Source organism: Uloborus diversus, chromosome 1 (assembly GCF_026930045.1).
Source record: "Uloborus diversus isolate 005 chromosome 1, Udiv.v.3.1, whole genome shotgun sequence".
Classification (NCBI taxonomy): Eukaryota; Metazoa; Arthropoda; class Arachnida; order Araneae; family Uloboridae; genus Uloborus; species Uloborus diversus.
The window spans coordinates 154335491-154585228 of record NC_072731.1 but is presented as its reverse complement, the minus strand read 5'-3'; the positions used below and the strand labels follow the sequence as shown (position 1 = coordinate 154585228).

General features: G+C 33.1%; 4 protein-coding genes across 4 annotated transcripts; 3 read left to right on the top strand and 1 right to left on the bottom strand.

Annotated features, from left to right (window-relative positions):
* Positions 1 to 37839: 37839 nt before the first annotated feature.
* LOC129216435 (integumentary mucin A.1-like) lies at positions 37840 to 50593 on the top strand. Its single transcript, XM_054850652.1, has 4 exons — positions 37840 to 37876; positions 45851 to 45994; positions 47966 to 48706; positions 50589 to 50593. The coding sequence occupies exons 1-4, from the start codon at positions 37840 to 37842 to the stop codon at positions 50591 to 50593; spliced, it is 927 nt and encodes a 308-aa protein (XP_054706627.1).
* Positions 50594 to 50926: 333 nt separating this feature from the next.
* LOC129216424 (adhesion G protein-coupled receptor L3-like) lies at positions 50927 to 115061 on the top strand. Its single transcript, XM_054850642.1, has 23 exons — positions 50927 to 51083; positions 53621 to 53834; positions 59859 to 59923; positions 61719 to 61806; positions 64396 to 64538; positions 68378 to 68446; positions 69684 to 69801; positions 71074 to 71274; positions 71442 to 71514; positions 75815 to 75938; positions 77662 to 77718; positions 77963 to 78012; positions 78686 to 78812; positions 79574 to 79677; positions 88386 to 88488; positions 92241 to 92388; positions 99250 to 99313; positions 99406 to 99472; positions 100345 to 100471; positions 100809 to 100954; positions 109585 to 109674; positions 111573 to 111636; positions 114945 to 115061. The coding sequence occupies exons 1-23, from the start codon at positions 50997 to 50999 to the stop codon at positions 114956 to 114958; spliced, it is 2343 nt and encodes a 780-aa protein (XP_054706617.1). The 5' UTR covers positions 50927 to 50996; the 3' UTR covers positions 114959 to 115061.
* A 4439-nt stretch (positions 115062 to 119500) lies between these two features.
* Positions 119501 to 224182, bottom strand: LOC129233011 (annulin-like). The gene is made up of 16 exons (XM_054867094.1): positions 223684 to 224182; positions 166834 to 167052; positions 150988 to 151121; positions 149020 to 149158; positions 144497 to 144615; positions 143272 to 143382; positions 138481 to 138655; positions 136511 to 136649; positions 136316 to 136422; positions 136020 to 136185; positions 132414 to 132493; positions 130303 to 130448; positions 129860 to 130007; positions 126704 to 126864; positions 124818 to 124957; positions 119501 to 123401 (listed from the first exon to the last, which is right to left on the bottom strand). Exons 1-16 carry the CDS (start codon positions 223895 to 223897, stop codon positions 123224 to 123226), a joined length of 2376 nt encoding a protein of 791 aa, XP_054723069.1. The 5' UTR covers positions 223898 to 224182; the 3' UTR covers positions 119501 to 123223.
* Positions 196180 to 206102, top strand: LOC129233021 (cuticle protein 16.8-like). Its single transcript, XM_054867106.1, has 4 exons — positions 196180 to 196356; positions 202576 to 202734; positions 203686 to 203901; positions 205661 to 206102. The coding sequence occupies exons 1-4, from the start codon at positions 196354 to 196356 to the stop codon at positions 205988 to 205990; spliced, it is 708 nt and encodes a 235-aa protein (XP_054723081.1). The 5' UTR covers positions 196180 to 196353; the 3' UTR covers positions 205991 to 206102.
* Positions 224183 to 249738: the final 25556 nt, after the last annotated feature.

Sequence of the window (249738 nt, the reverse complement as noted above, 5' to 3'; positions counted from 1 at the left end):
TAAGACTTTCTATCATAGTGGTTTTGGTAGGCGTAAAAGTTAACTTTATTTTCATCAAAGGCTTACAATTATTTTATTGGAGCACAAAAATGTGACATTTAGTGAGACTTTTGTTGGTATATTTCGTAAACTTTCCAATTGTATATTTGCTTACACAATCTTAAAACAAATAGTAAAACTAAATGAGGCGAAGTAATATTTCTTCGTGTCATTTAGTTTTAAGATTGTGAACCTTCTTAATGCCAGCATACAGTTCATGTACGAATTTGTAATTTACTTATGAATAGCAGTTTCGTGGCCTTAACACTTCATTCAACGCGTTTTAAAATTTTGGTTGAATCTCGTAAATAAGTGAAAATGAGACTGTTTTTCGATTAGAATACTCTGTATATGCTTTGAAAAATAGTTGTACTATATTTAAGAGCCTGTATTCTGTTGCTTATTATAGTGCCTTTTTCAAAACTTATTGTAAAACTTCACTAATAACTGTTTAAAGTAGTAGCAGTACGAATTTGCGCATCATGTATCGCAGACCTTGCTAATTATTAGCATGTTGTCAAAGAGCATATTTAGCGAATATCACTTCATAGTTGAGATTTTGGGTGTTACTAATTCTGCCTTACTAAAAAAGAAGAGCCTGTGTAAATGAAAGCTTCATCGTGAGTGTTACTTCATTTTTATAAAATTGTGCTTTGCAAACAATTAATAATTACAATTTCACGATTCCATTGATATTTTCATTTTTTTCTTTTTTGGTCTAAATTTAACTTAAAAACTGTATTGTATCTCCAATAGTGACCATGTGATGAAAAAATGAAAGGAAATATTGAGTCACGCATTTCGTTTAGAAGGACATTATTGGTCAAAATGCCAAATCAGTACATAGGCACCAATCTCGCTTTCTGGTATAGAAAATCAAGTGAAAAAAATCACGGTAACGAAATAAATCACCTTCTGTGAAGGTATATTAACGTCTGAAGATAATTATCGTGGATTAAAATTGTTTAAAGAAACATAATTTGACTTCATGTTGTAGGATATGCACGAATTAAAGAAAACGTCCTTAAGCAGAGTGACATTAATAAAAAAAAGTTATAACTCCCGAAATAAGATTCCTTTCTTAATGCCCCCTCATTTCATCGTGCCTCATATCACTTATTCGGCTATGTCACACTTTTTCGTTGTCTCTCAAAAATAAAAGGTAAATTAAATCTTGCTTTAAACTTTAGACCATTGAAATAAAAATATTGTAGTTTATTTCTTCGGAAAAGTAGTGTTCCCCCCCCCCCCATTTTTAAATGAATAAACATAACTGTTGTTTTCCTTTCACTGAAATTTGTTGCAGTTTAAGAACCAGCTTAAAATTCTTATTTCATTATTTCATGAAAAGACAGTAATATATATATATATATATATATATATATATATATATATATATATATATATATATATATATATTAGGGTGGTCCTTATTTATATGGGAAATTTTTTTTTTCGGAGTTCAACAATTGACGCCCCCTAGTTTTGTGACACTATAATAAAAAGTAACGTGTGCAAAATTTGAACTCGATCGGTCAATAATAACATGTGCCCCTACGCCGTTGAACTTTAACACTTTTGACAATTTTCCCACAAATCTTCCGAATTTTTACTTCGGACCCAGTACATCGTTTCTCCTAGGTTTGCAAAATATTTTTACAGTGAGGTAGCACTAAAATTAACCTTTTTCATTACTTTATATCATCTAAAGACATACTTTGAATAAGAATGAAATCATGCTTTAGAAACTTTCCTTAATCGTACGCTTTTTTCAATGTATCTCGATAGTGTGTATTTTTTTCCGATAGTCTTGGACGGTCTGTAAAATTAATTGCTTTGTGACTCATATTTGGTAAATTAGTTGTGAAATTATCGATTAATTGTGTTCCTCTTTCAGTTGTATCATTCACTATTTTCAGTATTTTAACAATCTCTCTTCCCTTTAAATAGCTTAAACATTTTGCCGTGAATCAGGATCAAATAGGAAAAAATCTTTTAGTATTTGCAACTTATCAAACAATTTTATTGACTCGTAATTGATTCTATAAAGAGGAAGATCTTTTCTTAGAAAATATTCTAAATCATCTACAGTCGTTGAATTTTAACACTTTTGATAATTTTCTCACAAATCTTCGAGTTTTTACTTCAGACGCCGTACATCTTTTCTCCTATGTTTGCAAAAATATTTTTACAGCGAGGTAGCACTGAAATTAATCTTTTTAATTACTTCATATCGTCTAAAGATTTTACACCGAATAAGAATGAAATAGTGCTTTAGAAACTTTACCTTAATCGTACGTTTTTCTCAATGTATCTCAATCGTGTGCATTTTTTTTCGATAGTCATGAACTGTCTATAAAATACTAAATTACTTTTGTGAGTCACATTTGGTAAATTGTTTGTGAAATTCTTCGATTAATTGTGCTCCTCTTTCAGTTATATCATTCACAACTTTCAGCATTTTAACGATATCTCTTCCGTTTAAATAGCTTCCTTCATTTTGCCATGAATCAGGATCAAATAGGAAAACATCTTTTGGTGTTTGTAACTTATCAAACAGTTTTATTGACTTGTAATTGATTCTATAAAGAGGAAGATCTTTACTAAGAAAGTATTCCAAATCATCTACTGTTATCTGAAATTTTTTATACAGTCATCAAACACGTCTTCATATTCAGCAAGCATTTTTTGAAGTAGTATTTTCCTATCTTCAAAGTTAATTCTTTCATCCAGTACGGACAAAGCTACTAGTTCATCCCCTAAGTACCATAAGTGATTTATGAATTTTTCAATCACTGCTTCTGCTGCATGTTTTGTCATTATTTTGATTTTGTACGATGCAGATTTTTTAGGCACTGTTAATTTAAAAGGCCTAAAATGGGTTACTGCGAAAAACTATATCTTCATACAACATTTAAGTGTAAAACAGCATTTACGGGCAGTCTCTTCATGTAAGGCCAATTTAAATTGTTTCCTAAATATATAAATATTCAAACAATAAATTCCTTTTGCCACCATTCTGGATCACATATAAGCTCCAGGTTGCCGAAAACATATTCCTGTAGGAGGGAGGACTTCACCAAGAAATATTATTACACGTTATGAGAATTCTCTGTAGTATTTCTTAATGCCGCTTTCTACGAACAATAATATGTCATCAAATTCTTCTTTTAGAATTTAAGTGGTATGTGTACTTTTTGAATTTTGAAGCGCTTAAATAATGGAATATCGAGTCTATAACTAAGAAAGGCAAGAACTTCTTTAAAGACACTCCGTAGTACGATTTCAAGTGTATGATGATAGCAATACAAATGCAAATATCACCGTTTAGCTTTTGCTCTAAAAAATTACATGCACTTTTTATACGGCCGGTATTGTAAGCCGCTGTATAAAACACTACAACTTGAACAATTAGCAATAAAGAGCAATCATCTAAGATATCATATACAAGTGAAGAAATATCTCAGAAATTCTGAGTATCTGTTCAACATTGGGACCTGAAGCTATCATGGTAAGCCTATTGGCGTTTTTTTCCCGTTACATCTGAATGTAACTTTGTATCCCAGAAAATAACTAAAAAATCTAAATTTAAATTCATTAAATCTGATTTTACCTCTCGAAGATTTTCTCTTGCTCTCTTAAGGGATGTACGATTGATCATAAGGTTATTTGGATTTAAATGTACTGCATCTACATAGGCTGTTAATAAATGAGCAACATCTTTGTCCCTAATATGGCATTTGTCTAACATTGATGAAATGCGAGCAGACATCAATAGTTGTCAAGCTTTTTTGCGTTGTGGTAGACCAGATATAGAAAAAATGTTCAACAGGTTAGGATAGATACCCATTTCGGTTTCTAAATCTTGTGAATTTGCAAGAGGAATTTGATGATAATAAAGGACTATGTACTGGAATAGAAGACAGTTTAAAATATAGATTTTTACATTATTTCAATTTGGAATTTTTTTAAATTTATATTTTAGATATAAAAAATAGAGTTTATTTTTATGGTAGGGTAATCGAGGATTTTTCAAAATTTAAATTATAAGAATGCATAAACATTTAAGTATATAACTAAAGAACAGCGAATTAAAATATTATTGTCATTACTTATATTTATAGCATGGAAACCTAGTGACCCTATTTGCCACACCTATTACATACACAGAGAATTTTCTAAATCAACACCCCCAAAGTCTGGAGGAGGCAATTTGTTGTTGCAAAAATCATTCATTAATGATCTAGGCCATTCATTAATGGCCTTTAGAATCCCTTGTGTCCATCTTGATAGAAAGAAATGTTCCCCTGCCGTTTGGTTTGAAACGAGGGCTTGCTGTATGCCTGTCCCAAGGCCATTGGTGTACATGTACCTTATGTAATATGTAAATTTTACAGAATGAAAGTGAGAGAATGTTTGGTATGGAAGAAGCAACATCTATTGAGGTTCAAAATTACTTTCAATATGAAACCTAGGAATATTTTTACATAAAAATGAGAAAATCCGCAATTTTTTCTTTGAAGCTAAAAAAAGAGGGCCCTAGGGGCACGTGTTAATATTCATGGATTGACTTAAAATTTTGCATGGATCATTTATTTGTATAATGGAACAAATTGAGGGGGCGTCGTGTAAAATATCTACAACTTCAAAAGTAAGACCACCCTAATATATATATATATATATATATATATATATATATATATATATATATATATATATATATATATATATATATATATATATATATATATATATATATATATTATTTTCTCTTCAAATAACAACTGTGAACTTCTGTTTTTGTGAACTTTGTTAAAAAATCTTCCTTATGACAACAAGCGAAATTTTGTGCTACTCTTTCGTACTTTGTACTGCTCTACAGCTTGTGTACGGAATTCGAGAAAACTACTAATTCAAGTAACTGAAGCAGGCCTTCCTAAAAAAAGCACAACTTTTTCTATTTGACATTAAAAGTTAACTTTTAGAAGAATAAAGTCAATCTCGCGGGATTGACTGTTTACAATCCCAAAATCCCGCTTCTGTTTAACCAATAAAAATATAATTCAGTAGGTTAAAAAGAACAAATACGCCAGTATTGTTAAGTACTGAAAAATTCAAAGTAGAACGCTCAGAAACAGTGAACGTTATGAATACTGAATACAGAATAAAATAAATGTATCGAACTCATTAAGTGCAGTTGGAAAAAAAAAAAAAAAAAAAAACGTTGCTTAAAATTTGAGTGAAATGAAAATTTCAAGAAGAGGAAACATTTTGCAGACATCTTGTAATTAATAATTTTCTCCGTCACGTGCCAGGAAGCATTAATAACCTCTCTGAGAAATGGATCGGCGTGTCAAAACTCATTTAAGCCGAGCATATCAATTTGTTTCAAGTAAAGTTTAAACTTCCATGAATTTCAGATTTTTCTGATTTAAACTAAATGATTTCATTTTCTCATAATTCTTTATATTAGGAAGAAATTAATAACTTCTAGACTCGAAAGAATTATTTTGCATTTTAAAAGACACTACACCATTGATGCCTAAAATAGTTACTGTGTTTAAAACAAAAATAATAAATTGCTGCTTTAACTGAAAAAACAAACATTTAAAGTATTTCTTCTACTTTTTTCATGAAATATAGCTGAATGCAATGACTATTCACAACATCGCATTTTATACAAATTTTTCTTCTACAGTGATTTTGAACTATTAGTCTTTCAGACCGGTACCGGTTCATGGACAAACTTAACCGATAGTTAGAGAATTTTACGCGTCCGAGTTAGAAACATTTTTCTTATTTTAAAAAAAATCATTAAAATGTTTTGCAAGTTTTTTTTTCACTAATGGCTGAATGGAGGGATCTAGAATCCATAATTTTGTCTTCGATAGTTGGTAACACTCGTGTGTCACATCCCATTTGTCACATCTGATGGCTTCTTTTTTTTTTACCAGACTGTACAAAAAAAACTTTTCGGAAAATATTTTTCTTTATTCTTATATTGTGTGATAATTAAAATTCTTTGTGTAATAATTACAATATTTTAAAATCTTTACATTTAAAAGTAATTGTTAGGGAATATTAATAAAAACGTTAGCATTGTTTTTTTTAATGTAGCAGTTTTTTTTTTGCTTACCTAGTCACGATTTTTGTTAAAAAAGAAAAAAAAAAAGCGACCGGTCAGCGACCGAAAGTTTTCACTGGTCCACTGGCCGAAAAGGGTGAAAAACGTTGCCCTAGAAGAAGTCTTTTACGAAATAATATTTATTTATTTATTTTTTACACTAGAAAATAAAAGGTTCAAGATTATTTTGTGGCCTATATTATCACATTTGAAGAAACATGGGAGCGAAGCTCACCGAAGAGTTGAATGGACAAAGGTGTTAAGTGATGTAACTCTCGTTTACAATCGATTAATTCCCAAGCGGAACAACATTAACTAGGTTTTGTAATTTATTATACATTTAGCTTTCAATTATACATGTTTCGTATTTTTTCGTGTATATTTTCATGTTCCTTAGCAAACTTAAACGAAAACTTTCTGCATTTGTCAGGAAAAGTTACAGTGAGTGTCCCATTGGGAAAAGTCTTTGTCATTAGTAGCATTTAAATTGGATACACTCAAATCGCTAAAATTATTTATTGAGTTTTCCTTGCTTTTTTTTTTTTTTTTGGTAACTCAATAGCACTGAAAGTTTTAAATTTTAAATTGTATATTGCTAAATATTTCTAAAACATGTGTTGTTTATGATAAATACAATAGCCTTAGTAATGCTTCTCCAAGATTTATTATTATTATTATTATTATTTTGAGATCACTGTTACCTTGCAAAAGAGGAAATTGCCGCCACATTTGTTGGTTAGGTAAAATACAATACATTCAACGAGATATTGAGTGAATAAAGAACATATAAGATGAATGGATAGACATGTATTTCATTCGAAGGCTTTGAGTAAAATTTACTCAAAATATGGGTTTGGTTTCATTGCACCTACAGCAATTTTAAAATTTCTGTTTTTTTCCCTTTCTTTCTGTAAGGGTTGCCTAGGATGCCTTAAGTCTTTAGCAGATCTAGTGCGGTCCCTCGATATGGCATTCAGTTTTTTTTTACCACAATTGAGGTGCGGATGCCAGTGGCACAGATAATTTTGTGCCACACCAAATGGTAGGCAACTGGGCTCTCACTATGCGATACTGCACTAGGAATTAAATTTGATCGAGAGTGCTTGAGCCAAAAAGGCACTCAAGTGAACTTTTACATGCCACACAATCATGCGGAATGAACGCTGACGGTTTTTTGCACTTCGAAAATCCACTAACTGACAGATTGACCTCTTGCTCCTTCTGTTCAGAATCAGCGACCAAAGGAGAACGAAGCCAGCTCCTAACTACTGGCTTACTAACCAGTCGACTTAAACATCAATGTGATAAAAGCCATTAGTAAAACTTCAAGAGTTGTTCAGAAACTTCGTGAAGTGGTTCAAAAGAGCTTTTTGTGCTAAAAATAAATTATGTTAAGAGAAAAAGAGCTGAAAGAGTTTCTGTTTAACTAGGTGGGAACATTTTATAAAATCAGCCAACTGGGTGTTTACAAGTGGCTTCGTTTCGATTGAGCTTAAATAACTCGTAGTGCAATAACTTTGCCTTATATTTAACTCTACGGGTTTAAAGATAACTGAGAAGGAAAATTATTATTTTTTATATGCATTGAATTGTTTTTTTTCTTAGAGCCAACGAAAATCGCTTCTGCAATTATATAACCCCTACTTCTACGTTCCAATAAAGAAAGTTAGCTTTAGTGTGAAGTAAGAAATAACTACGTCAAAAAGCACAAATTGCAGTTTACTGCATACACTTGTTTCGGCGTTACAAGGAACGCCTTTTTCACTGCAAAAGAAATGAGCTTATGAATGAAAAGACATCCGACAAAAGCCTAAAAGTCCTTTGTCTGATGTCTTTTTTTTAATATCCATAAGCTCATTTCTATTGCATTGAAAAAGGCATTCGTGACAACACCGAAACACGTGTCTGCAGTAATCTGCAATTCTTGCTTTTTGACGCTGTTATTTCTTCTTTAACTTTTTAGCACAAAGGTATTTATTTATCTTAGCTTTATTTATGTTCCAACCTGATAACTAAGAGTTAGCAGATTGTAAAAGAGTGTGTTCCGTATTTTTCTTCGTCGACACTGACGCAAAACTAACTGTATGCTTAAGTTCTTAATACCAAACAATAGCGTTGGAAACATACATTGAAAATAATAAACCGACATCTCAACCTCAGTTATAAATTTCGTTATGCGAATATCAAGTATATTTCAAAGAATTTATCAATAAGGAAATATACACACTTAAAGAATTTATATCAGCCACATAAATCTGTGGTGCTTCGATCGGATGAGGCAAGAAACCATTAACAAAATTGATCATCTCTCTTTGGCAGCTGAAAATGAAAATAGTCTACCTCTATAAGAATAGTGTTGAAAAACATCAATAACTTTTGAGTAGAGCCTGGGATATATGCATATGCGATTGCATATTTTATTCCCTTTGACGCTAGTGCATACAAATGCATGAAAAGGGCAATTTTTAAAAATAAATGCATATTGTGGCGTTTTTCAGAAGATTTATTTTTACTTTGAGGAGATTTTGTTCTCAAAATGTTTATTTTAAAAATGATAGTGCATTGTATAGGGGAAACCTTGCTATCCCAGATTGCGGAGAAAATGTAAAAGTATTTATCTTTATTCCTAGTCATTTCCTTTATAACATGAATCTTTTTTCTCCCCCTTTTTGTTTAGTGAATTTGAAAGCATTCCAATTTTTAAACGAATGCCAAGTTCAGTAACTGTGCTCTTATCAGTATGAATTGGATATTATTTCCTTCACTCAAGAGCATATGGTTTACATGTCTGAAATCAAATCTTTTCTTATATGCAGAACTTTCAACGGCAATTAAATAAATAAATAAGTAATTCCAAAATTTCTGGATAATTTGTTGTTATTATTTCAATAGTATGCTATAATAATGCTGTTTCAAAATTCAATTGCTTAAAATTTTTCAGTGTTAAATATTTTTATCTCATAGATTTCCATTTTTAAAAAAAAAATCTAAGCCCCTTTTTCGCAAAGAAATTGATTTCTACCTCCCTTCAACTTCCGTCTTAATCTGATTTCATAAATGTTATCCTGAAGTTGCAAGTTAATATGGGCTGTAATAAAATTATAGTTTAACCTCGTTTATCCGGAATAACTAGGACCAAAAGCAATCCAGATACCCGAAAATCTGCATAATCCAGGCAATATAAATAATAAACAAAACACATTCTTAAACAAGCTGACTTTTCTTTTATGAAAGGAAAAAACAATACTTTGTAACAAAATCACATAGGATGTTTTTTCACGAACACTTTATCATTTATAATTCAGCTGCAGTGGTATTGGACTGACGTAACACGTATGCCATACTGTTTGCTAGATTACTATAATATTGTACGTCCTATGCAGAAGTTGTACATTTAATCAAAAATGAAACAGAATATTTGATGTATATTTATAGTTCCGCTCTTGCTGTTATGATTTTATAAGTGAATATAATATTTTTTTAACTATACACATTTGATCCAGATAAATCAGAGACCTGGATAACCGGGGACTGGATAAACGAGGTTTATGCAAAATATTATTTTTACACCAAACCTAATTAATTCATTATCATATTATAACTAGAAAGTCGCCCGTCAAGTTATGACGGGTGAAAATTGCTTCAACTGTTCTACATTTTAACGAAGCAGTTGCCTGTTTGGTGATATTTTGATAGTTGAAATTTTAATCCTCTCTAACCATGATGTCATTGAAAAAATATTGATGTTCTAAGTGTGGACGCTCAAACTCGAATGCCGTAGCGATGACATTTTGCTGATTTTTGTTTTCTGACACTGTGTGTGTGTGTGTGTGTATTAAAAATTATATGTTGGTAAAATCTGCGTGTTCTCTCCTTATAATTATTCTACGTCTCCCTAGGGAGGTGAACCCCAGAGATTAAAAGACATTACCTTATTTATCTTACTTATTTTAGTGTTCTTGTGGTCTTGTTGAATTTTTACTGCCATGGACAGGCAAACGGCAATATCTGCGGAAATGAATTTTCTAGGTATTTGAAGAAACGTGTTTTTGTTTCAATACTAACAATAGGGAAATGTTGGAACTAGACGTTTTTCCGCGCCTTTTTTGGCGGAAACTAAACAAGCAAGCTTGTACAGTAAAACTAATGTATAATAGATGACGAAAATGGGGGGGGGGGGAATGAAAAACCGAAATATTTGCTGTTACTGCTCTTTACCTGCTCATCGGCAGTATATTCAGTTGTATTTTTGCTACTCTATAAAATGTTCAGCAAATAATAGTAAGTCTTGTTAGAAGAATATAAGTGCTTCTTAAAAATCACAGTAAGTATAAATATTATTACATATTTTTTACACTAAGACTTAATGGTCTGTATACTGAAATAGGGTTCAAAGTTAGTGTGCTTAGAGTCACCTAGAGAAAAATATGTTCAAGAATTTTGATTTTGAAGTGCAATTATGTGTGTCGATTTACACTTCATTTTGCATTTGGACACTTTGCATCTCCTTCACATTGCAATCAGAACTCAGAAATTATACATCATTCATAACATTTGTTTTAGGTAACTTTTAACTAGTCTTTATAATACTCTTACTTGATTTTAAAAATCAAAATCCTGGAAAATATTTTCAGAGAAAATTAAAAATTTAAAAGTAAACGATAATTATGTCCTTTCTAGTTGACAAAAAAATAATATATTTATGAAAAATTTTCAATAAATCTAAACTAAAAGTATGTCTTTGTAAGATGCCCTTACAATTATCATTTAAGTGTCCTAAAACCTGATTGCTTTCTCACTTCTTCTTATATTATACAAAAAGTTGTAAAGAAAAAAACGAAGACAATAACTAAGTTGTGATACATGCTTTAGGAATTAGTTTCAATTTCTTCACTTAAGTACGAGAAAGAGGATTCTTCTAATGTATCAAGAATTAAATAGTTTCTGTATAAAAAAAATCGTACTGTATAACTTGCTTACTGAAAGAAAAATTTTACTGTTCTTCTTATTTTATTATCATTATTCACTGCAATTGAAAATACTGCGCTTAGCTGCAGTTCATAACTGTTAATTTTACTTTTTGTACACAATTGACCATCTTATCACCAAAATAAAAAAGAAAATAAATGCGTTTCATATAATGTCTATCACATTTTTAGCTAAATAAAGACTTACATTGCAACTTGGGTAATTTCATATTTCTTAAACGTCAACCTCATGTAATTCTTCACTATTTTCTTTTGTTTAAAAAAAGTCTGTATTGTGCATAAAAAGTCAAAAATTGCCTTTTTTTAAAAACAAATTTTTTGTTGTTAAAAAATGTCTGTATTTTGCATAAAAAAAAGTCAAAAGTGCTTTTTTTAAAACCAATTTTCAAGTTGTTGCTATTTTTTTCACCAATTTTTTGCTGTTAAAGAAGTCTGTATTGTGCATAAACAATCAAAAATTACTTTTTTTAAAACCAATTTTAACGCTGTTTGAAAGTTATTTATATTACATTAGTTATACTTGAGAACCTGTAAGCATTATAAGATTCAAGAACTGAATGCTTGTACATATTACACACAAGAACAACTTTTCCAGAATAGAATATTTGCACCGAGAGCTAGTATTGATGCTGAAAATTTTTTTTACAAAGTTATTGTTATGTAGGAAAGTTATGAAAGTCAATATGTACCTTGTATCGTTCATCCTACAATCGTTACTTAACCAGGTAGCAGCAACTGTGATATCTTTAAATTTCTTCTTTCGTGCATGTGAGACTATAGTGAGCCTTATAATGGTAGAGCATTTATTACTTTAAATAAAATTATTGAATTTTTCTTCTCTGTCTCTTATTTCCATGTGTTGTACTTTGATATCCGAATGCAAATTTCACAATTCGACATTTAAAAAGAAATGAATCATTTCAACTTTCTGAATTGAGTAAACTCTCTTTAGTTTTTTATGAAATATAATAAATTCCGTAAAAGGGACCGCTTTAGTAAATTGACCACCTGTCTAAGTTGACCGCTATTGTCAGCTGCGGAATCAGTCCTGGATCATATATAACAACCTCCATAAGTTGACTACCTGTCTAAATCGATCGCTAATGTCAGCTACGAAATCAGTCCTGGATCATGTATAGTAACCTCCAAAAGTTGGCTACTAAAGTACTGCACCGCAGATGGCATAGTTGCACAGGTTTCACTGTATATCCTAAATTTCTACACAAGTTAAGTTCTATGGTATGGAGTTATCCTGCTGGAAATCTTCATGTTGAGAAATAAAACAAATGGCAGAATAAACTTGGTCAGCAACATAAATTATACTATTCAGACACGTATCAGTACAAATTGATGGTCTCATGTTATTCATAGAGACTTATTTCTTTCACTATAAGTTAGCCAATGCAGGGTATTAAAAAAAAACATGCTAGAAAGTAAGCGATTGTTGCGAAAAAGAGACGCAAGACAAGAACGATGAAGCCAATTTTATTGAATGAAATTTGATATCCAAGATGCAACAAATGTCTCCCACCTCTGACTATAATGTTTTTAAACTGAAATTCTTTGGCCTAGCAAAGATACGTCAACTATGACGGTGACACCTACCCTAAAGAAAGAGAAGTGAGATTTCCCAAATATTTTCTTCAAACAACAGCAGCAATGACTATCGATTATAATAAGAATAAATCGAAGCAATGGTGATGCAGTTCATTTCGAAAAAGTCTCTCAAAAAATTATTTACTTTTAAGCTTGTATTTGTGGTTTGAACAGAAAAACCTAAAAGCATGTTCGGATGGCATCAGATCAGCTATGCTGAAAAGTACACAGCTGATAATAACAAAATAAATAAGTAAACAAATAAAATTAGCTAAGATTTTGGACTTGGTCGTTGCTGTTGGAACATGAACACCAAATTAGTTGTAACTAGTTATTAAAACATCTTTCTCATTGAATACAAACAAAAATAGAAATATTTCGAATTCCTGTGCAGAATGCTATGTTTTACGCATTATTTCGTACCATGGAAGACTCATTTCGAATAAAAAACAAAAAGCATAAACTTATGCTCCAACTATCGTTTGAAGGCACTAGTATGCGTCCATATGAGAGAGTGCATTTATGATTTTGAACAAATTTATAGCGAGTACTTTCAAGAGAACAATAATTCTGGCATCAATCGAACTTCTCCCTCTGTCATTTTCGACGTGGACGAAATCATATCGTCTTCTTCAAAGTTGGCAAGTTTAAACCATCACTGAGTCTAAAATTGGTCTCGGTCATTAGTTCAGAACAAAGTTTTTTCAACCAAACTACTTCAAGTAAATTTTAGGTTCAATTCTATATGATAGCTAAGCATGAGGATAATAGGGTGTTTTGGAGGTTAAACCCTTCAGAATTTCTCTCTCTGCTGTTTCATAACTGTATTGCAAATCGAAGTTTATTTTTATTTCCATTCAATGTACTGTTACGAGGAAAAACTCCTACCAGAGGAGAAAGTTTTAGCTGTGAAGGTCTGCTAGTGTCGTGAGATGACGTTTCTTTTCATTGGCTTATAAAATAGTTTCATTTCAAAGTTGAATTCGAGGTGCACGAGAACAGAGTTAACAAACAGTTTTTGTTTTTTATGATACAACGCTAGTTCTATGATAAAATTATACGAAAATTTTAAAAGCAAACTAAATATTTTAAATTTAGAAAGTGGAACACTTTTTGTACAGCATGTTGTGCCACTGCTCTTCCTCCAAAAAGAAATTTTATTCCAGCATTATGAACCTGCTTTGGAAACTTGTTCATCACGAAAAAGGGAAAATAAAACTTTTATAAAATGTCAGACATAAATATGTTTATTTTCTCATATGAAAATTACAAATCCACATGTTTATTCTTTTACGAAGAGAATTAGTAAATTTTGAAGCATTCCATATTATTCTTGTTAAATGTTTGTCCACGAGTACTGTAATACTGCTGCCATTTAAATTTTTTTTTCAAATCGAAGTAGAACATTTTAAGCAACTTTTTAAATCCTCTACGTCGCCCTCACGTTTTGAATTCATTTACTTTTGTGGAGTTTGGGGAATTAGAGGAAAAAACTTCATCGCTTTTAAAATTAACAGCCCATTAACTACTCTACTTGCGAACTGTCGTTTTCATCGATTTCACCTGCTTGGCGCCGCTTAGTCGCTGCGTTCTCCCTTCATGTGTCTGCAGCATATCGAATCAGAAAGGAAAGCTATGGATGGGGGGGGGGGGGATGCAGGGATTGATTACGCGAAGAATGTAATAAGAAAATGAGTCTCTTGAATTATAAAAATAATGAACAAAAGTCAATTTTTTGCTCAAGATTGTAACATTTGAATTAATGTACTTAAAAATCGAGTTTCATCCTGGATATAGACAAGTTTATTTAACAGATAACTTGATTAAAATGCAAATGAAACACGGAGTAAAATTCCATTTGTGGTATCAAATCCCTCGGGCAGTAGGTAGAGGAGACTGGGCAGGTTTGACCACACGGGATATTTGACCCACCCCTTCATATTTAAACACATTTTTAACTGAGCACTGGAAGGCAGCGTGATCTTAAGTCAAATCAAAATGGTTTCTATTTTTTTTTTAGCTAATTTGAAGTACATTTAAAAAGAAATCGCGCGTGACAACTTTTTCACGCAAAAAAAGTAAAATTTTTCGTTGCAAGTTCATCTTCTCTGTGCGATTTGCCATTCACTTTAACAGAAGTAAGTTGCATTATTTATATACTCTGATCAATGAGCTAAAAGCCTGTATACTTACTTTCAAAGTTCAAAATTTATTTTAATATGTTTTTCATTATATTTTCTAAAGTGGCTACTAAGGGAGGTTTGACCCACGTCAGTTATGGGAGGTATAACCCGGGTAAAGCCTTCCCATTTAGTTCATTTTGATGCTGCAACATTTTTAGAACAATTTATTTGATTTTTTTTGTTTTAAGTAAGATTGTTTTAGTTCAAAATGAAATAAATGTTGTTCTTAACTTGTAATTAAAGACACTTTACATAGTATAGATTTTAGTAATTTGAAACACTTCCTGTTAGTGAATAATTTTGATCAAACTAAACAAAACTGACATTTGCTTTTCCATTTTTCTTAAAATACTTATTAAGATATTCAAACCATACAGGCCCTCATTAATCCAATTCACAACTCGTAACACCTGAACAGCTACGCCCATTTGCCAAAGCACGACCTAGAAAAGTCAAAGGAGGTAGAAAACGGACCACATCTAGAAGTTTGACAGACACCCCTGTCAAAGCTGAGATAGAAACGAGCTGATGTGTGTATCATATGACTTCCTTTTTACACCAACTAAATGTTAGTTCCCCATTATTGCCAATTTTAATGTGATTCAATAGTTAACTCTATAAGTATCGCCAACAGTGACCAAATTGAAACCAGATAAAAAAATAAATAAAATTAAAAAAAAAAAAAAATTGCCAAATTTGTCGCCAAGTTAGCGACAAAATTTGGCGACCAAAAAGCTGGCGATATATTGCCAAGTGTCCGCCAAATTATAACACCACTTGAGTTTGCATCGAAATTAACAATAATTTCCCACCAAAAAGGGGCAAAAGACCCCTTTAGAAACACCCGATTGCAACCAAAAGGGGAGGTGCACAGCTAGACCCCACTAGGAGTATACGTACCAAATTTCGGCTTTCTAGGACATACCGTTCTTGAGTTATGCGACATACATACGCACATACATGCGTACGTACGGACGTCACGAGAAAACTCGTTGTAATTAACTCGGGGATTGTCAAAATGGATATTTCGGGGGTCTATGCGTCCTTAGGCGCTTTTTTCAACCCGATCACAAGTGGTCAGGTTGAAAAAAAAAAAAAACTAAACATTCATTCAGGGGTGAGCAAAATGGAAATTAAGGCCGATTTTTAAGTTAATTTCTTTTCGCGAATACAATACTTCCTTTTTTGTAAAAGGAAGTAAAAAATGCATACATTAAAAAGAATAAGAAAATGTCTAAAAATATTTTTAAAAAGCTAAGAGTAAAACGATGATTACACTTGTGTTCAAGCAGTAAGTAGAAATGTGAAATATTCGCATGTCATTAAATAATTTATGGTTTTTTATTTTGATACAATTTTTGTTTGTATCATATAATAGTAGTAAATCAAACATATAAACATTTCATTACAGTTTTTATAATTTTTAACCTCTGTTGGTCAAACCTCCCTTATGGTGGATCAAACCTCCCTCAAGTGGCGAGGATTGACCCAGCTTGGACACTATTGAAAAATCGCCAATAAAAAAAATTTTAATTTAAATTAAAAACAACAGTGTAAAAAGAGGCTCAAATATATTTCCTTTCGAAAAAAAACTAGGAATTTTTCTTATGAAAACTTATTAAAAAAAAAAAGAACTTTGTAAAAAGTGGGTGAAAACTCCTCAGTTTCCCCTACTTTATTTCCTTAACAAGCAGAACGTTTTGCAATCTTCACTATTTTTTTGTGGAACACTTGGTTTTTCTTCAGCAGCATAACTCGAATGCAACATTCTACTCATCATTTATTTGCAGTAAAAACGGAAATTTTTTCAAATAATATTTGTTGTCTTCAAAAAGTTACTTATTAGCACAAAACTTCTTATAACTTAAAACAAACTGTGCGTTTTTCAGTTTCAATTTTAACGAACTTTTCAGTTTCTCTCTCACTCACACTTTTCAGTCTCAATGAATAAAATTAAATAATCAGTCTGTAGAAGTATCCAATTTTTGTTGACACATAAGTTGAAAACTAAGCTTCACACATTATGTTATTGTAAATGGTAAAAGTTTCAACCCCGTATTTCGTGACAAGTGAGAAGTATTCCTCTTTTAAACTGCACCAGAGTTCTAATAAAGACATGAATTTGAATTTATGCTTCAAGAATGAATAAAAGTTTGTTTCGATAAAAATTTCGGATTCTGGCATCGACATTGTAGAAGGACGTACATAAGTAATAGGTGAGTTTTGATTAATTTTGGTGTATCCTTTGCTGTTCGTTCGGGAAAATACTGATTAAAAGTTTCAGACAGGTACTATTTTCTCAAATTCTATTAGTCAGAGAGTAACAAAATGGGTGCCAAAGCACCCTAGGGTTCCGCAGGAAGAGGCGAGGGGTGTGCTTAACGAAATGTATAAAGTAGAAACAGGCTAAGGTTGCCGTGAAAAAATTCTAACTCCTCGAAGGATGCTGCAAATTGGAAAAGTTTGGGAACCCCTGCTTTAAGTGAGTGATTTGAATTTAAAGAAAGAAAGCAAGTTTTGAGGAACTGTTTAGTAATCTCAATGGAACCTTGGGGTTCAACGGAACACACTTTAAGACACGATCTTCGAATAAAAAGAACGAAGGTAACTGCGAGTCAAAGGATTGTATTTAATATAGTTTAGAAACAACATGTCACAATTGAGTTAGTTTTTAAAAGACCATTTGAAACAGCAAAGAAAAAAAAAAAATCACAACAAAACATATTTATCCGTTCTCTGAAACAATATATTTCTTAAGAAAACACACGAAGTTGTCTTACACAAGTATACGAGGGGGTAACCCAAAAGAAACTGGACTAATGGCCCGCTGCCGATCCCAGATGTAGAGGAGTGTTCTGAAGCTAGATGGCTCAAGTAGAGACCTTCATAAAACAGCTGTGCAAGTGGCGTCAATGTAACTGATAACGTATGATCATAGTGTTGGTTTTCTCAAGTGTTATTACTTTCCGCCTGCGAACTCATAGTGGAAGATTTAAAAGAACAAAGGGTTCGCTTGAAAGTTTGCTTCTTGCTTGAAAAATCGGCAACGGAATAGCTTACCAAATGCTTCAACAAGCTTTCAAGAACGATGCTATGAGCCGTCACGAGTTTTCGAGTGATTGTTTGTGCAATTTAAACGTGGAGCGATCAGTGCTGAAGATAATGCTCGTTGTGGGCGCCCTTCAACGTCTCGAAATGATGAAAACGTTGAAAAAATCCGCCAAAAAATAAACAAGAATCGTCATTTTAAGATTGACGAAATTTCAGGAGAAACAGGAGTGAGTTGGAACTCGTGTGATCGATCAGATGAATGGTTCTTTCACCATGATAACGCTCCAGCACACTCAGCTTTCACTATTAACCGCTACTTGGTCTCTCAGGGGTGGCTAGTAGTTTCGTCGATCCATTATTCGCCAGACCTAGCCCCCTGTGATTTTTTTCTGTTCCCGAGGATGAAAAAAAATTCTGAAAGTGAAGCATTTTGATGATGTAGAGACTATTAAAACTGCTTCGCAGACGGCACTGAATGTGATCAAAGTTAGAGGAGCTTCAAACAGTGGGAAAAAAAACTGACAAGTGCATATTGCTTCTAATGGTGAATACTTTGAAGGATACTAAAGAAATTTGGTCAATAAATTAATAAATGAATATTTCAGAGCAAAAATCCGGGTTTTTTTCGGGTCCCTTCTTGTATACAGTGATGAAAAAAATTAAAAATACTTTTGAATTGATGAATTAAATCAAAGACGGCCTTAAAAAACTGGATTCTTTTAAAAGTTTGTAAAATTTCAAAATCCGGTACTCATAATTACTCGTATTTTTTTTAGTTCAGTCTTGAAATTAATTTGTTAACTTTATCAACAATTAACTTTACAAGTGCTACATTTATTTTTTGCTTTTATATTGTTTAAAAACTTTATCAATCCACTCAAGACAAACCACAAATAATAAATGCGTTCTATCAAATAGGCATTTCCAGACATGGAAAAACATTTAGAATGCCAGAACGTTTTTTTTTTTTTTTTTTTTTTTTGCATTTTATATCACCTTTACTTTTCACTATTTGTTTTCCCATATGTTACAATGGGTTCCTTCAGTCAAAAGTAGTCCTTTTTGTCATTGAAATTGATAGAATAAGCAAAAAAAAAAAACATGAACTTAGAAAATACTTTTATTTTCCCAACAGCTATTTTTTAATCTTTTTAAATGTCCGATTCTTGAAATTGGCGTGGTCTTTATGACGTCACAAATGATGCACTATGGCGCATCTTTCTACCGCATTTCCACGTTATGATAATCAAGAAGCGAATTACAATTGCGCTCTACGATTGCTACCAACCGCATCGTTGCCAATACACGTGAGTAAAGATGCGAATTAAATATTTTGGACCGTGAATGGCAACACTGAATGGCATTTCATCATTTGTGATGTCATCCGCAGAAGCGTTAAACGGCGAAAGAGCACCGATTAAGGTATTTTTGTAAAAATATTAAACTTAAAGAAATTATTTAAAAAATGGTCATATTCTATGTTTTTAAGCATGCTCTTTCAGAAAACAATACTTTTAAAATTTTGGAAACGATCCCATTACATAATTATAGATCTTTTACCCTTTTGTAAAATCATTTAGTACAGTTGACTTTCTAGTTAGGAATATGTATAAAAAAAAAATGAAGGTAGACATGGTTCGTAACTTTGATTGGACAATTATCAGAAAAAATTTTTTTGCTGAATGATTCTAATAATTTATTAAAACTTTCCTTCATTACATGATTTCATTTCTATTTCAAAGAGATTCCGCAAGTCTTTACTAGAATAAGTTGTATTTTGGACAGTTGCTATGGGTACAAATGATTAGTATAGCGATTCGTTGTTAGGACAGTTCGTATCACGTTTCAGAAAAGAAATGAAATGTTTAGCTGTATTTTCTAATTCTGAAAGTAACCTTGACCTTTAGGATCGAAATGCATAAATTATTCTAATTAAGTATGCGTGTGGTACATCATCATACATTTAAAAATTAGAGGTAGATAATCCTCAAAGTCATTTGTAATCTTTCATATTTTTGTGAGTTAAATCCTCAACATTTTGTTAAATTCAATCAATTGTGTGGGGTATATGTTTGCTGCATGACAACCAGAGATACATGATTAATTTTTTCTCGTTTTCTTTTTTGTATCTTTCCATTCTTTTGCTTTTTTCTCTTTAAAAAAATCTTTTAATATCTGCTTTAGCACGGAATAAATAGCATAATAGGAGTAACTAGACTTAAAAATACAAACTAGTGTTACAAATGCAAACATTTGCTTTGATAGTTTGATTCTGTTTGGTTTTTTTTTTTGGCATAAGAGCCTTGATTGGCTATGCTGCGCCAAACGATTGTCAGGGAGTAGAAAAATGTGCCAAAGGAGTGAAAGTGTTTTGGGAGTTAAGAACATAAAACGTTTAGAATTTTGGAAAGCTTTGCCGAAATAAACACTTGAATTCTGGATTTAAAAAAAACAACAGAATAAACTAAGTAATAACTTTGAGTAACGTAAAAAACATTTGTAACAAAACAACGATGAGACAAAAACAAAGACATAAGAACGAGCACAAAATTAAAGACACGAAGCCAATTTACTGAAGGAAAGGGAACGATTTCGGATGGGGTATCCTTCGAAGATGTATAAAAATGGTTAAGGAATTTGAAACGAATATGAGTGAAATTTGGACATTCGGAGAGGATATGCAACACTGTCTGATTGACATTGCAATGTTTTGCATGTGTTTTGAAATTATATGGAATCCTTTATTCAAAACATAGAAATTAAGCTATTCAATTCAAGTCGGAATTGAAAGAGAATGACTTTTATCTGCCACCATTGTATGCAGTGATTTCCCTTTTGAGGAGGAATAATTCTGAATTCCTGATTAGAATGCATTTCATTTTAATATGCTTCAAGTTTTGAAACTTCGAGTTAGGATATGTTTTTCTGAAAGATAATTTCTTTCTCCTTTACCACGTTCGTTTTAACTCTAATAAATTTAACAGATTAATAATTTAACGTTTTTCAAATGGTGACTAAATGCATTTTCTCAAGATGACCACTAAAATTAAAAATTTGTAAACTAATGCAGTGAGGAAATTTTTTGTGCTTCACTAAATTGTATTATACTTCAAAATTTAGAAATTATTCTGCTATCATTTTCAAACAACAATTTCAGCATAAATGAAACCGAGATAGCACATGATTAAAAAAAAAAAAAGTTCATTCTAAATTTTGCTTATAATTTCCTTGTAATACCGGTATTCGGTATTTTTAAAACGTAATACCGGAATACCGATAGTAAAAATTTCTCAAAAAAGGATCAAAAACATTTTGTTTCACTGCCATATGTGAATTAATTCATAAAATATTTTATTTTAAGCCTATAAAAGTATCTATATATTTTTATATAAGTCGAACGTTTATTATTTCGCTGTAAAAAAAAGTGACCGGCAGCTGTAAAAAATAGGAAAGCACTGAATTATATCAATAAAAGTTCAATTTATAAATGAAATGCGGACAAAATCCGCTCTTGAAATCGTGCCCAAGTAACTGACACTCACTGGAAGTGACATTTATGAAGGAATTGCTATTTCCCAGACTAAAAGATTTCGGCTCATCTGAACTTGGATGCTTTTTGGCGCCTTACTTGTCACTCAAAATCGTCGAAGCAATTTGCTGCAGATAATTTTATTTCATGAATTGTTTTTCACCACTAGAAACACATACACATATGTGTGTGTGTCTGTGTTTATATATATCTGTTTATATAGTTTTTGCATTAAGTAGATGAAGCAATTCGATATTTGAGGGGAAAGGGGGGCGCATGTGAACAATTATTTTCATTTATAAAAAAATATGAATTTTTTTCAGAGTGAAAATATCCCCATGATTGGTTAATATTGTCTTTGTGTTTGGTATTTTTAAAGAATTTCTTAAATTTCTCCCACCTTTGTGCCCATATGAAGGCCTATAAGAGGAATGGGACTGGTACTGCTATTACTCGAGAATTTGTTAAGAAGTTCTGTGTAAAGTTATCTCAGTAAACCGTATTATGTTCGCATGCAGCATCCCCCCCCCCATTTCCCCTACATAGACAACTTGTGAGACGATAGGCAGTCAAGAAAGTTAAACACGCTGTTTCGATGTCTACGCGGGCTGTAGTTTGAGTTGAAGCGCGGAGGAATGAAATGCTCCTGAAACATTTGGTGTGTTATAGGGAACAGGATAAAAATTTAATGTAAATTGGTTTCAAACCACCTTTAAGTAAATAAATAAATAAATGATCTTCTTTAAATTAAAGCTGGGTAAGTAGTCTGAGCGTCCTTTCCTCGCCTAAGAAAAATCTGTCTACCACGGCACTTATTCTGTAAAAGCATGAATTCTTCCAAATATTATTTTTTGACTATTGCACTGATACTAATCGTAGAAGCCGTAGCTGAAGAGAGGCTTCAAATGAATTAAAATGTTTTGGAATGCATTGAAGTAGTTTATCTTTCAGAAATAGAAAAATCCAAAAAATAAAAAAATTAAAAACAAATAAAAAAAAAATTAATAAAAAATAAGAAAAGGTCATAAAATATAAAATCAAAAAACTATAAACAAAGCAAACGCTTGAAGTATTTTTGCAAAAACAAATTAATATTTTACCCCGCAAAAGAGTAAACGGCGAGAATGCTGTATAGGCAGATTTCGAAAATTGATCTCCGCTAACTATTTGCTTTTCTTTAATTTAAATGAATACTTCTACAAAAAAAAAAAAAAAACATCCATGTTTGATTTATATATTAAATCAGGCTGTTTGACCTATATCTCAAATTTATCAGAAACTCAGCCTATGTTTAAGCACTTAAAGGTTTTTGAAGATTAAACTATCTTTGAAATTTTGACGTAATTTTAAATCTAATGAAATAAAACTAAGGTAACGGCACAAGTAACAGACATGCTTAAGACATCGCTCTCAGGTTAACTTAACTTTCTGAGCCTTTGAATGTATTAAAACTTTTTAAACTATTTTTCTCTCAAGCAGCAACATCTCATCTAACGTTTTGCTGCATCTGGATCCTCTGAATTAGTTAATTCCATTTTTATTTGCTCAATTTAGAAAACAGGTCCGACCGCCAGTAACGGACACCGAAAAATCTGATGATACTCAGTAACCGATTGGATGAGGAAAAGATGAGTAATACACAAAATTCCCCCTTTCTCTTCAAACTCTGCAAAAGTTCCTTATGTTTGGAATTGAAGCGTTATTGAATTTAAATAAACATGAAACACCAGCTGACCTCGTGATGGTTTTTCATAACCTTCCATACCCAGTAAACACCAACTGACTCATAAAATCCACTCTGGTAACACAAGATTCCATCGTATTCATGAGTCGCAGTAACATCAGTTTTATATGCATAAAACTCTCATTATTTAAATCCAAACTTATGACTATCTGTTACTGGACCCTTCTTGTCTGTTACTGGTGTCGTTACCCTATTTGTTTCAATTAAAAAATATGATGAAACGTTAGAGAACTTTCTCTTTTTTTTTTCCTAAACGAATTCAAAGATAAATCATTTTTAAACTTAAAAGAACTGTGTATTATTGCGAAACGAACATTTCAATAACAAATCAGATCGTTAACAACAAATTTTTCTATATTTTGTACCAGAATTATGGCGTTTGCACGTTTCTGTGGCAACGCTTTTCGTGCTACCTAAATCGTGAGCAGTTAGAATTCCACGCACGGCAGAGGTCGTCAGGTTTATGCTTTGAGTGGGGAATGATCGTCGACGAAATAAAAAAAGGGTACTATTAAAACATTGTAACGCGTTTCGTTATAATAATTGTTCTCTCAAGATATTCTTGGAGTGTAGCCCGAAAGAATGGAATAATTAAAAAGCATTAGGTAGTAAAATATACTAAGCTTTGGCCTAAAAACTTTAGGACATTTTCAACATTTTTTCCAAACATTAAGATATGTTTCCAACATAAGTTCATCATTTTAGGTAACATACGAAAACTGCAACATTTTACATTTCATTTTTCATTTAATGACAACTTTACAATGATATTTCTGTTGCTTTCGTTTATATAGATTTATTTCAGTTCATTTTTTTCCTAAATTTTATAGGGTACTTAAGAAAAAGATCAACTTGAAATATTTTTCTAATTTATTTGAACGAGAAGACCTTTAACAATTCTCTAAGATCATGCGTTGGGGAAAAAAGAACTTTTTTTTCACAAAATTTGATAATGAATTTTCTTTTCAAAGTACTTAATTTATATTCATTCATTTCATATTAATATTATTATAATTATTACATTTATTATTTCACTCTCAAAATGTTGAAAAAAAAGAGGAAAGAAAAAAAGAAAGAATATTCTTATTTTCTTTTTCTTACCTTAGAGCCAGAAGGATGTAAGTCACATTATGATAACTTTACAGGAGCGAGAGGAAAATACTTTTTTTCTGGCGCATGCAAAGGATGGAACGTGCGTTCTTTTAACCCACAGGTAAACAGATAAAAAGGACTTTTTTTAAAGAGAAAATTACGTTCACATGGCTCGATGCGGAATAGGCTTCTACGTACAATGCACTTATAAACGGAAAATCGCAATTTTTGGAGTTACGTCAGTCTGGCTCTGAGGTACGGAGAAATGCTGTCGCACTTTTTTCAAAATGTTTGACACCCTCCTCTTTTGTCATAAAGTGCCTCACTTCACCTTATCCATCCCTTTTTGTCGCATATCAGGCTGTTTTTCATAAACATATTCTTTTTAAAAAATGCGTGACATTGTACCTCTCCCTTGCTCTTGCCACAAACTCACAGTTTCACGAACCCTCCCCCCTGAAAGCGTGACACTTGTTTTCAGCCCCAAACTCAATAAGAGATATTCAGTCAGAATGTTAATTGCAAATTAAATGGCAAATGACTAAGAAAATACATACTTAAATAATTAAAGTAAAAATAACTTAATAATTAAAAAAAAATAATTAATTGGATGAGTAAATATTAAAAATCATAAATAATTAAATGAAAAATGGATTATTATAGATAAATAAATAAAGCCATAAGTATATGAAATTCTGCGAAAAGTGTAGAATTTGTATTTAGAAATGTCTGTAGAAATTTAATGCCAGTTGCTGCTTAGTTGCTTTTCATTTAAACAGTCTTCTGAATAGCTCTAAAACGCAGAATCATATTCTGAAGCTACAAATGTTATTGGAAACATTAAGTTGTAGCCTAAAGATTCAAATTACTAAATATTAAAACTGCCTATTGAGTTACTATTTTCCTTTATAGCGTCGATGAATTGCGTATTAAATTTTCGATTGATCCGTTCCTGTACCATTCGAAAATAGACAACTCTAGAAAGTTTAGTAGTAGCAATTCTATCACACCAAATTGATCTTGACTTTGTGAAGTAATCAATGGGAAATGTTGGATTAAAACAACTTCCAATACTTCCCTCAACTAGGTACTTTCTGAAAATAGGTTTCTGTCGAGAATGCCAAGACATAAAAATGAGGTCACCCATAAAATCCGATTTGTTTTAACTCACCCTCATTCGGAACATAATAGTGCGGTATCGATTATTTAATTAAACTTGCTTACTACCCTTTCATATGAATGCTTAACGTTACCATTACAAGCAAGAAGTTAGTGGAAAATAAATGGGACTTTTCCGTTCAAAAAAAAAACCTTAAGTTTTGAAACATATTTGATCACACGACTTTCGCTGAAAAATATTTTAAACTAGCAGTACCCGCACAGCGATTTAACAGAAGTTCGTTGACCAAAAAAAAAAAAAAAAAAAAAAAAAAAAAAAAAAAAAAAAAAAAAAAAAAAAATGACGCCCCCTCTCCCTCTGATGTAAAATGATTATTTTTCTTTCTATAACATGCGTACACAACTTTTCAAAAAAAGAAAAAGAAAAAAAAACTATTAAAGTTTCTTTGGAATTTAAAACTTCTCGTCAAATCATTAAATTAGATTTACAGTTGCTTTAAAACTCTACTTAACGAGTGAAGCGAATTTTACTACACTTTAAAATATTTCGCCAAATAGACAAAAAAAGGCATCAAATAATATGATTCAAATGTAAAAATAATTCCGCAACTCTATTGTTTATCGCCAAACTCGCCCAGCATGCACGCTATCATAATCCATTCGTCTAACGAATTAAAAAAAAAAATCGTGGAAAATCATTGTCAGAAAAAAAGAAGAAAATGTCGTACATTTCACTCGGATAAAACCAAATCAAAAGTTTCTTTACCGGAACCCAGCCCTTCTGCGAGTATGTTTTTTCTTTGGCAATAATAAATGTTTCGCCAAACAAAAAAAGTATATAGATTACTTTTAAATAAAAATCAAAACCGTCTTAAAAAAAGACCTAGGAACTAAAAAGCAAAAAATAACTGTTTACACTTGCATACTATTTCCTACGCAAGCCTAGAAATGAAATTTATTTTACAATTTCAGAACAAAAATCAACTAAACTAAACACGCAATTATAAAATAAACACTGATTTTAAATACTGTACGATGAATTATTTTAAATACCTAACTAGTTATATACAATCTCTTAATTTTTAATAACTTTTTGAAGTCGAGGTCTCCTATAAACTACTACCCAAAGTAACTGACAACCCATCGAATCCTGAATTAAACACTAATTTAACTAAACGCAAAATTAGACTTTAAAACTAAACCTACTCAGTTACGTTAGGTAGTAGTTTATAGGAGACCTCGACTTCAAAAGGTTATTAAAAATTAAGAGATCGTATATAATTAGTTAGGTATTTAAAATAATTCATCGTATAGTATTTAAAATCAGTGTTTATTTTATAATTGCGTGTTTAGTTTAGTTGATTTTTGTACTGGAATTACAAAATAAATGTCATTTCTAGGTTTGCGTAGGAAATAGTATGTAAGTGTAAGCAGTTATTTTTTGCTTTTTAGTTCCTGGGTCTTTTTTGAAGGCAGTTTTTTTTTATTTGAAAGTAATTTAATTTTTGCTATTTAGTGGTGTAAATATAAAATAAGTACTAAGGATAGAGTATGTGGCACATGTGGTTGACGCTGATCTCGAGTGAGAAAACGTGGAGCACATGAGTCCGAAAACAGTTAAGTTGAGCACGATAGAGAAAGAAATAGATCACAGAGTCTCGGAGACTTCCAACGACTGTGAAGACAGGCTTTTTCAAATGCGTAACTATGTACAAAAAAAATTTCTCTTCATCATTAGTTCAATTTTATCAAAAATTGCTTTCCGAAAGCAAATGCACATATCACTAAAAAAACAGAAATCACTTTAAGTTTAAATTTGTAAAATTTTAAATTTTAAAATTGTATCATTGTAAATTGTAATTTATATTTCACAACAATACGTATCACACAACCCTCGATAAAGCTGTCATAGATTTAGGAGAAAAGAACTTAGCGAAAGAACGAGCCCGTGGCGAAAGCGGGACTACGTAGCCACAACGTGTGAAATTTGAAGTTTCTTGGATTTCTCCAGGACCTCTTATCAGATTCAGACCAAATTACCATAGGACCATTTGAGAATTATACCCTTTCAAACGAAAAAAGAATTTTTCAAATCGGTCCAGTAGTTTTGGAATAATCAGAAAACATACATAAAAAGACGCAAGACGAAATCATAACCTCCTTTTTTGAAGTCGGTTAAAAATCACATTAACAGTAGCTTTCAAATTTTCACATATTAAGAGCTACGTTGCCCGATCTACCTTGAGAATAAAAATTGTGTCAAGTAACATATATTTAACAATCAGGCTTAAATAAAAGAAAAAAAATACCATACAAAATTATCCTTCCAAATAATGACGACAGATATTAAAAAACTTTTAAGAAATCAAAATGGGAAAGATGTATTTTAAAAGCGTAGCCATGGAAACACGAAATAAAATAAGTTTAAGAAATTAAATGCAAAATGAGGAAGAAACAATGGATTCAAAAAGCGTAACCGTGAAAATGCGAAAATAAAATGGTTGACATCCTGAATCAAAATGAAATTTTCCGAACTTGATTTAAAAACGCTTGTAACTTTTTTTCCTTTGAAGATAGAATCTAAGTTTTTCGACCATAGGTCGAGAGAGATCTAGAGTAAAAAATGTCACTTTTTCCAATGGTGTCAAACCATTGGGGAACTGTGGGATAATTTCTTCACCTTTTATTGATAGATTTAATGAAGAAAGTAGTGCCTAAATTTCAGCTTAAAAAAGTTCGAGCTAAAAACGCAAATTACTCTCGCCGTAATTAAGTTAGAGCATTGAAACAAATTGTTAGACTTACCCTTTTCAACGACATATAATATTAATATGTGCAAGTAATTTTTCACTCCCATATTCGAGAATTTATGTGAAATTTGGGCCTAAATTGGAATAAAAAAAACTATTTATCGGATTTTTTCGAAAGTAAAAAAGCACCTTTCATATAGTGAAGGAATTTTTCAAATACAGCGAGTCCCAAAAGGGTTCGTACACCTATGACTTTCATTCAAATAGGTCCCTATCCATTGGTTAAAATTAATATTTTGGAATAGGTATTTAATTATAAGATCTATGATCAATTTTAAACAAAACTACTTGAACAATTTAAATAACATATTAAAACTTATTTTTTAAAAATCAAAAACCAAAAAGTGCCGGAAATTTTATCTTACAAAAGTCTTCGTACACTTTAAAAAATGTCTATATATTATTGAATAATTAATTTTTTATTAAGTTATTATTTAGTAGAATATCATTCAACATCCACAACAATATTTGTACGTCTGCGAATAGATTTCAATGTTTTTTTTTTCTTTTTTTGTTCAATTTCTGAGTAAGTGTTCAACCACACTTCGAGTCTTACTGTTTCTAGCTCTCTTTTCGTTTCAAAGCCGTATTTTTGTAATGTAGCTTCCAGATGTCTCTAAATATGTTACATTAAGCTTAAATCTGGCGATTGAGAAGATATTTCTAAGCTTAAGGACAATGTTTGAGGCACCAGACCAAAACGTTGAAAACCGTGTGCTTCTTATCGTCGTTATGTTGATTAAAAAAAAAAAAAAGTTGCTTCCGATATCCAAATTTTAAGCTAATAGTTTAAAAATGTTTTTCAAAATATTTAAATGAACAGCGTGATTCATTATTTCATCAAAAAATTCCAAACTACCAAGTCCTTATACTGATATGCACCCTCAGACAAGAACACCTTCACCGTCCTGATTAACTGATCCAATTAAGTTCTTAAGGTTAAATTTCTCATTTTTTTCTTTTACTTACAATTATGCAACAATTTAACCCAAAATAATGAATTGGTTTTCGTGTTGAAGTGAGACGTTATTTTAAAACGTTTTTAGCTTATTTTTCATTGATTTTGCGACGAAAAGCGAAAACTTTCTGTTTTTTGCCCGAACAAGAACATTTCTGCGGGAGGAGCTCCCATGTAATAAAGCTAATAAGAGAATTTGGAGAACAATTTTAGGTGAAAATTAAACGTAAAATGTTTCATTAAATTCTTCAGAAACTTTTACAGCACTAAATGTGTATTTTTCATAATTTTTTTGACTGTAAATCTCGGATCCCGCTTTGTTAACTATCCCGGTTGACCTTTTCTTACCTTGTTTTCGATCCGATTCTTTTATTTAAAACATTTTATCAAGCTCTTTACCATAGAATGGTATAAATTAACTAATTTAGAGACATTTCAAACCAATTTACTGCTACTGTGAGGGAAAAAAATCAAATTTCGAATGGTGTTTGTTGTTTTTTACGAATAACAGCCATTTAAAAATAATAAGCTGAATATTAAGGAATAAATAAACAAAAAACTAAAGCCAAATGACTTTACGGTGTCAACACAAAGCAAAAATAATAATAAAAAAAACGACATGTGATAATTTTAACCATGAATTTATACGAAAATATTTAGGTGTACAATGACTTTTGTGGCGTATTTTTTCTGTCTCTTCGTTTTTTCACAATTTTCAAAAAAAAAAAAAAAAAAAACAGGTAACGTTTTGAAAAAAAAAAAAAAAAAAAACTACTGAGTTTTATTTAGAATGGCATAGGAATGATGTGAAAAAAAAAAAAAAAGATTTCATATTCGAATTCAGTTTCGCGATCTTTTGGTTTTGCTACGAAATTTCTAGGTTTACGAACACCTTTAGGAGCCAATGTATACATAATTTGAATTCTGCCATTTTAAATTCAAATTCTGTTTTTCGTAATCACGAGTTGCGACAGAACTCTATTCATTGGGGGCTCTTGTTTATAGAAACAGCTTCTGTCCTACTAAGCCTGTCCCTCCTCATATGCGGTTACGCGTGTGTATGTGTGTATATGTGTGTGTATGTAGGACATACACACACACATACATACCACACGCCACAGCCCAGGAGGAGGGGATTCCGGTGAACAGAGCTGCTAGTGGAGGCCCACAACCAGAGGAGCAGCTCCTGCATGGTCCGTTTGACGTTGGTGCTGCAGAGGCCTCTGGTCCATTCTAAAAAAGGAACCAGACATCAAGGATGGTCAAATAAAAACAATAAGGAGTCTTCATTGCTCAAAAAAAAAAAAAAAATGAATTCTGAAATTTCGAATTCAAATTATGTGTTTTGAAATCACGAGTTGCGACGGGACCCTACTCATTGGAGAATTTTTTTACAGAAAAGGCTCCTGTCCCTCCAAGCCTGCCCCTCCTTCTAGGTGGTTACATGTATATAGTCGTGTGTGTGTGTAAACCTGTGTGTATGCACGTAGGCGTATGTAAATGATCCTGCTTGTGTGCAGGACATGAACCCCACCGACCAGGAGAAGCATATTCCGGGGAACAGTGCTAAGGACTAGAGGAGACGCGCCTGCAGAGGACGGAGTGGGCGGGACTGCTGCAGAGACCCTTGGTCCAATTTGAAAAAGGAACCGAACCTCAAAGACGGTCAAGTGAGAACAATAAGCAATCGTGATTACTCAAATAATAATAATAATAATAAGCATTCAAAGTGAGTAAAAGACGTAACCATGATAACAAACAAAAGAAAAATGAAATTTACTTTCAAAACAGAATTCATCTTTAATTTTTAACTTTATTTACGAGCTTAATCGTGTAGAATCGTTTGGCGTGTTTAAGGTAAGCCTCGGATTACCTTAACACGCCAATGCCACTCGGATTACCTTGTTTGGTTTTCTTAAACGATTCCTGCAGCTCTCTAAATACTCGTAGAAACTTTAAACAAACTTAATGCAGAAAATTCAATTAGGTCAGCTTTCAAATGACCTAAAACTTATAAATGTGACTAAAATATTTCTCCCCCATTCAAATTTATGTATGAAAATGTGCTTAAAATTGGAATAAAAATTGAACAAAATCGAATTTTCGAAAAATCGCTTTGAGTTGCACACCCCTATCATATGAACCAATTTTCTGCCAAATTTCATGAAAATTGACCATAACGGTCTAAGTGCTATACGCGTCACAGACATCCGAACAGAGATCCAGACATCCAGACTTATAAACTTTATTATCACTAAATGTAAAGAAGAAGAATCAATTTATCATATTTTTCAATCATTTCTAAGCAAATACATTGTTTTACTGTTAAAGTTGGGAATAAAAATAATTTTTTTACGTTTCAACAATTACTCTTCAGAAAAATAAAACCAATTGCAGCTCTTGCTCTGTCTGTGAAAAATGAGGAGCTTCAAATTACCTTAATCTGACAATTCAGTCAGATGTTTTCTTGCATTTGTTAACTCTAGGTTTACAGAGAGTGTTTTGGATATTTATAACGTGTTTCCCTTTCTTGGACCAGGAGGAAATAAAGGATTTCATCTTCCTCTTCTTCGTATTAGTAAGAAATATGAATTCCGTAAAAGTTGTTTCTTTGCCAAAGAAGTATCAATGCAAGGAAAACAACATGTTCTCTCCTAAAATACAAGAACCGAAAAATCCTTGACACAGTTTAAAATTTGATTAAAAAAAAAAACAATTGACCGCATATTCATACTACAATTTAACAAATTGTAGTATGAATATGCAGTTTGCGCTATAATACTTCAAGACTCTACAAGAATTTCTTATGGCATCTTAAAAAAAAGAAAATATGTAATTATAAGTAATTAGTGCAGGAGTTCTCAAACTTTTCCGACTCGCGGCACTCTATTAGAATTAGGATTTCTTCACGGCACCTTAGTCTATCGTTATTATATACATACACGTATCAAATTTTCCTCCGGGGTTTGGAAGCCTTATTAAAGCAAATATGTTTCCAATACAACGCTGATTTTACTGGAGAATGAAACTGTACAGTGTACATAGATCCTTATTAAAGCAGCAGAAATCAAGTCTAAAGTCTAACTCTTACTTCATTCGATGTAACATGGCATGGCCAATTTTAGAAAATGTGATTGTGATCTTTTGGCTTAAATCTTGCAAATCAGGCGGCCTATGGGGCACAAACTCACGATCTTTGATGTAACACCATAAAAAATTGTTGATTGGTCCGGAGAGCAAGGTGGCCGTGAAAGAAGGTGATTGTCGTGGTGAGAATTTCGTTAAATCCGAAGACTAAGAAGCTCGTTATTGAAGAATAGGGAGCTCCAACTTGTTGAAAAATGAACGACCATGATCGTACAGCGAGAGACAGAAGAATTAGTCTTAAGATTTGATATCTATACGGAAGGTTCACATGTCGAACATTTGGGAAATAAATTTTGCTTTCTCCAGTAAAGTCAACGTTGTTGCTGCATTAGTAATATGCTTATTTGATAAGCCTTCCAATCCCTGGAGAGAATTGTCACAAAACCTGGACACTTCGCGGCACCCCTCGCCCGTCCTTGTGGTCATCCCAGGGTGCCACGCCACCCAGTTTGAGAACCAATGAATCAGTGTATCGTCAGTGTTGGGCCGAAAGCCCCACAGTGGCGCACATTGCGTTGTGTTTTTTCAATGTGTTAATAGTAGAACATAGAGGAAATAGTAGTTGAATTCATTGTATCATCTTTGAACCATTTTATTTACAAGACTAAGATAGTAACATTTAAACATTGAATGAACGTTTTAAGACTATAAAGATTATGAAGACAGACATATTAAAGACCGCTCTCTAATGCTAAGTTCGTGATCATGGGATTTGTGGTCATGAGATGAAATCAAAAACCGTTTAGATATGGCTCCAGCAGCATATTTTGTGCACATGAACTCTGGTAATGAAAGATATTGCATTCTGTTTATATAACAAAATGAGTAAGCACCTCACATTACATTTGTTTTATCTTACTGTGACGATATAGCCATTAATGTAAATTACATATAATTATGCACAATTTTTTTTCTTTTTTCTTTATTTCCTTTTCTTTTTTTCCCTTTTTTTATGATGTCATAAAAATGTTTTGAACATGTGAAGTATTATGGCGCTAATCGCATTTTCATTCGACAATTTGTTGCTTTCCTACGATTTTTATGTGTTTATCGATTATAAAACTATTTAAAAGGTGTAGTAATTCAGTAGTACTTAATAGCATTCTAAACTACTGGGCTTATTTCTTTTTAGTTTTTTTGGTTTTTACGCAGTCGGGTTTTTTGTTTTTATTTTATAATTATTTTTTATTTTACATTTTTTTTAGTTAATTTTCATTGATTTGTTTATAATACGGTAAATTTCGCTATCTTGTCATTTCACTGCAAGAATTTATATCGTGAAGATTATTAAGTAACTTACGGTGGTCTGAACTACTGATTATTAGTCCCTTTAGGGGATATATACGCTCAAAACTACATATGCATGACCTTTAGCAAAAATACACGAACTTAAGTCAACCACAGCTCAGTCCAATGTAGTTCCTTGGGGTTGTGTACAGTGACACATTAGCACATTATCAATGGCAACATTTTTCGTTCTATTTTACTCTGATTACGAAGTGTATCGAATTCTGTTGCTGATGGTTTGATTCTGACTTCTACTCTAGGAACATTGTTTTTAATTGCTTTGTAATCAAATTCTATATAAACATCCTGTATAAACTCATGATGACGCGAGCTCGGAAACGTCGTCAGTCAAATCTTTCTGGCATAACTAAAAGAGCCCGTCAAGAAAGTACACCGCGTTAATTCAGTCTCCTGAATCACGACAAAAGCAAATACAACATATTAGAGATCAAAATCGACTTAATTATAATAGTCTTTTACCGACGACAGAGAAAAAAGTGTTTTATAGCACAGCGAAAAGAATGGCTGACTATGGCAAAAGTCGGTAATCGGATCAAAATCGATTTAGTTGACTTAGCAAACAAAAAATGCAGGTAGCGAAAACACGTGTGACACGATCCCGAATTGACAGTTTGGCGATTGGTTGTTGCTTTGGTAAATGTTGATTCCTGTCATATGTTTAGTGGCACTTGCAAAGTTAAGACAAATCGATTGACGTAAGAAGCATCAAAATTATCCAAGGCATTAAGTCTCTACAACGCCACATAGAAACAAACATACATACATAGATACAAGCATAGACTCATTAACACTTTACCTTTCTTTGCGTCACGCACGCGCAGTCGGGTTAAAAAAGAAGAAAAAATATCTCAGCTAAAAAATCAAATGCCAGCACTGCTTCCCCAAGAGAATTTAGAACTTTCAACAGTTCTTACATTTTCAAAAAAGATCGTGTCAAGGTCGACAACAACTAACTGAAAAACTTTCGTATACTTTTTGAGCGATACAAAAAAAAAAAAAAAAAGCCAGGAAGGCTTTAACTCGTCGCAAAGAATGTTTCTCGTTGTTATGGATACTTGCCAGAGATGTGCATTGTCAAAACAAATGTTTCCTTCCTCGAGCAGAGATTTATTTAATTACCAGAAGAAGAGAGGCAGACAGGTTGTTTCAAGACGGAGAAGGATTACTTTGGAGGATTCGACAGTCAAAAACTATAATGCAGCTTGGAGAATTTCACCTAATGCCGGTTTGTTTTAACTAGTATGCAATTTTCAAATTTTATTTCCATCACTTTATCTCATTACTAACCAGAATGCTTCCAAAATCTGCATATTTATTTTTACTTCAATGTTACTTTCGTCAGAATGAAATTACTACCAGGTTCAGCTGAATTTCAAGTGCGATTAAGTGAATATTCATCGTGAGTTTTATAATGTACTACGGAACCTACGCTACGAAACTTGCATGAGATGAGTTATGTACCCATTCAGTATTTAAATAAGTCAATCATTTTTAGAAATTTGCTTAAACTGCCGCATTGAAAATTGCTTCTGAAATAATCAGTGCAAGGATGTAATTTAAATTGCAACTTCTTATCACTACTTCTTTATATTAAGCCTAAAGTGCAATTGATGAAGCAGGAGATTCTTTTTTACCCTCCTAAGTACGATTAATGCGTACTAAAATTAGAAAAAGTATTTGTCTTAAAGTTCTTTTCAAGTAGTTGTGAAATTGTTGGAAAGTTTAGTCACCGCTGGAAAAAAAAGCGTTTACACTAAGAAACGTGTCTTTAAAATATGAAATAACTTTGTTCACAACATCTATCTATTTATTACAGAATTCAAATGCAAACATACACACGCTTGCACACTCACGTGTACGTACAATATTCCCATTGCATCATCTTTATCTTTACTAATAATAAAGCACAAAGTCTCTCTGTCTGGATGTCTGGATCTCTGTGACGCGCATAGCCCCTAGACCGTTCGGCCGATTTTCATGAAATTTGGCACAAAGTTAGTTTGCAGCATAGGGGTGTGCACCTCGAAGCGATTTTTCGAAAATTTGATTTTCTTCCTCTTCTGTTTCATTTTAAAGAACATTTTCCGGAGCAAAATTATCATAAGATAAACGAGTAAATTACGCGATTATCCTGACGTGGAATGGGAGAGCGAATGAACCATATCCAATTGGCAAGAAACTCATCATCCATTATTTGTAAATATACAGGCGAACTGAATGACCTTTTAATTTTCAACTTCGGGAAAGCCGTGCGGGTACTACTAGTTAACAATAATATCAGACGTTTCCTGTTTAAAAAATACCTTTGGTTCTTTTTCATGGTTGAGAAATCAACAAGAATCAACAAACGAAACTGCGGATAATAGCTGCAAATTAATTTTGTGCTCAAAACCACTGACATGGTTAATGAGTTGGGTAATACAACTTGGTCCTACATTTGAATTTGCCTTGTCGTTGCAAATTGACGTAGATTCAAGACTGGTGTGCCGATAACAAAAAATGCACCTTTCAGTTTAAAAAAGCCCTTACAGTAATTAAACTCTCTTGCAAAATTTCTCTTGTAATTTTTGTAATTTAAGAAATGAAAATGCTAAAATATCCTTTGATATTGCATCGAAAACAGATTGATACAGTGTGCCTGACATTCAGTAAAAGGTAGATGCCGACGTAAAAAAAAAGTGTTAAATTATTTCAATGATAAGATGAAAATACTGTTGGCAATTTTCTAAGAAAAGAAAAAAATCCAAAGCCTAGTGCTAGTTATTAAAAATAAATTAATTGTGAAACCTAAAATATTGATAAATATCTGTTGCTTTTTTCTTCTCCAAATTCTTAAAGCGTAGAAAGTGTATCTTAAATTTACGTAATGTCTATTGTACGATATGATTTTAAGACTGATGGTTATTAATCAATCTTGCAATTATTAATTTAAAGTATTTAAAAAAGATATATTTTGAATTAATGCTTACTAGGCAAGCAATAATTGTATATATATTACAAAATATATGTAAAAAAGTTTTTTTCTCTTTCGAATACCTGTTATAAGTACCGCAGCATATAAGTTAGACTAGCTTATCCTACGAAAACACTTATCTCCAAGTTGAGACAAAATTTTACACTCTGCTACACAGTTATCTTCCTTAAAATATGTTAATTTATTACGAATTTGTAATATTTAAGTATTTTTTCTAACTTTTTATTAACAAACTTCTTTTAAATTCTTGAGCAATTTTCAATCATATTTGTTTAGTATATCATTTTTAGGACGACACATCCACATAAATAAAACAAAGAATATACACTCTGTCGCAAAAAACTATATGCACCCAGAATAAAATAGAGCTACACTCACGAAACTTGTCAGACATGTAGTGTATAAAGAGATAAGAAGATGATAAGAAATTCAGAACAAAAGATAATTTTATTAAGCAGTACAGCATGCTAAAAGTTACAAATCAGTAAGCAGTAAAGCCACCTCTGGCAGCTATACAAGCTGAAACATGACGTGGCATCGAATGAATTAGGTCACTTATGACACCCTGCAGAAGATCATGCCATAATCTTTGCAACTGCGTCGTTAATTCCCCTGTATGCCGGGATGGCTGCAGTTGCCTTCCCAGCACGTCTCAGACATGCTCTATTGCGAAAAGTCTGGTGACCTAGCAGGCCATTGGAGTACGTCATATCCCTGAAGACAATGTTGAGAGAGTCGCGCAGTATGTGGACGAGCACTGTCTTGCTGATAAATGGCACCTGGGCGACTTGATAGCATAGGCAGAACAATCGGCGTTAAAATGCTATCCACGTATCTGCAAGCCGTCAAAGTGCCTTGGAGAACAACTAGAGGGGATCGTGTGTTCCAAGAAATCGCTCCCCACACTGTCACACCTTGTGAAATGACTGTATGCCGCTCGACAACATATGTCGGATCGGAGCGCTGGCCGATGCGCCTCCACACACGTGTACGGTGATCATCCGCACTGAGACTGAATCAGGATTCATCGCTGAAGATCACGCGCCTCCAGTCTGTTACACTCCAAGCTGCCTGAAGTCGACAAAAATCCAGTCGACACTGCCTGTGATGTAGGGTCAGTGGCAAGCGTCTCAATGGACGTCGGCTCCTTAAGCCAACTTCGACCAGTCGTCTCCTAATGGTTTCCCTTGATACTACCGGATGTCTGAAAGGAGGTAAGTGGCGTTGAATCGATGCTAGCGACGTTGTCGGTGCCGACGTGGCTGCTCTTCTGATTGTGCGATCCTAGCGTTCATTTGTGTTCCTGGGACGCCCTGGCCCTCCACGACGGTAGACTCTTCCTTTCGTGATCCATTGTTGCCAACACCGAGCAACTACCATATCACTCCGACCGAGGTGCCGGCCAAAACTCCTGTTTGACCAACTTGCTTCACTGGGGCCTATTATACGGCCCCTATCAAACTCCGTCATCTGTTCGTACTGCCGCAGGTTACGTCTTAGGGGCATCTTAAGTCACAATCCAGTCTACCGAAGTCAACAGATTCGATTGAATAGCCCTACGGCACAAGCACTCATGCTTTTAAACTCTCCCACCTGTGCAACTCACATGCGCCTAGTGCATTCTTTCATTGCCACTGAAATTTTAATCATTTGCATATCGGCTACCAAACTACATTTGTGCCGAGCATCATGATTGTGGTTCTAATTCTTCTAGGTGCATATTTTTTTTTTTTTTGCGACAGAGTGTATATCTATAGAAATAAAAATGGATGTTGGTAAATTTGTGGGTGTGTTTGTTCCCTAAGATCCCGGCAGATTTGGCTGAAACTTTCACCGTTTGTTCTTTTTGGTACTGGGAAGGTTTATAGATCAGATGGCCAAAAATCCGATTGATAGTTCCTTTTTTATTCCAAAATAAGTCCCAATTTTCGCATAATGCCCCAATATGGGGGTGAAAAAATACGTGCACATATTAACATTATGTGTCCATCGAAAGCGCTATTTTTTCTGCTGAAGATGGCATCTGTTAAAAAGTTCTAAGTTGTATAAAAAACGAGTTATGAGCTTTTTAGTACCTTGTTCGAATGCTTTTATTAACTCAATTCATCATTTAGTGTGTGGGGCTCTCAATGGTGATCTCGCCACATATATATTAACCAAAGTAATTAGACGACATTCATTAGCGAAGAGAGAACAGAAACTATCTTTATTTACAAAACATGGACGCCAGCACTAGAGATTCGAATATCATAGCAGTTGCCACTCAATATGAAAACAGAAAAGTGATATATATAAATTATTGCGGTTACAATGAGACACCACATCATTCCCCCGTCTAGTGAGGTACCGAACGATTAAGAAATTGTTCAAAGAAAACGAGCCGGGCGTCGAACGATACGTCAAGATCTGGAATGGAAGGTCCTCTGCAAATCTAACTTTCTGAGGAGCTTTTGGAGTATAAGACTTTGGTTTCTTGAGAGCAGGCTGTTGATCTGATTTGGCTGTGGAAGTTTGTGGCTGTTCGCTTGGCATTGTATTAGATAGAAAATCATTTTTGATTGTAGCGGTTACAGTGTGACACCACAAGTGCATCATCTCAACTCTCAGTTGATAGCTAGAATTGTTGTATTGTTGAATATTTTTGCGTTTTATCTGACTGTTCGAGGCTTCTCTCAAGTCAAATCTTTAAGTAACGTTTTTCCACAAGATTGGCTGACAATAAATGGATTTGGTTGATCATTTTCCATTTAAACGGAACTTTAATGTAATTAATGGGTTTTTTTACTATCATTTGTGCTGATTGGACGCTTACTCATTATCCAATCAACCAGCAGAAATTTCGCCAAAATTTGTGCAGAAAGACTTCAGTAGCTGATGCATTTGGCAGTTTTTTCAACTGTCGCTGTTTCTGAAGTCAAAGACTACGTAATAATGTTTCTCTTCTTTCACCATGTAAACAAAATATCGCCAATCAAAAAATCTTTAAAAAACATTTTTTAATGTGTAAAATGATCCACCAACTAAATTAAGCAAATCCATAAACAGCACAAAAACTTCCATTGTTATTTTTTTTTTTTTTTTTTTTTTGCACAATTTTAAACAATCACCAAATTTTACTACTTATTTTGAAAACATTTCGGATGAAGCTGTTTAACGCCATTTTATAGTGACCAAAAGTATCTGAGTATCTGGCGACAATATCTCTGTAACGAAAATTAGTAACATATCGCTTTAAAAAGTAAGGAGGGGGAGCATTATCGAAAGTATCCCAAAACCATTCCCGCAAATGTGGTAAAATCGCACCAAGAGCCCACAATGAAGGAAATTTTCCAAAATAACTAAAGCAAGTATAAAGGGATTACGGGTGGCTATATTTTTTTAGACAGTTTGTACTTTAATAGCTATACAGAGACTTAGATATTGTTGCAAGTTTATGAAGCACGTGTTTGAAATTACATTAAATCATGAATTAAAATACAAAGCAAACCGCCAGCTACTTTATTCGGTCCCTTTGCGAGATTGATGAAAACTATTCTCGCGAAGCGATCATGTTAATCATAACCCCGTCATCATTACTGTATCCTATAATTCCGGCTTCAATTTCATCTCCTTTTTACCATAGACGGGACCTCTCTATGTAAATTTCTTTACTCTATGAATAATGCTAATATTCAAATTTAATTTTTCGTTAACTCTAATTTTAATTGTTTTAAATGTAAATATTGCTTAATTATTCGGATGCTCATCGTCGTTAACATCAGAAAACTTTCTTCTTTCTTGATTGCTGTCTACAGTTTCAGATGATATGACAGTATTTGATTGCGAAAGATAACAGTACCAAACGTTCAAGAATTTTTATTTGTGTTGTTGTTGCTTGTCCCACTTGGCAGACAGAAACATCATACCAAGTCCATGAAGCCGTGCAAACAAAGTCCCTCCAAAACAGCAGAAGGGTCGGAATACAGCTGATTCAGGTCACAGCCGATGCAAGAGAAAATATGGGCGGGAGCAGCCTGAGTCAAATTGCATTTTGGGCACAAGGGGAAAACCTTAATACCAGCCACATGTCGCTGTGCTCGAGTGTGTCCACTTCTCAGTCGGGCTAGGACGGTTTGTTGTTCCCTACTACTTGCCCGAAGTAAAGCAGCGCCAGGGCGGGATGCTTTGTACCATTCATGAATAGGGGGCTGTCTCCAAGAGGAACTGATGCTTTGCTTAACACGGGTGGCAATTTCTGAAAAAGAAAGGCATCCGTTATGGGGAGAGATCTCTCGGCTCCCCTGACGAGCCAGCCCACCAGCAATCTCATTTCCAAATACATCAACATGTGACGGTATCCATTGAAAAGTAATGGTGAGACGTTTACTCAAGTGTTTTAGATGTTCGATTATGTTCAGAGTCGTTTTGTCACCTTGTTTCCACCATTCAGACAGATACTGAATATAATTTTTATTTGTACCAGATATATGACTTCATTTGATTTTCTGATTGAGATTAATGGGATAAAAAATAGTCTTCAAAAAATGAAAAAAAAAGTCGAAAGTACCTATAAAAGCAGTGAATCTGATAAAGATCATTTTTATAGTACAGGGCGATGTGGAGCAGAGTTGAATAGCGGGGTCAAGTGAAATGGTGAAATATTGTCTCTGTTTTTTGTGCACCCATCTGGTAATATTTAAATCATGGAGTTACATATGTAGCCTATTGCAGTCAGGAAAAAATTAATCTCTGAAAGTTGAAGCATGTGATAAAACAAGGAATTTTCAAAAATTGTATCATTTTGTAGTTCATCAAAAATTAATTTTCGTTATTATAAAATGATATAGTTCTTATAACATCCCTCTTTCAGGGTCTCTATAATCTACAATGCAAGAGCAGATTCCAATTTCATATTGTTTGCATTTTGCTTAAACTTGACTTTGCGAACTTTATATTAAAACTAAGGTCTGTACTTACACGGAATGCCTTTTTTTTTCTTGCCTTTTAATTATACGTATTAAAGATTCACTCCCCATTCTTAATTTTCGTGCTACCTTCGACCCACTTTCTAGTTGTTCAAGCGTATCAAAAATCTTTATTTTTTCCTAAGTTGTCGCAAACTTTCGCTTTTTTTCCCATCTTCAAACTTTAGATGAAACAGCGTGCCTAGGTGCCACGCTATTTCATCACCTTTCATAGAATAAATAAATGAAAAATTAGGAGTGGTGATTATGCACACTAATAAAGCTAGCATGTTTATGTTTATAGTGTAGTGTGTAGGAACTTGCGCAGTCAGTGATGCTAAAAGGATGAAAGTACATTCATGAAGTCTATGTTTAATAGTGAATAACAAAACCGAAACTTAGCATCACGATTCCCTCCCAAATAGTTTCGTGTTGAGAGCGAGAAATTCGCTTTAGCTCTAAAATTCGTTGCTCCTGAAAACCTCGTGTTATAACCATTTCGCGTAAGTCGGATCGACTATCCAAGTTCACAATTATTACAGGAAACTGAATCGTAAATATGAAAATATATCACTTTTTAAAGCGGAGCGTATTGTAAAATTTTTCTCCTTTAAATGCAGATAAATGTGAAGCGGTGATATTGATGCAACAGAAAGTTCAAGCAATTGCTGTTTAAAGAACCGTCAATTTAATTGTGACTAAAATAGGTCTAACAGAAATTGTGCACAAGCAGAAATCTGTTGTAGTTTGCATTTGTGCGGCTACATTCGTATTGTAACTTTCTTACAACATTTTATGTAAACAATGAGTACAACTTCAAAATAAAATAAAGCAGTTTTTAACGTATTTACAAAATACCTTGCATCAATTGCTAAAATAAATACTCTTGTCATACATTATTCCTCTATTTTTCAGACTTCACCAGCTGAGAAGAACAGCCTGAAGCTTAAAGAATTGCAGATGATTTTATCATCGTTATTGTTCTGAAGCTCTTCGAACCAATGTTTTGAACTTTCATTATGAACTTTGAGCCGTGTTTTTAAAAAAATCTTGATTCTCGAATTTATGTGAATTTTCATGTGTGCAGATAATTTACTGTTCCAAATTAATCTGATTTAGTTGAAACTGTATGTTAATAATGCATAGTTACGATAATGCTTATTTTGTCTTGTTTTAAGTATTTGATATGGTTTTTAATATAAATTCTAACGGTGGAATTATTACAACTAGTTGAGTTAGTGTTTGTAATGTGCAAAAATATAATCTATAGGTCACTTTAATCTTTTAAATTATTTTCCTCCCATGGAACTTTATTGTATAAACGTAATCCTGTGATTTGTTTTACAACTGGGAAACAATTTGTGGAAAAAATACATTTCTTTGTTGCATTTATCATTTTATGATATATATGAGTATGGGAGTGCGAAATTAGAATGTGTGATTGGGTGTGTTTCTGAAGGACTTTCAGTGTGACTGAAATGAAGTCAGGTTGCACGGTGTGAGCTGGTGCTTTAATTGGTGAATTATATATATACATATTGGTCGGGTTATCATAAGTAAAATATGAGCGAGAGTTACACTTGAGAATAGTAAAATACGCCTAATTCTCGATTTGTGCAGCAAATTCTACCAAGAAACAATACTGTACCCTAATTCTAATCTTTTTTCATTAAACATATGTCTTTATTACTCATAATAAAGCTGAAAGTCTCTCTGTCCGGATCTCTGTCAGGATCTCTCTCTGTCCAGATCTCTGTCTGTCAGGATCTCTGTGACGCGCATAGCGCCTAGACCGTTCCGCCGATTTTCATGAAATTTGGTACAAAGGTAGTTTGTAGCATGGGGGTGTGCACCTCGAAGTAATTTTTTGAAAATTTGTTGTGGTTCTTTTTCTATCCCAATTTTAAGAACAAAATTATCATAAGATGGAAGAGTAAATTACAAAATTATCATAACGTGGAACCCTAACATGGGCACAAGCCAATTTGCGAGATACGAAAATATCATAACATGAAACCGAAACATGGGTACTTGTTTCAGTATTATGTACAATAGCGAACCATGGGTACCATAGGGGGGTACCATGGGTACCATGTTCGGTACATTGGGTACAAGCCAATTGGCGAGAAAATTTACCATACAATCATCATAACGTGGAACCGTAACATGGGCACAAGTCAATTGGCGAGATACGAAATTATAACGTGGAACCATAACATGGGTACAAGCCAATTGGCGAGGAAGTTCACCATTCATTTATTGTAAATATACAGGCGAACTGAAAGACCTTTTAATTTTTCTATTACGGGCAAAGCCGTGCGGGTACCACTAGTTTGTAATAAATTGAACGTTTTAAATATTAATGTGAAATTGAGAAATTCAAGTGCTGTACAAGTCGCAAACTAAGTATATTTTCAAAGTGTAAAAGAGAAATGTGTGAATGAAGGTGTAGAATATTTTGTGCAGTTATGGCGATAATGTGAATGAGGAAAAACTGAGTTTGATAGAAATTTGATTGGTTTTGCGGAATATAAAGGTGCTATGAGCACGAGTGGTATTTGAATGAGTGTTGATAAAATGTGAATAAAACTGATTTCGCGATCAGGTGCTTGTGAATTACATTGTATGAGCATTTAGGAATAGAGCTTACAGAATATATTCTCTAAAAGTAAAGACATCACCTGATGAAATTCTCCTTTTTTAAAGAGTCCTTACATGAAACTCCCTAATCAATTTTAGACTTTGACAGTATAATTGCAACAATGTGCTTTAAATATTATGGCGACGAATGTCCACATATCTCAGTGATAAAGAAATGAAAAACGATTCTCTTTTTAGGTAAGCAATATCTTTTCAGGTACTTCATTTAGCATTATAAGGGAAAGTGCTGCCGAACTTTAGACAAAATTAAAAATGTATGAATCAATTATTAGTTTTATTGTATTTTGCTGAAATATTTTATTTTACTCTTTTTATTGCAAAATGTATATGTTACCGGCAAAAGTTTGAAACCTAGAGTTCTTTAGAATTCCTCAGGATTGTATATAATGCCTGAAACTATCCAGTAATTAAGTATGAAACGCTTCATATTTGACACATGCCCTAGATGTCCCATAGCAGTGATTCTCAACCTTTTCAGTTCTGAGGACCCCCTGGTACCCGCCCGAATCCTAAGTGGACCACATACAGTGGAAATAATATTTTCACAAGAATTATATTAGGTGGTTGGAGATGAATCCAAAAGTTTTCTTTATTAATGGAATTGCTGCTATAAAAATGATATTGATTAATTTAAACAGGATGTTCACGTACCATATGAATACTGCTCGCGAACAATTAGTGATCCGCGGACCACATGTTGAGAATCACTGTTCTTTAGAATGCCAAATGTTAAACCGTCAAAATATGAAATACATCTCCGATTTGTTTCGAGTATTGTTACACGAGAAATTTAATGATGTAATTCAAAATTTTATTCAAGCTTACTATGATACAACAAGTAGAAACATTTTAGGTCCTTTTAACATGAAAATGTGGTTTCTATTAATAAGAAATGCGCGAATTTTATTTTGTATAACTTTCATTTTTCTTTAGGTGTTTGAAATATTTTAAAAAAAGGGCTATATCATTACTTTTTTAGAATAATATTTGTTTTTCTGAGATATGCACGACAGTTATGCAGTTCACAGTACAAATAAAGCAAAGTTAGTGTTGAAGTCTCTGACCAATAGTGGCTGAGAAGGTAAAACCAAGGCCGCCACACTTACATAGTATATGACCTGTCCAATGAAACATCTGTCTTGTCCGCACAAAATTCAAATGTTTTACTTCTTTAGCTAATTTCTTAAAGCACCGCAAGATGGTGCATTCAAGCTCCTTTTTTATACTTTGCCTAAATAGCATTTGTCAGTTCATAGAATGTTTTTCATTATATACAAAACCTGCAGAATGTATGCAATTATTCTAATATTTCATACTTTGGCTAAAAACGTTCGGCATAATATACAATTCTCAACCATCCATTCTATAGAATGCTAGCGTTTCATGATTTACCGGTAGCATATATGCACAGAGTGTTTCAAAATGAATCCCCAAATTTAAAACATTTTGCATATTCTAAATTGTTATTCTTATTTCAATCTTTAGCACTTTTGTAGATCCGATGAAGAATGTTAAAACTTAAAGCGAGTAAAAAAAAGGTTTTTATGAAACATTAAGTCCTACGTAATTCTTTTTTATCTCCAGAAAGTGAAGAATCTACATCAAGCACAAGTACTACCGAATCACATACGACCACATCTACAACTACAACAGAAACGACAACAACAGAAAAAACTACGAGTACAACGAAAGAACCAACGACCACCACAACAGAAACGACAACAGAAGGTATAACTCGAGACTTTTTCACTTATAGAATCTTATGTAACGCATGTTCATTGAAAAGGTACTTTCAATGACGGATTGAATGGCAAACATTACTGATCGCGTTTGGGTGACAAATTTTAAAGAGATTACCAAAAAAGAGAGAAAATCTTAAAAGTATAATTTTCGATGCAATAGATTTCGGTATTTTCGAAACATATTCCAACCATTTGCTACATGGTGGCCTTATTTGGTGCATTTACCTAATATGTATACATTTTTCGTGTGATATTTTTTCTGCTTAAAAATGTGCAAAAAAGTTTGAACAACATTTTTTGCACGCAGTTGAGTGTTTTATATCGAAGGGTTGAATTAATTTTAATGGTATTCTGTATGCTAGGTTAACTCTATCCTGTCTCAAGTTATACTTTTAAGTCAGTCTATTAAACTAGCAAGTTCATAATAAATTAAAAGAAAACACAAAATTTGTACAATTCATTTTTGTACGTTCTTTTAATATGGTGTTAACTTTGAATTAAGTAACACAAAAGTTGCGACTTTCTGTAGGGGCATTTAACTGATTGATAATGCACAGTATGCACATGGAAGTATAACTGTTTCTGAAAATTCCCATTTGAATGAGGACAACGGTACACAAAACTGTAAATTAGGGAAAGAAAAACATTCCTTAAGATCCCCGTTAGAATAACGACCTCAGAGTCCGAAAATCCCCAAAACAGTAAGGGTAACGGTTTTCCAATAACGTCGAACACCCTAATCTTCGTCAGCAATAGTTACAAAAATCTTCATTAGAAAAAGTCCAATAGCATAAATAAATTCACCGTTTGAAATAAGAACAAAATTCCCTATTGTCGCCATTAAAATAAGAATATTAGTCCCACAAAATCCTAATCAGTATTGTTAATCCTTAAAACCACAGAAAAAACGTCAAAGCTTTCATGAAAATCAAAAATAATTCTCTGAAATGGAGGGCCCTCGCAGATTATTTTACATTTTAATAGAATTAATTTAAAAAAACCTTAAATAACATTAATAATTCTATTAATAATTTTAATAGAATTATTAATGTTATTTACGGTTTTTTTTAACGCTTTATTTGGAGGATTATTATTAACTTAATACAACGAAAACCCAATTTTACATCCCATGAATCTACGTTTTTCTCGCATTTCACGTCCCCTCCCCTATTTTTTCCCTACACCAATAATACTAATTTAATCCTGGAAAGTTTGTAATTTTTGGATTTTCTACATTTGACGTTTTCCATGGGAAGGGAAAAATATATTCTAAAATAAGCAATGCTACACCCGTGCGGAATTCCACACTGCTCAGAATTCGGCAATGAATTTATATTAAAAAATAATGAACTCTTAGATTAGAATTCGGTATCGTCTTTTTATCGTTTTAGCTCTGCTTATTGTAATTTCAGAGCAGTTATAGTTTAATGGTTGGAGTTATAATCTTATCTTGAGAAAACTTTTTTCTATTTTTTTTCCACAGAAATTAAAATTATATTTGATTTGATTTAGATTTTAGAGGAGTGTTCTAATTCATTATTTGGTGTATTACTATCGCACAAAACAAGAGATAAATTCGGCATGTGCAGATTTTTTGGAATTTAAAGTGGTGAAAAAATGAGGATGGGTCAAGATATTATTCAATACCATATAATCGAGTTTCAGTAAAAATTCGGTTAAAACTTAGAAAAGAAATTATTTTAAAAAAATAAATAAATAAAAACTGAACTTTCTTGCTTATATGTATTGTGGTGAAAAATAAGTAAGTTTGCAAAAGTTTAGGCATCCCATTCCATCTAAAAGTATTGAAGTATTAGACATTTTTGTAAATCTAAAATATGGATACTAATAAAAGTGGTTGAAAATTCAAACTTACTTTATGTTATGATGAAAATATAAGCGATTTACAATAATATATTGAGAACTACTAAATTTGATAAGACAAAAATAATTTCAGATGCAACTACGTCAACGCTGCAAGCGACAACAACAATCACAGACATACCAACGACGACCACTGAAATGCCAACTACAACTGAGACGACAACATTAAAAGAGACAACAACGACTACGACAACTGAAATCCCCACAACAACTACCACAACTGAAATCCCTACTACGACAACAACAACAGAAGCTCCTACTACGACAACAACTGAAGCTCCTACTACAACAACTACAACTGAAGCTCCTACTACGACAACAACTGAAGCTCCTACTACGACAACAACTGAAGCTCCGACTACGACAACCACAACTGAAGTCCCTACTACGACAACAACAACGGAAGCTCCTACTACGACAACAACAACGGAAGCTCCTACTACGACAACAACAACAGAAACTCCTACTACGACAACAACAGAAACTCCTACTACGACAACAACAGAAGCTCCTACTACGACAACAACAGCAGCTCCTACAACGACAACAACAACAGAAACTCCCAGTACTACTACAACTACAGAAACTCCAACCACCACAACTGAATCCCCAACTACTACAACTGAAACTCCCACTACAACAACAACCGAGCTTCCAACTACCACTACAACAGAAGCACCAACAACTACAACAACATTAGCGCCAACAACAACTACTACCGAAATTACAACAACTACCACAGAACAAACTACAACTACAACGTTGGAGCCTACCACTACCACATCAGCACCTACTACGCCAGGTCCAAGAACAGGTAAGAGATGCGTAACACTTCGTCTTTCTTTATAAGCACGTTATCTACAGTATTACATCTTTGAGCATAGAATTTTTGACGAGAGAATGTAAATATTAGAACAATTTTTAAATGATGATACGCTAATGTTTCAAGTTCATCAATTTAATAGACAACTGCAAGAAAAACAAGAAACCAAATTAACGAAAAGCATAAATGATAAAATTTTATTCTCAACTGATTTCTGTAGGACTATTACTATATTGATAACTCAACTGACTTCTGTATTTTTAATCATTTTCTAAAAACTTTAGATATGCTAACAAGACCTTAATGTTATCTTTTTTTTAAAAAAAAGTATTTAATCATATTTTACCTTTTTTTACTTTTTATGAATTCTCAGTTTCAATTCCATAAATTTTATAACGATGTAAGATTATACATCTGTTTTTCATTAACTACATAATTTTTATGAAATATTTGGCAAAACTTAAAGAGAAATAGGAATGAAGTCAATATTTGACTACATAGCTTTGAAGTTGAAACAAACTACCTTTTAGTAATTTTGTATTAAATTTCATAAATATTAGGGAATCAACGGTGCTACAATTTTGACTGCTCAACGAATACATGAAAAAGGAAACAAACGCTATAGAAACATTTAGAAAGTTGAAAAAACGTCTGTTCTTTATACATAAATCAGGAGATGGCTTTCAAAAAGAATTCAATCGCAAAAAATTAACATGTAAACTAAAGGTACATTATTCTTTAGCAAATTGAAAAAAATTGAATCCAAAACGCGTTTCTTCAAATATCTCGAAAACTCATTCTTGCAGACACCGCCGTTTACCTGTACACGACAGTATTCCAAGCTGAAGTCACAGACCTGTTTATTATCTCCCACGATCCTTTGCCATGCCTGTAGTCAGTTTTTGCCCTTTTGAGATTAGTATTGTGCCTGACTGCAGGCAAAAGTTGTTTTCTGTGCCATTTCAGTTTATTAAAGCAGTTAACAGTTAGTAACAGTTGCAATTTTACTACACAAAAATATATAAGGTATAATCCATCGCAAACTCAAACAATGTAATTTAGTCCTAACCAGACAATCAAAAGGAGCTTATTCTAAGATTTCAAGTGAAGTAACTAAAGTATTACGAATGCTTTTGCAGAAATTTAGAAAAATATTTTCAGTTTAACTATAGATAGAAACATTTTATTTGCAGCCTATTCGCATTGCTCTTGGGTAGAAACAGTTTTTGCTTAGACTAAAAACTTCCAGGCTTGCGATTAAACCCTTTCTGAAAGTCACATCCTCAAATATTAATAAATAGAACAAATTCAGAGATTCCTTATATTTTCCTTTTGCAGGAGTATTTTATAACGAGACTGGTGATTATTACTTTCCCAATTTAATTCGCAATGCTACCTTGGTTGATGAATCCTCAGACCTCAAGATCACAAACGGACCGATCGGATTTGGCTGGGCAATCGATCTGGATTCCAATACTGATGATCCTCGTCGATGTCTGAAAATGAAAGTAACTCCTTGGAACGCGCAAGACGGTCTGTGCTGGTTCAATCCAAGCAATTGTGACAAAGGTTTCTCAATTAGTATCTGGGAAAAGATTACCTTCAATAGATATGACACTCAAAATCATTTCATAATTAGTACAGGTAAAATCGCTTCTTTTTTTTAAAGATCATCTTTTACTGTATGCTGTTAAATAAAGAAGATTATTTCTTGGATAACTTTACGCCACGAGTAAATCATCTTGATGGTCTCAAACAAGGGGAAACTGGGGGTTGACGGGACACATTATGCACCTTACACAATATGACGGCTAAATCGCATGTTCACGAAATCTATTTTTGTACAGATAATGCAAACATGTCTCTATTGAAGGATGACAAATTGAAATTATGTCTTAGATTTTTTCGAGAAAAACATGACTTAACTTGATAAAATACATTTTATCATATTGGTCTCCGTCTCTGGGGTCCAATAGGATTTGCTAAGGATATAATGGACAAATGATTTAAACTTCTGTATGTGAAAATCAATGGCATATTTTTGGTTTCTAAAAAGGAAATAATTACAAAAATCACTGCTTTACAGTATATTCTAAAAGATTTTTCAAGAAACTTGTTTCTCGTTCGAATAAATCTCTTCTAGATTTTTAGCTATACATTCTGTGTGTTCTTTCACTTTTAGCTTGTTTCTATATTAGGTGCAGATTCAGATAGGTACCAGGGAGTTTCTCTTTACTTTAATGGAATTTATATATTTTCGTTGGTCTCTACGGGGGAGCAAATGTGGAATTTGACTGTTCCGGGACCTGTTAAAAATAATACCTGGAGTCAAATTGGATTACTGTGGACAAAAGAAACCGGTCTGGAAGTAAGTGTTTGCTCCATTATTTTTCCTGTGTAAAAATTTCGAGCTTAAATAATATACATATAGAAACAACATTTTAAACGGGACAGCAAAACAAAGACATTTGACGAAAAATTTTACTGTTAAGTCTAGTACTGTTAGGTAGTCCAAAAGTAACTTCCCCGTACATATACGAAGCAGTAGCGGCTTATCCGCTGAGGCTAAAATTTTAGATATGGTTATTTGAAAATATGCACTCAAGATTGTGCTAATTTTAAACAACGCAGTGCTCTCGGTTACGGTTAAAGTCAAATTTTCAAATGGCAACAACCACTTCTCCTTGCGCACATTGATCAGCATATTTAAAAATCTTACATGCCATTGTGACGATTGCCGTGCAATGAAAATTGTCCGTTGAAAAATTCGATCACCGGACCAAAGGGAAACTACTCTTCTCACTCTGCATTCTTAAGGTTATTTCCACAAGCAATGTTTCACTCGTGGTGTTTTGTGATTAGTACTTGTACTCCTACTGTTGTCTAATCCTGTGAGTTATGTAAAGTGCTTCTATAATCCTCTTCTTTTGTCACTAGGCAAAATTTTAAATCCTTCTTTAAAAGTTCATATTTTTGCAGATCCTATAAATCTGCAATTTTCGTTGTACGTCACCCGTGTTACGCTATTTATGGTTATTCAATACGTTGAACAATTCTAAAAGAAAAATGTCTGCTGTCATTCAAAAATTTCAAAAATATTTCACAGTAACCATAACCGTGAGCATTGCCATCTTTAGAATAATTACAAGTTCAAGCGCATACTTTTAAATAAATATATTTAAAATTTTGGTCCTATTATGCCGCTAGGGCCTGACATGCACCAACTTCATATTTTCTCTAAACGACACAAAATTGCTGTAACAATGCAGATGTCCAACATACTACATAGAATTACAGAAGACTAAAACCTTCTTTTAAGAACATAGAACAAGAGCTCAACATATATATATATATTCATACTAGCAGTACCCACACGGCGATGCCCCTGCTAAGAAGTTAAAGAAAGTCCGTTGAACAAAAAAAAATCCACGCACCCCAACCCCTTCTGATGTGAAATGATAATTTTTCTACAACTAAAATGCGTCCACACCTTTTCAAAAGATCTATTAAAGTATCTTTGGAATTTAAAACTATTCGCCAAAACACATAAAAATATTAACAGTAGTTTATAACTCAAAATAATAATTCAACTACATAGTTCATCGCTTAATGCGACAAGCAACCACGCTACTGTAACCCTGCTCTTTAGTGAGTGAATTCCCCCTTGCAATGTAAAGTGTTTCGCCAAATAAACAATGCTATAATAAAAACGTTATAAAGAGCAATCACAATTGAATAATACTACAAATTATATTACTTACATAGATAAGTAATTGTCTTCAACTATAAGAAAAAAACAAACGTTGAGAAGAAATAAGGAAAATAAAACCCCAAAAGAAAAATCCTTCAAAATCAAATTATGAACCTGAACATCGGAAAAAAAACGGATTGAAAAATTCGTTTGTTGAACACAACAGCGTAGCATGGGCATGGTTCCTCGCAGCTATCAACACTGTCGGCCAGCGCCCTCTCGAAAAGTTAACTCACTCCGCCATCAAGAAGGGATTCATAGAACCAAATAATTAAACATTTAATTTGCAATTAAATATTTCGGACAATCTGATTTTAAAAAACAGCCTATAGCCTTCCTCAATAAATAGACTATTCAACACGAAATTAATTTTTCAATTTGAACCAGTAGTTCCTGAGATTAGCGCGTTCAAACAAACGAACTCTTCAGCGTAGTATTATTAGTTAATTAATAAGAAAAATAAGACAATGATACGCGTACATATTTTTTTGCACAAATCATTTTCAGCATCGCTTACGATTTTGCTCTGACAAGTACCTTCGAGATTTGCCTCATGGCTGACTGGAACGTACTCCCACCGGATCGCGAAGCCCTCAATTTCAGGTCGAGCTATCGTATCTACGCATATTCTGCGTTCCAGGCATTTTATATCACAATATGAATTTTCCCGTTTTCATAACATTTTTTATTGCTGCTCCACCTCTAATAATCATAGCGTAATGTTATATAGCCTATAGTATTCCTCAGTGAATGGATTATTCAACACAAAAAGATTTTTTTAATTCGAATCAGTAGTTCCTGAGATTAACACGTTCAAACAAATAAACTTAATAATAATAGCTTTATATTATTAGTATAGATATATTTTACATATGTAGTATTACAAAACGGACCGACTAAATGGTCTGTCATAATTTCCAATGTTGACTTTATATATATCAAAAGATAATATCTCCTATAAAGTAAAACTGTTTTTGAGCAATCTGAAAACAGATAAAATTTGACAACTTTAAATGATTTGAGTATACATGTCTATGACTTTCCAGAAACTTTAATTAAAAATGAACAATTTCGTATGCTTTGTTGCGCTATAGTAAAAAGGATGAAATATGATTTTAAGAACTTATTTTGGATTTGAATCTTCTCCATTCTAGATGTTTGTCAATAATGTATCTGTCGGACACGTGAAGTATCCAGATAAAGTTGACCCACCACAGCTTCGAGATCAACCAATGGAATTAACTGTAGGTTGTCGCAAAACGCAAGATGGCGATTATACAGATTTTGCGTACGGTGAATATGATGAACTAACTGCTTGGATGTGGGCGCTTGAAGAAGAACAGAAAATTTACTTTTTAGGCGGATATGGTATGTAATATTTCTCAAGAAACAATGTTACTAAGAAACTAGCAAATCAGTGAAAATGCTCACAAAAAGCAAATTTTATGTAATTCTTTCGAATAACTTTTTACTGGAGTGACTCTGTTCCCAACAGCTCATATTTGTATGGATTGAAAAAAATGAATTGAAAGTAACTTCGAAACAATACATACAATTGCTATTTACGAGGTCTGTTAGAAATTATAAGACTTTTTTTTTTTGATGAAAACCTGATGAATAAGAAAGCAGCGCGCTCAGGGTAGCGGAGTCGGATCCGTGGAATCGGAGTTGGAGTGATTTTGGGTTAAAAGAGTCGGAGTCGGTCATTTTCCCTCAAAGTCGTAACTCTGACAGTGCTTGCGGAGTCGCACTGATTAAGTCGGAGTTAGAATCGGTGTTGAAGGTTCTAAAATCCCTGTTTCAGAGTCGGTCATTATCACTCCGACTCAGCAGCTCTCCGCTCTTGCACGTGCTGTACCTTTGTGCTCCTGTTTTAATTTTTTACCGTCTTTCAATGGCATCATTAACTAGCAAACAAGTTTGACTGAGGTAGAGTGTAGTGCTCTCGTCGGATTTTTTAATTTCAAGGAAAATGACGGAGCGACTGGAGCAGCGTTGTTGCATCATATTTAGTCCGAAATTGGGCGACAGCCAAGTGGAAACCATTTGAAAGGAAGGTGCAGACACTTTTCGATAACAATTTTCCATCACATTTCTCGCTCTTAATTTAGACGTTATTGGCGAAATCTCAGACCCCTAGGTTTCAGCCAGTTCCTTACTTGCTACTCAAACTCAAGAGGCGATTAAAAGCTCCGGTATTTCAGCGAGAAAAGACATTATGGCTCTAACAACAAAAACTGCCGAGCAAAACTCCATTCTGGAAGAGGTCTGCTCTGAATGCTTTCACCAATGGCAACACCGCTAGGAGAACTGTAGAGAGTCCCAAGGAGACTAATTTGGAGATGACTAGGTTTCTAATGCTCCAGGTTTGCCAGATTTTTTCATTTAGTCAATGGTCGGATACTTTTCTAACAGACCTTGTACGTGTTTATTACGTTGACTTTCTTAATTATTTTTTCTGCCCAGAAGTATGATTTTCAGCTACTATCAAGCTATGCGTAATCTTTTATAACTAAGCTAAATTATTAAGGGTCAAATCATCACTAAGAAGGCTCAAAATTTGTAAAATATAATCAGTTACAAATTGTGGGTTTCATTCACGTTGATCACATCCTTTACATTTTCAGTTTTAAGGTATTATTTCTATTTCTGAAACGTACGTTTAAGATATTGTATGTAATAAAACAAATAAGGAAATAAATGAAAAGGTAGGATGAAGTGTTGTAAGTTACAGTTATGTGACAACTCTGGCACGAAACGATAAAATAAAACAGATACTTTTGGCTGAAAGCAATAACTGTATGCAACATTGCTACATCGAAGATGAAATTCTTGGCACTTTTCTTTTTTTAAATAAAATTTTATAGTTTTCATTGCTAACTCTCTTGTTTTAAACAATTGTCCAAAGATAAATGTAGACAAATCGTACATGTGTGACTACGTTTCTATGTAAATAGTGTTTCTAAGCAGAGGTAGATAACCAAGTAATTTATTTCATTCATTCGCTGTCCAAAACGACTTCTGAAACAATTCTTTCATTATTCATTCTGTAGTTTCATTAACAATAATGGATGAACACCGCAAATTACATTCACATCTACTGTAGGCCATCAAATGGAATGAAGCAAACATAGCTCAAAAAGACAAAACAATTTTGATACGCAGAACGGCCTTTTGGCTACTTTTGACCAATTATGTAAGCATGATTGTGACGGAACTTTCACAGTGTATTTTCTACAAAGCAATTTACTTTTGAACTTAATATTGAACAAATATTTTGACAAAATAACACAAATTAGCATCTAAATATTCAACAAAATAATGGTTGGTAAAATTTATTAAATTAAAATTAGAGGAATGTAGAGCAAAGTGAAATAGCGGGAACAAGAGAAATGGTAAAATATTTTCCGTTTTCAGCGCCAACTATCTAACAATATTATAACTAATTTCTTAAACATATAGTTGATTCTAGTAAAAAAAATAAATAGCTCTAAATATGAAGGAAATTAAATACATAATCATTTTCAAAGTTTGATTTATATGTTGTAATATTTTGTGGTTTTTCAGAAATAATCTATATATATAAAAATGAATGTTTGTCTGTATGTGATCCATGAACTCAAAAACTACCCGGCAGATTTGGCTGAAACTTTCACCGTTTGTTATTTTTGGTACTGGGAATGTTTATAGACCAGTTCGAAAAAAATCCGATCGATAGTTCCTTTTTTATTCCAATTCAAGTCAAAATCCATTGGACAAATACGAATAAAATTATCGACTGCAGAAATTAATTCGCGTGAAAGATCTCATTGATAAGAAGTTAGCTGTTGCCATTTTTCTTGAGTTTGAACAAATAAATTGTTTCTTTATTGTTTTATGGCTTTTCATGCAACGGGGGGATTTAAAATTTTTTCTATTTGATATTTTTAGCGATTGATTGATCTTGCAAACTGCGTGAGTACAAAATTTGAGTATAGTCACGGCTTCACTTGATACCTGGATCGATTATTATGAAAATTGCTATATATATGTATTTTTCCACGGAGAAGGTGCATAATATGCTCATTGAAGCCACTCGCCACCAGATGGCACTGCAGAGTAGCAACTTCTGCCCCGTTCAACCGATTGTCATGAAAATCAGTATAATAATGTATTTTTTTGTTGGCGTAGCAACCCTCGTCGGGTACAGCTAGTTTGTTATAAAAAGTATTAAAATCTTTGTAGTTAAAATGTTAAATTTTTATTGAGATCTTCTGATGTCCAGTGCAGTATTTATTTAGTTAATTTTAGGAATGTTTTTATTTTCAATGTTTAAAACACTTTGTCATGTTAATGCGGGCCAAAGTGAAATAATTCATTTCGTTTTACTTATTCATTCACTTATTAAATCACTTACGTATTCATTCATAAAGTAATTTCTTTACATTCCTTGATTCAATAATTTACTTGTTCATTCATTCTCCTATTTCCTTATTCGTTTGCTATTTTATTCACTCATTTACTTTTTCTCATAAATAAATAAATAAATAAATGTATTTATTCGTCTATTGCTTTATTATTATTATTTTTCGTTTATTTTATTTATTCGTTCATTTGATGAAAAATAATCTTAATAATCAAATACAAAATATTTCGTTAGAAATTTATTTTTCACATTGCCCTATACAAATAAATAATTTCCGCCTTTTTCTTTTTTCTTCTTTTTGAATTTATAAATTGAGTACTAAAAATGAAAAATAACATTTCATTGCAAACTTTATTTTAAAAACAGTGTTCTTTCTTTATGTTCTGTAATTTTCAAAACAAATTTCGAAGTTGTCCGTTTTTAAAAAGTACGTTATCTTAACCATTTCACTCATCTACTCTTTTATTAGGTTTGATATGGAGTTAAATATTTCTGTCACCCAAAGTACTAACAGTCTTTGTTTTTCTAATCGGGTCAATAATTCTTAATGGAGTCTCTCTTTAAAGTAGGATAAGGTAAAATTATTTTTCAAAATTTAATTTTCGTGTATTTTGTTTCCGGTTATCATTTATGGCAGAAAAGTTCGCTGAAAAACATTGATTTATCGTTCTATTAAAAACCGGTATAATTAAGTAGATTTTTGATGAATCCTCAAAGTTGACTACTGATATGAAATCACCAAAATTTTTTCAATTAAAAGAAGTTATAGATCTGGTTGCTATTGAACGACGGATTTAGACACCGAAAAAAAAAATCGAGTAAAGTTCCCATGGCAATCATTCCAAAGTTCACAACTTCATGTATTTTTAAATGGATTTCTTGAAGCCCTGAAGCATGTGTACGCAACATTTTTTTTTTTTTTTTGCTAAGTTGTGCTTTGATAGCTTTGTTTCTCTCATTTACAATTTGAATTCATTTAAATTCTTAGTTATAGTGTATATATTCAATCTAGAAATCTAAGTTCTTTCTATTGTATTGAAGTTACTGTTTTCCATTATTGAGTGAGAAAGCATATAGCGCTTTCGATCTCATTTTTAATATTGTTTTCCCTCCGTCTTTTCATTTATACTGTGTATGGATAAACAATCAAGACAAAGATTCAAGTAAGTGCATTTTTTCTACCCATCTTAGTTCAAAATTTATTGAGCTTATTTTGTATACATTTATATTGAATTTCAATGATAAGAAGGTAAAGAAAAACTAAAATTACTCCTAATGTTACTTACTAAACAATTTTAATGTATGAATTTCGTATGCATAATCAATTTTTCTTTTGAAAACTTTATTATGAAGAGAAATATAGTTTCAAAGAAAAACACTTTAAAACAAATATTTGACATTTCAGCAACGGAATAATAGGTGTTTGCTCGCTATAAAAATCATAAATTTATATTAAAAATTATTTTTTCAAAACTAATTTATCAGCATTAATCCACAATTTGTTAAATTGAAAATTGACTGTACTTGCTCATAATAGTTCAAGTAGTAGCACTAGTACCCCCTCTTGCCATAAATAAGATTACGGTTACTACTGCCAATTACAATTTGTGACTCCAAATATTTAATAGTGCAGCATCCCTTAATTTATTTATGTTTTAATTTCAATATTCAAAACAGTTGCCTAAAAATTTAGCTAGGCCCAAAGAACACACTATTTCTTGATAAACCAATTAGCAGGAAAAAAGACAACAAGCATTTTAAATTAGCTGTACAATTTAAACTTCCTTTTGAAGTAGCTTGTAATTTTTTTTTTCATACATGTAAAAAGAAAATTTAAAACGACTTACACTTTTCAAAACTTGTCAGATATAAAATTACAAAAATATTACAATCAGAGAAATAAAATATAAAACGAATAGTTATAACGGAGATTAGAATACATCTGTGTTCTCACTTTAAAAAATACAAAAATAAATAAGCAAATAAATAAATGAACCGAAGAAAAAAAAAAAGACTAACTACCAACCTTGAAGGTCACGGATTTAGACAAAATCCTAGGTATAGGTCACTTCCGACTAGGTATGAGCCCAGGTAAAGCGGTTTGACTGCATAGGCCCTTGTTCAGCTACAACTGGGGTCCAAAGTTCATAATTCGGACCCAGGAATGCAATGGCGTATCCTTTAGAATTCCCACCCCCCCCCCTTTTTCTGCTATTGTACTTCAGTATGAACCATTTGCATGTACTTGCCTTTGAATTAATTACGGTGAATACCAATATTTAATAAGTGGTTCTCAAATTAAAATCGGACACTACTTTTAATTTCAATAACTTGAATGCCAAAACAACATAGTTACAGGATATTTATCGTTTGCAAATGAAACTAATTATTTTCGTTTCATATTAATTCTCTGCTACTAAAAAGTATTTATCGTTTGCTAATGAAAACATTTACTTTAACTTGATATTTATCGTCTGCTATCAAAGATATTCCACAATGATAAGAAAAAACTAATTTATTGCACATGGCACATGCAAAACATTAACACAAGATGGTTTCGACTTTTCAAGTAACTTAATTAATGCCCATAAATAAATAGGTGTTCTCCCTTCCACTCGTTGTATTAACAAAAGAGGACAAATGTGTAGGTACATCCAACACTGTGTCGAAGTCTGAAATTCCAATGGAAACGCCATTGCATTTCTAAGGCCAAACTAGCAACTTTGGACCTTCGTTTCAACCAAACTAGGGCCTATGCAGTCAAATCGCTTCACCTGGGCTTATATCTAGTTGGCATGAACCTATATGTAGAATTTTGTCCAAATCCGTGACCCTCAAGGTCGTGTCGTTTGGTCGTAAGTTTAAACGCGAGCCCCCCACCCCCTTGTGCGGTGTCCTTGCTCACATCTTCAAGACTTCAAATACTAAGCTACCACATTTGTGGAGTCACATTTCAACTAGCTATGATATAAAATTTTTATTTCTAGATTGTGACCCGGAATTACACCCACTTAACTGTGAAACGAATCTGGAAAAAATATTGAAAAAAATGGTACGTAACCTTTATAGCTTTCTTGATTATGCAATTTCATACTCCCAAAATGTATATAAGTGAGTGTAATATAGTGAATAGCAGATGATTCAAACCTCCTTAGAAAAAAAAAATTAAGGGTGAGTTCTTAGATTTTGTGCAATGTCTGACTATTATATAACATGTTGTTTGCCTTTAAAGTTTTCTTGACTGACTTTCCCAGTTGTATTAACAAATGTCAAAACCTTAATGTTTCCATAAACGATGATAATGCTTTAGAACTCGACCTAATGATTGCAGTCCATTGATAGCTATCCGAATTTTTGTTCGCTGGTAAAGGTAGGCAAAAATGTCGACAAGTTTTTTTATGATCATCCTAACAAAATGTTTTCCATCTTTTTGAGCTGTTCCAAGAAAGTGCCATTCGCTGAATAAATCTGGAAACAACAAAAACAAAACACGTCTTAGTTTTCATTAATTTTGAAGTTGTTGCACATGTGAAATAGTCGTCATGTACATATTCAAATCGAGAGGAGAAAAACAATCCGTTTTTCGATAATACTACTATTGCTTAAGAATGCTTTTTGCCCAAAATAAGAGGTAGTTTTCAATAAAAACTTGCTGCATACTTGGCACGAAGCATAAACATGAGGCGCAAAAGAGAAACAGCGGATCTGTTTGATTAACGATTATCTTGGCTTCATTGTGCCATATTGCGGTTGTCTAAAATAGTAGTATTTCGTGTGATTTTATTTGGTGATATTGTTAGTAGGTGAAGTAGTAATGTGCCTCTAAGTGCAAAATACTTTAATTATTCAATGTAAATATAAGTCGTTATTAATAGTTTAAGTATGGTTGTAAATAATTTTTACTCTATTAAAATGCTATAATTTATCTAAGGTAAGGCATTTTTGAAACGTAATTTTAGGTCAAAATATCGATTTTTTTTAATTTCACTGTTATATTGAAAGTAATTCTTTTAACTTTCAAAAATATGTAGTTTTTTCTCTTACTTAAAACTGAAGCTAGAGCTATTGAAGTATCGACTGAGATCATCTTTGAAAAACCGGAAGCTGTTTTAAATGCCGGAATTGACGCATTTGGTTAGATTAATGTGTGCTGAAAATATCCAATAAACAAACCTTTTCTGACTTGGCGTATGGGTTCAAACTAATTAATCATTCTTTTAAGTTTTCTTTTAAAGACTAACAAAAAATCCTCGAACAGCTGCTGCGTTAGGAAACTTTTTTTTTTGCTCCGTTTTCACAAAACATGATGTCTCAGAAAGTTGTTTCAAATGGCTTGAAATTTTGCAGGTTCTTTCTTAATGAAGGTTTTCAAGAATAGACAATAAAGGGTTTGGCAATAAAACTGTCCTTTTTCAAAACTCGATAAAACTTATTTAGCGATTATGAATATATGTACTTTTTTAAATAATGCAATTACATACCTAAATATTTGTTTTACAAGGATTTAAAACTCGCATCAGAAAGACAAATACTATTTACAATGAAAGATGATTAAAAACATTTTTTGTTTTCTTAATTTATATGCTGGTCCCCTAAATTAATAGTAAATTCAGCTTTTATTGGAAAATGACAGCTGGAGTATACCTTTTATGTGAAAAAAAAATTACAGAGCAATTAATCCGTTATTTTTCTAGAATTCCGTAAAAATGTGAATTTTTGAAAGTTTCCCAATACTTTTGGTCATATAATGCATCATCACAGCAATCTACACAACAATTGATACGTGGTGAAAGCACTACTATTGACCACAAGTATTATTGCCTTTAATAAAGTAACTTTAATTCCAGGACAATGCTGATATGGAGAGCACTGCTGCACTTGCTGAGAGCTTGGACCATCTGAAGATGCTCTCTGAAGTTGAGAAAGATCCTGCAGGTTGTTATTCTCATGAGTGAAAATACTATCAACATTTCTACTCATACATGCTTGCATACATTCATATATACATACATACATGGGTCATTCTCAAAGTTCAGAAAAATTAAAGTGGATGGAATCAAATGAAACCTAAAAGAGATAGTTACACAGGGTTTTCCGTTTTAACCTGCAAAACCTTTATTTTCGCAACCATTAGCCCTAGATGTATACTTTAAATTGCACAAATGTTTAAAATCATATGCATAGTTAAGGTATCGAAAGTTTGAAGCAAAAATAAAAATGAGCCAAAAAATACAAATTTAATTTTTTATACGGGCCTCAGGTCTCCTAACTAATATTTAGAAAAATAATCTCCATTGAGAACTATTACTGACACAAAAAACTTGATATTTGTGCGACCGAAATTCAAGGAGATATTTCGAGTTTAAAGTTTTAAGGGACCATACAGAAGATGAGATTGGAACTTATCGCCCTTTCAGAGGAATGTCAGGTTGTCGAAGTAAATAAAATAAGTATTAATAGTTTTCATTGCAGTTCCAAAATAAATGCAAATGTTATGCCATGATACGCAAAAGCACACTACAAAACCGCGAACAATTTGAAAACTCACACCAAATGCACACATATAATTTTAAAACCTTGTTAACCGCTATATTTTCCCCCAAAAGGTGTTATTGATGGCGAGTGTGAAGTGGCTTATATCACAAAACGCTGCGTTTCATAGCTCAGTGAATATTGGTCGTACTAATGTCAAACGTTTTCTTTTGGAATGATTTTTCAATTGAGAAAATTTTCCTAAATATAAGTAAGAGGACCTAAGGCCCGTATAAAAAGTTAAATTTCGTTTTTTTTTGACTTATTTCTATTTTTACTTCAAACTTTCAATATTTTAACTCTGCATCTGATTTTGAACATTTTTGCAGTTGGAAGTATACATCTAGGACTAACGGTTGCGAAAATAAAGGTCTTGCAGGTTAAAACGGAACACCCTGTATGTAAAAGCTTCATGAAAAAAAGTATTGGTCCTGAAAACTAAATATTTTTTTGAATAATATTATATCCTCAGCATTTTACTTTTACGTAAGCGTCATTGTCTCACTAGTGAGGGAGTGACAATGTCATTAAAATTGAATTGTAGCAGTTATACCAAACTGATAATCGAGTTTATTCGCATATAAATATCCTCAAACAAGGATGTAACTTTTGATCATTCAGTTTTCATACATTACTTTACACCGAAAATTAAGGTAATGTCCATTAATTATAGTATTAAAAATTCTATAATTATAGAATATTTTCCCTTTTCTATATAAATATACATATTTCTATGTATGTATAAATATACGTACGAAAAAAAACATGCACGCACACACAAACGTGATACATACGTGCAAAATGCGTATACATAAATGCGGATTGGTGTGACGAATCAACAAAAACTCGACTTATCTTTACTAATAATAAAGCTGAAAGTCTCTCTGTCCGGAGGATCTGTGGATGTCTGCAGGATGTCTAGATGTCTGGATCTCTGTGACGCGAGACCGTTCGGCCGATTTTCATGAAATTTGGCACAAAGTTAGTTTGCAGCATGGGGGTGTGCACCTCGAAGCGATTTTTCGAAAATTCGATGTGGTTTTTTTTCTATTCCAATTCGAGGAACAAAAATATCATAAGATGGACGAGTAAATTACGAAATGACCATAACGTGGAACCGTAACATGGTTACAAGTCAATTTGCGAGAAAATTCACCATACACCAATTGTAAATATACAGGCGAGCCAAAAGACCTTTTAATTTTTCTATTACGGGCAAAGCCGTGCGGGTACCACTAGTTACTAATAATAAAGCTCAAAGTCTCTCCGTCTGGATATCTGTAGGATGTCTGGATCTCTGTGACACGCATAGCGCCTAGACCGCTCGGCTGATTTTCACGAAATTTGGCACAAAGTTAGTTTGTAGCATGGAGGTGTGCATCTCGAAGCGATTTTTCGAAAATTCGATTTTGTTCTTTTTCTATTTCAATTCTAAGAACATTTTCCGGAGCAAAATTATCATAAGATGGACAAGTAAATTACGAAATTATCATCATGTGGAATGGGAGAGCAACTGAACATAGTCAATTGGCGAGAAATTAGTCATCCATTATTTGAAGATATGCAGGCGAACCGAATGACCTTTTTAATTTTCAACTAGGGGCAAAGCCGTGCGGGGTACCACTAGTATGTCTATAAAAAGAGAGCGGTAATTGAAACATGATTCAGGTTTACCACTGAAACTCCCCAAAACATACGTCCTAGACATGTATATGGAACAAGTTAAGAACTACACTCCATAAATTAAATAGTTTCTAGGAATACTTTGCTTCGAGAAAAGGATGGCACGACTGTGCATTTGTTTGTCTTGACTTTACTTTTGCTCGCATTGAAGGGGCAGTATCGTGAATGAATCCAATTTCCTGGTTGGAATGAATCCAAATGAATCCAATTTCCGAGTAAATCAGATTGTAACGCTTATGAACAAATTTAGCAGATTTTTAAATGATTTTTAATTTATAAATTTTTATTGACTATTGCTTTTTGTTTTAGGATCCGACAAAGAAGAAGATAAAAACGCAGAGACGAGAAATAAAGAAGAAATCAAGACATTTGTTGCAATCATCGAAAAACTGATTGTTAACACGTGGAATGAACCAAACAATTTGGAAATAGGGGATCTGGAAAGCATGCTGGTAAGATGTTTCTTAAAGAACAAAATTCAGTAATGATTTTAATGTTGCATTATCGGCATCCGAGTGTTAGGATTATGCTCATTACAGTTTTCAATCTATATAGACATTTCAACTCTTTCGTTTCAAAAAGGGAACTTGAGAAAAATATTACGTTTCAAAATTTATTGAAATGAAAAGAGGAAAACCGTATCTCATGAGTGACAAGATTAAAAGATGAAAATAAAATTAGTAAGGCTGTGTGAAGCAAAGGATGTAACAGATAATGAAAAGCTGAAGCACACGATACAATGATTTAATTTCTTGTCAACCCAGGCAAATTAAAACTAATAATAATTCCAGTTTAGTCCAGTTTAGTTAAACCGATGGATCAGCACCGCTTAGAAAAACTTGACCGGTGTACAGAGACTTTTGCTCGTCCACGTTAAGAAAATCCTTTACTGGAGGAAAAAAAAAGAAAACTAACTGATGATGTCTTCCTTTTACACCAATTTAATGTTATGTCCCCAATATTGGCAATTTTAAGGTGATTCAATAGTTAACTCTCTAAATATCACCAACAGTGGCCATTTGTCGCCAAGTTGGTGACAAAATTTGGCGACCAAAATACTGGGAATATATCGCCAAGTGTCCGCCAAATTATAACACCACTTGAGTTTGCATCGAAATCAACAATGATTTCCCCCAAAAAAGGTGCAAAAGACCCCTTTAGAAACACCAGAATGCAACGAAAAGGGGAGGTGCACAACTAAACCCCACTAGGAGTCTACGTACCAAATTTCGAGGACATACCGTTCTTGAATTATGCGACATACATACGCGCATCCGTACATGCGGACGTCACTAGAAAACTCGTTGTAATTAACTCGGGGATTGTCAAAATGGATATTTCAGAGGTCTATGTTCTTAGGCACTTATCCACGTGTGGTCGGGTTGAAAAAAAAACTCAACATTCATTCGGGGATGAGCAAAGTTGAAATTAAGGCCGATTTTTGAGTGAAATTTTTTTCGCGAATACAGTGCAGAACCTTTTATCCGGGAACCAAAAAACCGAGAAACCAGAAAACCGGCAACCTTTTGCCGATTTTCCCGCCATTTTTTAAAAATGCGCATTTTCGGCAATTTTTGAAAAACTAAGCATTTTTTGGAGAAATCACGATTGCTTATTGTTCTCACTTGACCGTTTTTGGCGTCCGTGCCTTTTTCAGCTTGGACCAGGCCTGCAGCTCCACCGTCCACCGGCGGCGGCGCGGCTGGTCCTGAGCACTGTCCCCCGAAATCCACTTTTGCTGGGCGGTGGCGTCCATGTCCCACACACACGAACGCCTACACACACACACACGAACGCCTACACACACACACGAACGCCTACACACACACACGAACGCCTACACACACACACGAACGCCTACACACACACACGAACGCCTACACACACACACACGAACGCCTACACACACACACGAACGCCTACACAGACACACACACGAACGCCTACACACACACACACGAACACCTACACGCACAACACTCACACACATGCATACATACACTTACGCACCCACGCACATGCGCCTACACAAACACACACGCTCGTGATTGCGAAAAACATAATTTGAATTCAAGATGCCAAAAATTCAAATTAATTTTTTTTTTTTTTTTGAAATACCTAAAAGAACATGAGCGATTTCTTAATAAATACCATATTATTAATTTATAACTCTGGAAAATGTTTACAAAAATGAACTTCAAAGGGTTGTCTTTAATGCAGGGAAAAATTTCCGGAGTATTTTCTTGAACTAAAAAGTACACACGTAAGTGGGAAATTTTTTTGTTTTATTCCAACTGAAAACTAAAGAAATGAATATTGTCGCATTATAATGCAATATTTTACTGAATGACCTTAGTGACGTCACAAAAGCGCGTGAAACGCTGCGATTCTCAAATTTTTAGGATATTTGATGGTGGAATCTAGAAATCGTTAAACGCAAGACTGTAATAAGGCTACAGGAACTCCTAAATTAAATTTCAATTGGTAATAACTTAATGAAAAAGCAATAGTTATCAATAATCACTAACGCGAAACCTTTACAAAAACGTGAAAAAAAAAGTTTTCATGGAAAATTCTCTCATACACTATAGTAGAAGAATCGCACATTTACGTTCAAAAACTTGTTTCTTGCCCTTCCCTTCATTCTCTTTCATTTTAAAACATTGAAAATTGTTGTTTTTCTTTCCTTTTCAAAGTGAATGTGAGGGTTTCAGGTCTTATTAAATAACTTAAGGTTTTTGATGATTAAATTCTTCTCTCACTAGTAGTTTTTAATGTTTCGATATTGATAAGCATTTCTGAACTGTTTTCTTCTTATTTTAATACGTATTACTATTTATTACAGTAATTTAAGTTTTATAAACAATCGGCAAAAGCTCTTTTTAGCGATCCAGATAACCGGGAAATTCAGATATCCGGGATAGCGATGGTCCCGATCTTCCCGGATAATTGATTAAGTAATCAATTATCGGGACCTATTCATTAATTTCAATCAATTATCCTACTGTACAATACTTCTTTTTTAAAAAGGAAGAATTGCATTCGCGAAAAAAATTTCACTCAAAAAATCGGCCTACTTTCATTTTGCTCACCCCCGAATGAATGTTGAGAGTTTTTTTCGACTCGACCACACGTGGATAAGTACCTACGAACGTATAGACACGCGAAATATCCATTTTGACGATTCCCGAGTTAATAACAACGAGTTTCTCGTGACGTCTGTATGTACGTATGTATGTGCGTACGTGAGTATGTATGTCGCATTCAAGAGCGGCACATCCTAAAAAATTGAAATTTGGTATGTAGACTCCTAGTGGGGTCCAGTTAAGCACCTCCCCTTTTGGTTGCATTCGGGTGTTTTTAAGGGGGCCTTTTGCCCCCTTTTGGGGGGGGATCATTGTTAATTTTGATGCGAACTCAAGGGGTGTTATAATTTGGAGGACACTGGGTGATATATCGCCAGGCTTTTGATCGCCAAGTTTTGTCGCCCACTTGGCGACAAATTTGGCGATTTTTTAAAATCTGGTTTCAATTTGGCCACTGTTGGTGATATTTAGAGTGTAAACGATTGAATCACATTAAAATTGCCAGTAATGGGGAAATGACATTAAATTGGAGTAAAAGGAAGTCATGTGATGCACACATCAGCTCGTTTGTAAAAGGAAGTAAAAAGAGAGAAAATATAATACCAATATGGATATCCTATACCTCATCTTTTGCATGAGTTTTAAGATTAATTTTTTTGGTTTCTGTGATTTTTCAGCAATGCTTATTTCTTTTCTGCAATTATTACAATAAATACTTATCTATTCTTAACATTTAAATACTTTTTTGTAATAGATCTTTAATACCAAGTAAAGTTTTATAAATTCATTTATTATTATTTTGAAAAGAAGGAAAGAATAAAACTTTTTCAACGCAAAGTTTTTTCATTACGGGTTTACCGGGTTCACGAGACAAAAGTTTCTTTTGTAAAAAAAGGAAAAACCCTCACCGGGCATAAAAACATTCATGCGTTTAAAGCGGTCAGCAAATGCACAATTTCTTTTCTGAAAAAAAAAAAAGAAAGAAATGAGAAGAATAAAAGAAAAAGCATACTACCGGTTCACGAATTTTTTGCAAAAGCTCTTGCCGATCCACGTGTCAAAAAAAGATTGGAAAACGCTAGTTGGAAAGAAATCAATTAAAAATGGTAATTTAAACTTCATACGAGTACGTAAATAGCTTCCTTGCGTATTAAATTTGTATACAGTGAAAGAGATAAAAATCATTTGGTGTTTCATTTTTATAGGCAGTTCAAGATTTAGCTAGTAATCTGTTGGATGAAAAATACTACGATGGTTGGCAAGCAATGCAAAATGCAAGTATTCTTATTTTTCTTCCAAAATATTCTGTGTAATAAAGTTTTAAGTTTAATTTCTGCTATGTATTTTTTTTCGTTTCGCGGGTTTGCATGTTCTTGTCATGAGATGATTTTTTAACACGCTTTTATTAGCTTCACTTGTATGTTTGTGAGTAACTCTCTTTTGATCTAAGAGCTAGTGGCTTATTACTGTTAGTACATTCCACCATTTTATGAGCGTTCGTCGCCGAGCGGTCTAAGGCGCGGGTTTTCGCTGACGTCCGCCTCCGGGGATCATTGGGCGTGCGTTCTAATCCCGTCTACACGGAAGTTAAATTTATAAAGATAAATTTATAATTTTGCAACTCAATTTTCGTCCACTTCTTGTGATCGGATTCTTTTAAAATTTGGAATGCAACCTCAGACCCGTTGACAATGCAATATTCTATAATCAAATTAATTTATTAACGATAAGTTATTAGTTTATTCTAATTAACACGCTTTTATTAGCGTAACTTGTATGTTTGTGGGCTTGTTTGTGGGTCTAACTTTCCTTTGGACTAATAGCCAGTGGCTTATTAGAATTACTTACAGTCTACAAATCAGAGCTGCGGTATGTAACAATGTTTGCACATGAATTTACAAGAAAGCATTCAAAATGTCTGATGCAAATAATGCAATAGAATATTAAGATACATTCCATTATAAAAATCGAACACACGCACACAGATTTTCCTTTAAGAATTACAAGTGTTAGCAATATTTAGTATCGAAATCTTATTTGAAATAAAATAATAGTTTAAAAACTAAAAAAACACGCTTTAGTAGCAAAATGAACTAAATAGTTAAAAATAATCTTTGGATGACAAGTATATAAAGTAATTGACCAAACACTTACTTTTACTGTAATAGAAAAAAACGTGGGGGGCTTATTATCAGTTGTCTTAAATTTCTTCCGCTTGTTATCCATGCAAAAATGTAAATACGCAGCCTCCCACGTTTTTTTTTCCATTACAGTAAAAGTAAGTGTTTGGTGAATTACTTTATATACTTGTCATCCAAAGATCATTTTTAACTTTTTAGTTCATTTTACTGCTAAAGCGTGTTTTTTTTTAGTTTTTTAAACTATTATTTTAACTAGAAGCCTTTGATTTGAATTTTTTTCAATATTTTGTCTGTTTACGAACGCTATAATATATTTTTTATTACTAAGAAAATGCATTGCTACTGAAAATTAAAAACTCCTGTATAATAGGATGGATTGGCTTCGGTTGGATTCATGAATCGTGTGACAGAGTATATTATGCAGAAAATGAGTCAAACGGATATAGGAAAAGAGCCAATGACGATGGAGAAAAACTCAAAAAATATTTGTAAGTAATACTTTCTTTGAAAAAATCTTGTTTGCTTAATAATTATTACGTATTGAATGTGCTAAAGTGTTGAGAATCCAGACTATGAACTTTTTCTCTTCACTTGTGGAAATGCTCAATTTCAATCTTTTTTTTTAACGATAAAATCAAGAGAAAGCTGTGTGTAACTTGAACAATTTTTATTTCTGTAGAGATTTTCTTTGTTAATTGGCAGAACTAGAATAGCTGTAACATGGTAAAGAATAGTTGGGCTAAGCCGAGCAATTTTAAAATTTTAAATGCGCTTCTTGTGCGTAAGAGTTGCTCGATTTCAATGCAAACATATTTCACAAAGGCTTCAGAAAACTGAAAAAAGAAATATTTTATCAGACGTTATTTCCTATTGCTCCATTATATGAGCCGGTCGATTGAGAAGACTTTACTTCACAATGTCAGAAATTGAGGAACTTGAAAAAGGCAGGGTGCCCCCCCCCACCCCCGAGAATAAGGCTGCAAGTTGTTTAACCGCGTTTATAGTGTGCTGGTAAGGAAACACCTTTTACAGAATTTATTTATTTATTTATTTATTTGAGAACTTGAAGGTATTTTTGCTTCGGCGTCGCGCCTGGTATACATTCAAAAAAAGCGGCCTATGTGCCTCTATACATAGGCAACTACTTTTGTTTCAAAATACAAAAGAAAGCATATTAAACGTCTTAATTTATTCAATTATTAAACTGTCTTAATTTATTCAAGTCGGTACTCTGCCATCGTTGCAAACACTCAGAAATAAGTTTCCTCAAAGGAATTTTATGAAGGTATTTTACACAAGTGAAACATTTCACCACACTTGCGCGGAATATATATTTAAAGCCTCTAATTGGAGACATATTTTGTGACACAATGTACCTAAATGCGTCATTATAATTTTGAATACTGAATGTACCTCTATTTGAGGACCGAAAGACAGCTCAGTTGTACAGGAAGAAGTTGTAACGCTGTAGTTTTTTTTTTCCTCCAATTATTCTGTAATCATACTAAATATTTTTTGATGTCTTTTTTCGTAGCAAAAGCCTCATTTCCCAATTCCCTAAACAAGTCTCAAATTTTCATTTTCTTCGACAGAGAAAATAAAGTGTTACTTCTCAAATACTGCTATTATGATGAAGTTCAAGTAAATGACCATAAAATCGTTTTTACATTTCTTTAAGCATGTTAAGACTAAACTGTACAATTTTAGGGTTTTTCAGAGAAAAAAAAAACTGAAATCATTAATGTGTTTATTTAACCTAGACTCCGATTTGCGTAAAAGTTCTTTGTTTGATATTCTGCATGGAGATGAACTAATAACTTATCCGGAAGTCAAAAAAGATGAAGAAAGTAATCAAAGAAGAAGGAAAAAGAGAGAAACGGAGGGAAATGACCAGACACCTGAGGACGAACCAAAAGTTCAAGTAATGGTAACAAAAGAACTTTACGGGGACGTTAACAAATGTGAGTAAATTAAGGTATTAGATGTACTTGATCTAAGCACAAAGAGAGAGAGAGAGAAATTTGAAGTCTTTCATTTTAAAGTCAAAAAATCTTAATAATGTTTATTATTTTTAAAAATTAGATTGACTAACATTGCTAAAAACAAAAATTTTTGTGATGTGTTACAGATGAGAAAGTATCTTTTGTTGGTAGTTCCTATAAATCTTTAGACAGACTATCTCCTTTATGGAACAAAAGAACGTAAGTTACTTCTCTAAGATTTTCTTTATTCTATCGTATAGAAAGTTTTTATCAGTGATTTTATTGCTCTGGAACTTTTTGGAAATGTAAACATATTTGTTAGTTTCCAATGAAAATAAAAGAATTTTTACTTTAGCATGTTTTATTTTTTTCAGTTTATTTTTCATTTTTATTTTTCAAAACTATTCATCAAACTGGTATTTATATTTATTATTATTTTACGTACGTAGTATTAACTTATATTTCATTAAAATTACACTATAAAAAACATGTGAATCAATCTTTCAGTTTTGCCTTTTATAATAAAGCTTAAATTTAATTAAAAAACCCAATGTGGATAGTGGTATTTTCAATTCTTTCTATTGTTTCAGAAATATGCACAAGCATTGCAGGTTGACCAATCCCAATTAATAGCATCTTCGCTTTCATTACAGAAATTGATCTTATAATTTACATAACACAAAAAAAGCTGGGGTTTAAGTTTCATATCAAGTTAAGTGTGACTTACGTGTAACGTTTACTTATACAGAAATTTTGTGTTTCAAACATGACCTTCTTGCGATAAAATATTTTTTGGTTTAAAAAAATATCCTATATTTCTAAGCAATAAATAAATACCTTTGTGCCGAGGAATAACAGGAAATATCCAACGTTGTTTTTCTGAAATCTGTGTATTTGTGCTAAACAACGTTGGATATTTCCTGTTATCCTATTTTTCTCTTCGAACATTTGACAGCACTAAACTTTTTCGTAGTTATCAACAATCAACTTGCGATTGCGATTCCAAGAATGGTTTTATTACTTTACCTTCTGATTGAATTGCACTTTGAACCACTTAAGTTTTTGTACATTTGACTTAAAAAAATAATCCTAATATATATAATAGGCAAAATCACTGATCGAGTAACGCTCTGACGTAACCAGCAAAGAAGTTAATCATAAACATAAAATACTTTGCAATTGAGGCAGTAAGAAGCAAAGGGATGCAAGTGGACTATTTTAAATTGCGAGAAAAACACTTTTTAGATCCTAGGTAGACTTTCATTGAACTTTTTTTTCTAAATCATGCTATACAGCGGCACCTACCAGGGCTACTAGTATAATCTCTTGCCCCAAGACAGAGGAGAGGTTCACCTACCATTTGTACTGGTTATCTCCAAATTTTTAATTTTGCCACTTGCATCCCTGATTTTTTTTTTCAACTGTTGCCGATTTTTCGGGCACCAAAAAGAGTTAACGTACTTCGATATCACTGATTTTACCAGAAAGGAACAATTGTCCAAAATTATGCGACCCGAAATTTCAACGATCAAAATATTCCCTGCTTCACCCAAATGAAGAAGCGATTTTCTCCCGTTGCACCTTGACGGGTGATTTTCTACTAATAAATAAGTACAAGTAAAAGACTCAGTGCTGCACTGTTTTGACATGGGTATGAAATAAAATTTTTACTCCTTGTTTAAAAAAATATATTAATTTGAATTTTGACATCTTGAATTCAAATTATGTCTTTCGCAATCACGAGTGTGTGTGTGTGTAGGCATGTGTTTTTGTGTATGTGTGCAGGCATGAGTGAGTGTGTGTATGCGTTTTGTGTGTTTGTGCGTGTGTGTGATGGTGTGTGTATGCATGTGTGTGTGATGGTGTGTGTATGCATGTGTGTGTGTGATGGTGTTTGTGTGCGTGTGTGTGATGGTGTGTGTATGCATGTGTGTGTGTCGGTGTCTGTATGTATGCGGGTGTGCGTATGTGTATGTGTGTAGGTGTATGTGTGTATGAGTGTGTAGGTGTAAGTGTAGACAAGTAAGTGACGCAACCTGGAGACTGCTTTCGCTAGAGGAGCAGCATCGTGAGGCGGCCGGTCAACGGTAGTGCTGCAGAGGGAAGCGGCGGGAAAATAAAATCATAGGACATCAAAACAGTCAAATGAGAACAATAAGCAATCGTGATTGCTCAAAAAAAAAAAAAAACAGCATCCCACACTGCTTATTGCATCATTCAACAATTATAAATTTAATCTTTCAAAGCTATTTTTGTAGTTGTTGAAAGTGCTCCTACAACATTCCAATATTCAATGCAATATTGTAAATGATAGAAACCATGTGATGCTGTCATGCATAACGGAGAAGATGTTTAAAGTTTAGATCGATTATTTCGCTGCATCAAAGTTGCGCTGCTTTTATTTAAAAAAATAAATAAATGAAATATTTTGCATCCCATTTCTGACTTGGCTCAAAGTTCTGAATGACGGGATAAATTTGAACCAGACTAATAATTTATTTTAAATCGATTAAAAAACTATTGTTTCTTGATTTCGAATACAATAATTTCGGGATGTTACTTCCGTTTTGTACCAGCATATGCACTAATACTTTGAAAATATAAGTGTAGTTTTTCCCGTGAATCAATGCCACAAACTTAATCACATTTGATTTCAGTACTTCAGTGAAAGTGACACGCTATATAGAGGGCTTTCCTAAAGTTACTCCCTTTATATTCGAAGTCCTAGCGGCCTTTCTGCCGAAACAATCGATCCCAAATTTTAGATATGATTATTTGAAGGTATGCGCTTGAAATTGTGATTAAGTTTAAATACGCAATCCTTACACATACAGATACAGAGAGCGAACTTTGAAATTTTCCAATGACAGCACCGATTTTTTTCTCTTGTGCAAATTGATCGGCGTATTGAGACCCACAGATGGCTTTGGAACGATTGGCGTGGGAATTCGAGCACCGAAGAAACACTTCTCGTACACTGCATGTTAAGCATTTTTTCCCATAAACAATGCTTTGCACGTGGTGTTCTATGATTCGTGCTCCTCCTACTTTTTAACCCTGTGTGTTTTGCAAAGGGAATCAAAAATTTTTCTCTTTTGTGTTGTCACTAGGCCTAAAAAGGTCTCATCTTTGCAAAAGATTTTAGTCAGCAATTTTTTTCGCATGCTAAAGCGTTCCAAAGCCGTTTGTGAGTTTTCAATACGTTGATGAATTTGCGCAATGAAAATTTTTTTTTTGAAAAATTCGAAATTTGACCTCTGTAACTTTAATTACGACTACTGTATTGTTTACAATCATCCTAATCTCGAGCGCAGGCCTTCAAACAACCACATCTTAAATTTTAGTTAAAATTGGTTCAGTGGATAGGCCGCTAGGCATTCGTATGTTGGAGAAGTTTCGTTTGAACCACCCTGTACAGTCGAGTCCCGACTTACGCGAGGGATGCGTTCCAAGACTCCTCGCGTAAGTCGGAATTTCGCGTTGTGGAAAAATATATGCATACACATTTTTTAAGGCATACCAAATACTTATAAACACCCCTCAAACTGCTCTAAAGCATTCCTCAACTATACACTACAGTTTCTTGCATAAAGAACTGAACTTTTACTGTATTTAAAAAATAAAAAACTGTAATTCAACATGAAATACTTTAAAATTAACAAAATGAATGACAAATGGGAATGAAAGACGTAAAATTAAAAACTATAATATGACAGTAGATACAATAACAATATTTAAAAGTCAAAAAAATGAAGATAGTGATGATTTATGCTCCATGATCAGATCGTTATTCTTATCTAGTTATACATTTTTTAATATGTTTGCTTCGCCTTTACAACGTTTCAATATGTGGTAACATCTCCTCTTCCTGATCTTTGTATTAATCCACAATACAAGAGCAGCTTCCATTTTTAAAATATTTTGTTTTTAAGACTGCTCTGCAAGCTCCAATATTGAAACTAAATTCTGAACTTTCACGGATATCTTTTAATTTTGACTTTTAATTGTACGTATGGAAGATTCACTCGTACTTTTTCTCGCCCTAACGTCGGAGTTTTGCAGTTGTTCAAGCATATCGAGAATTTTATCGTTTTTTATTTTTTTTTATCAGACACCTTCATTTTCTTCTCATCTTCACAAACTTTAGATGAAGGTGACACTAAGGTGCCATTTATATTTCAACAACTTTTATTTTTAAAATGAAAAAATAAATAAATGAAAGATGCTTGAGTGGTTATTTAATGCACTAGACTAGTTTGGTGTGGGAACTTTGGCTGTCAGTGATGCTGAAAGGGATGCAATAATATTCACGAAATCATTATTTAGTCGCCAATAACGAAACTGATACTTACTTCCAAAATAATTCGTGTTGTGGGCAAAAAATTCGCGTTAGCTCTAAAATTCGTTACTCCTGAAAAATTCGCGTTATAGCCATTTCGCGTAAGTCGGATCGCGTTGTAGCGGGAGTCGACTGTAATTCAATTTTAAATCGTTAGTTAAGTTTTTTTCTCATCCATAGAGGGAACTTTACGACGCTGATTTTCATCGACAGCGAAATTGTAACTGTCAGAAGTGATCCCAATGCCAGTTCTGCAGCACTAGAAAAGGAACCGGTACTGGTCAAGATGAAACATAGAAGGAACGTACGTTTCTCAATGTTTAAACATTTCTCAAATGGTTATGTTTCTGTGGGCTTATTTTCCGGGTAGCTATAGTTATTTTCCTTAAAAAAGGTGCATGTATAGTAAATTCTTCATTAACTTAAAATACTTTGACGCACTATATTTTCATTCATAGTCTTTCATTTTACTTCGAAACTTTTTAGTTGCTCACACACACACATCTTAGTTTTATCCTAATTAACAATTTTTTGTTCTTCAAGTGAGAACACTTCTTTTCTCACTTGTAGGGAGCGATAAGAGAAATGGGATGATGAGAGGAGTGGGACAGCTGCATTTATAAGCCGAAATAAAATGGGAAAAAAATATTTCCATCGTGTCCAGTACATGAAGCAGATTAAAATCAAGCAAAGTCTAAAGCTGCTACAGATACTAGACAAGCTAGAAATACTTTTCCACATTCCGATCAACCCGAAATCCCATTACTCCCGACTCTCACTTATTTACTTTCATTTATTAGTATTTTTATTATGTGTATTTTGATGAAATATTAAAAATTTACTTCACTGTTCTTAGCATGTCACACCTACAGATTATTTAAGGGTTGCCAAGTTAGCATCATCTCTCATAATACTATAAGCATATGCATGTGAGATAGACACATCATGCATACAAAATTAAAAAACTCAATCGCTTGGAATGCATTTTGAAAATAGCATCTGAAGGCAACTTAGCGAAGAACTAATGTACTGTGGATCATCTTTTAAAAAGCACAGGCTTTGCGTGTTCAAATAGTCTAACCAACCATTACAGGGGCATTTTAAATTTGTAATTTACCTCTGATTTGGAGTAAACATTTTTACAACTAAGCAACGCCTGATCTAAGGGCAAAAGAGCCGGAGTCTTTGCCCCAAGTGGCAACTTCAACTTCTGAGAACCGCGTCACTTTGACTATCTTATATATATATATATATATATATATATATATATATATATATATATATATATATATATATATATATATATATATATTGCTGAAACTCGACATAAAAAAGTTGAAGGAAGATGGGTAGGAGCGGCAGTCTGCCAGTCTAGGAAAAGTTCAAGGTCCGGCACTGCAACTAATTAGGTAGTTTTCTATTTTTCTGATTCCGAGCTGTTTAAAACTTCAAAAAAAAAAGAAAGAAAGAAAAGAAAATCTGTCATACTTGACAGAATTATCAGCTAAATTAACCAACAAATTTCACAAAAGTTGATGAGTAAAAAAACATGGATTTCCTCAATGTACCTGAAATTTCGTTAAGATTAATTTGAATTTCTTTGATTGGCTAATCTTTAGTCATTTCACATCAAACGCATAGAAAGGTACTTGAACATTTCATGAACGTTCCGCCCATGTTTCAAAGTTCCACGGCGCCACTCTAGTTACTCTATTATGATGAGAATAATTTTCCCACTGAAAAAGAAATTTAATAATGATGGAAGTGAAAACGTTTCCCTAGGGTGTCAACGGAACGGAATGTCGCGTGACCCGTTTCTGCTTGTTCTGTCATACACGAGTCTTTCCTAATTTTGTATTAACTAATAACATCAGGGCCTAACACGTTTATTCGCTACTAATAGGGTTTTTTTAAGTAATTTAAAAGAGGGGTTTTCTATAAAGTTGTTATTTAAAGTTTGACTCTAAGCTGATTTTTTCTCAATACATTAACAATGTTCTTCACTTGCATTTTGTATGCAATTTCAGGCAAAAGCCACAGGACGGAAACTGATGGCAGATAAAGAATTAGAAGAAAACGGCGAGGTATGGTCAATACTTAATTTATAATCGTAATTTCTATATTAAAATATGTACAATGTACATGCACTGAACTGTAATTTTGACGGATTTTGATATCAAGAATTTCAAACTGATATACCGTATAGAAAAAACATCTTGTTGACATTCGCTGTTTTCTGTGATATCTCTCTCTCTTTCACACACACACACACACACACACACACACACACACACACACACTCAACGTAGTGTATTTGTACTTTTTCAGGTTCGAAATCGAGAATGCGTAAGATGGGACCCTAATCTACAAGCTAGAGGGTAAGTTTTATAGATGTCGATACGTTTCGTCCAGCATGCAATTCCACTTATTAATTGATAAATATTGTTTGTTCCTATCGGAAGAATATTTAATCCATCATTTCAAAATTGGCTATGACAGAATTTTTTCCCAGTCAATGTGAGACAATTTTAATATATTTAAGCTTTTCTATCACTTTTTCAAATTGTGAATCGAATGAAGAACTTAAAAATGTGTGTTAAATAAAAGTTCTGCGACTGTTTATGAAGTTCTAAATATTAAAATATCATCGGTATACTGATAAAGTAACAAGTATTAATTAGTCTAATTGCAGAATAAAAATTACAAATTCTTTTAATTAGTAATAAAATAATGTGAGAGCAGAAGATAAGTTTAGTTCAAAATGTAATTTTACCACCTTCATCAATTTTTTTTATAGCTCTTATGAAATTTATTTCTACATTGCGATTACTAGAATGTCTGTAAAAGCATCTTCAGGAAAAATGTGAAATAATTTCAATTATTTCTAAGACAAGCAGCGTTAAATCTTAAGTATTTTTACTAATCTTTGATAGATTTAAGATCAAATCGAATCTAGAATAAGTCTTTTTTCCCCTGAAACACGGCTTTTAATTATTTCAATAACAAGATTATAAGAATAGGTTTATCTTCTTCAAGAGTATTTTATTTTAGGTCTCGCGCAAAAGGAGGCTGGTCTCCGGATGGGTGTTCCATTGCCAACACAAGTGCTGAAGAATCGACCTGTAAATGCACTATGCTGGGAACCTATGCTATCCTATCCAAAATACGGCAGCCCTTTGTAAGTAGTAATAGTTTTCATGATCAAATAGTTTTACCAAAATTAAAAATATTAATCCACATTTTTTTCAATGGGGTTTCCTTCAGTCAAAAGTACTACTTTTAGTCACTAAAATTGATAGAACGAGCAAAAAAAAAAAACCTGGAGCCAGAAAAATCTTTTACTTTCCCAACAGTTATTTTTTATTTAATTATTTCAAATATAAGATTTTGGAAGTAAGGCGCGGTCTTTATGACGTCACACATAATGTACTTTAGCGAACTATTCCACTGCCGCGCTAAATGTTTACGCTTTGCTGTCAACCGCGGTTCCAGGTTATGATAATTTGCACTGTACGCTAATGGCATCTGAATGGCATTTCATCACTTCTGATGTCATGAGCAGAAGCGAAAAAAAATGTATTTCAATCTGCACACCGGTTAAAATAATTGTTAAAAAATATTAAACTTTGTCAAATTATTTAAAAAAAAACATTAAATACCATGTTTTTAAGCATACCCTTTCAGAAAATACTACTTTTTAAATTTCGGAAATGACCCCATAATAGAAATTATCTTGAAGTATTTAGGATAGACAAAAAAAAAAGGTCTCTGTGGTTATGTAACTAATCTGTCAGTTTTATTAGCATTTTTTGCCTACGCTCTTCCAATCTGTTTGAGAAATTAAACTCAGATTACTAATACTTAGAATTTTCTGTATGAAGTGTGCATCTACACCAAAATTTAAAAAGCTAATATTAACGTGTAAACTTTCACTTGCAGGATATCCCTCCCGAAGACGAATGGGTAAAAATTTGCAAGTGGATCGGCTTCGGGGTGTCCATTATCTTGCTTGTTCTTTACATCTTCGTCATTCTCATAAGGAAGTAAGATAATTTAAATGTTAATTGAAATTCGACTTAAACTTTTGTCATTGCTTTTTACGGTAAGAATGATGAGACAGGAGCGGATTGAAGGGTTGAGGAGGCGGGATCCGCACCAGTTAAAGCTTGACCCCTAGAGTGGGTCATTTAATATTTTTTATCAAAATGTTAAGGGGAAGAGGATTAAAAAGGTGCTAAATGGTCTCAAACTAATATGTGTGAAGTTTTATTCCATTCCGATTTTTGCCTCCGGTTTGAGTTTGAAGTTCGGTTTTCCTTGCCCAAAGGAACACTTTCCATGCAAGACTGCAGTAGAGATAAATGTTACTTCGTATACAGTATCAAGTGATCAAACTTTCAATTTGCACCTGGTTTAAATTCACAACAGCTATTTTAGGTGTTAGAATTGGCTGAATCGTTCGAATCTGGTCAAACGCTTTCTGCCAACTGTGCAACATAAATGACTTAGAGATGCTATAAATCTATCTCTTGAAGTGCAGCAACCTTTTGAAATCCTATCCGAAAATACCTCAGAAAATAATGAAAATGCATAGATATTGACAACTATATTTGTCCAGGGAAAAAAAACATGAGACAGAGAAAAAAAATAGCAGCTTCAACCTCAAGGGAAAAAAAAGGGAAGACACACAATTTTACTATCACTACTTCATCGCGTCTATTCTATCGGATACGAACAGTGAGGAGGAATTCAAGGAACCTTTTCAAGCTTCAATTTTCAAACGCTTACGTCGATAAATTTACTGCTACAAGCAATACGGTAGACTTGAATTTGCTTTCACGGACATGTGATAGATACGAAGTATGATACAGGGCTGGAGCAGCTACTGCTTCAGCAGTTCTTTACCCCCACTACTTCAGAAATTATTGAGAAAAAATGCTTCCACGGAAGCGCAAAATAGCATGAAAATCTGCTCTGGCAAGAGACAAAGCCTGGCAAAATGTCTATGCTCGATGGCTGGCTCTTGCTAGTCGAATTCTACGTTTGTGTGTTTCATTAGAATCTCCTTCTGAAAATGTAATAATTCTTGCAATATACGTCATCAAAGTTTATGCTCCAATCTGGTTTGCCAACGAAAGTTACCCTTTATGTGAAGAAGGGGCTTGACACTTGTTAAATCTCATCTCTGAAACTAGATATTCATCTACTGAGTTGAAGGGCAAAGTAGATCCCACATAATCCAAATAAACAGTGTTTTCGCATATCTTAAAAAATTTTTTTATTGCTGATAGACTTGGAACAGCACGTCCTTGAATTGGCAGCCCGTTGGATTTTAGAAGCTCGCTGGTGTTAGGCAAAATCGACTCAAAATAGACTCCCGCTATTCCAAATTCTTGTTAAGTTTGATTCCGAATCATACATTAATCTCCTTGACTTAAAAAGGGTCTGATTCCCGACTAGTCGACTGCCATAACACACACAGGCTGTTGAAAGACAAGGGTGCCGCCTACCGGGGAAGTCCATGGCGCAGACCGCGGCATTGAAATTTTTAGGAAGATTGATCTGGCAAAGTTTTTGACCCTATTTTTTCTTTTTTTTGGGGGGGGGGGGGGGATACTACAAAGTATTTGAGGGGGTACGTCATCGCCCCCTTAGGGAGGGGGAGTTGCACCCCTGTGAAAGGGCAGTTAAAACTGATAGAAGTTTCAACTACATTGTGCAAAAAATCTGAAAGAGAAGCCTTAATGAGAAACCTACGTCCCGGAAACTTATGCCATATCTTGATAGTAAGAAGGACTTTCAAACTATTTTAAGATGAATATCTTTTACTTTTGTAAATTAATGATTATCATAAATGTTTTTGTAAAGAAATGATTAATACTTGGAAAACCTTAAGTTGTTATATGTATTTGAAATTTTGTTTTACAATTTTTTTTAAATAGATTTTCCCCCTTAAATACGGGTTTTTCAAACTCAATCCGGAGGCAGAAAATGATCTCCTAAACGAATGAAAGTTTATATGTCACCTTAAAACGTCATTTGGCATCTTTTTCTTGCCTTGCCCGATGAAAATCGGAAACTTTTTTTTAACCAAGAACGGTGAACCACCCTATTGATTACGGAGAGATGGTGGATGCCCTTCAATCGTAAACATAATTTGTGATGTTTGTAGTCAGTGGCGGATCCAGGGGGGCTAAAGGGGCTATAGCCCTCTCCCCATCTTGAGTTCCGAACTTACACTAGATAAAATCGAAATTTCAGAGACTTTTAATACTGCAATACATTAGCTAATTTAAATATGCATTACATTTAACTATAACTACGATATATAGCGGCATTTTTATAGAAAGGGGGGGGGGGAGGGCTTGGAGACTAGCCCCTCCCATTCTCCTATTTGGTCAAAACTTAAAACAGATTAAAATGTGATTTGCAATGGAATGGAAAGGCTTGGAGGAAATAGTTTCGTTCTGTAATCTTTTTTTTTTTTAAATCTGAAAGTTATAACTTTCAAACTAAACCAGCCATATATATTTGAATTCGTTCCCCGGTTAAGGAGCCTATAGCTCCCCCCCCCCCTCTCTCCATGAGGTCAGAAATAACCCTAAACAAAACCGAAATTTCAAAGATTTCAAATACTTCAATACTTTTCCGAATTTAAACATGCATTATGTTTAAATGAATATATACACTGTGGCGTATTAATGGTGAGTTGGAGAGGGGGGAAAAAGGAGCTGTAACTTCTTCTCCCATTCGGTCAAAAAGTACAACAGATTAGAATGTGATTTGTGCAATAGCATGAGAAGGCTTGGAGGAAATAGTTTCGTCCCGATACTATCAAGGTTTTTCAATCTGAAGTTATCAGTTTCAAATTCACATAGTTATATATTTTACTTCGTTCTCAGGCTAAAAAGGCTGTAGCGCTCCCCCCCCCCCCCCCCAATGAGGTCAGAACTTGCACTGGATAAAACTGAATTTTCGGAGATTTTAAATACTGCAATACTTTTACAAAGAGAGCGTGAGAGAGAAACTGTTTTTAGACCTCTAATTTTGGAAAATTTTGTTGGGTGAGTCCCTGCTACCCCCTAATGCCATCAAAGATTGCTTAAAATTGCATTTTTAGTACACTATTTCCGAATATTTCTGGAGAAATTTTTCTAGCTTCTTTTTTTCCTAACTTACATAATATTCACCCCTTTTTTGTACAAACATAGAATGAAATTTTATTTTGGAGTTTCAATTTCTAACTACTTCAGGTGTGAAACTGCTCCTATGTTTATTTATAATCGCCTAGTATCGTCGTGAGCTTTGAAATACACTATATGAGCTTTAACAATACCGTAAAAAAATTCAATATTACTTTTCTAGCTTTAATGTTGAAATTTTGTAGGGACAGTCCTCAAACACTGTGACTAAAAGAGATTCATTTTTAGGCCTTCAAGCTTGAAACATTTCCTTTGTAGACAACCCATTTCGTCAAAATGTAAATTAAAATTGTGTTTTCAGAACTTCAATATCATAACATTTCAGAAGACAGCCCCCAAACACCAACGCGTCTTCTAGCATCGTCCAAGAGAGCCTGAAATGCATTTTAAAGATTTCGATTTCAAAAACGTTTTGTAGAAGATCTCCGAACACTCACTCTTTTAATAATATTACTATAAAATATAGAATAAATTGTGTCTTTGAAACTTCAATTTCTAAATTTAGCCGAAGAAGATACCTAGATTCTTCTCTACACCCTTAACGTCTTTAAACAGAGCCAAAAATTGCTCTTTTAAGACTTCAACTTTTATAAATTTCCGGAGGGTCCCCTCGAGCACTTCCTTCCTAGTATCAGCACAGATAGCTTTAAATTTCGTTTTAGAAAATTGCTCGGGAGAATCCCCAAACCTTTTTTCTTCACAAAAAACCCAAAAATGACTTTTTGAAAGAGATTTCGGAAGGAAAGGAGGCCGATAGAGTCAAGAGGAGGCAGGAGGTCCTCTTTCCTCTATCTTTCCCAAACCGAAATCTTATTTCACATTTTTAGGACCTCAATTTTGAAAAAAATTCCGGAATAAAGACCTGACATCACTTTGGTGACGTTAGGAGATCCCCCTAACGTTGACGGAAGAAGGTGTACGGTAGAGTTTTTTTCGATTTTTAGGATCAAAAAACTTTCAGAGACAGCTTGTGAACGTTTTTCATTTCCCAAACGAAACGCCACCAAGGACAGCCTCTTGAGGACTTAGTTGTTAAAATGTTTTCATAGAGAGTCTCCAAAAATTTAAATTTTCTAAACTTAACCAATCATCCGCTAAAATTGCGTCTTTCAGACTTCACTGACGAAATTTTTTCCAGAGTGGGTCTCCGAAGCCTCCTAAACGTCAACAGTTTTAGCATAAGTTTAAGTGTTCAATGTCAAAAGACTTCCGAAGGAGAGCCGCCTAGTAACGTAAATTGACCAGAAGTTGCGTAACTTCATCTTAAAGACTCCAATTTTGAAAAAATTTTCAAGTAAATCACCAAAGAATTCCTCTCCTAGCGTCTCCAAAGATAGTCTATAATCGTGATTTCCCGAGTTTTACAGCGAAAACCTTCAGAGAGAGCCCCTCGACCAGGCCCAGATTTACAAATTTTGGCTTGCCCAGCTACAAAATCTCTAGGGCCCCTCCCCAGACGCCAGCAGTGTATATTTGCAATGTTAATAAGTCTTAATGCTAGGTTTTTTTTTTTTTTCAATTTTCTTTATTCGATTTCTTAGGCCGTTGGGCCCCTTAATAACGTGCCCCCCCCAAATCGCGGGGTCTGCGGGTACAAATGGTTGCAGAATTGATTGCAAACAACTTGCAGGATTTAAAAAAAATAGTTTGTTCAACTGCACCATTAACTGAGCGGTAATGCCCGACATGATTGTGTAATTGCGTACACAGTTTAGATACAACATTTAAGTAACACAAAGGTTACATATGTAGCTGTGTGTGCTGTTCACACCCTTATATATATATACATATATATATATATATATATATATATATATATATATATATATATATATATATATATATATATATATATATATATATATATATATATATATATACATTTATGTGATCAGTACATGAGGCTTTATACGACCAGTTTTCACAAATTGTAACCTCATAGTATTGAGTGCAACGAAATCATGTTTCGTCATCTATCCTGGATTTTCTGAAAAAACAGCGGATTTCTGTCTGCAAAGCCTATTTGATTCGAAGCAACTCATCATTATCATCAGAAAACTGAGACTCATCAATAAGAACTGGTTGCAATTACTGAAAGTTGATATCATATACTGTAAAAGCACCAGTAGTCAAGTCATTTAAGAGATCGATTGTTCATTTTTGTTAATCTATAAATTTCAGCAATCAATACAACAACAAAAACATTGTAAAACTTTAGGCGACACTTTTCTGATAATGATTCACAAACTTGCTTCAGACATAAAAGCATGAATTTAAACACCAAGCTATACGAGAAATTCTCCAGTAGTCGACAATAGAAATCCCGTGCTCGACCATGTTTGAGTCCAGTAGTCGGGCCGTTTCATTTTCATATTACTCTTATGGGGCATGAGTGAATAAATTTAAACACAATTTAATGCGAAACTTACAGTACAGCACAGTACTTACAAGTCCATATATTAACTCTTGACTGATCCATGTTCAATAGAACGAAACTTAAACATTCGGAACATAAAATGAAAATTGTAGTTTTGGAAATAATTTCACCTCATAACATGCAAGTAAATATGTGTTCAAAAAGCACTTAAAAGATTCGCAATCAAAGTATCACATTCATCATGAAAAAAAAAGAACTTTGTTGTAAACGAGCTGGAGTAAGGTTAATTGTGTACATAGGTCCATATTTTCAAAGTTTTTTCGACGAGGGAGGGGAAGGGGGTCAAAGGATATGAATTCAATGCATGTTATAGGGAATAGCAACAAAAGTAAAAGCAAAAATGCATAACAATGTTTTGTTTTGGAAATACAGGAGGTCAATTGCTACCCTCCCTGCCCCCTTCTGATTGCTCAAATGACGGGCCTGCATGTAGGTAAATTGAAACTGAGAAATAGAGGATGTAATGAAGTTAATGTTACAGCTTTCAACTAGAACATAAGTAAACAATGAATAAACTAAAATTGGATTTGTAGCTACGTAATGCAATTTGAAACCATGTAATTTTGAAAAAAATTCATCCTAATTTTTCAAACAAGAAATAAATTTTCATTTCCTAGTGAAGAAAACACAAGGATTTAAATGATTGGTTAGAAGCAAGATTAGGAAGTGGTATCAACATTTAGAATAAATAGTCTTAATAGCATACAGGATTTTTGAACCTTTGGTGAAGCAAATAGTTTAGCATAATGAGCAAAAGACAGAATAAGCACAGGTTTAACACTCATTGAAATAATTTGAGCTAATGTAGCTATTGAAGTGTTACATCTTAATTCCTTACCATTGGAATATTTATGAATTACTGAATAAATACCAATTGAAATCAAAACATTTGATTTTATCAATTTTATCAACGTAAGATGATTTGATAGAAAGAAAAACGATAAATTACCATTTGATTATGAGAACTTAAGTTTTTGAACTTACATTTTGAACGCAACGACGGACTGAATTTACAAAACCTGCTTTCGAGAATTCTAAACTGAAATCAAGATTGGTAGCAATAAAATGACAACATGAATCTTTTTGTCGTAAAAAGTTAAAGGCACAAAATTTAAACATTTTCTTTAGAAAGGGAGTTTTTACTCAACACAGCTAAGTTGTCGCTGTATTTTAACTTTATTATTTTGATTGCTTTTTGATGAACATTAGAAAAAGAAGCCTGCCAAGGCGGACTTTTGGAAATACAAAAGAATTTTGCACCCAGTGGCCGGCCACCCCTTTAAAAATACTCGAGTCTATGAAAGAGTTTTCATCGAAGCATTATATTGTACACTCCATTAAAACAAAAGTAGAAACAAATTTAAAGTAGTATGAAAAAAAGAAGGTACTTATCATTTAAAGAAGATGTTTCTACTTAACTTAAAAATATGAAGAATCGCAACTAGGATGACGGGCACATCATTTAAAATAAAATGACTCACTGCTACTAAAGAGAAAGTTCTCACAACTTAACTGTTACTGGAGATTGGAAGACTACTGTTGCACTTACCCTACTCAAAAGCCTATGTGAGCACCACTACGCCTTCATCGCCATGTTGGGTTCGAATGCACTATAATTGACGTAAAACAGCAGTATAAAAATAAATCAAAGGATGCACTTACAGCCTTTGAAAATGATAATGTTCACTTACTTTCAAGTTAAATGTTACAGAACTTTTATAATAAAACTAACAAACTAATTACGTGAGGTCCCAAAACCAACCTGCTTCCGACAATAACTATATCCATACTATAAATGTTCATGATGATAGTCGTACCGATTGTGAGTTTAGGGCCGTGGTAGCCCGATCGGTAGAGTGTCGGATTCGGGGCCGGAGGGGCCTGGGTTCGAACCTCGATAGTCGAAGACCCACCGTCGTCATTAAAGGGGACTGGGCGACGTTAAATATGCTCGTGGTCTCAATGTCCTCCAAGTGAAACGATACCTCTGGGGGTGCTAGCGCCAGGTAGCTATTAGCTCTGGACTAGTTCTAAATTCTCATTAACAGTCCGATCCGGCGATGGTGCTGCCATCTATCGGTATATAAAATAATGGAGGCAAGGCACTTTGTATGCAGTCCTCGACATAATTACAGTTGTAGTCAGTTGTGACTCTGAATAGGAATAGGATTGTAAGTTTTCAATTCTATTCTATTTAGAATATTTGAGTGAGCGGGATTTGGTGCTGAGCGTTTTTACTCTATTTCCCCTCTATATTTTTGTTTGTAGTTGACATTTTTTAATTTCGTCATTTATTTGTTCGTCGGGCAAGGAGATTAAACAGCCGACTTAAAAAGTTTTATTTTAAGCTCAGACAGTACGTTGAAAAAAACATTCAATAGACTATTATTAACACAATGTTAGACAAACTTTCGCATTGGGAATGAACTTTTTGGAAGTGAATTAGATTTTGGTTATGAATGTATCGAAATCGTGCGATACATTTTTTTTCTAATGTGGGCTGCGTGCTAAGGCTATTTAGCCTTTAGCAGACCTAGTGCAATCCCCTGATACGGCATCCAGTCTTTCATGTGCCACCTTTCGGCGCGGATGTTAATAGCACGGATAGTTTGGACGCCCAGTGTCTACCAGATAGCGCAAACTTGGGCTCTCTTTGATGCGAAATTGCAACAGCAATTTAATTTTGCCGAGGGAATTCTAGGCGAAACGGATACCCAAGGGATCTTTTACATGCCGCTCAATTATACGACATGGGCGCTGATGATTTTCTGTATCTCGAAAATCCACCAACTGGCCACCCCAGGTCAGAACCTGGGTCCACAGGCGTAGAAAGCCAGCGCCTAATCATTACGCCACCAGCCGGCAAACTGTGCGATATTAAAAAAAAAAAAAAAAAAAACTTTTATCATAATGTTAGACAAATGTAAAAATTAAACTGAGACAAGTTTTGAGTTGACATTAACATATATTCGTATGTTAGAACAACCCTTGATCGTTAGTCTATTTGCTTATTACATTATTTGTTTATAAATGTAACATAAGATAAAAACCTCAGCTTTTTTACGTGCTTATTAAAATGATATTTATCATTTTATTTATTTTATTATTTCAGGAAACTGCACGAACCGTTTCACATTATTCGCCTCAATTTAGCTCTTGCAGCCCTCGGCGCTTTAGTTTCATTTTGCTTATCTGGATTCTTGTTCGACGATGAGGTGAGTAGCTATTATTCCAACTTTTCGTTCCGCAGTAAAGTTCTGACATCATATAGTTTGCTAATTAAGCATTTCAGAAAGGAATATTCCAGGTGAAATCGCCGAATCTTCACTATAAAGAAAAAACTGCTCGTTGTATATAGCCTCAAAGTTAAGTTAAAATATGTTGAGTCTTGTATTACGCATTGGTTGAACAAGATTCTGTGATTCGTTTTTTGAATGCTAAAGGTGAAAAACCAGCTAACGTATTAAATGAATGCTGTACTGTATACTCTAGAACAGGGGTACAGGGGTTCTCAAACGGTGGGACGCGACCCCCAGGGGAGCCGCGGGATGTGTCCAGGGGGGTCGCGAGACGTGGAAGAGAAGTTAAAAAAAAAAGATTTATTCTGTGTTTAAATTAAAAACGAGCTGATGTGTGCATCACATGATTTCCTTTTACACCAATTTAATGATAATAACAACTTGGAGTAAGCAAGGAAACACTAAATATTTTCACCCCTAGTTTCTTGCGAACCGAAGCAAAAAAACATTTTACACAGATTTATTTCCCCATTATTGGAAATTTTAATGTGACTCAATGGTTAACTATTTAAATATCACCAACATTGACCGAATTAAAGCCACACTTAAAAATTAAAAAAAAAAGCCAAATATTTCGCCAAGTTGGTGACAAAACTTGGCGGCCGAAAGCTTGGCGATATATCCCTAAGTGTTTGACAAATTATAACACCACTTGAGTTAGCATTGAAATCAACAATGATTTCACCCTAAAAAGATGTAAAAGACAGCCTCAGGAACATCCGAATGTAACCAAAAGGGAAGGTGCACAACTAGACCCCACTAGGAGTCTACGTACTAAATTTCACCTTTCTAGGACATACCGTTCTTGAGTTATGCAAGATATACACACATACACCCATACGCACATACGCACATACATACGTATATACAAACGTCTCAAGAAAACTCGTTGTAATTAACTCAGGGATCGTGAAAATGAATATTTCGGGTGTCTGTACGTTCCTAGTACGTTCCACACGTATCCACGTGTGGTCGGGTCGAAAAAAAACTCAGCATTCATTCGGGGGTGATCAAAATGGAAATTAAGGCCGATTTTTGAGTGAAAATTTTTTCGCGAATGCAATACTTCCTTTTTTGTAAAAGGAAGTGAAAAAGAGTAGCTTTTAATACACATACTAGTTAATTTTTGTGTTCTATTAGTTCGTGGGATACATGAACTTGTTTGGAATTAACTAATTTTTTAATTTCTAAATTAACTTTGTAATACATAAAACAGTGTCATTTTCTAGTGTCAAACGATTTCTTGATTATGTCGATGTCATGAGTCAACTTCGTTTGTTTCTTTTTCGTACTGCGTGCAATGACAGAACTTGAAGATGCGCAAGGTTAATAACTGTCGTGAAGCTACTGCAAGATTATAAAATCAATAAGGTCTACTACTGTCTCTTATTATAAAACTAGAAAATCTCCCGTCAAGGTATGCCGGGTGAAAATTTCTTCTACATTGCAATTACCGGTTTGCTGAAATTTTGATAGTTGAAATTGTAACCCTAACTCCAGTAAATTTACTCTAAACTCCATTAGATAGCGTTCATTGTTGACCTCTTTTTTGGTCCTTCATTTCCCTGAAATGACACAGCCTTACCAGTAAAACAGTTAAGTGACCACATGCAGTTCAGCCTTGTCACAATAAAGCATTTTCCTGCATGTCAAACATTGGCAAAACATATTATCAAACTTTCTTATCGTGGTGCGAGTTTCATTGTTGATGATGTCAGAAGCGTTACTCGATCATTCGCTATTATGAGGATAATTCAAGAGATAAAAAAATAATGTTTGTTTTACTGGTTGCTTATGTTTCTGGGGATAAAACTTAACCATTTGTGTAGTTTTTAGTTATTGTTTTAGGGCTTGTACAGAGTTAAAACTTTAGGGGATCGCCAAAATAGCTAGTTAAAAAGGGGGTCGCAATGTCTAAAAGTTTGAGAACCCCTGCTCTAGAATGATGAAAGCGTATGAGGAAAGTTGTCTGAATCGTAGAAATTTTTGCAAGTTGGTTGAACAGTTAAAAAGTGGTTGACAGTCAATGTCTGACAAACATAATTCTGTCCGACCTATTGAAGTTTCAGCTTCTTCACTTCAAACTGAAGTTGATGACATTACTCATGCAGACAGCCGTGTCACAGTGGAAATGATTGCATAAAATGTTCAAGTTAGTGTTGGTACAGTTTATACTCAAAGGAAACGTGTGATTATCCAGCAAAACAATGCACGTCCTCACATAGCTCAATTAATTTACCTATGAAAACATTGCTAAATTGGGCTGGGAGGTACTGCCTCAACCTCCTTATATCCCCGATTAAGCACCCTCTGATTGCCGTTTGTTTGATCCATTGAAGAAGGCAAAACATGGAAGAAGTTCGAGGATGACGAGAATGTCGAGAAATTCTGTGGGAAATTGACTCCGACATCAAGACCTTTGCAGCTTCTATTAAAAACGCGTTGGAACAGGTGCCTAAATGTTGATGGGGATTATGTTTAAAAGTAGGAAAACTCTTATTTTATAGAAAGAAGCGGTTTTTTCTCCAGGTCAGTTCGTCTCTTTAATTCTCGAATGACCCTCCAGTGAGAAGGTTTCCATGAAAGCCTTCTTTTGCCATGGTCGTCTAACGGCAGGTGTTGCCGCTTTGTTCTTTCAGTGACAGTATCAATGCAATTTCTTAAAGACTTAAAATAGTTATAAACTTCTGATACCACTTGATTTAACCAAAAAGGTTGAGGAGTTGTTTTGCTTTTTATTCCACTTTGACCGTTTTGCCATAAAGTTAAGGTTTCTGAGGTAAAAATTAGGGGGGGGGGGGCACTTTAAGCCATGGGACGAACAATTAAGCAAAGTTGAATTGTTCGTCAATTTAGAGCAGAGCAATTAAAGTTGGAATTGACTGAGCTGGCGGTGTATTTCATGTATTTCTGCCTTAGCTCTGGCTATAGGGCGGTAACATACTGAATATACCTGCCTTGCCTTCAATATTCGAGTTGTACCGAACCATTGCTTCGGTCACTCGTCTGGTCAGTGCTAATTCTGTATTAGCTACCAGTTTGATTGGCACTCTTGACTTCTTTACGAGGCTTTCCAACTCCAGCTCGGTCACTCCTATGCCGGGCTGATGAGCGCTAATAAGCACGAAACTGCAGTCCTCGGCTGGAATTGACTGAGCTTTCATGAATTAAACAAAGTGTTGAGTAAAATATTTTTCAAGCTTGGAACTTTATTTTCCACTAACTACGGCTTTGTTTGATTCCGATTATTTTAAAATCGATACTAAAATTGTATTGCAATCAGGTCTGGAAAATTGACGTTAGGTCCTGCTTTGACTGACTTCAGGAGACGGCAAGAAGTATTGTAAGTGATGGAAATTTACTCTCTCCCCCTTTATTCTTATAGCTTTATTAAATACTTTTATTGTTGCACTACCTTTTGTTACATTTGGCAAATAACTATCTTAATTTAATATGAAAAAAAAAATACACAGTAGCCTTTGATGAGCAGCCAGCTATCTTAGAACAAAAAGACTACTAAAAATTATTTGACTAGTAACTGCAAAATACAAACCAAATTTTCTAATTTTGTCCTCAATTTTGAAAGATTTTTCGATGTACTTTCTTATCAAACCGATCATATATTTCTGTTAACTTTTTAAGATACTAATGTGTATTTCTTTTTCCAGAGTACCTGCCGTATCTTGTCCATAACGATCCACCTCTTTTACACTGCGGTTGGAACTTGGTTGATTGCTGAAGCTCATGCACTATTTTCTACTTTGGTAAACGGGGCAATCGGAGGAAAGTTCACACTCTATTTCATGATTGGGTGGGGTAAGCATTTCGCATATCAAGTTAGGGTAATTCAAGGGGAATCACCGCACCCGGGATAGATGCTGCACCCCTTGTATTTCTTGTAATTATTCAGGTCGACGAAGTCAGACGTGCAGTATAGATGAAAAATTAGATTTCTTTGACCGGTGTATAGCGCAAGACTCAATTCCATGATTACTTTTAGCGGTACAATCCTTATTTGGCGTGAAATGCATAATTTTCCTATGGAAACTTTTTATCACCTTATGCTGAAGTATTTTTTGACCTCTAAATATCGTAACCACGTATGGTTTTGAAGTCAAAACTAAGTGTAAGGCTTGCATAGAGTACTGCGGGTACGAGTACACCATTTTCCTTTACAAGGGCAGGCAACCATGGTGTGCTGTTTCTGAACCGCACAATGTTACATAACTGCCGCACCGCGTTCCGGTATACATGCCAGTTTCTTTTTACGGGATACCGCTATTACTGAAACCGAACTTCATCTAATCACATATTATTTCGCTATGTTACTGAATTTTATGTTACAGGAGAAGGTTTTGTGGGTTTGATTAATGTTATGAACTTTTTTCTTCTTCTTTAACAACAATGGTACAACGATTCGAGATCATTTGTTTTAGACATTTGCGGATATTTAAGTGCTAGGACAAAAAATACAGCACAAAATTAGGAACATTTATCAAATAAAATACTAATCAGTGTATCTGAAATCAATTTACAGCATGCAGAACTTGGAGCTAGTAGTTGAAAACCGTCATCACCTACTAAGAACCTAAATAAAATGGCTCAGTCCGAGACTAGCCAGGTGATAGCAAAGTAGCACGTTATGAAGAAAACATCAGTACTCTCTCAGTCGCTATTGATAGTAGGACTGCGAAAAACTGAAATTTCTAGAAAATATTCCAAATAAATAAATAAATAAATAAATTAGTTATCTAATCAATGAATAAATAAAATTTAAAAAAATAAATAGTTTGCATTTTGAGATCTTGAATTCAAATTATGTTTTTCGCAATCACGAATTGCGACAAGATCCTACTCGTTGGGTTTCTTGTTTCTACTAATGGCTTTTATCGCAACCATAATTTGAATTCAAGACGCCAAAATTCCACTGAATGCCAGGGGCTGGATGCAGGATGTTGTGTGCTGGATACTGTTTTCGCGTAAAAGGGATTGTGTAAAGTCGAGAAGGCCGTTTATAAACAATTCGATTCCGAAGCACATAAACGCCTTCACTATAAACATAGAAAAATAAAATCAAAGGACGGACGTCATTCGACGGCCAAGTGAAAATAATAAACAATTCGTGATTGCTCAAAAAAAAAAAAAAAAAAAAAAAACACACACACACACACACAAAGAATCTAATGTTCAACATTGTGAGGACCCCCACTCCGGATCATCAGATATTGATGAATGGTAAAACATTATGAGTTTCACTCAACTAAAATCATTGAATTTCTCTTTGTTTTTACCTATTAAGTATATTACTAGTCGATCCGTACGGAACTCCGCACTGTGCTTCGAATCGTTTCATAAGGCATTTCGCTCTTTAAAAATTTCAAAGAAAGAACATTATGAAAAAGAACCGAAATAAGTAAACAGAAAAATGTAAGCGCACAAGGGAACGCATGCAATTTGCAGACATCAGTAACAAAACCTCGTTAAATATAACGTTGTGATAGTTTGATCATCGCTCACCTTTTGGTTGTACGAATTTTCAACGCAAACATAAATATCATTAAAAGTGTGGCTGAATGACTCGTGAAAAAGCAGTAATTGTGCATGTGAAAAATAGGTTGTGGCAAATACAGTCCTGCCCATGTGAGCATTTGACGGAAAAAAAGAAACATTAAAAATATATTTATTGGCTCGGATTCGAACTGGTGCCATTGTGATTAACAGCACGACATTCAAACAAACCAAGCAATAGCGCCTTTTCGAATGCTATTCATTGAAAGAATGCGTAATAAAAAACAGCAAAAAAACTTTTTGCCAAAAAAAAAAAAAAAGATAAAAGATCATGCGTCTATATGTTTTGCCATTAGCCAGCTGTTACGTTTTACGTTATTCGTAAAACAGGGAATTTGAATACAGAATGAGGAATATCTCACGTAGTGTTTGAAACAAACATTATAGAGAAGTAATAAATTAGATTGAAAAAAAGGGTTTTCATTTTTGAATATTGAACAATTTATCATAGCAGACTGCTTTAGCCGTTACGGCTTAAATGCCCGCAAATGTTTTTATTTTAATCGAACACTTAAAATTCAAAACCAATTTTTTTTTTTTTTTTTACAGCCGAAAGCAGAAGAGTAGAAAATGATTCCTTACTAAAAAAGTTGATAATAATTTTAATGTTTTATATCGTATTCGAATAAATAATTAAAGGTTTACTGAGTGAAACTCTTAGTTTCAATTTGGCGCAGTATTTTTCCATATGTACAAAAGATCGAACACTGCTATTAGAAAAATCTACATTTCAGCATACAATGAAAATGTTTTTTTTTTTGCACAAAAAGGATTTCCTTCAAGCGATAAGAAATATCTCGCTTACTGACAGAAAAATAATCCACAGAAATAATATATAAGATAAGATAATGAAAAGAAGTGTTTTTATTTTTTTTTAATTTAAAAATTTGTAATCGCAGGCTGCTTGAACCGTTATGGGTTAGATGGCAGCACGTGTTCATCATTTAACAGCACGGTTAAAATACAAAATAATTTGAACTAAGGTCTTTTTTCAGCGTAGCTTTTCGAATGTAGTAAAAATATGATAAGCTATTTTTTTTTTTTTTTTTTGCAAATAGAAGAAAAATATATATTTTACTCTTCAAATTGAGGTAGTAATTTTATTATTTGTACAAAGAGTCAAACACTCATTAGAGGAATCTATATTTCTATATACGATTTATTATTTTTGTATGAACAAAAACCATTCCATTGTAGTCTGAAATCTTAAACCTGTTACTTATATTTTCGCTTACATTATGCTTTAATTTTCTTACCGAAGCCAAAGTTTAAAAAAAAAGCCTTAATTTAGAGTACCAATTTAGCTCCATGTTGCATCAAGTTTTCCTAATAGCAAGGAGCGTTTCCATCTCATTTATTCTATTCCCTCATATTCGTTATTTATTGTTATTTCGTGTTCATGCAATGCGCGATATTTCTCTTAGTTTTTGATGCAGATTGTTTGGACATGGGCCCGAACACTCATTTTCCTGGTTACCAGTCGAACGCTCTGCCGATCAAGCTATTCAGCTCTGTTGGTCACAGTGCAAGTTTAAGTTTATAAATTTAACCGAAAACCTCATTCTGTTTCTTTAAAACAGGTTTTTTTGACAGAAAAAAAAACAATTTTTTGACCGTGGGTCTATTTTTCGTCAGTAGCCTGCACGGTAAGCTTTAAAATAAGATGTAAATCAAGAAATTCGATCAAGAATTGATGAAGATCTCGCGTAGAAACAAAAAACAGGCTACAGAAAAAATATATAAGGATTAGTATTTAATGTATTTATTGCTTAACTCTGTTCGTGTGCCAGGCGTAGCATAACTCCCGCGGCGGTTTTCGCTGAACATACGGTAAGCTCTGCTGTGCAAATATTTAGAAAAAACGAGAGCTGATGTGTGCATCACATGGCTTCCTTTTACTCAAATTTAATGTCATTTCCCCATTACTGGCAATTTTAATGTGATTCAATAGTTTACTCTGTAAATATCACGAACAGTGGCCAAATTAAAATCAGATTAAAAAAAAAACACCATCAAATTTGTCGCCAAGTTGGCGCCAAAATTTGGCGACCAAAAGACTGGCGATATATCGTCAAGCGTCCGCCAAATTGTAACACCACTTGAGTTAGCATTGAAATCAACAATGATTTCCCTCAAAAAAGCTGTAAAAGACCCCCCTTAGAAACGCCCGAATGCAGCCAAAACGGGAGGTGCACAACTAGACCCCACTAGGAGTCTACGTACCAAGTTTCAACTTTTTAGGACATACCGTTCTTGAGCTATGCGATATACCTACACACATACGCACATACATACATACGTATATACAGACGTCACGAGAAAACTCGTTGTAACTAATTCGGAAATCGTTAAAATGGATATTTCGCGTGTCTATACGTACTTAGGCACTTATCCACGTGTTGTCGAGTCAAAAAAAATCAACATTCATTCGGGGGTGAGCAAAATGGAAATTAAGGTCGATTTTTTCACGAATACAATACTTCCTTTTTTGTAAAGGAAGTAAAAATGTAAAACATATCAATTAACTTTTGATACTTTTTTTGTCGAAGTACACATATTGTACAACAATCATTAAATAGCACAGCATGATTTATTTTGTTTCATATGCTCAATGGGATTTTTTGCACGGTTGCAAAGAAAGTGCGGCTTAGCTCCCGGGTTTAACCTACGTAAGAATTAATAATGCATTCAAAATGTTTTGTTGTATTCTATTTTGTGTCGTTGATTTAAATCATATTATTGGAGAGAATTTCGTGCAGGTTTTTTGTTGTTCTTCCCTTCGTGTAGTGTAAGAAATATTGTGAGTGCTATAATCATAAGCACTTCTTTTTCCTTTTTTTTTTTTTTTTTAATGTGTGGGAAGAGGATTTTATGGAATACCATTAACATTTTGAAAAACAACTTAATGATTTCGGAATAAAAGTCCCTTAAACGTTACGAATATATTCTACAAAAATGATTGCTATAAGTTGCCACTAACAAAAAATTACCATTACTTTGCTGTTATTAAAATACTTATTTATTGTCATAAAAGGTTAGAAATTAAGGTCAATATGAAATAGTCAAATAATATGCAATAGGTAGTTTACAACCAACAATACAAAGGTGTGCAACTTTTGAACAACTAATTAGACTTTATAAAAGAAAGCTATTTTTGACTTAAAAACCATATATTCAAGGTTTTGGTCATTCATTTCTGCTTCTAGTCTATTTAGAAATGTCATCGATAAAATACTCTTACCCTGCACCTGTACAATCAAGGTGAGCCCCCTTCCCCCAAGGAACGGTTGAAGTGTCTAAATCTCTCATAGACTAACAATAAGAATAGACCGAGCTATGGCAATCCTTTTGATGCTCATAAACCAAACCATGTGATTGGTGGATATCCTAGCAACAGCGGGCGTTGATCATAGCAGACGATCAACGCCCGCGAAATAAAATAAATAGAATTGATGGAACACGGAAGAATGATCTTTTATGGAGTCCGATTTTTAAATTTGTTATTCTAAGTTGTAAATATTTTGTTAATATAGTGAGTTTTTCGTTCAGATAGTACTGTGCATTTTCTGTAGTCAATTTCAATAACTCTCTAAGCAATTGAAGATGCAAGTGTCCAAAAAGAATCGGCAAACGGTAAGATTTTTACCTACAATTTCAATTTAAGATACCGATTAGTACATTTTTGCGTTAACGCAAAACGTTTACGCCATTACGTTCACGCCAACGCTGACGTAGCAGTTCCAAATGAAATAAAAGTTACAGAAAACTGTGATCAAAAACTAATTACTAATGTCAAAATGATGCATAACTAAAAGAAAAACAGTTCAATCTCTGCACCTGAAAAAAAATTATAATGAAAACACATTACGTCTTCAAATACATGTCGAGTGCCAAACTATAGATATTGTTGCCATCTAGCAACCATGCTGCCTAAGTTTTCGCCAAGCCTCCCACCAGTCACATGATGTATCCAAGAACCAATTTTTTCATCAGCAAGTCTGGGGAAGCTCGGTCTACTCTTATTATTAGTCTATGAAATCTCTTTACCTTGGTCTTCAGAAAATTTCTCTTTTCCAAAAAGGCAAATTGTGCGTCCTTACCATAGAGCAGGAATTAAAATGGAAGGAGCAAGTCTGGGGGAGCACTGGCTTAGCAAAGACCTCAAGCCACGTGACTCAACAACAACGAATGGTTGGCGCGTTTTGCGTGAAACAAGTGAAAGAAACCTGATTTTTTCCAGCGCTTTTCTTTCAAATATGTCACGTGACATAGTGTCTGAGTTTCATGAATGAAAGTCTTCACTCCCTCCATTTTATCTCTTCTCAATGGTCTTTACTTTCCTATTCTTTAGGCGATAACGTGAAGTCCATTACAGATGCATTCCGTAATACCCGACTAGAAACCAAAGAAAATAAACCTTAATTAAATTCATGAAAAGAACTTTGGCAGTTAAAGGATGACCACGCTACAACAAACAGGAGCTCTTTCAATGCACATTATGCAGCCCCCCCCCTTTAAAAATTTCAATGGTGCAGTCTGCGATATGAACTTCCCCGCCCTCGTAGGTACCCATGAATTATACTTTACATTTGTACTGAATCACATGTGTATGGTATGTAGTAAGTTAAAATATTAGATACACAATTCCAAACAATGCAAATAAAAGATATTTGCAAAAAAAAAGGGCATCATTTCATTGCTTTCTTTTCTTCTTATTATGTTTTTAAATATTTTAAAACTTCTAAGCAGTCTTCAATGCAAGTGCAATTACTTTGATTACTGTAAAGGCACTTATTTCCTTGATTTACACAAGCCCTTCGTAATCGCGAAAATTTAAGCCTCACGAAATATTTTTTTCTTTCGACTTTCGGTTCTATTCATATAAAATTCACCAAATTTTCAAGTCGCAAAATCACCGATACCTTTATTTTCGCAAAAATTACAGCTCGTGAAAATAAGTGCTTCTGCAATGCTCAAATTAATATGCTTTATAAAATAAAAACTATATAATTTATTTTACACGCATCAAAATATATTTTGGATACTATTAGCTATCTGTGTCACAGTATTCTTTAATGTTCAATGTTCAAATTTTTTCTTAAAATTTAGTTGCACCGGCTGGCATGGTAGGAGGATGCTATACCGTTATAGTGGATTACGGTTACGATTATCGGTAAAGTGCCAAAAGTTATTTTTCACATAGAATATTTGTTTTGGATTCTTCGATCATCTCAACGTTTTCTTCTTTTTTTCTTTTCTTCCCAGCTGCCTGGTTGGCCCAACAGCGAGCATGCGGTGGCTTTTAGTTAGTCCGATCTTGATATCAAGTCTGGTAAGACACTGTTGATTAAGAAAACAGTAAAGTGAACGGTAATAACAATTAACATTATCTGGGAAAAGGTTCATTATTTTCTGGTAGTCCAGTTCAGTGTTTCGCAACCTTATTGGGCACATCGCCCCCCGTAGAGACTGACTGACACTTATCGCCCTTTCCCCCTCCCCTTCTTCCTTAAAAAAATCATAAGTTCGCTTGTGAACATCAAAATTATTGAATACGTAAATGCCTAACTTTAATTTGTAATAAAATGTAATGAAGCAAATTTATCCACTTAGTCTTAAATTTAAAAATAAATGAATGAATACCTTTTGTGCTTTTTTTATTTATGTATTAAATCACTAATCCCTAGTTTTCTTGGCGATGTTAGCTGGTTTTATGCAATTGTCTCGGCGTTTAAATGCTCATCGCCCCCTATCACCCGTCACGAATTCATTGCCCCCTTGAGGAGCTAAATCGCCCTTCAAGAGGGCAATCATCCCCAGGTTGGAAAAAACTGGTTTAGTTCGATGTGGTAGAATAAGAAGTAAATAGAAACTGTTACAATTCAATTTTAAAAGCTAGTAAAGATTTAATTTTTATGTAACAAAATTTAATAAAAGGAATGAACACAATGACTGAAATTTAACGTTAAATGAAAGTACTGCGAGAGTCACTATGACAGTGTGCAGTAGTAAACGTGCCCTGTCGGACTGCACTGCACTCTGCAATTTTAGTGAAATAAAATACGATTGTATTTCATATTTCAAATGGTGAAAAATTAAAAAATATAATTTATTTTCGCTAAAACGTTTGCTTTATAAGCATTAATGCATAAAAAAATAATAATGCTTAATATTTGCTTTACACTCTAACTGTCTATTTTATAGGTAGCATTTACGTTTTCTCTTTTGACGTGCATCAATTATGGAACCCCTGCAATCAAAAAGACAGTGATTGTTAATGAATTAAGGTACGTTAATATATTCAAAAGCCATAATTTTCTGAAATATGAATGTAGGATGTACAAAAACAGGGACATGACACATTATTTTTTGATGCATTCTGTATGAAATAGGGCAGACTTGCCCTGTTTCTTACTTCAGTGATGAAACTTTTCTTTTTTTGGAAAATGATGTTTTATTTTCGCTTCTTTTTTCTAATCCTTTTTCGTGAGATTCACTTTTATTTTTCAAAAAATCTAAACATTCAACTAACTAAACATTTTTATGCTCAGAAAAGTTCAATTATAAGTAATTACATAATAAATGTTCGTAAGAAAAATATTTTGGTTTGAAATAAAATTCGTTCTTGAAGACTTAAATGCAGATATATTTACTCTTTTTTCTTTCAGTTCTGCCCACAAGATCTAGTTTTATCGTAACTCTTCTGTTTTTTTCTACTTGGGTATGTGGAATTTTTGCTCTGATAGACCTTGGATTCGATGGTGGGGAAATTCCAGCTTTCAACCCCATTTTCCAGATCCTGAATTCATGCCTGGTGAGCTATTTATAGGATAATGATTGGCCTCAATTCTTTATCAAGAATGCTTTTGTTGAAGCAAAGAAAGAATGAGAAGGTCTTCGATTTTGTATTTATTGTCTTTGTGCACATATATATTGGATTATTTCCGCGCAAATATTCCTGAACAGTCGAAACTCGCTTATAATGCACCCTGGTTTGATGAGAACCCGGATTAAGAAAGGAAATTAAAAAGATATTGGTTGCTACAGAGTTAAGTATTTAGGAGGCATAACTCGTTTTTAACGAGCAAACCTTGCTTAAAGCAAACAATATTTTTGTGATTCATAAAATTTCTATTGCCTTCCACCTCATCTTATCTTATTTGGCAAAAAATGTATTAAAATTCTGAAGTCTACCGAAAATGAGTGATAAGCCATAAATATTTAGAACAAGTGATTACGGTTATTATTTGCTCAATTTGTGGAGTGGAGCAGCATTTGAAAATTACATATTTATTGAGACGAATGATATTAGCTTCGAAATATACTTCCTGCGGTATTGTAGCTCACATTACTCAAGCCAAAGCGGATGAAAAAAGAAAGGAAGACGATAACGACAAATGTAAAGAATTTTGAACCCTCGATGTACTCAAGGGCTTCTAATGTGCGGAAAAAATTCAAACTTTTTCCGAAGCCAAGGGCACGATGTTATCCGGTCCACGCAATTAAAATAATAATAATAAGAAGAAAGTGACAATAAAAGGGTTCAAAGTAAATAACAAAAGAAAAAAAAAACAAACAAGTATGTATGAACATTAAATGTTTTTTTTAGTGAACAAATTTTTTTATGAGCACTCGGTAATAACGAGCAAATATCGGCGGTCCTTCGCGCTCGTTATCCGACTCTACCACAAAATATTTTATGTAATAAATACATACAGTAAAAAAACGGAGAAAAGCATGCTAGAAATACTACAATGATGAAAGTCTTTTTAGATCCGAAAGAATTACATTTGGATGCTGCGTTAGGGTCAAAGCTTTAATTTTAGTAAAACTTTTCCGTTTCATATTAAACCGCATGAGTTTATATTTTGTCTTAAAACCGTCAATGTGTTTAATTCACGACAAAAACAATGTTATTGTTATTTTTATCTTGATTTTTTCTTTTGTTAATGCAAACAATAATTTGTTTTTAAAACAAAAAGTTTTAAACTAAGAAAGAAAGATAAAAATACAGAAAAAAAATCACTCGCCTCTGGTACAATATCATGGCACCTAGGGTCATCTTGCGAAGTTTCCTTAAGAACTTTCTTCTTGGCATAATTTATTATTTTAAGTATTTATGCGCTTATCTATGGAATGGGGATATACGATGTAACGAAGTGTGCATACTGTAGTTAGGGGCAATCCTATACTGGCAGCATTGTGAAGGCTACGCAAATCCTAATCCCAGACGCACGCTGACAGGTTAGGTTTGCCCCAACTATGGTTTGATTCCTTAACTAGGAATCAAACCATATGACCCTTTAAACTAGGCTAGCAAGACCCATTAATTAGTCTTGCTGTTCGTTGTGATAAAGCGTTTCAAGGTACACAATATAGGCTATTCTTTTTAAAATATTCATTATTATATATTAATTTTAATTTTCACAGAACTGAAACATAAACAATATATGTGAATGAAGATGTGTATGACATAATAGTTAAGATTTTCCAAGAGAATGCATGTTGTTGAAAAATCTTTGAGAATTTAGAAAAAATGTACTACTTGTTATTGCAGTTTTTTAAACCAATTCTAATTTTTTAAAAATTATATAGCTGATAATTTTGCAATTTTTGTTTTTTCTTTAATGAATACTGGATTATACTATTCAGTTTTTAAACAGCATGATCTATTGATTTTGTTTACACATTCAAATGGTTAAAAAAAAAAAAAATAAAAAAAAAAAAAAAAAAGCTTCTGCCCTTCTGGAAAAAAAGAAACAGAATTTAAAGTGAAATTTAAAGCAGAAAAAAAAAAGCAAATTGTGTGCACGTGCACATTAGGGTAGGCTGAAAAAACTTATTAGATGTTTTTCTTAATGTAATAGTTTATAACGGCTTTAAACAGAGACTCAAAACATTATGTTTAAATTTGGTTTCGGACAGCATTATTTTTCGAAGTTATATTTTTATGGGTTTTTGGCATTTGATGAATTAACAGTGTATTTAAATGTAATAGGTGAAGTAATTTTTCAGTCGAACTGAAATGAGATAGAAAAAAAGTCAGGATCAGTCAATGTTTTCAATCGCGCAAAGCAAACTCTCGTGTGCAGACGCCGGACAACAATTCAGACAATGTCATTCACCTGGCTGAGACGCTTCCCTCCACTTCATCCCCGCCTTCCTAGGACCCACGTCAGCTCTCTCCCTATATTGTTTTTTCAGTCTGCATCTGTCAGTAGTGATCTCAGTGCTCTATTATTTAGTTCGAACTAGCTGTTTTCGTTCTGCAACTCTTGTAGTTTTCTGTTATGATAAATGCTTGTGCAATGAGCAGTTACTCTTCCACTTTAATGAGTTGCCATTTCACCATATGTTTCAGCTTTTGAATGGCAAGAAAACCTGTCATAGTACCTCTAAAGGGTCAATTGGGGAAAAGGTAGTTGACTACTAAAATCTTCCGGTAGTTAACTTTCAGAGTAGCGATTGCCTGGTCCCAGAGATTGACCGAAACGTGCTCAGCCAAAATCTGCAACATTTCTTTGATATTTTAACCGCAATTAAATCAGGAACCTGTAGAAAAGATTTGGCTGTACGAAATCCTGGACGTTTATCGTTTATCACATTCAAGGCGGTTGACAAGGGCAAATAGAATTCTCAGATTCTGTATACCAGGGTATATCTGAACTCTTGGGCAAAACTTTAAAGGGGTATAATACACATCTAGACAAACAATATAACAACCAAGAATAAGGGCCCCAAACGTCTTCCGAAGGAAATATGCGCCATTAAAGTTCAGGGTCCAAAATTTCAAATGATCATAAAAAAACGGAAAAATTGGTCGATTCCTTGCGATTTTCACTAAAATTATTCTTTTTATCAGTATTTTCTTGCAAATAAATTTTGAAGCTGTAGTTTAAAAAATGTCGATAGAGGGGGGCTTTAGACTTTGGAGTAACGAACAACTATTTTTTACCGCTATTTTTGAATCTCATTAAATGTTTTCTACGCTAATGTCTGCTTGGACTTAAACTTAAATTTTGAGCTCAAAATCTGAACTGTTGGGAGTGATTAAATAGCGAAAACTGAACTGTCTTCAAAGGTTAAAATACACTTTGTCGCAAAAAAAAAAAAAAAAAAAAATATGCATCAAGAATAAATTGAGCTGCAACCAACAAACTCAGCAGGAATATAGTTTGGCAACAGATGATTTTAAATTTCGTCGCCAGTGAAGAAAGGTAAGCGCGCTATGCGCATACAAGATGCGCAGATAGGTACGATTGAAAGTGTGAAAGTTTGTGTCAACGGGCACTTCAAGCGAAACTGTCGAGTTGGGAGGATGCTATTTTGACTGGGACGACCTTTTAGAGGTATACGAACAGTTGTTGGACTTTTTAAAAAGATAAACAGTAGGTCTCAGAGAAGCACGTTGGTTGTACGTGCGTATCTGCCGCCACCTCGGTCGGAGCGATATGGCAGTAGCTTAGATTAGGTAAAAATGAATGAATCACACCTTTGCTGTCGGTTAAGGCATTCTAGAAACAGAAATGAGCACGAAGATCGCACATCATAGGAGCGGTCACTGCAGCATCAACAAGGTCCCTAACATCAATTCCATGCCGTTTTATACCATTTCAAGAAACTGATGGTATCAAGAAAAACAATTCTGAGTAGACTGAAAGAAGCTGTTATATCGAACCGGCGTCCATTGCGATGGATTGTATTTTCGTTGATTGGATTTTCGCTGCTCTTGATCAGCTGAGTTGTGACAGACACGAGGCATGTTATCTTCAACGATGAATCCCGATTTAGTCCCAGTGGTCATAGGCAACCTATTTCACTCCATACGACGCCGTGTTTTGTCTTATATAGCTGCTAGAGAACGCTATACAACTTACGGTTTTGTAACATTTATTTTGTCATAACTTCTTAATAAAACAAACTTTTGTTCTTAATTTGCAATCATTTCCTTATCTTATCATAGGCAACATCCATTTGAAGTTTCGTGAAGATTGCGCGTTTCCTACTGGGTTAATGTTTTTTTTTTTTTTTGTCAGAGTGTATTTCAACTTCTGAACACAGTTTAGTTTGAGCGACTTAATCATGCCCAATGATTCTGATTTGGAGCTGAAAATTTAAGTTTAAGTCCAAGCATTAGAAAAAATCTAACGAGATTCAAAAATAGCGGTAAAAAATAGTAGTTTGTTTCTTCAAAGACTAAAACACCCTCTATCGACATTTTTTAAACTACAGCTTCAAAATGTATTTTCAAGAAAATACTGATGAAAAGAATAATTTTAGTGAAAATTGCAAACGAATCGATTAATTTTTCCGTTCTTTATGATCATTTGAAATTTTGGACTCTAAACTTTAATAGCGCCTATCTTTTTCGGAGGACGCTTGGGACCCTTATTTTTGCCATTATATTTTTTGTCTTGATGTGTACTATGACCCCGTAAACTTTTTCCCAAGAGTTCAGAAACACCCTGTATAGGTAAAGAAAACCTCGCACTTGAACTTCAAGAATTAATTTTTGTTTATATTGAAATAATACATGCCTTATCAACCCATCTTAAGACGCCCCGAAACTTGTTTACCCAAGCAATACAATGCATCAGGTATTTGCCAAAACCTTCTAAGTCTTCTAAGTCAGGGATTGAGTCACTGTCGATGTGTGATTTGATGTCCTTATCGTCACTATATACATGCAAAAAATGGGGGAGAAGATAAATCAGTGTTCATCCATCAGTTGACCATTTCCGAGTATTCTTGCTCATTGAAGTTGATTTTTAATAACGTGAATATTCTGTTTTCCTTCTTGGATCTAGCTATCTTGCCTTCAGAATTCTTCAAACATGAGCATTTATGTATTTATTGTCATCTTGAGTCATGGTTTTGGGTGGGTGAAAAAACCATTCCGTTTGGTCGATGGTTCGACATCATAAAGAAAAGGTTTTGGCAAATACCTGATACATTATATTGTTTGGTAAACAAGTTTCTGGGCGTCTTAAGATAGTTTTATAAGGCATGTATTATTTCAATATAAACAAGCCAATTCTTGAAGTTCAAGTGCGAGGTTTTCTTAACCTATATACAGAATTTGAGAATTGCCTTTGTCAACCGCCTTGAATGTGCTAAACGATAAATGTCCAGGATTTCGTACCCGCTAAATCTTTTTTACAAGTTCCTGATTTAATTGCCATTGAAATATCAAAAAAAATGTTGCAGATCTTTGCTGAGCACGTTTCAATCAATCTCTGGGATCAGGCAATCAATAATATGACAGTTAAATACCGGAAGATTTTGGTAGTTAACTAACTTTTCCCCAATTGACTCTTTAGAAGTACTAGGCCAGGTTTACTTGCCATTCAAGAGCTGAAACATATGGTGGAATGGCAACTCATTGAAATGGAAGGGACTAACTGATCATTGCACAGGCATACTCGTATATCATGACAGAAAACTACAAGAGTTGCACAACGAAAATAGCAAGATCAAATTAAATAACAGAACACTGAGATCACTACTGACAGATGCAGACTGAAAAAACAATATAGGGAGAGAGCTGACGTGGTCCTAGGAAGGCAGGGATGGAGTGGAGGGGAGCGCCTCAGCCAAGGTGAGTGACGTTGTCTGAATTGCTGTCCGACGTCTGCACACGAGAGTTTTTAAGGCTTTGCGCAACTGGAAAACATTGACTGAACCTGACAATATTTTTTCTATCTCATTTTCAGTTCGACTGAAAAAAATACTTCTTCGCCTATTACATTTAAATACTGATGATTCATCAAATACCAAAAGTCCATAAAAATGTAACATTTTCATGATTGGGGAAATTTTGGGGCTTATGCGCGACCGGAAGATATTAACTGATCGAAATCAAATTTAAACACAATGTTTTGAGGCTCTGTTTTAAAGACGTTACAAACTATTACATTAAGAAAATATCTAATAAGTTTTTTCGACCTACCCTAATGTGCACATGCACACAATTTGCTATTTTTTTCTGCTTTAAATTTCACTTTAATTAAAATAGTTTTTAAAAAATCGCAAAAAATGATATTTTTTCATATTTTGTCTATCTTTAGGGCCCATGCGCGTTTGGAAGATGTCAATCGATTTCCATAATTCTGTTTTTCCTATTTTTGTTTTCATATGTAGCAACTTTCCCGCGCAACTACAACTTTGAAATAAAAAAATGAGTTTTTTAATCGGCCCACCCTAGTGCGCATATCTATAATATCCGCGCAACTCGAATAAACTCAATTTTTGAAATTCGTATTAACTAGTTACAAATACTTTTTCTGTTACTGTTATTTAAACTCAAGAGACTTTACAGAGAAAAAAAAACTGAAATGCAAGCAAACATAATATTTCCTCAATCTCTGCTCTAGAGATTTCAGAAGTCCAAGCTGGTGCATCAGCCATTTTGTTGCCTATTCGCTTTTTTGCGTTGAATGAATGTTTCACTAAATCTATGCCCCAGTCACTCATATTTCTCATCAGTGTTCAGCGTATCTGTTTGATAACTGCAATTGTAGGAATATGAAATGAATATATTCAAAATCGATGCATAAAAAGTATTGTTTGGTTATTAGTTTTACTTTTGAAAGTCACCGTTATATTAGTGCTACAGTCTAGTGACTTACGCATTGTCTGCCACCCCTTTCTATGTCCTTTTAAAAAGGAGGGGACGGTCAAACTCCAAAATTCTTCATTAGTGTCTTAAACACACACGTACACTTTCTCTACCTGTGTGTGTGTATGGGCGCTTGTTTTTCTTGGTTCTTCTCAAGGAGAGTGGAGCCGGTCAAACGCTTCAGTCTCCTCTCTTTGTACAAAACAATTGTATTTAGCGGGTAAATTAATTGTTGAATTAGCAAAAAAGAAAAAAACATCAAGCTAATGGCCGATGATATTCTCTAACAATGTTTTGCTCAGGACCCAATTATCGTACGTATAGGTCTAGGTCCCAATGTATTATTAAAGTGATGAAGAGTTCCATTCTTACATGAAATACACCGCCAGCTCAGTCATTCATCAGAAAAAAAGTTCCATTCTAGCTTCATACCTTTGTATGAAGCAACTTAACTCTCCATTTCACAATGGCTCAATTTTTATCATGCATAATTTTGTGAATGTTTTGTAAAAAGAAAAATATATCAATAAAAAAAAGACCTTTCTGCTTAGTCGCACGCAATATTTATAACTTTGAATGATTATTGGTTCTCCCAAACCTGTATGATAGTATCCAAAACTTGAGTGCAGCATATAATTCGGCCAAGTCCCCCGATTTTGACTTTGGGAGCCCTGGACATATAAAACATTGAAGGCAACATTGACAATAGAAAACACTGACAATTTGTACTGATATATTCCTTCTCTCCAACATCACGCCATCCTAATATTGTAAAGAGAAAAGGTTATTTTTTCCTATTATGAGTTTAAAAATTGTTACATTGTGCTGAAACTATGTACATACACTCGAGAGAGGAACTTGACGAACCGCCGAGAGCCAAGACGGGTCCTTCGTCACTTTAGTTACTAGGTCCTCTCCATCATAAGACTTATAAAAATTATATTAGTACGATTCCGACCCGGATCCCTAGGCTCTGACAACAGGTTGACATGGCCTCTCGTCGGCCCTGTGCTGGTTTAGGTCTTTTTACGCTATTAAAAACTGAGGACAATTTTACGGTAAATAATACTATACAATGGAGTGTTTACAGTATACAGAAAACATTTATAGAAAATTTTACCGAAAAAAGTAAGCGATAGCAGTTTTAAACGGTTTAACACGTAACTTATGGAGCGAAGCATATAATTTTCCATTCCCACTGCTTAAGTCCCAATCGGTCCCAGGGTTAAAGAACCGGTCTACGAATTAATGGATCTTACGTTCGGACACCGTGCTTGCATCTCGTCTGTTTTACTCAGCGCAACTAACCACAACATTCTGTTTCTTTTTTTTTTTTACCGTAAAATTTTACAGGAAAATAAGATTTTATGGTAAAAAGTACTGGCAGCATGGATGCTAGTACTTTTTACCGCAAATTTTCAGGAAAATTTTTAACAGTGTAAGGTTTATTTAAGAACTGCTATGCACCTTTTTATAGTTTTTCATATGAAATCCTACATTACATGATACTCCGAAACCTCTATAATTTTACAAAAGCCTACCTATTTAAAAAATAAATCGACTGCGAACTGGAGAATAGTGAGCAAATACAGCACAAATTAGCTAATAGGCTTTCGTTGACCCTAAACAGCTGGGGCCTAGAAAAAATCATGCCCTGAATCCGACCATGTTACGCTAACTTTTTTTGACAACAAGATGGACGCTAATATTTGCTTGTTTTACAGCAGGTTTCATCTCGCTCGATCCAAATAAATCGATACATCAAGCAAAATAATGCTAAAAATACTTCTTCTTCTGCTTAATGCACTTTCTCCTGTCTCTCTCAGGGCGTCTTCATTGTGGCCCTAATTGGACTGGGATCGAAGCATTTCCGATACTGCCTTTGCCACGCCGGACGAAGCACTACACAGACCAAAGTAAGTCGAGAGGCGATCTATTTTTAGCATTTCATCTTATTTTAGCATCCATGTAACTGTGGTTCCTCTTAGCGCTCTTTTTAAAATTGCTTCTGAACGTTAGCTTTTTAGTGCCATGCATTATGTTCGTTCGTTCGGAAACTTTTTTTTCCTTATCTTAATATCTGCGCAGCGAACTCGAGTGAATTTATAAGATACGTTCTATTTGTTCTTTTGTATGTTTTGATGTGATTTTTCTTACTTTTGGGGCTTCGGAAAATTGATGCTATTCAGGAAATAAATTTATGACTGGAGACCTAGCAGGCCAATATAGCACACATATGCCATTTCTTGTGGCACCAATGAGTGATGGAAGGATCAACATTCATTGTTATTTTCTAAAATACTATGAAACTTTTAAAACTATCAGTCACATTACAAAAAAAAAAAAAAAAAAAACCTTCAAAGTGACAGAAGTTTGAATGTCTGCTTTTAAAGTAGCTTAAAATTTTAGCTTAATTGTTATTATGGAAAAATCATGGAAGCTCTATTTAAAAAAAAAAGGGGGGGGGGGTAACATCCAGCATTCATTTGAATTCAAATGATGTTCTTCGCAATCACGAATTGAAATAGTTTCCCATTCGTTGAGTTTCTTGTTTCTACGAATGACATGGAAATGACCAAGAAATGTGCACCCGTCATACTATGGCTGATGATTTTCAAGAATAGGTAATACGAGACATATCTACAAAAAAAAAAGAAATAGAAATTAGGATGCGGAAATAAAGATAAAGATGTTATGGCCGATATCCAACAGTACACTTATCATAAAGGTTATTTACAGCGTATAACGTAATGTATTTTTATTTCTTATCAATCTTAAATGATGAGAATAGTAACTGGAAATTTTGTATTTTGATGAAATTTTGCTGTCTAAGTTGATCTACATAGGTGTTTTTCCAGGGGAAAAAAACGTAAACACACAAAATGACTTTTTTTCAATGAAAAGTCAGCTTGAGTTAAGTACTGAAAAAGATATGAACAAAATCAAACCACAGTCGATTTGTAACTATGACAAAAAAAAAATTCGCTTTCTTACTAAATATTTAAAACAATCGTCGTCATGGTAATCGGAAAAATCAGAGCAGTATCAACTTCGGCTAAGTGAGAATAATAAGCAATTCGTGACTGCTCAATAAATAAGTAAATAAATAAAATAAATAAATAATACCCAAATTCGGGTTTTGTTTTAGCAAACCAGAATTTTATAACTTGAAATTTTTCAATTGATTAAAATGAGTTTTATTGAAATCAGACTCGTACGTTTATTTATTTTTTGAGCTTGCTAACTTATTTTAATTTCTCGTATCTCATAAGTTGACGATATAAAACTTCGCTGAAAAGATTTCTCTTAAGAATTTTTGTATGACAGGTTTCATATTATGTATCTAAAGGACGTATTATCATTTATGACGTAAGTTATTGTACATGAAAAAGTATTAAATCGCTGCTGAAAATACCCTTCAACTTATTATTGTAAGGTATTATATGTTTTAGCAATCAATGTCGCAACTAGAACAATTTGATAAGGAGAAGAGGTTTGGTTAACAATGTACAACATTAGTTACTGAAAGCAATCATTCATTATGATAAAAAATATGACTTTCAATTTATTGAATTTCAAGTTTAACGTTAGTACTCATGCGTAAGTTTGGAGTTTTGTTTATTTAAGTTACCATGACATTCTTGCTATAACTGGGGCAAACCTAACCTGAATGAATTGTAAATGCTACGCAAATCCTAATCACAGCCCTACGACGCTGCCAGGTTAGGCTTGCCCCAACTATAGACGCATTTTTTCGGATGTTTTCTAATTTCATTTCAATGAAATAAAGTTTTTTTTTAAATTTTTTTTACAGGCACTTAATTTAGACCCGTTTGACATTCATGACAAGGCTAAAATTAGTAACATGAAAAAAATATGTAAGTATGTCTTAAAAACGTTAAACGTGCTTTACGAAATACATCTCCATTATTTTCAGAGCATTCTCACTTTGCTTCCAATATCTTACTTTTAAAATATAAACAAGTATAACCCTTAAAATTTTCTTTGCATGCGTTTAGTCTGGAGAAAAGGGAAACATTCGGAATTTTTGAGCATTCTTTAAACGATCTATAAGGTTCAAAAATCGAAATGAAGTATCTGGACACAGGCTCTTAAAAAATATTATGCAGCAAGTTATTTTTTATAAATTCGAAAAAATATATTCCACTTAATCTGTTTGCATAATGGAGTTGTTACTGAAATTTTAAAAGTATTTTTACTGAAAGAGCATGCTTAAAAACATAGGATTTAACCATTTTTTAAAATAATTTGACAAAGTGTAATATTTTTAAAAATTATTTTAAACGGCGCCATATTTCATTTTTTAGCCTACTTTCCCAGTAAAAGTCAGAAAAAGAAGAAAAAAAGCATGAAAGAAGGCTTAATGCATCTTAAAAATATCGCAAAAAAAACAAAAAAAAAGTCAAAAATAAATAAAATAATTGAATAAATATCGAAAAATTAAAAATTGGAAAGTAGGGTATTGAGATGGGGGAAAATGTCTGTCGGTCTGTCTGTCAGTCCCCCCCCCCCTAATAACTTTTGAATGAATAGTCCGATTCGAACAAAGTTTTTTTTTCTTCAAAGATCTCGGCGAGGACATCTCATTCCAATATTTCACTTTTTGATTTAAACTATTTTTTGTTCAATTTTCAACAGTTCAAAAAAACTTACAAACATTAGCGCTTACGGGGAAATTCAAGGCAATTCCGAACTTTGAGGCGAATTTGCTTCAAACAAACTTTGTAGGAAAAAGCGTTTGATGAAAAACTTGTATATAAAATATCTTTTTGATTTGAACAATTTTCCGTTCAATTTTGAACAGTTCAAATCCCTTAACATTAGCGCCTATGGGGAAACTGAAAGTCAATGTAGATTCCGTACTTTACAACTTATTTACTTCGAACAAATTTTGTTGGAAATAGCTCTTGACGCCAAACTCCAGACTTCGACTCCGAGAATTTAGGGGCACTTGACCCCGACTCCGACTCCTGTGCCCGACAATTAATCGGACTCCGACTCCCCGACTTCGACTCTGACTTCGTAGCTTTGGCAAAAATTTATACACGGATTACAAATGACAGACTCCGATTCTTAGATATTCGACTCCGACTCCTTTACCCCCAAATGAGATTGACTCCGACTCCGCAGCTATGGTTTTGACTGTGAAATAATTATTGTTGATCTGACTTGTTTTTATTTTTACGCTAAAATTTTAATTTAGGTATTCAGTTTTCGGCGAATAAACTCGAAGTCATTTATGTTTCTACATAAAGATATGCGCAGACGATTTTTTTTTTTTTTTTTTGACAATGAAAATTATTTCTTTAAGTTGACATTTTATTGTTTTAATTTATTTTGGTAAGTGCATTAATTCATTTAAAAAATTGTTTTTGGCAACAGGGGAAAAAGAAACGATTTTTTTTTGTTGATATGATGAATTTATTTTAACGAGCTTATTAATTTTAATTATAATTTTTTCGTTTTGAAAGCTGTTAAAGATTTTTTTTAATGGCAAAAAGTGTATTAGCTGCTTTTTTTTTTTACGCATCTAATTTTTTTAGATGAGTGAAGAATATTTTATTCCTAGAAATTAGCTTCAAGTATTTTAAAAATATGTTTGAAAAAATTTGCGATTTTAGCTATTTTTGAGAATATTGATCAGGTACTAGAAAGTAGTATGGGTATACGGGAAAGTAGGCTCGTCTAGTTCTAGACAGAACTTCTTGTTACGTTTCTGACATGAAATCACAAGTGATGAAATGCCATTCACCAGTGCCATTAGAGCAGAGTCCAATATTTAATTCGCTTCTTTGCTCACATGGATTGGCAACAATATGGTTGATAGCAAGCGTGGAGTGCAATATTTAATTCACTACTGAATAATCACAGCTGGAAACGCGGTAGAATGCAAGCGTAAGCATTCAGTGTGCCAGTGTGGTTGCGCCAAAGTACATCACTTGTAACGTCATAAAGACCACGCCTTATTTTCAAAATCGGACTTTAAAAAAAATAATCAAAACATAAGCGTTAGAAAAATGAAAGTTTTTTCTCACTGCAAATTATTTTTCATTTATTTATTTATTTATTTATTTTTTCTTGCTTATTCTATCAATTTCAGTGACTAAAAGTAGCACTTTTGACTGAAGGAAACTCTATTAACAATAACGTACGCACTTAATAGTTGAACCAAAAATAACTAGTACCACAAAAAATAAATAATATATATAGAAAACTAAACCGGAATAATAATAAAAAACTGTTTACATTACTGTTTACATAATAATAAAAAACATTTCTCAAGATGTATCTCACATTAAAATAGGACAGTTTTAAAGATTAAACTTGTTCATTTAAAATGAAACAACTCGAAATAAAACGCACCTTATTCTAAAGAAACGGCACAAATCCGAAAGAGACCACAACATTTAAAGTCGCTTGATTTTTGTCTTAACAAGTAAATTCAAGAGTGACACAGCCTCCACCTTGCAGGCTCTATGGTAATTTAACATGTGTAGGTTCGAAATACGAAATAAATAAATATGTTTGTACAGAAAATAGTAAAGTACAGAAAAATGTAGGGGGGGGGGGCTTCTGACTAATATAGCACATTTTAGCTTCGTTTCCACCAGGGGCGGATACAGACTACCGTTTTAGGGGGAAGGAGGGGTCATGTGAAATAATGACGCCCCCCCCCCACACACACATACACATGAACCTATGGTAGTAGGAAGGAAGTAATGTTTCAGATATTTACTTTTAAATATTATAAATGAATTAAAAATATTAATGCAATTGTTTGCATTTTATTCATAAACTGTTTGAACACAATGTGGACGGTAAATTTAGTTGACGGTTGAAGGGGAGGGGGCATGACCCTAATGCCCCTCCCCTTGTATCCGTCATTGGTTTCCAAACCAAAACTCAAAATTTTGAGCAGTGTTGCTTTTGTTACTGGGGTGCTCTAGTTTTTAATGGAAAAATGCAATTCCCTCAAAGTAAATAGCGTTTTTTATCTCTCTTAATTTGCTATATAATGTATTTTTGCTCACTGATCTTTTAATAATGATGCACTACTGATTCATTCATACTTAAATTTTTTCCCAATGCTACTTTTATTTGCTTCAAATTATTAGAGAACTAACTCATGTGTGTTTCACTTATTCTTTTTTTTTTGTATTTATAGATACAGCAAATTAATTATGGCATCAAAGATGAAGAGTGGAATGTTTATTTTGCGTTAAGTATTTAGAAACTATGTAACCATGTCATTGTATATGAGATGAATAAATATTGAAATTCCTTCGATAAAATGAAAAATCTTTCTTATAATCGAATGACAGATCAGTAGTTGCAGCAGCCAAGCAAGCAACATTGGCTTGCACTGTTTATCACAGAATAAAATTTAAAGATTAATATAGTAAAACAGTAGCGGGCGTTTTAAAAATAAACAATTCTAAAACTAAAAAATATTTTAGTACTAAAAATTATTATAAGCTGTCAAATATTAAACAGCAGACCCCCCCCCCCTTGATTAAAAAAAAAAAAACAAGGAATGGAACAAAAGCGCTTCTGACTTCTAATTTTGGAGGGTGACCCCCCTCTGATTGACCCGTAATGAAATATGGGTACCTAAATCGGAAGGAGCAAAAAAAAAATAAAAAATAATAATAATAATAAAAATTAATTTGAATTTTTGGCATCTTGAATTCAAATTATGTTTTTCGCAATCACGAGCGTGTGTGTTTGTATAGGCGCATGTGTGTGGGTGCGTGGTTGCGTAAGTGTATGTATGCATGTGTGTAAGTGAGTGTTGTGTACGTGCGTGTGCGTGATGGTGTTCGTGTGTGTGTGTGCCTGTGTAGGCGTTCGTTTGTGTGTGTAGGCGTTCGTGTGTGTGTGTGTAGGCGTTCGTGTGTGTGTGTGTGTGTGTGTAGGCGTTCGTGTGTGTGGGACATGGACGCCACCGCCCAGCAAAAGTGGATTTCGGGGGACAGTGCTCAGGATCAGCCGCGCCGCCGCCGGTGGACGGTGGTGCTGCAGGCCTGGTCCAAGCTGAAAAAGGCACGGACGCCAAAAACGGTCAAGTGAGAACAATAAGCAATCGTGATTGCTCAAAAAAGAAAAGAAGAACATAATTGCAATATAGAATGTAAATACAGAATATGTGACAATCTTCTTACAATTGAGGATTAATTTATCAAAAGTTTACATATCCATTTTTTAAAAATGTTCAGGAGGTGGGGAAAACGAATTCGGGTAAGAGAAAAATAGTTTTATCAACTTCTCTGAGTATAGAATTGAGCACGAAAGCACAGCAAATCATGGCCCATAGTAAGAAATGGTTGTGTAATAAAAACAATGAGACATCACCATCTTAATTTTGGATATGTGCCCTTATGAACGAAAACCTGAATGTCAAGAATTCCAATTCCAACAAAAACCTAATATTTCACCTTCTCATATTCTCTTACCGAAAGTACATGAACTTTCCTTCTATTGCTAATTGCGCTAGATTTTATGCTTTACCTAAGGTACATAGAACTGGCATTCCTTTCAGGCCGATTGTTTCCACAATATTGTTACGGCTTCTTATAAACTTGTAAAATATTTAGTCTCTGTGTTTTCTCCTCTTATGAGTCATAATGTATTCACTGTAAAAAACTCTATTGATTTTGTCAAAAAAAATCAGAATTGCGTTCCAAATAATTCTTTTATGGCTTCTTTTGATGTGAACTCATTATTTACGAACGTTCCGGTCGAGGGTTCATTGTTATGCCTTCAGAGTAGACTGTCTGAATTTCATTTTACTTCTAAGGAAATTGAGGATTTAGTTTGCCTTACTCATACTTGTCTAAAGCAATGTTCTTTTGTTTTTAATGGTAAATTTTATACAATGTCGGATGGTTTGGCAATGGGAAACCCACTTAGCCCCGTCCTTAGTGATACTTACATGCATTACTTTGAGCTCAAGTTGTTTCAGAAACTACAGTTTCAATTCTATGTTCGCTAAGTCGACGACTGTTTTGTTCTTATGAATCACGATCAACTAAGCATTGATGATGCTTAAACTGTTTTAAATTCCATTGATCCTCATATTCAATTCTCTTGTGAAAAAGAACAGAATAATTGCCTTCCATTTCTGGATGTTCTCGTTTCTCGAACTGAGTCCTGTTTTGAAACTACGGTTTATCGCAAACCTTTTGCTGTTTCATTACCCCCACATAGATTATCGTCTCGCCCTCCTAATCAAAAATATTCAGCTTTCAACACATTTGTTTATCGTGCAATCAATATTTGTTCTTCACCTGAGCTTCTTAATGCGGAACTTAACTATTTAAGAGCTGTGGCTGTTGATAGAGACTATCCGCCCACCTTAGTTGATTCCATTTATAAAAAACTTTGCAAAAAGTCTCAAAATATTGTTCTTAATAGAACTTTTAACACTAAGAATTTAGTTGTTCTGCCTTTCTTCCCTGGTATTAGTTTTCAGGTTGCTAAGATTCTGAAGCGATTCCAATTCCAAGAGGTATTTTCTCCTATTAATAAACTTTCTTTCTCTTCTCTTAAAGATTCTATTCATCCTCTTAATTGTTGTGGGATCTATAAAATTGTTTGCAATTGCGGACTCGGATACATCGGACAGACCCGCCGTTCTTTGAAATTTCGGTTATAAGAACATCAAAGCAATGTGAGAAAACAACAGCTGAATAAATCCAGTATTGCCCAACACTGTTGGGAATCGAATCACTCTTTTGATTTTAACTCTTATCAAATTATCCAAAAATGCCCCAATTCGTTGGATCTTGATTTTTGGGAATCTTTCCACATCCTGAGGAACCGTTCTAATTTAGTTAACGATCTTACTGCAATTCCCTATTTTTCTTCTGTGAGGATTCGTTTGTTAAAATCGGTTTAGTTTTTCTATTATTTTTATGTAAACGTCGTACATTTCTTACTTTTATTTTTTTCATTTTTTGCTTTCTTATTTCGTTTTGTGATTAACTAATTCCAATATGTTTATCCTTCACTTTGTTTTTTCCTGCATTTCTCCATTTGATACATTGCTTCCATACATAGTTTTTCCCGCTGGTAAATTTATTGCTAATTTATTCAGAGTGGTTTCATTTTTGAACTTTTTGCATTGTTTATGGGTTTTCTTGGAAAATTTATTACTTAACGGTTTTTTCCTGATGGAATTATATAATAAATTTTGCCTCCAGGTGTCATTTTATCTTTTTTGTTTCGTTGAATTTCTTTTTTTTTTTATATTTATACTATCTGCTTTTCTCGGATGACTTTTCATCCAGAAGCTCACACTTCTTTGCATTGAAAAAGGTGTTCCTTGTAACACCGAAACACGTGTCTGCAATATTTTGCAATTTTTGTGCTTTATAACGTCGGATTACTGATTTTTTGAATTTTCAGCACAAAGGTATTTATTCGTTATTATGTCCCCTTTTGTTCAAAATAAAACGTGCAAGGAACGAATTTGTTATCTTTTGATCAAAAAGCCACACTTTGCCCTTAAATACATAGGATTTTTCACGTTTGGACTTCTTGAGAGTAAGTCATTTAATAAATGTCATCTGGAAGATTTAGAAAATGTCATTAAGTGATTTTTTTCTAAAATGTGGTACCTTCCCTTTTGATAAATTATTCCTCAATTTATATCAATTGAAGTTCCCAAAATGTTAAACATTGAATCAAATCAAACATTTTCTTTTTCTTATTTAAACCAGTGCACAGTGTGGTGTACTTCAGCCATTCATAGTTGACTTCCTCAATCAGCATATTTTAACCAAGGACATGAAGTTCACCGTTATCTGAAAACGAATCTGTAGGATGAAAACTTGCAAATGCATTCATTAAAAATATTAAATATCCTGCTTGCTTTTAACCTGAAAACAGTGTTACTTAATATTCCAATCTGAAAGTTGAATAAATTAAGTGGTGATCTCTCCAAACTTTATGCTGGGAGGGGGAGGGGGAGAGAGAATCTTGTATGTATTTCTTAGTACTTTATCAAAGCATATAATCGTTAAGAACTTGTTGAAAATTGTGTGCGAAAAAGACATTGAATGCAAACGTTTAGAGTACAGGAGTGCACAAAGGTTAAAATAATAATAATAAAAAAATAATAATAATAATTAAATAAATAAATAAATAAATAAAAACAATAATACTGTTTCTTTCTCTTGAAGAATTTTGGCCCCCATCGCCTCAACATAAAATCTGTAGGCGTCTCCATTTAATACTGAATTTTAGCCTTCATAACTGCATGTTAAATCATTTTACAAATTAAAAAACATTAAAAACATGCACACATTTATCTAGGGTTGTATACGTGTTATTCTCAGATAGTTTTATTGTTAGTCTTCAGTCTGAAAATCAAAAGAAACCATGAAACTGGATTTTTAATGCAAATCAACTATGTTTTTTAAGTCGTAAATGCAGATTAAACTTGTTTTGTTTAATACAACTAAAATGTTCTACCAAAAATAATCCAGTTTGCACTGGATTCAGTTTATAGCACAATTAAAAACAACAACAATAATAATAATAATAATAGTGGCCCAATCTAGCTGTAACCAAAAAGATTTATGGTTGTAACTAATATTAGTTACCTTAAAAATGTTTTCAAAAAAAAAAAAAAAAATGACAATCGTATTGTTTTGTTTTAGAAAATTTCACTAAAGGGTTCGGAACAGAAATTTAATAAGAAAGCCACATACAAGTATAAAAAAATCATTTATTTAAAAGTTTTTAGAAAATTCAATGGATATCAGCAAATATTTACATAAATTTCATCAAACACATAAAAACAATTGAATATCCTGCAGATGACAAAATGTATTACTGCAATTACTGGCAATCAAGTATACAAAAATACTTGACTTTTTTCTGTGTATGCAATATAATTTTAGCATGAGAAATAAATTTGATTTTGGAAACAATATGAAATAAAATTTAATGTTGAGCAATCTTTAGCTCAAATACTAAATAGTGAACTGCTATAATATAAAGAAAGAAAAAAAAAAGGTAAACATTTCAGTTCTTAGGTTTCTAGATCTCAGAACTGAGAAGTATTTGTAAAAAGCCGTTTGAGTGCTAAATAACAAATATTCTAAGAGCTAAAACCTTTTTAAAAGTTATTTTAAAATTCATTATAAAGAAATACATTTTAAAGAACATTTTTGTATATGAAACGAACCAATAGTTAATAAACTTAATTAGCATTGTATACAAACACTATCACATTGAACACTAATTACGCAAAATTTTGTAACTTTTTAGTGAGTTATTTTTCTTACTTATATTATTTCTCACAAACACTCCTCAATTTGTTACATGCTTTACTTTACTTGCCTTTTACATAAATAAAACTGATATAATGAATAAATAAAATTAAAGTGGAAAGTCACTTTAAAATGGGTTACAACGGGTGTATTTTATTCTTCCTCCTCAACAAATATAAGTAACAAAATAAACAAGTTTATTTTCCTTCAAGAACAAAGAAATAATATTGACAATTTTCATTCCTTAGTAGTTCTTTTAGTAAAAGTTACAAGATATAAAACACAGTAGCACCTTTTAAAGCATTTAACAATTACATTAACAATAATTAACAGTATTAATAGACCAGGGATGGCCAATATCTGGCACGTCAAAGTATTAACAGTGGCATTTGAAGACTTAAAAATAAATTTTATTTGAAAAAATAATTAATAACAATGTTTAGCACAGATTCTGAGGTCATATCGCTATCACAAATTCTAATTCTTTATTGCTGGTTTGCTGCCATATCTATTTCGTAGACGATAGAAAGAGGTTCAACCATCTTAGTTTTATCTGCAGCAATTTTGCCATTTTGTTAAAAAATAACTCTTGTAATTATCATAAATACATATTTTAAGAACACTAGTCTACAAAAAAAAAAGGATTTTTTCTGTCACATGGGGAAAAATACCTGATCTTAGTGTAAAATGATGCGCTGAATTCAAATATGCAAATGGTTTTTCTCCATCACTAACAGATTTTTTGTAACACAAGACAGAAGTTTGAAAGAAATTTGCATATTCACATGCATGACTAATACTAAAATAATGATCAAAATCTTAGCTATTGCTCTTTTCTTTCTATATTTAGCATCAGGAACATCCCTCTTTTAAGAGTCTAGCATTATTCAGCAAAAACTTATTCACTTGAACAATGGGGGCCCCTCCAAAGATGCGTGTTTTTAGCTATATTTTAATAATACTTAGAAATTCTGGTTTTAAGTATTCAAATTCAGCACCCGTGTTATAAAATCTCAACAAGGTTTTAAAAAAGGTCTAACTTAATATGAAAGGCCAGTAAAATAACAGATCCAGTCTTTTTTTTTCTTTAATTCTTCTTGACATTGCTATTCCATTTGCATAGGAGAAAACAGCATTGTATTAATACAATTTAGCAGTTAATAAAATTTGTTTAATTTAATTTTAGACCAGAAATAATTGTCCCACAATATGTGTTGTACTAAATTTTACCTAAAAAAGACTTACAAATGTCCATGTGTTTTCTGCATTTCGACTGAATATGCTAGTGATATTGAAGGCAACATGTTTCAATCTTGCTTTTAAACTACTTTTGAAAGGAGTAATTCCAAGTCATGTCTGTTTGACATTAAAATACAAACATGTCCATTATAGAGTCGATACTATTAGAGTATACTAAAACATTTTCCTTAGAGTAAAATTTATGAATTCTTTATGTTTGCTTTCAAATATAAAATTTCAAAAAGTATCCTATTCATGTAGTTTATATTATGAAAATGGGGTGCCATTAAGACTGACTACCATGTTACCACTGCAGTACCAGCACAGCTGGCTATCTATTTCCACACTACTTGTCTTTATGACAAGATTTTAATTATTAGTTATGAATTTTTATCATTAGATGATATAGGAAAACACGGGAAAAATAAATCACTTAAAACCTATGATTACACAAACACTGTGGGTGAAGGGAAAATTCTGGTTAAATATTTGAAATCAGCGTCGAAAACTTCCCAAGAAAAACTATAAATGTGTCATTTAGTAAAACCTTTGTTCACCAATCTATTAGTTTTATCATAACGTGGTATAGGAAAACATGGGGGAAATAAATAACTTAAAAACTATAATTACCCAAAAACAGTGGGTGATGGAAAAATTCTAAAAGTGGGTATTTGAAATCAGCGTCAAAAATTACCCTAGAAACACTATAAATGTTTCATGTAACAAAAACTTCGTTTACCAGTGGAATCATCAACAACAAAGAGTTTCAATTTTTTCTTTTTAGATTCTTCTTTGGCCGCTAAATATTTATTTTCTGCAACAGACAGAGGATTGACAGTTTAATTTTGAAAGTTAATGGAGATTTTTAGTATTATTCTTACACTATTGGCATTTGTATATCAATTAGAAATTCCTCCAAGACCGTAAACTGCTCCAATGTTGAAGCCATAATATGAAAATTATATAAGTTTAAAAGAAGCCAAATCCTTGTACAGTTACTGTTCTATACGTAAGATCCAAACCTTCATAAAGTTTCATGCTCAGTATACTGAAAAAACGAAAGTGACACATCCATTCTTCTTTTTCCTCTAAGTGAAACTCTTCCCAAAAAGGCTGGCTTGCACTGTAATAGTCTCTTACAGTGCAGATGTAGATAAACATCTAGTTTGACTAGATGTTTATCAAGTAGATTTGTATGCAAAATACCGACAGCCCAGTTATGACAATCAGAAACCGCAGTTTCGCCCTTGTTATGGACTCATCAGGCAAAATGAATTTTAGCTACCAGTTTGTTGGTAATCTCAGTTTCAGTGAGAGAGCATCTGCCTCCAGCTCGGTTACTGGTGATTCTTGGTACTTTGCACGTATTTCTGCCTTAGCCCTGGAATTAGAGCACTAACTAACTGCTTAAGTATATTTGTGTTTGACTTTCAAAGTTTAGTTACCAACAGCAATTTTTTTAGTCATTTGGTACTTACAACCACCAAGTTTTGAAATCATTAATCTTTACTGCACAAAGAAAAAATCTGCTCAAAGAAAAATTGAGTGAATCTACAAATTAAACAACCAAAAGTATTTAGATAAAGTTCTTTTGGTAGAGAATTCATTTGTGCACCAATATTGTGCCATATTTTTTTCTTCTATTTCCAGCACAAACATAAGTTTTAAAAATATTTCAGGAAATCTTCCATGAAAAAAAAAAAATAAACTTTTATTACTACATCAAAATACTTTTTTATATGCATCCTTTTAAAAAAAATTTAAAAATCAGTCCAAAAAAAAAAATCTTGTGGTTACAAAATAAGTAAAAGCTGGATAGTTAGTTGATCATCCCTATACGAAATAGAAATAATCAATTTCTACCAAGGAAAACAAGTTGAAATGAATACTCTTTTTATACCTCATACAGCTTTGTACAAAAACAAATTTACATGTGACAATTGTTTTCCTTTTCAGTTTCAGGAACTGATTTGACGTAAATAGTATGATATCCATCAATATCGTCCAATTCCTTTGATTTGAATTTCGCAATTACAGTTTTGTAGCCAGAAGTTGAAGGAGTCATCTGACACTTTACTTTTGCTTCTGCTCCTGGCTGTATATTTCTAGAGATAGGGGAATGAGCCAGAAAATTAATAGAATAAACAAGTGGCAAATATTTAGAGTACTAAACCATTTTTAGGCTCTTAAATTATAAGAAAATAAATTAGAAATTTTCTTATGTAATTATATGAATAAGATATTATATTACTGAATTAACTTTAAAGCAAATTTATGATTAGCTATAGCAGTTACTTCTTAATCTTACTTACAATTAGTTAGTATTTTCATTCTTATTTTGATATAAATAAAAGCATAAAAGTGAGGACAAGCAACAGGTTTTGGTCCCAGCTAAGATAGTCCTCATCAAATTTCAATGAGGACATCATAAAAGATTGTCTCAAATTTAAATTTTTTTTTTTTTTGAACTTCTATTTCTAAGAAAATTTAGAGGAGTTTACTGAATCCCATTCCTTACTTTAACGTTATAAAAGATGTCTCCTATAATAGCTTTTTATGAACTTTAACTGAAAAAACTTTCCAGGGGAGAGCCCCTGAATCCATCTAAGATTATCTAAAATCGAGATTTTAGAACTTCAGAATACTCTCTGTACAAAGTTCATATCCATATCACTAAAGTGTTAAGGAAAAAAAGGGGGGGGGGGTGCTACAATTCTGTTTTCATGACTACAATTCTGAAAAAATTCTGATAGAGAGCCCTCTTTTTCGTAACATTTTTGAAGAAACTGTCTAAAATTTTCGTTTTTGGAACTTCAGAGTCGAAAATATGCCGAGGGATTGTTCCTGCATCTTGGCTCAAGGAGGGCGCGATTGCCCCCTCCCTTGTATCCGTCCTTGAAAGAGGTTGTCCATAAAGGAAGTCACACTTTTTAAAAACATAAACCCTTTCTTTTGTCAGTGACACACTCTATTACATAAGAATATTCTTAATAAAAAGCCTGCTAGCATACTTCTTGCTACCCTCTACCTTCCCTTCATCACAAACTGCCTTGATTTCACAATCCCTCCCCCTCCCTCCCTTAAGGCATGACATCATTTGTGGGTGACCCCAAAGGGCTTTGAAGTGTGTCAATGAACTCCTACAGAATTTAAAAGAGCAAAGATGGCGATAAAATGTTTCTTTTTTATTCGGAATTGGAAGGAGAGATTACTCTTCAATTAAGGGTCTTTAGTATTTCTTGCTTTTTTGGCAATTAGTTGCCAGTTTTAATTACACACAAAAAATGTTTCTCCCTGCTTATTTTTTTTTATCTTTTTATTGTCTGGATATCAGTTTAGAGACACCTTGCATAATGGAGAAAAATTTAGCAATGAAGTTTTGAAAATGTTTTGAAATTTAATTTTAACTTCAGAGCATTTACACTAATGAAAGTATTTTTAAAATTGGTTTAAATTTAGAATCTTAAAAAAGAATTTAAATATATTATTTAAACAAAACAATGCATGATACTGTAACTCACCCTTTCATTTTCAGTTTCACCGGTTTGCCAAAACTTGGACCTTCAATAATAAATTCTCCATTTTTAAGAGCTTTGGGTAAAGGATTTGTAAGTGTAGCAGTCACTGTAATGGGATGGTTTTGCACAATTTCTCCATCCACCTAAAATAAACATTGCAAAGGTTAATAAAAAAAAAATGAATTTCAGGCATTTTAAAATTAATCATGAGAAGATAACTGAATTACTGAAAAATTATTAAAGCACTTCAAAATTATAAAAACATAAAAGAAAAGCACCTAGCATAATGGCATAAGGGTTGATTGATATGAAATAAATTAGTACAATAAAAAAAACCATACAAAAAATGACATGAATATGATAATGCATAAAATCATGCGGGTATATATCGTTAAAAAACTCAAATAATGAGTATACAGTAAATTCTCTGAAATCTGTAGAATTGTAACCAAGGTATTAGCAGATCATTGAGTTTTGTGGATTTCAGGTCACTGACTTGTTAATGTATTATCAATTTCTCGTGTTACATTGGGAACTTTTATCACGATTATTGTCAAAGGAACAATTATTTATAAATGAAAGAAAAACATGTCATAATCCTTTGTAAAATGATTCTAAGAGTAGGATTTTTTGTGCATTTTAGTTCTTTTGTATTAGTTGTTTTTACAATTTTCATTTTCAGGAATTTTTTGCCACAAATTTAAGTTTTTATTTTTCAGTTTCACTATAGAACTACTTAGTTATAGACACATGATGCATATATAATCAGATAAAATGTGCTTGGTGAAATACACCTTTGAAGTTATAGATTAATAAAAACTTTACTATGAAAGAAGCCTAGAAGAGAAGAGCCATTATAGGGCAACAGAAAAGCAACCAAAGCATATCATAAAATTGTTAGACTTTTAATTTAAATTATATTAGTGCACAGTACACTTAAAATTCAACTGAAATAAGAATTGATTTGTTATTTTTAACCTTTAACGTTCATAACATTATTTCTATCTTAATTTCCAACATTTAATCGTAAATTTCAAAGTTTGCATCTCTTATCTCGTGCAGCTTTTAGACAATTGCAGTTTTCAGGTTGACTATACAGCAGTGGCTTAAATTGTGGAAAAAATTTGGATTTTTTTTTATAAACTTTATGTGGTTCTAAAAATTTTTATATTTCACAAAATGCAAACTCATATAAAACCCTTTTAAGAATAGTTTAATATAAACTCAATGCAAAAAACAAATTAGAATATTTTGAAAATAAAAAGGTACATCTACAAACAGATGCAGTTATGGGGTGCTTTGTAATGTCTAACTTTTGTGGCCAATCATTTTTTTTTTTTTTTTTTTTTTTTTTTTTTGTCAGAACCAATCAAATGTTAGTAATTGCCAGCAGAATCTGACATATTTACAGTTGAGACAAGTCAGTATTGTACTTTGTCCTGTAGAAGGATGACTGTTTCTCATGTAATCAAATTAGGGGAAGCTTTGGCAAGATGGGGGACCTAACTTTAACCCCTTTGAAAATAGGTGGTTAAAATCAAAAGCTTTTTCATTTTGTTTGTTCAACAACTTTACTAATGCACAAAGAAATTTGAAAATTAGTTACATTTTATCACATATACAGTAGAGTCTCGACTTATGCGAGAGATGAATTCCAAGATTCCTCGCTTAAGTCGAAATTTTGGGTTGTGGAAAAAGAGTATGAATACAAATTTTTTATAAATGTACGCAGTTAAACTAGATATTTGTAAGCATCCTTGAAACTGTTTTAAACCTTTTTTTTTTTTTTTTTTTTCAATTCTGCCAACAAAGATCTTTAAAACTCTGAGCAACAACATGCTCATGCAATTTAAGCATTAAACTACAAAAGTAACAGCAAAATATAGTACCTGAATACCAATGTCTGGCATCCTCACTCTGAAGTCATCTTGGGCACAATAATCAAAACCTGTTTCTTTAACATGAGCCACAGCAGATATTATAAACGTACACTGATCAACTAAGGACTTCTCATATTCATTATAAGATACTTCCATAGTCATCTCTTGCTCTATAAATGAAAGCATACACAAAATGAATGAACAAAAGTGCATGTGAAATTACTCAGTAAAAACAAAATGTAAAATAAGAGTGATTACTTTTCAAAATAGGACATTAAACATTTTAAACAAGGGCAAATTATGTATTATAAAACATTATTTACATATGTTTATAGAGCTGCATATTTTTACAATGTTAGAAAGTATAAGCTGAAAACCTGTGTGAAAGGCTGACAATAAATATCTAGAATTAATTCCTCATTTTTCTCCATACATTATTATTGTTACAAGCTAAAAAAATCCTGGCAATCCAGAAATTGCGAATAGTTTTAATTTTGATATACTGTGTTAAAATGCTGCTTCTTTATAAATTGTGTCATACAGTTTTTATCTTAACATACAAATTGATAAAATATAGTAAATAATATATAAATATAAAAACAGACTATAATACTAAGAGAAAAACTTTATTTACTACTAGCCGCCTGCGGCGACCAGCTGGTCCGCCTTTTTACTCCATTCGCCTTTTTACGCCAGGGGTGCCGCCTTCGGCGGCTGCTTAAACAATTTAGCGACGACATTAATCAATGTTTTTCTCTATGAATCAGTATTATCATTCGTTTTTTTTTACGCCAATGTTGCCGCCTTCGGCGGCTGCTTAAATAAATTTCGTGGCGGTGTCAATCAATCTATATCTATCTATATCATTAATAATTTGAATAAAATATTTTCTAGATCTGTCTCCAGTTTCGTCGTTTGGAATATTTTTAAAGGAGGGGGAGGGGAGACACAAACGACGTATCCTTCATGCAAATGTTGTCGAATAATAACAAAAAGCACTTCCACTTTTATGTGAAAGCATTGATTTTTCAAAGTCATGGTGTATGTGGGGGAGGGAGGGGGGCATTGACATCCAATGTGCAAGCAGCCACCTACGGCGGCTGTTTGGCTAACTTGTCATTTGCCTTTTTACTTCAAGTTTGCCGCCTTCGGCGGTTGTTTAAATAAATTTGGCAGCAGTATTAATCAATGCATCTCTATCTTTTTTTTTGTGCCATTCACATTTTTACGCCAAGATTGCCGCCTTCGGCGGCTATCTACTTTTACAATCTATCTCTACATTTTCTTATCCGTCCACTTTTTTTTATTTAAGTAGAGCAAAAAAAAAAAAAAAAAAAAAAAGCTCAAATTCCCCGTAGTGTGCAAAAAGTAGCGTTTGACAAAGATAAAAAAACTCGCTGTTTTTATTGAATTAATGCGCACAACTATGAAATGTAACGTAATATAGATACAGGGAAAGGTCCAGCTTGGGGGGGGGGATGGAAAAAGAAATAAATGCAATCCCTAAATAAAACAAAAACAAAAAAAAGGAAAGAAAGAAAGCAAGCGCTGCCGAAAAAACACGTGGTCATCACGTCAGAAAATGTAGAAGTAAGCTATATAGTAAAAAAAAAGATTAACATTGCTTGCGATTCAGATTCCATCGTAAATATCGAATCGAAACCCAAGTAGTGACGTCACAGGCATAAAAGATTGAAGAACGCTTTTTTCGACTGATGCGTGAAAGAACATGATGTGTTCAGCATTAAAAAATTGTAAAAAAAAAAAAAAACTATTGCGTATTTTTAAGAACTTTTTTCTTCTGAAGAGGGCGAAATGTTTTTACTATTACCAACTTAAATTTCAGAAATGAGGCTTTGATACTTCTCGCAGGATGATATTAGAAAAAAATAAAACCCAGAAGAGCATGCAAATTAAAGGTTTTTTCAAAAATTCATAAAAAATACAAAAATTGCTCTATCTTCAAAATTTTTTTGTTCATCACATTTAAAATTCAATTTTCGACACTATAGTACCAAAAATATTTGTCTGGCGCGATTGGTTCGGGGTCTGTGAGGTTAAAAGTACTAAAAAGTGCTAAAAATCACATAAAACATTAAATAACTTTTTTTCTAATTAAAATATCAAAAATCGAAGCCCGAGGTGCACAACTTCAGCAAAAACTACACCTGTATACCAAATTTCATCTTTCTAGGCTTTACCGTTTTCCCGGGAAGCGCGCCACACACACACACACACAAACATCTTATTTTATTATATGTATAGATTACAGTCAAACCTCGTTAACACAAACTCGATGGGGACGCCAAAATATTTCGTGCTAACCGAATTTTGCGTTGATCGATTTTGAAGTTGGGGATCGATTTGAAGTTGGGGATCGATTTTGAAGTGGAATTTGTGTAAGCAGACAAGTTTTTTTTGTTTTTGTGTCTCAGAAAATATAGGAACCAAAGTACCTTTGTACAAAAATGTACACATAAGGATTAAAACTTATAGTTTAAGTAATAATTTGAAACAGACAATGGCTATTCGGATCATTTCTCTAGGACAGTGCATTTTCAAAGATCTGGTTTTTCTTTGATCGCAAGACTGGAATTTCCCTGCAGTGTTGACAGATAAAAAAACACTTTATCGCTTTGGGACCTTAAATCTCTACGTCGGCAGAACAGGTGTCCAGGATTAGACTTTATTTTTACGATGAAATTTAAAATCTAGGTTTTTCAGCCACTTGGTGAAGATTTCATTGTTCATCCAAACTTTTTTACTGTAAGCATAGTCTACAGCTAAAGTTCATACTTTCTTGAAGCAACGTGGCTTTCCCATTTTCCTACACAAGAGGAATTTTTTTCGACTTTCAAAAGTAATTTCATCTAAAAGTATGGGGATTTTCTCTTTTCTTCAAGACCTTAAAATTGTTTTCGTCTTATGCGGGATTTCGTCTAAATCTTCTTCGTGTTCGTTAAGCGAGTTCGTGTTAATGAGGTTTGACTGTATTATCCAATCTTCTTTTACAAATGTGCAGCTGAAATGTGTATAGACAAATGAAAATTGCCCTGCTAGTCTAGTTTTGCTACTACATTTTCACAATAGCTCTAACCTTTTGAGAAAGAGACATTCAACAGACTTTTAAATTTTAAAGAATATTTAAAGAAAAGAAAAATTTACCAACACCAGGTCCGAGTTGAATTTCAAACTCATCTTTCTTAATTAGCTTCTTGCACTGTCCAGTGTAGAGAGCAGAATGAACATGCAAAGAAATGTGTACCATGTATTCGTCACCTTCTTCTCGTTTGTTAATAGCTTTCAACTTCACCTAAATATTTAACTAACATGAGTATACATTTATACATAATAAGTAAAATTTACAAAAGATGCATAAAAAAGAAAATTAAGGATTTAACTTCATTTCTTTATTTTGAAAAGGGAAAAAAGGTGGTTCTAATCAAAATAACAACAGTCGGTATGTAATATTAAGAATGCTTCGATTACATACTCTTACACATGATAAGCAAAAAATTAAAAAATACTATTTGTGGTGGCATCATTTAAAAAACAGAATTTAGAAATACATTTTATATATTTCACAAATAACTAAATTTCAGACTTACAGCAAAAGGTTGACCAAGGATAATATCCTCTAAAAGAGTAAATTCAAACTGTACATCCTCTAAATCATCATTTAAATAATATCTTGAAAATGCATCTTTGCACTGCCTTAGAGCTCTTAGCATGACTTCTCTCTCTTCTTTAGAAGCTATAACAAATAGAGACAATATGAGCGCATAACAGACAGTCATAACACAAAAAAAGCGATAAGAATGAATAAATAAATTTAAGAACATTTTAAATACACTAAATAAAGAGGGGGATCATCATCAGCAGGAGCATGATGGGAAAATATATATTTTATGCACACATAATTTGTAAAATTACATGTAATTTGCCAAGGTCATTTTGTGTAGTTTGGTATGGTCATCCAAAGATAAAGTAGGTGGGAGGACCCCTATTATTTCTGAAATGCCTCTGTACAATGGGAGGAATAAATATATTTGCATTTAGCACCAACAGTTGATTGTACTGATGCACAAAAATGTATGCAGAATTATGATAATATCTACACATGTAGAAAAAAGCCGGTATGCATTCCACAGACTACTGAAATGTCATTAGCAATGCTGCTAACCACACATTTACTTTGCTATGAACAAATACCACTTCTATAGTGGTAGCTTCATCCTATTGGCAACTTACTTATACGTTTTCTAACCTTCAAGCACTCACACAAACATGCTCATTTAACTTCAATTTATACAGTCAAACCTCGTGAAATTGAACTCAAAGGGACCTTTAAAATAAATTCGTCTTAATCATAGTTGGTAGCATACAAAAAAGAATAAATATGAAAAGGTAAAACGCAACTTGTAAATGTAGTTTGCTTTAAGCAATTTGGTTTAAGTATGTTTGAGTTAATGAGGTTCAATTGTAGTAAATCTAGGACCAAGAAGACGTCCAAGATTGTCATTTATGTATTTTTGAGAACACACAGAAATGAGATAGTAAACCAAAGTTACAGAAAAATTTTCTTTACAAGTGCAGTAAAAAGCTTGAGCATTGATCCCATTGTTCAAGAAAGAGAAACATATTCAATTTAACTATCAATTTGTTCACATGCTGTAGTCAAACTGCTTAAAATACTTTACTAAGAAAATAACCTGATGCACAGTCACAAAAATTTCTTTCAAATCTCTTGTCTAAGCAACATTTAGATATAACTTGCCAAAAACATGCACAAAATTGAAAAATTCATAACCAAGTGGCATTAGAGCCTGCTTGTATGGAAATAAACTTCACTGTACTAATAGCCCTTTTATACTTCTAGCAAATAAAAATATCACACACACACAAAAACTATTTTTAAGAAAAAAAAGTTCTTGTATTTCAAAAAATAAATACCTCCTTGTAGAAATTAATACTCCAAGTTTCCATCAGCAAAACAGAAACATACAACATAATGTTAATAAATATAATAAGTCATGCATTTTCATAAAGTTTGGGACTTGTCTATAAAAGTACTTACTAGTTCAGCTGTGTGATTTTTAATTCTCATATAGGACTTAGCACAATCATTTAATTTAGATAATAAGGTTACACTAAATCATTTCATTTAGTTCTTTCCAAATCAGTAAAACTTGGAACATATCCAAATGAATACAAATTCTCAAATTATCATTATATTTCGTTTTATAGCATTTAATTTTTATTCCAATTGAATATGCAGATGGAATAATTCCTAAAATAATTCACATTCCACATTCAGTCAATCACACAGTTACTAATATGAAATGATTATGTAGTTTAAGTATACAGTAATGTCTGCTTTTAGTGAATTTATGGATATAAGAATAGCTTCAGTACCCCTTTATATTTTATTCTGTATTTTATTTAACTTTATATAACAAAATTATGACTATAACGAATTTTTGTCAGATCTGTTTGATTTTGCTATAACAAATGTGACTGTATATCAAAGCAAAAATTAAGACAAAATTACGGCTGACTAAAAATTAAAATTAAGGTTGAAGTAAAAAAATTCTTAAATAATGCAATCTTTCACCAATAAATGAAATCACAATAGACGCTTGTGAAAAAATTAGATGATAGCAGTTCCACAATGGTAAAAACTCCTATGAAACAATTTATGCAATTTTTAATGACTTACATTCTGAATGTTTATAATTGCTCGTAATATCTTCCCTTTCAAACTTTCCTATAGCTTTGGTGCTAATACACTGACCAATTCTAAAAGAGAAAAAATGATTTGTCAGAGAAAAATAAGAACATTAACTAGTTTTAAAAATATTTTGTTTAAAAAATTCAAATGTTATTTATTCACAGGGTTCACTGATATAAATCAATCGATATATATCGTGATATATATCACGATATATATCCGATATTTATTCTCAAAATATCATGATATTTTGATATTTTCGATATTTATTTTCCTAACTATGGTATTTTCAATATAAAAATTATATTAATCATAGTAATATTGCTCATTTATTATTAAAAATAACCAAAAAAGTTATGTACTATAGTTTTATGATGTATTAATACATCATTAATATAACAAAATATAATATTCATAAAATTATTAGTATTGTAACAATTTTCATTCATATTAAAAGTACCTAATTAAATATGAAACATTTGTTGGAAAAAAAGAAAATGTCTTATGACTGATCCTGACTGTTGCATATTGTTTTTTTTTCTGAATCATGTAACAGTGTAAAAGTAGCTAACAAAAGACAAATGAGTAGAACAGATAATGCTAAATTAACTCTATTAAAATTCACAAAAATGTAAAATGAAATATTAGAGATGAATGATGAAAGAAATCTTAATTTTAAATCTACATTATAATAATAATTAAAGAGTGATTTGAGGATGCATTTGCTATTTTGAAGACATTAGTTTGTGTTGATTGAAAATATCGGATATATATCGAAATATCCGATATGTATCACACACAAAATATCGAATATTTTCAAACCCTGGTTATTCATACATGAATAAAAACAGTATCTTATTCAATGTATTAATAGCACACTTCACAATGAAATTAAGAAAAATCAATGTTTTAAAATTAAAACAAAAGTTCTGACTTAGAACTCTTGACTAAGAAAAATATTCAGGCCAAAATTTTGACTTTGAGGCAACAAATGAGAATACTTTAAGTCATACAAAAGACACATAAAAACTAATTTTCTTTCTCTCCTGCAAAACTTTGCTAGTACCTCAAAAAAAAAAAAAAAAAAAAAAAAAAAAAAAAAAAAAAAAAAAAAAAAAACTAATTAAGTTTTCACAATAAAGATCAGTTTATCTCCATGAAAGATTTAGAAAAACAGTCCTACAATTGGCAACATATGAACACATTTTCTTCATGGGTTGTGCCACCCGTACTATGCTCCTCTTTTTAATCAGCTATTGTACTGGTTGTGATAATTAATTTCAGAAAAGCTTAATCTTTGTGGGTGCTTTTAAAATTATTTTAGAAAAAGCACACAGGACAGAAACAGAAAATATTTGTTGAGTTTTTATATTAAGATATTACAATTTAAAATTTTCATTTCAATTATTCATAGGTTATTTTTTTAAACATTTCAAGCTGTTTAGTTCATGAAGGTGAGGGGGCATATCTGCAACCCATCAACACTGCAGTAGGGGGGCAGGGGGTACTCATTTATGCACACAAATGCAACAGGCGCAGGCAGGAGAGGGTTCTGTTACAGGAGGCGAAAATCACTGGGCCAGCCATTCCTGAGAAGGTAGGAGAAACCAAACTTCATCGATCAGAGGTTTCAACTCCTTCCCCTGCAAAAACTGCTGCATATTAAAGTGGTCAACCACAGTCCTAAGCTCAAGCAGTGCATATGTTTAAGATGGCCGTTGTGAGAGAAACTTTCCCGTCGGAGAGGTTATCTCTCGATGACATTGAACATATTCAGCTTGTCTTTCTAAGGAGGACAGACCTGATTCTCTCTGAGGATCACATGCCAGAAGTGCAATAGGCTTCTTAACAAAATTAGTATTAGGAAGGCTTTTGGTCTTCTTACTAAACTTTACACCTTAAAGCAGCACCTTGCTATAATGGGTCTCAGTAGTGATTAGTGATGTTCCGGATATCCGTATCCGTATCCGCGGATATCCGAGGGAAAATAAAGATCTGTATCCGTATCCGTAACCTTTAGTTTTTTGACAGATCTTAAACGGATCATTTCCATTCTAAAAATTTTTAAATATTTGAATAAAACTCTTAAATTCCGTTTAAATTAGGTTTTATTCCCTATTTAAATTATAAGGTATCATTTCAGAAGGCAATTTGTATCCCCCCCCCCCCCCCCCCGTTGCAAAAGGAAGGAGAAATAAGTTTTTAAAGGTGTGTATCAATGTGTCTTTTTGTGGCATCGTAGCTCCTAAACAGATTAACCGATTTTGATAATTCATTTTTAATTCAAAAGGTGTCTTGATCGAAAGCGTTCTTAGCTTGGCCTCGTTTTTGTAGAACTTTAATTACTGGAGATATTAATTAAAAACCGACTTAACGTATTTACAATTATTGTAGAAAAAATTTATCCGTATGTTAAAAATGTTGGCCCTAATTGAAAAAGCGAAGTTTTCTGAGTTTGATATTTGTTTGAAACTTCCAACTTATATACAGTAGGAGCTATAATCTTGTAAAGTAAATTATAAATGCAATTCTAAGCCTTTATATGCGTGATTGGTAGCAATTTCATAGTCGGAAGATAAGGAGAAAAAGCTCAATTATTTAAAGTTTTTACCTCCTGTCAGTTCATATTTGTTAACAAATGTGTTCTGACCCGCGAAATTCATCTTAATATGAGGTCGGCTCTCTGGGGCATGTTTTGTTTTTTTAATTTTTAGTTTAATATTGGTTTTTGTTATTGATTTGGGGTTTCTGTTATTCTTCCTTTTTATTTTTCTCGGCATCCTTCAAAAAAGGTGAGACTAAATTCTCTATTTACTGTTTGTAAAGGTGTTCCCGGCTCTGTATTTCGTTGGTCAGAGTAAGTTCGGTGGAATGGGTCAGCGCTGCATTTATGCTGAAAATAAAATGCGAAAAATTATTTCTAGCCTGTCCAGTAGCAGGTTTACACTCTTGCCTCTGTAACCTACATCTACCGAGTAAGCTAGAAATAATTTTCACATACCATCTAAGCATTAATGCAGCGCTGGTCCATTCCTTCCAACTCTGCCTCAATTTTAACAGAGATTTCTTTAAAGAGTAAATCATAGTCTTGATTATATTTTTTCCACAGTTGACATTTTTTGAAGAAACTACCATTATTCTGACCGGAATACTTTCCGTAACAAATTTTACACTTGAATAGTTGAATTGGGAAAAAAAAATTTGAGATCTATATCCGTATCCGCGGATCTTGACACTAATGATTCGGATCCGTATCCGTATCCGCGGATCGCCTTTTTTAACGATCCGGCGCATCACTAGTAGTGATTCAATTTGCAGAGATTACCTCTTTAAGGAGGAAACTATTACTCACACCCTGTGTGATTGTGAAGTGTTTTCTGCCTATAGGTTTGAACACCTTGGTCATCATTTGCTTAAACAATGCAAGATTCATGATATTCCTATTAGGTGTTTGCTGAATTCTGCTTCAGCTACTGGTCTGTTTTTAGACTTCTGCTTGGGGACTAGCACACTAGACCTCTGGTCGCAGTGTTTGGTTCGGTTGAGCCTCCCTTTCATTCATTCCATTCATTAGCTCATGAAAAAAAAACTTACTCTTCTGTCGACTTTTTAACAAGCTTTAGTGGTTGATTTGGCCCATGGTACACCCAATATACTTTATCTGCATTGACTTCAGCAAATAAAAATGTTGTGTCAAAAGCTTTTTTCACTTCGCCTCTTTTTATGGCAGCTACACTTGATGGACCACATCTATATAATCCTAAAAACAGAATCCAATACTAGAAAAAATACAGAAAGTAATATAAAAAGCAGTAGCCATAATCGTACAAACAAAACCAACTACCAGGTACAAACTAAAAAAATGCATTTTCATAAGACTTTTAAGTTACCATCAGATTCTTCTTGAGGAGTTGCATCTACAGCTTGCCAGCCTCCATAATCTCCAGGTTCTAAATCTGGTCTTTGCATCCAAGTCTCATTCCATACATGAAAATTCCTGTTGTAAAAACAGATACACATATGAAAATATTCTACCGGACCAAAACTTTTTAAAATAACATTCAATAAATATCTATTTTGCTTACCAGACTGAATCAATGTTCATTTTATCAACAGGTTTCCCATGGCAATCAAAGAAACGATCAATAGTAAGACTATTGTGTGTGTCATGGGCTGAAGAAAAATTAGTTACAGGACGACACGGAATACCAAGAGCTCTGCAGACTAAAATAATGCAGATATATATAAAATAAGAATGAGGCAAACTATATATATATATATATATATATATATATATATATATATATATATATATATATATATATATATATATATATATATATATATATATATATATATATATATATATATATACTGCTCGACATTGAAAATGCAACACCAAGAAGGAGTGGTCAGAAAGTGATGAAACTTGGAAAAAAGACAGAGACAGCAAGGAATAATAAATGATCTTAATTTCAAAATAATAGGCAGAATACAGAGCGAGAACGGAGTCGGCTCAGTAGGATGTAGGGCCACTGCGAACAGCGATACACAGAGAAACACGTCTAGGCATAGAGTCAATAAGGGTGCGGATGGTGTCGGAAGGGATGGTGGGTATCAGCTGCAATTTGACATACGGACCAACCTCCCTTCTCAGTCCGATCACCATACCCCTCGTAAAATCGTCTATCTGCTGGAAGTGCCCTCGTTGACGGCGGCCTGGCATTCTCTCGTGTTACACGTATCCTTCAAGACAAAAACAAATTTCTTTGATAATTCTCCAGTCAGAAAAAAAACGACGAATATTGCCCATTCTACAAGTTTCTTCCCTTATATCTTACTTCAAGTGTGTTGGAGAGCTGCGCATTTCACATCATTTACATAACTCAGTGATGTACGTCCACTCTAAAATGTGCATAAATTTCTGAACACTCCTTCTTAGTGTTGCATTTTCAATGTCGAGCAGTGTATATACATTCAGATATTATTACTCAGCTGCTTATAGAAGCAAATATAACTTGAACAATTTAAAAGGTTTAGATCTAATGTTAAAAAGGAAAAAAATAAAAATATCTACATAGAAGAATGAATCATGCGGCAGTTTATAATCAAGCACTTTATAATTACGTAAAAAAAATATATCTATGCTATTAAAACCTGCATGTGTCTGTGTGTGTGTGTCTGTAACCCTATCTCCTTTGGACAGTGAATGTCTATCAGGTCAAGACTGTTAAGACTAGACATACAGGGAAAATGTTTCAGCCCAATCTCACCCTTTTAAACCTTGAGGCCAGAGATAAGGAATCGGACACCCAGGAGTAAAAGCATAAAAATCATCAACTGTCAACCCACCGCAAGTGGCACATGGGGAGTTGGTGAGCGAAACGAGCAGGGGGCCGAGCCCCCATTCCTACAATAAATATTGGCATGAATACAAAACATACACAGATTTGAAAACATCTTTAGAAAAATTCTGAATATCTTGATATGTGTATTTCAAATTCCCAAAGCACAAGTTTTAACTTTTTTTTTTTTTTTTTTTGCATACATTGTACATGATGGCTTTATATCACAAGCAAAATGGAATAAATGCAAATTTTCTATGCCTCAGTAAAAATTTGCAGGAAATGCAAAACAGAATGTGAGAAATAAAGGATTCAGAACAATAGCCACACATCTAATTGATCCTTTAATTTCCTTTGAACAAACTGTCAAATTCAAACTTTTTTTCTATTTTTTAAATAAGTGAAATAGAAGCTAGAAAGTAAACTTATTACTCAGGTGTTTTAACATATTAACTAGTCAGAAGAAAAAATCATAATCACTTCTGAACTGATGAAATATTTAATAAATTTTTCTTCCTTCTGAATTTCTTTATGAGTGTGTTTTATAAATTTATAAAAATTGTACTTCAATAGCAGCATATTTTAAAAACCACTATATTGTCAAAATTATAATTCAACCTAAATAAAATCAAAGTACAACTTAATACGAATACTACAAGTTATGCCACTACAACTGAAAATAGTCAAACAAAAAAGCTGAAAAAATTTACTTGTTGTAAAAACTCCAGAAAAAACCCAGCACTGTCCATACTTAATAGGCTTTTTATTTTTAAAATATTTTTGAAGAATCATCTGACTTCCTCCCCAACACGTTGGTGATTTTCCTCCCTTATATTTTCCAGACCAATTTCCTACAAGCACTCCATTGTCATCTCTGCAATTGAGCTAAAAAGATACATACTGTTTAAAATACTGCAAAATACTATTATTTATATTTGTTTTAGTACAAAAGGCATAAAATTTACACATAATAAATTGATTTTTATAATAAACTGGATATAATCACAAAAAAAAATTAATTGTGAGTATTCTTTTAAATACAGTAGAACTCCAATGATCCAAATCAATTGAGACCAGACCTTATTCAGATAATCAAAATTCGGATTATTGGATTTTCTCTTAAAAAAGGGTCTTTTTCATTTAAGTACTGCCTGTATGTTTAAAATAGAAGAAAAAAAGGACCTATTTTTTAAGAAAAATAATTTCAATCAATTAAATGAAAGGCAACCTTTTTACATATTAAGCCTACTTACAAGTGCTGCACATTAGAACATAACAATAGAAAAGGCCTATGAGACACTGACTCGAAAAACAATAAAACAAACAAACAGAATCATTTTTCTGCAAAGCACAGAAAGCTTTCATCTTAATTTTTTTTCATGAACTTCTCTAAAAGCGATTAGGAAGTTCTACTGTACTATAAAACTATTCTGCCGGAAATTTAGCGTCACAATGTTGGGTTGATGGATTTCAGCCCCCAACTATTTTGAGAACCAATTACATTCTTATCTTTTTTCCCTTTCTTCTTCCATCCTTATATATTATTTCTGTAGCCTGTTTTTGGTTTCTACGCCAGATTTTCCTCAATTCTTGATCGATTTCTTTGATTTACACCTTATTTTAAAGCTTATCGTGCTGGCTACTGACGAAAAATAGACCCACGGTCTAAAAATTGTTTTTTTCAGCCAAAAAACCTGTTTTTAAAGAACCAGAATGAGGTTTTCGGTTAAACTTATAACTTTAACTTGCACTATGACCGACAGAGCTGAATAGCTTGATCGGCAGAGCATTCTCCTCTCAACCAGGAGAATGAGTGTTCGGGCCCACGTCCGGACGATCTGCATCAAAAAATTAGAGAAATATCGCGCTTTGCATGAACACGTAATTAAGTGAATAACAAATGTGAGGGAACAGAATAAATGAGAAGGAAACGCTCCTTGCTGTTATGAAAACTTGATGTGACTTTGTGCTAAATTACTTCTGAATTGTACGTTTTTTTTTTTTTTTTAAGCTTTGTCTCTGGTAAAAAAATTAAAGCATAATGTAAGCGAAAATATAAGTAACAGGTTTAAGATTTCAGACTACAATAGAGTTGTTTTCTGTTCAAAAAAAAATAATAAATCGTATATTGAAACATATATTCTTCTAATGAGTTTTTGACTCTTCGTACAAATAAAAAATTTACTACCTCAATTTGAAGGGTAAAATATATATTTTTTCTTCTTTTTACAAAAAAAAAAAAAAAAAAGCTTATCACATGTTTACTACATTCGAAAAGCTATGCTTAAAATAGAGCATAGTTCAATTTATTTTGTATTTTAACCATGCTGTTAAATGATGAACACGTGCTGCCATCTAAGTCATAACGGTTCAAGCAGCCTGCGGTAACGAATTGTAAAAATTTTCAAAAATAAAAACATTTCTCTTCAATATCTTATCTTATATATTATTCCCTTCTCACTTTAAAACTTATCAGGCTGACTAATGAAGAAAAATTGACTTACGGTCGAAAAATCAAGTTTTCGAAAACGCCCCTTGCTGTTTGAAAACCTTGATGCAGCCTGTAGTTATTATGCTTTTTTTTTTTTTTTGCAAAGTTCTAATGCAGTTTTCTTAATTTTTTACGTCGCTTTCGGCAAAAACAAAAAGCCTGTGTGTGTGTGTTCATATTTTAATAAAGCTTAAAAGCACTGGAATTAGTTGTTTGGTTAAAATGATAAGTTTTTTCGGTAGAGCGATCGCCTATAAACTATCTGAACTTCGAGCAAGCTTGAGCTCTCCGACATAATATCAAATTTATATTAGTATTACGCATTACATGTACTCATAACATACACACGTAATAAAATAAATGCAGTGGGAATGCTACTTGGTGTTTCGACTCCTTTATGCAGGCTACAGTTATCATTCAGATAAGTTGACTGTTAATTGAAGGGTGTTCTTCCTTTTTTTAAGCTCTGACTACATCCAGATCACTCAGCATAATATAAGCATAAAAAAGTATTAGATTTACCTAGAAAGGAAATCCTTTTTGTGCAGAAAAACATTTTCATTTTATGCTGAAATGTAGATGTTTCTAATAGCAGTGTTCAACCTTTTGTACAAATAAAAAAATACTACGCCAAATTAAAACTACAAGTTTCACCCAGTAAACCTTTAACTTTTTATTCGCGCAAATATGATATAAAGCATTAAAATTATTATCAACTTCATTAGCAAGAAATCATCTTCTACTCCTCTGCTTTCTGCTGAAAAAAAAAAAACATTTTGTCTACGTTCGAAAAATTACACGTAAAAAACGAACTCAGTTCAACTGGTTTTGGTTTTGAATTTTAAGTGTTCGATTAAAAGAGAAACATGTGCGGGCATTTAAGCCGTAACGGTTAAAGCAATCTTCTATGTGAAACAGTTCAATATTCAAAGATAAAAACACTTATTTTCAATCTAAATTATTACTTCTCTAGAATGCTTATTTCAATCGCTACGTGCGATCTTCGTTATTCTTTAATCAAATTCCATGCTTTACGAATAATTTTAAATCGTATCATGCTGGTTAATGAGAAAATATAGAAGCATGATCTTATTATTATTATTATTTTTTTTTTTTTTTTGGCAAAAAGCTTTTTTGCTGTTTTTTACTACGCATTCCTTCAATGAATAGCTTTCGAAAAGGAAGGCACAATTGCTAGGTTTGTTAGGGTGTCAGGCTGTTAATCAGAATGGCGCCAATTCGAATCCGTGCCAATAAATATCTCTTTAATGTTTCTTTTTTTCCCTGTCAGATGCTCACATGGGCAGGACTATATTTGCCACAACCTGTTTTTTCACATGCACAATTATTGCTTTTTCACGAGTCACTACTCAGCCACTTTTAATGATATTTATGTTTGCATTGAAAATATGTACGACCAAAAGGTGAGCGATGATCAAATTATCACAACGTTGTATTTAACGAGGTTTTGTGACTGATGTCTTTAAATTACATGCTTCTCTTCTGCGCTCACTTTTTTTCTGTTCTTCTTCATAATGTTCTTCTTTTGAAATTTTTAAAGAGCGAAATGCCTTATGAAACGATTCGAAGCACAGTGCGGAGTTCCGCACGGGTCGACTAGTTGTTAACTATTTCAAATTCCATGTAGAACGTTATTGTATTTTTACACCACATTGAAGAACTATACAATGACTAATTATTAACACAATGTAGTTAAAACTGTAGAGCAAAACAATTGTAGCTGAATCTGAAATGACTGTAAAATACATGATTCAGACTAACTGTAAAATACATATTCATAAAAAAATAGAGGACCAGCCCAGCAGTAGAAAACTGGTAATTGGTTCTTCCCTTTCCCTCAGTTAACAAGACATTTAAATATCTAAAGTGTGATTTTGTTCATGGAAAGTTATTTCAAATTATTCGTTTCGTAAGTAAAACATTTACTATCAGTTCAATATTTTACTAAAAACCTCAAAAGAATTTTGGAAACCACTCTTTTCCCTTTCAGATATTGAAAATTTATTATAAGGCAGTTGTTTCCAATATATAAGGGGAGCTTCTCTGGAAAAGGAATAGAAGTATAGTAAGTGGAGCATGCAGCAGTTACCGAAATCTTTTAAACAAAAAAAAGAAAAGTCAAATCTATGCCAGAAAATAAAAAACAGCGAAAACCTCATCACAATGTTGTTCGAGTTAGATACAAATAAAAAAGAGAGAACCAGCAACATGCTGTGGGACCAGCCAGGCTGGTCTTAATAAATTTATCAATCCCCCAATGAAGTTCAAGAGCCCTTTTGAAACTATTCACCAACCCATTGAAAGTAATAGCAGCTTCGGGAAAACTATTCCAGGGATTACAACCCTGTTGAAGTAGTAATTGTTCCTGATTTCAAGACTAGTTTCGGATTTGAAAAGCTTAAAACAAAAACGCCTGGTTTTTCTATCTGTGCAGAAATTTAGCCCATAAACGTCCTCCTTTGACTGCCCATTGCATTAGTATTGTATTTCGATTTTGTTACATTTAAAACTACATCTATCTTTCAGTAAGCCTGCATGATTTGTTAAATGTAGTAAAACTATCAATACACATTTTATAACTAAATATGTTTTGGTGCATAAAAACTATTTCACACAAAATACAATATTATTTTTCTAACCCATTAAATTTATTGTAACATCAGGACAGCATTTATAAATCAGGTTAGTACAAAAATTGAAGAAGTGCAGTACAAATGTATGACAAAAATGAGGCACAAGTATAAAAGGTTTGGAAATCTTTGTTCTATTCATAATGAGACTTTGCAATTAAGTTTTCATAATTATTACTTTTTAAAAGAACAGTGACAACTTTAAAAATACTTCATAGGTTTTATTAATTTATTTCAATGCAAGTTTTAAGCATTAGAAATATTTAGCTAAAAATCAGCATTAAGAGTTTATCATAGCTAAAACAATTTTAGTTTTGAAAAACACTAAATGTTTCCTGTTTGGACTGTCAAATACTTACAACAGCTGATATATGGCGGACAACCTGTATGGCATCTGCACGTGCAACGACACCTAAATGCCCAACATTTGCTAGCAGATACAAACAGCAATCTAAAATGTTTTCTTCAAACTGAAAGGAGAGTAAAGAAAATATTTATAAAAATTTAACTGGCCAATAAAAGGGGTTTTAAAAATATAAATAAAAAATTTCAGTTATTAATTTACTCACAACATATTATAAAGCAGAAACCATGACACCAAAACATAATTTAAACCCAAACTATTATCCAAAATCCTGCAATTTTCAATTTTAGACGAATTTAAAAATTTATAATGTTTCACTTATACTTAACACTGAAAAAGGATTAACAAACAACACTTGAAAAATTTTAATAAAATTTCGAAAACAACAATATTTAAAAAAACTATCTTGGCATGGTGTCTCAACAAAAAAAAAGACACTTTTCATATATATTGTTTGATTGACTGGCGGGCTTGTGATGCTCTCTACCTTTCTGTCAGCTCAACACAAACATGTAAAAATTATCAATAAGGTACCCATTTCATTTTTGAATTCGAGAAAAGATACTATTTGAGAATGTATACAACTAGAATATAACTGATGCCACACATAAATCAAAAACAATAAATACATTTGGCTCTCTGTTTAACAAATTTCAAGGGATCACAAAAAATCGTCCTTAAGTAGAAATTGTCCCGAAAATAGAACGCTTTTAACACTATAGTGGACCACCTGGGACCGTGAAAAACCATCTTTAAATAGAGAAAGTCGTTAAATAGAGCGTCCTTAAACAGAGAGCCTACTGTATATTTTTCCATAGATAATATCATTATAACCCATTTAACATACAAATTATTATTTTTTGCACTGAGCGTACTATGTTTTTCTTTTCTTTCTTTTTTTTTTCATAATTGATTTACTTACAATTATTTATATGTTTCAAAAGTTACTCAGGCATGATACCATAACTAGAGTTTTATAACGAGTTGACAACAATGAGAAATCACAAAAATATACTTTATTTAGTAAATTTATTTACACTAATAAATTTGAGTTGTATAACTAAAATATATATTAGTAGTACAAAAATACACTTGGAAATTGGGAAACCCAACACAAACTTCAATGAGACAATTTGCCATGTGAGTGCTCAAGGGTTCAACACAAATTGTAAGGCAAAATAAAAAAAGTAGGAAAAATTTAATAAGGAATAATTACTTACTTGGCCATAATTCCAAACACAAGGACGAAGACAATTATGGCTTCCTCTCCACACCAAACCGCTATCAGCTAAAATATATTCACTTCGTTTCTCTTCATCATCCATAAAAACTAAGTCATCTGAAGTAGAGAGAAAATTAATGCATTAATTAACTTACCAAGTGGTGTACTCTTTATACTACTCAATGATATATAAAGCTACAAATTAATGGCTATTCCAGACAGTGGTGTTCCCATAGGGTATACTCTATATACGCCGTATACTCTCAAACATTTTTTAGATGTATAGCCTATACCTTCACGCTTCATAAATTTTCATATTATGACATACTATGTGTATGATCAAATACACAAATTGTGCGTAGTGGATTACTGGGAGTATACCCTCAGAAAAATTGATAGGAACATGATTCCAGACTGATGAGTCCAAAACAAGAGAGAAAGTACAGTTTTTGTATGCAATAACTGATGTTTAGAGTTTGCTAAAGGTGTAAATGTGGTGTATTTTCCATTGATGCAATTTGAAATGCGAGTGTTAACTCTTAAATCAATGAAATGTTGTAATTCGTTGAAGGTTAATAAAAGCTTTTATTTAAACATATTCTGATCTAAGAAAATTAAACTGAATCCAACTGTAGTGTGTACTCCAGATACAAGAAACTGATACAAAGTGCATAAATAGTTTGTTTGTTTTTTTGAGATTACTTGTTATAGTATGGATTTTGGATATAAATTGGATTTTTTTTTTTAATTTTTGAAATTTCAAAGCAAAATTCAAATAAAACGGTTAAGAATAGAAATACAAATAGAACTGGTTAGCAACTGGAACAGTAGGATGATTCAAAAATACATGTAAAAAAAAAAGTTCCTCCTAGATAACAGGACACCCTTCAATATTTTTATATTTGTGGATAGTAATATACTGGAAGAATTTTAGCTTCTTATTTCAACTTAAAGAGGGTACTCAACCCCCTCCTCCAAACTTCATTAGTAGGAGGAGGGGGTTTGAAAAAATACATTGAACTGAAAAGACAATACTACATATTATAATATACACTAGTAAAATGCATATACATAGCAATAAAATAATTATATACAAAAAACAGCTGGGGAAAACTAAATGTTTCTAAATGTGTAGCATTTTCTATGCTACGGCCAATGTTAAATTAAGGGGTCATTGAGCCCTGTCTTAAAATTTGAGTAAGAAGCTAAAACTTTTACAGCATAATACTATTAGTAAGTCTAAAAAAAAGGGGGGGGGGGTTCCTGTACTCTAGCTGAAAAAAGTTTTTTTGAACCACCCTATAAAAACATGAGTGACAGTGGACTTAAGTAAAATTTTCTGAAACTATGAGTAAGCCTGTATTCCCAAATTAAGCACAAATTGAATGGAACAAAATGTCAGAAACTTAGATTAATATTTGTACCTTTTTAAAGTCCAAAAAAAAAATCTACAGCTTTTAGTTTTGAAAAAAAAAAGAAAGCTTCAAAAGAGGTAAAACTTTCTTTCTTACCTCTTATAAGTGTTAATAAATATCTCTTACTGCAACAAAAATTTAGGAATTTCAGAGAAAAATTGGGAAACGTTTTTTGAGAAATAAAAGATATCAAAAGAAGGAAAATTAAGTAAACATATCTCAAAAATGATCAGACATATACAATTTTCATACAAGTAAAAACAAGGTTTAGTTTTTGTGATTGCAATTGTTTTACTGTACATTTTTTTTTTTTTTTTTTGAAAGTCTAATCCCTAAAAAATTTGTTTTGGGGAGAACTTTGATGTTTTGATTAAAATTTGGAAGATATTCCTTCATTAGGGAGTTCTGGAAGCTATGCAAAAGGGATTTTTGTAACCTACAAAAACAAGTATGAAATTTCCACTACAAGTTTGTGCATTATAATATTGTTAACAACACAAAAGTAACTTCAGCCAATTCCATGTGCTTTGCCACATAACGCCAGTGCTTATGCTGTAATGGTACGCTCCATTAAAGGTACAAACTAGAGCTAGGGGATGTAAGAATTTCTACATTACGATGCATCCCAACCTTACATTGCAATGCATCATAATGTAGCGCCACCAAAAAAATTGTCAAAAAAAAAAAAAAAATACAGCGTTGAAAGAGCACGATAACAATAATCATTACAGACATGTCTTTTGAGATTACAATGAACCTATTTTTTAATGCAAAAAGATGTGAGCTTATGGAAGCAATCTCTCCTTGTGCATTTAAAAAAGGGTTCCTTGAAACACAAAAATTTGTGTATGCAATCTTTGTTGCTATTTTGCACTTAAAGCATTGTTTTTTGAATTGAATGATTTTAAGATTAACTTGGTTCATCAATATAACTTCCATTAAGAGCTTAAAAATTTGTATTTTCTGCCAGTATTGGGAAAAGTGAAGGTCTTAGTTTGCTTATGATCTTCCACACAGACTCCCAGAATTTCAATTTTTGGTTTGGGGGAACTCTTAGTTTGCCAAATGATCCTTTGAATTTTACTGAATGATCTAATACGAGCATGAACACAAACATGCATCTTATGAGAAGAGACATTAAACATCATTATTTTTAAAAAAAGGCAATTTCTCAATAGTCTCCAAATTTACTGAATCGTCACAAAAAAATTGTCGAATAAGGACATTTTTGGTAGGTCAGTGACCTCTCATCGGGGCGCCTCTGCCTTCACCATTGTTTTGACAGAATTAAGAGATTAAAACGACAATAATCATGGACGGGTGTCTGTACATCCGTGCTTGGATTTGTAGTTGGTGCGGTATCAATGCATCTTTTAGAACTGAATTTCCCCAACTGTGGTCCGCAGTGCTATCCAGCTAAAACGTTAAATATAATTGAGATTGAAGGACGTGTAACGATATTTTAATTCAAAAAGAAAGCACAATTATGAGGAATAAAAAAGTTCTTGCGTAAGTATATGCAGGACGTAGCACCCCCCCCCCCTCCCTCGGAAGTGAACACACTACAAACATTAATTACTTTAGTGTTCATGACAAAGTTCATATTGTTACAAAACTATTTTTTCGTAAAATGCAAACGATGAGGCACATTTTTATAGTTGGGATATTATACTTCAAATAAAATGTTTGCTCCAAACTTTTTAAGACTAAATTTTTTAGTCAACATTCAAAATTTCAAGCGAAGGCTGCTTAAGCAGGCAGCATTGTGAAGGCTACGCAGATCTTGAGGATCGGAAGCAGATCGGAGGTCTGAAGTTTGGAAACCTCCGGTTAAGAGAAAAGTCCTAAACTGGTTTAATGATGTGGGATTCACACCGTTTTTGTTTTTGTTTTTTTGCAATGTATCGATGCATCATCCAGCTCTAGTACATACACCATTTGGTTTAGCAACTTGTTTGCTTTCTAGGTTGGCTGAGATTGAAAAATTGCTTAAGCAATTAACAATTACAAGTATATGGCAACATTATAAAGGGTTCGTACTAAATTTCAGAAATAAAATGAAGGAGTTTTGGAGGAGTTCTGAAGGAGGAAAATGAGATTTTGAAGAAGTACTTTTGGGCAGGAGTACTTAAATAATCTCAGACTTTTTTACAACATATTTGATCCTCTTCCCCCTTTGTCACACTTCACCTTATTTCTCCTTTTGTCAAATGTCATATTTTTCATAAAAATGTTGTTATAATAACTGAGAGATGTCACTTTTTGTCACTCTTGCTCTTCCCCTTGTCACAATTTCATGAACCCATCTCCCCCTTTAAGGTATGACATCACACATAGATGATCTTTTTAGAATGTCAAAACTGCGATTTACGAAGTAATTGTTTTCTTTAACAAAATCACTTAATATAGTACATCCAATTAAGTATTTTTAAATATTTAAATAATAATTAGACAAACTGACTTTTGCTGTTGAGAGTGTGGTGGGGGGAAAAACAATAATCAAAACTTGAAAAGCTTTTGAAATGTCTTAGTCATCTAATATTTTCACCTTCAACTTTTAATTAAATTATCAATTTGTAAATCACATCTTTATAAAAAAATAAAATAAACATACAAAATTATTACATTAAAATCGCCCTTATACCTTCGACCTTGTGACGATGTGATGAAGCTTAGTTGTCATTTGAAATAATTTAAATTACTGTCACAGAGGAAGATTATGTAGTCTTGAACTAAAAAAGAAGGAGTTTTGAAGGAGTTATAACCAAAATGAAGGAGTCTGAAGGGCCCTTCAAAAAAAAATCCTAAATGAAGGAGTATTGGAGGAGTTTTGAAGGGCCGTACGAATCCTGATAATTTAGAAATTGAAGTTGTTAAATGTCAAAATTTTTTGTCACAATCAATCATGAAATTTAAGTTTGCAATAGAGATAAAGAAATTAAATTGGCCAAAATAAAAAAATTCCCAAAGTCACCTTTAACGAAAAACACCATTGTAATTTTTAAAACTTCAATTTTTTAGAAGTACAATTAGTAATTTGGAAATCATTAAAGAAGTTATTTTATGAACCATCATAAAATGTATGGCAAAATCAAAATAAACTTACTTTCACACCATGGATTGAATAGGATAATTATTGGCTCTTTCACCTTATATCGAAAATCAGCAGCATTTGTAACATCTTTGAACTTTGAATCAATTTCCAACATCCATTCTCCAATAATAGCATTTTCTGCTGGGATAATCTTTGAAAAAGAATATACACATTTTTTATTTTTTAATAACACAACTAGTTTTAATCATTTCAATGCATTGAGAATACACATAAAATGATTATCAAATAAATTTAACAGAGTTTTCAATATGTTTTTGTTTTTGATATTTTGTCACTTCACCACAAATATGCACCGGTGCTTGAAGTTACGGCAGGATTTCAAATAATGATTTGAAAAAGTAAGTCCACTATAATACCGCACACCGTGGCATTAGGGCATTTTGCATTTAATAGAGACCCCCCCTCCCCATCTTTAGGAGGGTTTTACACTCTGCCCCTTTTAAGACAACATTCAATGCATCCATTTTTTTCCCCCATTGTGCCCTCCTTACCCTTTGAAGTTTAAAACAGTATTTAATTACAAAAGCAAATCTTCTTTCTTGAAAGGTTAAAAATCATGCTAGCCTGGCACTGAGACATCATTCCTTCATTTCCTTTATCCAAGAGAATGATTTGAGAATAGAATTAAGAAATTAAAATAAATTATCAAAAAATCACAAAACTTGGAAGAGTAATATTTACTCTACATTCTTAGTAAAACTTATACATTTTAGCATAATATTTACTGTTTTTTGAAACAAGGATCAGTTTTAAAATGAAAATTTTGTTACTACTATAGGTACTGATTTTGCCTATTAATAAGTTTCTGTTTGACCTGCTCAGTCACAAACATAATTTATTAAACTAAACATTATTATTTTTTTATGCAAGAAAATAATGATTATTAAAAAATACTTGTAGTTCATATGCATTTAATGCAGAAAAAAATGATAAGATAAAAACTTCCCAAGGTCGTTTGCAGCATAATAATTAAAATCCACCAATAAATTTTGAAAATTCATGGATTGAATTAGTTTTGATACTTAACGTCTGAATTAAGGTAGTCTTTCTGTTGAAAGTAAAATGTAAGTTTCCACCAGGCAGAAGTTATCATATTTTACGAATGTTTGAAAGAGGGGAGTGAGAAATATTCTTGTAAGTGTAAATTCATTTCTGAATATCAGATTCCATGGAAATGTTCACTGCATGACTCAAAATGAGAAAAAAATCCACATACTTCTGTTTAAAGCTTGCTTTATATGAAACAGTAGAATTTAAAAGTTGAAACAAATAGAATCTTATTTAACTTGCAAGTTTACACACAACAGAAAAACATTCCTTCATTGCTCTAAAAATAAGTATTACATGCTGGTCATGGCAGTCCAATACTGCCCTAATGAAACTTTAAAGTAGCTCAAACTATTATTGTAAAGAAAATTAACCACATGTGATTTCAATAACAAGAAAGAAAAAAAAAAAAAAGAAAAAAAAAAAGAATTGAAATTTTGAGGAAAAGCTTGCTGTTTTTGAGCACCATAGATAATTTGATTTCAAAAGCTCGCTCAGCCACAGGTACATTCTCATTGCATTTACTAACAGAGTTGCATGCACCTTTTTGATTCAAGAAATTACTTTGAACCTCGTTTCTATACTAATCAAATGTCAAAAGTAATTATCAGGGGGTGTTACAAACTAATATGTTTTAGCATCACACTATTCACTGCACTGTTTAAAAAAAGTATATTTGAAACACTACTTTTAAGCTACTAAAAACTGAAGCATTATGCTACAAACTAAGAAAAAAGGTAGCAACTAAAATAGTTTGGTTGCTTGTAGTGCGTTTCTCCTAAACACTGAGCATATGTAGCTTACAATACCAAATCTATCTTCAAAATAAAGAAAACTTTTTCCTTTTAGTTTTTCTCTTGAAAGTTCAGTTTTTACACACAGGGGGGAAAATACATGTCATAAAAGGCTTACTTCAATGCATAAATCTTTTTCATGTACAGATCTAATTTGAACTTTCCATATTGCAGGCAATTCTGATCCATCGTCTCCCAATACAATTGGTAAAAGTATTTCAGTATTTTGAGAATAAGATGGTGAAGATGCATCTGAAAAATATTCAATTTAAATAATAAAACTATAAACAGAAAATTTATTTGCATTTTGAATCAACATTTTGGTTAGTACCAACTAAAATTGTAACACCAGGCTGATATTTTAATTCAGTGCAAGGGTGGGCAGCCCGTCCCAGGCGGCACTTTGTTGGGAGCGGCAATAAGGCAGTAATTCCAATAAGAAAATCATGCTTTTGATCTATTACGGAGGCAAAATAAAAAAGTATGTTTCAGCAATTGCATTAATCAGTCACTGATTACAGTCGCACTCCCAAATTTTTTGAGCAGAATGATAAGAAATGGGTAAATTCAATTTTTGTAAATTGCATGTCAACCTTCAGTTTAAAAAAAATCTCCCTCTTTCTCAGTAATAGTTGACGAAACTCGACACATTTCCAGGCACAAGCAAGTGTTCTCCGTGGAGTTCATAGAGCACTTTCTGGCCTTTTCAGCACAGAAAAAACTAACGTAGAACCATGGTGAGCTTTAAAATTTTTCATTTTGTGTGTCCAGTGTAACAATCAGGCCCAGATCTATAAATTTCTGGCCCTTTCAACAAAATCTGTAGGGCCTCTCCCCAAAGGCCAGCAGTGTATATGTACAACGTTAATAAGCCTTAGTGCTAGTTTTTTTTCTCTTTCTCAATTTCTTAAGTCGTTGGGCCCCTTAAGGATGCGCCACACCCCTCACTGCGGGATCTATGGGAACGCAAATCCGGGCCTGGATCTGGAACGATGCTACAGACAATATGAGAGGCCTGTGCAAGCAAGTGGTGTGCATGATTTTCAAAAGAGAATTCCTTGGGACTTCACATTGATTGTTACGCTCATATTTTAAGTGTATGTTTATTTATTGAGTATGTATTGCTTTCTTCAAGTAGCAACATTCCAGCTACTCAACGCATAGCATTATTTCACAGAAACTTCTAAAAAATACATGCTATTTTTGAAAAAGAAATACCGCACATCAACAAATTCATTTTCTGTTCTTTAACTATGATTCGGAGTGACACAAGACGGTCTTCAATAGTTAAAACCATAAAGCATTTCTGGATAACTTCAAAGTAGTGATTTGACGCCTGCCAGAATTATTGCAAAACGATTCTTTCAATGGTGAGAATGCTGGTGCCCTCTAACATGAATGGCTTTGTTTAAATTTTATTTACTTTGTTTATATCATAGAAAGTTTTTGAACAATGCTTTACTCTATCAAAACATCTTCAACGTATTACCTTTCTTTTTAGACTAATCAAGCTTCAGTTCAGTCTACAATTTAAACTTTTAATGATTATAACTTGGATGTTTATTTCAACCAAGCGTGCAACTTTTCAAAAAAAAAATCTTACTCTGCGCAAATTTAAAAAAAAAATCAATTTAGATTATGTGACAGATATCTACATGATGATGAAAAGTCAAACATTGATTTAATATTTCGTATAAACTAATAGACTCTGTTTTTAATGGAATTAACCCAAGATTTGATGAATATTTTTCTACATTGTTTGCTCTATATTATCTGGATTGGATGTTGAAAACAAAAAATAAAATATTTCAATGAGTCAGGAAACATTGTTTTGTAGATAGAGACTAGATTATTCAATGATGAAAAATGAAGCCCCTCACAATTTTTAAAGTTGCCTGGGTGATTTTGCAGGGCAAGATCTAAAAAGTGTATTTTCATGCATAACTTTGTTGCCTCAAGTAGTTTTTTAACCATTTCAACCAGCTCAGCTAGTTGAACAAGATCATTTTTATGTCTCAAGAGGTTAGAGAATTATTTTCAAAGCACCATGGGTCAACAAATTTTATCTTTAGCTGTGTTGGCAAAAGGGCACTACCCTGGGCATTGTTGGATTAGTGCATGATTTCCTGTTCTTCTGAATTCCGAAAAGCATGCATTAAAAATTCACTAAAAGGTAAAAACTGTAGTATCAAGGTGTGTTATAAAGCAAATTAAAACTTTGTCATACATTTTAATTTATTTTATAAGTTATCATGTTTTTAAACATTATGTTTTGTTAATATTAGACCCGTTTTATGACCACTTCTTGTTAGTCAGTGTGTGTTTTGCACCCTATTGACTACTGAGGTAACTCATATTTAAGAAACTCGACCCCCCAAATGAATGCTAAAATGCCGCCCCTGCCTTCTCATGAATCAGTATGGTTTATCCAAATTCGGTAATATAGCTGTATCGAATTTAGGAAAGGGGAGGGGGTAAGCCGTGTCTGTGCCATCGGTGGCAACTTCTGAGTTTGTCAACATTAAGGGGGGTGCCCAAGCACGGATCTAGAAGGGAGTCATAGCCTCCTTTGATGACACGAAAGAGACCCTAAAATTGCTTTTCTAGATCTTTAAATTTGGAAGGGTAGGGTGCCGAACTCTTAAGCTCCTGCTTAATGTCACCAAACTTTAAATGCATTTTAGGGCTTTAATTTTGAAAAAATTTCATAGCAATGCCACTTATCTGTATTTTTTTTTTTTTTCTTTTCTAGACCAAACAAAGCCTAAGTAACAGCGTTTTTAGGAATTTCATTTTCAAACAACCCCCTCCCCTTTGCCAAAAATCGTTTTAAAATGTGCTTTTAGGCAAAAGAATTCCAACCCCCTTCTCATTTGCAAACCAAAGACAGCATAAAATTACAATTTTAAAGCCTCAATCAATGTTAAAAATTTTCCAGGAAGAGCAATCAAACCCTGTAATTTTCTCGAACCCCAACACTTCCGGTAACTTGATCAAAGATATCGTAAAATGTGTGTTTAGTCCTCTAACTTTGAACATTTTCCGAGGGAGATCCCAAAAAACCTCTTTCACCTAACATCGCCAAAAATAGCTTAACGTTGGGATTTTAAAACTTCAAGGGATTTCAGTTGGAATTTTCTAAGTGCAGAAAAATTTTAAGGAAGGGGTCCTAAATGTCTATGCAATATCTTAACATCATCACACATGGCTCAAAATTTAGTTTTTAGAAATTTCTGAGGGAAGCCTGCAACGTCTTTTTTTCTCAATGATAAAGAGTTTAAAATGGACATCAGTTTACAGAAAGATTTTGGCCTAGAAGCCCCACTTTGACCTCTTTCTCATAACGTTGTCAAACAACACCTTTTGCCGTGTTTTTAGGATGAATTAATTAAAAAGTTTCCAGAGGAAGCGGGGGAGTCATCCAACTTCCCAACATTTTTGGGACATTCGACAGTCCACAATTGCGTTTTTGAATATTCAATACCGAAAAACTTCCAAAGAGGGCCGCAGAACGTTCCCTGTTCTCTTAACCTGATCAAAGATAATCTAAAATTAATTTCAATGTTGAAAATATTTCGGGAGGAAAATCCAGTCTTTGTTACAGTTTAGGGAAGCTCTGAGGACACTAAAGGCAGCCTACAGGTGTTTTCCCCCAGTATTGTAGAAAAACTTTCCGGACAGCACCCCCAAACCTTCCCCATTCTCTTAACATATCCAAAGATATCCTAAAATTGCTTTTTTTAACATTTCGATTTTGGAAAATTTCCTTGAGAGACCCCATCCCCCTAATGTCACCAAAACAAGCAGAAAATTGACTTTCATTATGAAAAAAAAATTCTGGTGAGAGCCCCAAGCTTTTTTCCTCTTACCTTTACTAAAAATTTGCCAAAAACTGCGAGTTTTGAATTAACTTTTGGAAATTTTCGGTGGGGCCCAGAACTTTTTTTAGCAAGAAAAATGAGGAAAGATAGTATTTATTATTCTTCTAAATTAATTTCTGATCTTTACTTTAAAAACTTTGGACTGTTTCTCTACCAAAGGGTGGCAAATTGAGAAACCGCCCCGGGCGGCAGAATGTGAAGCTATGCCACTGTACATAAGCAAATATTTTTATTATTTTTAGTAGTTAAAATGCTATATTCATTCATTAAAACCTGAGTTATTGATTAGAGAATAGCTCAATATGACTGGTTGTTAAAAGGTTTCAATTTGTTTTATATAAATAGTGAAACCTGTGTAAGTTGACCACTCGCGGTGCAGTACTTTGGTGGTCAACTTAGACAGGTGGTCAACTTATAAAGGGCGATAATGATTTTTTTTTTTTTTTGTCATTTCTTGCACTATGTATTCATTTTTTGAGTAATTCACCCTTATTCTTTCAGTTCAACTCACCTTCATTGTTTAACATTATTGAAAGTGAAAAAATAATTAAAAATACTATTCAAATAGTTTTGTTATTTTTTCCTTGTTTTTAACTATATTAGACACTGTAGTTTTAGAAATTCCATTTGTGCCGGCTAATTTTCTCTGGCTTTCTCCATTTTTAATTAATTTTAATGTAATATTTCATACTTTTTATTAATCTCAAGTTCAACTTTCTTTTTCAAGCCTTTTTTGTACAACTTATATCTCAAAGAGCAATAAGCGCGACTCTCCCAGTTCATAAAGGCAAAATTAAATTGTCCTATCTCTTAATCCCTTGCACCAGAAACATGTAACTTTACTCATTAGCAAGCCCAGATCTGCTTACCCGCAGTGCGAGGGGCCCGCGTCCTTAAAGGGGCTAACGGCCCTAAAAATTGAAGAAAAAATAGAAAAAAACTAGCACTAAGACTTATTCACTTCACAAATTGGCACTGCTGGCCACTAGCGAGGGGGCCCTACATATTTTGTTGCAGGGGGGCCCAAAATGTATAGATCCAGGCCTGCTTTTTATAGCACAATTCCTGTGTTGCCACAACATATTACAACTGAAAGAAAAAACTTTGAACTTTTCTATTGACTCCTATTTTCCTTGAACAGAGTACAAAAAGCTATCTCAAATAGAACAACAAATGAAAATCAAGTTTGGAGAATGAAGAGCAGCATAAGCTTTATGCTGCTCTAAGTTAATGCTCTCTAGTTAGTAAAATGCTAGCCTGTCATCAAAGCATTAAAAACATTTTTGGAAAGCTATCAAAATAATAATAATAATAATAATAAATAAATAAATAAAATAATTTGCTGAAGAAAGTTTAAAAAAATAAACCAAGTGGTCAACTTACAAAGGGTTTTTTACAATACTCCAAACCAAATTTGGCATATATTAGTGGTTAAGATAGAGAGGTGGTCAAGTTACAGAGGTTTTCCTTCATTATATGAGATAGGACTAATTCTGTTCCTGACAAAAGCGGTCAACATAGACAGATGGTCAACTTACAAGGGTGGTCAACTTTACAGGTTTTACTGTATATCGATTATTTACACAATTAAAACTACATTACTTGTATACTTTCACTATTACTTGTTATTCTCACGGCAACAATTATACTGCTTGAAATTTCAGTTCAAAATTATTTCTAGAAACGTACCCAGTAGCACTTTGGCCGAGTATCGAGTTACCGAGTACTCGGCCTTTCACTACTCGGCCGAGTTACCAAGTACCAATTATGTTTATTTTAAGAAGAACTACCGACACACATGTGATGAATTTTGAACTTATTGGAATAGCAGTACATGGACCTCCTAGTCCATAAGTTTTTAAAACTAAATTCCTGCTGAAATTTATTTACGCATTATATAATCAATTTTGTTTGTGTCAAAAATTTTACAAAAAAAAATATTTTTTTAAAAAATTATTATAAATAAATAAAAAGTATGATTAATCAAATTGCAATTAAAACAAATTACAGTAAAATCCCTCTAATGCGGACACTAACAGGACAATTTTTTTTTGTCCGCAATAGAGAGGTTTCCGCAGGACATGGGTTTAAAAAATGTTATTTGCACTGGAACTGGGGAATTAAAAATTGTCTGCATAAGAGGGGTGTACATTAGGAGGGGTTTCACTGTATACCAATCAATTATAGTTCTAGTCTGCCAAACATAAATAATTTTTAAAAGCAAATAAAACAAATGTGCAGGAACACTGCAAACACGTGTTTCTGCCCCCCCCCCCCCCTGTTACAAGGAACGTCTTTTTCAGTGCATTACATGTGAGCTAAATAATGTAAAGACATTCGACAAAAAAATCCGACTATTGTCGGATGCCTTTAAATTCACGAGCTCTCATTTTGTGCATTGAAAAAAGAATTCCTTGTAACGCCAAAGCATGTATTTGCAGTGTTCCCGCACTATGCTTTTAACATTGTTTTATTTCCTTTTATTTTTTAAGCAAAGGTATTTTTATGTTTTTTATAACTAATTTTTGTTTGTAGCAAAAATCTATTTTTATTATAAAATTCCATATTTTCTATACTTACCTTTTTTTGCATAATTTTTAATAAATGAGTTTTATTAACTTTGGGGACATTAAAATAAAGATTTATTCCATTGAAGCATTACAAACTTCATTATTCTCAAAATTTAAATTTGACTTATAAATTTTAATTGCAAATGATTGCAGAATATAATGCTTGCTCTTTTTTTATAAATTTTAGTATCTGTCTTGGACAATATTCAATTTTGTTGCAACTACTCGGTATTGGCCGAGTATCTGATCAGAATTTGGCCGAGTAGGCCGAGTACCGAGTAGTTACCGAGTACTCGGTACGTCTCTAATTATTTCCATATAAACTTTTTAGTTTTATCATGATTAGATAAAGAATGGTTTTCCGGAAGGAGCCCTAAACCTCTTTTCTATTAGCTTTACTAAAAATTTGCCAAAACTGTGAATTTTGAATTAACTTCTGGAAATTTTCGGTGGGGCCCAGAACTTTTTTTTAGCAAGAAAAATGTGGAAAGACAGTATTTATTTTTCTTTTAAATCAATTTATTATTTTTACTTTAAAAAACTTTTGACTGTTTCTCCACCAAAGGGCGGCAAATTGAGAAACCGCTCCGGACGGCAGAAAGTTAAGCTACGCCACTGATTCAGTGATGCACAACCTCTGGCTGGTGAAGCTTAATCATGTGGCCTGTTGTAATGTTCAATGTTACGAATTGAAAACATATTCTGGAACCTTCCAAAATAATTGATCATCTTCCGTCAGCATTAAGAATGATTGTTGCAAATTTGAAGTAAAAGTGGTCAGAAATTGGTTTCTAAAAACCATATACGGAAACTTTATTGATAAAATAAACATGTAGCAGGGATAACAACAATTCTTGGTAAATTTTTTCTCCTTTCGCATATTTTCTCATGTTATTTATCTAATAAAACCTTTAAATTAACACTTGTTCTGGCTAGCGAGATTTATCTTAAGATACAGTAAAAAAAGAATGGATGAATTTGAATTTATCACTGAATTTTTTCTTTAAAAAAAAGTTTTGAAAAACAGATTAAAACTTTGTATTAATAAAATAAACATGAAGTATGGAAAATAACAATTCTTAAGGCGGGGGGTGTTCCTTTTTCTTTTCTGTACTTTTCCATATTACTTATCTAGTAAAATCTTTAATTTTGTATGTGTTCTTGTTTGCGAGATTTATACAAAATTAAATATGAGTATAAGATACATTATAATAATTTATGAGTATATAAGATACAGGGTTGTAGTTTTGGCCAGACAAAACTGATTTTATCCAGGCCACTGGCTAAAACTGGTTAAAACCAGCCAAAACTGGATTTAACCACCATAGAACTGGCCAAAACTAAATTACATGAAAATACACTTCTAATTTGTATGTATGTGAGAGATGTGTGTTTTGCAACTAATAAATGTTTTAGTTGGAAGTTTTTTAATTAAGCACAACAATTTTAGTTAATTAAATATAATATTAGTGATTTATTTTATTATAGTAATTTACATTATTATAACAACAATCGTGAACAAATTTAAACTTTCTTCAAAATTAATAACTGAAATTGCTCACAACTAAAACAAAAGACATAACTAATACAAAACAGCCTGTAAAATAAATATAGCAAATTTTCAGTAATGTTGCTTTTTAATTTTCGAAAGTGTTTTCCCCCTGTACTTTTAGTTTTGTTTTTAAAAAATGCCTATATATGTTTCTAAAAAAAGTTTTTTTCTCTCTTTTATTCTTCAAAATTACTTGAAATACTTTGTACATTTGTATGTGAGAGTTAAAATCTATCTATTCAACTTACAATGTTTCACTCTATTATTTTTTTAACGTTACTGCATATTTTTCATGTAAACCTTATCTTCTAAACATGCTGTAATTTCTACAAACTGTAAAACATACTATTTAGATAAATAATGAAAGATGATTGATTATGGTTTGTTTTGCATTTCTTTTTAATAAATTATTATTTGGTTTTCATGTAAAATTTGCTAATTATGTAAGTGGCCAAATCTGGATAAAACTGATTTTATCCTGGCCGGTTTACACAGGTTTTATCTATGGTTAAAACCATCACTGGCCGAAACTCTTACAACCCTGATAAGATATGGCTTTTAGATAAATAAAGGTGTGGTACACTACTGTTTTGATTGATTGATTTTTTTTTTTTTTTTTTTTTTGTTTAAAAAAGCCTGAAATTGTATCAAACTAAAGTATTTTTTTACATATTTTTTACATATACCTACTATTTCATGCACATTGAAATACAAAAAGAAGACCGAAAGAAAATCAAGACTTTTACATGTTTATAAAACATTGATATGCGTTTAATTCAACAAAATATGAGGAGGGATACTCGGGTCTGGCAGTCCCCACTTTGTTTTAAGTCAAGCTCCTCAGCTCCTATTTAATTGCTCAGTTTAAATTTATTGATTTAAGAAAATTCTATGATTTCAATAATTCGAGGTAGGTCCCGCAATGTCAACCTTAAATAATGAGGCTACTGAAAATTATGAAATGACAGCAAACATAAACACAGAATAAAGGAAAATATAACACAAGCCTAAGCACCAGCATAAAGGGAAAACAAATACAAAGCAGCAATTATGTAGATACTAAAAATAACTTTTTAGAAACAAAATATAATCATACACAGCAATGGCATAGCTAGAGCTTACTGCACTATCACGCAGCTTACAACTCCTTTTTTTTAAGTTGCTTTTTTTTCTCCCTTGTTTAAAATTTATCATTTGGTTCTTTTATTGATGTTATGCTTACAATTTAAATTTAATGAATTCTTACACATTTTCTTTTTTTGAGCAATCATGATTGCTTATTGCTTTCATTTGACTGTTTTTGACGTTCCTTTGATTTTTCCCACCACCACCCTCCGCACCATCACCGTCAACGGGCTCCTCACGCGATGCTGCACCTCTGTTTTGTCAATATCCTACACTTACACGCATACATACACGCACCTACCTACATATACACCTACACACACATACATACACCTACACACATACACATACATACACAAACACACACACCTACACACAACTACCCACACTCATGCCTGCACACAAACACTTATGCCTACACACACATACACATACCCCCACACACAAACACACGCTTACATATACACACACACTCGTGATTGCGAAAAACATAATTTGAATTCAAAATGACAAAATTCAAATTAATTTTTTTTCTTTTTGAGCAAGGTTTTATTTTTAACAAAAGAAGTGCAAAAGCCCTGTAGTTACCAGTTCTTATTTTCAAACGTAAATAGTCTGAATTCATGTTAAATACATATACATTCACCTGTATTTGAAAAGAAGTGCAGGAACTAGTTTGCAATCAGCTCCCATGCAAATCAAGCCCTATATTGAAGTAAAAATGTCTGAACAACTAGCCATTTTTTAAAGTTCTAATCAAACATTTTCATTGCATTTCTTTCCATCCATACATTTTTGATTGCCTCCTCAAAACTTGCGCTGCGCGAACTTAAACCAGTACAATACATTCGGCGCAAAGCTCGGAAGGATAAAAGATGTATAGGTTACGAGCCTCTCCTCTTCAACAAACATAAAACACAGTAAAGAATTTGAAAAGAAATGTAGAGGCTCGGGAAACCTTTGAGAAGTCGTAAATCTTTTCATGTTAAAGCAAATGCGGAAAACTGTTTTTTAGACAATTTTGTCCTCGCACAAAGAGCATTTTAAAACGGCACCCTCCTTCTTGCCTCCCAAAAAGTTCGTTATAACTGCAATGCGCGCTTCGGGATATCCATCCTTTATTTTAACTATTACACCGAAGAGTGTTCCAAAAATAGGTGTAAATTACTTTTATTTTCAACATTATATCAGTTTTTGGTGAATGTTTGTTGGTATGCACAGTCACCTTGAAGACTTAAGAATCATAAACAACGGTAGAACACCATCCATGTAGTAACACAAACACAACTTATGAATTGTGCCCCATGTGACGGATCTACCTTGGGACTCTAGATTTACCATGTAGCATATGTCGCAATTCGAGGCAGTCTAGGAAGTTGGGCGCCGAAGAACTGGCCCCGTTAGGGCGCCGGGCATTTTGGGCGCCGCGGGAACATTCGGCGCCGATCATTTTGGGCTCCGGGGAACATTGGGCGCCGAGCATTTCGGACCCAATGATCCCGGCATCCAATATGCTCGGCGCCCAATGTCCCCGTGCCCAATATGCCCGGCGCCCCAATGTTCCCTGCGCGCTAAATGCTCGGAGCCCAATGTTTACGGCACCCAAAATACTCGGCGCACAATGTTCCCGGCGCCCAATCTGTTGCGCCCAATCTACCCATTTCGCTGCGAGGAGTCTCACGACATGCGGATCCTAAAAGACGACTGAAAAATATTTTACTTATAGTTCTGTTATCTTTTCTTTAAGTGGGACTACAAAATATATTGCGACGAGCCTTCAAAACTATAAATCTGCCACTTATTCTATAAGTTATTTTCTCGCAGATATTTTACTCAAAACATCTCCGAATCACCGAAACTTCACAAAATATCTGCGAGTAGAACATACCGCAGAATTCAGCTGTGTTACGACATGGAGGGCGTTCAACCGAAGTTTTACGGCCCTTAAAACTTCAAGGTAACTGTGCATTGCAAAAATTCAGCTCATAACTGACATAAAAATGAAAATTAAAGGGGGATTGACCCACTTTCCGACCACTTGGTCCATACACGGAACTGACTTTTCTATAAGGAAGAGTAGAAATTTACTACGAGCGGTAATTTTGCTTCTCAGCAGAATTTTTCTACAAACTTCAACTTACTACGCATGGTTAACATTGAAATTTCAAATTTCAATTACAAGTTATAATGAAAATTTTAACATCATGCATACATGCAATGCGAAAGTATTCAATTTGGGAGACGCAAATTGAGGAACAGATAGCGGTGGCATGATATAGGGCAGTCTTATAGAGGCCCGGCATTAAAATGGGTACCATGATCTGTTACTGGTTGCGGCGGCCCTGTTTCCATGCATAGAAATTTATTAATTGCCACAGACCAGAGACCAGGGTATTTGCATGCCATCACAATGAAATAACCGAAATAATATAATAAACTAACATTTCAGTCAAAAGACTTGAATTTTAAATTTTTGAACCACTGCTTTTAGAGGCTTTCGTTGAATCTTCAAAGAAGTATTTGCTAGCAAATCGAGCATAGCTGATTTTTTACTTTTTTTTGTTTTTAATTTACTTTTAAATTTTGGACTTATTTTGATGTAGAATAAATCTTACGCATTTTCTTATCATCATAATTTTCCACATGTTAGCTCTGTAAATATGTCATGAACATCAAGACCCAGTTCAGAGGGGGGGGGGGGCACCCGCCCACCCCGCCCCCGAAACCCGAAATGTTTTGTACCGTAAAACATAAGAAAATTTTTTTTATCTTTTAATTTCTAACATCAGAAAAGAAAAATAAAAAAAATTTCCATTCTTAATTTTGTAAACATTAAATGAGTGAAAATTTTGAAGAAATACAGAAAAAGCAATTCTAGTTTTCTCATTAGCTGCTAAGCATACTTGAAATTTAGACCCTTAATTCGGACTTCCTGCTCTCTTTCCCAAATCAATTCAGGACCAAGGCTTTGTGAGTTTGGTAGACTTGCTCTCCTCCAGGGGCGTGCACATAAATTTTGGGACCCGTCACAAATGACTTTTTCAGGTCCTTTTCTTTTTGTTTAACCCTATTTTCTACCCTAGCTTTAAAAATATTGAGCCTCCTTCAGGCTCGGGCCTAAGCCAACAGGTGTTCCTTCTCCCCCTGTGCACGCCCCTGCCGTCCTCCCCCTAAAACTCTTATAAAACTTTTACACTGCACCGATTTCGAGTCAGGGTCACCAAGGGGAGGGTCCCTAGTTTCCGATTAGGCTAGTATATGATTACCAAGATGCGCCCAATTTAGCTCCTTGATACATCCTGAGTAAAAAATGCAAAAATCATGATTCTCGCGTTTTTGAGGCATATTTTTCAAGATCAATTTCTGTGACTGATATATTCCATATGTCTTGCCATTTATTTAATACCGAACTTAAATATTTTGGAAGTTCCTCTGCTATTGCTTGTTTTTATTAGCCTACTTTCCCAGTAAAAGTCAGAAAAAGAAGAAAAAAGCATGAAAGAAGGCTTAATGCATCTTAAAAATATCACGAAAAACAAAAAAAAAAAAAAAGTCAAAAATAGATAAAATAATAAAATAAATATCGAAAAATTAAAAATTGGAAAGTAGGATATTGAGATGGGGAAAAATTTCTGTCGGGCTGTCGGTGTGTCTGTCTGTCCCCCCCCCCCCCCTAATAACTTTTGAATGAATAGTCCGATTCGAACAAACTTTTTTTTGTTCGAAAGAGCTCGGCGAGGACACCTCATTCCCATATTTCACTTTTTGATTTGAACTATTTTTTGTTCAATTTTGAACAGTTCAAAAAAACTTAACATTAGCGCCTACGGGGAGATTCAAGGCAATTCCGAACTTTGAGGCGAATTTGCCTCAAACAAACTTTGTAGGAAAAAGCTTTTGATGAAAAACTTGTATATAAAATTTCTTTTTGATTTGAACAGTTTTCCGTTCAATTTTGAACAGTTCAAATCCTTAACATTAGCGCTTGCGGGGAAACTGAAAGTCAATGTAGATTCCGTACTTGAAGGCGGATTTACTTCAAACAACTTTTGTTGGAAATAGCTCTTGACGCCAAACTCCAGACTTCGACTCCAAATATTTAGGGGCACTTGACTCGGATTCCGACTCCCCGACTTCGACTCTGACTTCGTAGCTTTGGCAAAAGTTTATACACGGAGGACAAATGACTGACTCCGATTCTTAGATATTCGACTCCGACTCCTTTACCCCAAAATGAGATTGACTCCGACTCCCGCAGCTATGGTTTTGACTGTGAAATAATTATTGTTGATTTGACTTGTTTTTATTTTTACGCTAAAGTTTTAATTTAGGTATTCAGTTTTCGGCGAATAAACTCGAAGTCATTTATGTTTCTACAAAAGATATGCGCAGACGATTTTTTTTTTTTTTTTTGACAATGAAAATTATTTCTTTAAGTTGACATTTTATTGTTTTTATTTATTTTGGTAAGTGCAATAATTCATTTAAAAAATTGTTTTTGGCAACAGTAGGGGGAAAAGAAACGATTTTTTTTGATATGATGTATTTATTTTAATCATAGACTAATAATAAGAGTAGACCGAGCTATGGCAACCCTTTTGCTGCTCATAAACCAATCCATGTGACTGGTGGATATCCTAGCAACAGCGGGCGTTAATCATAGCAGACGATCAACGCCAGCGCGAAATAAAATAAATAGAATTGATGGAACACGGAAGAATGATCTTTTATGGAGTCCGATTTGTAAATTTGTTATTCTAAGTTGTAAATATTTTGTTAATATAGTGAGTTTTTCGTTTAGATAGTACTGTGCATTTTCTTTAGTCAATTTCAATAACTCTCTAAGCAATTGAAGATGCAAGCGACCAAGAAGAATCAGCAAACGGTAAGATTTTTACCAACAGTTTCAATTTAAGATACCGATTAGTACATTTTTGCGTTAACGCAAAACGTTTACGCCATTTCGTTCACGCCAACGCTGACAGCTCCAAATGAAATAAAAGTTACCGAAAATTGATCAAAAACTATTACTAATGTCAAAATAATGCATAACTAAAAGAAAAACAGTTCAATCTTTGCACCTGGAAGTTTTTTTTAATGAAAACACATTGTCTTAAAATACATGTCGAGTGCCAAACTATAGATAATGCTGCCATCTAGCAACCATGCTGCCAAAGTCTTCGCCAAGTCCTTCCACTAGTCACATGATACATCTATGAACCAATTTTCTTTATCAGTAAGAATGAGAAAGCTCGGTCTACTCTTATTATTAGTCTATGATTTTAATGAGCTTAGTAATTTTAATTATTATTTTTTCGTTTTGAAAGCTCTTAAAGATTTTTTTAATGGAAAAAAGTATTAGCTGCTTTGTTTAAAAGTTGCTGCTATTTTATTTGTTCGTTTTTTTACGCATCTAATTTTTTTTTAGATGAGTGAGAAATATTATTTTTCTAAAAATCAGCTTAAAGTATTTTAAAATTATGTTTGAAAACATTTGCGATTTTAGCTATTTTTGAGAATATTGATTAGTTATTAGAATGTAGTATGGATATACGGGAAAGTAGGCTCGTCTAGTTCTAGACAGAACTTCTATTTTTACGCTAAAGTTTTAATTTAGGTATTCAGTTTTCGGCGAATAAACTCGAAGTCATTTATGTTTCTACAAAAGATATGCGCAGACGATTTTTTTTTTTTTTTTTTTTTTGACAATGAAAATTATTTCTTTAAGTTGACATTTTATTGTTTTTTTTATTTTGGTAAGTGCTTACTTCTACTGTATACTGTTAAAATCTTAAGCATGAGAAAAAAAAAATCACTTACTTTACTCTATTTCATTTTCTGCACTACTTGTGTTTGAAAAAAAAATATTTGCCTTGTGAGAAATATTTTGTTGCATTTATTTTTAACTTAAAACGAGTGTATCTTACAAAGTTATGATCATTTTGTAAGACTGTGCAATCAACTTCTGAAAGATGCAAATAAAGTGTTTTAAATAATTTCAACTGTTCTAGTCTTTGAAAATTATTTAAGTTTTTGAAATTCCTTGAAAAGTTCTTCAATTTTGTCTCTTATCAAGAAAATAAAATATGAATTGTCCAAATAGCCAGAATATAACTCTTTCGTTCTTATTTTAGGAATATTTACACCATTTTGAAACAATTTTGTACAATTTTTATACTGTAGGGCATTTAAATAAAAGGAGGGGGGAGGGAAGTGATCAAAACAGACTACACTAAAAACCGATATGAGCAAACGACACGATGTGCTTCTTTTCTCCTCTCCAGTGTTTCCTTTCTGTAGATCAATGTCAACGATTTTTCGAGAAAGCAATTTTTATTTTGATTGATCTTGATTTGCAAAAGAATGCATAACTTTTAAAAGACTTGGTTTGCGTATTTTTCTTCATATTTTTGTAGTCTCAATTACCCCATATAAGGCCTCAAAATACAGATTTTTATACCTATTTTTAAAAAATAGGTATAAAAATCTGTATTAACCCCCGGGAAACCCCCGGACCCCCTGAAAGTACGGATGTTCTACATCCGACTTAAAGGGACACTCTCCTGTTATTCTTATCACTACAAGGTGAATAAAAAAATTAAAAAGAAATTAAAATAAAAATAACAATAGTCCAACAGTGGAATCATTAAAAATCGAGACAACAAAATATCTTCTATGCTAATATTGTTTTGCTTGCATGTGTGTCTATATGTATGTGTGTGTGTGTTAGGGCAATGTGTGAATCCGGGCCCATCCCGAAAAAAATTTCTGGATAAGGCCTTGATGAACATATATTATTACAAATTTAAAGATGTATTAATATACATATTTCTTACCTTTCAGTGTGAATACCAAACATAAAACATCCTTTTCAGAGTCGAATTCTCTGTTCAAAGTGAGATTAACTTTGAATGGTGAGCCTCTTCTAATTACTAAAGATGGATTCTGTTTTCGGACTAAGTGAAAGGAGTCTGTGTGGTGGACGGCACTATTCTCCGATATGTTTAATTCTACAAGCTCAACAATCAGTGGTACTTGACTATCTTCTTCTATAACTGGAAGGAGAAAAAAAGAACATAATAAGTAACGAACAAATTGCGAAATGCGGTAGATCGTTGAAAATCCGACGCACTAATTGGGACCATGGAAGTTCAGATTTTCAAACTGTTAAGATTTTCAAAAATAACAAAGAAATTACATCGACTTCACATAAAGAAAGTTTAATTTATTTCTCATTTGGCAAGTTTTTTTTTTTTTTTTTTTTTTTTTTGGTGACTAAAATTTTTTTTCTGCCGAATTTCATTTATGTTTTGCTCTTTCGATTCCCTATGTGGTGAAATTCGTGCCACTTTACATGGTAAATACGTATAATAATTCCACCAGTATTACATATGTACTAGTTTCATTTCTTAAACCATTCACCATTGGACGTAATTGTTTATTTTGTGAAATGTATCTGTTCCGATTTCTGACGTTTCGGAGTTCTGACGTTCTATTGTGTAAGAGGTGGAGCATTTTTTAAAGAAACTTTTTAATGAACAGAATATGCTTTGGGGAACGATCCCTCCCCCCCCCTCATGGGCGGATACAGAAAAATCTTTTGGAGGGGACACGGGAAATTGAACACCCCTCCCCTCCCCCCGTCTTTGATGTTTCATAACAAAGTTTTAACGACTTTATTTTTAAATGTGTGTGTTTTTTTATTTATTTATTATTATTATTATTATTTATTTTTTTTGGGGATTCCTTAAGGTCAATGAATCTACTTCTAAGTGCATGAATATTATGCACTAATATACTTTGAATGTGGATGGAATACATCTTTAACGTTTCAAGCCATTTAAATACTAAACCCAATATAATGTCACCAAGATGCTAGGCAATGAGCGGTTTTACCTAGGAACATTGTCATAATGATTATAACACGAGGGCAAGGTTATTAAATAAACCTATACCTCTCTTGAGTTTTTTAAAATTAATTTAATCATAACTTCATAACATATATAAGTTTCACTGAAGAATTCAGAAACTATTTCTGTGTGAATTTCAAAATAATTGCTGATTTGTTCTTAAAGCCATGATGCAGTTGAGATAACATATTGATACTACATGCCGTTTATATTAAAAATCATGGTTTTTCTAAGAAACTACCACATGATTTCTTTCATTTTGCATCTTTTATTAGCTGAAAAAGAAATCTATTATTTCGCAAATAGGTTCCTAGATCAAAATGACTCTTTTAGGTGCTCCTACACATTTAAAAAAAATGTTAATTATTGATTCCATCAAAGAAGAATTAATGAACGAATCACGATAATGCGATCTCTTGAATTTGAAGCCAATGAGTTAAATGTATTCTGCAACTCTGGGCCTCTGACTCTAGTAATACTTCTTTAGCAAACAAAAATGCTTTTATCCAAAATGTGCTGTGTGTGTGTGTGTGTGTGTTTTGTGTCCTTTTTAATTAGCTACGTAAAAAAAGTGCAAAGGAAAGGTCAGTTAAAAAGTAATAAATAAAATAGTAAAATTAATTAATCCTTTTGGGGGGGGGAGCACGTGCTCCCTGTGCCCCCCTAAAATCCGCTACTGCCCCCCTCCCTAAAAAAAGGTATGATCAATACGAATGAAATCCAAAATCTAAAAATGCAAGCTGCTCAATTTATTTCGAAACATTCCAAAACGCACATAATATTGAACCAAGAAAATAGCTCTCAAAATTGCATCCATCGGTAGAATTCGAACATTATTCGAATCTATTTCGAACATTAAGTCAATAAAATAAATGACGGATCACTTAAACAGTTAGAAGAGAGTGGAATACAAGTATTTATTCAAAAAACATAATTTACAATAAATATTACAATTTCCAATACTCATACTCATGTAACTTGCAGCAAAATTTTATCATAAGAAGAGAAAGCAAAAGACGAATGAAAAACTTAGTTGTTTCCATTCGCTCAAGAGTAATAATGCGTAAGATTCACAAAAAAATACAGTATTTATACTTTAAATGGAAGCACTTAAATTGCACATCAAAAATAGCTGGGAAGGTGAAATTCATAAACAAATTTTCAAAGTAACCTTCCACATGACAAGTAAAACTAGTTAAAGTCTGTTACTTTACATTCGAAGACCTGCTGGAGAGGAAAATGTAAAACCACTAAACTCTAACTCACCTCATCCACAGTTTAGTTTCAAAAAAAATTCCCATGCCTAGAAATAGAATTTGTTTCCGATTAGCTTAATGTGTCCTTTTTACCCTAACTGATTCAAATGATTTTTTAGTCCAATTTCCCGTAAAAGTCAAAGGAAGAAAGGAAAAGCATGAAAGAAGGCCTGATGAATTCCAAACATTCGCAGTAAAAAGTATGAAATAAAATACAAGTAAGTATATGAATTCTTGATTACAACACTCAAAAATTACAGTTGATCTTAATCTCTATATTTTAAAGTTAATTCTAAAGAAGTCAATAAAATTTTAATTAAAAATGTGAACGATGAATTAGGCAGTATACAGCTTTGTACGAATAGTTTTAGAATACTGTCTTTGTTTCTTCTTCTCAATTTTTCTGGGATAAAATCATCAGGTAGCATGCATTTAAATTATTACATCTCATTTTTTGCCTTCCTCGGCGTTGATTAAAATTTTATGGTTAATCTAATGCTGATTTATCTTGCAGACTACTTTCCGATTTTTAATCTACGTCACAGACTGCTGGAAAAAAAAATTCAGCTCACTGGCTGGAAAGTAGGCTTGCTTAGTTCTGGGCAGGGCCGCGCCGTCCCTATGCGCAAGGGCACGACGGCACCAGAGTCAAAAAGGCGACGAGCTCTACCAATCAAAAATGCTCCAAATGGGGAAAAAATCAAACTCAAAACACAAAAAAAAAAAACTGAAAATTCATTACACCTAATAACAGTGTTGGTGAAATTATACTGCTTATTAAAACAAGTAATCCGCCTCGCTGCCTATCTATTACAGTCGACTCGCGCTACAACGCGATTCAACTTACGCGAAACGACTATAACGCGAGTTTTTCACGAGTAACGATTTTTCGAGCTAACGTGAATTACTCGCCCACAACACGAAAATTTTCATTAAAGGAATCGCTGGGTGTAAGTATCGTTTTCGGTACTGGCTACTAAATATTGGTTTCGTGAATATATAAATCACTGGAGTGGGAAGGCTCCCACACCGTACTAGTCGAATCATCGCTTTATTAGTGAATACAAATAACCACTTCGTATTTTCTACTCTAAATGTGAATGTTAATTTAACATAGCAGTATTTAAGCGTGCTGTTTCAGCTTAGGCTGGGAAGAGAAAGTTTCGTAAAATTAAAGAAAAAGTGAAGATTCTCGACATGCAGGAAAACATGATATCGATCGGATAAGCTTCACAGCACCAACCATCATCATCTTCTGTTTTTTAGATAGAGCAAATATTACTATTTTATCTGCTGTAGAGTAGTGTAGGAGTGTTGCATTTCGTTATTATTATTATTGTGTACTGTACATACAGCATTGCACTTTGTCACACTCTCCCATTTATCATTAATTTTGTGCATCATAACAGTCGTTTATATTGAAGAACGTAAGTTTTTATTAAATGCAGTATAATATCAGTTATTTATGTGAAAAACATTGACATATACTTAAAAATGTTTTAAAGCAGTGAGAATGGTGTTTACAAATGTCTAAAATAATTGCTTATGTTTATCAAAAAGTCGTAAACATATCCTTTGCTACAACGCGAAATTTCGACTTAACGCGAGATGTCTTGGAACTCATCCCTCACATAAGTCGAGACTCGACTATTAAAGCACATGACTTCCTTTTACTTCAATTTAATGCCATTTCCCCATTACTGGCAATTTTAATGTGATTCAATAGTTTATTCTCTAAATATCACCAACAGTGGCCAAATTGAAAACAAATTTGAAAGAAAAAAACCCCGCCAAATTTGTCGTCAAGTTGGCGACAAAACTTGGCAACCAAAAGACTGGCGATATATCGCCAAGTGTCCACCAAATTATACCACTTGAGTTTACATCGAAATTAACAATGATTTCCCCCCAAAAAGGCGCAAAAGACCCCTTTAGAAACACCCGAATGCGACCAAAAGGGGAGGTGCACAACTAGACCCCACTAGGAGTCTACGTACCAAATTTCAACTTTCTAGGAGATACCGTTCTTGAGTTATGCCACACACATATGCACATCCGCACATACAGACGTAAAACTCGTTTTAATTAACTCGGGAATCGTCAAAATGGACATTTCACGTGTCTATACGTTCTTAGGTACTTATCCACGTGTGATCGAGTCGGAAAAAAAAAAAAAAAAACTCAACATTCATTCGGGGGTGAGTAAAATGGAAATTTAGGGTCGATTTTTGAGTGAAAATTTTTTCGCGAATACAGTACTTCCTTTTTTGTAAAAGGAAGTAAAAATTATTGCCTTGTTGTGTCTAAACATGCTATTCAAAAGGGCAATCTTTTATACTGAAAACATATGCTGCTAATTAATTAACATTTTTCTTTAAACGTGGAGCCGTGAATGCGATTTCGGTAAGTCAGCAGAAATTTGCTGTTCCCCATTTTGGTTCTTGCGGTGAATATGTTGTTTCATAATTTGTGCAATATGTCTTTTTGTGATTTTTAACTATCGTTCGCCGTTATCTCACTGCATCATGTGTTCATACTTAAAAAAAATATGGCAAGTACATTCGCATATTATTTTATTTTGCGTAATGTACAAATATTGTACACAAATATTGTACACAATAATTTAGCTCAACTTTTTAGTTCCAAAAAGTAACAGCTTGACCATAATTACTCGATTCCCCCACTAACTTTTTCTTTATTAAATTAACGAAAGAAATTTAGACAATTTGTGTGTTTCAGATATTAAACTCAATGCATTTTTTAACGATTTCGTATTTTACAGTTCTTTTACCGGAAAGGATTTCAGTTTGAGCTTCAGATTTTAAGGTGGAATATCCTCTACATTATTATTCTTCAATTTAGAAATATAATCAGTACCCTCCCGTTCCGTGGCGCAACCAGAGGAGGGCGGGGTCAATAGGGGTCCTTTGGTTGCACCACCCTGTGCCCCTCCCCTCCAGAATGGCCAGAGTTTATACTCTATTCGGATAAAAAAATTCCATGACTTTTTCATTAATTCATAAAAATGTTCATGACCTTGTTATACGACTAGAATACTAGTACTGTTTAATATCAAACTTGTGTGCCAATATTTGGAAACTAGTATTAGCAAAATTTCTAGTTGAATGCCCCTAACTTCATCGAAGCACCTACTTGCGCTTGAAAAACTATCTGTGTCCACCTAAAAATCTAAAATATTCTTATTTGTTTTCATCATGTAAATTTAAGTAAAGTAAAAAAATATATATATATATATATATATATATATATATATATATATATATATATATATACATAAAATTAAGCAAACAGAATTTCAAATATTAAATATTATTTGTTTAATATTTGAAATTCTGTTTGCTTAATTTTATATTTACTTGGCTTTTTAGTTTTGCTGCGTTGCGCATCTAAGGGCTTTTGGTGTGGTCTTTTCAATATTTTTCATTTATTATATATATATATATATATATATATATATATATATATTGATAAATAGGCAGAATGATTATGAATGGGACAAAGGTTGAATGATTCATTACTAAGTTTCAAAAAATGTGCTTCAAAAGTTGCCTTTTTGTGTCAACAGTGCATTTAATCATCCACAAAACTTGACAGTATTTTTTTTTCTTTTTTTAAATTCAAGCCACATTCTTTAGCAAATTCATATTTTTACCAACTATTTTATTTTCTTTCAAAAATTCATTAGTGAATAAATCGTTAGATTTAAATGCACTTGTTTACTCACTTGCACATTTTGAAATGCATATAAATTAATAAGTTCAGAAATTTTAGAACTTAGTGATTGATTCCTGACGTGGAACGTAGCAGTGTGTCGCATGGATTAGTTTTGCAGACCGTGTTTTAGAGTATTAGAGTTTTTCTCTAGGCGCTCAAAAGACATTTGCACGACGGTGCCAATCTGGCTTGGCGCGGATCTGGTTCGGGAGGGAAAGTATGATCTTTAAACTAGAAACTTCTGAAAAATATTCATCTATATACATAAATGGCTACTTCTGTATGTAAGGATGTCCGGGGTAAACTTCAAAACTACAGGACAGATTTTAACAATTTTTTCACCACAGATAGCTACATTATCAGGAAGCAACATAATTTATAATTTATTTCTAAAAAACTTAAGTTTCAAAAAGTTATGATGGAAAACAGTAACCTTCATGCAATTTCCCTATTGAATGATTAAATACAAAACCCATTGTTAGAAAAATTCGTTGCCTAACAACATCAATATTAATAGTAATCATATTGAAAGTTTTGAATAAAGGCTTCTCCGGAGCAAACATGAGTTTAAAGTTATTTAAACATTTGGAAACTTTACTTTTTGCACTTAGGGAAACATAGTAGAGAACTTTTTTTCTTTTCTTTTTGTGTGTGTGTGCTATTTAATTATAATAAAGCGCACGGTTTTTTAGGGATCTTTGTTTTTGTTACTTCATATTTCGGAAATTCTTCAAATTTTAATACTTTTAAATATCGTGCTTTCGTTTCTAACTGAATACTATTTCGTTCTTTATACTTATTACTATTTTACTTTTATGGGTAAGGAAGAAGCTCGATTTTTAAACACGTCAAAGCGGTGTGTTTCGACTTCTTTCAGTTAACACAGAAAACGAATAAAAGTAGCGATTGTTTCTCACAATTATTTCTGACCCAGGCAACGCCGGGTATTTTTGCTAGTTTTAAACATAAAATAAGAGCGAAAATACACACATATGGCTACCGTAAAAATAGTAATTGTGGTAAGCAATATCTTTGAAATATTTGACATTTAAGAATTTTTATGCAAACATTTTTGTTTCCTACTTTTTAAGTTTTTTTTTTTTACTTATTTATTTATTTATTTTTTCGTTAGAAAATGAATAATGCGCAGGATTTTATTTTACGTATCCTTTCACGTATTTATTTATTCTCACTTTAAAGTTCTACAAAAGAATTCCATCCTTTGTGTGTCTTGCGGAATAATTTGCAAGAATGTTTCCATCAAATATCAGCTTCCAAATGCCAAATGTCGGTCATGATCTGTGAAAGGCGTTAGTGCGTCTCATGAATATGCACAAACGCTTCTGTAATTATAAACGTGACACGAATAATTCCTGATGATTTTTATTAATTTTTGGAAACCAAGGAGAGTTACCGTGCGTCAGTGTTAGAGTAAATTAATGAAAGTTAAAAGCATGCTGTTTGAAATTTATTATGAGAATACGAAGATAGAGAAATAACGATCGAAAGAGTATCCATAATGAAAAAAAGAGGGAAAAAATGAATCGTAAGGACATTTTAGTTCATAAAAGGTGTAATGTTACGGGGTGTTATTCTTTGCCCGAGTATTTAAAAAAAAAAAATACTTAATAAAAATAAAAACATTTACGTACTGGGCACATGACTGGGCAGGGGATGTGCACTCTCACAGCTTTCTGCAACATTCGAGAACTTTTTGTAAGGTTTAGTTAGTGTGACATTAATTGCGGAAAGAAAAAAGAAAAAAAGTAACACGATTTAATTCCTCACAGACGATGAAGATATAAAATTCTACAAAAGAACTTTGACGATATTCATTCATTATTTATTTATTTACTTATTTATTGCACTTGTTGTCATACTCGTAACAGTGGGGAACTAACTGTGACTTTTTTCTAGATTAATTCTTGGCTCCTGCGTCCAAAACTAATGATTTCTGCTTTTGTCCATCACGTCAAGTTTTTGATCTATATTTCGACCAACTTGCATAAATAAAACGACATTTTTGGAAATAATAATAATAATATTCTGAAAAAAAAAAAAAAAAAAACTTTATTTCAATATGAAAAGGATTATTTCAGCCAATAGGGGAGCAGTAAGGTTTCTTGTGATATGCGTTCTCCCGCGTAAAGTGGTCGCATTTTTACATTCACATAAGGTGTGGGGGGGGGGGGGGGGAACAAGAAAACTAATTATAGCTTTGAAATCAGTAAGTCTCTAAAATAACACTACAATCCAACTCGCCAGAATTCCTGCTAAAAATTGTTTCTCAGTGTAAGAGTCGACATTTTTGCCCGAACAAGTATTTCTCATTTTTTAATAAAAATACCAGCAACACATTTCCATGATAGATATCGAAACATAATAGTTTTTCAGATTCCTCAGATAATAGATATATGTTAGGCTCTAAATTTGAGCTCTAAAACCCGCTGCCATTGAACCGAAGATCGATTCCTACGAATTGATTTGTGAAGTTTTGTGCAATTACTTGGATGGTGGCAAAGTCTTGCTTCACTGAGTACCGTAACGAAACTTAATTTTATTTTATAATAACTATTCCAAACCTTGTTCGGATGAAAAAGCAGTCTATCTTTAGAAAAATATTATGAAGGTACTTTTAATTAAAATTTAATACTAAGCAACGTTTTTTTTCATTTCGTTTTTATGAGGTTTGAAACAAATTGATTTTACCTCATGTCCTGATTAACAGAGGCTAACACATAATTCACACTGAGCAATATCCCCAAATGAAACGCTCATAATAACTTTCCATTGGGAGTTGTGTACACTTAAGTTGGAAAAGGAATTATGCAAGGACCATAAAGATGCAAGGAATATGAGCCAACTGATCTGCTGCAGGTGATGTAAGAATAACACTCTTAAATCCAAATCATATTATTCCGCAGAGATTTTAATTGTGGTTGAACGCTATTGCATAGATTACGCAAATTAAAGTTACGCAATAAAATTATTGGGATATCGCCTTAGTTTTTAAAAGCATGAAGAGAAGTCCTAAGGAGTGAAGAGAGTTAAGGGATTCTTTTAGATAATGCACAGCGTTGGAGGCAAAAACTATAGCCCTCTCGCATATCCAATGTAATTTTTTTGAGTCTTGGTTTTAGAATAAACATTGAGGATCAAATCATTTAGAGAGAATTTCCCAACTCATCTATTTTGATAAGACAACCTTTTCCAGGTATTTTTACTTACTTGTCATAAAAGACTCCAGTAATGCTCACCTCAACGGGCTCGTATAGTTCTTGAGATATAGAGATTGTAAAGGGGAAGAGTTTGGTGAGAAAGTCACTGTCAAATACGAAGGTGACACCTCTCATAATTTTGTCTGAACCTTTGTGATATTTTAGGGTTCTATCTACTCCTTCTATATCCGAACAGTGGCTCATCGAACATTATGAGACGCCTCTTAAAGAAATTCTCCAAATTGCCCGTTTTTTTCTTGTGGAACATACAGAACTTATTGAAGGATATTTTCAAATAAATTAAATGTGGAATCGTCAGTTTTTCCACCAAAGTAAAGTCCTAACAGTTCCGTGAAAAGCCATCGAAAAAGCTTATTGATCGAGCCTTGTTAGTATTGAATTTATTGAGTTTATCCGTTTCCACCGGGAATGCCGATAAACATTATATTGCGTTTTTTATTTTCATGCACAAATCTTTTTTATTATTATTATTATTATTGCCATTGATTCCTTGCGGCGGTGGCAAGCAAAAGTCTCCTATTGTGTTTCAGCTTCATTAATAAATTTTGATTTTTACATAAATTAGGCTTTGATTTATATCATTTGACATTAAACGACAATTTTAATATTTCTGCTGACGCTCTCCGTGCAATATGGTTATCTTAGAGATATTTTTCAAATGTTTGCCTTAAAACAGTTGAGTCTAAAACTTGACATAAAAGTTTAAATAGTTATAAACAATTCTCTGTGTTAGGAGCGGAGGGGCTAGTTGTTCCGAGGAACAACTAGCCCCAAGAAACTCCTTGTTCCTATTTATCTATAGCAGCAGTACAGTAAATAAAAACACATATAAATAAATATTATACGCATATATTCGATACTGTAAAATATAGAAACGGAGAATGTCGACTCTCACCGGTGATTTATCGATAATATTTCGTTGTTTACTTATAAACAAATAGAAAAATATGAAATTTTTGAAGATCAAAATGCGAATCAAAATATCTTTCGTACTTTGGTATGAAAATATGAAATTTGTGAAATTTGTTGTTCTAGAGCCTGATTACGCCGCCTTGAGGTGGTTTGAGAGAGTAACCAAAGAGGTAAAGTAGTTCAATGATGCTCAGAGAAGACATATGTATCATTAATCAGATCATATCCTATGCAAGTGGATCTGTCTAGGTTTTACCTGTTTAGCCGTCATTAGACAGAGACTGTTGCTTCTCCTTTGTGAGTTTAACGTCCTGGTCAAATTTGTGCAGGGCTTTCATTATCAGAGGTGTAAATTAAAAACGCAAGTAACCTTCCTTTTCGTAATCCAGAGAAAGGTAGTTGCAAAAGTCGATGAAAATGGTAGTTAAAATATCATGCATGTACAATATACACCTCCGCGGAATAGAGTGCCAGGGTAACCGCGGATAAGCGAATCGCGGACATTTGTTTGATGTTGCACAATAGGTAAGAAAAACAACACTAGTACATACAAGAGCAAATGAAAACCAAGAACACTGACATACATTCAAACTTGCAAAACGATGCTGGAGGCAAAAGATTAAACTAATAGAACTAAAAGCGATAATTGTACTATGTAGAAAATGTACGTAAAAGCAAAAAAAAGAAAGAAGAGTTGCTCATTACTGCAAACGTTCACAAAAAATCCTGCAAACAGAACAACCAAATCAAATCAACTTCGGTTACGCTAAAAATGTGTAAAGCAGGAGAATTTTTTCTAGCAAACTTGGCTCGGTCACTCGTTTACAAGCATAAGGAGTTTGGATGTAAAAATCGAGTTTTAACTAGTCAGGTTTCGATGACCAAGGAGAATTTGATGTCTTTGGTAAGAAAGAGAAAGAAACAAATTGGAATGTCTAAAAATAGATCTTGCACATGTTAAGTTAAGATGAGTATTTTCTAGACATATTTAGTAATTTACAAACGCAAAAATAAAGAAATAAATAAATGAACAATAAATAAACAAATCCGCCCGTGAGCAATTGGGAGTTCATTGTTATCATTTGCACTAACCTCGTTTATGGATCGTCTGCGAAACATCGTATTAGTCTTAAATCAAATACGGTTTTCTGTTATGGTTGCAGACTGAACTAGTTGTCGTAGCTTATTAGCTACAGAAGCTGTTAAATATTTTATTTCACTTCACTACATTATTCTATTCCTACTATATTTTACTATGTTAATATATTATAATATTATTATGCTTATTAACTGTGCCTTAACATATGTATTTGTACTAAAGTGTAATAATTTAACTTTTAAGTGCAAATTATCGACGCTAAAATGTAAAATAAGACAAGTTTTTTTTTTAGTTTAAGAAAGACATTTTATTGTTCGAACAATATTGATTATTAATCTTTAAAAAAAAAACTTTTTTTTAATCAACAATTATTTTTTTATCATAAATTAGACCTTTAACATCGTCGTGTTGATATCGGAACAACATGCCCCACCCGCGGAACAACTAGCCCCACGAAGGGGCAAGTTGTTCCTTCTCGACTTTTGGTACTATAAAATTAATTATAAAAAATTGCATGAAATACTACCCAAAAACCAGTTGCTACATCATACGGGCATACATTACTCTATTTTAATTTCAGAATAATAATTCTAGAATTAAGTTTTCATAACAAATTTTGAGCTTGTTTAAAAAAACGGAACTTCTAGCCCCGCTCTCCCCTACCTATGATTTCCTCGCTAAATCCGGCTCTCGTTATATCAGGGCTCGTTATAAACGAGTTCAACTTTACTTAACTAATGCTAATAACATTGTGAAAGAATTCTACGCAAATATTTCTCAAGTTCCATAAGCATAAAAAAGCAAACTCCTGTATTTCATGATAATTTTTTCAAATATAACTAACTTTAAACACGTGTCTAAGAGGATCAAAAGTTAATATATTTACCAACTAGCTTTAATAGCAAAGCTGCTACTATTCCAATACAGCTGTTTTTCCGTTCAAATAACAAGGAAATGAAATAATAAAATACTAGTAGATGTTTTATTAATTTTCTCCTGTTATTCTCGTTCGAATTCGAAATACAGGATATGATTTTTTTTTTCGTCTATTTCTTTCTTTCTTTCTCTCCTGAAAGAAATAGCCTGTACTTCAAAATATATATACTAAACTGAAACATTGAAACTAAAGTATTAATTTGTTTTACTGCTTCAATGCTTTCTAAACCTAATAATAGTCACAACTAAAAGGTAAACAAAAGAAAATAAGATCGCTCGGAACTGAAACTATTTATCTTAGTTAATTCCAGTGAGTCACATAACCATGGTGGTCAGTCGCGTAGTTAAGACGCCCTTGACTACTTGACTATTTCTCTCTACACGGCACGGATAACACGTGTCAAAATCAAGGGGAGAGGGAGCAGTCAAAGTTGACTCGCCAAAAAAAAAAAAAAAACATTGATTGGAAACGTTGTGAATGAAAACGCATTTTAAAACAAATATATAAATCACATGTTTTTGAGAAAACAAAAGTTAATTAATCTATTCAAAATTAATTTAATTACCAACTAAGCATAATTTGAAAAAAAATAAAAATAAAGATAAATAAAGTACTATATATGTACTTTTCTCGTTTTAACCCATCCATAGATCATTTGCCCGCGTGTATATCCATTATAGTTTCGCATGTTCGGAAATGAGCAAGAAATTCATGATGAACTACTAACTATTGTCGCAAAATGAGAAATGAGAAAGAAAAAAAAATTGCTTTATGATATCTTTTTCTTACTGAGAGACTTTTCCCTTTTGAACAGTATTAAAATTCTGAAACAGGAATTCCTTTTTAAATGGTGTTTTTTATACTTAGTACCCTTAAAAAAATGTTTAAAACTTTTAAGTGGGAATTTAATGCTATCAAACTTGACAGTGTCTGGTATTGTTGCTGAATCCAAGATACGGTCACATATTAGCAATCATATTAACCGTCTGACGTATGAGCACATTTTTTTGCCCACATGATAATACATTTTTTAGAATTTATACCAGATCCCCGTCAACGACTTCATGTACATTTTTAAAAATCGCAGTTTTTTACCGTTTGTGCCTACACACAAATGAACAGAAATATGAACACATGAAATATAATTGTTTTAGTATTATATTTTTCATGCATAAATTTGCTTGAGTGCGAGTACGTTTGATATTAATTTTAAATAGAAAAAAATAATTGGCAGGATTTCATAAAATTCACTTTTACAATCAAAATTGCTTTAAGAACTGCGGTTTCCAATGCGCTTTTTCGTTAGAACACAAATTCATAAGCAAAATATTCTTTCTTCTGGTGCATCAGGGACGGGCATTCATGATACAATAACTATACGTAAGTTCGCATGATCGAAATTACCCGTATGAAAACTCTGAAACAATTCTTACCGACGGCAATCGGTTGAAACATTCCCAGTTATTATTTTGCTACTTCAGAAACACACTTATCTTAAACAGTGACCAGGATCCGACAAAGCCCGGGCGACTTATCTTTCGAAAACCATGTTATACTTAATTTTGGTATAAGCTCTGAAAAGAAAGAAAAAAAAAAGTTTGGTGCCTAAAATGTTTTTTCTAGCGCTTAAGATTTTAGTTTTTGTCGGTCTCTGAAAATGACTCAAATTGCGTCTTCAAAGGATTAAAGAAGTCATTGGTTAAGCATATATCAACTTGATACCTGTCATAATTCCATAGTTATTTGCTACGGATGTTTACCGTTTCTTCCTAAAATAAGACCTAACCAAAAAAAAAAAAATGAGCGGTACTGTTTGACCGCGGATTGTATGTAGTTTGGCAATCTGCCAAGTAAAGATTATTCCAACTGAATGAATATAGCAGGGGAGAAGGGAAAATAACGATGGGATTTTGATGCACGCGTTTTATAATGTCACTAGTACCTTATTCATTTATTGCATTCGCTAAAATAAAATCAGGGAAAACAAAAATAGTTACCATGGAAAAAAAGAAAAGAAAATATTTTCATTTCGTTCAGGAACGTAAAAGCAAAATGGTAAGCTCAAAACTTTGTTGTGAATAAATAAATCAATTAATTTTTGCCAAGAAAATATAAATCGAATATAATTTAGATTAAAAAAATGTTGCTGAGAGCAAATTTTTTATTTTTACAAAACTAAGACTAAATAAAAGAGAGGCAAAAGTATACATCTGTAACAAACCAACTAACCTGTAAACTAATAGATACGCCTATTTTCGCCTATAAACTGGATATTGGCCTTTCCATGCTATGGATGGTCAGGCAGTAGCATGATTTTTCAGGGAGCTCTCAATATAAGCTCTGCCTTTAAAATAAGTTCTATTTAATATGACGTTAGAAATCGCAAGATCGGTTGCAAATATTACTGAGGCACAAACAGGGGTTCTGAGGATCTCCATATAATTTCTCAATCTGTATTCCTTCAAACGCAAACATGGTAGCTTTAATTTGAGGTCATGATTATTGAATGGGAATAAATGTATTGAACTTGAATAAATATAGTTTATAAATTTGAATAAATGTATTTCTTGAACCTAAATAAATGTGTTTTTTGAGTATAGTACAAGTATCTTACGGCACATAAAAAAATCAGACATCCCGTGCAATTAAGCCCTAGCGTATCGTTTGCAATAAAAATTAATATGAGACCACGTCTCATTTTCTGAGAAACATGGTAAACGGGTTTCGTCGACACAGGGAATCAATTCTTCTAAACTCGGCAATGACTTACTTTTTCTTCTGCGTCGCCTGGATTTCACCGTTATCCATTCCGTTGGAGCATGTCTCTTCAGATGCAAAGTGGAGAAAAGATGATTCATATTGCTTCGATCACCGAAATGTTGAACAGATATCCCTTTGACCAACGAGTGGGAGTGTTAGTCGGCGTGGAGCCAAATTTTGCAAGCAGACATCGTGAAGTGCGAAGAATTTTGCTGGAATTATTTTTAGAGGATAACTGAACGGAAATGGAGAGATGGTGAAAACATGCGTAGCGGTCACTGTTTCGTTCTGGGAAATGAGGTTGTGATAAATATAGATCCCAAAATGAGGGCTAGGTTTATCTAAAAAAACTAAATTTGTTATTTGGATGATATGCGTCATTGAGGAAATCGATTCTTTTGCAAATTGCAATATTTGAATAGTTACGAATAATTTAATGTTAAAATAGGCTAAAACATGCAAGTGAGAGCAAAAGGTTTAGCGATTTGTATAATTATATCAACGTCCGAATTAAGCCGTCACTGTGTTGTAGATACATGCTGTTATACTCACATAAAAATAACAGCATTTATTTACAACATAGTTGTTAATTTTTGTTTTTATCAATGAGCAACGCAAGAGCTTTATTTCTGCCTTTGGATTTTTTTAAAAAATAAAGACAAATAAACTTAATAAAGAATTACTTCTTACAAAACATCTAATTGAAATCTCTCGAGCACACTAAATTAGTAAGTTAAATGCCTGAATTACCGTGGTCAAACGCATGTATTAGTATCGTTAGTGCTAAATTCTTCTTTACAAATGAATTGCGTTAAATACTTGCATTTTTTATTCTTACATTTTATTGCGCTAAATGCGTCTGCTTAAAAGACTTAGCGGGAAAACACTAAATAAGGAAACGTTTTCAAAAATAATCCCAAACCCGTAGAAACCATACCTAAATAAATAACGGCACTTAGTTTTGTTAAAGCCAGTTTTGTGAGAGGAAAGGATTTCCTAATTTAAATGCAATATGTTTCACTATCTCTATATAGGGTGTTCCATTTTAACCTGCAAGACCTTTACTTTTGCAACCGTTAATCCAACGCATGCATACTTCAATTGCAAAAGTGTCCAAAATCAGATGTAGAAGATGTAGAGTTAAGATATTGAAAGTTTGAAGTAAAAATAAAAATAAGTCAAAAAATACAAAATTGAACTTTTTATACCGGGCTCAGGTCCCATAACTTATGTTTAGGGAAATATTCTCCATTACGAAATAAATCCAACACAAAAATTTTGAAATTAGTACGAACAATATTAATCGAGATATGAAACGTATCGTTTTGTTACTGACACCACTTTTCACTAGCCGTCAATTACATCTTTTAGGGGAAAATATAGCGGTTAAGAAGTGTTTAAAATTACATGTGTGCATAGAATGTGGTTTTTCAAATTGTTCTAGGTTTTGTAGTGTGTTTTTGCGTATCACGGCGCAACATTTGCATTTATTTTTGAATAGCAATGAAAAATATAAATATCTTGTTTTTCTTACTTTGACGACCTGTCATTCTTCTGAAAGGGGCGATAAGTTCCAATATCATCTTCTGTACGGTCCCTTAAAATTTTGAACTGGAATATCTATCCTGAATTTTGGTCGCACAAATACGCAGTGTTTTGTGTCAGTAAAAGTTTTCAATGGAGGTTAATTCTCTAAATAATATTAGTTAGGGGTAGGGCCCGTATAAAAAATTAAATTTTGTATTTTTTGACTAATTTTTGTTTTTGCTTCAAACTTTCAATTTCTTAACTCTGCATCTGATTTTGAACATTTTTGCAATTGGAAGTATACATCTTACTGGACTAACTATTGCGAAAATACAGATCTTGCAGGTTAAAACGGAACAACCTGTATGTTAAAAAAGTTTTGTCAAAATATTTTGAAATTGTGTCTGAAACTTCGGACCCAGAATTAATTTGCACGGAAGCTCTTGGGATCTGAACTTTTCTCTAATTTTAAGAATTTAAACAATTTAGACGAAACTCAGGCTATTTACGTGTAAATTACGAGTAAGTTTTGTGGACAAAGGGCTACTTCACTTCGTTCATAAGAAATTACGCCCTGCTTCGAACCCCGGGGGTATCACCTCGGAGCGTTTTTTCTTCCTTTTTAATTTTATTTAGTTTTAATTTTTAAATTCCGAATTAATTTTTGTGTAATTAATTTTTAAGTAGAAATTTTACATAAATTGCCTATTGAGGGTATAAAAGAGTTTCCATACCCCTTGACATTCTATGTCATTCGATACAGATTTTTTGCTGCATAAATGAATTTTGTCCATTTTTTTCAACTGATTAGAGTATAAGATATAAAAGTTCCTAATTCAGCGAAAGTCATAGACTAAACTCACTTCAAGTCCGGAGCTAAAGCGCAAAATTTGAAGACGAGTTTTCTAACGTACAAAATGTCTGTTTTGCTATGTTTGGGAGTCACTTAAGCACTAGGGTTTAAAATCCCGAAATCCCGATCCCGAATCCCGTGGGACCCCGCAGAATATTTAGCGGGATTGATCCCACGGGATTTTGATCTCATTTCCGAGGGATGCAAGAAGAGCAAGAAAAACTTTGTGTCTCATATGATTAACGGTGGATTTACCACTTAAGAACACAGTAAAAATAGAGTATATTTTCCTGAGAATGAATTGGTAACGGTATTCTCATTCGAGGTTTCGGTTTTCCTACGTTCAGCCAGTGGCGTAGCTACGCTTTCTGTCGCCCGGGGCGGTTCCTCAATTTGCCGCCCTTTTGATAGGAAATAGTTAAAGTGTTTTAATTAGATTTTAATAAAGAAGAAAGCAAAATTATTTTTTTCCTTCTTATTCTTCTTTCAGAAAAAAAAGGGAATTCAGAGCCCCACCGAAAAATTCTAAACGATAAGTTGAAATTCGGAATTTTAGGCAATTTTTGGTAACGCTTATGGAAAAGAGGCGTTGAGCTCGCTCCAGATTTTTTTTTTTTTTTCAAAATTAAAATCAGTTTTATGCTTTCTTTGGTGACGTTAGGGGGTAGGGACTTCTCAAGGAAATTTGCCGAAATTTAAGTCTTAAAAAAGCAATTTTAGGCTATCTTTGGATACGTGAAGATATTGGCTAAGGCTCAGCGGCGCTGTCTAGAAAGCTTTTCAACTAAACTGAAAAACACGTAAATATAGGCTCTATCTAGTGATGTAAGAGCCTCCCCTAACTCCAAAAAAGACTGAATTTTCCTCCCGAAATATTTTCAAACTTGAAATCAATTTTAGTCTATCTTTGATGACGTTAAAGAGAATAGGAAACGTTCAGGAGCCCTCTAGAAATTTTCCGATGCAAAAGTTTCAAAAGCGCAATTGTAGGCTATCTTTGGGACGGCATAAGTTTCCAACTATTTCCAAAAATGTTGGAAAGTCAGATATTTTTCCCGTGTCTCCCTATGAAATTTTTTGAAAATGACGTCCTAAAAACGCGACTTAAGCCGTTGTTTGACGAACAACGTCAAGAGAGAAAGTCCGGAGGGTGGTTTACCACCCGAAATCTTTTTCGTAACTGCTGCTAATTTGAAGCTTTTCATCACTGAGAAAAGAAGGTTTTGCGGTCTTCCCTCAGAAATTTCAAAAAACGAAATTTGGAGCCAGCTGTTATGACGTTAGGTGATTTCATGCACATTTGGGGTCAAAAGATCAAAAGCATGATTTACTTGTTGGGAAAACACGTTGAATTGTTTCGTATCAAAAGTGTAAAATTGCCGCCCCCCGCCAAAAAAAGTGCCGCCCGGGGCTGTCCGCCCCCTCCACCCCTCTCTAGCTACGCCACTGCGTTCAGCAATTGAAAAAATGCTTGAAATTCAAAATCCAATAAATTACGTTATAGAAAAAATAGAGAAAGTGCATTACAAATTCCAAACCCGTTGGAAAAGCCTGAACGTAATGTTGGCGCACATCTGTAAGCTTAAGGCCCCCATAACTTTTAAGTTACAAAAAGTGCACTCCAAAGAAGAAAGCAATGAAAAACATGACATATGTTTGGCACGACTTTGAAAGGGGCGACAGGAACTTAGATGAATCAGGGCTGTGGAGTCGGAAGAAAAATGGTTGATTCCGACTTCGGTTTTATAATTTATTTAAATTTCTTGTCATGAAATTTTAGCATTGTATATTTTATTGTAAATCTAAAATGCATACAAGTTAGATATTCAATTTGAAAATCAAATTATCCAATAGTTGCGATTTTAATAGTGAGATTACTTAAAACTCCCATTTTTTTAAAAAAATGAAAAGGATAAATTTTCTTCCCTTTAATGTTTAACAAATACTAGATGTTGATCTAATACTGTGCTTTCATTTTTTTAAAGCTGTAACTTGAGAGAGAAAAAAACTTTTTTGCTAAATCAAAAAACTTTTCTTGAGAGGGGTGGTCTCCCCCCTCCCCTCCGCGTGACACCCATCTGGTGGGCGACACCTCAACTTAGTTTCAGAGTTTATAAAAATATAAATACTTTAATTCTAAAACATTTCCCGAATGATAAATCTTAAATTTCATCTCAAACCTTTCAAGGAAAATATTGCACTATATCGCGGGTAGAGGTCGGGTACATGAACGTCTGGAGTAAATTTTACACAAAATGCGGCGGCATACAGCTTTATCCAAAAACCTTTACTGAGACTGCTACTTGGTGAAGTGGTGAAATTAAGCAGTATTCACCCTCTAATGAATGAAATGCACTGATACAAGGTAACAAGGACCAACGTGTAAGTTAAATTGGAAACAGCAAAACACAAATCCAATAGACATCGTTTTTGTCCGAAATTTGCAGTTCTTGAGCAAAAACCAAGGATAAGAAAAGAAAATTCTAGTTCAGAAGGTGATGGGGACATTTTTCTAAATGTCCACAATTATTTAATTTCAGTAAAACCAATTGCAGTGGAGTCACAGCAAATAAATATGATAGCTAGGTAGAGGTCTCTGACATATTTAAATATATTTTTTTAATTAAAATATTATGTCGAAAATCGCAGTTAAGTAGAGAAAAAATACACGGGTTGCAGAAATATGTTTCTAACAAAAGAGGAAAGAGAAAGGGATTTAAAGGTTGTAATGAAAAGTCACACCAGTACTCCAATAGTTAATAGCGGATAATTGTTTTTTGGTCAAATGAGTGAGAAAATTTTGATAGATATAATTGGCTTGAAATAATAAAAGCATTCATATAAATTTTTTAACCTTTTTACAATATTAGGATCCCCTAAATTAAATTTCTTTATTTCGCCTTCTTTAGTCACTCACCTTAATAGCTGTGGAGAAATGATTTTCTTAAAAGTCCAGAGCAATACAATCGGGGAAAGTTAAATGTAGAATTTAAGCAAAAAAAATTTTTTAATTTTTATTCCTAAAAATTGTTTTAAAAAACTGCCGTGAAAGGAAAATTACAGCATGCAACCATTTTTCTAAGGCGATGAGCTATAAAATTATAAAAAAGAATTTCAATGAAAAAACTAGTCTTTTTAGGTCTTAAAAGCAGAAGAGAAAAAAAGAAGACTGTTTAGGGATTTTAATTACTATTCAGACCCTGAAATCGGCGTTTCCCGCCTTATTTTTATGTTTGAGCTTTTGCTGCAGTTTAATCTTCAATCAAGGGCCAGATCATATGTTAGAATATGCAAGTATTTGTTTAATGTTAAGTTAAAAGAGGTAACCTTCAATCAGAAAAATATTGAGATTTTTTATTTCTGTTCGGGAAGAAAAAAATTCGGAAACATCGTCCCGCGACATTGAGTAATCCCCCAAATTTGAACCTCATATTTTTGCTCTAAATTGTTCGACTAACATGATAATACATACGGTAATTATTTCAGTTTAAGAGCAGACCATTCTTAAAACTATCGTCTAAGTGAGTGTTTGATAAGTGTCTGCAACGTTGTGAAAATTTCGTTAGTGATCCGAATCTCGGCACATTTCCCAAGCCTAAAACTGGCGTTGGTGTCGTTGCTGTCCGATTTCGGGCCAAATGCTGTACTTACTTTAAAAAATGCAGTAAAGAATAGATAAATAAAAGTTAGATTTTTTTTTCTTTTTTTTTCCCGAAAACATCGGCGATGCATCGGCATTTAGATGTTTTTTTAAGGCCGATTGGCAGATGTTTTATCCAAGTTAGCATCGGTCGCCGATGCCGATAGCTAAATTTTTGAACCATCGGCGCTGATGCATCGGCCTGACGATGCATCGGTCGAGTCCTACTAAAAAGCACAACTTTTTTTTTCTGACATTAAAATTTATTTTTTAGGTGAATAAGGTCAATTACGCGGGATCCCGGGAACCTGCGGAATCGGCTCCATAGAATCCCGAAATCCAGCGGGAGTAAATTCGGTGCGGGATTGGAAACCCCACTTAGCCCCTAATAGCTGTGAAATTGGGTACAAGTTAATTTGGACTCCGGAGAGGGTTTTTTTTCTCTTTTAAAATAATTTGTGAAGCGAATTTTAATCAAGTTTTTATTCTTCGGATAGAAGCAGGATTTTCATGTTGTTCTAATTATAATGAGCTCTTTAATTAAATTATATTTCCTAATGCATGGGAAACAAGATTTTCATTTTGTTCTAATTAAAATGCGTATTTTAATTTGATTCTTCCTTGCTATCGGTTTACATTTTCGCAAACCAAATGAGACTGCGATCAGCTGCTGATGGAAATAAAAGGGCTTTACCTGCCAACGGGAAATCCTCTCCCAAGTCAAACGGCACCATAGCGCGATTCCAGAGAGTAACTCTAGTAATATCTGCACAGTCAAGTATTTTGATAGACACCACTTATTGTTTTAAATTAGTTCAAAACTCTCTTCAAATACATATTTGTTGTTAGAAGGATATCTGAATGGGTTTTCCTCATTCCCAATTTTTTCCTCTCTAAAAGGCATTTTTCTTTTCCTCATAAAGATTTCTTAAGTGTCCTTTGTTTAACTTTCTTCAGTTGTGTACTTCTTCCTGACATGATTAGTCGTGCCACGCCTATAAGGCGCAAAAAGCCGGGTACGTCCCGGCTTTTTGAAAGTAAAGTTAAATTTCTTTCATTTTGAATAATTAATTCTTAATATTAAGTATAATTAAATTATAATATTTAAAACCAAATAATTTATATTTACAAAAATTTATGACGCTCTGCCGCATACAAATGATGCCGAAAGTATCAATTAACACCAGAAGAGAGAAGAGTAGTTAGGGATGCACCTGTGAGGTGCGCGCGAATAACGGAAGGTTAAAAGGTGGTGATTAACTGAAATTTCAAATAAGGTAGCTTTCAAGGTAATTTTTTTGTAAATAGAGCGAGCTTTTCAAGTTTGTCCTACATTTCAATAAATTTGGAAACTGAAAAACAAATTTTATTACAAACGCATCTGATCACCAGAGCTGCCACAACTTCTCTTCTGGGAGCGGATGGGCATAACGGTCCTCACATGTAAAAAATACCACACTAGGACTATAACTTAAAATTAAGGCTTCCGAAAGGGTTGATATACAAAACCTTCGCAGCATCGCTGGATTTGTTTGCATAAAAAATCTTGATGCAAGTAAGCAAATGGAATGTAAGTACTAAAATTGAAAATTTGGAGATGATTACAACAAATGATAGAAGAAACTCTCATTTGTTTTGGGGCAATAGATGGTAATTTATCTCAGGTACGTTCAACATGATTTAGAAAAACCTTTCAATGAAAGCATACCTAGAGTTAGAACATTGTACTGAATCTGACTATGATGAAATTTGGACAAGTGACTGAGCCTCCAGTCACTTCCCATCCCCTAAATCGGAACTTCAACTTCTGATTGGTGCGACCTATTTTTTATTCATTCATTTGCTTTTTGCAGGTATTAATCTAAATTTAAAAGTAAGGAGTTTAGGTATCCAAATACTCCTTTAAAAAATCACATGATAGTACAACGGCACCAGTAACAGACATGCTTAAGACATTGCTTTCAGGTTAACTCAGTTTTCTGAGCCTTTTAATGTATTTAGACTTTTTAAACTATTTTTCTCTCAGGCAACTACATCTCATCCAACGTTTGGCTGCTTCTGGATCCTCTGAATTTGTTAATTCTTTTTTTTTTTTTTTTTTGCTAAATTTCGAAGAAAGGTTCGACGCCCCAGTAACAGACACTAAACATTCTAATGATACCCAGCAACAGATAGGACGAGTAATGGACTGATTTCCTCTTTTCTCTTCAAAATGTGCAAAAGTTCTTAATTTTTAGATCTAAAACATTATTAAATTCAAATGAAGATGAAACACCGGCAGACCTCGTGGTGCCTGTTCCTAACCTCCCACCATTGCCTTGTAAATACCAATTGGCTGATAAAATTCACTCTGATAACACTAGATGGTTGCACCATATTCATGGGTCACAGCAACATCAGTTTTACTCGCCTAAAATTCTTATTATTTAAATCCAAACTTACGACTATCTGTTACTGGACCCTTGTCTGTTACTGGTGCCAGTACCAGGGGGTAAAACTGTTTGGAGGGTCAAAAATACTGACTTTACTGACCAAAATTTATAAAATACTGACCAATACTGACTAAATACTGACCATATATTGACTAAAATTAAAAAAATTTACAACCTTTGATGTAACAAAAAAAAGTATCATACTTAGTGAAATAGATACTAGCTTTGTTTGTAATATGCAGTAACATAATATACAGCTAATTTGGTACAAATTTTGACTGAAAGTTTAGTTTAATTCATATATTTAATGCATAATGAATAACATTTTCCTAAAACTCAGAAAATAAATTGAAAGGTTTTGCAACTGTTTAAAATATTATTAAGTGATTGGGAGCGGTTTTTCATTCACATTTATTTTCTTTGAAAACTCGGTGGGAAACCAACTTTTAAAAAAATTTGAAATTACGAAATACAAAGTGGAAAAAATATATAAATTATACACTTATTCCTGTTAATTTAAAGTTAAAAACATATTTTAGTAAAACTCTGAACACATTTTTAAAATTGTTTTAATTACTAATAAGCAATTATTTTTGCATGTACAAAAACTACACCCTATCTCAAAAATACAGACACAAGCCTAAAATACAATTCACAGTAAAAACACGAACGGAGGGATTTATATCACATGTGTGTATAATGATAACCAGTACGTGATATACATTACGGTGATTTATTTTAAAAATGCCATGTGTTTTGGTTATGTTTAACATGCAGGGAAAGGCTTTATTGTGACAAGGCTGAACTCGATCCGGTAACTTAGCTGTTTTACTGGTAAGTCAGTCCTTTTAGGGGAATGATTGATTGGTTTGATTCGTTTTTTGGCGCAAGAGCCTTTATAGGCTATACTGCACCAAAGGGGAATGAAGAATAAAAAAGGGGTTGAAAATTAACGCTATCCACTGGAGTTTATTGTTAATCCACTGGAGCTAGGGTTAAAATTTCAAATTTGAAAATATCACCAAATAGGCAATTGCTTCGTTCAAATGTAGAAGAGTAGAAGCAATTTTCACCTGTCATACCTTGACGGGCGACTTTCTAGTGTATTAAGAAAACTAGAAAATAAGGTGTCCTATAGTTACAAACACTATTTAATTTATGGATTTTTTTTTTAAAGTTGAGAAACAGCCCCAAATGAAAATATGAAATTGTGTTCCCATTACCTCTAGTTACTTTAAACGTATGGTTTTCCATCGTAAGCATTAAGTTATTCCTGTGTCGAAAAATATTGGCTTCCAGTTTCATATAATTTTGGTGCTCGATGTTGCCCAGGGGCGAATTAAGAGATTTATCAAGGAGCGGGCAATTATTTATTATTATTTTTTTTTTACCATTACCTCTCCAACATATCTGATCTTACATCTACTCCAAAATTGCACTTTATGAATTCAATTTCGTAATAATTCCGTGGAAATGTTTCGGTTCCCCCTCCTCCTAACATCATTGAAGGTCGTCTAAAATTGCGCCTTTTGGAACTTCAGATTCGAAAAATTACCAGAGGAAATTCAACAGATTCTTTTCCCTAACTCTACCCGAGATATATATAATCCTGTCTTTCAAGACTTAAATTTTGAAAAATGCCTGGCGGAAGGCCTCCAAACATCACCAAAGATCGAGAAATAACCCTGTGTTGAGCAATAACTGGAGAAAACCAACGTAATTATAGCACAAATATACAATCTGTACATTTGTATATCACCAAAGACCGTTTAAAATTGCTCCTTTGAAATTTTTTTTCTAAAAAGTTTCTGGGAGGGAGATTTGAACCATATTCCTTCAGTTGATGTCATACCAAAGATGGATTACACTATCGTTTTTGGACCTCAATTCGGAGAAATTAGCGGTGCAGGGTTCTTCAAGGGAGGGGCTATCGCTCATTCCTTGTATCTGTCCTTGATGTTGCCACACGTTTAACATTGGATTTAAGTTTGGACTAACCGATGGCCATTCCATGATATTGATATTATTCATATTAAACTACAGATTTGTCGAGTTGGATGTATCAGTAGGCGCTTTGTCTTGCTGAAATACAGTTTGGTCAGCCCTGCAAATCCTGTATTGGAATAAGATGGTGCTCTAATACACGCTAATAGTCGAGAAAGCTGATTTTCCTGTGACAAATTGCCAAATAAATGGACTTTTCTTATGCAAAGTCATAAGATTGCAACTTTGAATTGAAAGGGAGAAGTTTACGGTTTCCATCAGTCCTGTTTTTTGAGGCTACGTTCCACACTTTTACATTTTAATCAGTAAAGGACAGCTAACATCTAAAAAATATAGCCTAATTTTACGAAAAAATAAAATCAGCTTCATGGATGCCACTCCTAACACCCCTCACTTCTGACACCCAATTTTTTTGTACACCACTTGCCTATGATAAAAAGTGTCAAAATTATGGGATATCCTATTTTCTGTTTTTCTAAATAAATTCAACATACAATGAAGGGGTGCCCATTCCCTAAGATCAAGGGTGCACTCCCTCTAAACATTGCAAAAGACCTCCCCCCCCCCAAAAAAGAGAAAAACAGCCCTCAAAATAAACCTCCCTAAAACTTTCAATGGCGCAACCTGCGCCTTGACACCCCACCCTCTAGCTGGGCACCCCTGCATGATATTTTTCTAATAAATTAATCTTATCTTGCGCTTTACGTACTAACGTACTGTTTATAATCAGTATACACAAATGAAAAAATATTCTACCATTCAGATTTTTACAGTGAATTGTATTTTTTGTTTTTGTCTAAATTTTTGGGACAATGTGTAAGTTCACTTATACTGCAAGAACTTCTGATGAAAGTTAAAGGCAACAAATTAAAATAAGAATTGAAACGTAGCAAATTATTATCCAGTAAAACAGACTACCAGGTTGGTGAAATTGGGCTGCTATATTAGCAATTGATTGCGTTTTGGGCATTTTTTAGAGTTTATCAGAAAATGAAAACAAAATTGGCAGTGAATATTATCTTAAAACTTATTATTTAATAACATAAAAAAAAGTTCTCTTACATCCCTTTGCATCTCACTGCATCATATGTGACACGGCTAATGCGTTCAAGGTAAGGACTTCATCAGTTAAAAAACAATATATAAAGACTTCTCCTGACATCACATCCGCCCAAGAAGGTACGCAAGCATAAGTTGACATCATAAGACAATTGCCGCTATTTATTTCCGTAACGAGAAAATATAAGCTAATTACGAATTTTCACTGAATGATACTTGAAGTTTGGGAGGGAGTGACGCAAGTATAACATCATGACCATGGAAAAAAAAAGCTAAAATATATCATATGTCATGCTACGAGGTAATTCAACAATCTTGCACGCTTAATGAGTTCATATTCGGATTTACTACAGTCTTTCGGTAGTTAATGAGTTTCTTTGTGATGTTACTTACCTTTCCGAAACCACTTCTCATTCTTTCATTTCAAGTTCACTGCATTTTTTTAGAAACCCGAGAACAAAGCTTCTCGTAATTAATATTGAATAGAAATAGTCATTAGAGAGAAATGGCTATATATACTTTGATGTCAGATGCGCAACTGTGTTTTGATAGTGCTACAATATTTCGAATATTTAGTATCTTTTTCCGTGCACGGGAAAAAAAAAAGAAATATTTTTGTCTGTATCTAGAATATAGATTTTGAATTTTAAACTGACAGACACCTCCTCTAAGTTTATTTTCTAAATTAAGTACAAAAAGTTTATAAATTATATTTAATTCATGTTACTGAGATATCAGCACCGTGTGTTAGCAACGAAAAAGGTTATAGTTTAAAAATGTAACATTTTTATATCCGTACAGGAAGAAATGTATTCAAGAAATTTTCTTTTCTCAAAATTGGGCCTAAGTGTCCATTTTACTTTACAAGAAATAATTCATCGCCAAGTTGGTGGCGAATTCGGTGACAAATAGGATTTTTTGAATCCGGTGTTAATTTGGTGTTATAGGCGATTTTTAGAGAGATATTAGCAAAATATGCATTGAATCAACTTTAAAATTGTCGATGTTTGGAAAATTCATCCTTGTAGAACACTTTTCTGCGTAGGTTTGCGACACACTAGGGGTTGTATTTAAAGTTATTTCTCGCTCCCTCTAAAGCATTACTATTTCACTGAATTTAGTTTTTTATGCACGTTCCACACCATTTTTGTGTAATTTTAATTTTAGATCTCCAACGTTAATTTAAAAATATTACCCTTCTTTACATTGGAAAGTACCATCCTCTATGATTACCACGTCTTTTAGGTGTTGGAAAGTATCTGAAAAGTTATGTACAGCATACGCTCATTTTACGCGGGTTTGTTTTACTCGAATGAATTATGCAGGTTTAAGATTTGAGGGTTTGATTTTGTTTTACGTTGATGGATTTTGATTTTACGCAGAAGCGGCATGGTAAATGGAAAAAATCTTCCTCTTCTTCAAAATATAAACTCCTGAAATTAGTATTCAAGGTAAGCGGTCTTCACTGCTTACCTCATGGCCATCCTCATGGCCCTCATGGCCTCATGGCCATCATTTTGCAGACAATATATTGTAGACTGATGATTGAGATTGCAGACAATATGCAGTGAACAGTATGAGCTTGGGTCATTGGAGACTTTTGGGATTGATCCGAGAATTCTTTCTTCCAGAAGTAAAATTATCAAACTCATACATTTTAGAGCTCACTGAAGATGATCTTTCAGAATGAAAAAGAAGGACGAACCCATCGAGGATACCAACATTGATGACACACAGCAAAAAACTTTCATATTGAAAGTTTTGATCCTTTCTTTGACAATGGCAAATGATCTTTCTGATTAGTGAGTGAAGGAAGATGTCGTCATGGAAGTAGCACCAGAAATAATGGATTCAATAATGTCCTATGAAGAACTACAGCGAAAATTGATTAAGGACTGTAAACAGACTGTTATAACCAGCTAAATTTTTATAAACACTATCTTTATAATTTTATAATATATTTATCTATCACTAGAATTGAGTTTTTTTTTTTTTTTTTTTTTTTTTGTCTCTGGAACCTAACGCTCGCGTAAAACGAGGGCTACTGCAATGTATATATATATATATATATATATATATATATTCCAAACTGTTTTTATAATATTAATACAAAATTGTACATGTATTTAAGAACAAGAATTCCAACCCAAAAATGCTTAATTCGAAATTTTATTCAACTTTAGATAAATTTGAATTAAAGAGAAAATTATATGGTTAGAGTTTTTTAATGCCTCTCCTGAAAAACGAGTCTGCTTTGAGCTGTGTTTCTCTTGCATTGGAGTGTGATACACTTAATTTAACAAAAATTTTTCTGAAGAGTCTGAGAGTTGAAAAAAACACAAAAGCCTAACTCCAATACTCCAATATACTGAATGTATGTCTCAAATCCATAAGGTGAAATCTTTAAATATACAAAAATTAGTAATTGAACAGGGAAAAAGTTTCTATCCTCAAATGAAGTGAAACAGCTAAGTGAAACTGCTACCAATTTTAAGCTACACAAAAAGTGAAGACAGCTTACCCTGAATACTAAAGTTTCTCAAAATATTCGCTGCATTTTTCTATTACTCAGCTTCCAATCTTCGCGCCCATTGACTCACTTTTTTCACCTCCTTCCCACTTAGCAAAAAATGCAGAAAAAGCAGAGAAAGTGAAAAATAAGCTGAATTAGAAAACGAATAAAAGCATTCCATCTCCCACTCTTTTGTGAAAACATCCGAAGAAGCCAAGGACATGGTGGAGAAGACGAGACTTTTTATCTTCCGCCTTCCCTTGTTCCTGCAGCACCCCAGGGTCAGTGGTTGACGCTTTTTTGCTTTTTTAAACACACCCGGCAGCGAAACATCGACAGTCCTCAAACGACAACACCCTCAAACATATAAAAAGGAAAATTTAGACCCACTCGAATCACAATTTCTGCTCCACTTGATGAGCATCAACTGACAGTGATACGCATATCATCCATCAACAGACGAAGGATTCCTCTTCATACCATGGTAAGTGGATCGAAGGGATTTTTCAGTGATTTACTTTGAAAATAGTTATGTTTTAATACAAAATATACAGTTGAACTCTCTTAACACGATTGCGCTTAATACGAATTCACGGCTAAAACGAACATTTTGTTCGTTTAGGTTGGTTTGTTATTTAGTTGAATGAAAAATTTCACGTATAATATTGAGAGTCTCGGCTAAGACGAACAAAAATTTGTGACCTCTTTACTTAAAATATTCGTGAGTGGATACCGTAATATTCTTTTATAGAAATTATTCATCCTTTTGTTAGGTTGTAGAAATCCTATTGCGTAGCGAGAAGAAAATAATAAGAATTTCGATATAAAAAAAAACAAAAAAAAAAACGCAAATTTGTTTACTTTTGGACATTTTAATTTACCCGAAGATAAAACTGTTCATCTTCCATTGTGGATTACAACCTGTTCCGTGGTTGTCGATTATCATCTACCTTTTTCAATATTTTCAACAACATACATTTAAAAGAAATAAGTTACATTTTTCTGAATATACTAATAGTTAGATTACAATATGGTGTTAGTAATAATAGTTCTAAATATAAGTGAGCATTTCTTCACTTTTTCGCAGTATCATTCACTCACGGTTGTTACCAATAACGGATAATACGAACACATTCGTAGATTTTTGACAGTTCGTATTAAGCAAGTGGAACTGCATTACACTAATGGGCGATTTCCAAGATAATGTTACTGTTGTTTCGACTAGAGCGAAAATATTGGCGAGCCACATGCAGCCCATGTATCGCAGGTTGAGCATTGCTGCCTCATAACACACCAGTTATGCCCGTTTTATTTCGACATAATGACTTAAAATGTAAAAAATTATTTATGTTTCAATTGGGACATTCTATTCGTTGTTTGTTTGTAGCGGATCAAATGTGAATGTTACGCTTGCTAATTTCTTTTTCGTTGTATTTACTGTATAGTAGTAAACAAACTTTGTAGGAGAATTTCTATACCGCTTTTGCGTTAAATATATTGTTTACGTAAAAAATAATTGTTTTGAATAGCCATTCATATAAAGGTATGTCGAAGTGATGGTGATTTTTGTTAGTATGTTATGGTTACATTTCGTTGCTTTTGATCATCTATACTAATATTATAAAGAGAGAGAGCAGATTTTTGTGTATTTATACATTCGAAGTAATCTCCGGAACCACTGCATCTACTTGAAAAATTCTTTCACTGCTTGAAAGGTGCATTCTTACTGAGTGACATAGGCTATAAAATATGCATATATGTATTCATATACTAATTTTTTAAACCAATAGTTTGTCTTCACTACCAGTTTATGTTTCGTACTGTTTTATTCTTATAAACGTAAAAACTGTCACCGATTGTACCGCATTTGCAATAACAGAATGACTGAAGGTTCTCTTCGAGCTGAACGCTGAGGGATGGAGATACGTGAGGGAAAAGTCAAATCACTATGTCCAGAAGCGCCAAAAGCTTTACGTGTATTGGAGGCTGTAGAGGAAAAGGTGTATAGCATTCGATTTAGCTTGGACATTGCGAATAAATTAGAGTCACCGATTTTTTTTTTGCTCCAAAATTTATTGGAACGTTTAGAATTTAGATTCGCTTTGGCCAAATTAGTTATTGTACGCAAGTAGTGCAGATAGACGATATTCATCAGTGCTACCAAAAGGTGTAATTTTGCATGCATTCGGGATCTCCTGTAAGGTTTTTTATTCATACTAAAATCGAAATGAAAAACATCTGCTAAGGCATCTGCTGCACTTAAGTATATTTAGTTTAGAAAATTCTCAACTCAAAGAGTAATTGCTCATAAGTACCATATATTCAAAGTTATGAGTTAAAACAATGACGAATTAAGAACATTCGATAGGGAAAAAAAATTAACAAAGAGGAAAAAATAAATTAAAAATATTTGAAGAAATATTCATGACAACCTTATTTAAGCATTTAAAACGATATAATTAAATAATATAGCTCACAAATCTATTATTAGAAAATATCAGAAATAAATTGCGGAAAAAAATAGAGGCATGTGAAAAAGCAATTTTTCTAAAGAAAGAGAGTAAAAGAGGTTGAAATTCATCCCGGAATTGAAAACGACTTACCTCTAATATTCATCTTAATAGCCAATAGGAATTTTTGTCACTTAAGAATTCATTTAGAACATTTTCGTGGTCCAACATATTTCCAAAGGCTTTTGACAGTTAAAGGCCAACCTATCAATTAGCATGTATGGAACTCGGTATTATAGAGGAAGACAAACATTAGAAACTGACTTGATATTTAATACATTTAACTTTCTGACTCCGCTCCTAAACAAAGAGAACTGTTTACAACTATGTATTTACTCTTTTATGAACACTTTAAGATCCTATTGCTTTATGGCAAACATTTTAAAAATATCTTTGTGACGACATATTGCAAGGATAGCGTCAGCAGAAATACTAAGATTGTCGTTCAATGTCAAGCGATATAAATCAAAGTCCAATTGAAATAAAATGAATAATTTCTCAATAAAGTGGACATCGCCGCGAGAGAATCAACAATTCAAGGATAATTTCAGGAAGATTACTGACTTTTAAGGGAAAACGTTCCTGGTTTTTGCAAGATACGCTACTGACAGAAATTGGGCACACTAACTGCCAATTTTTTCCAGAAACGTTATTGATTTTACAGTGTGTGTACCTTAAAAACAACTATAAGAGTCTTTTATTACAAGTAAGTAACCAGAAAATACCTAGAAAATGACAGCTTATTAAAATAGATGAGTTGGGAATTTCTCTTTAAATGATTTGATCCTTAATGTTTAGCCTTAAAAAAAAAAGACTCTTTGTCAAAAAAATGACATGTGGACGTGCGAGAGGGGATTAGTTTCTGCCAACAAAGCTGTGCATCATCCACACGAATTCCTTAATTCTCTTAACTCCTCCGAACTTCTCTTCATGCTTTTAAAATTAAAGGCAATATCCCAATAATTTTATTGCGCAACTTGAATTTCCATAATCTATGTAACTGAATTGAACCCCAATTAAAATCACTAAGGAATAGTATGATTTATAGTAGTGAAACCTGTGCAAGTTGACCACCTGCGGTGCACTACTTTAGTGGTCAACTTAAATAGGTGGTCAACTTATAGAGGTTGATTTATATGATAAGGGATAATACTGTGCCTAGAAATAGCGGTCAACTTACAAGGGTGGTCAACTTTACAGGTTTTACTGTATTGTTCTTACAGCATCATCAGTAGATCAGTTGACTCATATTCCTTGCATCCCCATGGTCCCTGCCTATTTGCGTTTCCAATTTAATTGATTGCAATTTTAAATGAAAATTTCTAATGGCATCACCATTATCATCAAATTTGAGGTTCAAACGTACAACTTCACGATACGTAGTACAACGGTGCATATGGGAAGATTGTATTGTTCAGTGGGAAGTCTCGTTTGATCGGGAAATCAGGTAAATCAATTAGTTTCAAATATCATAAAAACCAAAGGAAAAATAATGCTTACTACTAAACTTTAAATTAAAACGTTACAGCAGAATATTTTTTCTTAAAGATAGATTTTTTTTTTTTTACCCGAACAAGGTCGGGACGGGCCGCTAGTTTTAAATAAATAATTTTCAATTTTCAGAAAATAACTACCTTTACCCTTACCCTTTACCTCATTTATTCCTGCCATCATATGCAATGTATAACCACAATTTGCATGAATATTTAAGCTTTCGAATGCAGCAATTTTTGCCTGACCTAGTTTTTGTCTTATAAGAACAATTATGTATGTAAATTAAGAATATTACACAGTAAAAAATGATTATTGTAATTTTAGAAATCAATATTATGTCCATTCGGATCTCCCCCCCCCCCCCCAAAAAAAAGGTCGATTTTTTTTTTTTTAGCATATTCTTATTTTCTCCCCTTTTACATCAAATCCATTGAAAAAAATCGTAAAAATTAACAACAGCAACCCGTGCCAACCGGTGTCTGAGAGAGAACCAGCACATAGTGCACTAGGCCGAATTGAAAAAACTTTTTTTCGAAATTCGAAATTTCAAGCTGATTAAAATTTTTCCTTGAATCCCCAAATGTACCGCATGAAAATTTATACGAATTAAAAGTATTCAGATATCCTACACGAGGCATAAAATGCATAAATTGATTTTTTTTATTAATTTTTTTTAAATAAAAGATATAAGAAAATATTCAGTTTAAAAATGATTAGCGAACAAAATTTTCAAATCAACATTTTAAAAACATATATATATATATATTTTTTTTTTGAAATGAAAAATTTAACTTAAACTTCTGAAAAATTCCATTAATGTGGCGACTAAAATATTGCATGTGAGCAAAAACTTCTATTTAACGCTAACAACCTACTTGATTGTTTATATTTTCAAATTGCTATTTTCTTAAAATGCATCTTTTATTTTTTTCAAAAACACATAGGAAAAATCAATTTTTTTGAAGAAAATTATAAAAAAAAAGGCCTTGTGCGGAGTATCTAAATATTTTTTTTAATTGGATAAATGCTTTTGTAGTACCTGTGAGAGATATAGCGGCAACTTTTTAAAAACTTAAAATTTCGAATTTCCGAAAAAAGTTTTTTTCGATTCGGTCTAGTGCACCAAGTACTGGTTCACACTTTCAAGATGAAAGTTGGTACTGGTTACCATTGTTCAAATTACGTGATTTTTTTAATTTAATTTTCTTGATACATACGAGAAAAAATATAAGAAGGTATGTAGCAAAAATAAACCAACTCTAAATTTTTTTTGGAGAGGAGGGAGGGGCCCAGGTGAATCGTTCGGATTGTTCCGTTAGAAACTGTCGGAGGCAGTGGGCTCGTGCGAGACCCACGGCTCGTGCGGCAAGCGTTCTTGGATCCCACAGTGACTCGTTACATCATACGAGCAGATGTAGGGGTAGTAGTTTTCCCTGAACCATTTCTAAACGTCTTGCGGAAATAAATCTGCAGTTTAAGCGCCCTTTTCATGTACTCCCTTTAACACCAAAACATGGCAACTCTGTCTGCAATGGTGCGAAGCCAGAGCGATGTGGGATGTCACTGATAGTCAAAAAGTGGTGCTCCGTGACGAATCCCGATTCATTTTGGGATCAGAGGGTATCCGTGCACGTATGAGGAGGCGCCCTGAAGAAAGGTACCACACCACCCATTGTATCGCACGATACACTGTCCGCACAGCGGGAATAGTGATCTGGGAGGCTATAGCCTATGATAGCTGGCCCACTCTAGTTGTGGTACGTAGAACCTTAACGGTCCAGCATAATGTTAATGAGATTCTGCAACCACATCTAGGACCGTTCCTAAATGGCCTCCCACGAGCAATTTTCCAGCAAGATAATGCTCGCCCGCATACAGCTAGAGTTGCTCAAGACTTACGTCCGTTTGAGACTCTTCCATGGCCATCCCACTTTCCCAACTTGTCCCCTATAGAGCACTTATGGTATCAGCTGAAACGCCAGATGTCGCCGTGCTACTCTGAGCAATATTTAGAAGTGGCTGTTAAAAATTTGGGGGTCCATCGGTCTCAGAACAACATCAGACGTTTAATTAGCTCAATGTCGGACCGTATTGCAGCAAAAGGGGGTTCAATACGCTATTGAAGTAGCACAGTATTTATCTCATTTCTTAGTCTGTATTCGTTTAATTGTCTAGATCTTGGGATCATGTGTATCTCTCATCTGTAGTATTCTGTACATTAAATTTCACTTCAATCCAATGCTTTCCTCTTGGGGCGCTATTTTTGATGTTCCTGAGTGTATCTCGAAAACTCATTTCTGCAGATGCTGCCGTTTGCCTACCCACGGCAGTATTATCTCATGCACGTCTAAATCCATTGGAAAACCTGGAATCCTATTTTTTTTTTTTTTCAATAATAACCCTTGGAAGTGGCTAACTATTAAGCACTGACCCTGTAGGATCACTGTTTACCTTATATTAAAAATGTATGAATTTTAATGATTTTTTACAAACTCGCTTTCCACGAGCACTCGGTTATAACGAAAATATCGCAGTCCCTTCAAGCTCGTTATTGACTGTATACCGGAATGAGAAAATCTCCAAAAGTGGCAAACCTTCTGGTGACCTATTTGTTAATTTTCGGTCTATCTTTTCGTCGAACAGAGTATAAATAGACATGCAAACGCTCACTTCTTAATACGTTTAAAATTCTATTTTAGCTTTCCCTTGTGATATTGTGTTGCCTTCTCTTCTCGGGTGTCCGGGGGCAAGTTTCAACAACTCTTTCATCAACTTCCACAACCGCGCAAGTTGAATCAGAGAATGAGCTTGGGCAGACTGAATCAGCTTTAATACCAGAGAGCCAAACCAATTACAATGTAAGTACACATTTCATATTGCTGCCCTCTTGCTTTAAAAGTACATAAAATACATTATAAGAGGCAATATAACGTCGAATCAAGTGTCAAGAAAATGTTTTTTCGAAAAGGGTTAAAGTGGCTAACCAAAAATTTGGAAGAAGAAATTTTTTCATGCGTTTTAGAATTACAAGGAATTTAGCAGTTGAACGCGATATGATACGACAAAAACTCTAACTTTGGCTTTATTTCTAAGTTTTCAATACCAAATTCCTTTTAACTCTAAAGTAGGAAACTTTTATTTTAAATTTTTATCTTAATAACTTTGTAGATTTAAAAGTACTCGAAGATAATCTCTATCATTGTTTTTTTAAATCAAGAATTTCGAACATCAACTTTGTTAAACAAGACGGTCGATCGGTTGAGGAATTGCATAATGACAAGAGTCTAAGGATGAATTTTCAGAGTCAAAGAAAAGGGGGGGGGGGACTACAATTTGAATTCGCGTGGTGTCACCAGAAAATTTCTCGACTGAGCAGCTCTGTTGAAATAAAATTGCCTTTTCATGAAAAAGAGACAACTTTATTAGTTATAAATTCTGTACCTCAGAGCCAGACTAGCGTTAAGTGAAAACATTCCAATTTTCAGTTTTTAAGTGCATTGTATGTAGAATCCTATTCCGCATCAAGCCATATGAGCATAATTCTAAAATACAAGATGCTTTGTAATTATTTACCAGTGTTAAAACAGTGCAAGTCCCATCTTTGTATGCACCAGGCAAACGTTTTCCCTCTCTCCTAAGTAGCGATTATGTGACTTGCGTTAGTCTGGCTCTGATATACAGAATTACGAAGCACATTGTTTCATTTGAAAGTGTTGCAACGCGCTGTAATCTACTAAGCAAAAACTAAGTTGTGTTTTCATCAATGTTAGGTTAGGGACTTGAATTAACTCTCAGGCTTTTCTGTTTAGACTTATCAACTAGCAGCTCAGCAGCAACGTCCTACCTATGTCACGGGTCGTGATGCCCAAGGCTACTTTCCCTACGCGTTCCAATACGTAGCTCAATGTGAAGATGGTTCCAGTTCACGACAGGAGTCTTCAGATGGCAACGGACGGGTCGTTGGGTCCTACACATTGGCTGTCGAAGATGGCAGACGAAGAGTAGTCGACTATGTGGCCGATCAGGTAAAATTCTTATGTGGACGCCACACACTTCCTTGTACAAGAGCGTACACAAGGGAGGGGCCCAAACACGCAGTTTTAGACGATCGTCGATAATGTTAGGAAAAAGGACTTATTTGCGACTGAATTCTTGAAAACGAAATTGTAGCTCATCTCTTATTACTTTAGTGCAGGCCCGGCTCCAGGGGTAGGCGACCTAGGCGACCGCCTAGGGTGGCAGATTTCAGGGGCGGCAAATGTCAAAGTTTTAACTTTTTTTTTTTTAATTTTAAGTGTAAATATTTGTTTCAGCTCCATAAGATTTATTTCTTCAATGCTGAAAAAAAGAAAAAGGAATGTGTCCCGGCGCTTGGATGGATATGTAAAACATAGTTCGAAATTTTACTAGAAATTCAACTTAATTTTAGAGGCGGCAAATTGCGTCATTTAAGTCTTTTGAAAATGTCAATATCTGTTTCAATGCCAAAAGATGCACTATTTTAATGCTAAAAAAGATAATTTAGAGTGGGTACCAGTGCTTGGATATGCAAAACCCAGTTTGGAATTTAACTAGAAACTCACTTTAATTTTAAGCACACTTTACTATTATTTTTATTTTATTAATATATTATTATTCTACATTACTATTATTATTATTCAATAAAGGGGAGGGGGCGACACTTGCCAATATTTTGGCGATATTGGCCAGCGGGCGGCAGAACTGCTAGAGTCGGCCCTGCTTTAGTGACAGGGATCGAATCTTACAATAATTTTTCGACATTGATGTCCCAAAAACTCAATTTCAGGCATAAATGATGAAATAGGATCAGGTCTTAAATGACATAGAGGGAGTTCAAGAATTATCCCTTGGAACTTGATGTCCAACAAAAGCAAATGTAGGACACTTTTGATGACGTTAGGGTAAAGAATAGGTTTCGGTACGCTTCGGTACAAGTGTGTGTGAGTGTGTGTGTGTGTGTGTGGTGTGTATGTCTCTTATACAAATCCAGTTTGTGTCGGATACTAACAAAATTTGGCACATTTGTCAAATTGATGCTCAGGAGTACACATGGGGTAGTTTTCGTCCCGCTATAGGGGGCAAAACTCCATAAGGGGGTTTTCTCATACAAATCCACATTTTTGTCAGATCTTTTCAAACAGCGCAGAGTTCCTTTGATGCTCAAGATTTCACACCGGTCTTTTTTAGCTCCAATGCGGAGGATCCCCGTTCTAGAGGGTTGTCGCTAGAAAATCCGTGAAACGGAATGTTTACGTCTAATAATAACAATGACTAAACTTTTGAAATTTTAAAAAAGTCCAAGAGGTCTAAATTAAAATTTAGAGTCATGAAATTGCTCTTTTCTGCGCGTTGAACGAAGTGTTTGCTTTTTTTCCCCTTTTATTTAAACATGGTTGTTGAACATGCGTCACTTGACCTAACTTTTATTTTCGGTGTAGACAGCGGAACGCCGGACAATGCAGCTAGTAAGTATAAATAAAATTCAACAGTACTAGACTTTGAACACAAACGCCGCTATTACATAAGCATATTCAGAGGAGAATTTCACTATGCTTGCGGATACTTAAAGCTATAATTTCAAAAGGTATGACGAGGGTTAAGCTATAAAGGTTAGCTATATCGTCTGAGACAAAGATCATCAAGGAAAATTTTAATTTATAAAATTTAATTCGGAGAATGTTTGCAGCGTATTATTAAATGCAAGATTTGTTGATAAAAAATTTAACTCTAATCAAATTACTCATGCCCATTTTCCTTAACTAGGATGGCTTCAGAGCAACTGTGGACACAAATGAACCAGGAACCGATGTGCAGAATCCGGCCGACGTTGTCTTCCATTCTGCAAGCCTGGGGGGTCGATCGAACCATGTTGCCCACGCTCCCACCAACACTTACAGGCCAACAACTTCTTACAGGCAATATCCAAGCAGATTCTACAGTCAGGCTCATGTTGCTAGACCTAATTATTATCCAGTTGATAATCATTATTACCCCTATAACTATGATTCTCATGCCTATCAGCACTATGGAGGACACAATGGCCAAGCATCGGCAAATTATTATTACAACGACCAAAGATACCACTGGCACTGAGTGAAAAAGCTGAGGCTGTGGAATATGTTTCTGTTAATGTGAAAGTTTTACTGTTCATTGTCGACTTCCGGCTTGGTTTCGGTGATCTGGTAAATAAAGCAATTTTTGAGAATTTTGTTGCAAGTTTTCTTTAGTAAAGCTACGTAGTAAGAAATATGCTTTAAAAATGCTTCGTTCGGTTATAAAGGTAAGTGGCATGAAAACTTGTGAGATTTGAAAAAGGAAGCTATTAATCAGAAGTCAATAACGAAAAACCATATATTTTAAAATAAATAACTAATAATATATATTTCATCTGAGAAGGATTAGTGTTTAAAAAGGTTGAAAGCACAATGTCCTCACAAATCGTGAATTGTGCTCGGAATTTCGAAATGAGAAATGCTTACCAAAATTATACAACACTTCGCCATTCACAATGCGTTTCAAATAGGACAAGTAACAGCATTAAGAATCCACATTTTCATTAAAAGGTCAATGAACCTATTTCTGCAAGTTTTCTTTAATCAAGTTACAAATTCGTTGCAATTATAGAATAGTTTTTCTTCACAGCATTGGAGATAATTAGCAGAAAGTATAAGTGAAGAAAGCAATTCGTAATCGCAACAGAGAGAAAAAGAGCATTAAATTTTACACAGTCTATATTTGGAGTTGTTTATTTGAAGCTCTTTCGTTGTAAATTATTTATTTTCGCATGACATTTGATAAACTCATTTTAGAACTGTAGTTGTAAAAATATATAAATTTCACTTAAGTTTCAAAAGGAAGAGGATGAGTAACTTAAATTAAAATGCATAGAATTGGTACGAAGATTTTTTTTTTTTTTTTTTTTTTTTTGCAGAAATTACATCCCACGTAGTTCGAAGAAGTGCACATTTGTCCATAAAATGTAATATACTGATATAAAACGTAATAAAAAGATATAAAACGTAATAAAAATAAATCATGAGAGTTAAATTGAAAAAAAAAAAAAAGGAGTCATGGGACTGAAGACAGAAGTGAAAACTTTAAAAACACAAAAGAAAATTGGTATGTTTGTATGTGCGCGCGCGCGTGTGTGTGGTGTGTGTTTAATTTTCATTTAAAATTAATTGTAGTTTCAAAAATTAACGTTTTATAGATTCGAAATATCAACTTCAGTCTAGTTTTTACGTTTATCAGCAATGCGAGCATCAATTATATACATTTTGGTTGGTCTATTTCAGTTTGTTTATAAAATAAATACTGATACAAATATAGGAAATATTAAAAAATAAATTCTTAGTTTGTGTTATTCAGTTTTCCAAGCATAAAAATAATAAACAATACACGTACTGAACTTTCTACGCAATCGATGTACTGCATTAACCCTCTTTAACTGACTTGCTGAAAAGAGCAGATACGCCGTGAGATTGCCCAGCATGCCGGAAAGTTCAAATTTTGAGACATGCCGGATAATTTGGGGTTCATTTCAGAAAAAAAAAAAAAAATCTGATTTAAATTTTAAAAAATGTGACATAAATTTTAAGAAATCCCTCTTTTTTTTCAAATTCATATACATTATTTATATTCAATATCATGATTTTTGCCATGATCATCATCATTGTTATTATTATGTTCGAAAACTGATACTATAGGTTTATGGTAACCAAAATAGCAAATAAGGCTAAGATTGCAATCATTGGACATCATTAAATTAAATTTTCCATTTCAAAATTCAATTACTGGTAGATTTTTATCATCTTCAAAGCTGATGCTGAAATCCCCAGTCAAAATCGTTGGCAAATATAATTAGAGCTCTTCCCAATTTTATCTTGAAGTAATGCAAAAGCGTCTTTAGAGTAAATAAATAAGTTTTCATACAGAAATTCTTGTATTGCGCTTGAAGACTTATCGGGTGAAATATAAACCGCAACCGTAACAATTAGCTGTCCATTTTCAGAGTGGCAACGGCAAACACAATGTCTCACCGATATCCGAAACATTGTTTTTTCTCATCTCAAAAAATACCCAGCGCCTAAAGAAGATATTACTTCAGAAATATTATATGACCGTGAGGATCGAAATCACCGACGGACCTCTTAATATTAACGGAACAATCGCAGGTAAACAAGCAGAGAGAAGCTGCGTATGCGCTGTGTTCCAGGTGTTGGTAAGGTGGCGGTTTTTCGGTGTCGTAAAATAGATGATTTTTCCCCACCTCAAAAGTGCTCAACGCGCCTAAAGAAGTTTTTACTTCAAAAAAAAAAAAAAAGAGAGAGAGAGAGAGAGATTTATATCCATCAGATATACATTTTACGTTATTATTTTTTAAATTTATTTTTATTTCACAAAAAGAAAATATAAAACATCAAATTTATTAAAAAGTAGAAAGTATGCGCCAAGGTTCAAAATTGGGAAATAAAAGATAGACGTCGTTGGCATGTAGCTTTATTTTTAATAGGTGCCAAAATGTTCTTCTTGGGAGTACAGTAAACTCCCGATTATCAGCGAGCGGATTATTCGTCGCGCGGATTATCCACGAATCATTTAACAAACGAAGAGCAAACATTCAAACAGTGTTTTCTCCAAAAATAAAAAAAAATGAGTTAGTGATTTTTCTTTGAACTCAACATTAAATGGTACAAAAATATGCTATTGTTTTCAACCAAAACATATTTTTTCCCATTATAAACCAATTTATAAAATTCAGGTTTCATTCAAAAAGTGTTTCCTCCAGAGCCAGTTTCCAGTCAAACAGTGATTCCTCCAGTCAACCAATCAGAGCTGTTCTTACTGATCACGTGACCCAGCTATTTCCCAATGTGTCTAGTGTTTCAGAGGTTATGTTATTGTTTGCTTGGTACTATGTTGGGGGGGGGGGGTTTGTTTGTTTATTTTAGAGCGGTGTGCTTTTACCTAAATTTTTATTATTAATTTAGGGATGGAAGAAATAATAGATGCACATTGTGAAAAGTGTTGTCTTACAATCTCTTCCTCTTAGCCATGGAATATCAGTTGAAAAGAAAAGAGACGTAGACAAACTTTTAAACTTAATTGTATGGCGAAGAGTGGCAAAATCAACCTGATTTTAATTGGTACAAAGACATTATTTATAATTTACCTGCACGCAATGATGAAACGGAGGAAGTAGTGTGCGATTGTTTGGATGAGGATTATGCAGGACAATTTTTTTTTCACATATAAATTTCTAGCTTTATTTTATAACAATCAGTTTTATTATGTCATTAATTAGTTTTATTCCATTAAAAAATGTAATCGTAGAATTTAAGTTACTATCCTTTTCATTCAAAAAGTGTTTTATCCACATTGAAAACATTCAAAACACGTTTCCTCCTTTGAATTCGGTCAAAACATGATTTCTCCAAATTTCAAATGCATTTTTCTAATTCATTTTAAGTTTATTAGGTAAAGTACGCCTACAAGTCTTACTAGTAATCAGTAATACAACTAAAAAAATGATAATTGGGGTCTAATACAAGTTTTTTTTAAATATATTAGTTTTTTGTGTTTCCTGAAAAACTGTATCCGAAGGAGAAAACATGGTTTGAATGTTTGCTCCTCAAACAGGAACAGGTATTTTCGTAGCATGACAGTAACACCAAAAACTTTTTTTTTGAAAAATTGTAAATTTAAACACAGTTGTTTTTGTTTTACGTAGGTCAGTCAGAAAGTTAGTTGCCCTACTTCGTAAATATGTTCCGCCTGAGACAATTTTGATGAAACTCTGTGGCAACATATCAGACATGTACCTTTATCGTGTGACGCAGCGGCTTCCCCGAGGCGGGTTTAGATTTTCTGATAATTAGTCGCAAAGATGTCTCGCTAGCTGCAAGTTGCGTCCAAATTGGAAAAGCGTGCAGTGATTCCATTCTGTGGGCAAAAAGGTGCAACTGCTGTGAAATTTTTGGGCTGTAGCATGATTAAGTGTATGGTAAAAATGCAATGTCACGTTAACCTATCGTGACATGGTGCAACATGTTTGAGAATGGACGGATAGATATTGACGAAGCTGAGTGCGAGGTAAGATCAAGTTTAGGTGGGAAGTGAGAGATCACCTTCCCAAGCCACCCTAACCTTTCCCCTCCAGACTTCATTGTTTTTGGTCCCATGAAACAAAAACTTTCAAAGCAACAATGCCATTCAAATGATGAAGTGAAAGCTGCAACCCCTACAATGGTTATCAGACATTGGACGGGATTTTTTTGCGAAAGACATCGAAAAAATTGTATTACGCCTCGGCAAATGCTTAAATAACGGAGGTAGTTACGTTAAAAAGTAGATTTTGAATGGAACTTTAAGATAATAATAAGCTGATTGTAAAATTTCAATCCTCTTCTTTTTTTTTTTTTTTTTTTTTGTTTTTGTTTTTTTTGAGCAGTGTCACTAACTTTCTGACTGACCCTCGTATTTATTTATTTGCTTATTTTTTATTGCTATTTCTTTATCGTACATACACTTGTTCTTTACTGATGTTAAGTTTTGTTGCGTAAAAATACACAGCAACTTTACTGCACTGTATATATTTTCACTGTTTGTAAAAAGTTATATGCATCAATACAAAAAGGTTTTTTGAGGAACAACGATTTTTTCCTTATTAGTCCCTCATTTTAGCCATTTTGCTGTTCATCCGCGATTTTAATTACACGAATTCAGCGGTTAATCGGGAGTGTACTGTAGTTTTAAAACAATTCATATGCAGTCTACAAGCGCTGCAGGGAGATTTGACTTCCTTGAAATAGATGTACGTAACGCTAGTTTTTTCCGAGTAACGTATCTCAGAGCAAACGTAAACTCCTTGGCCGCAACACGAGATTTTTGGGAAGCGAAACGCGGTGCGTAGGTACCGGCTGCATTATGAGCCTATTAAATAATGCTTCGTGAATGGACTTTTCAGCACCACTGAAGACGCAAATTCCCAACCCATACTGTACCAGCTTAAATATCGCTTTGTTCGTGTGTACGAACAACCATTCCGCATTTTCCATTCATTTTTTTTTCATTAAAAATGTGCAAGTTAATTAAATCTAGTGGCACTTAAGCGCGCTACTTTAACTAAAGATCATGAAAATTGAAAGAGAAAGTTTCGTACGGATAAAGTAGAGGTGGGCAATGTCGTACTTTTTAATGATCCGCTATCAGAGGATCATTCATTGTTTTGATCCTTTCATTTAACTCGTTCATTTGAACGACTTCGTTCATTTAAAAAAGTCGTAGGTGATCTCTCTGCCCAATATACTCGCGTGCATTCGAAATGTTTCATTAGATCAATAATATTCTTTGAAGGAAAAATAACTAAAATCATCTAAAAGTGAGAAAATATGTCCATGAACAAATAATCAATAAACATTTTATTTGGGGTCAGATGCTGACAATTAAGATTTTAGAGTTCAATTCAGATAAGAACAATTAAGTTGCTCTTTCGTCAGTGGGTGGGAGCAGCATAACCTAAAAGGAGCCTCACAGGTTTTAGAACGCGTCGCAAGCGAGTAATTGAACAAGGCGAAAGCATTTCTTGATAATGTTACAAGTTCTGTAAATAGTAATTGTTTTTATGATTAATTTGTTGTAATCTGGCCAAATTTATCGTTTATTCCATTATCTTTCATCTAAAGTTGTCTTAGTAACGTAACCTGTAAATAGTTTCTTGTAATGAATATACAATCCCCTTACATCCGAAAGAGGTATATGGTCCCTCCATTTCTGAATGATAAAATTTGTGAATGAATAAAAAGAAAATGCAAGGAAACTTCGAGAATCTTGTGGAATATTTGAGAGCTCTTTTTCGAGGTTTATAAATAGCCATGCCGCGTGTCCAAAGTCAGACTGGTTTGAGCCGTTGCGCTGAGAGCATGTATTTGGCTCTGTGTGTATTAGCCTTTGCTCTGTGTTTTTGCGTATTTTGAAGTAAATACGAGTGTGACCGTTGAGTTTACGGTGTTTAATGGATATTTGCTTAATTGCTGACGATTGATTTAGCAGTTGTAACTACATTTCCTGTACATAGCTGTAAATAAATCTCCTGTGTTTTCTCAAGAACTGTGTCGTCATTTAAAGAAAGTTTGAAGCTGCACGGAACTCGTAACAATTGGCGCCAAACGTGGGGCTTCTACACGATTTTCTTGAAATCATCAGGGTAAACTTTTAACAAATAGGACATTTCATGGACAGGACATTTCATGGTGATTACTCGCGCAATGGATGATCAATTAAAACAACTTCTTGACGCAATCAACTCTGTGAAGAGTGATATGTCGGCAAATCAAGAACAATTAAAAAGTGATTTAACGGTGCTGAAAAATGTCTTAACTTCTAACCAAGAAGAAATTGAAAACGAACTTACTTCGGTAAAGACTGATGGAAAATACATTAAATGATATAGAACATCGAGTTGATACTATAGAAGAAAAAACTGAGGCAGTTGCAGTTCGAAACTAATATATTGTACTGCACTGAGAAAAAGAAAATTTGAGATTGATTGAGAGTTAAAATTTTAAAGATGAATGTAATAAAAAAAGAAAAGCCATTCTATTACAAGTGCATCAATACAATGTTTCAAACTGCTCACCATTCAAAAGAACGGTCGTTAATTTTTCGCGTAAACGAACGGATCCGTTCATTTCAAGTATTCGTTCTTTTTTACCCGTTCGTTTATGAACTACACATTCCTAGCACAAAGAAAGATTTTGTGCATCGTAACATTATTTTATGCTCAATAACACAGCTCTTTTTTATTTCTTTATTTTTTATACAGTACAAATTCCGTTTATTAGGTAGTAAAGGGGAGAGCATGGCTAAGAAATCATTTGAGACTGTTTTAGGAGTGTTTACAAGTGTCTAAAATAATTGTGTTCGTTTATCAAAAAGTCGTATACATACCCAATTTCACAATGCGAAATTTTGACTTACTTTGGGTAATCCGTAGAAATTTGACAAATCCTAATAAGGTTTTTAACCACCCGCGTTTGAAAAAAATCCTTTCTCAAAAAAATCCCTTCTCAAAAAAAAAATAATAAAAAAAATTGTAATTTTTACGATCTTCTTAATTCAAAGTGTGTGATTAATTTTTCATAATTTTCGGCAATTCATCTCATAGAGGGTTTGCTAATCTATACCTTTTCTAAATGTTATTTCAAGTAAATCATAACAACACAATCATAACTCACAAAAGTTTTTTATTTTTTTATTTTTACAGGTCCGCGGGGCAAAAGCGGTTGAGAAACGCCAATTTAAATCATAATCAAATAGGCGAGTATGAAATCTGCATCAATAGCACCCGAAACATTATATCCCAAGGTGAAATGACAACTAATGCCGCTACAATTTTTCCACATTGTCTTTATTTTAATTCGTCAGCAAACGTTTCGGTAGGTGACATCATGACTAAAAAAAGCGGTTTGTTTTAAATCCGAAAGACAAGGTCGAATAGTAACTTTCATTCCATTCAGAGAATAAAGGTCATCTTTATAAATGGGTACATAGCCAATCTATATTTCCAAACAAATTTATTGCAACGGAACTAAACAAATCTAACGGGACGAGAAAAAGCGGCGAACTAAAAAGTCTTACAATGGGGTTGTTTCCTTCAGTCAAAAGTGCTACTTTCAGTCCCTGAAGTTGATAGAATAAGCAAAAAAAGTAACATGGATCCAGAAAATTCTTTTATTTTCCCAACAGTTATTTTTTAATTACTTTTTTCAAATGTCCGATTTTTCAAACAAGGCGTGGTCTTTATGACGTCACAAATGATGCTATTTGGCGCATCTTTCTACCACGTTTCCACGTTATGATAATCAAGAAGCGAATTAAATATTGCGCACTACGCTTGCTATCAACTATATCGTTGCCAATAGACTTGAGTAAAGATGCGAATTAAATATTTTGCTCCGTGAACAGCAATACTGAATGGCTTTTCATCATTTGTGATGTCATCGGCAGAAGCTTAAACAATGAAAATGCACCGATTTAAGTAATTTTTTAAAAATATTAAACTTTGTTAAATTATTTTAAAAACAGTCAGATCCTATGTTTTTAAGCATTCTCTTTCAAAAAAAATACTTTAAAAATTTTGGAAACGACCGCATTATTTATACATAAGGTAGCATTACTAAATTGCCTTTAAAAGATTTCGCCATCATGCTTAAACTTTGACAAAACTTTTAAGTGCATCAAGCGATGTTATTTACGCATAGTATGTGTCATTACCTTAGAGCAAGAATTAGTAAACGGAGGAAGCTGCAAGCATTGGCTAAGCAAAAGCTTGGGCAAAGAGCTCAAGTCACATGACTCAACTTTGACGAATGGTTGACAAGTTGTGCGTGAAACTAGCGAAGGAAACCGAATTTCTTCCTATGCTTTTGTTTTAAATCTACCACGTGACTTGGGATCTTTCCTTCACGAGTGAAAGTCTTCACTCCCTCCATTTTATCTCTTTTTAATGGTCATAACTGCAATCATAGGCGGATGGTGCACCATAATAGTGAGAAGGGGGATCAAAGGAGGTGCAGGGGTAGGGCAGGTTGGGTGGGTGGCACCCTTAAAGCACTTTTTTTTTTCTTCAAAAAATTTGTTTAGTTGAATATGAACGTCATCATTAATTGAAAAACATTCTCTACAAAATTCAGGACACGGCCTCAAAAATCGAGATAAATGGCCGGTCACAGAAAACTATCTTTTTGCACTTCAAAGCTCCAATTTAATTTTTATCAAATAATAGTAGTATGAGAAAGTATAAAACACACACTTAGTACTTATTCTTTACACTTATATTTCTTCTTACTTTATAAGTTGCTTTAAACTTATAAAATGGTAGCTTCTCAGCGTCAAAATAAAACCACAAAAACTATGAAATAAGAGAAGAATAAAAACACATAAAAGAATTGAAGAACCTAATTCTTAAAGGAAAAGTAAGAGAAACTCCAGAAAACAGGGCCCGTAACTTTAAGGGGAAAAGCTCTAAATTTAGGAATTCCAATCTGCTTACGTCTGCACGCGTTTCAGATGTTTTACTTTTTCAGAAATCGTATTTTGAATCGTTTGTTGTTCCAACACGGCCTTCCGACTTGATTCGAAAGAAATAAAACGTTTTTTTTTAAATCTTTTTTTTTTTTTTTTTTTTTTTTGCTTTCATTAACGTTATTTTCTTATTTATTGTGTCACATCCAGATACGATTATACTGTGCAACGTGTACAAATGAAAGCATTTTACTATGCTTCTCTTTTACTCAAAATGTTATTGAGTTTCAGTCTGACTAGTTATTTTACACAGTGCATTAAATATGTATCTCATAGGTATTTAAAACATTTAATTATTAGAATTTTCATGTAAAAAAAGGGGAAATTTTAAATAAATCTTCTTTCTGACAGCAAGGGGAAAGAAAAAATATAGCGTAAGAGCTGCAATAGTCGGCCATTTAAGACTACGTTTGCTGTTTTTGTTAACCAATAAGTTTCAGCAATCAATACAACAACAAAAGGTAAGGTTTCAGGCTATACCTATCTGATAATGATTCACTAAATTGTTTCAGAAATAAAACTATTTTTATTTGGAAAACTAACATATAGTTAACACGAAAAAATGCTCCAGTAGTCGGCGACAGAAATCCAGTGCTCGGCCCAGTAGTCGGCCGTTTCATTTTCATTACTCTTAATGGGAATAAATTTAAGCAAAATTTAATCGAAACTTACAGCATATCATTGTACTTACAAAATTAATTACACCAATAACTACGAAAGAATTCTGCATTCCTGATGTCTTCGTAACATCTATTTTTATATTATTTTTCAATTTGCAACCAATTTAGATATGCATAACATGCAATAATTTTTTTATTATTTATCTTCTACATCACTCACTAAAGTAATATCATATACTGCGAAAATAGAAATTGAAGCATGGAAAATACCTGGATTTTTTGGGAAAGGTATTTTGAAAATAGGAGAACGTAGATTCCCCCCCCCCCCCCTCCCTTCCCGCCCCTGGCCAAAAAGTTTTAATTGTGTATGCTAAAATAAAGACTGAATGAAAGAGTTGATAAAATTCATGATCAAATAAAGAGTGAATTGATGATCAATACAATTGACACTTGCCTGGTCCATGTTCATTAGAACGAAACTTAAACATACGGAACGTAAAGTTAAAATTGTTATTTTTGAAACAATTTCACCTCAAAACAAAGCAAGTAAAAATCCGTTCAAAACTCACTTAAAAGATTGGCAATCATAGGCACATCTAAAACAAAATGTATCTTCAAAAAAGGTACTTTTATTGTGAAAGAACTGGAGGAAGACGAATTATATTAGCAGGTCCGTATTTTCAAAGTTTTCTCGGGGGGGGGGGGACAAAGGGTTTGAATTCAGTGCATTTTATAGGAAAAATGCATCTAAATACAAGAAAAATGCAGATTTAAATTATGTTTTGAAAATACAGAGGGTCGATTGCCCCCCCCCCCCTCTTCCCCTCGCCTAATGTCCAGATGACGGGCCTGTATGTGAGTAAATGGAAATTGAGAAATGGGGGATGGCATGAAGATAATCTCACAGCTTTCAACAAGAACATTAGTTAACATTGAATAAACTAAGATGGAGTGGGTAGGAACGTAATGCAACTTTGAAACCATGTTATTTTAAAACAAATTCGGCATACTTTTAAACAAGAACTAAATTTTGATTTTTTTTGTGAAGAAAATCCAATAAATTTAATATTTGGTTAGAAGCAGTAATAAGAAATGACAGTATCAAAATTTAGGATAATTACTCTTAATAGAATACCGGTTTCTGGAACTTTTGGTGAAGCAAATAGTTTTGCAAAATGAGCAATAGAAAGAATAATCACAGGTTTAATGCTCATTGAAACAATTTGAGCTAACGTAACTATTGAACTATATTACCTCTTAATTCCTAACAATGGGAATGTTTATTCATTGCTAATTGCAGTCTGTCTGACCATTTGTTTTATCACTTTCATCAACGCATCATGATTTGATTAAAAAAAATAAATAAATAAATAAACGATAAATTACCATTTGGTAATGACATGTTGAGTATTAGATCTTGTATTCCAAACGCAACGACGGACTGAATATACAACCTGTTTTCAACCCTGTTTTTGAGAATTCTTCACTAAAGTCAACATTAGAAGCAGTAAAATGATGAAACAACTCTATTTGTCAGAAAAAGTTAAGGCACAAAATTTAAACATTTTCTTTTGAAGAAATAACGTTAGAAAGGGGATTTTTACTCAAAACAGCTAATTGCCACGGTGTCAATACATTATTGTAATTATTATTTTATGAACTTTAGAAAACTTATGTTAAATACGTAATCGACTATTGGGTACATCAAGAACCAATGGTCAATCTGCCATGGCCGACTATTGGAAATGCATAAGAATTCAATACCCAGTTGTCGGTCAACCCCCTAAAAATAATTGAGTCTAAGAAGGAGTTTATTTTTTATTTGAAAAGTTATGTTATACAATACATTAAAACATAAATAAAAGCAAATTTACAGTAGAACGAAAAAAAGAAGGGTACTTAACATTCAAAGACGATGTGTCTTCTTAAGAAAAAAATAAGCAGAATCGCAAACTAGGATGATGGGCACACCAATTAAAATAAAATGACTCATTACTGCTTAATGAAAAGTAATTACAACTTCACTGTTATTGGATGATAATTGTGGACAAGAGTAAAGGAATGTGTGTGTGTGTGTGGAAATGCATCATATCCAATTTTGGGTAATACATATTCTATTTATAAGCAATTTTATCTCCCTGTGGCCGACTACTGGAGCACTTACCGTATACAATCAAATGAAACATTCAATCCAACATCGAACACTAGAAATGTAGTGAAATAAATAAATAATGCATTTTAAACAGCTAAAACAAACGAAATTATTTTAAGCACTCAATGCATACCTTTTTAGGGATGGACATGGAGGTTTTTGTCAAAGCATAGATGCTTTTATCAACGATGTTTTTCTGACATGGATGTTTTGCGTTATAGATGTTTTTCCGATGTCGATGTTTTACAATTAAGGTAAAAATATCCTTAAAAAATGTAAATATTTTTACAGCTATGATGAAAACATTATTATAAATTTGTTGTTGTGACATATATCAAGTTGGAAAGAGTTTTCTATAGTTAGTTGTCAATAGCAGTACACTTATGTTACAAAAAAAAAAAAAAAAAAAACAATCCTTTTTTCCAGCAGACTTTTAATTACAATATTGTGTGCTACTAAAGTTTTCCAGACATATAAACATGACTTTAACATATAGTTTTACTGTAAGAAATATATGAACCCATATTATAGTCTCTCGTTGATTAAAAAAAGATATAATTTAACTTTAAATGTGTAATATACCATAACAACTAGCATGCAGTTGCATAAATATTTATAATCTTTAAATTTGTTTGGTGCTTTCAATATTTCTTTCACATAGTTGGAAGTATAGTAAAACAATTATTCAATGCTGCATTTCTTTTCCTTTTTTACCCCTCTTTTGTGTGTGTGTGTTATCTAGCTTGAAATAGAATATTTCAAATTTATCTCATTAATTCGAATTAATTAGTAAAAAACTTATTTTCAGGATTTTTTTCCCATTCAAAGGGAGAGTTATAAGATGTTACGAAATTATGCCTATTAATTTGTATTGATGTTTTTTTACATACAGGTTTTACATACAGTTTAGTTATTCCTTTGTATTGCTTAATTTCAAATGTTAATAACTATTTATCATCATTAGTATAAATTTGTATCTGGCACTTCAAAAATCTCAGTTACTAATAAATAAATAAATAGAGGCTGTGAATTCAATTCTCGCATTAGAGCAGTTGTTAAGAGTTTATTATACGGGAATATATATACATTAAAAAGTTCGATGTCTCAGAACATCAATGTCACAAAACATCGATGTTTTTGGATCGATGTATCGATATCGATACATATGATTCGATTTTGACCTTGATATCGATGTTTTAATTTTGAACATCGATGGTTTTTCATCGATTTCGTACCTCTAATACTTTTCTGTATTTTTCTTCTTCAAAATACAATAGTAAAAAATAACTTAAAAAAATTTGTAGAATGTCAAACGCGCGCATTTGATTTTTATCATTTCATTTTTCCCAAGTGATCGAAATTGTATCATTCCGACATATTGTAAATAAAAATATTTTAGTGAAACTTTTTCAAAATGTTTCGTATCTTTATTTCATTAAAAATGTTATTTAAACTACCAAACTTAAAAACGTAAAGATCGAATCACATTTAAAACAAATCCTAAAAAACGGTGCTTTGAAAAATTTCATTTCATTTTAATGTAGCTCGATATAAATAAATATGCCCAAGAAAGTCATAAGTCAGAAACAAAGTGATGAATATGACTCACAAGTATAAATACCCAGAGTTAATCTAACCTGCCCTTTAAAAACTAAACAATATATATTGCAGCTCCTTGATCTATAACATCTGCGGTTGGAAGGATGGCCTTTAAATTGTTGTTTAAACTTCTGATCACGTATTAATTCCATTTTACTTTTCAAACGGAGTTAGTCAAAGCCATTATCTTGATTAGATTAGGCCAATCTTAACTGAAACATTTTTAAACTTTTATTCTAAAAAAAACGCGTTTTTATTTTAATTTTAAGAAGAAACTGAATCTACAAGTGTAAATTAATAAAAACATCAAGGATATGTTAGATTTAGAAATAAAAGATCAGAAAAGCACGAAACGATGCCATTTCGTTTACAACAGCCATTCAAAGAAAAAAAATAGTTCCTGGGGATAGCAGCTGTTGGTTTAGTGCCTACTTTGCAAATATATTTCCTTTGTATATCGTTCTATTTCTTTATTGACTCTATTACTAATTAATTCTCAGAAAGAAAAGGTTCACATGCAAATATAGTTTAAATTTCATAAAATACAAGAAGTCGGGCCCGTCATTTCAGGCCCAACGAAGGGCCCATGCTTTGAGTGGGGGGGGGGACACTGACGCAAAAAAGAAAGAAAGAAAATGAAAGGAAGAAAGACAAAAAAAGGTGGGGGGGGTGACTCCAAATAAGATTAAACGTAAAGATGAAGTAAAATTGACTCTTTGGGTATTTACTGTTGTGGCACTTAAAATATAGTTAATTGTTTTCTAGCAAGCAGTTTTGATTTTTTTTTTTTTTTTTTTGTCCCAATTTTTTTCTCTCCTCTCCTTTTTTTCCCCCTCTTTTCCCCATTTTCTTTTCTCCCCCCCCCCCATTTTTTCTCATTTTATCTTTTTTTTCTTCTTTCTCCCCTTTTCTCTCCCCCCCTTTTTCTTTTCTTTTTTTGGGGACAGGAGGGACCCAGCGATATAACTGACAAGCGTCCCCCCTTGGCTCTCTGAGGCCCTGCGTCATTTCAGAGTTTTCGGAAGAGGGGGCGGGGGGAAATAGTGAATGCTTAATTCATTTTTCAGGAAAAAACAAGAAATTACATGCAAAATTACATTATATTTCAAAAACCCAGGGAGAGGGAAAATTGAGCCACTTGATACATCAAATGACGAGCCTCGTTAAAGTCAACCCAGGAGAAAATTTCTGTGTAGTTAATTGCTAAGAGGAAAAACGAGGAAAGGCTTCAATAAAGGAGTAATGACAGACAGGGGGTAATGCTTTCCCGCCCTTTCTTCCTAAATTTTCTAGACTCATGTCGGGTCTCCATTTCTCACTCAAAAGTTGTAAAATAACTTGAAATGCATAATATATACACATTTCTCCTCTCCCCTTGTCTGAGACCTACCCTCTTTGCACAAGAGTTCAAATCCCAATTTCTGTGCAGAAAAGGAAGAAACAATTAAAAAAAAAACTATTAGTAAAGGGATATAAAAATGACTTCCAAAGCAATTTTTGTTAAAAAAATATTTTAAATAAATGTTAACTTTTTCCCTTATCTTTTTAACTTTCGTAACTGAAGTTACTAAACTATTTCAGTGATAGGTAAATTTTGAAATTTGAAGAATCTGTTGTTTAGTAGAATAATAGACAAGAAAGACGCAAAAGAGCTTTATACAACCGAATTAAAATTGTGCTTGCTTCGAAACTTATTTATTGATTAGGAAAAATAACAAACTTATATCTTCACCGAAAAAAATCAAAAGTTTTTAAACAATATTTCTTATTTCAATAATCTTTAGAAAGACCATTATAGTTTGATAATGGTTACACACATATACAACTGGGTATGGTGTACGGGTACATACGGGTACGGGTGGATATGGGTATACGTGTATGTAACATGTAACTGGGTATAGGTTACACACACGTGTTATTCGTGCCAACGTAAGTGCATAAAACAACTCCTTTGTCGATGATACATACTTTGATGTTAGTTTCGAAACGCATGTAATGCAGAGATATTTTTTAACCCATCAGAACTTGCGTGAAACTGAGAACATGCGTGTGAAAATTTTTTTCACATCCACTATTTCCCTTAAAAAAGTTTAAAAGGTTTTTCAGACGAAAATTTTTCGTTCACTATTTATTCTAAGCGCCACGGGTTTTACAAAATATTAATGGTAGCTGAAACAAATAAAACATTTGATGAAACAAAATAAAACAAAAAGTTTTTTTTCTTGACGAGGCACGAGTTCTTGAGGGTTAGCGCCTCTACACTGATCGAAAATCAGAAATACGCCTCAAAAATTAAGTCAAGGGTATTTTCACACTTTGTACTTTAAGAAAAAATCGTGAAGAAGGGGGAGGGGGGCGGCAATTATAATTTTTTAAAGTATTACATTTCAATGTCTTGTTATTTGAAAAAAATTGTCAAACATTCTAAACGCTAAAAATCGAAATAGTACATCATCTCTTCTTCCATTTCATTCTTTTTCACGGAGTACAGTATATGCGTACATTTCACTCCACCAAAATGAATTTCACTCCTCTAAAAATTATCAAAGGAGTATTTTCTATCAAGTTCTAATTCTAAGAACGTTTGTCTTTTCTATGGGGCTTCCATGTAACATGGGCTCCATAAGAAATTTGCATTATTTTACCTGCGATTAGTTCATATGCAAAAATCGTGATTTTTTGATACATTGAAATTTAAGACAAATCCCACACGGTGTTTGGAAAACGTTTTTTAAAGTTTTTGCGTTTGAAATATAGGACATTAGCAGTGCCAGTGTTAACACACACACATAAAAAAAGGAGAGATAAGAGTTTAAATTTTGCTAGGGAATCTAAAGTTATAGATTGAAATAAATCTGTCATTTAAATATTTTAAATGCGAAACACAAAAATACGAAAGATTAACTTTTAGAAAAATCTCACTATTAACACTGCTATTTCATACAAATTTTAATCAATTCTCTCTCTTTTTTTTTCCTTCCTCGGCTATATGCTTTCCTCACTATTATACAGGCAAAAACATATTAAATACGTTTATTATTGACAAAAATAAGCGAAGAGTTTTTCAAACAAATATAAACTGTATAAGGGTCAACTGAGTTTGTACTATTTATTTATTTTTTTCTTTTTCAGAAAAGGTTGAAGTACAAATTAACAATGAGTGCAATACTATAGTGTGCGGATAAAATGTGCGACGGCTGAGTTTTTACACCATTCTCGCAAAAACAAACACAATTATTAACATGCTGAAAAAGTCACTAACTGCTTTTAAAGTAACTGAGTATTATTACATATATCGCCCGTTTAGAAAAAGAGTGCCACAATACGAAATTTTTAATTTTCTTTTTTTTTCCGCTTAAAGGCATTCGAAGGACGTTCTCTTCTTTGGAAAATCATGACAGAGTTTTGTTCTAATATTAACCGCAAGAGAGCACAGCAAACTTACTTTTATTGATGTAAATTGCCAGAAGAGTTTAAATTCAAAAGCTCCTCCTGTAAAATTTCATTCTGCGTATTGTAGCACTCTTCTTCCAAATGAGCGATATATTAAAATGTAAACAATGGATAGTTTTTAGTCTTATCGCATATATTAAAACTAAAGAGTAAGGAAATTTTCTCTTTATTCCATGATTTTGCATTTCAAATAAAATATTTTCTCTTCCTCAACAGAAATTCTTCACAACAGAATTTTTTCGCAAACCAATATTAAATTTTGATAAATATCAATACTTAAAGCATAAAAAATAAAAAAAGAGTTATAAAGTATATATATTTAAAAGAGAGATATTGTTCAGACAAGAGAGCATATTTTTAAAATGTACTTCGATTCTGCTTTGAATTTTGACATACTTGTTTCTTATTATTTTTCAAATGTTTATACGTTATATTAGATGATAATTTAGTCATTTGTTTTATTATCATGCATTATAAACTGGCCCTAAATGTGGTCCCTTTCATCGTTGTGGGAGCTAGTCAGGCTGTTGTAAAAGTAAAACCTGTGAAGTAGACCACCTTTGTTAGCTGACCACCTGTCTAAGTTGACGCCTATTTTCAACCACAAAATTTGATCTTATAATTCAACCTTCAACTTCTATAAGTTGACCACCTGCTTAAGTTGACCACTAAAGTAGTGCACCGCAAAGTGATCAACTTACACAGGTTTCACTAAAGTACAGCCTTTTTTCTCCCGATCAGGGAGTTTCGAATAGACTGGGCAAAAAAAAAAAAAAAATGTCTGTAATTTATCTTATTTTATATTCTACGTAATTTTTTTTCCAAAAAAAAAAACGTTTTTGAAATAACATTAAAATGGCTAAAGGAGTATTTCTTACTTTTCTTGTCTCCAGTCGAACCATTCTTCAAGCTGTTCAAGTCGATTTCTTCTTCGCCATCAATCATCGGAAGAGATTTCTCATCATCACTGTAATCGAACGGCACTTTCTCATCTTGATCTACGGGCTTTAAAACAATATCGGCCATTCCCGGATGCCCCGAATCTTGATTGGGGGTAAATTTACCCCGAAACGTAGACGGGCAATTACCCATCGTAGCAGGCTACGGAAGAGAGAGAAAGTCAAAAACACACTGTTCCACTGGCGTCCTTATTCCACGTGGGTTTGTTATTTCCAGAAATCGTTCCTTTATCGTGTATTGCGTCGGCTGTTAGCCGTTAACACTGCAAAGCGGAAGCAAGCTTTTTCCTCCGGATGTAATGAAAGTGAAGCGATGGTGGGTGCAAACCACAGAACAGCCCTTTGCTCATGACATTCCTGCAACGAGTGTATTCCGTACAAAACTTATAAATAAAAAAAGAATATCCCGCATTTTTCAGCTTCGGAACAGACGCGCAGGGTTACCATAGAAACTCGCGAATCTTCTGCCTCTTCACGTCAGTTCCGTTTCGCCAATGTAGGATTGATTGTCGCTTGTCAAGAGAGTTAGCTCATTACGAGATCATCAACGATTAGAGGTGGATGGAGGAAAAAGATTTCGCATTCCTGCAAGGCGAGGGAGGGGGGAGGAGGACAGTTGTATCTTATGAAAATTGTGTCTAATACTATTTGTACTAGAATTAGTAAGAAGAGGTGCAATTTTTTAAAGAATTAAATGGAATTGAGCAATCATCTTTTTTAATTTTTAAATTTTTGTTCGTTTTGTGACAATTAATGTGAAAGAAAAAATCATTCCCTTGCACACAAAAATGTCATTATCCTGGCATTTTATGTACTAGAACAGTACTCCTGAAATGTAATATGATTTAAGTGAGTTCCCTTTATTCTTCTCTTGTTATGCTACTCATAAAGTTCTTCCGACATCTGTCTGTCCGCCGCCATACTTCCCACTGATGGTTTAGGTAAAGTGTCATTCTCCTTGAACACAAAAATGTTGCCCGGTTATTTTTTAAACCAGGACAGTATTCTTAAAGTGTAATATGGTTAAAGTGAATGTCCTTGATTTTTGTCTTGTTTAGCTTCTCATAACGACTCAGTATCAGATAAAAACTCAGTATTTCCCTAAAAAATTTAAAGTTTTTTTTATTTTATTTTTTATTTTATTTATTTATTTATTTATTTTTTTTTTTTGTTCAAGAATCTGTGATTAGAAAAAATCACTTTGTTTTGTGGATCACTCAGACACAGATTTTTCTCATCTCAAAACTCTTATTAACTTCCTAACTTTTATTTTTTCTACATTTGTTTAAATGGTGAATTCCAGGAAAGAGAAGACGTGACACTTGAATTTAAAAAAAATAATATTCTGTCACTTTTCACATACCATTCTCTTTAGAAATAAATGAGTTTCTTGAATCTTAACCTGTTTCTCCCAAACAGTTTGATGACTTTTAGAAAATCAAGTGTAAAATCAAGGTTTCTCCTTGTGTTTTTACAGAACAAAAACTTTAACAAATCTTTTTTTGGTACAAACCGTAACTTCAATAAACTTGTTAGCAGCATACACCATTAAGTTTAACTCTTATCTTTTAAATGTCAAGTTAAATCTTTTGGTATGTAATTAAAAATTTTTTTATCAACCATGAAATAGGTCCATTACTTAGGTGACAATTTGATGTCCCTTCGTTACCAAAATACTAAATCTCAGTTAGTTCACTAAGAACCTGTTGTGTATAGAAACTAATGTTTTTTTATGCAAAGCAGAATTATGTCCCTTGTCAAGGAGGCTTAGTTAGAATTTTAATATAGATTTAATTTATATGGTTTTAAATGGTAACGGAAGGACAAAAAATTACGGTAACGTAAGGACATTTAACTATAAGCTGGTACAGGGTTAAAATTTTAGAATGCTAGTACAAAACAAATTATTATTTAAAGTCACATTTAAAACATATATGAGTAATATTTGTAATAACATTATATTTGCTTTTATTTAAAAATTTAACTTTTATTTAATTTTTTAAAAACTGTTTCGTGATTTCATTTCTTCTATTGTATGTGATGAAAATCATGAAAATCACACTTAAAAACTCCAAAGCATGTAAAAATCATTTTGGTATGACATGTTTGTGATATGACAAGCCAATTCAAGCAGAAACATTTGCTTAAAATTTTGAAATTTATGTTAGAACAATACAATATTGAAACTGCTTTCAGATTTGTTGCCTCAAGTCACAGAAAGGACTGTTGAGAGCATTGATTTAACCGTTAAACGTACTGCGAAGAGCTCAGTAAATTCATAGATCAACTTTCAAAAAGATGCAGAAAAAAATGATCAAAAAATATCCATTCTCATCTTGACACACAAAATATGCACTATTTGAATCCTATAACAAATTATGTTATTGAATATAGTAAGTACACTTCAACAAATTGAATGAGATTTCACTTAAAAGTCAGCAGACTGACTTTGAAAGTCAATAAATAGTGTTGAAAATGAAGATACAGCTGAATCAAAAACACTAAATCATAAGAATATGCCAAAGGATTCATTAACGTTTGGACAAGTTTTGCTTGTTGGATGTAAAGCGTTCTATGGATTATGATAAAATTATTGAGTTTAAAAAAAATTCAAAATGTAACAATTGGCTCCAGAATTAGATATCATTGCTTCAGACTGCTGTATTAGCTAAATAAATGCTTGTAAGTGCAAATTTACCAAGTTTAGTTGTTTTGGAATTCTTGTCCTTCCGTTACCCTGAACAAATACATAATTCAAGTGCTTAAAACGATTATTTTTTTAAAGTAGAGGTCAAATTGTAATGATTGAACACTCCGGCGTGTGCTCTAATTTTTATAGAATTTTCCCTTTTATAGTTAGCTGAACTTTTGGGGAGAACATGATAGAGTGAAAATCATGTCGCAATAATGTCCTTCCGTTACCGTTTTTTTAAATTTGAGTTTTAAAAAAGTTACTAACAAAAAAGTCTTAGCTTTGGCTTTTTTAGCAACTTACTATGATGTGTATAAAAGTCTATACATCAGTTTTTGAAAAACTATGTATTTTGATATGCTCATAGACAGAAATGCATCGATTTTTTTTGAAAACTGTCCTCTCGTTACCGCTGGAGTTCACCAAATATGGTATTTGTTTTTGACTTTTTTTTGTTTTTAGCGATATTATTACCGATGCATTAATACTTCTTTCATATCTTTATTATTTCATTTTTTAAAACTTTTACGGGTAAAGAAGGCTAATAAAATGGAAACTCAAAATAATAAGATTCAGTGGTTCTTTTTCTTTATTCCGTTAATCATCTTTTGGGATAGAAAGTTTTTCAGCTTGGAGGTCATATTTTTATGCTTACAATGCCCTTCACTCTCAAATGATCCCGTTTTAAACATTTGAAGCAAAAATTCAATAATTATTTTAAGGCCATTAATCTATTTTCTTTGGAAAAAAGATTTTCCATTAGCATTTTTTTTTTTTACCATTTTCACGTGTACGGTACAGTAGAAAATATTTTTCAAATAGTAATGTGTGTATAATAGCGGAAATTACTAAAACTTTGGAAAACATCACGCTACACTGAAAGAGTTAGCATTGTCATTCAAAAACACAATACATTATTGCCACCTTTTACGAAGTAAAGGAAGTATTGTATTCACGAAAAAATTTTGGCCCAAAAAAAAAAGACCTTAATTTCCATTTTACTCGCCCTCGAATGAATGTTGAGTTTTTTTTTTTTTTTCAACCCTACCACACGTGGCCTAAGAACGTATAGATACCCGAAATATCCATTTTGACTATCTCCAAATTAATTACAACGAGTTTTCTCGTGACGTCTGTATGTATGCACGTATGTTTGGGCGTATGTATCTCGCGGAACTCAAAAACGGTATCTCCGAGAAAGTTGAAATTTGCTACGTAGGCTCCTAGTGGTGTCTAGTTGTGCACCTCCCTTTTGGGTTACATTCGATTGTTCCGAAGGGGTTCTTTTACACCTTTTTGGGGTGAAGTTATTGTTTATATGTATGCAAACTCAAGTAGTATTATAATTTGGCAAACACTTGGAGACATATCGCCAAGCTTTTAGTCGCCAAGTTTTTTCGCCAACTTGGCGACAAAAATGTGTTTATTCTTTTCCTTCCTTTTTCAAAAAAAAAAGGAAGTATTGTATTCACGAAAAAAATTTCACTCAAAAATCGGCCTTAATTTCCATTTTGCTCACCCCCAAACGAATGTTGAGTTTTTTTCCGTCCCGACCAGACGTGCATATGTACCTAAGAAAATACCCGAAATATCCATTTTGGCGATTTCCGAGTTAATAACAACGAGTTTTCTCGTGACGTCTGTATGTACGTATGTATGTGCGTATGTACGTATGTGTGTATGTATGTCGCATAACTCAAGAACGGTATGTCCTAGAAAGTTGAAATTTGGAACATACACTCCTAGTGGGGTCTAGTTGTGCACCTCCCTTTTTGGTTGCATTCGAGTGTTTTTAAAGGGGTCTTTTGCACCTTTTTGGGGGGAATTCATTGTTAATTTCGATGCAAACTCAAGTGGTGTTATAATTTGTTGGACACTTGGCGATTTATCGCCAGTCTTTTGGTCGCCATGTTTTTTCGCCAACTTTCCGAAAAATTTGGCGATTTTTTTTTTTAAATCTTGTTTTAATGTGGCCATTGTTGGTGGTATTTAGAGAGTTAACTCTTGAATCACATCAAAATTGCAATAATCGGGAAATAACATTAAATTGGTGTAAAAGGAAGTCATGTGATTCACACATCAGTTTGTTTCAAAAAAAATTGGTTTCATTTTAGCCACTATTGACGATATTTAGAGAGTTAACCATTGAATCACATTAAAATGTTAAACATTGAGAAAATTAATCTGTATAAAACGTTTATTTGCTTCAGTTGGCAACAAACTTGAGGCAAAAATATTTAAAGTGTTTCTTTGCTTACTTCAAGGCATTATCATGTTGGCATCATATTATCATTAAATTGGCGTAAAAGGAAGTCATGTAATGCACACATCAGCTCAATTTTTATTAAAAAAGGAACCGACTTCAAAAAACAAAGATAAACTAAAAAGTAAAAACCTACCCAAACCTACACTGTAACAAATTTCGGAAACGTTTCTGGGTATATCGGAAACGTTTCCGAAATAATAAGAATCCTTCATCCAATAGCAAACTCCTCATTATTCAGAAAGCTTTCTGTTATTTCAAAAAATCTAGAAGTGGGAGTGAGGCGCAATGCTTCGAAATGTATTTTATCCTTCTAACACTGGCGCCAATGAGTCGGAAATAACGAGAGCTTATTTTTTTCCTTATCTATGGTTGCTGCAGTCAGCAACTGTTTAGCATTGGATTACTTGTTATTTCATGTCTAGAGAGTAGTAAATTGTGTCGAAACTAATTTTACGCCTTTGCATTTTGGGCTGCCCTTGATTTTTTAGACGATGTACGAAGCTATTAAGTTAGTTAATAACGATTTGCTTCTTTACAATTTCCGGTGCGACCATGATTACATATATATTGTGTGTTCAAGCGTGAATAGTTTCAACACCCGTTTTTATACTTCATGAAACAAAACCCTTTGGATTACTTATCCAGTTGTAATGGAGGTACTTAGATTTTCTTCCGCTCATGTTCACTTGTAAGTATTAATGAATATTTTAAAGCATGTTGTTATATGCATTTATATTTTTTTTGATTCGCATTTGAGGAGGCTCCAATTTTTGGGTTTATCGAATTAATTTAAAGTTATCCTACATACCTATGTGCACAGTGTACTATTTGTTGTAACCAATTGAAACTGGTTAATTACGCAAAAGAAATATGATTTATATTTGAAAAGCAATCACAGAAAAGTTATTTCGAAATACTTCGATATACATACATTGGTTCAAAAAAAAATCAATTGTTTAATTCATTAAAAATATGATAATGCAAATGTTTTCTAGTATTGTAATATGCTTCACAAAAAATGTGCCAGTATTATTTATCTTTTTTTATTATAATTTATTCATTTATTTTAAAATATTTATACCATTAGAAAATGGCCCAGTTATCTATTAGTGAGCAACATAGTTATGCAATTAATTCATGTGCTTATTCATTTTGTTGAATGTGGTTGACAATAAAAAAAATTCCTTGACATTAGTTGTTCGTTAAATAACATTTCCTTCGTGAATATACTAGTTTAATATAGGATAGTCAGAAGGAATGAGTCAGTGGCAAAAATGGAACAGCTGCATTTACAAGCCGAAATAAAAAGAAATATTATTTCATGTCATTGTTTTAAAAGTGATCATTTTTTAAATACTATGCTATTAATATACAATGTACATATGGGGAGAAGACGAGGGGCGTTCACCACGCAGACTGCCATTGACATTTTCAGTGACTGCTTTTTTTTAAAGGGGGGCGCTTTATAGCATTTTATGGGTTCACCATCACTCTTATGGTGTGGGGGGGGGGGAATCTCGTATATATGAAATGGAGCAATCATGCAATAGAATTCAATGTTTTAATAAATAAAATATATAATGCATTTTGCGCACATTGTAAAAATAAAATCAGTAACCTATTTTGATTAAGTATTTATATTTGTGATGAACTGGAAACGGGCAAGAACAGAAGAATCAACCCGAATGGTTCCAACAGGAGGACTTGGTGTCATATTTAAATTCACCAATTTCTCTGTTGCACTTTTCGGTACACTTTGTTCGTCAGAGAAATAGATTTCACGCGAAGGGAAGGTAAGTTCTGTCAAATTTTATCCGAAAATAAAAGCTATCAAGTTTGATACAAGATATGTTTTTAAGTTCTGCATTAAAAATATAATATGTTGATAATTTTGTCTTGAAAATATTGAGAGAAAAACTGAAGTTTAAGATTGTTTAACAAACAATCCCACTTTTGAGAAAGTACCCCCCCTCCCCTCCCCTGACGATTTTGTGATTAGGAATGAAACTACTATATTATTCCATAAATTTTCAAAAATTTATAAATGTGCATATGTTATGCTGTTAACCATGCTAATTGTCATTAGAAATTCAGAAAAAAAAATCGACGAATGATTCTAAAATTGCTTGTTTCATTGCTGTTAGATATGAAAGAATTGAAACTGATATGGTATGCAATACTATAGTAAAGAATTATATTTTAGAAAAAATCACGGAAAAAGGATTCTGAAATTCTCGGAAACGTTTTTGAAAATTGTTTGGAGAGTTCCGAAATACTCGGAAACGTTTTCGAAACTTCCATGAACCACAGCTGCACAGAATACTCAGAAACATTTCTGGAAATTACGGAAAGAGGATTCCAAAATACTCAGAAACATTGAAAGAGGATTCCGAAATACTCATACACGTTTCTGGACATTACAGAAAGAGAATTCCGAAATACTCAGAAACGTTTTTGAAAATTTAATGAACCGCAGCTGCACGATATACTCAGAAACATTGCCGGATTTTTTTTACAGTGTATTAATCAAATTTATTTTACTATTCCAGTACAAAAATCAACTAAACTAAACACCCAATTATGAAATAAACACTGATTTAAATTACTATACGATGAGTTATTTTAATGCCAAACTAATCAAGGGCACCCATATAGGAGGGCAAGGGGGCTCAAGCCCCCCCCCCCTCTTGGAAATTAGAACTTTTTTGCTTTTAGTACTTTTTTGCGAAAATATAAAAATATTTCTTCTCCAACCAATTATGAATAAATAATTAAAAATGTCAAATTTTAATAACCCTAATCTGTCCTGAAATCTGCCTGCATGGGGAAAATATCCTGCTAAACCATTGTTAAAATTTCTGAGCCCCTCCTTGCAATTTTGCATATGGGCGCCCATGTAACTAATTATATACGAACTCTTAATTTTTAATAACCTTTTGAAGTCGCGCGAGACCTCCTATAAACTACTACCTAAAGTAACTGAGTAGGTTTAGTTTTAAAGACTAACTTCGGGTTTAGTTAAAATTAGTGTTCAAATCAGGATTCGGTGGTTTGTCAGTTACCTAGACCATTAAGACCTGGTGTTCATGCAATGAAACATCACATTGCATACACACATTGGAGATGTTTTTGCAAATTTGTATTTGAATAACTTTGCTTTTAAAGTGTACCCAAAATCAATGTTATCAAAGATCACACTTACAAAAGCATTGCATACTACACGCGTCGGAAATGTTTTTGCAAAATTAGCATTAGAATAATGCTGCTTTTAATACATAAAAAAAATCAACGTTAGTAAAAAACACGTTTACAAAAACATTCCATACAAGCAATGGAAATATTTTTGCAATTTTGTATTTGAATAATGTTGCTTTTATTAAGTAAACACAATCAACATTAATAAGGAAAAGAATTTCAAAGACACTGTATTTCACGCAGTAAAAATTTTTTTGAAAATTTTAATTTTAATAGTGTTACTTTTAATACATAAATCAACGTTATTAAAGAACACAAATACAAAAATATCGCACGTAAGCATTGGAAATGTTTCTGCAAAGTTGCATTTGGATAAGGATCATTTTACGTCAAATCGCCTAATGCCACGTGTCGTCATGTCTCAGATTTTGTCCATTATTTTTTACAAGTATAAAATGTGCTCAAACTATTTTTTTTTATAATTTTTTGAATAAAAATTAAGTTTTGGAGAATTTTTTGCAAGATTCAATTTTTTATCACTTTTCGGAATTGCCTTTTTTTTTGGCATAAATTTAGAAAATTCTCATTAATTTCTAAATTTTTCAACCAATTAAACTGGATTAGGCATCAGTTTCAAACTAATACTTTATCTTTCAGTATAAACAACAGAAAGTATTCTGTGACTAGTGGGGTGTTGCCACTCCTTAGCTTTCACTTGGATTATTTAACAAATCATATCTCCAAAGTACCAACTAATATCTGCATCAAATTGTTTTTGTAGTATATTTAAATCATTCTCTTGCGATATACAAAAAAATTTGCAATATAACAAATTCAAAGTTATTAAGGTAAGTTAACACAATTATGAAAACATTTCATTCGCGCGTAGGAAATGCTTTTGGAAATTTATGTTTGAATAATATCACTCTAATGACATAGACAAAATCAACGTTGATAAAGAACAAACACGTTTAAAAAAGTGTAACATACAGTAATTCCCAAAAGGGTGTTCGCACATTTTGAAATTTTTTAGTAAAACCAAAATAACGCGAAACTGAATTCGAATATGAAGTCTAATATTTTTTCACATCATTCCTAAGTCATTCTAAATAAAACTCAGTAGTTTTTTCAAAATATCGACGGATCTTCTTTTTGAAATGGGTCAAAAAACAAAGAGACAGAGAAATAACACGCCACAAAAGTCATCGCATACTCAAAGACTTTTGAATGAATTCATGATTAAAATTATCATATGAGGCAGTGAGAAGCAAAGGGATGTAAGTGACAAAATTAAAAATTTGGAGATAACCAGTACAAACGGTAGGTGAGCCTCTTCTCCGTCTTGGGGCAAGAGACAGTACTAGTAGTCCTGGTAGGTGTTGCTGTACAGCACGATTTGGAAAAAGAAAACAATGAAAGCCTACCAAAGAAGTTATCTTTATACGAGTTTTACTCAAAACTAGAAAATGTCCACTTACATCCCTTTGCTTCTCACTGCCTCATATGTCGTTTTTATTATTATTATTATTATTGCATTGTGCTGACCCTTAAAAGTCATTTGGCTTTAATTTTTTGTTTATTTAATCCCTAACATTTTGCTTATTACTTTAAAATGGCTGGTATTCGTAAAAAACAACAACCGCCATTCGAAATTTGAATTTTTTCCTCGCAGTAGCGGAAAATTGGTTTGAAATGTTTCTAAATTAGTTAATTTATTTCATTCAATAGTAAAGTGCTTGATAAAAGGTTTAAAAAAACGAATCGAACCGAAAACGAGGTAAGAAAATTTCAACCTTCAAAATTAGCAAAGCGTAATCGGAGTTTTATAGTTAAAAACAATTATGAAAAATACACATTTGAGTGCTATAAAAGTTTCTGCAGAATTAAATAAAAAAGTTTACATTTAATTTTAACTTAAATTGTTCGTCAAATTCTCTAATTGACTCGATTAAATGGGACCTCTCCCAGCAGAAATTTTCTTGTTAGTGCGAAAAACAAAAAGCTTACGCTTTCCGTCGCAAAATTACTGATAAATAAGTTCAAAACATTTTGGAATACCGTTTTACTTGCAGATGAAAATAAATTCAACATTTATGGTTAAATTGCTGTATAATTGTAAGTAGCAGAAGAAATGAGGAATCAAATCTTAAGAACTTAGTTGGATCAGTTAATCATGATGGTGAAGGTGTTTTTGTATGAGGGCAGTGGCGTAGCGACGGAGGGGCGGAGGGGGCGGTCCGCCCCGGGCGGCACTTTTTTAAAGGCGGCAATTTCACACATTTGATGCGAAAAATTCAATGTATTTTCCCAATAAGGAAATCACTTTTATCTATTACTGGAGGCAAAAAAAAAAAAAGTCTGAATTGTAAAGTTTTGGTACAACTATGATAGTGAAATTTCTCTAATACAAAACGTATGTTTTTCTTGTGGACATCTCAGCACGATTCTATGTTTTTTCCCTCCCTTCGTCTTGATTTACAGATTAAGGGAAGTTGCAGTGTAAAATCAAGGTACCTAAAGTTTTTTTTCACCGTAATGGTTTACTATAGGGAAGGAAACAATAAATTTCATAACCTTTCGTTTTTGAGGAATCTACCATTTAATTTTGAGAAAGTTCCTTGGAAATTACCTTATAAAAAAACACTATTTTTAAAAGGATTGTGACAACAAAAGAAGAGAAGAAAAGTCTCAAATGGAGGGCAATTTATTGCTCAACTTCGAGATAACATTATCTATTTCAACAATTGCTTTCATTGGTCCTTGATTACAAAATTTTCATTAAGACAGAATGAATTTTACGTACACTTTATAAAAGTACGTATTCACCACCCAAATACCAATATTTGCTGTTAATATTTATTCCTTTAAACAATGAGTTTCACATTTAGTCATTTATTATAATGAAAAGTTTTTTTTTATCAATAAAATGTCTAGGCAACGCCTTTTACATTAACATCAAAAATAATGAAAGTGATTTTCGACACACAACTTTTCCTTGTGATGAATCACAGTATGGTTAACCGAACGCATAGGGTCTTTTTATTTTATCGTCCTCTATCAGTAAAGAAGAGAATCATTCAAACTTGGTAATATAGCAGAAACGGACCTTAGTAAGTATTGCTCGTAACCTGGACGGCAACTTTTTTCAACATTAAGTGAATCGCTCAAGCACGAATCCAACAGGAAGTCATAACTCCCTTTGAGAAACCAAAAAGACCCTAAAATTGTGTTTTTAAAACTTCAAATTATTCAAATTTCCATGGTGGAGCCACGACCTTACGTTCCTTCCAACTGTCACACAGCTTCAAATGCATTTTTCAAGATTTCAATTTTGAAAATTTCTGGAGCAGACCCACTTACTTGCCCTTTCTCTCTTAACTTCGCCAAACATAGCATAACAGCATTTTCAGGGGCTCCATTTTCAAGCCCTCCCACCCTTTTCCCAATCTAACATTTCCAAAGATAGCTTTAAAATGTGCTTCCAGGCTGGCGAATACTGACCTCTTCCGATATAACAAAAATAAATACAGCTTAAAATTGCGTTGCTTAAGACTCAATAAATGTTCCATTTTTCGGGAAAGAGCAACCGAACTTTCCTATTTCTTAACGTTACCAAAAGCCAAAAGATGCAGTTTTAGGCCTTCAATCTCAAAACATTTCCGTTTAAAACTTCAATATCAACAAAATCTTCAAGGCAGTCGAATTCTGACCGACCTGACCCTTCCTGTAACGTGATTAAAGGTAGTGTAAAATGTGTGTTTAGGACAAAACCTTTAAACTTTAAAAAACCCCTTTTCCTCCAATGTCTTCAAAAATCGCATCCAGATAGGTTTTTGAAACTTCAACTTCAGAAAAATTCTAAGGAAGAGGCTCCAAATGTCCACGCAGTCACCTAACGTCACACGCTGGCTTAAAATTTCGTTTTCAGAAATTTCTGAAGGAAGTAAGCGAAGCCTTTTTTTCCCTCAATAATTAAAATTAACAACAATTTCCAGAAAGATTTCGGTAGGGAAACCCCCATCTGACCTCTCTCTCATAACGTTGTCTGTCAAACAACGGTTAAAATCGCGTTTTTAAGACGTCATTTTCAAAACTTTTCCAGTGGAGACGGAAGAGCCATCTGATTTTCCAACATTTTTAGAAACATTCAGCCACTCCCTAACTCCCACCAAAGAGATAACCTACGATTGCGTTTTTGAAACTTCGACATCGAAAAATTTCCGGCGAGCTCTCCGAAAGTTCTCTACTCTCTTTAGCGTCATCAAAGATAGCAAAAAAAAAGATTTTAAAATGGAAAATATTTCGGGGGGGGAAATCCAGTGGGAAACCCTTACACCACTAAATACAGCCAACGCATTTGCGTTTTTCAGTCTCGTCAAAACACTTTCCGGGTAGCTCTCCCGAACTTTCCCAATCTCTTCACGCATCCAAAGATATCCCAAATTGCTTTTTTAGCACTTCAATTTCGGAAAATTTCCTTGAAAATCCCCCCCACCCTGCGTTAATAAAATTGCGATTTTTTACTTAACTTTTCGAAATTTTTGGTGGGGCGCTGAATTTTTTTTCGCCTACAAATAATAATAATAATAATAATAATAATAAGTTCCCTTTCTTCTCTTAATTAAGTTCTTATACTTTGCTTCAAATACTTTTGACTCTTTAATGCATTAGCTATTTCTCATCAAAAGGGCGGCAAATTGAGGAACCGCCCCGGGCGGCAGAAAGTGTAGCTACGCCACTGTATGAGGGTGCATATCTGCATCAGGACTTGGTAGTTTGAAATTTTTTGATGAAATAATGAATCATGCTGTTCATTTGAATATTTTAACAAACAATTTTAAACTCCAAGTCAAAAATTTGATTATTGGAAACAACTTTATATTTTCTCAAGATAACGATAAGAAGCACACGGTTTTCAAAGTTTGCCTCTAGTGCATCTAAAATTGTCCTAAAGTTTAGAAAATATCCCTTAAATCTCCAGATTTGAACTTAATGTAACATATTTAGAGATATCTGAAGGCTAGATTACGAAAATACAGCTTTGAAAGAAAAGAGAGCTAGAAACAGTAAGACTCGAAGGGTGGTTGAACACTTACTCAGAAATTACACAAAAGGAATTGAAAAAAAAAAAAAAAACAATGAAATCTATTCCCAGACGTTTAAAAGCTGTTGTTGATACTGCATGATGTTCTACTAAATAATAACTTAATAAAATAATGTATCGTCGCCTCAGAGCAACATTAAGACATCTAAGCCCAGGAATAACAGTATAATATCCTACTGTTGCTCTGAGGCGGCGATATAGACATTTTTTAAAGTGTATAAAGACTTTTCTGAGACAAAATTTCCATTTTTTGGTTTTTGATTTTTAAAAAATTAAGCTTCAATATTTTATTAAACATTTTCATGCAGTTTTGTCAAAAATTAATCATAGATCTTATAAATAAATACCTATCTCGAAATATTAATTCTAACCAATGAATAGGGGCCTGTTCCATTGAAAGTCGTAGGTGTACGAACACTTTTTTTTTGGGGGGGGGGGAGCCACTGTATACACGCGTTGAAAAAGTTTTTCATATATGTATTTGAATAATGTTCTTTTATTATATAGACAAAATCAAAGTTAAAAAATAACACATTTACAGGAATATTGATTACACGCGTTGGAAATGTTTTTGAAAATTTGAATTTAAATAATGTTTTTATTACAAAGAAAAACTAAACGTGATTAAAGAACACACTTGCTAAAAGGTTGCATACATGCATAGAAAATGTTTTTGGAAATTTGTATTCCCTTAGTGTTGCTTTTATTACAAAAACCTTGTTATTAAGAACTATTTTAGAAAAATATTGCATACACACGTTGGAATATTGCATACTCATGTAGCAAATGTTTTTTTTTTTTTTTTTGAAAATTTGTATATGAATTATGTAGTTTTTATTATATGTTCAAAATCAATGATATAAAATAACACATTTACGTAAATATTGGAAATACTGCAAATTTCATTTGATTAATATGGTTTTTTTACACAGGCACAATCAACGTTTTTAAAGAATAGGTACTAACAAAAATATTGCATACACGCGTTAGAAATGTTTCTGAAAATTTGTATTTTAAATGTGTTGCTTTTATTTGGAGAAGATCCACGTTATTAAAAACTCATTTACAAAATATTGCATACTCGCGTTGGAAAAGGTTTTGCAAATTTGTATTTGAATAATGTATTTTTTATTACGCAGAAAAAATTAACGTTATTAAAGTACACATTGGCTAAAACATTTCGTACACACGTTGGAAATCTTTTTGCAATTTTTATTTGAGTTGCTCTTATTACATAGACAAATGTAATTGCAACATAGACTATGTTGTTAAAGATCATATTTAGAAAAATATTGCATAAACCATAGACAATGGTTTTGGAAAATTGTATTTGATTAATGTTGCTTTTATTAAGTAGACAAAATTAACGTTGCACATTCACAAAAATAATACAAATCCGCGTTAGAAATGTTTTTAAAAATTTGTACTTGAATAATGTTTTTATTACGCAGACAAATTTAAATGTTATCAAAGAACACATTTACAAAAATTAATTACACATGTTGAAATGTTTTTGCAACTTTTATTCGAACAATTTTGCTTTTGTTATATAGACAAAAAAAATGTTATTTAAGAATTCCTTTACAAAGATACTGCATTTACGTGTAGGAAATATTTTTAAAACTTTTGTTTGAACAATGTTGTTTTTACTGCATAGATAAAATCAACAATATTAAAGAACAAGTTTACAACACTATTACACACACGCGTCGAAGATGTTTTTGTAAATTTCTTCTTGAGTAATTGAGTAATGCTGCTTTTAATAGATACACAAAACCAACTTTATTAAAGAACAATTTGCATTTAAATGATATAGCTCCTCTTACATAAACTAAAACAAAAATACTGAAGCACAAAAAGAAACCCTTTGCGTTAAAAAATTTCCATTGTTCAAAAAGTAGTAATATATATATATATATATATATATATATATATATATATATATATATATATATATATATATATATATATATATATATATATATAATTGTAAATTAGCTGTGAGAAAATTTTATTTTGCAGAAAACTTGCATCATTTCTTTAACATATCATAAAATTTTCCTTTTTGTAAATAAAACAAAAAAAAAACCTAATTGTTCGCAGCGTTTTTTTTAATCGATTGTTACCGGTTGCGCGGGTTGAAAAGTATTGAAAAACTCTGTACTAGTCATAGTTCTCTGAAATAGAAAAATGTATGCCAAACACAATGATAAACATCACTTTATAGCAACCGTCCTTAGAACGACTTCCAGTTTCCATCCGGGACATCACTTCGCAATGCTCGTTTACTCAGAAACAAGAAGTAAAATAGAAAACATTCACCAAGCGCTCACGGCCCAAACTATCTCGAAAACATTTTTCTCTTTTCGTAGTCTTGACCTTTCCCCTCGAAAGCAAAGTTTTTTTTTTTTTTTTTTTCTTCGATTTCTACTCTCACGCGTCTCGCTAACCGCAAGTTCGATTTTTTCTGTTTACTATTTTCAAGATTTGCGTAGTTTATAAGGAATGCTTTATTAAAATCAGTTCTCATTTGTTCTTTTATGACAAGCTCATAAAAATATGCGAATTACCAATGTCAAATCTCTGAATCGATTGCATCATTTTTATTTTTAAATGTTATTCACCATCGGACAATTTCTGCGAGTTTTTAAAATTGAAGTAGAGGAGACCGGGACAAGATGACTATGCTAAAAATGTTTGTTATTTATTAATTTATTTTTAAGGATAAAAAAAATTCCTTTACATGAGCTGTTAGAGAGGTCCTTTGTAGTATTAAATATAGTACCATTTAATTTTTCAAATGAAATAAATTAAGGATATTTTTATTTTTTTCATAACCTTAACAAATCGTCATCTTGCCCCAGTATTGGGGCATTTTGTCCTTGGGGGCAAGATGACAACACTGAAAAAGGTTGAACAGAATTTATTTTTTGAATATATTACATATTTTAACAAATTTTTACTGTGATTTTACATCTTATAAAGCATCAAATTAAGCGTAATGAATTGCAAAGTAATGTTGAAGTGTTTAAGTGTGCAGTCACGAATAAAATTGCTATTTTCATAATTGGAACATTCTTTACTCCACCACTTTTGACATTGCAGCACTAGAACCATTCTTCTGATGGAGGGTCACAGTATTCTTCTTTACAAGTAGGATTTGTACAGAAGAAGTATTGTCATCTTATCCTGTGTTTCGGCCCGTCATCTTGCCCCGGACTGCCTGTTTGAAAGGATTCGTCTTCATTGCCATAAAGAAAGGCGATTAATTAACGTTTATTCATGGTAATAGGCAGTATATAAACTAAGTTACTCATAAATACTAAAGAGAAACAATCTATCATTCCTGTGTCTTTAGCGGAGCTTATTTACACATGCATGAAAGTTATAACGTAACAGCGGTAAACAATCAGAGCTTCAGAACTAACACAAATATGACAATTTCAGCGTCTTTAAACTATTGCTGAACGAACAGCAGATAGAAGAGCCAGTAGTATCCAGTTGATGCTGTTTCCTAGTGGAAAACGGAAAATTTAAGACATTCGTCATCTTGCTCGCTCATCATCTTGCTCCGGTCTCCCCTACGTTTCTCTATCAGATTTGAATTTTTACAACGCTCAGTGACTTGTGCTCAGAAAGTGCTAAATAGCATTTTTAGCCATCCAAAACTTCCAAAACCCAATATATTCTCGGAGACTAGATTACAAATGGTACAAACTTATGCAATAAAATTGGTGGGGTTTGGAGTTCAATTCAAGTTAGAGATGATCAAAAGTGTACTTTTGAAATGCACAAAAATCAACCAATAGTGTTCCCTACTAGATCAAAGAATAAACTAATAAATAAAGTCAGGCATTCAACACCATCAGGGCATGTTAATTAGATAAACTAAAGTAAAGAAAAAATATTAATATTAATAGATGAGTTTTTTTTTTTTTTTTTTTTGATAATATTTATATAGAACGACTGCTGAAGTTTAGAAGTCTCAACTTTTGAGGTTGGACTCTTCTATCACTCATCAAATATACAAGGAAGTAATAGTTTCTAGGGGGAAGTGGATGCATTTATTACCTCTTAGACATTCAAGCTTCATCTTCACAAGTTTTAATCATGTTATAAATTAAATTATTACAATTTTTTCACAACGGTTTTTGTTAGTCTTAACTACTTTCTTTATTTTTTCAGAAATTTATTGTCAAAGAACCAATTTACAAATTTCAGAAACATATTTTATCTTATGGACTAAGAACATTTTCTCCCTCTACTGGACTCAGTCACTTGTTGGTTTTGTCTTCACTGGTTGCTTGCCAATTGTCCACATGAAAAGTGGCTAGACTAAAGATGTATCTTTATTACTGTTTGCTTGTGTGTGACCCTTGTTTTCTTCTATTATATTTTTTGGACAAAAGTTTTCTGTAACGACACGAAATGTGACTGGGTCTCAAATTTATGTTTTTGTTTCTTTGATACCTTTGAACCTCCAATGGAAAATTTATTGCATCTATGAGAGTTTACCAAAACTTTATTTATTTTTTTTCCAAACAAACAATGTCACTTTAAAGTTAACGTCGTCAGTAACAAGTCTAATTTTTAAATTGCTAATAAATTAGAAAGCGATTAAAGGTGAAAATAAAATTATTTTAGTAAGTGATTATTTTGGAACTATGTATTCATGTTTAAAGTTGAAAAACAAAATATGCCGTGGGTTGTATCGTTAATAAAACTATGAAGGTTAATAATCACAAAATTCTGTCTTTTTGATTTGTCTTTGCAGTTTTTGACTTGTATGACATTTATTGAATATTTTTTAATGTTACAGTAATGTAGTTAAAAACAATATACGCAGGAATAAATTTGTAAGTGTAAACACGTTTAAGACTTAAGATAAGTTTCTGAAGGCTTCGGACAGCCAGTTTTAGGGGATATCTTTAATTTGCGACTGTAAGTCGAAAATTAAAATTCCGGGTAAAAAAGAGTACTTAAAAAGCTTTGTCAGAAGACCACAGAAACTCTATTTCAGGCCTTAAAAATGTTTACATGCACAAATTGACTTCTACTGTATCACTGTAATTAAGTTTTAATAAATATACAATGAAATACGAGTCGGAAAATGCAAAATAAAATTAGTTAAACAGAATTTTGTACACTTTATTGTAATAGTTTTATTTACTTCACAATACATGTTTTTTTTTTTTTTTTTTTTTTTTTAAATTTCAAATACAAGTACATGCTACGTGTTTAAAATAATTTTGGAATTTAAAGCCTGGCATTTTCATAAATAGAATTATTTAGTGTCCTAAAAAATTACCAGTAGGTTTGTGGGAAAATTATATGAAGTGCACGGATATTTTGGCACCTGCAGAACGATTGACTGATAGTTGTGACGTTAAACTGTTATTGCTTGCTTAACAAAAGAAAACGAAAAGAAAAAAGTAAACCGACGTAGATTAATGGAGTTTTTGATTTCAGGATTTCAGATCGAGTTAAAGTATATTACTAAAATAAAAATATAAATTCATCACTCAATCAGATTTTGAGTGGTGATTTCAGCTTGGACTTCCAAAAAACCGCTGTAAAATAATTGTAAGATTTTAATTCATAACATGATTAAACTTGTGAAGATGAAACTGACATCTCTAATAAGAGCTAATAAATGCAACCACTCCCCCCTAGAAACTGGCTATTTCCCTGTATGTCTGATGGGTGATAGAAGAGCCCAACCTCAAAAATTGAGAGTTCTCCAACTTCAGCAGTCATTATAAATAAGTACCAAAAAAAGCTCATATATTAATATTAATATTTTTTCTTCACTTTCATTTATCTAGTTAACATGCCCTGATGGTGCTGAATGCCTGATTTCATTTATTATTTTATTTTTGATGTAGTAGAGAACACATTTGGTAGGTTTTGTGCATTTCAAAAGTACACTTTTGATCGTCTCTAACTTGAATTAAACTCCAAACCCCACCAATTTTATTGCATAAGTTCGTACCATTTTTAATCTAGTTTCCGAGAATATATTGGATTTTGGAAGTTTTGGATGGTTAAAAATGCTATTTAGCACTTTCTGAGCACAAGTCAATGTCTGAAATTAAACTAAATTTTGCTGTTTAAAGATTTTTTTAGTTATTTTAACTGATTTAAATCTTAAATCTAATTATAAAGTTGATTTTACAGTACAATACCGATCAAAAAAAAATAATAACTTTCTATCTCGAAAAATGAATATTTTATAATGAAAACTGCATATGTACGTACGGTTGCCGGATATGCGAATTTTGCTAAACCACAAGTTTTTGGGAAATTTTTAAAGTGCTGCTATTCAAAAAGTAATTGTCATATTAAGATAAAAATCTCCAGTTATTCTTATATCCATGTATAGAACAGCCTCAAGAAGTTTCATTGAGATCTGAGAACCTCTGATGTCAAATCACGTTTTTGCTGGGTGATTTGACATGGAATGACCCTTATGTAACCAAAAAGAAATTATAGGCCAATTTGATTTTTCTTAATATTCTATTCTGAAAATATGCATATTAAGGTATACCTTAAACGCGGGCTACTTTGGCCCAGATTTTGGAACTTTTCTCATTCTTTTCTCAATAATTTTGTAACTACTCATATTTCCAAGATGTGGAAACTTGTTTTACACATATAGAGATGTTTTAATTAAATTTTTGAATAGTAATCAGTTTATTTCCAGGTATTTTTGCCCTTTATTATTGTTTATTATTTTCTCAATGTTATTCTTGCGTTAGGCTAACTTTGACCCAAAGTGATTTTCCCAATTTAAAATCATTGTAGAACTTGCTAGAGCCAAAGAAAGAAGTGTGCTGATACGGAAAAAAATATTTATTTGAAAGAAAAAATACATTTTACAAGAAGTTTGAGTCACACATATTTGTTTTTAGGAATATTATTATTTTTTTTTTAATGTGTGTGCATACCTAGTTATTGTCTCAGAAATTACCGACGGAGAACAGTCATCTTTTTATCAGTTTTGGGGGCTGAATAGTTTTATTAAGATAACACCATTCGTAAAACAAAGGATCCTAAATTTTTGGTCACTTCCAAAACGTTTTGGTGCGTTCCATGCTCACAACATTCGCTCCATATTCTTTCGCATGAACAGCTATTTTTGGATACCTGAGCTCAATAATAAAATTCCGTAAACTTTCCAACAAATTTAACAATATTTGCAATAAGCAGATACAACAGGGTACACCTTTTTCTAAACCTCTTGAAACTTTTAATTCCTCTTCATCTTCCGTAATGAAAGCCATGTAACTGAACCCTGATGAATTGAGTCTGCAATCTCGCTCTTTAATCCGCTGCCGAGAATTCCAGGTTTTTTTCTTGTGTTTTTCCTGTTTAGAGTCTTAATTTTAGCTATTCTTTACTTTTCCAAATCTCCCTGGAGGATTTTTTCAAGTTTTTATGCTGGGCCAAAGCAGGTCGTAATTTTTAGGTTAAGAGGTTGCCATTGTCAAATCCTAAAAAAAAAAAAAAAAAAAAAAAAAAAAAAAAAAAAAAAAAACTTAACAAAAATGAGAAATACAACTATACTACGCCATAGAGTATTAAATAGTGCTCATAAATAGGTACTTAAAAAACTCTTAACTGATGTAGAACTGCTTCTACATGGAGACGTTTGAGAGGTTATGAAGGCACACGTTAGCACAAGGAACGCAGAATTACTAGTGTTGCTTCTTCCAAGCAGTTCTAGAGCTATAGAACTGCTTGGTATACATAATTGATGGCTTGGGATGCTCTCTAGTGAAATCTGTCACAATATGTTGAAAAAATTGCGCCCTGAAGGTTGACAGAGGATGTTGTATCTTTTTCTCCTTTTGGGCCAAAGATGGACCCCTAGGGCTAAAGTAGCCCGCGTTTACGGTACGTATCTTGTAACGTGAGTCACCCATAATGTACGTCACAGCTAATACAAGATAACATTGACTACTTAATGGTATATAAGGTACCCTAATGCTATTCTAGGAACTAATGGTACGTTACCATTTACACACACGTCTATATATAGTTAATAATACTACTGACATTAATTAAATAGCATAATTTTATTTAGTCAATTGTTTTATAATGTTTTAATTATTACAAGAGTCAATTTTTTCGCCCTCAACTTTCTAATATGTTCAACATGAAAATTTTTGTTTTCTGTAGTTCTAACGGGTTTTTTTTTTCTACTAATAAAAAAAGAAGTGTTTAAACTAAGGCATCAGTAACAGCAGAATGTCAGAAAAGGTGGCGAAAAATCGTAATTTTACTAACAGAAACATTATCTCCAGAGGAAGGAGTTATAGAAGAGGAAAATTGAAAAACTAAGAAGTGGCATCGAGCAATTCGAGGTGAGCTGAAAGATAAAGATAGGAAACTTTCAAGGGAAAAAAAATACACTTAATTCAGACTTCTTAAAAATCGCCTCAGCAAGTACACAACTGTGTTAGTACACAAGGAAAGGCACAAGCCAAAGCAAAGTAAAATTTGTTCAACTAGTATCGTCGTAAAGCTGTAGTCGCGAAAAAGCAAATGCAATGTGGATTTGTGAAGAAGCTATCAGTGCCCAGAAAAACTCACCCAAAGAAAACTCTTTATCTCAATTAAAACTAAGCATAATTTAAGACTTTTATGAAAAGAATGATTCAACCAGATTAGTTTGAGTGAGAAAAGATGTCGGACAGAAAACTTGAAAAAGCAGGCTCAACTCCTCACTTATTCCTATTTGAGCTGCTTAAAATCCATTCTTCATCAGTCGTAGTTGAGAAAAGTAAATTCTTGGAAGAGATTACTTCTAACAGCCAACAATTATTACAACCATTATGTGAAGACTGGCATCATATGGAATGTAATAGTGCATTGTAACCTGTAAAAGTTACGAGTTGTATCAAGATCAACGTAGAATTTAAAATCACTACAATGCAACAAATAGAAAAATACTGGAAGTGGCAAAAAAACAAGGGAAAAATGTTTTATCCTTTAAACCAGCGGTTCCCAACCGGTGGTTCGCGAACCCCTGGGGGTTCGTGAGAAGTTTTCAGGGGGTTCGCAAAAAAAATATTGTAATGGCGGAACTTTAAAACATGCCTGTTTCTGGTGAAGTCTCATATTCAAGCGGTTTCAAGTAAAGTTTGTTCTTTTTTTTTTTTTCATTTGTGTCTCGCACAATCGATACTCATAGCCTGAAAATATTTGCATAGTTGCTGACATATATTACATTTAAGGAATAAAGTCTGTCATTGCAAAGCGCCGGTTATAGCACTTTCATAATGGATAGCCCTGAAGCCATGTCGAAAGAGCTCTACTTATGCAATATGCATACTATGTTCTCAGATAAAGAATTTTAAAGCTTTCGTTTCCTTAGAAGCTTTTGATCCGAAAGACTAATTAAACTTGATGAAAACATTAGATGGATCATATGCGAGCGTCACAAATATTTTGATGTTTAGTTTATCATTACAGTCCAACGAAGAGCTACTTGTATTGTATTGTGCATAGAAATGAGATCGCCCTGTTGTTTGTTGCTAATTTTGACACTATATTGTAGATCTAGACCACAATATTTCGAGCTTTAGTATCGAAAAAAGGGAAAGAATGGCTAGCAACCCAAAAATACAGCAGGAAATATGAAAATTTAGAAAATTTTTGTGGGTGAAGATTTGGCAGTGTGATGTTTACGCAGTAAAAAAAATCAACACAATTTGTGTAGAAGATTTTTCTTGTAGTAAGTGAGCTTAAAAATATTTGTTGTGTTATACATTACCTTTTGTGTAAAAATGAGAGTAAATGCGTGTATCGAAAAATGAACGCTTCTATTATTTTTCAATATACGAATTTTACTCTACACTTATAGAATAATCACAAGAAAATTCTTCAGCAATGACACGATTAATGTACGCAGTAAATCTTATAGTAAAACAGGTATGCTCATAGTCCTTTTCAAGAAGACATAAACCTAGAGATCTTTCTCATTTTACTGGAAGAAAAAACTTCATTTAGTTAACCTGAGTCAGTTCCCTGAGAGATATTTTAAATATCATTCTTTAATTGACTTCGGATTTAGTTATAGAGATAAATGTACCCCTGTGTCAGGAAAAGACACTTTAAATTTTATTACCATTTGGAATACGTTTCTGTTTTTATGTAAAGAAGGATTTTCTTCATAAACAGCGATAACTGCTGAAACAGATTAAATGTAAGATTGAAACCGTCAAATATTTCAGCCAAACTTTTTAGAGCGTCTTTGTTCCACAAAATATCCTATTTTAAAAAAATTTTCAAAGTTGATTGAAGCTCAACACAGAATAATCACTGTGTTTATTTTTTGGTAAATTTATTTTGCATTCACTTTCTAGCGATCATTTTACTTCGTAGCAATATTTGTACTTATATATTTTGAAATTAATGTTTTATAAACTAAGGAGCAGCATCAAACTAAAAAAAAAAGTCTTACATTTTATTGTCTGTGTGGGTGTTCGTTTTTTTTTTTTTTTTCTTTTGTTTTTTTCTTGTTACTTATTACCTAAGTACTCAAGGGGTTCGCCAACTTCTTTCGGCGCATGGAAGGGGTTCGCAAGGGGGAAAAGGTTGGGAACCGCTGCTTTAAACTGATTCGTACACTAGAAGCTCAACTTTTTATTGACTAAAGATGGTATTTTGCACTTTTACCACAGCTCTTCCTAAAGAATAACTGTACTTTTTTTTTTCAAAAGTGATTTTTATTAGCTTTTACCTACTTTAACATTTATTAATTTTTAATTCGAAATGATTTTTTTTACATTTATTGACCTATTAAAATAGGCAATTAAGCATTAACCTACATTGAAATCAAGTGAAATTGCAACACAAATTACAAAAAATAAGATGTTTTGAAATCAATAATACCTGAACTGCAAAGACTAAAGTGGGAAAAGTAACGCGAGTCACACTCAAAATATAGGTTAACATAATCAACAACTGTAGAATAAATGAATTTTTTGTGTATATCATTACTTAGAAATGTATTTTATTCAATGAAATATTTTTTTTTTCACATATTTTTATTCTGAAAGAGGAAAAATCTCAAGTTTTTAGCAATCTACAAAACTTGAGTTCCTTTTTTACTTCCTTTTACAAAAAAGGAAGTATTGTATTCGCGAAAAAATTTTCACTCAAAAATCGCCCTTAATTTCCATTTTGCTCACCCCCAAATGAATGTTGAGTTTTTTTTTCGATTCGACCACATGCGGAAAAGTGCCTAAGAATGTATAGACACGCGAAATATCCATTTTGACCATCACCGAGGTAATTACAACGACTTTTCTCGTGACGTCTGTATGTATGTGCGTATGTGTGTATGTGCGTATGTGCGTATGTGCGTATGTATCTCGCATAACTCAAAAATGGTATGTCCTAGAAAGATGAAATTTGGTACTAGGGCTCGACCGATGGCATTTTTTGGCCGATGGGCCGATGCCGATTGTTGGCCGATTGTTCAAAGACGGCCGATGGCCGATTGCCGATTGTTTTCCTCCAAATGGCCGATGGCCGATGCTGTTGGCCGATGGCAAAAAAAAAAAAAGAATCTAACAGAAATAAATTGATAAGATTGTCAGGGATTTAAAGGATCATTGATTCATTTCACTTTACTTCCTTTCTACGAATAAGGAATTAAAATCCCTCCCCCCCCCCAAAAAAAAAATCAGATTTCGATCTAAATTTTTATTTTACGATCATCCAATTTAAACTTCACAAGTTTTTTCGGCGTATATGTACATGCATATGTATTTAAGAATATATAGATGACCGAAATATCCATTTTGAACGCCTCCTTAATTAATTGTCGCAAATTCTCTTGTGATGTCTTCATGGGCGTAAACTTACGTCACTCAAAAAGTTATGAAATAGTAAGTTGAAAACTCATACGTACGTAGTAGTATGATCTAAAAGTTCGAGGACAAGTTGCATAAAAATTTACCGTGAATAGTTCACATTGCCGAAGTACATCTATCTACAAAATAGTCACCCTGAACGACTATGCACTTCTGCCAACGTTCGTATAGCTTTTAGAAGGATTCCTGGAAGACATTTATCGCAACCTCCTGTAAGGCCTCTTGCGCTGCTGCTTTAACTTTATCGTTTGGAAAAAGGCGACTTTCATGTTGAGGATGCACGGTTCGATTGGTCAATACTCTGATATAACAAACCAATAACATAACGTTTCGTCGGACTTAGCTCCGTGTGACTTTTACCTGTTCCCAGCAAAAAAACAGTTGCATAGATGCTGCTTTCTTCCGTCAGGAGAAGATAAAGCTGCATCACAGAAGGTAGCGAAAAATGGCTTCCAGGAGTGTTTCCAAAAGTTATATGAACACTGGCAGAAGTACACAGTCTCTCAAGATGACCTTTTGAAGGTGGATGTGCTTCGGTTATGTGAACTATTCAGGGTAAGGTTTTATACAGCTGGTTCCCCGAACTTTTGGATCGTACTACGTACAATCTGTATAGGGTGTAGTTATGCTTCTCCTTTTTTGACTGCTGTATGATGGAAGACTAAGAACAACAGCCAAAAAAAAAAAAAAAAAGTAAGAAAAACAAAGAGACTGTTTAATAACCAATTGATTTTTTTTTATTTGAACAAATAACTAAGATTTCAGTAACATTGTAATAATGTATTGATTTAGGTAAACTAAACATAGTTAAAAAACATCAAATTATGTTGTT

Coding starts and splice junctions, on each gene's coding strand:
- LOC129216435 (XM_054850652.1), top strand. CDS start 37,840: ATGGTTTCCCTTGATACTACCGGATGTCTGAAAGGAG. Junction 37,877..45,850: donor TACCGGATGTCTGAAAGGAG/GTAAGTGGCGTT, acceptor TTTTATCTCCAG/AAAGTGAAGAATCTACATCA. Junction 45,995..47,965: donor AACAGAAACGACAACAGAAG/GTATAACTCGAG, acceptor AAATAATTTCAG/ATGCAACTACGTCAACGCTG.
- LOC129216424 (XM_054850642.1), top strand. CDS start 50,997: ATGTGGAATTTGACTGTTCCGGGACCTGTTAAAAATAATACCTGGAGT. Junction 100,955..109,584: donor AGATCCTGAATTCATGCCTG/GTGAGCTATTTA, acceptor TGTCTCTCTCAG/GGCGTCTTCATTGTGGCCCT. Junction 109,675..111,572: donor GAAGCACTACACAGACCAAA/GTAAGTCGAGAG, acceptor TTTTTTTTACAG/GCACTTAATTTAGACCCGTT.
- LOC129233021 (XM_054867106.1), top strand. Junction 202,735..203,685: donor AGAGCCAAACCAATTACAAT/GTAAGTACACAT, acceptor TTTTCTGTTTAG/ACTTATCAACTAGCAGCTCA. Junction 203,902..205,660: donor TCGACTATGTGGCCGATCAG/GTAAAATTCTTA, acceptor TTCCTTAACTAG/GATGGCTTCAGAGCAACTGT.
- LOC129233011 (XM_054867094.1), bottom strand. CDS start 223,897: ATGGGTAATTGCCCGTCTACGTTTCGGGGTAAATTTACCCCCAATCAA. Junction 138,656..143,271: donor TCCGCCATATATCAGCTGTT/GTAAGTATTTGA, acceptor GTATCTTTTTAG/CTCAATTGCAGAGATGACAA. Junction 132,494..136,019: donor GTTAAAAAGTCGACAGAAGA/GTAAGTTTTTTT, acceptor TTTCTCTTTTAG/AATTGGTCAGTGTATTAGCA.